Consider the following 245,249-nt stretch of genomic DNA (forward strand, 5'->3'; position numbering starts at 1 on the left):
TAAGGTACACCATGTTTCATTAAAAAACACTTGCCAAGCCTTCTAGCTGTAACAGAATGAATACAGTTCATAACTGGGAACTCTAACAGTCCTATTTGAAAAAAATACAAAGGACTGGAAACTAGTATTTGCTTTGGATACAAGAAAAGCACGTAGAATAACAGTGTTTCAGCAAGATCATCTCCATGTGACAGTATGAAATATGGAAGAAATGAGAAAGTATACTTTCAACCTTTTCTGAAGGAAAAGGAAAAACTCATCAAAAGGAGAAAAAAACACAAGCATACATTACTGTTTCCATATATGCTTCTTCACCTCAACTAACCTAATGTTACTGTTTACACTTAAACTGAAAGGTCCATCCATTCTACCCAAGTCTGAAGCTTAACCTCTTATGCAGACAAAACTTGTGCTGATTTCATTTGGCTCCCATAGACAATACGCAACCATCCAGAAGCCATCAGCAATTCTAAACAAAGCATTATTTGCTCTGGAGCAACAGAGGGTCCCTAATTCTATATAGGAGGAGCTTGTGGGCAGTAATCCAGTTACAATGGGGAATGAAGGGGTCTTCAAACATTTTAGCCTCAGTATACATTTAAAGACCATTTAAATATTGTGAAGCCCCTACAAAATGTTTAAATCTAAATATATAATTTTCTCCCACATAAGTGTATATAGTAAAAAAGAAGCAAATCCAACATATTGCATATTTTGACATTTTAACAGTAAAATGGTTATAACACTTTTTCAATGTGTCAGAAAGAATATAGTGATTTGACACCACATCATTCATTTTAAAAACATATAAACAAGTCTGTTAGGGGAGGGAGACATTCTTTAACAGTTCCTTTTGCTCCTTGAATTCTTATTTCCTTTTCACATCCTTCACAAAATTGTATGATGTAATATATTTTGTGTTTTCTACATCATTTCAATCATCTCTGTAATGTTTCTTTGCAGTAGAACTATGCATAGAAATTGAAATTAAATGCAGTTCTTTTCCTGTAACCACAGTGATCTAAGTGTTTCATTAAAAACCTTCTGGCCACCATTAGTATTAATGATCAATAATTGCCATCCCCATAAAGTATCACACATTTGCAGTATGCTGGGATTGGAGATGGGAGAGAGGTAGTAGGCCTTTTTTAATCAAGTGGGAGAAGAACAATTGTGAAAGAAAAGGCAGCAAAGAAGTACAATGACTCTTGAGTAGGAAGAAATTCTCAGGTAGATGAATTTTTAGAAAGAATAAACACAGAAGTTTAATATCTATAAATTGACTCTCATAAAGTCATATGTGTCCAAGACGCAAGGGGAAATCTTGTATTCCAGTCATTGCAGACTGGTTTGAAGATTTTTAAGCTAGATGAACTTACCTAAGACTACATTTAAATAGTAAGCACATTATTTTACATAGATGGTTTGTGCCGGTCAATAAACCATTAAAGTTTTGTAATGATGCTTTTTATTGAACATCGAAGAAGATCAAATTGGAAATGTATTATTATTTTTATTTGGACTCACTTGAGAAGCACTGAGTAGAGATTAATGAGGAACTAAAACCAGCTTCTTGCCACTCCTGCTCATATCCTGTTCATCTCATATCATATCAAACCCTTTATCATTGCTACCATTTGGTCTACAAAAGCAGTTGGTTTTTTCAATCCTTCCTAAATGCTCAGTGCTTAGTCAATTTAAGATTTCTGGCCCAGGTGGAGAGATCTTCTGTTAGGAAAGTTGTACTCCTTTCCATCTGTGCTTGCAATAGACTCAATCCAGTATGAATCTCTATCTTGTCTTTAAAACTTTGCTGAAAAAAATAAAGGAGCATCCAATATAGCCCAACATCCAGAATTATTCTTTATCTTTTCCTGTAGAGCTATGATCTTCATGAGCATTTGGTCCAAGTTATTACAGATGACAGTTCTCCAAATAGTTTCCCTCCATACAATAACAGTACCCACCTTCCAGACAGCAATAACTCTGCTCTTGGACTCACCACCTGACCACTTAGCCAATTCCCACTTTTAGGTACCTATTCCATATTTTCTTCAGACAAAGGTTCAGTTGTTATAATAAATCTCAGAATAACAGTGGTTTAAATGAATGTTTATTTTCATGTAACAATCCAAGTTTAAGCAGAACTGGGTTGATATGCCAGCTTCATGGTATTAGAAACCCAGGGCTCATGTTATCTTGTTGCTCTGCTCTCCTATATAGTTGCCTTCATCAAAGAAGTCTCAGCATCACATCCCCATCTCAGATAGCAGGAGGAGAAGAGAGAAGCAGGGACAGATATGCTTCTCCCTCTTAAGGGCATGACTCAGAAGTTGCACACGTTACTTATGCTCCTATCCATTCATCACGGGAGGCTGAGAAATGTAATCAGTCAGTGGGTGGCCACATGCCCCAACCAAAAAAATTCAACTACATGGAAAAAGAGAGGGGACTGGATATTGGGGGAAAACTAGCAGACTCTGCTACAATGTCTATTGGAAAAGCTGAGTACATTACCTATTCAATGTCAAAAGCATGCTTTGGACTACAGCTCTAAATTAAATACAATAGCTAAATAAATAAATAAACAAACAAACAAACAAACAAATAAATAAATAAATAAATAAAATAGCAATTACCGTTACTTGATCAGATCATGTGATATTATCTGTTCAATGATTTTCACACTTGACTGGGTGAACATTACCCCTCAAATAAGAATTCAAATTATGTGGTATGGCTTTATATCAAATCAAAAGAACTGCTGAGAGCAAATAGATCAATATTTTCTCAAAAGAACCATGACTTACTTAAAATGACTGAAAAAAATTCACATTTCCTTTACATAGGCTTTTCTTTTCATTAGAATGTTATATCCAGAAAGCAATTGGTTTTTTTTCCCTTCCTCATTTCTTTTCTCTTTCCCTCTATCTTCTCCCTCCTGAATTAATATTTAACAAGTGGGTATAAAGTACCTATTTAGGCCAGGAATTTTTACATGTATATTATCTGACATAAGCCATTCAACAATCATATGAGGCATGCACCATCTTTAATTTATAAATGAGAACATTGAGAATGAGAGAAATTTATTGACTAGCTTAAGGGAATATCACTAAGTTACACAACCAAACTATGATAGTGCTTGCTAGAGACTTCCAAGAAGCCATATATTTCTGTCCCAGCCTAAAACAGACGATATGCTTATGTAGTTTTCAGTGAGAGGGCCAAACATCACAATCCAATAGATCAGAGAAACTAATTAGTGTAACTGGTCTGAAGAGCAATTTTAAAACACATGCTTGTCATCACCCAAAATAGGTTCCTTCTTTCTTCCTTAGCAACAGAACCTACAATTTAGCCAGGCACAAAGCTAGCCTTTGCATCCAAGTATGACCAATGTAAACAAAATGTTTCTGTACACCATATAGAAAGTGTCCTTACAGGCAAGAGGCAAAGCCTCCTTCTTCCGTTATTATTTTTGCAGGATCAAATGTAAATATGATACTGGAGCCTGTGTGGGTCAAACTGTGTCTCTCTCCAAAAAAATAAGATATGCTAACATCCTAACTCTCAAAACCTGTGAAAGAGACCATATTTTGACTGTATTTTTTCTATGTTTATGTGTTTAGATATGCAAAGACTTACCATGTATATATATAAAAGGCTAACATGCAAAGTGTCTCCTCGGGAGTTCAACCCGGAGACCGGCAGTTAGATCGCTTGCTATGATGTGTGCTGACCACCAGGGGTCAGCGTGGAATGAAGGAAGGCCCTGATCAGCCCTGATTGCCGGCCAGGCATAGGGACCCTACCCATGCACGAATTTCGTGCACCGGGCCTGTAGTTGTGTTATAATTTCCTAATTTCCTACAGTATTCAGTAACATGCTGTTCATGTTTGTAGGCTAAGAGCCCTAGGTTATACCATACAACCTAGGTAGGTAGTAGGCTATACCATCTAGGTTTGTGTAAGTTCACTCTGTGATGTTTGCACAATAAAACCACCTAACAACTCATCTCTCAGAATGTATTCTGTTGTTATGGAATATGTGACTGTATTAAATACTTACTTCCACTTACATGAAGTATCCAAAATAATCAAATTCAAGGTTGTCAGGAGTTGAGAAGAGGGGGAAAAGAGGAGTTACCAATCAATAAAGTTTCAGACAAGCAATACAAATATGTTCTAGAGATATGCTGTGTAACACTGTACCTCTAGTCAGTGATAATATGGTTTACACTAAAAAATTGGTTAAAAGAATAGATCTTATATTAGTGATTATCTCACAATAGGATAAAATATAAAATACAACTGATCTTTCATTACAGGTAGTTCCAAGAACCACATTTCTGCACCAGGAATCAGCAAACGTTTTGTGTAAAAGTTGAAATAAGTATATGGGCTTTTCAGGCCATACAGTCTCTGTCACAAGTATGTAACTCCACTCTTTTAGCATGAAAGCAGCCATAGATAATCTAAATGAATGAATGTGGCTGTGTTTCAATCAATCCTTATATTCAAAAACAGATGGGCCCTCGCTGGTTTGACTCACTGAATAGAACATCAGCCTGGGGACTGAAAGGTCCCCAGTTCAATTCCAATCAAGGGCACATGCCCGGTTGTGGGCTCAATCCCCAGTATGGAGCATGCAGAAGGCAGCCAATCAATGATTCTATCTCATCATTGATGTTTCTCTCTCTCTCTCTCTCCCTCTCCCTTCCTCTCTGAAATCAATAAAAAAATATATATTTAAAAAAAAAAAAAAAAAAAACAGATGGTGGGCCATATTTGATCCAGGGGCTATGGTTTGCTAAATCCTGTTATAGACCATAAACTTCCAGAGAATGGATGTCTCATTTATTTTATTCCTAACTAGTGGCCTGGTGCATGAAATTCGTGCATTGGGGGGGGGGGGGAGGGGGCCTTCATCAGCCCAGCCTTCACCGTCTCCAATCGGTGACACTTTGGGGGATGTCCAACTGCTGGTTTAGGCCCAATCTGGGACCATTAGCTCCTAACCACTCACTTGCCTACCTGCCTGCCTGATCACCCCTAACTGCCTCTGCCTGCCTGATTGCCCCTAACCCCTCTGCCTGCCTGCCTGATCACCCCTAACCTCTCTGCCTGCCTGGTCACCCCTAACTGCCTCTGCCTGTCTGCCTGATCCCCCCTAACTGCCCTCCCCTGCCGAACTGATCTTGCCCTCAACTGCCTCTGTCTGCCTGATCACCCCTAACTGCCTCCCCTGCCAGCCTGGTTGCCCCCAACTGCCCTCCCCTGCCAGCCTGGTTGCCCCCAACTGCCCACCCCTGCCGGCCTGATCTCACCCCCAACTGCCCTCCTTTGCAGGCCTGATCTCACCCCCAACTGCCCTCCCCTGCTGGCCTGATCTCACCCCCAACTGCCCTCCCCTGACAGCCTGGTTGCCTCTAATTGTCTCTGCCTTGGCCCCCACCACCATGGCTTTGTCCAGAAAGAAGTTGGACATCTGGAAGATGGCCAGTCAACCCAGTCTAATTAGCATATTACCCTTTTATTAGTATAGATAGGTTATATAGAATAGGATTGCTTAAATTGGGGAATATGGAGCCTTTTTTCAGCAGGAGAAGATGCTCTTGGCAGACAAAAATACCTAATCCCTAAATGTGGACTGATAGCCAGCCATATGCACTGTACTGCCAAACCTGTCATTAAAAAATTGAACCACTTTCTTACACCAAAGAGCTGTTGCCCTTAAAACCCCTCCTCAGCCCCCACCTTAGGTTCTGCCTTTGCAGTTCACCCAGATTAGGTTCTGATTGGTTGGTTTCTATACCAGTCAGCATCTTCGGGCCCATCTCCGGGCCTGATCAGAGAGGCAGGGCTGATCAGCAGCCCCAGTGGAGGCCCAGAGAGAAAGAGAGGCATGGCTGCTGGAGAAGCCCAGAGAGAAAGAGAGAGGCAATGGCTGGTCAACAGCTGCCACGGAGGCTGCAGATCAGACTCTGCCTCTCTCTCTGGGCCTTTCTCTGGTCCTGATCCTCAGCCCCCTCAGCAGTCAGTGCTGGGTCGCTGCACCTGCAGTGGTGGCAGTCAGTGCTGGGTTGCTGGCAACCCAGCACTGACTGCAGGACTGATTTTCAGTGTCCAGTTGAGCCTTCGGTCATTACGGACCCTGGGTTTTTATATATTAGGATTGTCTCCCCAGTGCCTAAAATAATCTCTCCAATAACAGGTGCTCAATAAAAAAGTATTGAACAGATGAATAGTCTACTCTCTGTTACAGATGCAGAACTTGCTTGTTTTGAGGTGACAGTCGTATGTCCAGGGTCACGGATGCCATGGATGACCATGATAGGGTGTTAACTTGTCCTGGTTAACAAGATAAAAACCATAGATGTTTCAAGGATCAAATATAGTCTGGGAAGCAAAGGCAATCACCAGTTGCTAGAAAGAAGAAAAGAAGAAAGCTACTGGAACTTGGTAGGTTTTTAAGGAAGCTGAGAGGAATGGGGTGGGTTGGGAGTGGGGGGTAGGCGCAGGGGGGGAGCTAAAAGGGGCATGTCATGGATTGCTTTGAGGTTGGAGAGATGAGTGAGAGGTGGCAATGCCCTGGGGGTAGCAGTTTCCTCTAACAAGGTGGGTGGGGATAGTGGTCCAGGGAGATTAGACTACACAGAATTGCTTGATAATCCATTGCATTATCCTCTTTACAAACCGCAAGAGTGTGAGAGAGAGCACACAATTTCCATTTCAGGGCAGCACTAAGCCACTGAGTAGATACCATGAGCATAGCTCACCCTCAAGAATTGAAAAAATGTAAGAAGTTATCTTTGAAATTAAGTAGTAGCAAACATGTCCAAGGAAGGGGATTTGGTCCCTTTATGAATCCTGTAATAGATGAATGTGTAGAGATCACAACTAGGAGCCACAGAATAATATTGGAGTGGCGGTAATACAAGGAAGTGTGTCATCATGTTAGAAGCCTCTGAAAAAAGTATAAATAATGACTGTGTTCACCAGAGAAATAAATTGCTTCCACCTGTCCCCTCTCCAAAGGGCCTGTTTCATTGTGGTGTGAAAATCAAGTCACGTACAGTTGTCATATTAAATGCCTTTATTTTAAAAAACAACAGAAAACCATTCTGATGACGGCTAAGATTAGGTCCACAAGCCTCTGGCTGACATGTAAAGTTCTGCATCATTTGCTCCCAATCTACCTCTCGAGTCACTTCATGCCAAACCCCTTTCCCCACGTGTATTTTTCCTAGAGCCACACCAGGCCCTTCACTGTTTCCCTCAACATGACTGGCACTTTCACAAAAAAGGGTCTGTGCTCTAGCTGGTCTCTGACCTGCAATGCCTTTCTTCTCCTCTTCATTGAGCAAATTCTTATCCCCCTTGGAGATCTACACTGTGAAGCTTTCATAGTTCACTTACCCAGTTTGTCTCTCATTCCACTGCCTTGCCATTAGGTTACATCCCAATTATTTGTTTGCATATCTGCCCTTGGGCTGAGACAGGGAACTCCTTGAAAGCTAGTTTTTTATTTTTTAAATTTATTGTTGACATTAGTACAGATGTCCCCCATTTATCTCCCTATTTTACCCACTTCCACCCAGCCCCTACTCCTCACCTTTCACCCCTGACCCCCAACTCTGGCCTTCAGCACACTGTTGTCTGTTTCCATGAGCTAGGCACATATGTTCTTTGGCTAATCTCTTCACCTTCTTTCATCCAGTTCCCCCTCCCCATCCTTCTCCCTTCTGACGTCTATTAATGTGTTCCATGTATCTATGCCTCTGGTTCTATTTTGAAAGCTAGTTTGAATATTCTGGTGCTTAAGCATAATTGACCAAAATGCAAATAGCCCATGATGCTGCATTTAAAGCAAATACAGCAGTATTTTGTCCTGCTTTCTCTCTTGTTACACTAATTTCCCTTTCTGCACTTAACCATTCCCAGCTGAATCTTCTATTTTGCTACTCTCATACCCAGGCACAGAAGAAAACATCTCTATGCAAGGTTGATAAGCTTATCTTTAAGAAGGGCCTAATATCCGGGCAGGCATGGCTCAGTGGTTGAGCATCGACCTATGAATCAGGAGGTCATGGTTTGATTCTTGGTCAAGGCACATGCCAGGGTTTCAGGCTTGATCCCCAATGTGGGGCATGCAGGAGGCAGCCCATCAATGATTCTCTCTCATTATTAATGTTTCTATCTCTCTCTCCCTCTGCCTTCCTCTCTGAAATAAAAAAAAAAATTTTTTAAAAAGGGCCAAATAAGTGTTTCAATTGTGTTTTTTAATTAGCGAATGCCCAAACCCACAAAGACTCTTTAGAGAACTTTTCAATCCTATGCATGCATTTTTAAGGAAATGTAACTAGTATATTTTTATTCGTTATCTTACATTTAACTTATCAGCATACCATACTGCATCTAACACATTTCCTTGGGAAGCAGAACAATCTACTTTTCCTCTATTAACAGGGTGTTGTTTCTCCAACTGAAACTTGGCACATAATAATATTAATTAAACCAAATTTTTAGTTTCTTCAAAATAGTGTTTCCAAATAAACACAATAAAGTTCACGATCTCTGGGTTAGCATGTACCATCAGGGGACTACAATGGAACCTGGCATTTCCTTTCCTTTCCTTTTCTTCCTTCCTTCCTTCCTTCCCTCCTTCCTTCCTTCCTTCCTTCCTTCCTTCCTTCCTTCCTTTCTTTCTTCTTTCCCTCTTACTTAGTTGTGTTATTAAACATTTTCATATCATAATAATATCATAATGTTTTAGTTTTATAATAATAAATGTTTTAAAACTACCTGAGGTTACATGGAACACCCTCAAAGAGTTTTAATGTTGCAGTTAAATAAACATCCTTCTGAAGTTGACCTTTTGACATTTTATTTCATAATAAGTCCTAAAGAAGTAGACTCATTCTTCCCCAAATTTTCTCATTTAAAAGTTATCAAGATACAATTTTCTCAAATCCAAAACAAGTTACAGAAAAGAAACAATAAAAAAAGACAGTGTATTAAAAATGACACAAGTGACTAGGCTAAATCTACTATTTCAAAAAAGTGTCTTAAAAAAACAGAAAAGAAAATAAATTTATTTATTAAAAACTAGAGGCCCGGTGCATGAAATTAGTGTACAAGGGGTGGGGGTCCCCTCAGCCCAGCCTGCACCCTCTCCAATCTGAGACCCCACCCCCACCCCAGCCTGCATCCTCTCCAATCCAGGACCCGTCGGGGGATGTCCAACTGCCGGTTTAGGCCCGATCCCAGGGATCGGGCCTAAACCGGCAGTCAGACATCCCTCTCACAATCCTGGACTGCTGGCTCCTAATTGCTCACCTGCCTGCCTGCCTGGTTGCCCCTAACTGCCCCCCCCTTGCCAGCCTGATTGCCCCTCACTGCCTCTGTGTGCCTGCCTGGTTGCCCCTAATTGCCCCCCCTGCCAGCCTGGTCACTCCCAACTGCCCCCTTCCGCCAGCCTAGTTGCCCCTCCCTCCCCCCTGCCAACCTAATTGCCCCCAACTTCCCCCCCTGTCAGCCTGGTCGCCCCCAACTGTCCCCCTCTGCCAGCTTGGTTGCCCCTAACTGCCCCCTGCCAGTCTGGTTGCCCCCAACTGCCCCCCCTGCTGGCCTGGTTCCCCCCACTGGCTTTGTCGCCCCATGCAGCCTGCTGTTCAGTCATTTGGTTGTCCCTCACTAACCCCCCTGCAGGCCTGGTTGCCCCACACAGCCTGCTTGTTCATTTGTTTGGTCATCCCTCACTAACCCCCCTGCCAGCCTGGTTGTAGGCAGCTATCTTGTGAGGGTGTGAGGGTTAATTTGCATATTACCTCTTTATTATATAGGATTATATTGTGATCTCAAGCAGACAGAATTATGTGTATTTCTCAGAACCTGTTTTTACTGTACTTATTCACTGTTGTCCCACATCTTGTCCCTGCCTTTCCCAGTTGCCATATTTTTCATAGGAGATCTCAACTCCCTAAGAAACTGGTCTAGAACATTTTTTAAGAATTCTGTTACACTTTGAGATTTTTATGGTGAATTCTAGTGGTGAGATGCAGTTTATTTGGCCTTTCTTTTGTGTTTTTCTTTTTCCTCCCTTGTTTTAATTTTCCTGTCATGCCCTTATGAAGTAGTCCAATGGGGAATGCAATATTAGAAATAGATTTTTTAAGAGAGAACAAGGAAAATAATGCAAAATCCTATATTTTCATGTAATAACCTATTCTGTATTTCTGAGGGGTACCATTCAATGGAAAAGGAAAGAAGAAAAAAGAAGCCAACAATAGATTAATTTCGATATGAGCATCTATAAAATTCATGATCTTTTAAACAATTCTAGGAACAGAATTTGCAGTTCAAAAGCTAAAAATAAGATTAGAAATAAAATATTGTTGGTTTTAGTAAAAAAAAAAATACAAGTTTTTTTTTTTAACTGTGACAAGTGGTACTAATTTTTGCTTGGACATGCTTATTCAACCTCTATTTCCTAAGCAATATTCTATGTTGGAAATGGGGAAAGATACCAAAAAGTGAGTTTATATATCTTTAGAATCCGCGAGATGTGGTCCAGTTAACAGCAGAGACGTAAAGGAGGGGCTCGGCTCTGATAACAGGCCCATCCGTAAGAGTGTGGCAGACATTTGGAACCAACTCAGCCACTGATGCTGGGAGAAGGCACAGTGAGAGAACTATACTCTGTATCTGAAACATTACAACAAATAATTGGGGAGGGGGGAGTATCCTAATAAAGTCCCTCAGGTGACCTTTACCAAGAATTAGGAACACTCCTAAACATGATGTCTAATAACTATAGTCCTCCAGGAGCTTTCAGAAAAAAGATAAGAAAGCCAGTAAGTCAACTCATCAGTGAAGTCAGACAACTGATGCAGTCATAATCCAAGTCTCCAGGAACAAACAAGAGTAAGGTAAGATGTCAGATTTCCAGGGAAAAATTACATACAGTGACTAAGGTCCCAGATATCAAGGTGAGTGGTCCATTGTTAGAACTGAGGCACAAAAATCAGAAACCAACTTAGAGCAAAAATCATAATGCTGCATCACAGAATTCTTTACTTTACCGTTATCTCTCCTCAAAATTGGTCCTGAAGGTTAGAGCAAGGTTGAATATTCCTTAGGGTTCAAATACAATTAGCATTGAAGAGGAAAGTACTGCAGACACCAGCCAACAGCACTGAGAATTGGTCCCTAACCTCATGACTTACACTATAAGACCTAAGAAGAGAATGGGGAGATGGTTCCCCAGAAGAAACATGAGTTACTCTTTTACCAAAGGAAGAGTTCGTGGACATTGAGTTGGCAAAAACAAAAGCTGTCCCCCAACGGTGAATTTCAATGCAGTACTGTGGTCTAATAAAAAAAGAACAGAAAAATGATGGTGTGTATTCTGAACGATTTCAGCTCTAGATCCATCCAAGATCATTACCTACTGTAGAATTCATGTGATTTTAATGTATTGGATAGGACTGACGTCTTCATAGTTTCTTGAAAGTTCTAAGTGAACTTTGAAATGATGATTGAGTTTCATGTGTGAATGCAGTAATGAACTTTGCTCTCTTTTCATTTCCCTCTTTCTGGCTATTGAAAGCTATACGCATGTGCTTACAGATTATAGTATGCAGCGAGTGCTTCAAAAACTTGTGACTATTCTTCCAGCACTGCAAGGTCAATTCAACTAATTAATGACACCAAGCATAAAGAGATAAGAAGATAACAAGTACTATTTGAGATCAATCTCATGGCCATTGTCCATATAGCCCAGGAGTAGAGAATGGCTTGACTCTATGATAGCAACCACCAAACCTTAAAAATATAATCCCAAAATACTCTCAGCTTCCTTTTGCAGCAATCATGGCTTTTTACCATTAGCCAACTTTTTTGAAAATTATGCCTTCATTTCTACCTGTGAATTGAGACTCAAATGTGGGTTATAAAATCATTGCTATGGGTTGGGACTAGAGTTTTTAATAGACAGAAAAGAATAAAGTAGAACTAAAGAGTAGAAAAGATAAGCAAATAGAATAAAGAAAACTAGGTGTGTTTGTGTGTGTGTGTGTGTGTGTGTGTGTGTGTGTGTATGTATGTGTATGTGTGCTGGGTCCCAATATAAAATACATTTTTTGCCCTAGCTGGTTTGGCTCAGTGGATAGAGCATCAGCCTGCGGACTGAAGGTTCCCAGGTTGGATTCCAGTCAAGGGCACATGCCTGGGTTGCGGGCTCAATCCCCGATAGGGAGTGTGCAGGAGGCAGCCCATCAATGATTCTCTCTCATCATTGATGTTTCTATCTCTCTTCCTCCCTCTCCCATCCTCTCTGAAATCAATAAAAATATATTTTAAAAATAATTAAAATAAAATAAAACATATTTTTTCCTGCAGATTATAGTTTAAAAATATATATACAGACACAGACATAGATATGGATATAAATATAGAGCTATAGATATGGAGAAGAAATAGCAGGGGGACTCTCCCCAAAATACTATCACCAATCCCACAGATGCTCTCCACCATAGTCATCCACAAAAATACAATAAAAATGACGACCTTAGACAAGCCCAGGAATAACTAAAAGTTAAAACAGAGAGAACTTGAAGTTTGGAAAATACACTTTTAAGCTTAACTTTTTCAAACTTAGTTTTTTCAAAAAATGTTTAAACTTTCAAAATACTTGATTCTATTCTATTATTCTGTTTTATTCTATTCCCTTCTATTCTCTTCTGCCAACCCAAAATCTGAGTATTGTCATTTACTTTCATCCAATTCTAAAGTAAAATGTTTTTCAAACAGATCATTTATTTATGACATCATCTTTATTTAAGAAGCCTTTTTTTTCCTGCTATGGAATGAATTCCCATTCAACAAATAAAATGTAGAAGAAAGAAGATCACACTTAGATCTAACATTTAAAGCAAATAGTGAAGATTTTTCTAAGCAGTGTAAATTAGGCAAGTACTTTCAGAGAGATTTACTTTAAACTATAGGATAAGGACAAGTTTAGAGATCACATTACATAGGGTCTTTTGTTTGACTTCTGTCTTTGAGTTTTAAAGAGTTATACAAATGTACTTCCTGATAAAATGAAGAGCAAATCAGTATAACATTGCAGTCCAACCTTTGTGTTGGCAGAAATACACACTGTTATTTTGGAGTGGGGGTGAACACTGGAATTCCTTTTAAACAAAAGTATCAGCTGCCTAATTCTCCTCTGATCTCACACCTACTTGTGCCGATCTTCCTTTTTCTCTGCCCAGGCACAGAGTGGGAAGAGATCAGAAAAGAATTCTTCAAGGGCGGCAGTTTGACCCTCCACTCCCAATTGCTCAAACTCCAGTTTAAAGATAGAAATGAAATCCAAACAGGGTGTGGCTACACTGTGTGATCTGAGTTTGGCCAGCGCCTGAGCATTGTTATCTCATCTGTTTAACCTACTCCCTGAGCTCTCAAAGTCCTATCTCTGATTCATTCTTTCTCAACCCTCTGAACCTTGAACAGAAAGACCTAGCATTTGTAGAACTGAATCAAGAGTGACGGGTATCATTAAACCAGAGCCTTACTGTGGTCCATGAGGTGCTTCATCACCAAACCTCTGTCTATCCCTGTGACCTCCTCTCCTGAAACCCTCCCCTTCCTTGCACTGCCCTCCTTGAGGGCCTCAAACACATGTAGCGTGTCCCTGCTGCACAGGCTGCTGCCACTGCCTACAAAGCTTAGGTTTCTGCGTGGTCTCCTCTGATCCCTGCTCTACCTCTGCCCTTGCTCTTATCTTGTACAAATTACATACTCAGACCCCTTAGTCTCCATTTCCTTAGTGGTAAAAATGAATTCTTGTATAGTTCAAATGGGATTACATAAAAAATCTCTGAACTCAATGCCTTGTTACACTAGAATGCAAGTTTCATAAAGACAAATCTGTATTTCAACCCTCACAACAGTACCAAGGACTGGTTTAATAAATATATTTTGAAGGAAGGAAGGGAGGGAAGGTGAGAGAGAAACAGGAAGGGAAGGAAAGAAGAAGATAATTATGTGCATAGTCCTTATTAATTTATGATCACTATTATTCACTTTTTTTCCACCAAAGTGGCTCTGTAATGCTTCCATGAAGGAAGACATGTGTGATAAATAAATGTGCACCTAACTTTTCCCAACTCATCATAGTCCCACCTTCCTTCTTACTATGCGAATTTTTAAAGTTATCCAGTCCTTATATTTTTATGACAACTGAAACCAGCAAATAAAGTGAAACATGAGCAGTAACATGCTGAAGCTAAGAGAGCAGTGGTATAGGTCAGTCAGACAATAGTTGAGACCCAGAGTCTAGCAAAATCTAACAGAGTGAGATGGTCCATGTTGCTGATGGCCCATAACTATGACACTCTCCAGACAAGAGAATGAATTATTTGCAGGTTCAGTGATAGAGACTCTAGAAGACCTGGCGAACAAAGCCCAGAATCAGAGGTCTTTGTCAACAGAAGTCTTGTCAGAAATCCAGGCAGACAGGCAGGTCAACCTCAGAGAAATCTAGCAGTGTTCCTCCAGTCAACTGTGAGCTTCGTGAGGGCAGACTGTCTCTGGTTATCCTCTTCCATTTCCACAACACCCAGCCAATTCCTGATATGTTGTGCATTCCCAGTGGTTATTTACTGAGTGAATAAGATTTTTCTCAGTTGAAGGTAACAAGCCCCATCACAAATTCTTTTATTTTAAGTTGGTTTGAGAGAGAGAAACATTGATGTGAGAGAGAAACAAGAGAAACATCAAATGGGCGCCTCCCATACTCAAACAGACCAGGGATTGAATTCACCCCCTTTTGGTGCATGGGATGCTGCTCTAACCAACTGAGCCGCACTGGCCAGGGCCACCGATTCTTTCAAACAACAATAATAAAATAACATAACTGAGGAGTCCAGGGTTAGATCTGACTTCAGAAGAACTGAATGCAGGGACTAAATACTATCATCAGGATGTGGTCTTTCCATCCTTTCCTTTGGATGACTCCATTCTCAGACCACCAGCACTTCCCAGGACTACATTCTTCCCTAGTCTTGTCCAGGAGAAAAAGGGAGAAAGTCTTTCACACACATGCATTAGAGAGGAAAGCATATTGTGTTGCCTCTGCTTCGATCATACACCATTTTTGAGCCAATCACAGAGTTAGGAGGATGCCAGTTGCTGATTGCCTAAAGCCAATCAGGCATGAGGATGCCATGCTGAGTCAGGGACCCAAAAGTTAGGTTTAGGTAAGACTTCAGTACTTGGGAGCATTGATGAGAGTAAAGTAATACCAGAAGACTCGGAGCCCAGATTGGAGTAACCGCAGAGGTGAGACTCAGACACGAGACATGTAATTGGGAACCATTACTAAACTGAGGGGAAGGGCAAGACCATAGGTGAAGTTAAAGTGAAACCAGCCATAAGGCTGGCTGGATGTTAAGTTCTCTCTCAAATGCTACCTTTGAATGAGAACATGGTTGACTTTGGAAACTGAGTGATGAATTACAGGATGCAGAAGTATTTAAGATTTTAGAGGTAGAAAGATCAGGGTGATAATAAAGTTCGGAGTGTCGCCATGGGGACCATTGTCATCCTCTTACTTAGGTCTTACATATCTCCTCCAGTACTGGCACTTACCTTTAAGCATGTTTTAGACTCTTATATTATACTGCTTGTTGGATACAAAGATGTGACACAGATAACCAAATTCAACTTCCCACTTCATCTCCCACCTCTTCTTGCCCCAGCCAATACAATATTTCCCTCAAAATGTGGCTATTCTCCTCAATTGCCAGTCTCAATTAATAGCACTCATTAAGCCAGAATTCATAATATATTGCTTGATTCCATCTTCTTCCTTCCACTCCCAAAAACTGTTGCCCTGATTCAAGCCCTCATCATTTGGGGAAAGCACTGCAATTGTGCCCTAACTGGATTCCCCACTTTGAGATACATTCCTGAAAACCATGGTCCACATAGTTCTCTGTGTTCCCATAGCATTCTATGCCTGCTTCCTATTTGACATTTACAATATTATACTGTAATTATGGGTTTATGTGTCAGTCCTCCTGACTAGATACGTAATTACGCAAACATGAGAGTTCATCTTTGAATCCTCAGTACCTAACATAGTGTCTATGGAAGTGAACCAAGTCTCTGAGTATTCATACACTTAAAGGCAAAACTGGAGCAGTAGATCCTTTGAACATCAACAGTGGGTTGTCTTGGGACCGTGGAATAAAAAGCTTTTCCTTGGCACTGACAGTGCAGGGAACCAGACTGTTTCTGAATCTGAATTAATAGACAACATTCTACTTTATTGGAAACTTTTGCTTAGATGACATGATTTATTTTCATCAGCAATTTGTAGATGCAATGGCCTGTGATTCTGTAATATGCATATTATATCCCTGAAGATGAAAGAAAACATTCCAAACTTGGGGTGTCGCCCTCGTTTATAATTATAGAGAGCCTGCTTTGCACCATCATTCTGGAGAAGATCCAGAGTATCTTAGGGCAGTGGTCGGCAAACTGCAGCTCTCGAGCCACATGCGGCTCTTTGGCCCCTTGAGTGTGGCTCTTCCACAAAATACCACGGCCTGGGTGAGTCTATTTTGAAGAAGTGGTGTTAGAAGAAGTTTAAGTTTAAAAAATTTGGCTCTCAAAAGAAATTTCAATCATTGTACTATTGATATTTGGCTCTGTTGACTAATGAGTTTGCCAACCACTGTCTTAGGAAATTAATTTTAAAACTATACCATAATAGTCTAACCTCACCTAAATAATCAATCAAAACTCCATGTAGACACAAGAACAGAACATTCTTACCATGAGCAGACATTGAATTTTCTTCTGCATTTATGGATTAATAGACTTAGTTATATGTATTCATTTTGGCTCACCTACTTAAATGATGTTTTGATTATGTAAGATAATTAAATTTTTAATCATGTTTCTAGGTTACCACATGTGTTTATCTTTGTTTTGATGTGATATGTAACCTGCTTTAACTATTCAGACAAGCAACATTACATAATATGTTATAGGTAGGTGCTTTGTAGTAAAATTGCTTAGATAAATCTATGATAGCCTCTGACTTTAATAATGAGAATTTTTTTCAATGTGCCTTCTTATTCTTCTCTGCAAAAAAAAAAAAGTTCATTTAAAAATAAAGAAATGTTAACATTTTAAAAGGGTAAAAATACTTACTTATATTTATACATTTTTAGATACTGTGACTAATATCCCTTCTTTTAAAAAAATAAGCGTCATATTAGAGAATGTTTATGTTGTAACTTTACTGAATAACTTAGAAGCAATATTGATGAATTTGCTAAAAACGCATCCTTAGTGTTGTTTGATGAAAAGACTATAGGTGATGGATGCTTTGTAGAAATACATGATCTAAAGTTTAACCGAAGGGTCAAGGGGAAAAATAAAAGGCACAAGTTAGAGATGATAATATTTTCAGAGGTAACCAAATATGCAAAATGCATTGTCATTCCAAAAAATTTAAATTTTGAGCCTTTGAAAATAATACACAGCCTGTGTTTACTTTATAAAAAATCATTAAGTAATTTAATGACTTATGCACTTTTCTGGATGTATGTGTTATACTTTCATTTTAAGCATACTTGAAAAACTGCACACCCTCTAACACATTTAATAGGCACCAGAAATTATGGCAATTCTAAACTCTCACTAATCTTTATATTTTCCTCAACATGCATCTCTTTATTCATAAAACAAGTTCATTCATTTATGATAAGGACTGCCTGTTTCTATCAATGATCTATATTGTGAAGAAAAGAATTTTAAAGGCAAGATCTCTGTCACTTTCAAATGGCCTGCTCTATTAAGTTCTGGAAACTAATCATTCAATGTTTGCACATGTTTTACTAGACATCCAGCACTAGGCTGAAGATACTATGTTAGAACTTTATAGAGATATGAACCCTGACCTTTCAGACTTGCAATTGCAGTGACTTCTAATGATGCATTTACTGTTACAGTGTCTGTGTGTGCGTGTGTACGTGTGTGTGTGTGTGTGTGTGTGTGTGTGTGTGTGATGAGAAGGGAGGATTGAGAGAGAGAGAGTGAGGCCAGCTTTCTCCCCTCCACCCCCCAGTGAGTCAGTAGTGTTGGGTCAGTAAAATGAACATTCCTATCTCATTCATTCCATGGAAACAGGTTCACATGCCAATGGGTGTGTATGTTGATACTGGTGAAGCCTTTGCCCAAAATACACCAATTGTATTAGTTTTCTTAACAAATAGTCAACAAATATTAAATAGCAGTGAGTCTTTTCCTTATATTTTACAATAACATGTGATTACCTACATCTGGTATTCAGTGTTTTACGTGGCAGAGAAAGACAGATGAGAATACACAATTTAGGGTTGAAATGAAGAGTCACAAACTGGTAGATGAATTAATTGGTAGGACAAATCTAACCAGCAGGTACATTTTGTTTGACAAACACAATATTTTTAAAAAATTACTTAAATCCCAGCATAAAATGCTTTGCAGATTTTATTTTTAAAATCTACATTTGAAGTTTCTCTTCACAATCAAAGGATATGGAAATATTGCGCACTCATTCCTATATGGACTGAGTATTGCTACCTCCTTTAGACTGGGTGTGTTCAAGGACTGGGTCCATGCTATACACAGACTGCTTTGTCACTCATATTACTTGCCTGCCTCCTGTGGCATTTGAAGTTGCAATCCCTAGTTTCCAGAGTCTAATTTAATTGTCTGGTACATTGGTCAATCAAAAATTTATTTTCTCTGTTTCCTTCCTACCCTATAGTGGAGGATATTGATAAATATTCTGTCTATTAACTTTCAAAATGGTCTTTTGTAAGGAACTATGATCCTTAAACAAAAAGAACAAAATCCTTTTTGCTAGTTGTTTTAAAACCCAGGATGTCAAGTCTTTCTACTTAATGGATTACCAGATTTTTAAAAAATAATTTTCTAAGTTCAGATTCCATATAATTATTTACCTCTTTACTAGATAAACAGTCTTAATGAGAGTTGACAAACAACATTATCCTCATATACAAAGCATTGCATATTCCCGAGGAAGTAGCCAAAGACCAGGTAATCAGCCATCAGCTTTGGAAGTATCTGTGTGTAAGGACATCCTGCCTTTTATTTCTTTAAAAGTATTTTTTAATATATCTTTATTGATTTCAGAGAGGAAGGAAGAGGGAGAGAGAGATAGAAACATCAATGATAAGAGAGAATCATTGATTGGCTGCCTCTGCATGTCCCCTACTGGGGATCAAGCCTGAAACCCAGGCATGTACCCTTGACCAGAATCAAACCTAGGACCCTTCAGTCTGCAGGCTGGCGCTCTATCCACTGAGCCAAACCAGCTAGGGCAAACCTAATTTTTTTAAAAAGCAATCTTTGGGGGGTTTTCTTAACGTATGTAGAAGTGCATGGTATTAATTGATGATGAGAAAATATAAAGAAAATTTTCTTTTTGGACACTGACTTTCAATATTATTATGCTCACTATAAACTTTTCATATTTGTTCAAACATTAGGTACAGGGGGAAACCAGGCATATGAATATACCAACACACTATCTATTTTCATGGTGATTTTAAACTCAGAAACTTTATGAAAAAATCTGCTGAAAAAACACATGTATCATTCAAGTTTTACCTTCAGTCACTAAAATTTTTATTATCTTTAAGATCTATTTAGTGTGCATAGAAAAAGAGCTACATGTTAATGTGCTGACATAAATATTTAAATAAACTAATCTTATCAAATGAAACATTTTAGAAGTTATATAACATAAAAATCATAAAGGCACTAAGGTAAACATTAGTAACTTTCCTTGAGAAACTAGAATGCTCTTTCTTCACAAAGGTAAATTTGCCTTAAACACACACACACACAAAGTCTTTGTACCAATGAAAACTTTGGGAAAGAATTTGAGAAATTTACCATTTATTATTTACTACCTCCTACAAAGTTGGTGCTACCACCCACCTTCAGTAGCCTTCAGTTATTTGCCCAGGAGTAGGAATGAATGTATAATGATCTACAACCTTCCCAATGCCCACTCCACCTGTACCTGATGCCTTGGATTGTGAGATGTAGACTGTGGCCAAGAACAGGAATAATGTCTCTAGTCTCTGTGGGGAACTGTCCTCTGTAGAAAACTCTAACCAGCTGAGTGAACAGGCTAAGGACAGATAATGCTGTTCACACAGACAGTGCATAATTTAAATTTACTCTTCAAAGCAGATCATCACAGTTTTCCTACCACCTCTCCCACCATTTCTCAATACTCTTTATTCACTAGTTGTTGTTTTGTTTTTTGTTTTTCAGTATAAAATAGAACGGAGTCTTCTTTTTATACCCTGAGTCTGAAAAGTCACTCTTCGTCTTCAAACACATCAGGAGCTGTTCCTTTCTACAAATACATATGTCAGCTTAGTATCCTAGCCATTGGTTAGCATGGTTTAGCCACTCATACCTACAGAAACAAACCTGGGACTACCCAGAAGTTGGGGAAATTATATTAAGTGCCTGTTTAAGCTTTTTGTGTGAATCTGCTCTCTCCATGTACCATACCCTCCTCGCCAGGACAGAAGATATTATATTTTTTAATGGATCACAGTACACAGAAGTTGCTTAAAAATATTTACTGACTTAAAAGAAACATAGGGAATCTCATGGCTTACACAGATTGCCAAAGTTTAGCATGCATAAGAAATTAACTGAAAGGTTAGCTAAAAGACAGATTGCTGGGCTCTACCCCCAAAGTTTCTGATTCAGTAAGTCTGAGTTTGGGTCCAAAATCTTGCAATTTTAACCAGTTCCCAGGTGATGCTGATGCTGCAGTCTAGAAATTACACACTGAGAACTATTAGCTTAGACCATAAGAGTGCATTATTGTAAGACTACGAAGTGCTCTATCCATATATGCAGCTAACCTAGTTCTTGTACCCATGCATAAGATAGAAATCCTACCTAAGATTTAGCATGAAGGTATCAAGACTATAAAATAGATTTCCCCAAACTATACAAGAAAATCTATTGAATTATTGACAAGCAGTAGTGGCATGTGCAAACGGGTAGGGGAAGAAAATGGCATAGTTTGAAAAGAGGAGAAACTGGAGGGTGTTTCTGGGAGCGGCAAGGGTGGAGTTGCCAATGGCAAAAATAGGGCAGTTCTGCTCAGAAACTATGCTGCCTGGCAGCTCCCAACGGGTGAGCCTGAATGTTCCTCTCTCAAAAGCAGGATGGAGCTGCCCTGCCATCTCTCCCACCCTCCTCCCTCCAAACCGAGGAGAGCCCTTCATCCAAACTATCTCCTGTTATTTCACTAGAGTGTAAATACAATTTAAGGGAGGTGATTTTCAACTATGTTCACTAAGTCCAAATGTCATAGCAGTGCAACTGCATCAACCAGAAATGATCCAGTTAAAAGTCTGAAGATCATTTTGGAAATCAATGTTAGAGATTAATCTGTTTCATTGCAAAGAAGGCAAGTGCACATTCAGTGAGAACTTAATGTAGCAGCAGCAAAAGAGATCAGTGGGACCGAGCAGCCGAATGCCCGTATTTAGACAAGAACAGTTTCTTCTTTTTTTTTTTCAGAGAAAGGTCTCGGTGCTAGGTAGAGTTCAATGTTTCTCAAATTTGAATTGCTTCCTCATGTTGAAATTGGAGTTGTTTCTCTGTGTATCACATGAAAATATTCCTTTTTATTTGCCCTGACCAGTAGCAGCAGCAGCAGCATGCTACCCTTATAAAGGAGAAGGGGGTTTTGAATAAAAACTGAGGGAAACAACCCTGTTTATCTAAGTTTCAAATGCAAGGGTCCTTCATTCAGGCTTCTCTGCTCAAACTGTTTGCTAGCTACATACAAAAACTGCCTTCTGGCAGTGTGACCTGTCTTCAGGTGTCATTAAGCTTGTTTTGTTTTTAATTTTTTTCCTACAATTGAGAATTGGGTCTAAAACTTGATTAAACGTAGTTTAAATATTTTGGACACAAATACTTCATACTGATACTATAATCCTGTCACCACATACCCGGAGCCACATAATTCAGCTTGTCTGTTAGTGACACTTGGCTTGATAGCTATGTTAAGTGACCGGGTGCCTCCATTGTAAAGGTAAGGTTTTTTCCTTTTGCAGTCAACAAGTAATCCATGTATTCTTGGATAGTCTATGCAAATATCCTCCTCCCCATCAGCTTCTCATGGAATGATTTTGCTTCCTATAGATGATGTTTGCCTGAGTCAATAATTAATGGCATTAAGGGTTCCAAATGGTGATTTTTCTAATTCTACTATTTCTTTCATATTAAGGAGCTGGCATTCTTTTGTGTGTGTGTGGTTGTGTTTTGTTTTTAAGGGAGCTTTCACACATTAATGGTTTCAACAGACATTATAAATAACTTCTTACCTCTTTTCAGAGCAAAGTGTTAATATAATATATAATATCACTTGCAAAGGTGGAAATAAACCTCTCCTACCTCTCTCTCTCTCTCTTCTCTCTCTCTCTCTCTCTCTCTCTCTCTCTCTCTCTCTCTCTCTCTCTCTCTCCTCCTCCTCCTCCTCCTCCTCCCCACACCTCAAAACTTATGGAATTTTTATTTACTTAATATATTATAGTGATTTGATTTTTTTAGGGGGATGCTTAATTTGTTCCACATTTGATTAATGGAAGCCACAAACTCATGGATTTATTTTATTCAATGTTGTATAATCATGTAGTTATTATTTTGGGATATTTGGCTTGTTCCAAATTTGGTCAATGGAAGCTGCTTCAAGAGGGCTCCTATATTTAAGGACTTCTTTGCTTTCTGGCACAAGATCTTGCAAGCTCAACTTTTACCTAAATGCTTCAGCCATTTCTTTAGGCAAATCTGGTTCCTTTCAGAGAATTTAATAATCAAGATGGGGGCACCACAGAATCTTTCTTCCAGGCCTCCTCAGTTTACAGAGATAGGATATATCATATCAATATTTCCTATTCAAATATAACATTAAAGGAATGTTTTTTCCTTAACTTCTTTGATTTCATATTACTGTATCCTTTTCTTACACAAAATCTAATTTTCTAAAACACTTATTTTCCCCCAAATATGCAATAATGCTTAAAAATTATAATAACAATATTACTACTAACAAAAACATCACTAAGTAATGTTTAAGTTTTCTTTGTAGTTCTTCTGGTCTTTAGATTTTATCTCACTAAGGATCCACAGAGTAAGCATTACATTCAAATTTCACTGGAAGTAATTTTTTTCCTCTGGGTGATTTTGTTAGCAATTTGATATACAATTAAGGTTTATTTGCTTGTTTTCAATTTTAGAGATTTTTAAAAATATTAATCCTGTGTTTTTAATATGTAAAACATTTACATGAGTCAAACTCTAAATTAAATTTAAAGGCATACTTAGATTTCTAAGTATTACATCTTTCCTTTTCCCGTCCATCCCATTCCAAAATCACCCTACGGGTAACAATTACTTTAGTTCCCTTGTTTACACTGCCCATGTTTCTTTTTGCAAAAATAAACAAAACAAATGCACCTTGATTTTTTCACTTAGCCACATATCATGGAGATCTTTTTATAGCTACATAATAATTAAAATGGCAGCATCATAGTTTATTAAGTCAACTAGTCTCCAGAGTTGATTCTTCGAAGTAAGATTGCTAGGTCAGATGGCAAATACAAATGTAATTTTCCAGAAGAAATTCTGTTTTTGTGTTTTTTGTTTGTTTGTTTTTTAGTATTCCAGAAAACTTTGATAATCAGCCAGGTTTGGTAAGCATTAATTTACATATCAAAGCAACAAGTTTTAACTGAGTTACTACTTTGAGCTTGGCATTACGGAAGAGTACAGACATTAATTTAAAAAAAGCATATACTCTTTGAAATACTAGTGGTAAGGGGGCAAAGAGCAGAAAGTTGAGGTAGTTTGTGTGAAAAAAACTATTTTCTGATAGTTTGCTGGAAGGAAAGAGAGCAAGGAAAGGAAGATGAAACACAAGAAAAGGATTAAGTGTCATAAAGGATGGTGACTGTTGGAATAGTTAACAAAGAGAACAGAAGAAGCAGCTGGATTGGGGTGTAAAATCGGAACGTCAATAAAGCCCTATTGGGAAGCTGAAATTGGACACCGTATTGTAATGACAATGATCCCAATAGTTGCTTTTCCCCAAAACTGCTCTCCCTTTCACCCAGAAAGAATTATGCCTTCATGTTCTGCCTTCTTTAGTGTTGTGCTCTTATAGCATTTGCCAGTATTTTAGTATAGCTGTCTAGTCTATCTACCTTTGCACACTGTGAATTCCCCACCTTTGAAATGCCAGCACCTGGCATATGGCCTGCCACATAGTAGGCATACAATGGATGTGTGTTCAATGGACTTGAATATCTAAATAAAACTTTCCTGCAGATTATAATCTGAAAAGCAAGCCAATTAAATGTTTCTTCCATGAGAATATTAAAATGTGATTTTTTGGAAACCATTGAGGTTTGACAGGCAAAAATTTATCAGCCCAAATGTTATTCAACAGTGATAAATTTTCATAAGCAAACACCTTGTATTATGGAATGCTTAGGGTGTATGGAAAGATAAGATTAGAAGCAAAGCTTTGTACACCAAAGTTGCCACGTTATTGCTTTTTATTGTATGTAGCTATACTTCCTCATGAGATAACCATCAAATTATGTCAGACTGTCTGTTTCTTGTGTAATGCCAAGGTTAAGTGGCAAAAGAGTTTCAAAAATAAAAATGGGTTCACAGTAGAATTGGAGAGCTGTAATAATTCACAATGTTTGTGTCACTTTCATGATTCGTCTAAAAATATTTAAAGTTCTTTATGGATGGTCAGTTTTGTTGACATTTTAACTCTTCAGTTAACTGGGGAGAGCAAGCTAATTATTAGGTTTATATTTTTGTAAACATAAGAGGTGATAGGGTATAATAAAAGGATTAATCAAAATATGCTAACATTAAAAAGTTTTTTTGTTTATGTTTTTGATCCTCACCTGAGGATATGTCTTCTATTGATTTTTAGAGAGAGAGGAAGGGAGAGAGAGAGAGAGAGAGAGAGAGAGAGAGAGAAGCATCAGTGTGAGAGAGAAACATCCATCGATTGTCTCCTGTACAAATCCCGACTGGGGATTGAACTTGCAACCCAGGTATGTGCCCTGATGGGCAATAGAACCTGCAACTTTTTAGTGTACCAGAGGATGCTCCAACCAACTTAACTACCCAGACAGAGAAAAAAAAGAAAGGTTTTGTAAATAAAATTTAAGTGGAGTTTTCAAGATTGTCTAGCAGGAAGAAGGAAAAAGAACACTCTAGGGAGGAAATAATGCCATATGCAAGGGCAGCAAATCCAAGTAGAGAGGAGTGTTGATTAGGTTTAAAGTCACTGATTAGTCAGTATTTGATAATGGATGGGGTTTTCAAGTGTTAAATATCAGAGGTAGGGGCTTCCTCTGATTCTCTTCCTTCCAGGCCATCGTAGATTTTGGACTGGGTCTGGCGCAGAACATCAGAGGCCCAATCAGCTAGCTCATCTCAATTTCACACTTACTTTGGTTCCATGTGACCAAAATAACAACAACAAACAAAAAAATGTGGGTTTGAATGCTAGGTGGTACTCTGGCCTAAGGTCATTTAAATCCAACTTGATTAGAAAACTGGTTGGGCCTCTAAAATTATAGTTAAATGCATCACATTCCTTTGTGTTGAAAATAAAAACCAAAATGCTAACTTTATTTTTCCATTGATTCTTTTGCATATTCCTGACACAGAAACTTTTTGCAGGAGTGTTTGAATAAGATTTTATTTGTGCCTGGCCAAAAAACCCAAAATATAACAAAATTTTAACAAATACACTGTAACGATTTTTTTAAATTGGTATGCATTTTCTGAGGCATTAGTTTTGGCTGTATAATGTTACTGAAATTATCTCCTTACAGGTTTGTTTCCTCCATTAGACTATTCGTTTCTTAAGGATAAGGACTTTTGAGTCTACTTTATATTCCTGGGTATAACACAGAGCCAGGCACATAGTAAGCACTCAAATGTTTGTTGAGAGGAACTATTTGTCCAGTGCCAGTTGTATAATTAGGATTTCTTTCATTCTTGCAGAGTTAGGAACAAAGCTGCAGTGACCTGCTGCTATTTTGAGGTGCTGACTATCATGGAAATTTTCCCAACCTGCTTTGCTGGGATAGCCTGGTCACAAGAGCTCTAGTCAATGTAAAAAGTGTAGCAAGTGTCTTCTGTAAAACCTTTCAGAAGTGTGAGGCAGTATAAGGAATACCAAATTGGAAGTGTTCTAGTCTTGGTTCTATTACTGATCTGGTAATTACTTCGTGTCTCAGAGGTCTTAAGTTCTTCCTCTCTCTGTTAAGGGGTTTGTGTTAAATTATCTCTAAATTCCCTCCCAGAATTAACATCTACATTAAATTGATCTTTGTGTTCCTGACACAATACTGGACACATAATATGAGCTTAATATTTATTAGCTGAATGAGAGTGAAGTTGCCCCATGATAGCTAATGCATCGCTTTACAGTGTTTTAGTTCTAAACTTATATTGCTTTTAATGATAAGTTTAAAAATAAAATCTGGATGGTCTCAGAGAATGTTATTTTTACCACATTTTAAAAATCCAGCTTATGTAAGGGACACTCATGCAGTGAGAAAATCACCTGTGCTTTAAAAAAATGTGGATTGACAAATTTTGTCTTTGTGAGTAAAATATTCTCTAAGAAAATGAGGTTTTGGTAGGAAGAATGCTTCAAATTACTTGTTCAGGTTGTGCAGGTATCTCAAGAAGTTTCAATAGCACTTACTAGCAATGTGGAAGACAAAAAGCACTAGTTTTACTTCTATAATAAAATGTATTCCCTCAAATAACTTCTTGACAACCTCCTTTTAGTTTACTTCTAGTTATTAAATAAATTTAAAAATAATATATCTTTACTTTTTTAAAAATTCTGAAATTCATGCTTTTTCCTAATTCAGGTTTCTCACTATCAATAAAATTTGTGTGGTTTTACATATTTATATGATTATACAAAAATATACAAAACTCTGTATGAAAATTGAATTAATTTAATATTGATTAATGTAATGAGTGTTGCGATTGAACAGACATTTTTCAAATGTATTAGTGATAGGTATAGATCATCATTATGATTTTGAGGAAGAAAGAGTAATATTTTTTACTATTTATCATATGACAGGTACCTTGCATTATCTCCTTTGACCCTCTCTAAGGTTATATTATCATCTCCATTTTTTAAATTGAATTTATTGGGGTGACATTGGTTAATAAAATTATATACATTTCAGGTGTACAATTCTATAATACATCATCTGTATATTGTATTGTGTGTTCACCACCTCATTAAGTCTCCTTCCATCACTATTTATCCCAACCTTTGCCCTCTTCTACCTCCCCCCACTTCCCTTTACCTCCTGTAATCACCATACTGTTGTTTATGTCTATGAGGGTGGGTTTTTTTCCTTTGCTTAATCCCTTCACCTTTTTTACTCAATCCCAAAGCCCCTTCCCCTCTGACAGCTATCAATCTGTTCTCTGTAACTATGAGTCTGATTCCATTTTGTTTGTTAGTTTATTTTGTCCATTAGATTTCACATAGAAGTGCAATCATATGATACTTGTCTTTCTCTAACTGGCTTATTTCACTTAGCATAATATTCTCCAGGTCCATTCATGCTGTCTCAAAAGGTAAGATTTCCTTCTTTTTTTAAGGCTAAGAATTATTCCATTGTGTAAATGTACCACAGCTTTTTTTATCCACTCATCTACTGATAGACACTTGGCCTGCTTCTAAATCTTGGTTATTGTAAATAATGCTGCAATAAACATAAGGATGCATATATTCTTTTGATTAGTGTTTTGGGACTCTTGGAGGAATTACACTACCTGATATTAAATTATACTATAGGGCCATAGTAATAAAAACAGCACTGGCATTAAAACAGACACAGATCAATGAAACAGAACTGAAAGCTCAGAAATAAACCCTTTTATAGTCATTTAATATTTGACAAAGGAGGCAAAAACACACAATGGGATAAAATAGTCAATAATGGTGCTGGGAAATTTGGACAGATATATGCAAAAAAAAAAAGAAAAGAAACTAGACCACCAACTTACACTATACACTAGAATAAACTAAAAATGGATTAAAGATTAAATGTTAGAATCAAAACCATAAAAATCCTAGAAGAAAACATAGGCAGTAAAATCTTGGACATTTCTTGTAGCAGTATTTTTTCTGATCTATCACCTCAGGCAAGGGAAACAAAAGAAAAAACTAACAAATGGGACTACATCAAACTAAAAAGGTTTTTCAAAGTAAAGAAAACCATTGACAATATGAAAAGACAACCCACTGATTGGGAGAACATATTTGCCAATACATCTGATAAGGGCTTAATAGCATCTCCATTTTCAAAAATGAGAAAACTAATGCTGAAAGGAGTTATTACTTGCCCTAGAGAAAATGGTGGGATTCCATCCCAAGTTGTCAAATATCAAAGCCTATCCATGCTCCTTAAAATCATGTTATGTTAACTTTGTTATATTAACTGCCTCATATAAAAGGTCAATATCTGCCCAAGATCCTTGAGTTACTAAAAAAAGATTTAATTTGAATTTACCACTTGCACTGATATGTGACAACCAAATACCTATTGGTCATTCAATTATTGCTTGGGAACATTATTAATGCTTAACATCACAGATAATATCAATGCAAGAATAACTATGGTTTGGTATTTTCCCAGGCAGATGTTGATATCTAGACTTTGATGGTTAACAGTGTAATGAGTTTATTCAAAATGTACCACAAAGAATCTCAAAAATTTCCTTACTAAGCAACCATTTCAAAATGTTGGTGGAGATAATTAGAAGTACCTAAAAATATCCCAATATATAAAAAGCCAGGGGCCGTCACGACCGAAACAACCAGACAGACGACTGAACAGCAGGCTGCATGGGGCGACCAGGCCAGCAGGGGGGTTAGTGAGGGACAACCAAACGACTGAAGAGCAGGCTGCGTGGGATGACCAGGCCAGCAGAGGGGGGGGGGGCAGTTGGGGGCAACCAGGCCAGCAGGGGGGCAGTTGAGGGCGACCAGGCCAGCAGGGGGGGCAGTTGAGGGTGACCAGACCAGCAGGGGGGGCAGTTAGGGGCAACCAGGCCAGTGGGGGGGGGCAGTTGGGGGTGGCCAGGCTGGCAGGGGGGCAGCTGGGGGAACCAGGCCGGCAGGGGGAGCAGTGAGGCATGACAAGGCCAGCAGGGGGGGCCATTGGGGGTGACCAGGCCAGCAGAGGGGGGCAGTGAGGGGCAACCAGGCAGGCAGGGGAGGAAGTTGGGGGAGATCAGGCCAACAGAGGGGGCCAGTTGGGGGTGACCAGGCTGGCATGGAGGGGGCAGTTAGGGGTGATCAGGCAGGCAGGCAGGTGAGCAGTTAGGAGTCAGCAGTCCCAGATTGTGAGAGAGATGTCTGACTGCTGGTTTAGGACTGATCCTGGCAGTTGGACATCCCCCGAGGAGTCCCGAATTGGAGAGGGTGCAGGCTGAGGGGAACCCCCCCACCACGCCCATGCATGAATTTTGTGCACCAGGCCTCTAATACTTTTATAATATACTTCCATATGAATAAAAAAATTAACCATTCCAAATTAACTAAATAATATTGTATCCCTATAATCAGTATAGGGATATATACTGACTATATATAATGTATTTACTGATCTTGTGCTCAGAGCTCAAACTTCTGTTATACAATTCCATTTTAAGAGATTTTTTCTTAAAAAATATGAGTCAAAGATATTCAACTATGCATTTTTTATAATAAAAAAATATGTAGCCCTGGCTGGGTACTTCAGTTGGTTAGATCCTTGCCCCAAGATGCCAATGTTGCAAGTTCAATCCCTGGTTAGGACACATACAAGAATCAATCAATGAATGCACAAATAGGTAGAACAACAAATCTCTCTATCTATCTATCTATCTATCTATCTATCTATCTCTCCCCTGTCCCTCTCTAAAATCAATTTTTTAAAAAATTGTAAAATGACTGAAAAAACAACAAAAGAAGATTGATTAAATAAAATACAGTACATAGAATGACATATCATTGACATGGGAAGATGTCCATGATACATAGCTAAATGGAAAAGGTGGTTATTAAACTTTATGCATAAAGTGATCTCATTTTATTTTTTAAAAAACCTGTTGAAAATCACAATGAGATATCACCTGTTGGTTATTATAAAAACATACAAGAAATAACAAGTGTTAGCAAAGATGTGTAGAAAAGGGAACCCTCAAGCACTGTTGGTGGGAATGTAAATTGGTATGGTTACTATGGAAAACAGTATGTAGGTTCTTCAAAAAATTAAAAATAAAACTATAATATAATCCAGCAATTCCACTGTTGGGTACTTATCCAAAGAAAATGAAAATACTAACTTGAAGAGCTATGTATATGCACCTGCCTTATTTATTGCAGCATTATTCACAATAGTCAAGATATGGAATCAAATCAAATGTTCACTAGTGGATGAATGAAATAAAAAATGTGATGTATACTTAATTTATATATACATCATATGTATATGATGGAATATTATTCAGCCATAAAAAAGGAAGTCTTAACATTTGTGGACCTTGAATACATTATGCTAAGTGAAATAAGTCAGCCAGAGAAATACAGATACCTTATGATTTCATTTGTATGTGAAATCTACTTTAAAAAACAACACTAAATGAGCTCATAGATACAGACTGGTGGCTGCTAGAGGCAGGGATTAAGGGGTGGGAAAATGCGTGAAGATACAAACTTCCAGTTATAAAATAAGTAAGTCATGGGGATGTAATGTATAGCATGGTGACTATAGTAAATAATACTGTATTGTATATTTGAAAGTTGCTAAGAGAGTAAATCTTAATACTTTTCTCCATAAAAAAAAAAACGTTTGTAACATTATGAGGTAATGTATGTTAACTAGATTTACTGTGGTGATCATTTTGTAATATAAACAAATATTGAAACATTATGTTGTACACCTGAAACTAATATAATATTATATGTCAATTATACCTCAATAAATAAATAAATAAATAAATAAATAAATAAATATGAATATACTCATGAATGTATTTAAAGAAAAAATCTGGAAAATATGTTTAGTACAAAAATGTTAGCAAAGCTCTGAGTAATGGTGTTACAAGTGACATTATTTCCTTCTTTATATTTTTAAAATATTTACTGGTAATTTTAAATTAGCTTTGAGAATAAATTAGCTTTATAATCAGAAAAAAAAACTACTAAAAATAACACTGATGGGCATTTTGGGGGAGATTATTCTATTCTATAGTAGCAATGTCCATGTATGTAGCACACTTGAAAGGAATCTATTATGTTTTATACAGTCCCACTTGCAAGCTACATTATTCAATTAATCAGTTATAAGCATTTGTCAAACTTGTACAATGTGAGAAACATGATATTTCACATTGTAGGAGAATAGAAAAAATTGAGTATGCCTTAAAGGACCTTATAACCAAGTTAAGAATGAAAACATACCAAATTTTTACTACAAACTAGTAAGGAATGTAAAACTTGCTAACTTATTTCATGAACAGAAGAAAGTTGTAGCTACTTGTTGGACCAGTTTCATGTTTGTGCATAAGATGAGGTTGATGCAGAGCTCCAATACTTTATCATTTAAATTTTCTAATTTTAAAGGCATCAGTGTCTTAGGATCTGTTGGACTCTACTGTACCAAAAGTTAAATTTATAAATTTATTATTTTTTTCTCCTACAACAATGGAGAAAAGCTCACAGACTTTGTTAAATATAATTAACATTTTATTTATGTAACCTGAAAATGTGATTCTTTACATCTAAATTTTCCCAATGTCCAGAGCTTACATTTGGAGGGTCACACTTTTTAATATTTTACCAAGATATTCACAAAATATATTCCTTCCTTCTTAAAAATATAAATAAACTAGAGGTCCGGTGCACAAAATTTGTGCATGGGTAGGGTCCCTAGGCCTGGCTGGCAATCAGGACCCATCGGGGCCTTCCTTCCCCTGGCTGCTGGCTGCTGGCTGCTGGCTGTTGGCTGGGGCCTCCCTTCCTTTTGTGCTGCCCCCTGTTGGTCAGTGCACATCATAGTGAGCAGTCAAACTCCTGGTCGGTCAAACTCCCGAGGGAACAATTTGCATATTAGCCTTTTATTATATAGGATTTGATACTTTCTCCAGTTTATTATAACATATATCCACTATTAAAGATTTGTTTCAGACTACTAAAAAATATAGGTCTGTTTGCCCTTTCATTGATTGGGTCCATGCTATTACATTTTCTCAGTTCTTGTGTCTATTTTTTGTTGTTATAGTTTTTAGTCTATATAATCTTTTGTTTTTCAGGTACCACCTGTAACTTGCTGTTGAGAATGTGACTTTAGGGAAATCCCTCATCTAATGTCTTTTTTATAATTTGCTGCAGGCTAAAAATGAGAACCTGGGTAGGTAAAGGTTGGAACTCTCTACGTCAAGTGCATGGGCTCATGGACAATGAGACATTTACATTAGCTACTCACAGGCCTTTTTTCGTCTTCCAGGCATTCAGTGCTGCCATAGATTGCTGAGCATTTCATAATCTTCAGATTTCTGAGATGTTTTATATTTCAGAAAACTTTGATGGGACCTATTAAATTTATTTCAGAAATCTTCATAACATTTTAAGTTTGAAGGCAGGCATTCTTCAGAAGAAAAGGATAAAAGAGATACATTGAATAAGTGATAAAAGATTATAAAAACAAAAAATATACAAAAAGAAAGGGGGAAGAAAGTGAAGAGTAAAGGGAAAGAAGAGGAAAAGACAAAAAGAAGAAAGAGGATGTGAGGCTATTAGGAACAACGAGAGAGGGGAGAAGAGATGGAAATATTTAGAGAGGGGGAAAAAAGAATGTAGAGAAAGGCATGAAAAAAGGGGAGGAGAGAAAACTAAAGTAGCAGTGGGGAAAGGAGAAAATGAAATGTGAAGAGCGAGAAAAACAGACAGAAAGAAAAAAGTAATAAAGGGGATGAGAACCACTGGGGACCACTTAGGAGGCATGCTCTCTATCACACTTAGTTAACCAGTTTGATATTGGTAACTGAAGTTTAAATTTCTGAGAAACAAATGATTCGAATGTAAGATGGCTTTTGAGAACTTAACTGTTTTCTTTCAAAGTTTTAAAGAGGAGAATCAGCTATATTGAGAGTTATATTGGTAGTATTTACTATCTTAACAGGAAAATAAAGGGTAGAGAAGTAGATGCATAGAAACAGAGTAATAGAGAGATAAAAGGAGAGAAAAGAAGGAAGGAAGAGATATACCACCTAACAGCTTTCTAATTCCCAAGAATCAAGCTATTCCTCTTGAATATTTTATGAAGTTTATCCTTTCAGTATATCCTTGTTTTTACTTAAGTTACTTTAAGTTTCAGTTCCTTGCAAATAAAAAGTCTCTGACTAAAATATATTCCCCAATGATCACTTATTGACCATCTTCTAAGTATTAGAAATTAGACTCAATGCAAGTCTACATATTGCAGTATCCTCATTTTATCAATTAAGATAACTGAGCTTAAAATTCCAGTGGATGGTAATCCACATCAATGTAGTATGGCCTGGAATATTTAGGTTTGAATATGTTTCAGAAAAATAAAATACTAGTGTTTTAGTTGGCTCTATATAATAAATTATCCCAAAATTTAGCAGCTTAAAACAATAACATTTATTATCTCAGTGTCTATGAGTTAAGAATTTGGAAGCAGCATAGCTAGATGATTTTGGCTATAGATGTCTTATGAGTTTTCATTCAAAATATTAGTCAAAGAAAGCTTCACTTGGGCTAAAGGATCCCCTTCCAAGAAGTCTCCCTCACACAGATAATTTTTTTAGTGTTCTTACAACATGGCAGTTGGTTTCTCCCAGAGCAAGTCATTCCTGAGATAGCAAGACAGAAACTTTAATGCTTTTATGACCTAAGCTATAAAGTTACATTCTGTCATTTCCTCACTATCCTATTGGTTACACAAGCCAGCCCTTTCACTGTGGGAGTGAACTACACAGGGGTGTAAACACCAGGGGGTGAGAACCACTGGGGACCACTTTGGAGGCATGCTCTCTATCACACTTAGTTAACCAGTTTGGTATTGGTAACTGAAGTTTAAATTTAAATTTCTGAGAAACAAATGATTTAAATGTAAGATGGCTTTTGAGAACTTAACTGTTTTCTTTCAAAGTTTTAAAGAGGAGAATCATCTGTATTGAGGGTTATATTGGTAGTATTTACTATCTTAGCAGGAAAATCATCATCTAAATTTTGAATGTGATTTTATGAATATGGCATAGTTTCTCCTGGCTGTGACACTGACAGTCTTAGAACTTAGGTGGTCTCTCTCTCTCTCTCTCTCTCTCTCTCTCTCTCTCTCTCTCTCTTTCTTAATGAGGTATAATTTATAGTAAATTTAATTCTTTTGTATGTACACTTCTTTGATTTTTGACAAATATACCATTGTATAATCATCACCATAATCAAGCTATAGAACAACTTCAAAATATTAGTACTCCTTTCTTTTTTTGAAAATTTCTTTCTTTTCTTCTCTTACCAAGGTAAGAGGAAACATTTGTCTTTAGAATTAAGTCAACAACATACCGGAAATCTTTGCAATAGAGAAAACATTCATCTCTATAAATGAGGTAAACAGGGTTGAACTGTGATCTAGTGGTGGAGATAAAGGAAGTCAAAGAGAGTGCCGCAGTAAAACCACCAGAATGGCTAGAAAGTGCACGAGCAGTGCTCTAGAATTCAGTTTCTTTTCTTTATGGCACCCTTTTCCTGTACCCCAGAATCTAACCTCCATATTTTTTCCAGAATGCCCCTTCTGCTTCAATCTGATGATACTACTCCCCTGATAACAGTTCTTCAATGGCTCCCCATCATCTGAAGCAAAAGTAAATATTCCCAGTGGCCACAGGGACCATGTAGGTGGCCGAAGCAACAGTTGATTAAAGCAGATAGGAGGGGAACTACTGCAGAGTGGTGACAGCAGAGTCTGTCAAATTTGGGAAAATGTGGTCAGAACTCCCAGTTCTTCAGGAGAGCCTAGGAATCCGGGTTTGTATGTGAAATTTCTCAATTTTCAAATGCTGACAACTAATTCAATTAAAAAAAAAAACACATACAGTAAGAGCCAAATAAACCACTTCTGTAGCCTGTGGGTAGTCAGTCAACTCTGACCTGACCCACAGGATAAAACCCAAACTCCTCAGCATGGCATAAAAGGCTCTTCATGAAATGCTTCCTGCCTACCTTTCAACCCTACCTCTTGTCAGTTCTTCCTTCCAAAAAAAAAAAAAAAAAGGCATGTGCTTCATCACTTGTGTATTACCTTCAGTCCCAAGAAGTGTAGTTGAACTTGCTGTTGTGTTTCTGCCCATGTTCCTCTGATGGATTTTCCTTTTTACTAACACGGCATCACTCCCAAACATCTCATCCAATTCCTCTGGGATTGATTACCTCCCAAAGTGTCATCTCCTCCCAGAAGCCATCCCCGCCCTCCTTTATCATCTAAAATAGATGTCTTTATGGTGGGTTGACAAAGCATTAAGTAAATCCCAGTCATTATCTGAAATAAAGAGTCTAAGAGGAGAGGCAAATATATGTGGGGAGCTACGCTCCATTTCCAGTTTGTTAGACTTGGTTGGTTATTTCATGTCAGTAGGCAATTGTATAAATAGGATGGAACTTGGAAGCAATATCTGGCCTTGAGGTGGGAAATCTGAAAAAAACTTTGGAAGGGGGAAAGAAAAGAGGGCTGCAGAAGAAATCCTGTGAAGTAAGGTGTAGGCAGGGGAAAAGAAGTATATAAGAGGAGTTTTAAAAGTAGTTAGAAACTTCAGAGGAAAACAAACAGAAAGTGGTATCATGGAAGTCGAGGGAAAATTTTCAAGAAGGCGGAAGTAGTCACTGGACAAATACTGCAACATGTCCACTGCATTTAGCAATAACATCAGTGGCCATCCTGATAAGACCAGTTTTTAAGGAAAGGTGGTTGTGAAACCAAACTGGTGTGAATTAAGGAGTAAAACAATGAGGAAGTGGAAACGATGAATAAAGATTACTCTATTCGATTATTCTTGCGAATTGAAAAAAAAAAAAAAACCACACTAGAATTTTATATGGTGTTAAGATATTTTTGGAAGAGCTATTTACTAAGTATTTCTCAACAGGAGAAGTATTTGTATTTTGAGAATCATAATTCATTGTTGTGAGGAGAATTTCCTCATATTACAAGTTACTTAGCATTCCTGCCACCTCCCTCCCCAATAAATCACAGAAGTGCTTCCCACTCATTTTGAGAACCATAAATGCCCCCAGCCTCATTTCCAAATGCCACTGGGATTGAAAAAGCAAATAAACAAACCCTGAAAACCACAATAGGATTTCTTTTCTCTCAACATTTTATGAAAAATTTTAAACAAAAAATAGTATAATAAATACTTGAACACCCATTAGCAAGATTCAGAAATTGTTAACATCTTGCCAAGTTACTTTATCTACTTATGTATGTTTGTATTTATTTTTCATTTTGCTGACAATTTGCAACAAAGTTGTAAAAATCATGAGACTTTATAGATGCATCGCTCTAAATTAAGATAGAATCTATAATCACAACATTATTATGATATCTTAGAACACAAACAACAAAAAATTCCTTAATATCAATCTAAAATCAAATCCATATTCAATTTTCCCAATAATCAAGTATAACTAACATCTCATAGGAGGTACTTAAAGTAGTCAAATTCATACAAACAGAAAGTAGAATGTGGTTTCCAGGGACTGGGAGGTACAGGGATGGACTTACTTTTTAATGGGTACAGAGTTTCAATTTTTCTTTTTTTTTTTTTTAACTTATTACTTTTCTTCCTCCCTTCCTTCCTTTCTTCCTCCCTTCCTTCCTTCCTTCCTTCCTTCCTTCCTTCCTTCCTTCCTTCCTTCCTTCCTTCCTTTTTATTAGTGAGAGAGAGAGAGAGAGAGAGAGAGAGAGGAAGGACGATAGAGGAGCATCAATTTTGTTATCTCATTTACTTATGCATTCATTGGTTGATTCTTCTATGTGTCCTGATTGGGGATCTAACCCAAAACCTTGGCCTATCAGGGCGACACCAACAGGACCTCAGAGTTTGTCTTTCAAGATGAAAATAGTTCTGTGGATAGATGGTGATGGTTGCACAGCAGTGTGAATGTAGTGAATGCCACAAACTGTACACTTTAAATAAAGCATGTCAAACTCAAAGGCTAACATGGGCCAAATAAACGAGACATGCTGCCTGTGGGCCGCAAGTTTGACATGCTTGCTTTATCAGTGGTTCTCAACCTTTCTAATGCCGGGACCCTTTAATACAGTTCCTCATGTTGTGGTGACCCCCAACCATAAAATTATTTTCGTTGCTACTTCATAACTGTAATTTTGCTACTGTTAATGAATCGTAATGTAAATATCTGTGTTTTCCGATGGTCTTAGGCTCTACAGCAGCGGTTCTCAACCTGTGGGTCACCGCATTAGAAAGGTTGAGAACCACTGCATGGTTATAATGGTAAATTTTATGTTATGTATAGTTTAATATAGTTTAAAAGTATTTTTTAATTTAAAATGGCCTGGCTGGCATGGCTCAGTGGTTGAGCGTTAACCTATGAACCAGGAGGTCACAGTTAGATTCCCAGTCAGGGCACATGCCCAGGTTGCAGGCTTGATCCCCAGTATGGGGCGTGCAGGAGGCAGCCTATTGATGATTCTCTCTCATCATTGATGTTTCTCTCTCTCTCTCCCTCTCCCTTCCTCTCTTTGAAATAATAAAAATATACATTAAAAAAATAAAATAAAATGTAGCCTATTTTAAGGAGATTATCCTGAGAGGGTCTGAGTTAATAGGAAAAGAGGGACTGGGCCCTACCCGGAGGGAGATGCTCCTGCTGGCATGGACACTGTTGTCAGGAGGCCTCATGGCGAGGACCTGAGAGCAGCCTCCAGCTGGCAGCCAGCAAGAAAATGGGGACCTCAGTTCTACTACTGCAGAGAATTGAATGCTGCCAACAGTCAGTGATCTTGGAAAAGAACCCCAAGACTCAGTTGAGGATGAGGCTGGCAGCATCTTGATTTCAGCTTCAAACCCTAAGCAGAAGATAGAGCCAGACTCTTGACCCACAGAAACTCTGATTTTAAAATTTGCGGTGTTTAAGCTACCAAATTTGTTGAAATTTGTTGCACGCAATAGAAAACTATTACAAATAGGCAGTCTTAGTCTGTTATTTGCAATCTAACATCCTGACTGGCTCATGAATCTACACTTGGCTAGGGAACCTCGATAGATAATTCCAAGACTCTGTGCCGTGAAATAAATACCCCCCTCCCTTCCAGGAAAACCTATGCATTACTGTTAATAGAAGGGGGAAAGCATGCCACCAGGTGAAATTAAAAAACAGATGTATGTACAGTATGTATATAGGTGTATATTTTACTTAGAAGTTAACTTGTTATCTATATATTATTTTATATCTAATTTTCTTCCAGTTTTTAGTATTAATTTCTAACCACATATGTCCATTGTCTTATAGTGGTGTTCCAAGTCTTCATTTATTTGAATTTTTAAGTTATGAGGCTGGGGTAAAAACACATTTTCTCTGTAAGTTCCAAGGAACTGTGAGGTCTTGTAGTTGAGCCAGACCATTTGACTGAAGTACAAATGGGGACAACCCAGTAGGACACGCCTAACGCTCCTACATGCAATCAGAATGGGCAAATGAGCAGAGGAAGGAAGTAGCTGGACACACAGTCCTCATATCATCCCATTAGTTGCCTCTACAACTCCAACTGCCATTCAAACTAGTCTCCCAAATAGAAAGGAAAAGCATTTCCCGTCTGGTCTAAATATATGAGAGTTTTGGTGGCTTGTCATTGAACTGATGACTTTTCAGTCTTTGAGAATTTTCTTTAAAAATTAGATAGGTCATATTTTAAGCCTCATTAGATAGGATTTAAATTCTTAGTTTATGTCAATGATTAATTAAACCTGCTAATAGCAAGAATGAGTCACAGGATAAATGCTTGGGGAGGAGAGAAAAGTTTCAAAGATAAATTAAGCTTTCTTCACATTTTACCAACAGCTCTCTGAGTTACTCTGAACAATTCTGTGTGATCCTTTACAAATTCTTCAATCAGCCCATCATTTTTATGATAAATACTAGTGGCCTGGTTCACAAAATTTGTGCACGGGGAGGGGGTGTTCCTCAGCCCGGCCTGCACCCTCTTCAATCTGGGACCCCTCGAAGGATGTACTACTGCCGGTTTACAGGGATCGGGCCTAAACCGGCAGTTGGACATCCCTCTCACAATCCGGGACTGTTGGCTCCAGCTGCTGACCTGCCTGCCTGCCTGCCTGATTGCTTCTAACCACTCTGCCTGCCGGCCTGCTCACCCCCAACTATCCCCCGCCCCCCGCCGGCCTGCTTGCCTCCAAATGCCCCCCTGCCAGCCTGATCACCCCCACCTTCCCTCCCCACTGGCCTGCTCACCCCCAACTGCCCCCCTGCTGGCCTGCTCACTCCAAACTGCCCCCCCCGCCCCCGCTGTCCTGATCACCTCCAACTGACCCCCACCGACGGCCTGCTTACCCGCAACGGCTCCTGACATCCCATCCTGTCCTGATCATCCCCCCAGTGACCCAAGGTCCCAGCCCCTCCTTTTTATTTTCTTTTTTTTTTTCCAGCGCCTCCTTGAGCAGAGGCCAGGGCCGGCTGGAAGCAAGTATCTAGGATTTATTTATCTTCTTTAATTGAAACTTTGTAGCCTTGAGCGGAGGCCAGGGCAGCCAGGGCAGGTGGGAAGCTTGGCTTCCTCCATTGCTAGGGCAACCCAAGCCTCCTGCTTGCTCCAGCTCCATGGCCGGCCGCCATCTTAGTTGGGTTAATTTGCATACTCGCTCCTTTGGCTGGTGGGCATAGCTTGGCATAGCGGAGTGATGGTTAATTTGCATGTTTCTCTTTTATTAGTGTAGGTATTAGTGTAGATGTCCCTTTGTATACAAGATTTTCCATGATAAAGCTACTCTCTATTTCTCCAGCTTTGTACCACTATGATTTTCTTTATGTTTTGTGCTCTGATAGTATTTAACTGTCTCTCTTTCTGCCTTTATACATATAAAATTCCCACTCCCCTTCCTACACACACACATACACATCATTATTTGCACCTAGCCAATTCCTAATCTTCCTTGAGGATGAGTTCATGTATCATTACCTTCTAAAGATTTCCAAAACAGGCTACACCTGTCTGCCCTTCCCCTCAGCCCCTCCTCTAAAGTATACTCTTCTGTGCTACAACAGTATACACGGCTTTACCTGTATCCCTTCATAGATAAATATTTTGTATAAATATTAACTCTTATCATTGTATTAAAATTATGTATTTTCAGTATCACCTGCCTCGACTAAAGTATAAACTCATTAACCTAAAACACAATGCCTTATTCATTTTTATTTTACTTAGTTCTTAGATTATAGTAGGTTCTCACAGAATGTTCATTGAGATGTAGCATGGTAAGGAACTATTATTAATTGAGCCTGTGTCAGGCAGGATTTCTAAAACAGTCCCTCAGAGACATCCCTGCTTTAACCCCTGGAACCTATAAATATGATATAGTAACTATTATTAGGCTCTGTTATATGGTCAATTGACTTTAAATAGGGAGATTATCTAATCTCAGCAACTCCTAAAAACAGACACCCCTCTCAAATCAGTGATAGAAGGGAAAGTCGGAGAGGAAGCAAAGCATGAGAAGTGGCTTTGAAGGTAGAGGAGGCATGTGTACAAAAAAGAGGCCCGTAGGTATTGGGAGGGACTCACAGTTTACCACCAACAAGGAAATGGGGATCTCAGTCCTGCAATTGCAACTTGAATGAGCTCCAATGAGCTTCCAGATAAAAGCCCAGATCTGCTTTGTGATATCGAGCACAGAACCTAGCTAAGCCCACCTGGACTTCTGACCTACAGAACTGGATATTGTTATAAGGTATTATGTGTGTAGTAATATCTTATAGCACCAGTAGAAAATGGCATACATATCAACTACACATGCAAAGCTTTTTACATACATATTGGGAATGAGTTTCACTTAAAGACTCCTCTTCTTTCCGAATTTTCTCTGAAGAACTTAATTTCAACCTTCACACCTGGCTAGTAGAGAACTCTGTATCAGTCTTTCTTGGAGGTCTTTTACCATCACCAGGGATGAGACAAGTTTCTGAGATACACTGCATAGTGCTACTGTGGTCATCAGTCATGTTTGCACACTAGTTAATGCTGGAACATTTATCCTAGTCTGTATGACCTCTTCAGGTGTATTCCTGACATTCAAGTCCCAGCTAAGGACAGATTTACTGTGCAACTTCAGGGCCTCTCGTTTGAACGAATCCCTTCCAAGGCCTTATACTCATTTGCAATTTTATATCTTTTTTTTTCTTAAAGAGGAATTCCAAAACTATATGAAAGTCAGGTACCACAAAACCTGGATACCCCCTCAGCTCAGAACTTTACTGATTAACTAATTACAGTAATTCCTCTTCCCTACCTTCACATCCCTTTAACTGACAGTAACTTTAGACATTGTCTTTTACTTTCTCTCATGTCCTACTAATTTTTTTCACTACACTAACAATATCTGAATTTACTTATTCATTTCAAATGTGTTATTTCCTGTCCCTTCCTACTAGAATGTAAGCTTGTGGAAGTTAGGCACATCATTTGTTTTAGTCATTCCTATATCCCTAGAACCTAGAATAATGATTGACAAATAATAGGTGTTAATCAATATGTACTGACTTATCTCATGTTTACCAAACTGTTACATTCTGGCTGTTTTAGTCCATTCAGACTGCTATAACAAAAATACCATAAATTGGGCAGTTTATAAACAACAAACATTTATTTCTCACAGTTCTGGAGGCTGCTAACTCTTAAGATCAAGTCACTGGCAGACTCTGTATCTGGTGAGCGCGCACTTCCTGGTTCATAGATGGTGGTCTTTTCACTGTACCCTCACCTGGTGGAAGGAGTCAGGGAGCTCTCTGGGGCCTCTTTGTAAGGGCACTAATATGACCTAACCACCTCTCAAATGCCCTAATTAATAATAGGATTTCAACATATGAGTTTTTGGGGGGACATAAACATCAAGATCATGGCATCAGACAAGTTTGTGGCACAGCTATGTTTGGCTAGTACGAGTCCCTAGTGGGAGACCAGGCCAAGCCATTCAGTCTGAAATCCTGTCACATTCTAGAGCAGCCGTGGGCAAACTATGGCCCGCGGGCGGGATCCGGCCCGCGGAGCTGAAAGAGCGGAGGGTTCTCTTGCTCTCCCCTCCGCTCCTTTACTTTGAATTTATATTAGTTCACACAAACACTCCATCCATGCTTTTGTTCCGGCCCTCCGGTCCAGTTTAAGAACCCATTGTGGCCCTCGAGTGAAAAAGTTTGCCCACCCCTGTTCTAGAGACAACTCCAGTGATCAGGAGGTAAATCCCCACTGCTCTAGAGACCCACCAAGTTCTTTCTCATCCTTTTAGTCTAGTTGTCACTTTTTATTCTCAGTGAAATCCTTCTTTTCCATAGCAGTACATAAGGATGGCTTGGAAGAACCTATTTCTCTACCTTAAATAAAATTATATTGTGAATAAAATTTTTTAAAGTTGAATGAAAGCAAATTTAGAAAATGTTCATATATATATATATATATATATATATATATATATGTATATATATATATATATATATATATATGTATATATGTATATATGTATATATAAAAGGCTAATATGCAAAGTATCCCCTTGAGAGTTTGACTGGGAGAATGGGAGTTTGATTGCTTGCTACAATGTGCCCTGACCACCAGGGGAGGCGCGGGACATGGCGGGCGACCAGCAGTGGCAGTGGGTTGCTGAGGGAGCAAGGGAAGGAGGAGGCAGGGAGGTGGGGGGGACCGTGTGGTGGCAGCCCAAGGGTGGTGAGGGGAGGAGGAGGCTGGGAAGTGGGGAGGCGGGGAACCTGATTGGCCCTGATTGCTGACCAGGCCTAGGGACCCTACCTGTGCACGAATTTCATGCACCAGGCCTATAATTGATTTATAATTCTACACAAATGTAGTTTCATTTCAAATTCCTAGCCACCTGGTACACTACTTCGAACCAGTCTACTAGCCCTAAACTCATGAAGTAGAAATTTGGGGGTGGCCATTTCAAGCTAGGAGGAAATGTGTTTTGAAACAACTTCTGCTTTCTTCTCTACCACAAACATCCCCTGAGACAGGGAAGCAGGGTTGCTATCAGCTTAAACGAGGGAAGGAAAAGAGGCAAATACAAGAAAACAAACAAGATCTCAATTTTTTCTTCCTCATATACAGTATTCATATAATCTTAAAACCACATGAAGCTGATATTATTCCCATCTGCCAAAACTAAACATAACCATTACCCTTGATGCTGTGTCTGTTATCACTGCACATGTTTATCCTTGCTAATATCCCACTCTGTCCCATTTTGTCCTCTGGTCTCTGGAGAAATTTAGAAGCTTTTCCTAGGATTTGAGCTAAAGGACATTTGAATGAATCCCTCTACTGGGTGCTAGTATTTCAGATGTAGCTCATGCACCTATACTCTTCCTCCAGATGTTGGAGCAGCATTTAATGTCTCCATCATTTCAGTGCTATGGAGGGTTACTGAATTGTTCAGTTCCCTTTGTCTTTTCTCCAGAGCTCATAGATACTTTCATGTAAATTGACCTTCCAATAGTCCCCCTTGATATCTCCAGGTGGGTGTGCCTGTAACCTTCACTACATTAATTATAATAATTATTACACATGGTAATTAAAGCCAGCCAGTGTTTCTTACAGTGTGGGACATGGAGACTGGTGATACATGAGGTCATTTTATTTATTTTTATTTTTTAAAAGTGTTGATCTGTTTTATTATCTGACTGGGAAACTAGACACTCCACCAATTCAGGAGGGATGGGTGGCTTAATCCTCCTCCTCATTTTGGCTCCTGTTTCCCTGGCCTACATGAGATAATTTTAGATGGATGGGACATTAAAATACCAGTGAAGCCACTCAGCAAAACAAAACTATTCTTCTTTCAATATTCTTTAATCTTCCTGATTACATTAAGTAGAAAAATATTAGGTTGAGGCTAATGTCCAAATCTTACCAATCTTCCTTTTTTTTTTTTTTTTAAACAAATTGAGCCTAGCCTGTGGAGCTCAGCGGTTGAGGGTCTACCTATGAATCAGGAGATCGTGGTTCAATTCCTGGTCAGGGCACATGCCTAGGTAGTGGGCTCAATCCCCAGTAAGGGTGTGCAGGAAGCAGCCAATAAATGATTCTCTCTCATCCTTGATGTTTCTATCTCTTTCACCCTCTCCCTCCCTCTCTGAAATCAATAAAAAATTTTTTTTAAATTGAGAGCCAGCCTTGGGCTCAGATCTTTGATAGACTACCTAACTAGACTAACATTTTGTTTTCATTGCATTTCTGTTTAAGGTCTTCTTTTCTTCATGTCAATTAGAAATATTTTTTACTTACGAAGGATACTAGAGGCCCCGTGCATGGAAATTCATGCACTGGAGGGGAGGGGTCCCTCAGCCTGGCCTGCCCCCTCTCACAGTCCAGGAGCCCTCAGGGGTGGGAGGCGACCTGGCGATCAGGGGAAGGCAATGCTCCCATCACACCTCTGCTGCTGCCACTGCCGGTAGCGCAAGTCTCGGCCGGCCCTGGTTACTGAGCCATGGGTGGCCCTGGGCAGCTGTGGGGCTGAGAGGACTGGGGGACTCCGGAGGCAGGTGCATGGAGCAGCTGGACCCGCCTGGGGGACGGCCTGGCCATGCCGTGCACCTGCTGCCTCGGTGGGGCTGAGGGGACTGGGCGTTGCCATCTAGTGGCTGTGGGAGCCATCTTTGAGGGCGTGGCAGTCAATTAGCATATTCCCTCCTTATTGGCTGTGGGCACCACCATCTTTGTGAGGGCATGATGGTCAATTAACATATTCCCTCTTTATTTGATAGGATAGTATTTCCTTTTTTTAAATTAGTAGTTAATTTTTTAAAATATATTTTTATTGATTTCAGAGAGGAAGGGAGAGGGAGAGAGAGAGAAACATCAATGATGAGAGAGAATCATTGATTGCTGTCTCCTGCATGTCCCCCACTGGGGATCAAGCCCACAACCCAGGCATGTGCCCTTGACTGGAATTGAATCCTGGACCATACAGTCCACAGGCTGGCACTCTATCCACTTAGCTAAACCAGCTAGGGCCCTTTTAAAATAAGTCTATTTAAAAGAAATATATTTAGCCCTGACCGGTTTGGCTCATTGGATAGAGCGTCGGCCTGCGGACTGAAGGGTCCCAGGTTCTATTCCAGTCAAGGGCATGTACCTTGGTTGTGGGCACATCCCCAGTAGCGGGTGTGCAGGAGGCAGCTGATCGATGTTTCTCTCTCATCGATGTTTCTAACTCTCTATCCCTCTCCCTTCCTCTTTGTAATAAATTAAGATATAAAACAAAATAAAAGAAATATATTTAAATTTTTTAAAAGGTCAATTAATATTTGTTAATAATAGTATTTGATAAATAATAATCCTGGATTTAACAAAAATCAAGACAAAGTTTGGGAAACATTAAATTAAGCCATTCCTATGAATGGCGATGTGATGTTCTGACACTGACAATGATACAGGTTGCAGGAATGATACAGGTTGCAGGTCATGTGCATTAGAGGCAAGTTATCATCTCTTTAGCACTATGGCTGTACTTTGGATTGTTGCCAGACACTCAACTGATTCCTTATTTGTAGGGACCAGAGGAGCTTCACTAGAGTTAAGTTCTTGGGAAAAAGCCAAATGGGGGAAAGAATATATCCTGAATAGTTAAAAGCAAGTTGGGGAGTGAGGGTGACTTTGTAACCCAGATGTAAGGCAAGGTGTTAGGTGCTATGACCCAGAAATCAAGATTGGTCTAAAAGTGGAGTCTGAAGCAATTTTGGGCGGTTCAGTGTTGGTCCCAGTTAACAAAGTGGGTGGGACTAATTTAAAATTCTAGCAAATTATGGCCCTGACCTGGTAGCTCAGTTGGTTAGAGCATCGTCCCAATAAACCAAGGTTGCAAATTTGATCCCAGGTCAGGCCACACAAAAGCATCAACCAATGAATGCATAAATAAGTGGAACAACAAGTTGATGTTTCTCTTTCCCTTTCTCTCTCTCTAAAAATCAATAAAATATTAAATGCTAGCAAATTATAAACTTTTCTTCAGGTTTCTAAAAACAACATTGGAAAGAAATTATTATACAATAGAAGAGAGCCTAGGTATAGAGTACAGGAAATAAGAACAAACTGCCTTGTTAACTATTCTATTCTCAAATGTATAAATGTAAATTAGAGTCTCAGGTTTAGACTGGGGATGAGGAGAATTTAAATATATGACTTAGAAGTACTTATCAATATATTATGTACATTTTGTACCAAAATACATTTCCAATTGTATAATAAAAGATTCACTAAACAGAAAAGTTGGTTTATAGAAATTTTTCATATATTACATTGTATAAATTCATTATTATTTCATAAAGAATGTAATGATCAGTAAAGCAGTGAGCTATCAATTCAACAAGCAAAGGAACAACTTAGATCTGAAGGATTCACAGTATTTTCTTTATAACAGAAACTAACTGCTTTTTGCATATGAAAAAGTTTTTTACCAAATGGCAAATAACTAATCTTTTATGGAACTAATTCTAAAATTCTTATTTTTTTTTTCCCTTGGGTTGACTTTAAAATTTTCATTTTGTCTGTGTTCACATATTGTAACATAATCAAATAATACATTTTCAAGTTTAGGTTCAATAATAAATGAATAAATAAAATTCCACATTGGTTAAGTTAATACTAAACTAAGGCCATACATACACAGCTTTTGTATTACATTCTCTAGATGTTAATAAGAGTATCATATTATGCTGGATTCTTTGGGTGATGGTACATCAGAGAGAGAGAAAGCACAGAAAAAAATTCACACAAAGCTTGGATTTTTTTAACAGTAAATTGATGGTTATTAGAGGATATCTGTAATGTAATTAAGCTTTGAAAAAGATATTAATAACTGAATACCCCAAAATGAACAAATGATTTGCTGCAACAAAGAAAAACAACTAGCAAATTAATATAGTTTAATTTTCACTTCTATTTTAAGACTTAGGTTGTTTTAAAGATGTTAAAAAGTATCCTCACACCCCAATCTACTTAGAGGCCTAGGAAATGAAAATATTTGCATTTCTCAATTTCTTCTTATGCTGAATTTTTTTAAAAAAATGTGTTTATTGATTTCAGAGAGGAAGGGAGAGGGAGAGATAGAAACATTAATGATGAGAGAGAATCACTGATCAGCTGCCTCCTGCATGCCCCCTACTGGGGATGGAGCCCCCAACCTGGGCATGTGCCCTGACAGGGAATTGAACCCAGGACCCTTCAGACTGCAGGCCAACGCTTTAGCCACTGACCCACACCAGCCAGAGGGTGAGCCACACCAGCCCGGGCTGCTTAAATTTTTAAGTTCACTCAGCTATTAAGGTAACGTGACGACTGGCTTTTTTGTTCGATTTCATAGAGGAAGGGAGAGGAAGAGAGAGCTAGAAACATCAATGATGAGAGATGTTTCATCACTGGGGATTGAGCCCTAAACAAAACCCAGGCATGTGCCCTAACCAGGAATCAAACCTTGACCTCCTGGTTCATAGGTCGACAGGGAACCACTGAGCCACACCTGATGAAGAACTTTAGTGTTCTTTTTTAAATGTTTTGGCTGTTCTGGAAAAAAAACAATGTAGGCCTTCAGTACTGTTAGTTCCATAACAACATTTTAAAAATTCTCCCTAAAAAATCCAAGCAGATGGCAATTTAAGAGTACCTCCAAAGCGGGGAGAAAAAAGGGCACTTCTAATTAGATGAACCTAGAACTAGGAAGTAGACCTGGGGAAGAAAAGCTAAACTCGGTGAAATTTGCATACATTAATAGCCCAGGTGGTTTTTGACAGGTAGCCTTAGGGAACTGATACTTAACTATTTATGTTTTATTAATGAACTATTATTTTGTTTTGTTAATTTTATATCCTGGAATGATTGAATAGAGATAGCATAATTCCCACCAAACTCTTGCTCAAATGAAAACTTGAGATACCAATCTATAACCCAGAGCACTTTTAAGAGCTACCAAATAGAACATAACATTCTTGGAAAAGAGTAAGGCTAAGCTGTTTTTCTAGGTAGAAAAAGTAGCTGACAAGGCAATCCTCAAATTCCTATCTTTTGTTCTAAGAGATGTAGTCTGGAGTCTTTTAAGTGAATAGGGATTTTTGTATTTTAGTACTAACAGAATTCTTCATCACCTAACACCATCATATTCAGAGGTCTGATATTACCATTGATGCATTTTTATGCATGTTACGCGCATTTTCTATTTCTATAATATTTCAGGGGAAATGTTTTTATCCTAACGGGTTCTATTACTATCCTAGTAATTGCAGTTCAGAAAATTCAGTCTAACAGGCAGGTGGTTTCCTAGTCACATTTTACTCAATTATTTTGTTTCTCAACAAGATAGGCTTTGATGTAGTTTACTGGAGAATAAGAAAAGCTTAATTGTTCACTGCTGTGTCTGCCACATCTAGAATAATGCTTGACACAGTCCAGGTGTATAAAATTTGTTGAAGAAATCCTGATCCTGTTGCTGAGTAAAAAACTCTTTGGGGACTCAGAATAGAAAGCCCCTAAAGTTTCAGTCAATGGTAAAGTTGTAAAGTGTTTCTTGTTTTGCCTCTATGCTCTGAAAAATAGATGAAAATAGTGGAGTGTTCAGAATATCAATTGGTGGAGATTGTAAATAGCTCAAAAGACAGTAGTATTTGGGGGTGGAGGGGAGAGGAGGAAGGTTAAGGTGAAGGGATTAAGAAGTACAAATTGGTAGTTAGTCCTCCAGATAATCCTGCGAATATCAAGTACAGCATAGGTAGGTAATACAGTCAATAATCCTATATAATAAAAGGCTAATATGCAAATAGACTGAACTGTGGAACGGCCAGTCGCTATGATGTGCACTGACCACCAGAGGGCAGATGCTCAATGCAGGAGCTGCCCCCTGGTGATCAGTGTGCTCCCACAGGGGGAGTGCCGCTAGGCCAGAAGTCGGGCTCATGGCTGGCGAGTACAATGGCAGTGGCGCAGCGCTAAGGATGTTCAACTGATAGCTTAGGACTCAGGACTGCTCCCCTTGGCAGGAGTAGGGGGGTGGGGGGCAGGGAGCAGTCCTAAGCCGTAGGTAGGACATCCCCGGAGGGCTCCCAGACTGCTAGAGGGCCCAGGCTGGGCTGAGGGACCGCCCCCACCTTTGTGCTCGAGGCTTCTAGTATTGTAATAACTATGTATGGTGCTAGATGGGTACTAGACTTATAGTAGGGGATCACTTCATATACAAAGGTCTAACCACTGTGCTGTACACCTGAAACTAATATAATATTGAATGTCAACTGTAATAGAAAAAATTTAAAAATATTGAAGACATTAGTATTTGTTACAAATTGTGTGTAGTGTGTCATAAAGTCAGTTACAAAGTCTTTTGTGTGTCGATAAATTACATCTTTTTTTACCACGTGACCTCAAAAGGTGGTTTAAAATGTCACTATAGTGATTGTATCAATAGTGCCTAGAACAATGCTCATAATATGTATTTAATGAATACCGGTTGAATTAACTGTGTACTATTAACATTCCTTTTTAACTCTAGAAGCAGTTGAGTCTTTACCCATCCTTAGAAAGCGATGGAGCAGAAACAGAAATCCCTTAAAAGGTCAGGACTAGTAACAGCGCTGAGCTAAGCTCCTGGGTAACACCGGACGACAGGCTTAAAGCCTTGAAGGAAAGTGAAGAAAGAGGACCCAAAATACGTGTAAGAGAAAAACAAAACAAAACAAAATAAAGTAAAAAACAAAACAAAACATAAAAACAAGCGAAAGAGAAAAGACGTTTCTATAGCGGAGGCTGGCAGGAAGCCAGCACAATTACCGCAGGTCAACCCTTGTCTCCTCGCTGAGATCGGGCGACTGGAGCACAAACGCCCCTGGCTCTGCAGACCCCGCTTTTAGAAAGTTCTGATCAATACTGACATGTCCAAGTTCACCTGAGTTCCTTAGGGAAATCATAAGCACTAAATTCACAATCTATCCTCCACTCCATTCAAATAACGCAGCCAATAGGAATATCCGCCCAGAGCAAACGACTCGGCAGAGCTGACAGCCCTGGAAGCAAAACTGCCCCGTAAGAGCCGCCCGACAGCCCGACGGTTGGCCTCCGGAACCTCAGGAACCCTCAGCCCGGCAGGCCAACCTTCCTGCCCTGTCCCCGCCCTTTCAGGTCGGTCCCAGCCCCCGCAGCCCGGGCGGCCGGACCACACCCGCTTCCCTCCGGTGGCCGCCGCCCCCGCCAGTTCGCGGCAGCTCTCTTCCTGGGGCGGGCGCGGGCGAATGCGCATGCGTCCCGACCGCGGGCGCCTCCCTGCCCGGATCTCGCGAAGTTACGCTACTCTGGCCGCCGGTGACGGGTGGCCGGCCGGGGGCGGGAGGGCTTCGCGGCTAGAAAGGGAGGTCCGCTCGGCCGGGCGCGCCGCCCCAGTGCTCTGTGGGATACTGGAAGTCTCGAGCGTCGCCTCCCGGCTCCCAGCCCGCCTCTGGCCCGCACTCACAGAAGCAGTCACACACCCCCTGCCTTCCCTCTCTCCCCTCGCCGCCTCCCCCTTCCTCCTCCCGATAAGAAGACCCGGCGGCAGGAGAGGGGATGAAGATGGCGGACGCGAAGCAGAAGCGGAACGAGCAGCTGAAGCGCTGGATCGGCTCCGAGACGGACCTCGAGCCTCCCGTGGTGAAGCGCCAGAAGACCAAGGTGAAGTTCGACGATGGCGCCGTCTTCCTGGCTGCTTGTTCCAGTGGCGACACGGACGAGGTCCTCAAGCTGCTGCATCGCGGCGCCGACATCAATTACGCCAATGTGGACGGACTCACTGCCCTGCACCAGGTCTGTGCGCCCCGCCGCCCATTCTCCGACCCTGCGGGCCCTCGCTCTCCCGCCGGGGCCGGGCCTCCCCTCCGCTCCGGGCCTCCCGAGGCCAGGGCCGGCTGCCCGCTGTGGAAGGAGGGAGGAAGGGTGGGAGGGAGGGAGAAGACTGGCGGCGGGAGGGCGCCGGGCTGGAGGCCCCTTCAGACCGGTTGGTGGTGGAGTTGGAACCGGCCGATTTCCGGGGCAGAGGGGAAAGGGGACTGTGGTCGGCTGGGGGCCCCAGGGCCACATGTGGGCGTGTTTCTGGGATTTGGGATCGAGACCGAGAGGGGTGGGTGTAGTGTGGTTGTGCCTGGGGCCCGATGTCAGTGATATACTGGGAAAGATGGGAGATGGGAGATGCTGAAGGAAAGGACCAACAAGGGGCATTAGGGACACTGGGCAGTTGGACGTCTTTGGCATTTAGGGGCATTGAATTTGTTGTAGTTTGTAGGACTTGATTACAAATGATGATGACGATGGTGATGATGATGATGATGATAGTAATCAAGAGCCCTAAGCCTAGAGCCCTGAGCGGACGATTTCCTGTTTTCTGCTTTATTATTCTTGGTCACTGGGGAGGGGGAAACGGGGTGTAATTAGCTGATTTGCACCGGCTGAAAGGGAGGGGACGGGTATGGGAGCGTTTACTTGGGCATGCCTACCGCCGCCGGACCCGAAAGTATTGAATGAAGAGTTTGCCGCAGTGTCAGAGATCCTTGAGCCCCAGGTCCCGGGGTATGCGCTGGGTTTAGAAAGAGAAGAATAAGCACCGGGCACTCTTTTCACAGCCAGTTACCAGGCCCTGATTTTTTTTGTGTGTGTGGAGGTGGGAAGTTGGTCACAAACTTTTCTCAAAATGGATGCTTTGTGCATGTTAAAGTTTTATAGTAGTCTGATTGGGATCTCTCAATGTTAGCCAAATAAGGAGAAACTATTGGCAATCCAGAGATAATGTTCCTTTGCCTTTAACAGGCCAAAAGCAACACAACCTCGTAGAGTTCTGCGTAAAAAGAACAATTTTTAGACATGGTAATAGGTGACAAGACAGACTCTTTCCATTTTTTTTAGTGGGCAACTCCGGAGTTACTAGAAAACGACTTTACAGTAACGCTTCCCCTAACATTGAAAAGACTTGTACAGTGTCTCAAAGTTGCCTTGTTTATATGGATTGTAGCTTTATTTAGATTAATACTGTAACAAAAACTTGTTTGGGAGGTTGAAAGTTAAGACTTTATATTATATGTATATTACCTTGCTGCCTTTTTCAGAGAGGTGTGTGGTGGCATTTTTCCTTTTACTTCCTGTTCAATGAATGACCATTGCTTTAAGTTTAATTGAATTCTATTATCAAACTTGGCTTATAGCCTTTGTTTACAAAGTTGACTGGATGAACTGAAATGACTGACAAATTACAGGACAAATCTGGAATTCAGAATGTGACACCCCGTAAAAGTATACCAAGATTTTTAAATCTTTCTCTATTTCATTAATTCAGAGTCTGTAATATATATTTGGCTGAAGTTTATTTTAAGGCACAACATAATTCTAAATTCGAAAAACATGGTGTTGAGAGTGAAAATAAGTTTGCCATTAAGAATGATAATGTAATTATATGCAATGAGTCTTTTCACATTTCTTTCAAGTGTGATTTACACATTTTAATATTCTGAAAGACAGTTATTGTATGCCTGAGGTCAGGATACAGTTGGATAATGGTTTACATCAATATGTTTCATTAAAATTGTCAAATAGAAATGTAAAGTTATTACTGTTGTGGAGGAATACAATTTGTGAGGGAAATTTTCTAATATTATTGGCTTAGGTAGGCAGAGAAAAACATGTAACAGACTTCTTAAAGTTTTTATTTTATTTCCTCTCAATTTGGACATAGTGCAAGAATTATCAGACTTATCAGTGTCTTCCCTCATAACTGACTTCAGTGGTTAGTTTGACATTATGTTGGTTTAGTCTTTATTGGGTATTTTGTTTTAGCTGACAAGCATTAAGCAAGTTTCCAAGTTTATACATAATCATTTGCATAACATATTTTTGTTAATTTATCTGCACATTCCTTAAATCAGTGAAGCCACGGTCTTTAAAATATCAAGCATTAAAAATTTTATTACCTTTTCTTCACTCTCATTTCTCCTTTATTAACTCTTCTACCTTTTTCCCCCATTGTGATTGTGAGCGCAAGGAGTTTGCCTGTGGAATTCAGGATAACAGATTGCAGATAGTGAAAGTTGATAAATAAAACTCATTTAAATAAAAGAATTACAAGAAAATGTTAAGCTTTTAAGGGATCTCTTGATTGCCGCTTGTTTTAAATACTTAAATTATAAAACCTAAAGTTGACCCAGTGATTTGTTTAATAGTCCTTGAATAGTTTTGTTTTTTTTTATTTAGCTTCTAGAAAGATCATAGAATACTTAAAATGTTTTTACTAGATTAATTATTGGTTAATGTTTTGGAATATTCATTTTTCTGGTTCTGATCAAGTGTCCTAAATTTCACTATTAGGAGAAAAGTTTTAGAGATATCACAACCCGTAAATATACTTCTTAGTGTAATATTTTGCCTCCATTTTTTAATATAAGCAGATTATATTTAAAAGTTTCTTTATTAATTGGTTAAATGTGCTCTCATTAGAAGTTACAAAAGATAATCAGTTTTTGGCTCTTCTTTTTGTATAGAAATATGCCATGCAGCCCAGGCCAGTGTGGCTTAGTTGGTTGGAGCTTGCTCCCCTGCAGCATAAGGTCATGGGTTCAATCCCTGTTAGGCACATACCTGGGTTCCCAGGTCCATCCCTAGAAATACGGGAGGCAACTGATCCATGTATCTCTCTAACATAAATGTTTCTTTCTCTGTCTCTCTCTTTCTCTCCCTCTCTCCCCCTTCATCCTCCTCTAAAATCAATTTAAAAAAGAAAGAAATATGTCATGCCTGTAGGGAAAAAAAAGCGGTGTTTCTTGTCAAATTTACTATCTTGGTCTCTAGAATAGCCCACTCCCCATACCTAGAAAACTGTATGGAATTGATGATATAAACATATGATTTTCTAGAACTGAGGTCTAGAGTATATTTTCATTTCTACAGTGAGTGATAATCAGCTCTAATTTTATAGCTACCTGGTGGTTTTACACTTATGTGATTTGTACTTCAGTTTACTTTATAAAGATTTTAGGAGAGAAATATTAGAGTTTTCTATAGAATATTTTGTTGCCAATTCTTACTAATATTGGTGTGCCTAAAAGGCAGGACTGAGATTTCTTCCAATAGTTTTTAGTATAGCCTCTTGTTTTTTACCTTAAAATCTTATCTACTTGCTCTGTGCCAGCAGCTTCTAAGTTAGTTTCCATTTCTCATATTTCTTCAGTGCTCCAATCTCTCATTTCCATTTTTCTACTGATGATGAAGTATTGATTTATTATTCAATATACTGTGATTTTATATTTAAAAATATATCTTTAGGTTGTAATATAGTAAATAGAGGTCCATCCTTTTGCCATAGAATAGCGAGTACTGTACTTTATTTACATTTACCTTAGTGATTTCTTCAAAGGATCTTATTCAAATATGGATTTTTATCATTGTAATTTAATTTTATAATCCACTTTTATCACTTCAACGTGAAATTAAACTTTTCTTTCTTCACCAAGTTTGCTCTTCTCATTGATGCCATTTTCTGTTAATAATGTCATTAAATCACTACGTGATTAAAAGAATGTGCCGTTTAAATTATTTTCTTTACATAATATTCTTGTTAGGAAGCTTTAGACATCTAGATCAATTTTTAAACATTTTAATTATTGTTTCCTCATTTCCTTGTCTTCATATATCCAATCGGTCTTCACACTTGCCTTTGCATCAGTTCTTTTCCTTGCCATTCTCACCATCAACCTAGTTTATGCCTTTATTATTTTTATCCCTAGCGTCTTGTAATAGCTAATTGCTTTCCCCATATCTTCTCTCCCTGGTCCAATCTAGCATTCATATTGCTATCTGACTAATCTTTTAACGATACTACTTTGTGTCACTCCTTAAATTCAGATTAAGTTAAATTCTTTAACTTATACCTGATATATTTCCATTGCATTATAATTTTTACTCTACTTTTTCATATCCATGCCTGTGGTCATATTTTTCTGCCACTAGAATATCCTCCCTATCCTTCTTTGCCAGTCAAAATCCTATTCATTCGTGAAGGATCAACCCAATTGCCAGCCAGAAGGGATCTTACTGAATAGGGTTTGTATGTTTGTCTTTTCTGGATGACTGTAAGGACCCATCTCCACATTTTGTATTTCCAGAGGTTGGCACATAGTAGGTGCTCACTAAAAAGTTATTGAATTGTATTTTTTGCCTCGTATAGTAGATACGAAGTTTATTTGTATGTCATGAGGTAAATCCTTAAAACCTTCACATCCAGAGTAGAGTATTATTTTTGCACTTAGTAGAACTTGTATTTTTATAAAGAAATGAATAACTTTGTGTAGATCTTTTGTACAGATTTTTTTATTATCTTGTGATTTTTAACATTTCTTAGTATTAACCTTCGTCCTATTAAAAAATCCTAAACCTGTTTAAATCTTGTTTAAGTGATAGAAAAATTTCAGTTGAGTCATTAATTAATTTGCTACCTTCTTTATAAGGATCTGAATTAGGTCCTATAGAGGAATACAAAATAGAAATAGATCCATGTTCTATGTGATTATAATTTTAAAATTCTAAAGTTATACTTTTCAATACAGACTTGCAATGTTTAGTATTAAATACTTTTGCCCTTAAACAAATTTTATCAACTTTCAGAAGCCATTTGAAGCTTCTTTGTAAAAATATGTGATTCCTGGTTGTCAGTAAAAGGAATACTTTTGTTGCAGTCTTTTCTTAAGTGTTTAATCTTCTCAGCCAATCCGTTTTCACTGGACTGTAATCTGAAATGTAACTCTCTTTTTAAAAGTATTCTAATAGGACTACTTAAAGTGTTTTCCAACCAGAAGGAAAAGAGACTGGAAGCAGCTAATACTGAGTCTCTATATGAGAGATCTATTTAAAACTGAATATAGAGTTTATAATTGTTTCCCCCCCCCTTTTTTTTTCTTTTTGATGGGAGATAGTAAGATCTTAGAATAATCTGTTGGATCACTCATAGATAATGTTGAAATATGTGATTAAAAGAATGTGCAGTTTAAATTATTTTCTCTACATAATATTCTCGTTAGGAAGCTATAATACTTTAAGCTGATGACTCTTAAAATTTTTATTGAAATCATCCTAAATCCATTTTTTAAATACCCTATCTAAACAAACAAAACTCCTAACCTCATACAGGCCCCTCACTTCCTGCAAATAAATGGACAACCCTAGCCATATATGGGTTGTGTTGGTAGGGCATCAGTGCCCACACTGTTGCTGTTATAATGCCTTCTCTGCAGTTACTGCCTTTGTGCTTCCTGGCAGCAGTTTTGTGGTCTGATTTTGAAGTGTCACAACCAAGACCATCTTTCATGTGCTGTAGCTGCAGTGTGATTGCAAGCTGTGACTGAGCATTTTCTAGTGTAGCCAGGTAGAAGCACTAGAAGGAATAGAGAAACTTTGTCATTATCCATTTGTTACAAAACACTGTTCACATTAGAAATGTACCTGTACTTAAAAAAAAACAAAAAACTAGCTAGATGATTTTTAATATATAATTATTTTGGGAGGGGATATACAACATAGTTTTGTTACTGCTGTAACATGTTACTTATTGGCACTTCCCAAAGTTGCTGTTTTCATTGCATCTCTGCCTGCAAAAAAATTGCCATTTTACTCCACTTTTATTTTTTTAATATATTTCTTTTATTGATTTCAGAGAGGAAGGGAGAGGGAGAGAGAGATAGAAACATCAATGATGAGAGACAATCGTTGATTGGCTGCCTCCTGCATGACCCCCACTGGGAATCGAGCCCGCAACCCGGGCATGTGCCCTTGGTTGGAATCGAACCTGGGACCCTTCAGTCTGCAGGCCGACGCTCTATCCACTGAGCCAGACCGACTAGGGCTTTACCCCACTTTTCTTTTGAAAGTTCAACAATTACGTTGAAAAGATGGAGTATTGGGATTTTGGTAAACATCTTTGAAAGATCGAAAATCTCCAACAGTCATTTTGTGTTAATTCTAAGATGGGGTTAAATATGTAATAGCCATGATATATCAGTCTTTTATTGAGAAGTGGAATTGGCTGGTGAACATTTGCTGAAGATTTGTTATATGTGAAACACTATGGTAGGTACATTTGCAACCAATATTTCATTCAATTCTCAGAACATCCTTTTTTGCTTGATCCAAGTACTAAGATAATATATGGCAGAGCTGGATTCTAAAAGCCCAAACTTAACACTATGTTAGATGTCTTCTTTTAAGTCCGAAGAAGCAAGTACATATTGTTAAATCTTCCACTCATTATGGTTGATGATTAGTAGTTGGAGGTTTCCCCCATTAATCAGCAGAGAATGAAATGAAATACATAAGTATATATAATTTTTTCTTCATCTACTTTTGTTTTAGCTAGCCAACACTTACAAGAACTTTCTATGGTAATTGAAATGCAGTAGTAAGTACTATCAGAATCTGTCCTCAATTTTAAGGACTGCTAATATTGTGTTTGACTAGCCGTTATATGCAGAATATTTGATCAAGTGCTTTGGGAAGTTTCAGAGGAAGTTAAATAGCAACAAAGTTTAATCTTTAAACATCTTCATTTTCCTTTATGGTAATAATAATTTATATTATTGCTTTAGGCATTTTATACATTCATTTACAGTAAATGCTTTATTCATACATTCTTAAGTCTTAATGAAAAGAGATAAACTTTAGGTAAACCCATATACACTACCTGCTTTCGTTAGTATATTTTATCTCCTGACAAAATAGTTAATTCCTTCAAGTAGGGACTTTGATTCATTTTTTAAAAATTCCTTTGGTAATTGCATTTTTTAGCAGATGCAAAGTAAGTGTTGATTTAAAAAATTTGAACACAGAGTAGACTAATCTCGTGAAGAACTGAGTTCATAGAAAACAAAATGATGACAGTTTGTGTGGGTAAATATAAGAGCTAACAAACATTGAAAATGTTCTAATAAAAAATTGTATACTAAAAACTTAATTTTGTAATACTTATATAAATGTGGCAGGATTTTAGATTTATTTTTGAAATGGAATATATTCCTGATTACCAGTACAAGTAGAATTTTGCTCAGTTTATGTAACATTTGAAAAATTAATTTCTTTAAACAAATCATTGGGTGTTTGTTTAGAAAAGGATTCCCTAGTATACGGGCATTAGAAACTAATTTATGTTTTCTAACAATTTTAATCACACTTTTTTTTTCCTAAATAACATTTTCACTATGGATCCCTGTATGCCAGTATTTTCTTGACCTTATTAGTATTTTGGTTGTTTATCTTTTCAGTGTTGTGCTGGGTAACCATAAAAAGACAAATTTGAGCTCTGTGCTACTGTCCTAAGTGTGCTTGCTCGACTTGAATGTTCTTTCATGGGTGGAGACATTCCACACTGTCATGTGTCATATAGGCATTTCTGAAATGACATTCGGTAGAAACCATGGAAAGAAATTAAGGCATTCCTCAGCTGTCATCTTTTTAGTAATCTATTTAAATGCATTATGTGCATTGAGTGAGAGATTCTGCAGGGAGAGCTTCACTGAATAAAAAGCATTACTTTAACTTGATTATTAACTCATATTTGAGGTGAAGTTACTTTTTTGTTTGTTTAACATGTTCTTTAACAAAAAATCATACGGCTGTAGAAAGTTGTGTCATTTTCTGGAATGCCTGAAAAGGGCAAAGGAGAAATTTTATGAGATGTGAGCTGATATACCCTCTTAGAAATTAAGTATGTAGGAAAGTGTATTTTCCTGGATTAACTGTTAAAACATACACACACACACACACACACACACACACGCACCAATTATCTTTACTTTTGTATTAAACATACTGAAGTATATATATTTTATTTGCCTTCAAAATTATTTTAGATGGCTATAAACTTATTTCAATATTTATACTTTTGCTTGGAACATTTCTGGAAGTCTTCTATTAGAGCTTTAGCTCCAGAACATTCTTTTGAATGTTTTCAGTGTTGAGGGTTTGTGTGTGTGTGTGTGTGTGTGTGTGTATGTGAATGTGTGTGTGTGTTTCAATTTTGAAAATGATAAGTCATTTGGAGACAAGTATGGTGGATAGGTAGATCATGGGTAATCATGGTTTAATAAAGGCTATCAGTGATTAGGTGTTATTGTCTAAAAAGCTTATTCTTAATTGGAGCATGATCATAAAAAAGCCATCTTGAATTTTAGTCAACTCTTTTTATGTTGTTTGGGCTTGAGTTTGCTTCAGAGTTTTTTCATGTTAACCAAGTGTTTTCTAGATTTTACATGAAACAACTCAAGATTATAGCTTGTGATTTGAACATGATCTTTTTCTGTGGATGTTGTATTTCCCACAAAAGAATTTAATGCAGCTTTTGCCAGATCATAAGACTGTATTTTATTAAGAGCTATTGTTTTGCCTAATTTGTACAGTTTTTCTTAAAAAGATTAAAACATGACTTTTTCAGCAATTTCTATATCCTTTCCAAGTACATGGAATAATCTGTATAAACACTTTGCCTCATATTCAAGGTTTTTTTCTTTCAGAATAGCTATTGCTATTTAACTCTTCCAACCATAATTTTTTTACAGTAAAATGTCTTTAAATTTCGGATCTTCTCAGTGTTTTTATTTTTTATTTATCTTACTAGAGGTCCAGTGCACAAAATTCGTGCACTGGGGGCGGGGGGGGCGGGGAGGGTGTTCCCTAAGCCCGGCCTGTGCCCTCTCAGTCTGGGACCACCCAGCCTGGGCTCCACCACTGATCCCTGCTCACAGGGAGGCCCTGCCCACCCAGCCGGGGCTCTGGTATCAATCGCAGAGCATAGGGAGGCCCTTCCCACCCAGCCTGGGCTCCGCCATTGATCCCTGCCCACCCTGCTGGGGCTCTGGGTTCAATAGCAGAGCAGAGGGAGGCCCTGCCCACTCTGCGGAGGCTTTGTGATGGAGGCCCTGCCCACCTGGCCTGGCCTCTGCCATTGATTGCCGCCCACAGGGAGGCCCTGCCCACCCTGCCAGGGCTCTGTGATCAATGCTGCGCAGAGGGAGGCCCTGCCCACCCAACTGGGGCTCTGTGATGGGTCCTCCCAGCCGTGGCAGCTTGCCTCGGCCCTCGCAGCCGTGGCTTCGTCTGAGAGGACATCCGGAAGACATCCAGTCTATCCTGTCTAATTAGCATATTACCCTTTTATTAGTATAGATGTTGTACATGAAAGTGCCTTAAGTACTTCTTAAGCCTTTAATGCCTTCTACCTTTTTGTCTTTCCCATCTTCATTTTATTTTCAAACATGACTTATTTTCAAATTTGTTTATTGTTCTATATGTATTTTAGCTAAAAAAATTAAGTAAAATATTTAAAGCATCAAAGAGAAATATAAAAAAAGAAATTAAACGCTATCCAAATTTTCAGGCCTGGAGGTAGCCCCATTTAAGGCTTTAGTAAATTTCATTTTATCCATCTCTATCTAACATAATTTTCTATAATTATACTTAATTTTCTAGTTTATAACCTGCTTTTTATATTATGAAATTTGTGCATGGGGTGGGGGGGTCCCTCAGCCTGGCCTGCACCCTCTCCAATCTGGGACCTCTTGGGGGATTCTGACTGTGATGTCTGCAGGGATGGGGCCCAAACCGGCAATCTGACATCCCTTTCACAATCCGGGACCACTGGCTCCTAACCACTTGCTTGCCTACAGGCTTGATTGCCGCCTAACTGCTCCCTTGCCAGCCTGATGGCCACCAACTGCCCTCCCCTGCCGGCCTCATGGCCCCCAACTTCCCTCCTCTGCCGGCCTCATGGCCCCCAACTGCCCTCCCCTGCCGGCCTCATGGCCCCCAACTCCCCTCCCCCGTCGGCCTCATAGCCCCTAATTGCCCTCCCCTGCTGGCCTGATTGCTCCTAACTGCCTCCGCCTCGGCCCCCACCACTGTGGCTTTGTCCAGAAGGAAGTCGGACGGTAGGAAGATGTCCGGTCTCCCGGTCTAATTAGCATATTACCCTTTTATTAGTATAGATTTTTATAAATATCTCTCTGTTAATGAATATTGATTCCACTCTGTGTATATGTGTGTGAGTATACATATACATCCCAAAGTTGTCTGATGATGAATATTTAGTATATTTCCAATTTCTTTTTACTGGTGGATATTATACTATACGTACATCAGCGATTTTCAGCTGATGTGCCATGAGAATTTTAAAAACATGCATTACCTGACAGTTTAGTCAGGGGCAAATAAAAAAAAAATGACAACAGCCAACACAGCAGTAGCCATCCAGTGTGAATAAATCAAAATTACACCTATTTTTTTTGTCAGATCGGTAAAAAATACATTTTCTGGTGTGCCGTAGAATTTCAGTAGTTTGTGCCATAAGATGAAAAAAGTTGAAAATCACTGATGTACATCTTTGCTCACTCATGACACTGTATTGCTAGGATTACTTTTTAGAAATTTTACATGTTTTGCTCAAAATAACATGCTGCTTTAATGTTTGCTTATGCAAAATACGTTTTCAGTAAAGTTTCTAGTATATCTATCTAGTGTAGAAGACTAACCTTGAAAATAGTCCTGCTGACACATATCTGTTACATTCATAATGTGATATTATCTTCCTTCTCTAAGTCACCATAGATATTCATAATGTGATGATGTCATCTTTCTTCTCTAAGTCACCCGTAGGAAAATCTGTTTTACTTTGTTAGTGCATATATATTACTAAAATTTGTGTTGTATAAGTTTTGAATATATTAAACAGTATATTTGCATATTACAGATATATGATGCTGTTATTTATTTAAATTAGTTATTAACTCATTCATGCAACAAATAGATAAATCATTATTTACGGAATTCCTGGCACTATACTAATCTCTAAAAGCACCAGTCCCTGCCTGCATGTGGTTTACAATCTAGTGGAAATGGCAGTGTGAACAAATAATTACAACTTTAGTAAATGTTAGAATATGATGAGATGAAATTTTTTATTAGGAGGATTTAACCTAGAATGTGAGGGAAGTCATTCCTGAGAAAGTTTTGTTTAAGTTAAGTTATAGGTAATTTAACAAATTAAGCCTGCTCCCTCCTTGTTTGTCCTCTGAATGCCTCTTTTTTTAAAAAATCTTTTCTTCAAGAAGGCCCTAACCGGTTTGGCTCAGTGGATAGAGCGTCGGCCTGCAGACTGAAGGGTCCCAGGTTCGATTCCAGTCAAGGGCATGTACCTTGGTTGCGGGCACATCCCCAGGAGGGGGTGTGCAGAAGGCAGCTGATCGATGTTCCTCTCATCGATGTTTCTAACACTCTTTCCCTCTCCCTTCCTCTCTGTAAACAATCAATAAAATATATTTAAAAAAAAAAAAAAGAAGAATGTTTCAGGGTTGTTACATGTATATTTTTCCTTTTCCATATCATTCATTCTTATAGTTTCAACTGTTTCCTTTTTATGTCATCTGTTCTTTTTATATAATCTACCTCTTATTTTTTACATCATAATTCATTCTTCCTTTTACTGAACTAAAATTGCAGGGTCATCTTCTATTTTTTCCTTTACTTCTTACATACAGTCAGTAACTCCTATTACATGCACAGCTGCAAAAGAAATACTCCCAAATTCATACTAGTTTTTAGATATTCATTTTTTTAAATTGAATTTATTGGGGTGACATTGGTTAATAACATTATATAGGTTTCTGGTGTACAATTCTGTAATACATCATCTGCATATTGTATTGTGTGGTCACCACCCCAAGGTACTCATTTAACAGAATTAAAGGCCTACTCTGTGCCATACACTATTAAGTGCTGGGGGGGATATGTTTTAAAGCAAAACATAACAACACTACCTACATGGAGTTCACAGTAAAACAAAATTACTTAGCCATCAGGGAAGTGCAAATCAAAACCATAATGAGTTACCACTCTACAACCACTAGAATGGCTGTAATAAGAACAACAGATAATACCAATTGTTGACTAGGGTATGGGGAAATTAAATCTTCCTACAGTGCTAGTAGTAATTAATGTAAAATGGTGCATCCACTTTGTGAAGTCTGACAGTTCCTCAAAAGGTTAATAGCCTAGCAATTCTACTCCTAGGTGAGTAGAAAATACCTCTATGAGAATTGAAAACATGTCTACACGAAAACATGTACATTAATGTTTATAGAAGCATTGTTCATAATAGGCAGAAAGTACAAACAACACAGTTGTCTTATCAGCTGATGAATGGATAAATAAAATGTGGTGTGTATTGTTACTGGTGTGTATTGTCAGTGTAATATTATTGGGCAATAAAAAGAAACAAAGTACTGCCCTGGCAGGGTTGCTCAATTGGTTGGAGAGTCATCCTGTACACCAAAAGGTTGGGTGTTCAATTCCCAGTCAGGGCACATACCTAGGTTGTGGGTTAGATCCCTGGCTTGGTGTGTATGGGAAGCAACCGATAGATGGTTTTCTCTCTCTCTGTCTCTCCTTCTCCCCGCCTCTAAAATCAATAAACATATCCTCCCGTGAGGATTAAAAAGAAAGAAAGAAATAGAGTACTAACACTTGCTACACCATAGATGAATCTTGAAGACATGCTAACTGAAGGAGACCAGTCACAAAAGACCACATATTGTATGATTCCAATTTATATGAAATGTTCAGAATAGGCAGTTCTATAGAGACAGAAGATAGATTAATGGTTGCCAAAGGGTGAAGGTGTTGAGGGGAAGTGGGGCGTGACTGCTAATAAGTTTAACATTCCTTTTTAGGGTGATAAAAATGTTCTAAAATTTATTGCAGTGATTTTGTAGTGATTGTACATCTCTGACTCTACTAAAACTCTTTTAATTTTATACTTGAACTTAATTATTATATGATGTGTGAATTATATGTCAGTAAGCTGTTATATTTTTTTAAAGAATGAAATTACTTATGTTTTGATCAGTGTTCACCACTAAAAATTGAGGCACTGGCAGGGGCTGTAATTATATTCTGCTTGTCCCCCAACCCCAGCATAGGCTTGGTATTCTTCATTGTAGTATGATGGCAAAGAAGACATTATTCCTGCCCTAACACAGCTTGCAGTGCACTAGGGAATATAGATAGATACATTTATGTCAGTTATGTGTAATGTTATTTAATGGTAGTAGTGGAGTTTGAAAATAGTAGATGAACTCAAGACATATTTACGAAATAAAATTGGTAGGAATTGTAAATGGATTGGCCTGAGGGACTAAGAGTCAAAGGCGTGCTTACACTTGATTTCAGGTTTGGAGAACTAGGTGAATGTGGATAACTTTTCACAGCATGCATTCATTTAGTAAATACTTGGTGTGCTTACTCTATAGGTCAGGAGCAGAGTATATTCAAATGATATTGGGGATACAGACAGTAAACAAGAAATAAGTGTAAAATAAAATGCATGCTAAAGGATAGATAGAAGATGTTGAGTTAGCATGGAGAAGGGTGACCTAACTATAAACAATGTATTAAAATCTTGTTTGGAGGTGTGTTTTATTTGTTTGTTTTATCTTGTCTTGGACTTAGCCTGTTTTCTTAGTCTTTTTTTGTTATCTGGAAGTGTGAATACCAAATGCAAAACAATTTATGAGGCAACAGGAAAACCACAGGATAAAAGATGGTTAGATTGTTTTAGAGATTGGTGAAATAAAAATTCTTGCAAATTGTGTGTTTGTTTTTCTATATCTTTCAGTTTAGAAAAATTAAGAACTCCTAAGTACGGCCAAATTTACTTTTATGATATTGTGGGGGAAAGCAGAGTATATGTTTTTTAGAGGTATGGGAGGATTAGAGCATAGACCTGATGTAGGGGAATAAAGGAGTGGTAATAATAACAATCTAAGTAAGTTTTATTGCCTGAAATAATGCACTGTGAAAATAAGGTCATAGGTTAAAATAAGAGGTGAGAGTACATTTTTGCTAAGAATTGAACGGATAAAGAATTTATTCAACAATCTCTAACTTCTCTTGGTTTCTAAACTTACCAAATGATGTTTTCAGGGAAAATAAAATATTAGTTATAATTAAAAAACTTCTACCTTAATATATATTTTTACTTTTACCTAATATATTTTAGTATTATTTTGCTTAAAATATTACTAGAATTGCTTTGAGTTTTTATGACTTTTTTGAAAGTTTAAAACTATTTAAACTTGTACAATTAATGAGAAAAGTAGCAATTGTACAAAAAAGTTGTGTGGGTCATTTTGACTTTGAGCAAGTATAATTAGACTTGTTTCAGCTTATGAAACAATAAATGCTTATTATACATTAAACTTTAACTCAAAATTAGCATGGTATCTTTTTCTCTTTTCAACCTCCCCTGACATTTATAGTCCATCTTGGGGTGGAGGTGGGGGTAAGGTGTTTGCTTGTTTTATGTGTGAAATGAATTGATAGTATATAAATTGTTCTTCTTCAAAAACCACTTAACTGTCAAAAAGTTAGTTGCAAGACAAGATGTATGGTATGATTCCATTTGGAGGCAAAAATTGTTTATATAGGGGGAAAAAAATCTGGGGAAATTACCCCAACTATTAAGTGTTTATTTCCTGGAGGGAAATATAGCAAATTTTGAATTATGCCATCTTTGAATCTCTTACAACAGCAGAAAAAAAGATGTAATGAATCTGAAATGGAGAATAATGCCCAACTGGCTACTTCCATTAATGTATTAAATGTAGATACAGTAACATAATTAATGAATTTTAGTCTTTGGCCACTCAAGGAAGCTAGTATTGATCGTTAAGTATTTCTGTATTATGACTGCCTTTTCTCTCAACCTTTTATATCATAAGGAAAGACTTATTGGCAATGTGTGGAGAAACTAGAATTCTCATACACTGCTAGTATAAGAAGCATGTGAAATTTGAAATGTATTCAAATATATAAAATTTGTTACTGAGTTGGACATACATAATACTAAAGGAAACATTTACTCTGGATTAATGTACATTTTAAAGCTAAAATTTCACAGAATCTGCTGAGGCTCCTTGTTAAACTGATTGACTATATAAAAGTTAGAATTTATATTTATAGATGGTAGATATTCTTTTATACTGATTAGTTGGTAATTGAACTGTCACTGTTCATGAATTTAACAAATGATTGTTGGGTGCCTTGTGTGTGCCAGGCTACTTGCTAGGAGCTAGGGAATACAGAGATTAGCAAAAGAAGGTAAGACTGCTCTCATTATTTAAACGATTAATGTGAGTTGTGTTAAGTATTTTGAAGGAAAATTGTAAAATACTCCACAGCATGGGGCAAAAATAGGTTTACAGTTGTGAGTATGCAAAACACAGTTTATTCTTGTTCTACAGGCCCGGTACACGAAATTTGTGCACTGTGGGGGAGGTCCCTCAGCCCAGCCTGCACCCTCTTGCAGTCTGGGAGCCCTCGCTCCTTACTGCCTGCCTGCTCGCTGCTCCTTAGCGCTGCCACGGAGGCGGGAGAGGCTCCCGTCACCGCCACTATGCTTGCCAGCCGTGAGCCCAGCTTCTGGCTGAGCGGCGCTCCCCCTGTGGAATCACACTGACCACCAGGAGGCAGCACCTGCATTGAGCATCTGCCCCCTGGTGATCAGTGCGCATCATAGCAACCAGTCGTTCTGGTTGTTCCGCCATTACAGTTTCTTAGGCTTTTATTATATAGACTAGAGGCCCAGTGCATGAAATTTGTGTATTCGGGGGCAGTCTGACTGCCGAGGATCGGGCCTAAACCGGTAGTCGGACATCCCTCTAGCAATCTGGGATGCTGCATGCATCAGTGACCATACTTTTCATACAGGTGAAAGGCATCTTGCTATTGTATGGGCAGCTACATTTTCTTGCCCTGATTATAAAAAGTAGTGCATAACATGATTGTTCTGAGGCAGCAGTACCATTTTTCCCATCTTATGGGTGGAAAAACGAAGTAGAAAGAAGTTAAGTAATTGGCTTTGTCACACAGTTATAAGTGTCAGAACCAGGGCTGACCACAAAATGTGCAAGCCAGAGTCCATGCATGTCATCACTGCATCATCCTGTTTTTTTTTTTCCAGTATTAGAGTAGCCTTGCCAGGTTTTAATTTTTTAAATATAAGAGACTGTTCCCAATATATAGGGTAGGGTCCCTAGGCCTGGCTGGAAATCAGAGCCAATCTGTGGGGCTATAGGGGAGCCCCCGCTGGCACCTGCCTTGACTGGCGACCTGGCGCTGCCCGCTGGCCGGCCCTGCTCCCCAATCACCGCCGCTGGTCACCTCCCTCTTGGGGGCAGACACTCAACACAGGAGCTGCCCCTCCTGCATTGAGCGTCTGCTCCCTGGTAGTCAGTACGCATCATAGCGGCCAGTCATTCTGCAGTTCAGTCAATTTGCATATTAGGGTTTTATTATATAGGGTTACTTACTAATTATTGTATCATTTTCCATACAAACAACTGTAAACCTACTTTTCTCGTACCCTGTATATGTCAAATGTATTTCAATAAATAAATAATACAATATTATGAGGGAGCAAAAGGTTTTGAGACTTTGGATGGGTTATCTGCGGAAATGATGCTTGAACTGAGAAATGAAAGATGAATAAGTGTAACTTGGTAAAGGGTTGGTAGAGAGTGGAGAGGTAGATTCTTGGTGATAGAAAGTGGAGAAATAGTTTCTGGTCACAGGAAATAATATATAAAAGCCCTTCATAGGAAGGCGGGAGAGGGGACAAGGTGTCATGGAAAAACTAGAAGTGTGACTGGAGCGCAGTGGGTGAGGGGAAGAATGGTGTGTCAAGAGATTTGGAGAAGTTAGGTAGGTGGCAGATCTAGTAGGACCCAGGAAGCCCTTTAAATCCATTTCATACAAAAAGAGCTCTAGAATGGCATCTGAGACTTGTAATTGCCTTAATGTGATCAGATTGTTATTTTTAAGAGACAACTGCTGCCTATGGAAAAGATTAGGGTGGGGGTGATGACGATTAATACCCGTAGACCAGATCCTGAGGCTATTGCAGTAGTTTAGACTAGAGATCTGTTCTCTGATGGCTCTTTAGTTGAACACTGGTATTTTACAAAATGTTAAAAGGCATGCTAAAGGGGATGGGGGTAGGGGAGAATTCTTTGGTCAATATGTTTAAGAGATGTTTCATAACATAAGGTTAAGTCGATTCTGCTAGAATTATTCACACTCTTTAAAATGTGCTGAAAGGTGAATGAGAAATGAGATGAACTCAAGTGATAGAAAAGGAATGGCTTATTTTAGCCTGAAGGAGATTTGGTTTTAAGAAATGGAGGAATAGACTGTGAAGAAAGGTTGGGAAGGTAGATCCTGGCAAGTCTGGAAACATAGACTTGATTTATAAATTGGTAAAGAATTTGTAACAGTAGAATGAATGAACTAAGGTCTACTGTAAGAGGATTAATTTGATAGGTATGGAAAATAGATTAGGACACAGCAGCTGGGAAGCCATTTCAGTAGTTCATCTCAGATGAAAATATTCCTTTTAGTCTCCCTTTGATTTTATTTGATACTGTAAGTTTCCTGTTTACCAAAAATAATTGTTTTTTTGGATCAATATTTTATAATTGTACTAGAGGCCCTGTGCACAAAATTCGTGCATGGGGAGGGGGGTGTCCCTCAGCCCAGCCTATACCCTCTCCAATCTGGGACCCATCGAGGGATGTCCGACTGCCCGTTTAGGCCCAATCCAGGTAGGATAGGGCCTAAACGGGCAGTCGGACATCCCTCTCACAATCCAGGACTGCTGGCTCCCAACTGCTCCCCTGCCTGCCTTCCTTATTGCCCCTAACCACTTCTGCCTGCCAGCCTGATCACCCCCTAACCACTCCCCTGACAGCCTGATCGATGTATAACTGCTCCCCTGCCAGCCTGTTTGCCCCTAACTGCCCTCCCCTGCAGGCCTGATCACCCCCTAACTGCCCTCCCCTGCAGGCCTGGTCCCCCCAACTGCCTTTCCCTGCAGGCCTGGTCGCCCCCAACTTCCCTCTTCTGCCAGCTTAGTCACCCCTAACTGCCCTCCCCTGCAGGCTTGATCGCCCCAACTGCCCTCCCTTGCAGGCCTGGTCCCTCCCAACTGCCCTCCCCTGCTGGCCATCTTGTGGTGGCCACCTGGTGTCCACATGGGGCCAGGATCTTTGACCACATGGGGGCAGCCATCTTGTGTGTTGGAGTGATGGTTAATCTGCATATTACTCTTTTATTAGAAAGGATAGAGGCCTGGTGCACGGGTGGGGGCCAGCTGGTTTGCCCTGAAGTGTGTCCTGGATCAGGGTGGGGATTCCCTTGGGGCGTGAAGTGGCCTGGGTGAGGGGCCTGTGGTGGTTTGCAGGTCGGCCACGCCCCCTGGCGACCCAAGCGAGGCCCTGGTATCTGGGGTTTATTTATCTTCTACAATTGAAACTTTGTAGCCTGGAGTGGAGCCAAGCCTTCTGCTTGCTCCATGGCGGCAGCCATTTTTTTTTGGACTTATGTATCTTCTATAATTGAAACTTTGTAGCCTTAAGCGGAGGCCTGGGCCAGCCAGGGTGTGTGGAAAGCTTGGCTTCCTCCATCACCGGGGGCAACCCTAGCCTCCTGCTCTTTCCAGCTCTGTGGCTGCCGCCATTTCTGTTTGGGTTTATGTATCTTCTATCATTGAAACTTTGTAGCCTTGAGTGGAGGCCTAGGCCAGCAAAGGCAGGCAGAAAGCTTGGCTTCCTCCATTGCCAGGGAAACCCAAGCCTCCCTCCTGCTCTCTGTGGCCGTAGCCATCTTGGTTGGGTTTATTTGCATATTCGCTCCTGATTGGCTGGTGGGTGTGGCTGGTGGGTGTAGCGGAGTGATGGTTAATTTACATATTACTCTTTTATTATATAGGAATCCCTAGAATTTTGTACTTAATTTGCAAAGTGATTTGTATTAGAAGCTATAAGTTAGTAATTGATTGATAAGTTCTTTTCTGCTTTCCCTCAAGTCAGTAATATTAACTTTCTTAGCCATTAACTATGTTCTATGTTTTAATAGGATTGCATATACTTAACACTAAATTGACAAGTTTTAAAATAATTTGAACTCTTAATATTCATCTTTGTACTATGACTAATCCTTGAAATTAGAGGGTTTTAAAAAATATGTTCTAGTAGTATATTATAATTTTTTTCAGAGTGAAATTAATAGTAAAGTAAACCAAAATTTAAGGCATTTTAATTTTATGTAACTCTTATAATATCATAAAAAAAGTTTAAGAACAAAGTTAATTCATGGATATTATATCTTGACATTTCATTTTAATTAGATGTCATAGTTATCCCATCCTATTTTGTTTTAGTTGGGTCTTTTAGACTAACTTACATAGTCCCTTTTCTCACCCGATAAACTCCTTTCTTCTTTACTACCACTCTTTTGGTAAACATAATTTGTTCCTCCTGTTTTATTTGTGAAAAGGATATGGCCTTAAAGAGGGACTATGGTCAGGGCATAGAACTTGTACTTTTAACAGGTTCTTATAGTATGTTCAGAGGGACTTATTTTATTGGAATAATAAATGTAAACACTTTTATAATAGTGTTTATATAATATACACTGTTTTAGGCAGTTATTGTCTCACAACAATATGAAATAAATATTTGTTGTTGTTTTTTTAGTATGTGTTTATTGTTTTAGAGAGAGAGGAAGGGTTAGGGGGAGAGAGATAGAGAGAAACATCAATGAGAGAAACATTGGTTGCCTCCCACACACAACCTGTCCAAAGATCGAACCTGAAACCTGGGCATGTGCCCTGACTGGGAATTGAACCTTTTGGTGCACAGGATGATGTTCAACCAACTGAGCCACACCAGTCAGGGCTTTTTATTCTTATTACTTCATTATACAAATGAAGGAATTGAGGTACAGTTATAAACTGCAAGGTCACAACGAAGCTTCCAATTTGTGGAGTTGAGAGTTGAAACTGTTCTCTTAAACACTATGTTTATCCCGGACTACTTGAATCACCAGATTGTATCTCTATAGAATCCTCAGGAAACCCTGGGGCTAAATTATGGGACTATAAGATAGGATAGGCCAGAGCAGAGCTCATAGATCAGTTATCTTCTAAAGCTGTACCCATGGTGTTCCAAGAAACTTCCTAGATATAGCCAGGATACACCAAAGTTTAGCTTTTGCCATCTAACATGCTCTGCTCTCCTAGGGCTCACTGTTTATGATTGTAGGTCCTTTGGACAAGAAATTTAGGACCCTGTTAGGTATGGTTATATTTTCAGTCCTTGCTTCTAAATACCTTTACCTAAGAAATGTTAACTGAACATATAATGACTAAAATATAACAACTAGCAGGTCACAGGTCTTATGTATTTTATGTCTTCCATTAAGTTCTTTAAAATGTTCCTTTTGTCAGAAGACATTATGTAAAAAGCCTTATTAACTGCTTCTGTTTAATTTTTAAATTTATATATATGAGATCTCATACCTGCTTTTCTGTTAGCTTCTGCTCCTGTATTAAGTAATTTTTTCCATTACTAAAAGCTTGTTTGTTTTTGTTGGATAATCTGATTCCAAGTTTAGAACGTCTACGTTTTATAGGACTGTGGATGACAGGGAGATAAAAAACTAAAAGACTACAAGAAAAGCAGTTCCTAGTTTAAGCAGAAAATTCAAAGACATTTGTTGTTGTTTTTTTCCTTTCTTTCTTTTTTTCTTTTCTTTTCTTTTCTTTTTTCTTTTCTTTTCTTTTTTCTTTTCTTTTCTTTTCCTTTCTTTCTGTTATTAACAGCTCTCTTCCTACTTTGGAATAAAAGTAAAACTAGAGCCTAGTTTAGGTATGGTAGTTATAGATACAGTAGTACAAGCAGTATGATCTTTGAAGATCTGAAATAAATAAAATGGTTTGATTCATCACCCCGTTTTAAATAGAAATTCAAGAAAGATTCTACTCTTCAATTACTCTGCAAGACACTGTAAAATTTAACATTGTTTAAAGAAAGCCTTATATAGGAAAAATCAATTATGAGTTTGTATCCTAGCTAAACATTTTCATTCTCAGAGACCCATTTATATGAAGAAATCTTCTGTTCTTTCAGAAATTTACTATAGTAAGCAATCTGCTTGCTGCTTAGGTTAATAATGGAGATTACTCCATTTATTTATAATAATAAAAGCATAATATGCTAATTAGACCAGATGTCCTTCCGGACAACCTTCCTGACGACCTTCCAGACGAAGCCAGGGCTGCGAGGGCCAAGGCAGCCGCCATGGGTGCCTGCCGGCAGCTAGAGGGAAGCCTGGGTCCTGGGTGCCAGAGGGAAGCTGGTGCCGGCAGCCAGGGAAAAGAAGGCCTACTCTTGCACGAATTTCATGCAGCAGGCCTCTAGTAATATATAAACCCTTTCTGACTTATATGCCAAACAATATAGCTGTCTTCCGATTTATAATATATTTTTATTTATTTCAGAGAGGAAGGGAGAGGGAGAGAGAGATAGAAACATCAATGATGAGAAAGAAGCATTGATCAACTGCCTCCTGCACGCCCCCCACTTGGGACCAACCCGCAACCCAGGCATGTGCCCTTGACTGGAATTGAGCCCAGGACCCTTCAGTCTGCAGACCAATGCTCTATCCACTGAGCCAAACCAGCTAGGGCTGTCTTCCAATTTTTAAAGAAAATATTTATTTTTATTTAGAGCAGTGCTTTTCAACAATTTAAATCTCCTGGCATACATAAACTAATTACTAAAATTCTGCAGCACAAAGAAATATATTTTGTTCCAATTTGACCAAAAAATAGGTATAATTTTGATTTCATTCACACCAGACAGCTATTGTTGTGTTGGCTGTTGTCATTTTTTAATTTGACAATCTAAGGGAAAAGAGGTCAGTGCCTCTGACTAACTAGTCAGGTATTGCATGCTTTAAAAATTCTGTGACACACCAGTTTAAAGTTGATGATTTAGAGCAGGGGTCCTCAAACTTTTTAAACAGGGGGCCAGTTCACTGTCTCTCAGACCGTTGGAGGGCCGGACTATAGTTTAAAAAAAAAAAAAACTATGAACAAATTCCTACGCGCACTGCGGGCCCTGGACGAGTCGGCTGCTAAGCAGGACAGGCAGCGGCACCTGGCAGGCCGGATAAATGTTCTTGGCGGGCCGCATGTGGCCCGCGGGCCGTAGTTTGAGGACCCCTGATTTAGAGTAATAAAATTAGGTTAAGCCCACCATTATCGAAAGTAGACAGTAGTAAAATGAACTTTATCTTCCTTTGAAGGTTCTTGCTCTGTTTACCAATTTCTCCTTTTCATTCCCTGCCAAGGAAATAGTCTACACTAAAATATTTAACTTCTTTTTACTTGATGATCTTTTTGTTAGCATAGGCTAAATATCTTTGGACACTCAATATTTTCGCACTAATTTTGAAGGCAGTGTTTAGAGTTCAATTTTATGTTTTTAGGTGTCTTTGAAAGTCAGGATATGTTTATTATAAATTAAAATTCATGAGCTAATGAGTGCCAGTAGAGCTAGGATTAGGACTTAATAATTTCTTATGGCCCAGCCGGGTGTGGCTCAGCTATTGAGTGTTGACCCAGGAACCAAGAGGTCACTGGTTCGATTCCAGGTCAGAGCATATGCCTGGGTTGCCTGCAGGAGGCAGCCAATCAATGATTCTCTCTCTTTTTTTTTTTTTTAATATATATTTTTATTGACTTCACAGAGGAAGGGAGAGGAAGAGAGAGATAGAAACATCAATGATGAGAGAGAATCATTGATTGGCTGCCTCCTGCACGCCCCCCACTGGGAACTGAGCCCGAAACCCAGGCATATGCCCTTGACCGGAATCGAACCCGCAACCCTTCAGTCCTCAGGCTGACGCTCTATCCACTGAACCAAGCCGGCCAGGGCAATGATTCTCTTTCATCATTGATGTTTCTATCTCTCTCTCCCTCTCCCTTTCTCTCTGAAATCAATAAAAATATATTTAAAAAAATAAAATAAATAATTCTTATGATTATTTGGAAATTTATCAAAAGACATTTTAATTTTCTTTAGAATCTTTTTCACAAGGGCTTTCTTCTAGATGGCAGCTACACTCCTCCCACCTGCATCTCTGTCATAGAAATATACCTAAGAGACTGTTGAGTAAGAGAAGCCAAATAATTATTATAATCCATTCTTACATATTAATGAAGTACATTTCAAAATTTAATTATGCATGGATAAAGAGAATCCTAGGTAATTTATGAAGTATAATTAGTTTTATATAAAATAAGCAATGAAAGCACGATGGATTTTTCCTACTGATATTTGTTAAATGTTTAAGTTCATTAGATATTTTATCTTTTTAATTTTAATGCTTATATTCTTATCCTATAGAAAACTTGGAAAATGTTTTAAAGAAAAAGTTGCATTAATGTATTGCGTATTTTTTCTTACAGCACTCTACCATGCATGGGTATGTGTTTGTGTGTATTTTTTATATAGTTGTGATTGTACTATAGATACAGTTTTTATATAACTTTACATGTAGCTAATTTTTCTTAATTTTTACCATTGAATAGTATTTGTTTGGATGTTATTTGTTTTCTTAATCATTCCAATTCTATTTCTGGGTTTTCATTATTCATAGCTTACTCATTCATTAATTTACTAGAAGCCTGGTGCATGGATTTGTGCACTGGTGGGGGGCATGGCCTGTGGGGATGGGCCCGCTTTGGGAGCACTGCTCATCCCGATCAGCCAAGCTGCACTCCCAACTGTGGGAGCGCACTGACCACCAGGGGTCGGCTCCTGTGTTGAGCATTTGCCCCCTGGTGATCAGTGCATGTCATATTGACTGGTCGACCGGTCGTTTGGTCGTTCCGCCATTTGGTCACTGGGCTTTTATATATATAGACTAGAGGCCTGGTGCATCAAATTTGTCCCTCAGCCTGGCCTGCACCCTCTCCAATCTGGGACCCCTCGGGGGATGTCCGACTGCCTGCCGGATCGGGCCTAAACCGGCAGTCGGACATCCCTCTCACAATCTGGGACTGCTGGCTCCTAACCACTCGCCTGCCTGCCTGCCTGATTGCCCCTAACCGCTCCCCTGTCAGCTTGATTGACGCCTAACTGCTCCCCTGCTGGCCTGATCTCGTCCCCAACTGCTCTCCCCTGCAGGCCTGGTCGTCTCCTACTGCCCTCCCCTGCCGGCCTGGTCACCCCCAACTGCCCTCCCTTGCAGGACTGGTTGCCCCCAACTGCCCTCCCCTGCTGGCCTGATTGCCCACAACTACCCTCCCCTGCCAGCCATCCTGTGGCGGCCATCTTGTGACAACATCACACAAGGGCGTGACGCCACCTAGGCTTTTATTATACAGGATTCTTTCAGCCAGCAAATATTTATTATGTGCTTGCTCTTGCACTCATAATTTGATGTACATTTTAACATATAAGAATTTTTTCAGTGAAAGTAGGGTAATTTCTTTAGCATAGACTGTCAGAACTGAATTTTCTGGGTCAAAATGAAGGAATATTTTAAACCATTTATTATAAGCACTATCAAATAGCTCCCAAAGGGTTGCACCAATCTAATTGACCTTTTGAAATGGGAGTCTGTTTTATTCTGGCCTCACTTGCACTGTATACATCTCAACCACTTTCAGATGAATGTAGAGGTATGGTTAATTTTTAGCATTTAAATATATTACAGGTAGATTACATAATTTAAAAAATGTGTGTAAATGAAATCCGTTTCATAATTTCTGTGGTTTCTTCCACAAAAAAATGCTTGAATCAAGATTATAATTAAAAATATATACACAACAGTTAAGAATAAAGCAAAAACATAAACGTGCAATAAAAATGTGTTTAATTGGACAGAAAGTTATAATAATAAATAATGAGTCAAATTTAACAATGCATGTAGAAGGAAGGTCACTGGAAAGAATGCTGGTTCTGCCTCAGGCTTAAATATTTCCTGTTCCTTTTATTAGCTTTCTTCTCTGAGCTTGTTTCCCCTTTTGTAAAATGTGAATGATGAAAGCCTGGGAAATGATAGCCCGGAAAAGCAGGGAAGAAGATTTGGAAGGCATACTGTATGCCTCCCCTTTAGGAAAAAAGATTCTAGAATAGAATATTTGAACAACTTTTCTTTATATAGCTCCAGCTCTCAATTATTGTTACTCTTTTAGCTCTAATGGTGCTATCTTTAGATTAGTGAGATTTTCAATTTATTTTGCTAGAATGCTTACACAAAATTTTGCAGAATAGCTTGTAAAAAATTATTTGAAGGCTTTTAAGTATATCAAGTAATAAAATAATAGTTATAGTAAGACATGAATAAAATTAGTGGAGAAAGATTATTTTAGTAACATGGCAGCTGGAAGAAAGATTAGCCAAGCCATCTGTGAATTGAATTACAGTATAATGTGTTAAAGTGGATTTTTAAACATGAATTTTGCTATTTTAGGTTTTGGAAACGTTAACTTTTGCATGGTCTTGGTATTCAGTTTAAGCAAAGTGAAGATCCTTCATTGTGTCTTGAAGAATTACAATAATTATTTACTTACCTTGCTTTCTGCTTTACCCTCTATATCACTTAAAAAAAAAAAATACCCTCACTTGAGGATATGTTTTTTATTGATTTTAGGGAAAGAGGTGGGGGACTGGTGAGGGGGGAACACTGATGTTAGAGAGAAACATCTATTGGTTGCCTCCTGTACTGCTCCTACCTGGATCGAACCACAACCTTTTGGTGTATGGCACACTGCACCAACCTCGCCAGCCAGCCAGGGCCACACACACTTTTGTTTGGCCCTTATAAGCACCTACAGCTGTTGCCTTTAAAAAGTTGAATATGAAGCAAGTGAAATCTTGTATTTTCAAGTTTACTAAACAGTCACTTGCTTAATAAAATGTTATATTGCAGGGTAGTGTAGATGTTTAAAAAATAGAGAGCTAGTGAAGTGTGGAGGGAAGAACTTCTACCACTGCAATGAGCTACTTCATCTCTCTGAGTCCTTTCCCCTTCAGAGTCTATGAAGTAAGTATAATAATGTTCCACAGTTCGGTTCTCAGAGGATGAAATGAGAAAGGTATATGTGAAAATACATAGCAAAGCCTTTCCCACCAAAGGGAAAAGGAGTTAATATTTAAGTAACTACTCTATTTCCTAGACCTTTATTAGGTGTTGTGGCACAAGTAGAAAGTATCTACCTTTGAGTTAGTAGTCTATTTGGGGATACAAAATGAATGTATCTGAAATGACTTTGGAACCTTTTCTCTATGTTTAATTAAACACCATATGAGGTACCATTTGAAGCCATATAAATGGTATCATTTTATTCTAGTCTAGCAAAATTGGGAAGAAAAGGAAGAGCTTTTTCATAAAAGTAATTACTTTCCTGTTTGTAGACAATATACACAAACAGATTTCCAGGGGGTGGAAATCGAATGTGGTGTTGAGGGAGAGGCAGAGTTATTGAGTAGAGGGGCAAATGGGTTCGCTAGACATTAATTTGTAGTGTGGTTTTACATTTTTTTTTTCTGAAAAGCTGTGAATTCATGATCATATATATATTTATCTTCACTTCCCCAAAGAATTAATTATAATAAGGAAAATAGATAAAAGAAAGTGTATATGCATGAAACTAGAAGAAAAATCCAGGTTGTGATACTTAGAATACTAAAATAATTTTGTGTGACTCAGTAGTTGAGAATCCACCCATGAACAAAAAGAGGTTACTGATTCATTTCCCAGTCAGGGCATATGCCTGGGTTGCAGGCTCGATCCCCAGGGTGGGTCATGCAGGAGGCAGCAACTGATGGTGTTTCTCTCTCATTGATGTTTCCATCTATTCCTCTCCCTTCCTCTCTCTCTAAACATCAATAAAAACATATATTTTAAAAAAACTTAGGTTCTGCTTGATTGGTATTTTATGTAGAATTGGTTCAAAATAAATAACAAGAGGTAAACAGCATGAAGCAAGACTTTGCAAAAAAAAAGGTAAGTTACTTTCGAAGTCCAACATTTATTGTTTATCTCTTTTAAAACCATCTTTTGTATATCTGATAAATAAATGTTTGTTGAACTGCATTTTATAATTTTAAAATAAAAATATCTTGTCCGGGCGGCATGGCTCAGTGGTTGAGCGTCGACCTATGAATCTGGAGGTCCCGGGTTCAATTCCTGGTCAGGGCACATGCCCAGGTTGCAGGCCCGATCCCCATTGTGCACAAGATAGCCATCAGTGATTCTCTCTCATCATTGATGTTTCTATCTCTCCCTACCTCTCCCTTCCTGTCTGAAAAAAATTAAATCAATAATAAATAAATAAGAATCTCATGCTATTTTTTATTTTTTATTTATTTTTTTATATATTTTATTGATTTTTTACAGAGAGGAAGGGAGAGGGATAGAGAGTTAGAAACATCGATGAGAGAGAAACATCAATCAGCTGCCTCCTGCACACCCCCTACTGGGGACATGCCCGCAACCAAGGTACATGCCCTTGACTGGAATCGAACCTGGGACCTTTTAGTCCACAGGCCGACGCTCTATCCACTGAGCCAAACCGGTTTCGGCACATGCTATTTTTTAAAACTTGGGAATCAACTATTTCAGAAATCTAACATTTGCTAGAAAAAATTGGACCAATTGGATGAAATACTAAATTTATAAAAAGCAATGCTAATAAAAGAACTTAAGAAGAAATGTCAAGTTTTCACCTTAAACATTGGTACTGATATTACCTGTAACACTTGAAGCTTACAGGAAATGATGTTCTTTGTTGAACAAAGTTGTTAGGGAATAAGATCCCAAATCCTAAGACTTGTCAGGACCTTGCTGACTTTTGTGGTCTTTTCCCCTAGTTCATCTATGTTCTAAGCTATATTTCCTTCAGACGCTTAAATGTACTGAGCTCTTTCATACCCCCAGACACTGTATGTTTTCCCATTGTCTGGAACAACCTCTCCACCTCTTAGATAACTCCTGTTCATTAAGCTTTGTGACTTCCTGAAGGGAGCCTTCACTGACTCCTTGTCTTATTCTCTGCAAATCCGCCTTTCCCTGTTAGAACCCTGTTCTTTCATACCTCTTCTCTTAGGGTGTAGTCATACATTTATTTGTTTGTTTACTTGTCTACAAGTGAAAGTCAAGCATTTATCATAGTACCTTCAGCCGTGGGCAAACTACGGCCCGTGGGCCGGATCCGGCTGTTCTATCTGGTTCTCTTGCTCTCCCCTCCGCTCCTTTACTTTGAATTTATATTAGTTCACACAAACACTCCATCCATGCTATTGTTCCGGCCCTCCGGTCCAGTGTAAGAACCCATTGTGGCCCTCGAGTCAAAAAGTTTGCCCACCCCTGGCCTAGCTCATTGTGAACACTCACTAAATAATTGTTGGATGATTAAGTTTAAAAATTCAGTAGCTTCAGTGCTATTACAAAATGAGCAGAGAACCTGAACACTTTTCCCAAGAAGACATACAAATGGCCAACAGATATATGAAAAGTTGCTCAACTTCACTAGCTACCAGTATAAAGGAAATACAAATCAAAACCACAATGAGATATCACCTTATACCTGTTAGAATGGCTGTTATCATTAAGATAAGAAATAAGTGTTGGGAGAAGATGTGGAAAAAAAGGAACCCTCATACACTGCTGGTGGGAAGGTAAATTGGTATAGTCACTATGGAAAACAGTATGGAGGTTCCTCAAAAAATTCATAGTAGAACATATGCCCCAGCAATCCCTCTTCTGGGTATATACTTGAAAAAACTGAAAACATATATTTATAAAGATATATGTACCCCTGTGTTCATTGCAACATTATTAATTTTTTTAATCCTCACCCAAGGATATGTTTATTGATTTTAGAAAGAGAGAAAGGGAGAGAGAGAAACATGGATTGGTTGCCTCCCGTACCTAGGTATGTGCCCTGACCAAGAATCAAACCTGCAACCTTTTGGTTTACCAACAATGCTCCAACCAACTGAGCCACCTAGCTGGGGCATTGCAGAAATAATTCACAATAGTCAAGACATGGGAACAATCTAAGTTTTCTTCATTGGATGATTGCATAAAGAAGCTATGCATAAATACTTAGCTTCTTTATGCAATCATCTACTTAGCTTCTTTATGCAATCATAAATACTTAGCTTCTTTATACATTGATACTACTCAGCCATGAGAAAGGATGAAATACTGTCATTTGTGACCATATGGATGGATTTTAACAGTATCTATCATTTGAAGCCAAATAAGTCAGATGGAAAATGACAAGAACCATATGATTTCACTCATATGTGGGATATAAAACAGAAAGCAACAGTTGAACAAACAGAATAAACAAACTCATTGACACAGACAATAGTGTTAGGTTACCAGAGGAAAGAGAGGTGGGGAAAGGGTACAGAAGGTCAATTATAAGGTGAAGGAGGGAGAGTAGACCTGGGTGGTGAGCGTACAATACAATATTAAAGATGATGTATAATACAATTGTACACTTGAAACTTATATTCATGTTATTAGCTAATGTCACCCCCGAAAATTTAATTTTTAAAAATGAAAAAATCAGTAGCTTCTCTTTGGTTCTTAATCCAGTTTTCCTTTGCTTTTTTTCTTACTTTTTTTATTGGCAGATTCACTTAGTAAATAATTGCTATTATTACTGCATGGAAATATTCACCTTTAAGCAAGCTATGCAGTTGTCCTTGACAGGTTTTTGTTGTTGTTTTGTTTCGTAATGACTGCAAAAAGTGAGCAGTAAGTTAAAAAAAGCTTAGTTTTTTGCCTCTTCAAGAGAAATGAAATCATAGGCACACACACACACACACACACACAAAACTGTGCAAATTTTTATTAATAATCACCAAGAACTGAAAACAAATCAAATGCCCTTTTGTTGTCATGCCAAGAACCCAAATATCCTTCATTTACTCCCTGTAACAGTAGGAACCTTTCTGAAGAGAATCAGTTGCTCTAGAGAAAGTTGGCTCTTGAGCATGATTACTACTGATTTTTTCCTTCAGGAATGACCCTATTTTTCTGGCTTATGTGATTAGGTGTCTCATGTAGTCACTTTTGCTAAGAAACTTATCCTAACTTGTTTCTGATCTAGAGCCCTCTTGTATGTTATCCTTGAACTTGCTTATTGCTCTACCAGTTCTGTAATTGTCAATTTACTTGCCTGTCTTTTTCAATAAAGCTTAAGTTCCTTCATTTTGTCTTTGTAGCCTTAGCACTTAGCACATTACCTAGAACAGTGGTCGGCAAACTGCGGCTCGTGAGCCACATGCAGCTCGCGAGCCGCGGTTTGCCACTCTGTTGACTAATGAGTTTGCTGACCACTGCGTAAGGCATTAACCCTTACCCAGAAGTTTTGACTTCAGGTTAAAGACATTAGTACATCATTAAAATGTTTTTTAAGTGTTTTTCCCTAAGGCAGTGGTCGGCAAACTCGGTCAACAGAGCGGCAAACCGCAGCTCGCGAGCTGCATGTGGCTCGCGAGCTGCAGTTTGCCGATCGCTGACCTAGAATACTGATTGCTAGACGTCAGGAAATAGTTAATGATATTAAGAATTTTCTTCACAATCAGCCATTTCAAAGACTTCTATCTTAGGGCTTTGAATAGAAGTGGATATTTGGAAATTGTTCTCCGTAACTTATTTGATGCATAGATACACAAGTGAATAGTTAAATTAAGATTTTTAATAGGTGGATGATATTTTTATATTATGGTACAGGACATCTCATTAACTGCTGACTTGATTTGGTATATCTGTGGTAGCTATTCAGGAGCCTTCTCCTTTCTTTAAAATTCAGAGTATGCTTCCTGAAGTTGTATTCTGTACTTAAGTTAAAGAGAATTACCATTCTAGATTGTGTGAATATACATTTTGGAAAACATTTTAAATCCTAGAAAGAAACCTAAATCTATATCTGGAAGGAATAAATTGGAGGGTAGTTACCAACCCCTGATTGTCTGTAAACTCATTTCACAGATGTGCCTTTTGGATTTGTGTGTGTGTGTGTGTGTGTGTGTGTGTGTGTGTGTGTGTGTGGCTTAACCAGAATAGGAAGGACAAGTAAATTTTAATAAGCAATTTAATTAAACTCATATTTATTGTTCCAGCATGTAGTACTCTGCTATAAACATTATAGGAGGAAAAAGAGGGCAAACAATTTGTAACTTCAAGTATGTAGTCTAATAGAGATAAGTCAAGTGCACACAGAAGTGATACCATACAGAACAAAATAAAAGGTACAACCCAATGCCAGAAATATTCACAAAGGGGGATGTTACACAATCAGTGGCTAAATAAAAGAAAACTCAAATTATCAAATGCTGGCAAGGATGTGTTAGTAATTGAACTGTTATTATTGTTGGAGATGTAAATTTTCCCACAATCACTTTGGGAAAATGTTTATCATCCTATATAATAAAAGCCTAATATGCTAAGTGTCCAACTGTTAGTTTGACCATTCGACCAGTCACTATGACACGCACTGACCACCAGGAGGCAGATGCTGTGACCGGTAGGTTAGCTTGCTGCTGCGTCCAGCTGATCAGGACTGGGCGAGACGGGCCAGGCATACCCTGGAGCCCTCACACAGTTCCTTCCTAGCCTCGATTGTGCACTGGTGGGGTTCCACGGCCTGGCCTGCTCCCTCTCACAATCTGGGACCCCTCAGGGGATGTCCACAGGCCAGGCCGAGGAACCCCACTGGTGCCGTGCATCGGGCCTCTAGTTATCTTATAAAAGTAAATGTACACCTTTCCAGAAATCCCATTTCTAATGTTTACCCAAGAGAAAGGAAAACATATGTTCTAAAAAGACTTATACCAGAATATTCATAGCAGCTTTATTCTTAATAATTTAAAACTGGTAAAATCAGGTATTTATTAATAAGGAAATGATTATACTATTGGGCAAAAAAGACAAACTACTGATACCCACAGCTACATGAATGAATCTCTTAAATATTTTGCTTAAAGAAGTCTTTCCCAAAATAAGAATGCACAAAAATGAATTTTAGGATGGCTGCATTTTTTTTTTTTTTTTTAAGAATAGTTTATTGATTTTTAGAGAGAAAGGAAGGGAGAAGAGAGTGTAGCATTGATCTGCTGCCTCCTGCACGCCCCCTCGAAGCCTGAAACCCGGGTACGTGCCCTGACCGAAATCAAACCAGCAACCCTTTGGTGCCTGGGATGACACCCAACCAACTGACCCCCGGCTAGGGCACATCTTACTCTTATGGTGGAAAAAAGCAGAAGAGTGGTTGTTTCAGGGTATGAGTGGGAGGAAGGAGGGTTGGTTCATCATATAAAAAGAAAACTAAACATTAAGTTCCACTTAAAGATACACACACTGAAGTATTTAGGGAGATAATTTACTAATTATACTAATTTCTATAGTTTTATACCTTTGGTACATTTCAAAGTAGCTAGATTACTAGATGGATAAAGGAATGACAAGATAGGTAAGTATGTGCCAAAGCCAATAATAACATGTTAATAGTAGAATCTAGATGGTGGATACATAGATATTCACAGTAAAATTATTAGCTTTGCTGTATGTTTGAACATTTTTATAGTAACGTGGAGGAAAAGAGGGGAATATTACATGTGGAAGGTAGTATTGGAAGTATTTTTATGTTTTATGTGATTTTTAGGATTTAAAAGAATGTAAAGGATTTTTTTTTTTTTTTGGAGGAAAGTGGGGTTATATAGGCAGAGGTATAGGAAAGCATTATAGGAAGAAGGAGCAGCATTTAAAGAAATGCCAGGATAAGAATTAGACTAGTGAGTAGTTCTGTTTAAATATAGGGTAAAATATTAAAACATAAACATAGAAAGGTAGGAGACATTTGTGTGAGAAATCATTAGAAATTTGGGGGGGGGGCGCATTTCTTCCTCTAAACCAAAGGAAAGGAAGAAGAGGGGTGTGAATATAGAAGAACTTTAATGTGGAGTGAGATTCTTAAAAAAATTACCATTGATCATTTAAGTTTTTTTGCTAGTGTAAGAGTATATAGCTATTTGGTGTTTATCATAAGTGGCATTGTAGAGCAGTAGGATTTAATATCAATGGGATCTTAGGGCGACTGAAGGAGATTAGGGGTAGTATATACAATGTTATAGAAATTTGTTGGGCAAAATGCATTTAAGAATAACCTGTTAGTGGAATATTACAATGAGGTTAGGGTGAAATTATAGTGGACCAAAGCAACCTGGTTTCATGATTTTTCTAGCATTGTTTGATAGCATTTGCATAAGAGCACAGAGAGCAAATGGATGGTATTTCCTCTAGAGCAGTGGTCGGCAAACTGCCGCTCTGATGACTAATGAGTTTGCCGACCACTGCTCTAGAGCAAGCATGTCAAACTCCAAGGCTAACATGGACCAAATAAACAAGATTTAAGTTTATGTGGGCCGCAAAAAAACAAAAGCTTCAATTTTCATGGAAATGTAGGTTTATTTCCATAGAGACGAAGAAGTGGAAAATTGGGTCTCTGAATGGTTTGCCTCAAAACAAGAAAAGTTCTATTGGGACAGTATCCACAAATTACCTGAAAGATGGGGGAAATGTGTAGCTATCGATGGACATTACTTTGAATAAAGCACTTTTGATGTTTCTCTTGAAATTATTGTGTTTTCTTTGATTATAAAATCTGCCATTATTAGCCGGTACACCTAGTATTCACTGCTAGTATTAGTGGAGAGAAATGGTGCACCTGCAAGTAAGGCACATAAGGGAAATGAACGCAACACGATTATAGTAATCAGTCATGAGTGAACATTGTAGTTCGTTATTAATAATTATGTATAACAGGATATTGTAAATATTAAGTTATAAAATTTTTATTAAAACGTTTCTTACATACTGTTATGTTGGCTGGGCCACAAAAATATTCCTTGTGGGCTGCATGTAGCCTGCGGGCCGTGAGTTTGACATGCTTGCTCTAGAGAATATCAAGAGATGTAAGGAATTCTGGGGTGAATGGGTAGTTGACAGAGAGAGTATGCAATAAAGCCTGTAAGTGGTGGACTGGGAAGAATTGAAAGGGGTCAAACCGAATCAAGTATTCAAAATGAGGACATACAAAAAAAGGTTTAGTCAAAAGAGGGAGAAGGAGATGGAGAATGGGATACCATGTTCTCCTCTGGGAATTTCAGAGTTCTGAGATCTTAGGGGTGATACATTTGAAAGTGGTGGCATTGTCCTCCAAATAGTCACATAAGCCAGAAATGTAGGAGTCTTTGTCTTAAACCTCTTTGTCTCATAATTTCCATTTCAGCAAGAATGTTAAACTCTTTAGTTTTCATTGTGAGGATAATCTAAAATATATAAGCATGAGTAGCTATATATGGGTAGATGTACCAATGACTATTTTACAACTGATACCTCTTCTTAGTTTCAGTTGCTTACATTTGCATTTATGAATATAACAGACTTAATGGTCACAGACAAATGAGGAAAGACCAAGAGGAATTTGATGAAAATGTCATGGCTTCAATGGATGAGGGCCAATTCCCAGACAAATGAGAATCACAAACTCCTTTTACAAACTAAAGAAAAAAATATTAAGACATTTTATAAATTTGTTTTGATTGATATATGTACTAAAGCATGTGTAAAGGCTTAGATTTATGTTGGTAGCTATTTAATTAGCATGATAAATAAAATTTCAATCAATTTTAGGGAAATCTGGGGGAATTTTTTTGAGGCATTCCTTATGTTACTCATATTTGACAAGTACTGTTGTACAAAGTAGTTAGTCTCCTTAGCCTGCTTTATAAGGCCAGCCACAATCTCCCTCCTCATCTGTACTTAATTCTCCCTAATCACCTACCACTTTTTCTTGCACTTTTATGATCCTTCAGTAATACTGATGCTTTCTATTCGATATACTGTTACTCACCACCACCACCCCACACTTTAAGTAAACTTGTTTTAGTATTCACTGTTTTTTTAGCCTTAAAGACACAGATTAGGTTTCTCCCAAAAGCTCTGACTCCTTCCTAGGCTATTCCTATCCTCTGAACTCTTACAAAATATAACACTTGCCATATTAAATAAAGGTCATCTTATTTCCTATTTGGCTCCCAATTAAAATCATAGATTTCATAAGGATCTGTATCAGTCATGATTCATCTTTATATGCCCAGCATATTATACTTAATAAATGATGGTCAGTAATTGTTTAAAAGATCTGAACTGTATAACAGTGCTGGTGAGGGGCATTAAAGTCCAGAAACAGTTTTTAATCTTCTGAAGTTTATTATTGTCATAAAACAGAGCTTTGACGTTTATCTCCATGTCTTATTTATCTATTCTGTTCTCATGTTAACATGAAACAGGTGTAACAGAAGAGTCTTCCATTTGTATCAGAAATGACTATTCCATTGAGCTTTACACATTGCTAAATTCTATAAAATGAACTTCTGCTTTCCCTTTTATTGTTGTTATTTAATTTTTGAAAATTAAATTACAAAGTAAGTTAGTAACTTTTTTATTCTAAAGATATGAGCATGCAAAGTTGTAAATAAAATATAAATAATAGAAAAGTGAACTGTTATCTGTGTCTTTGCTCATTTTCCTAGGGTCATCACTATTTTTCCCAAGAGCTCTGAAATGATCAGCACTAGTTGTGTCACATGATTGCTCTTAATCATTCCCATGCAAAGAAAACATTACCAATCCTATCTAATAAAAGATTAATATGCAAATTGACCGTACCTCTGCTACACCCACAAGCCAAGCCCACCAGCCAATCATGTGCAAGTATGCAAATTAACCCAACCAAGATGGCTGCAGCCACGGAGAGAGCAGGAGGCTTGGGCTGCCACCGGCAATGGAGGAAGCCAAGCTTTCCGCCTGCCCTGGCGGGCCCAGGCCTCCACTCAAGGCTACAAAGTTTCAATTATAGAAGATAAATAAATCCCAGATACCAGGGCCTCTGCTTGGGTCACCGGGGGGGCGTGGCCAGCCTGCAAACCACCACAGGCCCCTCGTCCAGGCCACCCCATGCCCCAAGGGAACCCCCACCCTGATCCAGGACACCATTCAGGGTAAACCAGCCAGCCCCCACCTGTGCACCAGGCCTCTATCCTATCTAATAAAAGGATAATATGCAAATTGACCGTCACTCCAACACACAAGATGGCTGCCCCCATCTGGTCAGAGATGACTGCCCCCATGTGGACACAAGATGGCCACTACAAGATGGCCAGCAGGTGAGGGCAGTTGGGAGGGACCAGGCCTGAAAGGGAGGGCAGTTGTGGGCAATCAGGTCAGCAGGGGAGGGCAGTTAGCGGTGACCAAGCTGGCAGAGGAGGGAAGTTTGGAGCGACCGGGCCTGCAGGGAAGGGCAGTTGGGGGGGACCACGTCTGCAGGGGAGGGCAGTTAGGGGTGACCAGGCCTGCAAGAGAGGGCAGTTAGGGGTGACCAAGCCTGCAGGGGAGGGCAGTTAGGGGCAAACAGGCCTGCAGGGGAGGGCAGTTAGGGGCAAACAGGCTGGCAGGAGAGTGGTTAGGGGGTGATCAGGCTGGCAGGCAGAAGTGGTTAGGGGCAATCAGGAAAGCAGGCAGATGAGCAGTTGGGAGCCAGCAGTCCTGGATTGTGAGAGGGATGTCCGACTGCCCGTTTAGGCCCAATCCAAATAGGATCGGGCCTAAACGGGCAGTCGGACATCCCTTGAGGGGTCCCAGATTGGAGAGGGTGCAGGCTGGGCTGAGAGACACACACCCCCCTGTGCACAAATTTCGTGCACCGGGCCTCTAGTATATGTATGTATGTATGTATATATATGTATATATATATATATATATATATATACACACACACACACACACATATATATAATGGAGAAATATGCAGATTTGTCCAGAACGCCGTCACGTCACGACTGTTCACAGGGTGGGCGTGGCTGCAGGGCCTGGTGGCAGCACTCCGGATCTAAGCGCAATTTCGTCCCACCCAGGCATACTCCCCCGCGGCCCGCAGCCAAATCCCAACGCCGACCTGGGGTTTACTAAACTTTACTGGAGCTGCTCCCTACACCCCCAGCCCCTGCTCCAGGACCACGCTGCCCATAGCAGGGCACCCCAACAGCATCCTGACAGGCGGGCAGCCCAGGAGAGCCGAGTTGGGCGGGGCTACAAGGAGCCATGGAGGGGTGGGGCTGCCAGAGCCAAGCTCCCGGGGGTCTGAGGAGAGCACCTGAAGGAAGAGGAAGCTTCAGCAAGGGGCCAGCCAGGAGCCATGGCGGGGGGGGGGGGGTTGGGGGAAGGGGGGTCCGTAGGCGCGTGGCCAGGCCTCTGCCTGAGAGGCGTCTCCCAGGCGAGCGCCGTGGCTTCAGTGAAGTGGCCGGCCAGGAGGCAGGCGGCCCAAGGGGCACAGAGCAGCACCAAGGCAGGGTGCACCAGAGGGGGCTCGGGCTGGGGCAGGGGGCTGGCGGGCGAGGATCTGCTTTGCCCACAGAGAGCAAGGTTCTGCAGTGGCCCCAAGATGCGGTTTGGCCTGGCGGTAAACAAGAGGTGATGACTGCCAGCATGAAAGGACGCCCGGGCGGAGGGGCAGGGACCCACAGCCCTGAGGCGGGGGTTGAGGGACGGCTCCACCTCAGTGGAGGTGCACCGCATTGCCAGGTGCCCCACTGTGGTGGTTTGGCAAAGTTCCCAGCGCTAACTAGGCCTCACTGCGGCCTGTGCACTTGAGACCACGACTCCTGCTCCTGCCTTGGCCCAAAAGCAAGCCCGCGCCTGCGCCCACCCCGCCCCCAGTTCCCACCCCACCCCACGGCGGTGCACGTCTGCACGGTGATTGTGAAACCTACCATCTGCTCCCCAGAAGTGGGGGCAGTAAAGAATGGGGGCCGGGGAGAGGAAAGAATGTGGAGCATCCATGATGAAGAGGTGCTTGAGAATGAGGCTCGGAAGCCTCACGGGAGTTTTGTTCTGTTTGCCCCGCGGCTGTCCCTTAGGAAAGGCGGAGAGCGCAGTTGTGAGGGCTCCCTGCACGTTGAGTCCAGTTCCACAGCCAACTGGAATTGGCCTCAGTTTCCTGGTCTGTAAAATGGATTAAGCGTGTCCCAGTGCCTTCACTGAGCTTTGAGGACCAATTGAAATAATATATAAACAAAATGAGGGCAGAAGTGAGAAAGAAAAGGAAGGGCGAGCAACATGAAAGAAAGATTGGAAGGAACCTGTAAACCCATTGTCACTTAAATAGGGAATATAGTCAATGGTGTTGTAATGATGGTATGATGCCAGGTGGGTACTGGAAATATCGGGGAACACTTTGTAAAGTATATGATTGTCTAACCACTATTCTGTAACTAATATAAAACCTGAAACTAATGCAAAATAATATTGAATGTAAAGAAATGAAAATAGGAGTGAAATTTTTATAAATTTCAAAGTTTAAATAAAGGCTGTAAAGGAAGGAAGGGGGAGAATAAAAGTAGTGTTTTTCATTTTACCACTTTATTGTCTTTTCAGTACATGAAAAAGACAGTTGTCTTTATATGGTGCTTTTATACTTTTCTAAGTCATTATCTCTTTTGATGTTCAGGGCAACTTAAAGACAAGATAATTATTCCCTCCACTATTCAAAGAAAGGAAATCTTGGTGTCTGGCCCCAATGATTCAATCGTCAAGCCCTTATTGTAAAGCAGGGTTAGTGAAATTTTCTGTAAAGGGTCATATCTATATTAATAAAAGCCTTGGGGGTGATCAGGCCAGCAGGGGAGGGCAGTTGGGGGTGATCAGGCCAGCAGGGGAGCAGTTAGGTGTCGATCATGCCAGCAGGGGAGCGGTTAGGGGGCGATCAGGCTGGTAAGCAGAAGTGGTTAGGGGCAATCAGGCAGGTAGGCAAGCAGGCGAGCGGTTAGGAGCCAGCCGTCCTGGATTGTGAGAAGGATGTCCGATTGCCAGTTTAGGCCCAATCCCGTAGTGGGATTGGGCCTAAACTGGCAATCGGACATCCCCTAAGGGGTCCTGGATTGCGAGAGGGTACAGGTCAGGCTAAGGGACATGCCCCCATGCATGAATTTCGTGCACCAGGCCACTAGTCATAATAATAAAGAGCTAATATGCTAACGGGGCAGAAGCAGGAAGGTGCCCGGAGGAGGCGGGACCATCCCGTGCTAGGGAGGGCGGGGGTGAGAGCCCTTAGGGCCCCCCTCACCAGTCCTTTGCCACCCACCGCTCGCACTCAGAGCACCCCGCCACCCACTTGCCAGGGGAAGGAGCACAGCACAGCAGGCGGGAGGCTTCCACACTCTCCTCTGGTACCATGACGGGGCGGAGCCGCCGCACTGCTCCAGAGACGGGGCAGAAGTGGGGAGGCGCCTGGAGCAGGCGGGACCAGCCCGAGGTGATTCGAGGGACTGAGGGTGGGGCTTGAAGCGGCCAGAGAAGGCCAGAGGGGTTGGGGGCTGGGCCAGGTACGCTGGAGCTCTGCATGGAGAGGTTTGGTTTGGGTGTCAAGGCAGGGCAGTGGGTGGGTGGCCGGGACTGCACGATTTCACACACTGGGCTCCTAGTAATATGTTTCCTTTTTTTTCATCAGTTTTTAGTATTTTGTTTTTGTTTTTATTTATTGATTGATTTTTAGACAGAGATGGAGACAGACAGACTTAGGTCTATTGTTCTACTTACCTATGCTCTCACTGGCTGTCTCTTGTCTGTGTCCTGACCAGGTTTTGAACCCGAAACCTTGGTATATGGGGACAATGCTCCAACAGAGCCACCCAGCCAGGGCAGCAGTTGTCAGTTTTGATGTTACTGGGTTATAGGTCATCTCTCTACATTTTACAGGACATAATTTTTCTAATAATTTTTTCTCATATTGGATACTTTATGACCTAAAAGTAAAAAAACACTGGAAAGTAAACATTACTCATAGGACTGAAACCGACATTGCAGAATCCCCAAATACTTTTCATTTATTTGGGAGAAGCCCTCACATAGTTTTTATGTGCTTTTTTTATGCTCTTTTTTTAAATGTTTGGTAAATTAAGAGCTACAAATTAAAATGAAGATAATTACTTCTCATTAAAGAGGAAGCTGTCATAAGTGAAATAAGCCAGTCAGAGAAAGACAGGTATCACATGATCTCACTTATACTAGTATGTGGAATCTAATGAAAATGAAATGACAACCAAAATAGGTCCAGAGGCATGGAACCATGGCACAAACTGATAGATCTCAGAGGGAAGGGGGAGAGAGGACATGTAGAGACTAACCAAAGAATTTATATGCATACTAGAGGCCCGGTGCATGAAATTCATGCACGAGTGCAGTCCCTAGGCCTGGCAGGCAATCGGAGTGCAAGCATCTGGAGTGGAAGGGCAGGTCCCAGCTGACCTCTGGGCCCTGGGCCTCCAGGCCCCAGCACGACCCCCTGCGCTTGAGTCATGGGCACCCGAGTCCCCACGCGGAGATGTGGTTAGCGCGGCTAGACGCCGCAAGCATGGGCCTCTGGGCCGCCAGCGGTGCTGCCCAGAAGCCAGGCAGGCAGCGCACTCTGTCCCGGCCGGCCTCTCAGACTGGCTCCTGCGCGAACCCACAGGGAGGCCTACAGGCCCCTGCAGTCCCAGCGGCTGTGGCCCAGCTCACCCGGAAGCCTATTGGGGCCAGCAGCACCTCCACTGCTGCCCGCTGCCAGCGCCTCATTGCTGATGCCCGCCATGTTCTGCGCCCCCCCTGGTGGTCAGCACAAATCATAGCAATTGGTCGAACTCCTGGTTGAACTCTCCGTTAAGGGGACAGTTTGCATATTAGGCTTTTATTATATAGGATATGGACACAGACAATAGTGTAGTGAATGAAGGTCTAGGGTGGGGAAGGAACCAAGTGGAGGGGGGTAATGGGGAGGAAAAGGGAGATATCTGTAATACTCTCAACAATAAGAATTGAAGAATAGAGGAAGCTATCAGATAGTGTAAAGGGATGACAGATGAAAGCAAGACAGAAGGCAGAAAACCTATTAAAAGCAATCCCCAAAAGCATTTTAGGTATTATTTTAACTACATAAACTATTGGCAACAAGGACATTTGTTGTAAAACATCAGAGTTTAATAGTTGATACCATAATGAGTTGATAGAGAAAAGTTAAGTTACATTTTTTTGGTACTTGTTTGAAATGACAAAGGAATGTGTAACAGACTTGAGAAAGATTTCCATCATAAGTTGTTTGTTAAGAAAATTTCAGTAATTAATATTTACTCTTCTTTATGTATTTTAACTTTGTGGATTTGATCATAATATTTTGCGGGAACACTTTTGAAATTATCTGTGAGAATATATTTAAGTGAAGCTAGAATAAAAAAAATAAAAATTCTCTCACAGTTTAGTACCTGTGTTTCATGTATTTTAAGGTTATTAGATTTGACTGCTGTCTAGGTCTTTCCATCCATGGGAATCCCAAAGCCTTATATGGTCAAGACTTAGCTTTTAGACTTTCCGTGAAATGCAAGGCACCACTCCAAAAAAGAAAGAAAACCAGAGTAGTTGGCTTTCACTTTGTCTTCTGTGCTCTCTTCTTGGCTGACTTTATTACCACAGTAGCTAAATTACTGAGAACTTTATGTGCATTGGGAGTCTGTCTTACTAGTGGAAGGAATTCCTTTTGTGGCAGTAGTTCTATGCTAGATGCTAATGCTATTGCTTATGTAATTTGACTTTTTTTATAAAAGGAAACTTAGAGGCAGTTCTGGTTTATTTTATTTAGGATAGGAGGGGATCATATCTGCATGCGGTGCAGTGGGAATTGTAGGTTTCACTAATGTCAGGTATTAGAGAAAGTGAAAGTGAAATTATTTGTTTGGAGTTTTTCCTATCTTAGAAGGCCTGCTGCCTGGTTAGGGGACACAGGTTTGTAAAAGGTGAACATTCAAGAATAGCAATGATATCCAAAAAAGGAATATGAAATCAATAACTTATGTCTACACTGGTATGATCTTTTCAGCCCTACTCATTTTTTGCTCTGAATATTGTGATTTTTTTTTTGAGTGATCATGAGTATCACTCATTTTTACATTTAACTCCAAGATAGTTTAATATTTTGTAGATATTAAATTTCTTGGTATAAATTACACATTTTTCATGTGGGAAAAGAGAAAATATTATTTCCCCTAACATAATAAGATTGCAAAATGTTCTGTAACTTACTCATTCTCCTGTAGTAAGTCAGTTATGACATGGAAAAGTTAATTTCTCTAATACTGTCATCTACAGGTGACAAAGAAATAGCAACCTATTTCTGAGTCTTACCAGTAAAGCTAAAATCATACTTGCAGTTTCCTCCATTCAACAGTTGATTACTGTCATTTGTATTCTAGATACTATTATGGAGACATAATGAGGTCCTTGCATTTAAGAGTTCATAGAATAGTGGAGGCAAAAGGAAAAGGAAATGAATGCAGAGATAATACGTATTGGTAGAAAATTATAGGATACCATAATGTTTTAAGTGTGTTAGGATAGATATGTTTGCAATATTACAGAAAATGGAAGGAGAGGGTGATGTAACTCTGGTTACATTAACATAGGCTGGGAAGGCCTTAGAAATAAAGGCTTCAGATGGTTAAAAGAAGACTAAATTGAGGAGCAATCTGTAGGGTCCAGCAGTGCCTTATCCATTATTCAGGGGTACTTTTTGACTTCTTGCAGAGAAGTTATAAAGTCCCAAACTACCTTAGTTAATTCTTATGATCAAAAAGAATTTAAATTTTATAATCAGGTTACTTTTTTCTTGGCAACTGGACTCAACCTTCTCCTGCCAACCTGCTTTTTTTGTGATAGAGCTAAGAATGTGCTTTTGGTAGGTTTTTAAACTGGGTTTTGTTTTATCTGAAGTCCTTTTATTTATCATGTCTGCCTCAGCAGTTTTGTAGCCTCTGTCTTTCTGGCAGAACTATTTATGTGTGTCAAAGTATTTTAGATAGCTGGAGAACCATACCAAAAGAAGTTTATTGGATACTGTTATGAATACATAATAGTGTCCTTGCCTTTGAGAGCATAAAATCTACAAAGTTTTCCTCCCTAAAGGTGAAAAATAGTATAAAATTGTGAAATTATTAATTTGTTAACAATTATCTATATTTGAGAGAGACTTAAAATTCACAGTGCAGTGATACACACATGTATTATATTATAGACTAGTGGCCCGATGCACGAATGAAGATTCGTGCAAGAATGGCCCTTCGTTCTTCAGGCTGCCAGCACTGCCTTCGCTCTGTCCAGAGCAGCCTTTCCGCTACGGCCCGGAGCTGCCTTTCTGCCTTGCCACCCTGCCCAGAGGCCCAGAGCCCCGGAGCAGCTGGGGTGGTGAGGAACGCCTGCGTCATTGCCACAAGTGTCCCGCCCCGTGCTCGGATCCTGTGTATGCAAATTAACCTTCCATCTTTGTTGGGTTAATTTGCATACTCACTCCTGATTGGCTGGTGGGCGTCACGAAGGTATGGTCAATTAGCATGTTACTCTGTTATTAGGTAGATAGACTAGAGGCTTGGTGTACGAAATTGGTGCACTGGGGAGGGGGGTGTCCCTCCGCCCAGCCTGCGCCCTCTTGCAGTCCGGGACCCCTCGCTCCTTACTGCCCGCCTGCTTGCTGCTCCTTACCACTCAGCTCACTGCTCCTTAGCACTGCCACGGAGGCAAGAGAGGCCTCTGCCACCACTGCTGTGCTTGCCAGCTCTGAGCCCAGCTTCTGGCTGAGCGGTGCTCCCCCGTGGGGCGAGGGTCTTGGCCTGGCGAGACATAATGGGGTCCTTGCATTTAAGGCCAATTTGCATATTACCCTTTTATTATAATCCTATATAATCCTATATAATAAAAGGGTAATATGCAAATTGGCCTTAAATGCAAGGACCCCATTACCAGACTGTGTGCCTCAACTTGGACATAAAAATAGATGTTAGTGGGAAAAGGCATTTGTTGACAAGTTCTGCAATAAAGCTGTTTTATTACAGTATTTTCTAAATTTAATTGGTTTTAAGATCCTTCATGTCAAAAACCATATAACTTTTCTAGTTCAATAGTTTCATGGAAACAGTTGGAAATATTCCAGTAAATTTTTGTGATAAATTATCTGTAAATAAGGGTGTCCCAAAAAATGCATACACACTTTCACAGCTGACAGCTCAATTTTGAAAAAAAAAATGTATTTTAATAAACACTACCTTTATAATTACTCAAAGTGTGTGTATACATTTTTGGGGAACACCCTATATATAAGTGCTGGCACCTTTTTATAACAGTTTGGGGAAAGTGAATGAATTAATACTTGGTATTGCTAATATATAGGAAATTGAATGGTGATGGTGATTGCTTTTTTTTTTTTTTCCAAAACATGTTTTTGTTGATTTTTAGAGAGAAAGGAAAAGAGATAGAAACATCAATGATGAGAGAGAATCATTGATTGGCTGCTTCCTGCATGCCCGTAACTGAGGATCTACCCTGCAACCCAGGCATGTGTCCTAACTGGGAATCATAGGTTGACGCTCAACCACTGAACCACACCTGCTGGATGGAATAGTAATTATTATTATTTATTAGTTAAACAGTTATTCTTTTATACCTTCTTATTTACTCATCAAGCACAAGTGCTGGCACATTAGCAGATTATTATTGCTTATTTTTTTTGAAGTTATAATTTCAGATTGTTTTGGAATTTCAAGAAATAGAGATGGCTCAATGTTAGAGTTTTAATTTGTGATAGATTTAAATTTAGATAATTCTTTAGCTAAAAGGACTAACTGATGACATTTAAGAAATACAGGAGAAAAAGCAGATTAGAGATTAAGTAGAGAAGGGAACATGATGCTTGGATACATACAAGCTAAAGCAATCAAAACTGGTATATAAATAAATACCTTCTATTTTAAAAAAATCTAGCAATAGCCCTAGCCCAGTGGTCGGCAAACTCATTAGTCAGCAGAGCCAAATATCAGCAGTACAATGATTGAAATTTCTTTTGAGAGCCAAATTTTTTAAACTTAAACTTCTTCTAACGCTACTTCTTCAACACAGACTCGCCCCGGCCGTGGTATTTTGTGGAAGAGCCACACTCAAGGGGCCAAAGAGCCACATGTGGCTCGTGAGCCGTGGTTTGCTGACCACTGCCCTAGCCGGTTTGGCTCAGTGGATAGAACTTCAGCCCAGTGCACTAAAGGGTCCTAGGTTTGATTCTGGTCAAGGGCATGTACGATCCCTGCACCAATCAGGTGTGTGCAGGAGGCAACCAATCCATTTGTCTCTCTTACATTGATGTTTTTCTCTCTCTCTCACTCTGTCTCTCCCTCTCCCTTCCACTCTCTCTAAAAATCAATGGAAAAATATCCTCGGGTGAGGATTAACAAAATAAAAATCTAGCAATGTAACCATTATTTATTGCAGCATAACAAATTACCCCTAAACATAAAACACTAAACATTTATTATCTCACATTTTCTTTATTTTAAAAAAATATGTATTTTTTATTTCAGAGAGGAAGGGATGGGGCGAAAGAGAGATAGAAACATCAATGATGCCAGAGAATCATTGATCGGCTGCCTCCTGCACGCCCCACACTGAGGATTGAGCTGGCAACCTCGGTATGTGACCAGACTGGGAATCAAACCATGACTTCCTGGTTCATAGGTCGATGCTCAACCACTTAACCATACTGCCTGGGAAGTTTGGCTCTTTGCAAACTTGGAGCTAAGCACTGTGCTATATGCTCAAAGAGTAAAAATAATTTACTTAATGGATGTGGATTATCCATAACTAACCATCATTCATTTAGGGAACATCATTTCAGATGCAAATCCTTTGGCATACTTTTATTTAAAAGGACACATGTTACATATCTATTTTAATTAGAATGTGTTAAACTTAATTTGCCAAAAGGAAAAAAACGGAAGAATAATGGTTAAATTTTAGGGGGTTTTTTTTACAACTAGAGAGTATTTCCTAAAATATTTTTTTAATATTAAGAAAATAGGCTATGAATATGTTGCAATAGGATTTTTTAAACCATGTTCCAATTTTAGAAAGATTTTATGAATTCTAGAAATCAGCACAGATATTTTTGCTGTTTTCCCCCCTCGTCTCTTTTTGTTAGCCATATTAATATTTCTACCTTGCTAGAATTTATAATGTTTACATTCTTTTTGATTCACTTATTAGGAGTCTTTAGACCATTTTGTCTTGATTTCTGAATTTTTTTATGTCCCTAAGAATTTTAAACACTAAAGGAAATGCTCTTCCCTTATAAAAGTGTTGGCCTCTAAGGATCTAGGTTTAACTTAGTACTGTATTTACAGATATTTGTCCATAAAGAAAATAACAATGCTGTGTAATAAGATTAGATAAAGGTCGGCTTTAATCTTTGAATATGGTTTTCAGTTTTTTATGTCCTCATTCAAGTACTTAGTACTTATTGGGTGAAGTATGAATGTTTAAGTAGTACTTAGATTACTTTTACCCTAGAAACTTTCATTCTTTTTTATAATCTAAAAATGTTTTCTTTTGTTGTGTGTGTGTTTTTTCATATTTTCTTATCATCTGTTTGGATGTCTAGTTCATTCAATCCACAAATATATAGTGTCTTCTATATTTTCTCTAGGATGCTGCCTATACATAAGAGTCTGAACTTTTTAAATCCAAATTAATTGACTATGGTCTAGCCATTGTGTACAATCTATTTTGAATTTATTGTTCCATAATTCTATCATTTGAATATATGATTTATTGTGAGGTCAGGTATTTATTTTTACATCTAAATTTTCTACTTGTTTATAAGATAAGAGTAGAAAGACCAAAAAAAGTAATTAAACCTAAGTGCAGTGCTGTTTAGCTGTTTTTATAACTAAGTGTAACAGATGACCTCCTAAGATTATACATGCTCTTTTATTTGCCAGTCTTAATGCAAGACCAAAGTGTTTATTTTTTATTTTTAGTATGGGAGTACTGCTTGGAGTTTTTCATTGTTTTGTATAAACCATACCCACAGTTCCTTCTTTGATATATCCAATTCAGTTTTCTTTAAAATAGAACCAAAACTTGCTTGTATATCTTCACTTCAGTTCTTCTTTAAGCATATTCACTGACATCTGTAACTCAGAATGCTTAGGGCATGGGCAATTTTCTAGTATATCTACAAATTTCTGCTCCCACCAGTTGAACAAAACTGAGTTTTCTTTACTAAGGAGTCAAAGAGTTGTTTCAAGGAAGTATAAATTGATTTAGAGAACTTGGTATTCAAATTAATTTGTCTATTATTTATCAGTAATTATTACTAATGGTTAGGCACAAATTGTAAGCATTTCATCTAATTCACTAAAATCACATTTTCACCTAAGTTGTTATAATTGCATTTATACAACTAAATCTTTTATTCTGCATTGTATGTAACTTGTATGTATAAAAGTGTTTGAAGGGGGGTTAGAAGATTTTTCTAAGATTAAAAGTTAATCACCCTCTTAGAAATCATTGGTGGATGGGACTTTTACCAAAAGTAGTGGTACTAAAAGGAACATTTGACAACTCTCCATCATCTAATTTTGTTTTGTAATTTATAGAGGGATGAAAAAGTAAGTTTGGATAAGAATAGAAAAAATAATTTAAATGGATGATACAGCATGTGGCATATGTATTGATACAAACAGTAGCACTTACTGTTTGACAGGTACTACTCTTTCTGTGCTGTATGTATTCATATATTTCTCATAGTAAACTTTTGAGGTGAGTACTGTTATTATCCTTTTTTAGAGCAAACTGTGGTACACAGAATTTTAAGTAATTTATCCAATGACACTAGTAACTGGCAGAACTGGATTAATCCCAGACAGTCTAGCTCTAGAGTGTACTTTTAACAAAACCACTTTCATGAAAAGGAATATAACACTATCAGAATATATTTCAGATGCTGCTAAATTTCTAATCATGATTTTACGTAATTGAATTCCATAGTTGCTAAACACATTTGTTTTTATCTTTTCTAGGAATGAAATTTAATGATTTTTTAAAGATACACATGCCCTACCCAAAATCTGTCTTTAAGCCATGGACTCTGCCTACTTTGAACCAACGTTGTACAGCTTCATTATTCAGCTTTTTCCTTAAAATGTGTGGGGAACAGAGTTTGTCCTTCAGCTAATTTCCTGAGAAAAATGATAGGCCCCCTTTAAAATAAAAACAGATGACTTATATACTTAAACTAGTTTATTGAATTAGTTTATAGTTCAAGTTGACAAAGCTGCCTCTACCTGGATTTAAAAAGACAGAAGTGTCTTCACACAGCCATTTATTATTGGTAATTGCTCTGGATATGTATTCAGAAAAAATTCAAGATAAACCATGTCAGATATTATTTTGCACGTATATTTGAGTTGTTCTGTTTCTTTCCATATTTAGTCAAATATTTAAAGTCAGCAAATCATGTGTCTCTTAATGTGCTGCATGTGCTAGCTTTTGATTCTCTTAGCAACAATATTGTTATGAGAAAGCTTTGCCAGTTTCTTGACTGTGCTTTATAAATGCTCAAGAGAATACTTGGAACAATTTACACCACAAACTTGAGATTCATATATATTTATAAATGCTCAAGAGAATACTTGGAACAATTTACACCACAAACTTGAGATTCATATGTAATGTATATTTTGTGACAGTGTTTTTAGCATTTAATTTATATTTAAACATTTCAAAAACTTATAACAAAATAATCATATTTAACAATAACTGCATTAGGTATTTTTGCTGGTTTTTCTTACATTATACTGGGAAAACATAAAAGTTTTTCAACTAGCCTAGTCATTCACCTTCCTAAAATGGAGAAACTTTAAAAATTAATCATTCCTCCTGAAAATCTTTTATCTCAATCTCAAAGTATTACTCATACTATAAAGCAAATAAGACTATTCTAGATCCTGCCTACCTTTATTGTCACCATGTATCTTGACTTTGCCTCTTCATACACCAGGAAATGTTTCACTTATTCATATGTTAAGCTCAGGTGTAGAGCCTCCTCCAGGAAACATTTCCTGACTACCACCATTCTTCCTTAGTTCTTTTTTTTCTGAGCTTCCATAATAAGCAATGCACAGCTCTGTAATGGTATTTATCACATTCCTTTTGATATAATCATCTACTTGTGTATGTGTTTTCCTTACCAGATGGTGACGTTGAGAATTTTCTGTCTCTTTAACTAAATGAATAAAATACCACAAATGTCTTTGTCTTCCAAGTAGAATTACTGGTCATAATTTAATCTAACCCTTCTCTTAATGTTTTCATAGTCACTTCTCTGCATTCTCTCCCTGAGTGATTTCAGGTCCTATTGTTTTAATTACTACCTTAATGCAGATAATTCCCAAATTGTTATTTTCATCCCACATTTATTTTCAAAGATCTGCGTATCCAATTGGCCGCTAGATATAGATGATTGGATGGAGATACAGATACCTATAAATTCAGCATATCCCAAAGCTGAAAATCATCTTACTTTCCTCAAATTGATCCTCAAATCTGTGGTATTTATTTCCATGAATGGCTTCTCTCTGTCCTTCACTCTTCATACTTAATCTTTAATTAATCTTGCACATTTTCTCCTAAGTTTTTTTTTTTAAATATAGACCCAGTCTGGGTACTCTTCCTCTTCATATTGCTTTCAGTATTCTTTCTGAAATACTGATCTGATCATGTCACCCCCTCTGCTTAAAAACTCAGAATAGCTTTTCAAACATCATCTTGAAATTCTAAAATGTCTTCTACTACTTCACCACTATCAATTCAGTGGCTCAATATAGCAGGTTCCCTGATGTGTAGGAGTAGAAAGCAGATTTAATACAACCTTTGTATCCAATCCAGTCACCTTTGCATTATATTCAGATCTTTTACATACAGTATATTCAGACCTTTTATGATCTAGCCTTATCCTGTTTTGTAATTTATAGATATTTTATACCACTGGATGACTTGCTGTTTGTTTATTCCATGCTTTTTTTATTTTTATTTTTTTATTATTTTTTTTTTAAATATATTTTATTGATTTTTTACAGAGAGGAAGGGAGAGGGATAGAGAGCTAGAAACATCGATGAGAGAGAGAAACATCGATCAGCTGCCTCCTGCACACCCCCCACCGGGGATGTGCCCGCAACCAAGGCACATGCCCTTGACCGGAATCGAACCCGGGACCCTTCAGTCCGCAGGCCGACGCTCTATCCACTGAGCCAAACCGGTTTCGGCTATTCCATGCTTTTTTTTAAAAAATTGTAGTGCGTTTGCTCATTGAAGTTCCTTCCAGTTAACTTTCTAAGTGAACAATTCCTATGTAATCTTCAAAACTTTCCTCAAATATATACTTTTTAAAGAGACTGTATGGACCATCCTAGTTAAAAGACTATCTTTTTTAAAAAAATAGGGTTTTTTTAATTGATGTCAGAGAGAAGAAGGGAGAGGGAGAGAGAGAGAAACATCAATGATGAGAGAGAACCATCGATTGCCTGCCTCCTTAGGGGATTGAGCCCGCAACTGGGGCATGTACCCAACCAGGAATCAAACCACAACCTCCTGGTTCACAGATTGAAACACAACCACTGAGCCACACTGGCCTGGCAAAAGAATATCTTTTTATGTCCCCAGTGATATTTTAGAACTTTCTACCCTCTGCTATTATGCCCTTACATGATCGTTGTTATTAATGGACTAGTCTCCCATATTATAATATGACCTTTTCCATCCTCTGTGTTCCTAGGGCCTTGAGTTATACTATATAGTTTTTAATCATATATAATATGAAGAGTAGCTAAAGAAATAAGGCATATTTAGCCTAAAATATGTGATAATTGTTAAGGGGGAAAGTTTTTATAATATTTAAAGGTTATCCATTGAAAGAGTAATTCCATTTGATATGTGAAGCTTCAGGAGGCAGCGGATAGAAATTAAAGAAAGAGCCAAAACCGGTTTGGCTCAGTGGATAGAGCGTCGGCCTGCGGACTGAAGGGTCCTGGGTTCGATTCCGGTCAAGGGCATGTACCTTGGTTGCGGGCACATCCCCAGTGGGAGGTGTGCAGGAGGCAACTGATCGATGTTTCTCTCTCATCGATGTTTCTAGCTCTCTATCCCTCTCCTTTCCTCTCTGTAAAATATCAATACAATATATTTAAAAAAAAAAGAAATTAAAGAAAGACATTTTAGCATGTACAATTTAGAAAAAGATAAGTGTCTTATACTGGAAGTAATACATAGTAGGCTTTCAATAAATGGCAGCCTATTATTTTTTTCTTTTTAAATTGAGGTATAATTTACATACAATAATTTACATACAATAGTGTACAATTCCATAAATTTTTACATGTATTTATGTCTAATTAAAAAATCAGAAAGGTAGAGAACATTTTCAATCTTCCAGAAAGCTTCCTCATGTCCCTCCCATCAGTTTCCCATACATTTAACCATGATTCTGAGCTTAACCACCAGATATTAGCTTTGACTGGAAACCCGCAGTATGTTTTTTTGTGTGTTTTTCATCTTCACTCAAGGATATGCTTATTGATTTTAGAGAGAGGTAGGGAGAGAGAGAAAAAAAAGAAACATTGATTGGTTGCTTCCTATATGCACCCCAACTAAGGATTGAACCCGGCAACCTAGGTATGTGCCCTGACCAGAAATTGAGCCCGCCGCCTGCCAGGGCGAAACTTACACTATGTATCCTTTGTGTCTGCCTTTTTCTACTCATCTATATATCTGTGAGCATAATTCATGTTGTTGAAGGTAGCAGTAGTTTGTTTTTTTTTGTTTGTTTGTTTGATGATCTTTATTTTTTGGTACATAGAATTCTACTAGAGGCCCAGTGCACGAAATTCGTGCATGGGGGTGTGTCCCTCAGCCCAGCCTGCACCCTCTCCAATCTGGGACATCCCTCTCACAATCCAGGCCTGCTGGCTCCCAACCGCTCGCCTGCCTGCCTGCCTGATTGCCCCTAACTGCTTCTGCCTGCCAGCCTGATCACCCCCTAACCGCTCCCCTGCCAGCCTGATCGACACCTTACTGCTCCCCTGCTGGCCCGATTTCCCCTAACTGCCCTCCCCTGCCAACCTGGTCACCCCTAACTGCCCTCTCCTGCCGGCCTGGTTGCACCTAACTGTCCTCCTCTGCAGGCCTGGTCACCCCCAACTGCCCTCCCCTGCCAGCCTGGTTGCCCCCAACTGCCCTCCCCTGCAGGCATGGGCACCCCTAACTGTCCTCCCCTGCAGGCCTTGTCCCCCACAACTGCCCACCCTTGCAGACCTGGTACCCCCAACTGCTCTCCCCTGCAGACCTGGTCACCCCCAACTGCCCTCCCCTGCAGACCTGGTCACCCCAACTGCCCTCCCCTGCTGAGCTGGTCACCCCCAACTGCCCTCCCCTGCAGGCCTGGTCGCTCCCAACTGCCCTCCCCTGCAGGCCTGGTTCCCCCCCCAACTACCCTCCCTTGCAGGCCTGGTCCCCCCCAACTGCCCTCCCCTGCAGGCCTGGTCCCCCCCAACTGACCTCCCCTGCAGGCCTGGTCCCCCTCCCCCCCAACTGCCCTCCTCTGCCGGCCCAGTCATCCCTAACTGCCTGCCCCTGCAGGCCAGATCGCCCCCAACTGCCCTCCCCTGCTGGCCATCTTGTGGTGGCCATCTTGTGTCCACATGGGGGTGGCCATCTTTGACCACATGGGGGCAACCATCTTGTGTGTTGGAGTGATGGTCAATTTGCATATTACCTCTTTATTATATAGGATTACATGAATAGAATCTCTACCCCCCCACATACAGTCCATACCATTTATCATTTATATAAACTTTTTAGTAGATACTGTTGAATACTTTTTCTGAAAGAGTTAAATGAATTTTACACTTTGAGTAGCAATTTGGTTGTTTCTTTATATAGAAAATTTAAAGAAGAAAATAAAAATTATTCAGTCTCACAATCAATGATAATCACTATTAACCTTTAGCATATATTCTTCTAGTTATTTTGTTTATATAATTTTAGTAAAATTGGACTCATTAGGCAATTTGTTTTGCATACTCTTTTAAAAACTTAATATATTGTGTATGGGTCCTGTGGCTCAGCCGTTGAGTGTAGACCCAGGAACCAAGAGGTCACCAATTCAATTCCCAGTCAGGGCACATGCCCAGGTTGTGGGCTTGATCCCCAGGAGGGGTCATGCTGGAGGTAGCCAGTCAATGATGTTCCTCTCATCCATGTTTCTATCTCTCTATCTCTCTCCCTTCCTCTCTCTCTAAAAATCAATTAAAAAAAAAAAAAGCCCAGCCGGTGTTGCTCAGTGGTTGAGTGTTGATCTGTGAACCAGGAGGTCATGGTTAGGTTCTGGTCAGGGCGCATGCCTGGGTTGCTGGCTTGATCCCCAGTGGGAGGTGTGCAGGAGGCAGTCAATCAATGATTCTCTATCATCTTTGATGTTTCTATCTTCCCCTTCCCTCTCTGAAATCAATAAAAATATATTTAAAAAATTTTTTTAAATAAAAACTTAATATATTGTGAACATTTCCCCATATCCTTTTATAATGAGCTAGAGGCTAAGTGCACAAAAGTTGTGCACTGGTAGGGTCCCTAATGGATGCTGGCTGCCGGCCAGGGCCTCTCTCCCTTCCCCTGGCTGGCCTGCCCTCTGGCCGAACTCGCAGAACTTCGGTCAAGGGGACATTTTGCATACTACGCTTTTATTATGTAAGATCATATTTTCTTTGCTTGACATATTCCATTTTTAAAAACCAATAATCATATTTTTATTAGATACATTTATTAGAGTATATTTTTATATTGATGATAAAAATCAGAATACTGCTTTGGAGCCTCTTCTCAAAATAAGAGAATATAATTTAATATCTTTTCTCAAGAAAAATTAACAATTAGCTTATAAATAGGTCTGTTATTTCAAGCCGCTATAAGTCATTAGCTCTCTCAAATAGCATAAACTACTTTCTAATATAATAGCATTTTAAAAATGTTTTTATTTAGAGAGAGAGGAAGGGAGAGAGAGAAACATCAATGAGAGAAAAATTTAAAAGTTATTGAAAGAGGTTTTGTTTATGTGATTTGTATGTATTAATGTTTACAATACTAAAAGTTAAAACTGAGGATTTTAAGTATTAATTTCAAAATAGTAATACTTTACCTATGTTATATAATTAACATTTTAAAATTAAGATAACTAATTATTTGCTCTTTTTGAAAGCTTGAGTTATCATTGGCAGCAAATACTGTTAGTTGTTTTCCTTGAAATGACAGGCTTACTTTATTCATTTTCAAGAAAATTTTTGCCAAAAATCCAAGTTAGACTAACGGTAGTTTGTCATTTAAGTAAAAAAGATGTTACATTGGAAAAAGGGGCAGGTTCAGCTTTCATCTCAGCTTCATAAGTGCTTTCGTCAGGACAATCATTATAAGAAGTGCTTTATATGCATACTTCTGTCTTGTTCCACAGATTAAAAAGATGTGTATTTAAGGATGAAAATTTAATAAAATTTATGATTTGCTCTGCTTTGTAATGGACATTCATAAGTAAAAATAGCTTTTTAAAAATTGTGTGCATTGTGCAAAGACAGTGATAGTTAGAGATTTTTTGTTTGTTTTTGCCACTGCCTTAATATGTGCTAAGGTACTAGCAGTTTACCACTAGTGCTTTTGCACCTTTAAGTGCACATGTCCACACAGTGAAAAAGGGAAATTCCATCTTAGTATCATTTTGAAAATGGTTTTGACCATGTCAATTCTCTGAAAGGATTTCTCCCCCCTCAGCAGACCACATTTTGGGAACCATTGCTATTGGAGGATATTTTGGGTGCTTAATTATAATGTTTTGATTGTTTTCATTTTAATGAAATGTACTTGTTTTTCCCATGAGGTTGGCATTGTCTAGTTACATATACTACTGTTGTACATGTATCTAATCAAGGACTCTTACAATTTAAATTCTTAGTACATTGGCCTGTTTGATGGCAGTACAATCAAAATAGCAGACAAAGTTACAGAGAATATTTATATTATAAAGGCTGCAAAGTAGGAATTCTATTTCATTGTTACATTATTAGGAGTGTTGAATCAAATCTTTTTGTAATTTTTTGTGTTTTTAGGCTTGCATTGATGACAATGTTGATATGGTGAAATTTCTGGTAGAAAATGGAGCAAATATTAATCAACCTGATAATGAAGGCTGGATACCACTACATGCAGCTGCTTCCTGTGGATATCTCGATATTGCAGAGTAAGCCAGTTCTCTGTTTACTTTTATTCAAATACAATTATAGAGACCTTAGATTTTACAGAAATTATTCTTAAAGGTAAATGAGCAACATTTTATATTACTGTAATTCATGAAAATTATTCTTCCCAGAAAAAAGAATAAGTGGTTCTTGGGAATCCTAATACTGAGTCCATTGATACCAGTATGAGATCCTCACCTTGTCTCCCCACCTCTGGCTTTTGGTACTTTGTATTAATGTGAGTAATTGATTGTACACATGCTTCACCCTCATCTCCTTTTCTTTTGAGTACAAGTACAGGATTGTCAAATAATTTGTCTATCCCTATGTAATTATGAATTGTTAGGAGATATTAACGATAATTTTCAATTTGGTTACTTTGCTATAGGGAGTTCTCCATTTAGTCAATTTATGCTTGTTTAGTTTTTATTAGGATTACTTCCAAATTCAGTGAGAGTCATTGTATTAACTACCTTTAATGAGTGGGTACTTTCCAAGAAAATTCAATTATTTAAGCTTTTAACAGGAAGTCTGAATATCTTGACAAAATAATTTTTTCATTAAATTTTTTTTCTTCTTACTATGTGTCAACACTACAAACACTTTTATTGTCTGCTCACATCAAAGCTTTTCAACTTTGTGAATCTCTCTTAGTAAACTTTCATAGTTTTATTTCTTTGTATATTTCACACACACACACACACACAAACACAAACACAAACACATCATGTATATTGAAGGTCTGATACTTCAATTTAAAGGAGAGGCAGTGTTTGGTGAAATGAAAGTGCTCTGACCTTGGAATCAAAAGATCAGCATTTGGTTTTATTACTAACTCTTAACACTAACTGCACTACATCTTTTAGTAATTTGTTTCTTCTTTCTGGGCCTTGACTTCTTTATGTGATTTCTCTGGTTGGTGTGGCTTATTGGTTTAGCATTGACACAGGAACCAACTAGTCACCAGGTTGATTCCTAGTCATGGCACATGCCCAGATTGCACTCAATCTCCAGTAGAAGGCGTGCAGGAGGCAGCTGATCAGTGATTCTCTCTCATCATTGATGTTTCTATCTCTCCATCCCTCTCCCTTCCTCTCTCTCTACAAACAAATAAAACCATATTTAAAAAATCCTATCTAATAAAAGGGTAATATGCAAATTAGCTATCACTCTGTCATAATGATGGCGGCGCCCATAGCCACAAGATGGTGGCGCCCAGTCCTCTCAGGCCCACCGGAGTCCCCCAGTCCTGGGGGGGCGGCCACTGAGAGCAGGCAGCGTGAGCAGCCTGGCAAAATGCTTGCTTCATCATCGCGGCGATGAGGCAAGTGTTCCATCCCGGCTGCAGAGGGCCTCTGGGCAGCGGGCACGAGCAGCTGGGCAGGCGGCAGGGGGTGGGGGAGACACTTGCGTCATCGCCTGGCAACAAGGCAAGTGTTCCATGCCTGGCCACAGAGGGCTTCTGGCCACGGAGGGCAGTTGGGGGCCATGAACCCAGGCAGGGAGGGCAGTTTGGGACGATGAGGCCAGCAGGGGAGGGCAGTTGGGGGCGATCAGCCGGGAGGGGAGGGCATTTGGGGGTGATCAGGCCAGCGGGGGGGGGGGGGGCAGTTGGGGGTAAGCAGGCCGGCAGGCAGAGTGGTTTGGGGCGATTGGGCAGGCAGGCGAGCGGTTAGGAGCCAGAAGTCCCGGATTGCGAGAGGAATGTCTGACTGCAGGTTTAGGCCCGATCCCACAGGGACATCCCCTGGCAGTTGGACGTCCCCCGAGGGGTCCCAGATTGGAGAGGGTGCAGGCCGGGTTGAGGGACACCCCCCCCACCCCGGTGCACAAATTTTGTGCACTGGGCCTCTAGTTAATAAATAAAAGGAGGTCTTTTTGCCAATAGTGGTTGTTCATAATTATAATCATGGTTCTCAAGTTCCTTACTCCTTCTGTTCTTTTCATGCTTATCGGAGGATTTGGATCTCTTCATTATAGAAAAAATAGCTAATGTACATTTATCTTTAGCTGTTCTTAAATATTTGGTACTTAGACACTGGGGTCAACTGAGGTGGATTATGAAGGCTTCCTCAACCACTCAAGTGGTATGACCTTGCTTAACTTTTATAAGCTTCAGTTTTCTCCTCTATTTCTCTATAGAATAGGAATGATATTTCCGAGGTTTGCTGTGAGAGTTAACTGATATAACTCATGAAGCATATTTGGCACATAGAAAATAGTCAGTATGTGTTAACTTTTGACCATTATTTCATTTATCTCTTCTGGGAAAATGAAAACCCAATTTCTTTCTTTAGATGTTTAATCCTTGTGTTTTCTTTTTTGATTTATGCTTCTGAGTTTGAAAAGATGATAATTGTCCTGAATAATTTCCTATGGAATAATTTTTGTAGACTTGATTGATAACCCATTTTGTGGCACTTGGGATGATTTTAGCTGCAAGTAAGTATATCAAGTTTAAAATGCCCTAAAGAATCAGAGCTCTTGTTATAGAGGATAATATATACTTTAGAGGAAGGGCATTCAGGTTTATTAAACTGCTTGATTATCATCTAGGGCCTGGGGTCTTTCAGGCTTTTTCTTCTTCTGACTTTCCCAAATACGGACCTTATTCCTACCCTGGCCCCCTCTTAGTGGCAAGATGGTCACCACAGCTCCTGACTTGTGTTTTTCCATATGCCCATCTCAAGAGCAAAATAAAAATTGGTTGAGGAGTGGAAATTATCTTCTCCATATTCTGTGTATGTCAAGGGAGGGCAACCCTCTAACTGCAGCTTATTTCCCCTTAAGGTACTTCCATTGGCCTGGCTTAATATTTGCCTCTGTCTACTCTGGAAAAGCAAGAATCTGGCTTATCCAATTTTTTTACATGCCAGTAAACAAGTGTGAGGGGGATGAACAGTCTGCTCAGATGTTAATATTTTCAATAAAGTAACTATAACTTTTTATTTTTGGGGAGATAGGATATGGAATATGTGCTTCTTAAGTCCTGTGCAAACAAGAGAGACCTGTTTTGACCAAGCTTGACTAGAATTTTGCTGACTTAACTACCTTCCTATAGGAAGTTAGAATTTATGGCTGTGGTATAGCTGAAATATAATACATAGTGTCTCTGAACCAAATTAAAATTAGAAAATAATGACTTTTCTTTTTTTGCCATATGAATTTTTTAAAATTATGACAATGTTTATAGAAATTAACTAGTATATAATAGGTTATTTGTTAAAGTGATAGCCCCAAACTTCTCCAAATGCATGATTATTTTTATCAGCATTATCTCTTTCAGCAATTAATTCCACTGATGAGTGTGAGAAGTTAATGAAACCCTAGTTTTCTTGAGCCTAGAAAGATATAGCATGGTGGATGGCTTAAGAGTTAGGGTGAAGATATCTCCCAAATCAGAGCACTTGTTAGGGTAAAAGGCCCCATTAATACTAATGTAGCGACAACTGTTAGAAACCAGGAATAACCTTGGAAAATTGGGTCACTTTGCTAAATGAAATATTTGGGGTTAAATTTGTTGCAAATCCTGGTTCTGCATTCACTAGCCTTGTGCCCTTGGCCAACCTACTTAGCCTCTATGATTAATATTATTTAAGAAATAATATGATTATTTGAGAATGATCAGGCATCTTCCTAGCTCTTACTTCTCATATTGCTTTCCATGTTTTTCACTATGTCAGTACTGGGCTACTTTTAGTTTCCTGACAGTCCTTGCTGGTTCATATCATAGTGTCTTTGCACACAGTGGTTCATTTGCCTCATTTCTTTACTTGATGGGTTTCTACCATACTCAAACCTTTCTGATATTCCTGGCTGATTCATCATCATCTCTAACACATCAATTGTTTACCTGCTGCTTTACCAACTGCATTGTGCACAGGATAGTGCTAATTCATTCCTATTGAAATGAGCCGAAGCAAACAGTGAAGGAGATGTTTTACTCTGAGAATTTGAGTCTGATTAGGCTACAGTGAGTTCTACATTTTTTACTTTTGTTGGAGATAGTAGAACAAAGAATATGAGGTTACAGTTTAGTTTATAGACATTGCATGTCTGGTCTGTAACCTAGCAGAAACCAGTTGAATAGATGAATGATAGTTCTTCATATTCTGGCTCAATTATCTCACCTTTTCACCAAGATAATTACCCTCAACCTCTCCCTGCTTTGAATAAGGTAGAAATCTTAGGGAAAACTAACAATAGAGATTAATAATGCCCTTTCTTCAGAGTGGATTAGAGGAAGTATAAATGAAGTGAGTTTGGGAGTATCATTAATGTTCAGCATGTGCATTGTTCTTTAAATACTAAGGGGTCATATATTAAAATGTGTGTGTTAACATCATTCTGTAACTTTGGTGTATTGAATTAACAGTGTTATGGATTGAATTGTGTTCCTACAAATTTCACATGTTGAAACCTTAGTCCCCAGAACTTTGGAAGGTAACCGTAGAAATTGAGCTTTTAAAGAGCTGATTAAACTAAAATGAGATCTCTAGGGTGGGCCCTCATCCAATCTTACTAGTATCCTTATAAGAAAAATGTAGACACAAAAAGAGACACCAGGGATGTGCACACAGAGAGAAAAGACCACCAGAGGACAACGTGAAAAGGCAGCCATCTGCAAGTCAAGGAGAGAGGCCTCAGAAGAAACCAAACTTGCTAACACCTTATTGGACTTACAGCCTCTAGAATTATGAGAAAATAAATTTCTATTGTTTAAGTGTTTAATCTGTGGTACTTTGTTTTAGTAGCACTAGCAAATTAATATAGGCATTATTAAATTCTCACTGTTACATCAAGGTATTCTTCCCAAAAAAGTATAGTGTTAGTGTCATTGGGTTATAAATTAGAATTAAAATTTAATAGTATGACTTTTGAACATATTAGGCAAGGCAAGTGATTGTGGAGCCCAAGAAACCATGTATTCAATTTATTGTTCTAACCTATAACAGTCAGTTCTAGCTCTCTAACTGTAATCAGTAACTAAATAATATATGTAAACTAGAGGCCCAGTGCATGAAATTTGGGGATCGGGCCTAAGCCAGCAGGCGGACATCCCTCTGGCAATCTGTGATCCCTTGCTTTTTACCGCCCTCCTCCTCGCTCCTTACTGCTTGGCTCACTGCTCCTTAGTGCTGCTGTGGAGGTGGGAGAGGCTCCTGCCACCACCGCTGCGCTCACTAGCCATGAGCCCGGCTTCTGGCTGAATGGCTGCTCCCCCTGTGGGAGCTCACTGACCACCAAGGGGGGGCAGCTCCTGCATTGAGCATCTGCCCCTGGTGGTCAGTGCACATCATAGCGACCATTCATCCCAGTCATTCCACCATAATGGTCACTTCGGTTTTTATTATATAGAAGATTATTATGTGTAAAGCATTGAAAACCAAGTCCTCTGACTGAGAAATCCTATATAATAAAAACCTAATGTGCAAATTGTTCCCTCGACTGGGAGTTCGACCAGGGGGTGGGGCCGGCCAGCCAACCGCCTGCGGCCCCTCCCCTCAGCTGGCCCCACCCAGGGTGGTGGCAGCGGCAAGCAGCCGGGGGAAGGAAGGCCCCGGCCGGCAGCCGGCAGCTGCTTGGGACCCTACCCAAGCATGAATTTTGTGCACTGGGCCTCTAGTAATTGGATAAAACTATAAGAACTGTACAATGGCAGCTTTTAAATTTGTCATTGTTTTTCATTTATTAACTGGAATATTTTTGTAAAATAAAATTTCTCATGTTTACTGTTTGTTAGTTACCTTCTGATATTGGTTACCCTCTAGTACAGGTTTTACAGAAAAGATGGGATATACTATTTATTTTTTCCCTCTATATACTGATTTTTAAAATAATTTGAAGGAAACTAGTTGGTTCACTAGTTACTTTCAAAAAGGACTGATTGATCTTTTGAGGTCTAAGTAGTTTTAGGAGTGCCTACATTCAAACATATCTTACTAGAGGCCCAGTGCACGAAATTAGTAGGGTCCCTAGCAGCTGCTGGTAGGGTCCCTAGCAGCTGCTGGCTGCTGGCTGCCAGCTGGGTACTCCCTCCCTTCCCCCAGCTGCCTGCCAGCGCTGCCAGCCTGGGCCTCCTTCCCTTCCCCCGGCTGGCTCACCCCTGGTCGAACTTCCAGAAGAACTCCGGTCGAGGGGACAATTTGCATACTACACTTTTATTATATAGGATGTGTTTCAGTCCACCGCAGTTTTAGTATCCTTATTGATTAGCACCATTATACCATCTTTGGTCATTAAGAGTCTGTTCATATTGGCTTCTGAGTCCTTGGGACATTACCAGATAAAGTGAACTTGCACTTTAGTATTATAAGGTGTTCCAGACATGTTTTACATTTCCTGCCCTGGGTCTAGACTTGCCATTTCTCCAAGGAGCCCCTTCCTTGTAATGGGTGCTAGAAGTGCTTATTGTTACTACTGGTCATTGTTTCCAGTTCAAATTCAGCAGCAGGGTGTTTTTCTTTAATCTCTTCTATCTTATATATCAATATTTCCTTTCTCTTCCATTTCATTGCCGGGAACTATAAGATTAATATAACACATAATTACTATTTGTTTCATCATATGTTACAGATACATTACACTGTAATATAACAGCAATATCACCACCACCAACAGCAACAATATGATTACTAAAAGCATTTTGAAGTTTGGTTGATTGGTTGGTTGGGTTTTGGGGGGAGGAGGAAGGTGGCTCATTTCTTTTTGTCCTTAAGTATCGGACTTGAAATATATCATCAAATTACTCTGTGTAGAAGTCAGTTGAAATAATTCTATTTTGTGTGGTTATACCACCAACTAGGTGTGTTGTTAGGTTCACTTTAATTTTTTTTTATTTTTTAGAGTTTGTTTTTTAAATATTTAATTTTGTTTTATGATTTATATAAAATACCAGGTTCTAATGGCAATCCCTGTTCTACCACTCTATTTCCTCCCACATCCTATATTTTTTAATTTTCTATTTTATCCCAATGTGGTTTTTAATGTATTATTTAAAGTAAGTATTACTCCTCCTTTGTAGATAAATGATAGAACATCATATACATATTCCTTCACTGTGCTTTTTTCACTTAACAGTCTATTACGGAAAATGCTATATAGTAGAAAATAGAGATATTTTTCATTATTTTTTTAGGTTTAGTACTCCATTGTACAGTATGTCATTTTGGTTTATTCAGCCTATCCCTGTTGATTGACCAATGAACATTATTTATTTGAATGACTACAGTTTTAGCCTTGGACTTGTTTTGGGGTTGTTGTGTTTTTGTTTTCTGTTTTTGTATTCTTGTAAATCATAGAAATTTTCATGTTTGTGAAAAATATTTTGTATTTGAGTAATAAAACGTAAATGACTTATTAACATTTTGGTTATTAATGTGATTATTGTTCTGATATAATCATTTTATGTTTTAATTTCATCACCATATTTTTTTAGGTCTCCACTACAGGTGTTTAAGGAATGTTTTTTGTTTTTATATTGATTTCAGAGGGGAAAGGAGAGGGAGCGAGAGATAGAAACATCAAAGATGAGAAGAACCATTGATTGGCTGCCTCCTGCATGCCCCACACTGAGGATTGAGCCTGCATCCTGGGCATGTGACCTGACCAGGAGTTAAACCGTGACTTCCTGGTTCAGAGGTCAATGCTCAACCACTGAGCCACGTCAGCTAGGCAAGAGTGCTTTAATCTTTAGTTGCTTTAGTATTTGCCATAGAATTTTCCAATAGTAGAGAAAATTAGCTCTGTATTAGGCTAATGTTATTTAGCTTCATGGTATATAGAATGAAATATTGATTAATTAGTATATTTAATATATTTTTCTTCTTCTTTGAAGTCGTTTTAAAAACACTACTGTTGAGGATCTCATATCATTGTAAAATGCTAGTAGTATTACATCAGTGACATTTTCATGGTTTCATTTACAGCTTAGAAAAAGTTTCATTAGCTTTGTCACTTGATCATTAAAGAACCAGCTATTTAAGGATATGAAAACTTTTAAATATTTGTGGTGACATATTTATAACTTGGCTTTTCTTCATTTTAACCTTTATTCCATAAACATCCATCAGTACCCTCACAATTTTTCTTGGCTTGTCCTTCAAAATATATCCAGTATTAAACTATTTTTCATCGCCTCTTTCATTTCTCCTTGATCCTGGACACAACCGTAACCATCCTCTTCTCCCCATGTATTTCTCATATAGCAGCCAGAATGATCCTTTTAAAATATTGTAAGTGGGATAATATCACATTTCTTACTCAAAACTCTCCCATAGGTTCATAATGCATTCAGGGTAAAAGCCAGAGTTCTGGTGGCCTATGAGGCCATTGTTTGGCCACTTGTCACCTTTCAACTTCATTTTTTTCACTTTTCTCCAAGCTCTCTCATTTAGTCACACTGGTCTGGTCCCCTTGCTTAGCCTTTAAATGTATTTTTTGCAAAAATATTAATGTGTTTGGTTAGAGAATACTGCCTTAGACTCAGTGGAGTTGTTAAATAATCTATAATATTATATTTCTAAAATATGAATAATTTTATATTTTTGTGTGAGTGATGGTAGACCTATATTAAAATTCTTATTGTATAGATGAGGAAACTAAGTCATAGAAATCACACAGTAAATGGCAGAGTTAGGATTTGAACCAATATAGTCTAACTTTTCATGTCTGCACATTTAGCCACTACACTATTCTGCCTTTCTTTCTAGCCTTTGTAGTTGGGAAAATGGTGCCATTAAACTTATTAAGGGTTCTAAAGAGCAAGATAGTGTCAAGCAGAGGAGAGAGTAAAGTGGAATGTGGATTTAGATAGGCCTAATTTGAGGTGCCAATGGTAAAGGTGCAATAGGAACCCAGGAATATTTTGGATATGTTTATAATGCATATACTGGATTTTATAAATCTCAATAAACCTAGTAGTTTACCTTTTTCACTTCTGCACTTCATAAAGAATGTCATTTACTAAGTGGAATTTCCTATTTTGGACTTGCGTTATTTGAATAAATCATTAACTGTTTACATCTTGAGTCATCAAAAAAGTTGCCCATCTGAGAACCAGCCCAGTCTTCTCACTTTCATTTTGGGACTCCTATGAGAAATCTTTGTTTTTCTTCTAAGAAATATTAAAATAAATATAGTATATTTTTTCTAATTAGCAGTCACATGAGCTGCTTAAAATACCCCAGTTTGTTTGTTCTGAAGGACATGTAGCCATCTGTTTTCAGTATCTCCAGGGTCCCTCAAAGTGAATTTCTGTTATTCCAGATAACATGTATTTTCTTTCACATTATCTTAAACATTACTTTCTAAATGTCATAATTTTGCATGATGTGATAACAGAATTTTAATTTTTAGACATTACCTGAGCTAACTCATTTAAAGTTCACACAACCCTGTAAGTAACCTATAAATGGGACTTGAAATATTTTAAGTTAATGAATGTCACACACCTGTCCAGGCAGAGGTGGAAGTCTAATCCAAAGTCTACAGGACTTAAACTTAGACATTTATGCTTTTTTTTTTCATCCAACCAATATTTGAATGGCTTTTGAGATTATTCGTGGGAGATAAGAATTAATACAATGGGATTTTATGTATATTGATACATCTTTTATTTTTTACATTTGCAGACTAGTTCTGGAATGCAGGAGAGATTTGTGAACTATACCAAGTATATATATATAAATTTTTGGCTCAGGGATTGCTCCAGGCCCCACTTCCTTGCCAATAGTTTTGGAACTTTACTCTTGTTATTTTCTTTTAACATCCTTCCTGTTTATATAAATTTTGGATTGTCTGTATTTGGCTTTGACCTGGTATGTCCTTGAGACTCTGCGTCTCATATAGCTCCCTCTGCTGCAAGCATTGCAGCTACATTGAGGCATTCCTTTTATTCTCAGTGTTTATATCTGGTGAATGATTTCTAATACTGTATCTAAGCAAAATAGAAGTGGTTTTATGTGTAAATATTCCTAATTACTTGATCAAGGTTTTGCTTAGTAGAATAGTTTCATACTCTGTTGGAGCATAGCACATCTTTTTTTTTTCTCTCTCTCTCTTCAGATTCATCTATGTATTTGTAGCATATAAATGTTTTTTTAGTTTTATATTACATTTTTCAAAACTGTGAGAAAGAAAAAGTTACCTCAATTCAAGTATGACTTATTTGTAAAAAAAAAAACAAACCATGAAAATAATAAAAAATGAAACACTCCTTTGTACAGGGAGAAAGAAATGTTTAGAACACATTATTAAGTTTAAAAACAAGCTACAAACTTTAGACAATAAAAAAATAAAAAAACAAGCTACAAAATGATATGGCAGCCTATTTTGTGGTCTGATACACAAAATGCACTTGCTGCAGAAAACTTGGATTACAAAAAAATGTCTTCTTACTTTAAAAACACAACTAACACAAATCCCTTCTAATCCTACCTCTTATGGATGACCTATTAACTTTATAGTGTATATTCTTAATACTCTTTTTTTAACTCCTCATTGACTCTCTCCCTCTCCACCCCATAATCCAGCTCCCTCCCCCCTGCTGCCCAGGCCTTCACTGCACTATTGTCTGTGTATAGTGTATAGTGTATATTCTTACATTTTTCTTTGTCTTTCTGTGTCTGTATGTGTGTATGTGTTTGTGTGCGTGTCTGTAAAAGTTACATCTCCACATAGATACATCTAGCTAGATGGGTAAAGGTCTTCTTAAAGCAAAAGGTTGACAAACCTGACTTCAGAAAACCTTTAAAATTTAGTAAAATACAAAATACTGTAAGAAAAGTTTTTAATGCAGTGACAATATGGAAAAAAATATTTGCAACACATCTATTAGTCAGATGCAGGGAATAATTTAAGTTTTTGTATATTATTAATTAGTACCACCATCCCAATTATCACATCATATAAGTCAAGAACTTTAATGTAGCTTAAATGCCTTTTTTACTCTCACTTCTTATATCCAGCTGATCTTCCAGTATCTCCTAGTTTTATCTCTGGAATTCATCCATTTCCTCCATCAAATTCAAGCTTCCAACATAATTATTTATACTACAACTATAGCTATTTAACTGCTCTGCCTACTCTCATTCTTTCACCGTTCTAATTTATCTTTCATACTGCACAAAGTGATCTTTTTGAAATACATACCTGAAAATGTAAGCAAAAATAAACATTCACTGACTTTGGTGTGTGTGTGTGTGTGTGTGTGTGTGTGTGTGTGTGTGTTTATGCGTATGCACGCGCACGTGAGCGTGTGTATCAGAGACAGAAATATATAGAGAGTGATCATTTATTTCAGTTACTCAGTAAAAAGAACCTGCCATACCTGTCTACCATACACACTTCCTGTTGCAGGGTTTTGGTGCCTTTTATTTTCTGTTCCTGGAACACACTCTTTCAGTTATATTTGTTAGTACCTACATATTCTTCAGAGAATTCTTTTCGGACCTCACCAAATCAAATTATGTTATTCACTGCTAGATATGACAAAATTCTCTGTCATAAGACTTACCACAATTTTACATTTATTGGGGTGATTCATCTTTTACTAGACTATAGGCTCTTTGAGAGGAGGGTTCATGTTTGTTTATGCTTACAGTTGAATTGCTGGCATGTAACGTAGTGCTAGATACATTCTAGACACCTGTTTTAGTCATCTTTGACTGCTATAACAAAATACCTTAGATTAGGTAGCTTAAACAGCAGGCATTTGGTTCTCACAGTTTGGGAGACTATGATGCTGTTAATGGAGTCTAAGATGCTGGCCCTTGTGAGGGCCCTTTTCCTGCTTTGCAGATGGCTGTCATCTTGCTGTGTCCTCAGGCAGAGAGGTTGTGAACTCTAGTGTCTTCCTCTTCTATAAAGAAACTAATCCCATCATGGGTGCTCCACCTTCATGACCTCATCTAATCCTAATTACCTAATACCATCACATTGAATTTTGGCAGGGACACAAACATTGAGTCCATAACAACACCCCATAAGTATTTGTTGAATTAACACATGAGAAATACAAGCAAAAGATGTAAATAAGAAGTTCACAAAAGGAGAAAATACAAATGCCAGTAAACATTAAAATATTTTCAAACTCGTGTAATCAGAAAATATGTTAAAACAATGATAAAATGTTTCATGCCCATCATGTTGAGGATATTTTAAAAGATTGTTAATGTCAAGTGTTTGTTTTAAAACATGTCCATTAGCTGGACGCTACCAAATAAAAGTATCATCTAGCCATACTGTAGAATATTTTCAGCTATTAGAAGGGAAGCATTGCATTCCAGTGCATTTAAAATAATCTCATCAATTTTTGTTTTACAAAAAGAGCCTCAAAGTGACTATGCATATATGTTTATATACACACCTATAAATTCAGAGCAAAGGTACTGGAAAGATATTATTTGCCAGGCTGTTAGTAGTGTTTTTCTCTGGGAAGAGATCATGATAGTAGAAGAGGTTTAAGGAAGGTCTTTCCTTTTTCTTTTTAACTCTGTGGACTTTTTATGTAGTCAGTCGGAAAAAAACACAAGTTCGGTTGTTTAGGGACATAGGGAAAAACTACCCATTCTTTACATATAGAAAAGGAAATCAGGGATGCCAAAAGAGCATGGTTTAACCTGGAACTACAAGCAGTTCCATATTGTTGGAGCTTAAAGTGTGATACAGGAAAGAAGAGGAATGAGGCTGAAAAGAATATGAAACTGGATTATTGAGGGTCATGTGTGTTTCTCCTACTGATGGAACAACCATTCAAAAATGTTTTAGTTGGGAATTGACACTGGTTATCCTATCTAATAAAAGAGTAATGTGCAAATTAACCGTCACTCCGCTACAAAATGGCGGCGCCCATAGCCACAAGATGGCGGCTCCCAGTCCTCTTAGCCCCGCTGGAGTCCCCCAGTCTGCCCAGCGGCGGCAGTCCGGGTGTCCGGCTGGGAGGCGCCCACCCCCCATGCAGCGATCCCCGCCCAGCAGCAGCAGCCCGGGGTGTCCAGCTGGGAGGCACCAGAGCCCAGCATGATCCCCGGCCACAGCCTGGGCTGGGGTCCCAGGCTGGCAGGGCTGCGCACCCCCGCCTCGCGATCTTCTGCCACAGCCTGGGCTGGGGTCTCAGGCTGGCAGGGCCGCGCACCCAAGCCACACAATACCCTGGCCATGGCGGCAGCCTGGGCTGGGGTCTCAGCCTGGCCGGGGTGCACCCCCTGCGGCACGATCCCTGGCCAGCAGCGGCAGTCCAGGGTGTCCGGCTGGGAGGCGCCGCCCCCCACGCAGAGATCCCCGCCCAGCAGCAGCAGCCCGGGGTGTCCGGCTGGGAGCACCAGCGCCCGGCGCGATCCCTGGCCACAGCCTGGGCTGGGGTCTCAGGCCGGCAGGGCCTCGCACCCAAGCCGCGCGATCCCCCGGCCATGGTGGCAGCCTGGCTGGGGTCTCAGGCTGGCAGGGCCGCGCACCCCCGCCTCGCGATCTTCTGCCAAAGCCTGGGCTGGGGTCTCAGGCTGGCAGGGCCGTGCACCCCGCCATGCGATCTTCTGGCCAGAGGCAGCAGCCTGGGCTGGGGTCTCAGCCTGGCTGGGGTGCACCCCTTGCGGCGCGATCCCTGGCCAGCAGCGTCAGTCCAGGGTGTCCAGCTGGGAGGCGCCAGCATCCGGCACGATCCCCGGCCATAGCCTGGGCTGGGGTCTCAGCCTGGCCTGGGCGTGCACCCCCTGCAGTGCCATCCCTGGCCAGGCTGAGACAGCAGCCTGGGCTGGGGTCTCAGCCTGGCCGGGGAGCGCACCCCCCGTGGCGCCATCCCCGGCCAGGGGCGGCAGCCTGGGCTGGGGTCTCAGCCTGGCCGGGGCACGCACCCCTAATGGCGCCATCTCCGGACAGGTTCATATGGCAGCCTGGGCTGGGGTCTCAGCCTGGCTGGGCTGAGGCGGCAGCCTGGGCTGTCTCAGCCTGGTCGGGGCACGCACCCCCCATGGCTCCATCCCCAGCCGGGCTGGGGCGGAAGCTCAGGCTGGGGTCTCATCCTGGCCGGGGTGCGATGCCCTTCCAGCGGTGGCAGCCTGGGGTCTCCGCCACTGAGTCACACCAGCCAGGCAGATATGGAGGAATCTTAAATGTTTCTTTTTTTAAAATATAAATTTTATTGATTTTTTTACAGAGAGGAAGGGAAAGGGATAGAGAGCTAGAAACATCTATGAGAGAGAAACATCGATCAGCTGCCTCCTGCACACTCCCCACTGGGTATGTGCCCCCAACCAAGGTACATGCCCTTGACCGGAATCGAACCTAGGACCCTTGAGTCTGCAGGCTGATGCTCCATCCACTGAGCCAAACCAGTTAGGGCTGTCCAATATGCTAAAGAAAAAACCCTATCTAATAAAGAGGGAATATCCAAATGCAGGGGAGGGCATTTGGGGGTGACCGGGTTGTCAGGGGAGGGCAGTTGGGGATGATCAGGTTGGCAGGGGAGCAGTTATACATCGATCAGGCTGTCAGGGGAGTGGTTAGGGGGTGATCAGGCTGGCAGGCAGAAGTGGTTAGGGGCAATCAGGCAGGCAGGCGAGCAGTTGGGAGCCAGCAGTCCTAGATTGTGAAAGGGATGTCGGACTGCCTGGAGTGGGCCTAAACAGGCAGTCGGACATCCCCCGAGGGGTCCCAGATTGGAGAGGGTGCAGGTTGGGCTGAGGGACACCCCTCCCCCCAGTGCATGAATTTCATGCATCGGGCCTCTAGTCTTCTATAATAATAAAAGGGTAATATGCTAATTAGGCCAGACGTCTTCTGGACGTCATTCCGGATGTCCTTCCTGACGAAGCTGGGGCCAGAGGGAAGCCAGTCTGGGTCCCAGTTGCCTGCGGGCAGCCCGAGGGAAGCCAGCCCGGGGGAAGCCAGCCCGGGTCCCGGGTGCCTGTGGGCGGCCTGAGGGAAGCCAGCCTGGGTCTTGGGTGCCTGCCGGAGGGAAGCTGGTGCCAGCAGCCAGGGGAAGGAAGGCCTACTCTTGCATGAATTTCGTGCATCAGGCCTCTAGTGTTACGTAGATGATTCCAGGAGATGTGCAGTTAACACATGAAAGTGATTGAGAACCTTTGTATCTGGATCCCTTTGGCAGGTTTGATGAAGCCTGTGTATATTTTCTCAGGATTATGCTTTGGGTGCATAAAATACAAACTACAGTGAAAAGCAATTATATTGGATTTCATTTATAAAGTATTAAAAAACATATTTGTGATATAGTTATATATGTACTTCTTTAGTAACATATTAAATAAAAAGGCCTAATGGTTGGTCTAATAACTACTTTAATTTCAAAATAGTGGTGAGCATAAATAATATTTTAAGATATCTGTGTCAGTGAAATGGTCTTTTGAATTCTGTCCAGGGACCCCAAGTTAAGAACTATTGCTTATGGCACGAGACTGGGAGCATGGAGATCAGTTAGGAAACCAGTCAGTATGGAGATAATGAAAAACCTTAGTGGAGACAGTTTGAAATGATCCTATGTAAGACTTCTAATTATTATTAAAAATCAGCCTTTTTTGGCCTGGGCCAGTGGCTCAGTTGGTTGAAGCATCAGACCATATACCAAAAGGGTTGCCAGTCAATGGTCAGGGCACATGCCTAGGTTGCAGGTTTACTCTCCGGTCTGGGTGCATATGGGAGACAATCAATCAGTGTCTCTCCCTTTCTCTTTCCTTTCCTCTCTAAAACCAATAAAAATATCCTCGGGTAAGGATTTTTTTTTTTAAATCAGCGTTTTTTTATACAATGTGTGTACATTATAGAAAAATTACGAAATATAGAAAATATTCTTTACTGTAGTTTTTTAGAATTTAATACATATCCTGTTTTTTGGCTTTTTGGTGTGTTAAGATATGTTATTGATTTTTGGATGGGAGATAGATAGATAGATAGATAGATAAACATCTTTCAGTTGCCTCCAGCATGCCCCCTACCAGAGATTGAGCCTGCAACCCAGGCATGTGCCCTGATCAGGACTCCAACCAGCAACCTTTCCGTGCACAGAACGATGCCCAGCCAACAGAGCCACACTGGCTAGGGCCCTATTCTTGATTTTTATGGCTGCTCTTAAATAGTTTTCTTCATTGTTATGCATTTAGTCTTATTTCAATATCATCATTGCTTAACCATCTTACCTTTGATTTTACAGGTTTTTGATTGGTCATGGAGCACATGTAGGAGCTGTCAACAGTGAAGGCGACACACCGTTAGATATTGCTGAGGAGGAGGCAATGGAAGAGCTACTTCAAAATGAAGTTAATCGGCAAGGTAATGTAAAAGCAGTCTAAATGGAAAAAATGTTTATAACTGTTTTAGAAAGAACATGATACTTTTTTAGTAAAATAATGGTTGGCATTGAAGACAATTATAATTTGGGGGGGAGGGTGTCAGCTTACCTAACGTGCAGTATGATTCCATTTGAAAAATATACGTTTCTCAGCTCTGTATCTTAATATTTTTAAAGTTGAAAGAAGTACCATATGCGGTGGAATCCGGCATAAAATTATATGCTATTAAGAGCTTTGGAGAGAAATAAAACAGGCAAAAAGGGTAAGATGTGCATAGGATGAATGTGACACATTGTAAATTTAAATAAAGCAGTCAAGAAGTTCTCACTGATAAGGTGATATTTAAGCTAAAATCTGAATGAGGTGAGGACTGAATTATGTGGTTATTGGGAAAGAACATTCCAGACAGAGAGAACAACCAGTGCAAAGATAGGAGGGTACCTGGTGTATTCAGAGAAGCAGCAAGTAGACCTGTGTGACTGGAACAGGCAGAACAAGGAAGGGGCTGGAAGGAGATGAGGACACAGAAGTGAGCCACATTACATAAGGCCTTTTGGGCCATTGGAAGGACTTTGGCTTTTAATCTGAGTGAGGTAGGGAGCCAAGGGTTTGAAGTAGAGCAATGACATGATATGACTTGCTTCAGGAAGGATCTCTGTGGCTGTTGTGTTGAGAATAGATTGTAGATAGTATGAGCAGAAGCAAGAGAATGACAATGGCAGAAGTAGGGTGGTGGCAAATGAAGTGAGGAGAAGAGGTTGGATTTTAGATATATTTTGAAGGTTTGGCCAAGAGGATTGATTGATTAAATGTAGAGCATGTAAGAAAAAAAGAAAGCAGGGGAGATTCTAAGATTTTTGGTTTGAGCAACTAGATGGATAAAGTTTCAATTTGAGAGGTGAATATTCTGGGAAAAGTAGATTTTGTAGGGAAAGTTCAGGGGTTTATTTTCAAGACATGCTGACTTTTTTTACCTATTAGATATCCAAGTAGAGAGAGATACAGGCTAGAGATATAAATTTGGAAGGTATAGATGAGGGGTGATTGCTTATGGGTAGAGTTTCTTTTAGGAGTGATGGTTGTTCTAAAACTGTAATAATTGTAGCATAACTCTGCTGCAAATTTACTAAAAACCATTAAATTGTATGCTCTTCTGGGTATATACCCAAAGAATTAAAAGGAAGGTTTCAGAGATATTTGTACACGCATATTTATAACACTATTCACAATAACCAAAATATTAAAGGTAAACCTAGTGTCCATCAACAGATGAATGGATAAGTAAAATATGCTATATACATATAATAGGATACTATTCATTGTTAAAAAGGAAATTCTGACATGCTACAGCATGGATGAACCTGAAGAGCATTTTATTAAGTGAAATAAGCCACTCACATACTGTATGATTTCACTCATGTGAGGTGTACCTCAAGTAGTCAAATTCATAGATAATCTAAGTGGAATGATTACTTTCAGGAATTGGGAAGAGGTGGAAATGAGGACTTGTTTAATTGGTATAGCATTTCAGTTTTACAAGATGAAGTTTTGGAAATTGGTTTACACAACAATATAAATGTACTTAACACTATTTAACTATATACTTTAAAATGGTTATTGAAGACGGCAAATTTTATGTTCTGTGTATTTTACTACAATTAAAATTTTATATATATTAAATCATTATATATAGTGATTTCCACTATATTTTATTGTGGCAATGATTAAATGGTTATTATCAGAAGAGAAATGTGTTTTACTAAGAGTAAAGGATAAAGGAAAAGTATGAATATTGGTTTAGAGGGTTGACTGCTGCTGAAGTGTGATTCATCAGGTAATAGGGTTAAAGGAATAGAAGCTAAACCAGTTCCTTGAAAAGAGATTTTTATTCCTTGGGATTAGGAGAATTCCTAATGACTTCTCATTTGTTCCTAGAAAAGAGATTTTTTTATTCCTTGGGATTAAGGAAATGCATAATGACTACTCAGTTGTTTAAAAAGAAGTCTTAGGCACTAAAACTGAGAAAATATTTAAATGCCTAAATAGAATTGAGGCATTATAACAAGTGGTTGAAGATAATAGGAGAAACAGACACACACGTTAGAAAAGTTGTCTTAAACTGAAGCTTGAATAAATACACAGAAGAGCTTTTAACAAGTATGCTCTAGGCAGGCATTTTGGAGTAATGGGATTTTTAAGACTTGAGGAACTGGAAGAATACATATAACACATCACAAGCTAAAAAGAAGGGTACTTTATCTGCCATCTTGCCCTGATGAGTGCCCAGATAGCTAACAATTTCCTGTAAAACTGGTTAAATAAATCTTTTTATACTGTTTAATATGAACAATTATTATGAACTAAGAAAGGTATGGAGATATACTGAAAACTTCTTGCCTTTGGTTCCCTTTTATATAAAGGAAACTGTTAGCAATGCTGATTTTAATTGTAATGATTCATTCAGTATTGATTAACTAGAGGCCCTGTGCATGGTGTCCCTCAGCCCAACCTGCACCCTCTCCAATCTGGGACCCCTTGAGGGATGTCTGGCTGCCCGTTTAGGCCCGATCCCTCTCACAATCCAGGACTCCTGGCTCCCAACCGCTCGCCTGCCTGGCTGCCTGATTGCCCTTAATTGCTTCTGCCTGCCAGCCTGAATGCCCCCTAACCATTCCCCTGCCTGCCTGATTGACGCCTAACTGCTCCCCTGCTGGCCCAATTGCCCCTAACTGCCCTCCCCTGCTGGCCCAGTCGCCCCTAACTGCCCTCCCTTGACAGCCTGGTTCCCCAAACTGTCCTCTCTTGCCGGCCTGGTCACCCCCAACTGCCCTCCCTGCAGGCCTGGTCACCCCCAACTGCCCTCCCCTGCAGGCCTGGTCACCCCCAACTGCCCTCCTCTGCCAGCCCAGTCACCCTTAACTGTCCTCCCCTGCAGGCATGATCGCCCCCAACTGCCCTCCCATACTGGCCTGATCGCCCACAACTGCCCTGCCTTGCATGCCTGGTCCCTCTCAACTGCTCTCCTCTGCAGGCCTGATCACCCACACTGCCCTCCCCTGCCGGCCATCTTGTGATGGCCATCTTGTGTCCACATGGGGGTGGCCATCTTGTGTGTTGGAGTGATGGTCAGTTTGCATACTACCTCTTTATTATATAGGACTAGAGGCCCAGTGCATGAATTCGTGCACAGGTGGGGTCCGGCCTGCCCAGCCCCAATGGGTGGATTGGGGCCAGGCCTGTCAGGAGGCGGAGATGGCAGGAGGTTGGCCAGCCAGCCCACTTCGATCGGGGCCTGATCAGGGCCAGGCCAGCTGGGGGGAGGGACTGTGGGTAGTGAGCCAGCCGGCCCCACCCCCAAATGCGATCGGGGCCAGCCACCTGGCAGAGGGGCCATCGGTGGTTGCCCAGCCGGCCCTGCCCCTGATCGGAGTGGGGGGCTGATTGGGGGCGGAGCTGGCTGTAGGGAGGGGCCAGCCAGCCCTGCCCTGCCCCTGATCAGGATGGTGGGGACCCATCTGGGGTGGGGCCGTCCAGGGGGAGCTGATGTAGGAGGTTGCCTGGCCGCCCCGCCCCCTATTGGGGGGGCGATCAGGGCTGGGGACGGGCTGTGGGTAGATCGGGGTGGTGGGGCCCCATCAGGGTGGGGCTGACCCGGGGGGAAGGGCCGCAGGGCAGTTGGCCGGCTGCCCCGCCCTCGATTAGGGTAGGAGAGGCCAATCAGGAGCAGGGTGGCTTGGGGAAGGGGCCCCAGGAGTTTGGCCGGCCAGCCCCACCCCTGATTGGGCAGGTTTGCTGGCCGCAGTGGGCGTCATTGTGACTGTTTGTTCTGGTTGTTTCTGTGTTCTGGTCACTGGCTTTATATATATATATTATATATATATATATATATATATATATATATATATATATATATATATATATTAAATCATTTGCCTAGTCTTGACCTCTTTTCTGTTCTCCATACTCAGATATCCTCCTGACTACTTGATATCTCCAATTAAATGTCTATTGGGACATCTCAAACTTTAAATTGTTCATATTAAAATCTTAGTTTTTCACATTGCTCACACAAAAACCTTTGCTTCATCCTTGACTTCTTTTTTTCTCCTACATCCAAACTAACAGCAAATTCTATCAGTGTTATTAAAGAACCCAAAATCTAACCTCTTTACTAACTTCACTGCTACCACCCTGGTTTTAGTAACTATAATCTTTTCCCTGGATATTGCAGTAGTTTTCTAATTAATACTTCAGTTTCTGCTCTTAACTTTCTAGTTTAAGTGGTCCTCTTAAATTAAGTCATATTGTATCACCCTGCTCATTGTAGATACCCTGATTTTTCTAATCAAAAGATCATTCTTAGTAAGTTTCTGTCTCGAGCCTATTACTACTTCCCTCTGCTTGGAATGTTCTCCCGTATTGTAGCATAGCTGCCACTCACTTCTTTTCTTGCTCCAAATATCACCTTATCAAAGAGACTGTTCTTTACCAACTCATATGAGATAACACCTCTTTCTCATTACCCTCTGCCCTTCTATTCTGCTTTATTTTTGTTCACAAATGTATTATCTTCTGCCACATAAATTCATTTCTGTACTCATAGAAACATATAAAGTAGCCAACATATAGTAGACACTCAGTACATATTGAATGGATGGATGGATGAAAAATCCTGAATAGATAGTTGGATACATGCATATGATTTATAGGAGATATCTTAAGTGAGGAGATGTATGTGTGTATTGTGTGTGATTTTATACTCATTTATTTACTCTATTCATTCAATAAACATTTACTTATTGATCCCTTTTACTTTGTATCAGGTAGTCATCCACCTCATCCACACAGTAGGGATACAAGATAAAAAAGCACTATCTTTACCTGTAATATTCTTCTCTAGTAAGATTGTTAATGCATTTTTAAATAGCCTGCAGATGAAGCAATAAGACCTGAGATCATTCATGAATTTCAGGATTATCTTTTCTATTTTACTTTTTTTCTCAGGATACTGATCTCTTTAGAGGTAAGAACTAGAGCATCCTGTTCCTTTTGAGTTCTTTCCACTCTTATTATCTCAACCTAGCACAGTGCTTAGTAAATTCTTTAAATTAATGAATATCTACATATTAAAATTATAAAACTAATACTAAAGGTAGACAATGTAGGTATGTTGGAAAAGGAAAGAGTATTTGTTAGACAGATAATCTGTTTTAAGGTTTGGTAAACTTTAGATGAAGACAGCACCTCCAAGTTGAAGTGTTTAGTAAACATTTGTACCTAATAGGTTAGAGTTCAGAGAACTGATTAAAGCAGTAGATAGGAATATGAGGCTTAATTACATATGATTGATTTTTTAAAAAAAACACATTTTTTATCAAGAGATGATATACTTAGGTAAATATTCACATTTTAAAAACAAAAGGAATAATCAGAAAAGTTAAAAAGATAGCCAAAATAATATTGTGGGACAGAAACTAAATAATCAGCAGAGAAGGCTAATAAAATATCCACAATATTCCCACATTTTTTCATTTAACCAGTTTGTTATAAGCAGCCCATTTTTCAAATATATAATTTCACTTTTAATCTTTATTTAAACTTAAAGTGTTTTAGAAAATTTTATTTTCCAACATAGAAAAACATTTTCTGTAAAGAATAATAAAAACAATTTTTATTTTATCAGGTGTTGATATAGAAGCAGCTCGAAAGGAAGAAGAACGGATAATGCTAAGAGATGCAAGACAATGGCTAAATAGTGGTCATATAAATGATGTCCGGCATGCAAAATCTGGAGGTACAGCACTTCATGTTGCAGCAGCTAAAGGCTATACAGAAGTTTTAAAGTAAGTATTATTTTTCACAGTTGTTTTCTTACTTTGATTTGTTTTCTTTAATTCGGTGTTCCTTTTTTTAAGATACCGTGCAAACATTTCAAAACAGCTTATAAAAGCTATTTAACGTTCATTTACAGAAGAAAAACTACCTTGAATATTATTGCTTTGTTTCTAAAGCTCTTTCTTTCACTCTCAAATTTTTATTATTTTACAGTTCTTTCTTTAGTTGCAATTTTCAGTAAGTAAATAAGTATCAGACAACCATTATCTGTTACCTTATGGGCTAATAAATTATTACAGTCATTTTGGGGTTCCCAGAAACTTTGGTTTCTGAGACTAAGAACAATGTCATATGTTAACATATTTCTGTTTATATATTCTGAGAGCTTAATTCTCAAAATCCTAAGAGTTTGGTTTCTATCGAATATTTATTAACATGTAATTTATCTAAAATAGTTTCTTTTTACTTTATTTACTTATAGTAAATAAAATAGTATTTTTTAGTAATAAATAGTATAAAATACATAGTAAAAATATACTATTAGCATAATACTAATATACTATTGGCATAATATTAAATATCAAGCTGTAAGCAACTTAGACTATCTAGGAATATATTTTGATCAAATTTTTTTGGAGCAAAGTTCTTTATATCACAGATTTTTGTGGGTTTATTTGTTTTTTACTTATGCAATACAAAGGTGTTGGCAACTATGTGAAAAAAATAATTTAGTGCATAGCTTTTGTTATGTGTATGTGAAAGGAAATAAGACTGGCCCTAGCAAAATCTACTGTGTCCTTTATATTGCTCTTATTCCTCTTGGGTTTCTAATGTCATGTTCTTATTCCCTCTCCTCAGTAAAAAAAAGTGAAGCAGTGTGTGTCAACTATTCCCAGACTTCCTCCTTTTTTAGTCCCTGCACTTCAATAATTTAAGCCTTCTCTTGGAGTAGTACAGTTAACTTCTTATTAGTTTCCTTGTCCCCTGTCTGGCTCTCTCTAATCCAAAATTTTTCAAACTTTCAGACTCCATTAGCAGGTCATGAAATGAACTTAGTGAGTTGCCAATAGCGTTTTTTTTTTAAAGAAAGAATTGGAAATATCAAAGGGTTTTGCATATGGTAAAGGTAAATATGACTTGTTAAAACTCTTTTTTCTGTAAACATGTACTAGTGTGTGTATATGTGTGTGTGTGTGTGTGTGTGTGTGTGTGTGTGTGTGTGTGTGTGTGTACGGGATTACACTGTAAAATAGATTCTAGACTGCTTTCAAGTGGTCTTTGTAATTAGGTTATCCAGGCTCTTAAAATCCTTCATTTAGATTCTAGTAGAAATTAGAATATATGTTAAACTCCTGAACTTAGCAAATAAGACCATTTATTATCTGGCCACTGGCTCCTTTTTTAAATTAAGCTGCTATCATTGCTCTTTAGGCATGCATTATTCCATCTATGTAGTTGAAATTCTTTCATGATGTCTTAATACCCTACTCTTGTTTCTGTCTCAATAACCTTTATTCACCATTGCTTCAACTTGAAGGCACATTTCTTTCAATCTTTTAACTCAGTTCAAGCCTCTTAAGCCTATGAAAAATTAAAATTAAATGTTCAACCTCATTCATAATAAGTGCAGATAAACTATAATGAATTACCAATTTATCTATCATATAACAAAAATCAAAATGTTTGGCAGTATAAATGACAATTGAGCAAATTCTGTTAAAGTAACAGTTATTCTTTAGCTTACCAGTTCTACCTCTGGGAATTTTTTTTTAACAGATATTCTCACTCACATAGGAAGAAAGGTATGTGGAAACAGTGTTGTTTGTAATAGGGGTAGGAGAATGGTTGAATGAATATGATACATCCTTTCACTTGAATACTATGTAGCAATTAAAACAGTATACATAGCCCTGGCCCTGTGGCTTGGTGCTTTAGAGCATCAGCCTGCACACTGGAGGATCACAGGTTCAATTCCAGTCAGGGGCAGGTACCTGGATTGCAGGTTTGAACCCCACCCCTAGTTGGGGTTCATACATGAAGCAACTAATCAATGTGTCTTTCTCACATCCGTGTTTCTTCCCCCCCTTTCCCCTCCCTTCTACTCTCTAAAAATCAATGTAAAAAATATCCTCACTCCTTGGGTGAAGATTAAAAAACAAAAAAGCACTGCATATAAATATGGAAAGAGCGCTAGGGCATATTTTTAAATGTCAAAAACCAAGGAGAAAAGTGTGTATAATCTGTATTTATTTAACATTTTTTAGTTGTACTTGCTTAATATGCATAAAATGTCTCTAAGCATTCAATCAAAATATCTACACTAATAAAAGAGTAAGATGCAAATTGACCATACCTTTGCAACGCCCACCAGCCAATCAGGAGTGAGTATGCAAATTAACCCAACAAATATGGCGGGTTAATTTGCATACACAGGCGCCAAGGGGTTGGGGGTGGGGCAGGATGCTTGTGTCATCGCCATGACAACAACACAGGCATTCCACACTGCCCCAGCTGCTCTGGGCCTCTGGGCAGTGTGGGAAGGCAGAAAGGTGGCTCTGGCCAGAGCGAAGGCGGTGCCGGCAGCCAGGGGAAGGAAGGCCAATTCTTGCATGAATCTTCGTGCATCAGGCCTTTAGTATAGTACGGTTATCTATAGGGAGGTGAAACTGGTTAAAGGTCAGCAGCAAGAGACTGACTTTGCTATATAGCCACTTATTCCTTTCATTTTTGAAGCTTGTGAATATATTATTTATGAAAATACATAAATAAAAATACATGTGAAATAAAAAATAGAGTATCTTTTTCAAATGTATTCTTTTTTAAAAAATTTATCTTTATTGTTGAAAGTATTAAAGATGTCTCCTTTTTTCCCCCATTGATCCCGTCTAGCCCATACCTGTCCCCCTGCCCCTTCCAGGTTTTTACAACACTATTATCTATATCCATGGGTTATGCATATCCTATATAATAAAAGGGTAATATGCAAATTGACCAAACAGCAGAACGACCAGTCACTATGACATGCACTGACCACCAGGGGGCAGATACTCAATGCAGGAGCTGCCCTCTGGTGGTCAGTGCGCTCCCACAGGGGGAGTGCTGCTCAGCCACAAGCCAGACTGATGGCTGGCGGGAGAGTGCAGCAGCAGTGGCGGGAGCCTGTCCTGTCTCCGCAGCAGTGCTAAGGAGGTCTGATTTTGGCTTAGGCCCTGGGGAACGGGCCTAAGCCAGTCAGTTGGACATCCCCTGAGGGCTCCTGGACTGCTAAAGGGTGCAGGCCAGGCTGAGGGGACACCCCCCACCACCACCAAGTGCATGAATGCCATGCACCAGGCCTCTAGTATGCATATACGTTCTTTGGTTAATGTCTTCCCATCCATCCTGCCTTCCCTCTGAGGTTTGACAGTCTGTTTCATGCTTCTATGTCTCTGGATCTGTTTTGTTCACCAGTTAATTTTGTTCTTTAGATGCCACATATGAGTGAGATCGTGTGATACATGTCTTTCTCTGACTGGCTTATTCTTCCCACGTACCCCTTCCCCAAAAAACGCACACAATTCTTTCAGTTGATTTTTATGCTTTTCAGTTCTGTATTCCCATTACATCCCCATTACAGAACCTATCTGTGGGGTTGATTGTTGTTTTACTTACTAGATCAGTGGTCGGCAAACTCATTAGTCAACAGAGCCAAATATCAACAGTACAACGATTGAAATTTCTTTTGAGAGCCAAATTTTTTAAACTTAAACTTCTTCTAACGCCACTTCTTCAAAATAGACTTGCCCAGGCCGTGGTATTTTGTGGAAGAACCACACTCAAGGGGCCAAAGAGCCGCATGTGGCTCGCGAGCCGCAGTTTGCCAACCACTGTACTAGATTTTTGTCCTTCATTAGAAGCTCTTTGAATGTAAGTACTGTCTTATATTTTTTAGTATCCTTTTATGGCCTGGCATATACAGAGAACCATTTATTTGGGGGTGGAGAGGGGAGAAATGTATTTACCTTCCTGACTCTTTTCTCTCCAAATGGTCTCCCAGGTAGTTAAAATTTTATATTGTTCAGGATATTTAATATTATTATAATTCATATTTTCTAATGGGGGATATATTTTATTATCTTATATCCCAGTATTATTTCTGTCTCTATTATATAAATTTTCTGATAATTCATATATTAATGGACATATTTTTATTTAAACCTCTGGATATATATGTGTTAGCCTGTTCTTTAAAAGCTTGGTGGCTCTTAAAGGTTGGTCTGCAGGTAGGTGACAAGCATGGTATGAGAATCATATGGGGGACTTATTAAAAATATAGATTTACAGGGACTTAACCCTAATATGCTGCTTAATCTAAGAGGTCTGCAGTGGAGCTAAGGAATCTTTTTTGTTGTTTTTTAACAAACTCATCAAGTGGTTCTGTTCTGGAGCCAGAATTGGACACCGCTGCTTTAGATATTGTTAGGAAATAGGGAATTAGTACTTAAAACATAAATAAAGGAAGGGTTATGTATTAGCTATCACTACCACCTTCTGTAGGTAAAAAGAAGCCCTTCTCGAGTTCAACATCTTGGAAAGTAAGGTAAAGGTCACCAGATTTCATGAGTTGTAAAGTATTTAGTGTTTTGCCTGTGTGTGTGGAGCTGTGCTATGTGCAATTTATGGACCCATTCTTTGCTCTCTGTGAGCTTAATTTCTAAGTAAAATAAAGGTTGATGTCAGTGTACAGTTAGAAGGGTATACTAACATAATTTGTGTAACTCTTTGCATTTTATTAAAATGTATTCCTGTTTTCTAGCTTTGTTGATGATTGGATATCTGCTTTCTACTGCTGCAGAAAAGTAGACTGGGCCCTTGGAATATTTGTTTTGCTTTGTTTTGTTTGTTCCTAACAGTCATATTGTCATTTTCCTATGAAAATTTTCCACGGTAGATCATAAAGATTTGTGAAAACTTTCACAAACTAATTCCTATTCTGTAAGGCAACAAAAATACTATGAAGTAAGATTGCTTGATCCAGGTATATTTTTTAGAATATATTTAGCCTGAGATGATTTTTCATATGGGCACCTGAAGACTTCCCTGCAAGGAATGATCTCACATTGAAAAATTATAGGCTTTCCTCTGAAAATTTTAATTACAGGTCATATTAACAAGAATTAATCAGTGTCACACTGTAAGACTTATAATCACTAGGAATTAATTAAAGCTGAATGCATTATTATGGCAGTAACTCAAGATGCTATTTGCCAGTGTTTTCTGAGAATTTCTTTTGCCCTGTTTCATTAATGTAGGGGAGGGTTGAACTATGAAAAGAGAAGTATATTGCAAATTTTTGTTAACTCGCATGGTATAAAACTATTAGTTACATTTGTTCCTTTCTAGATTTTAATGATTATCTAACTTACTATAATTTCTTTAGACTTTTAATACAGGCAGGCTATGATGTTAATATTAAAGATTTTGATGGCTGGACACCTCTCCATGCTGCAGCTCACTGGGGTAAAGAAGAAGCATGTCGAATCTTAGTGGACAATCTGTGTGATATGGAGATGGTCAACAAAGTGGTAGGCCTTTTTACTGTATTTTAAGCATTTTAACTTTTAGAAATATAATTTTAGTCTTAGAATATTAAAAGAATATTATTAATTAAGTCTTTTTCGGCTACCGATGATGTGGTTTTGGCCTTATTCTGCAAAGAAAGAATTATTACTCTTTCCGTAATCATATTATCATACATATAACATAGATTTGGGTACTTCAGTTGAAATTATATTCTTTAGAATTCATAACTTTAGAACATTTTGCATCTCTATATGTTTTCTTCCGTCATTATATTTATGATTTATGAATTGGAACACATGCAGAAGTCAGTTTCTAATTCTTTGTACCTGATAGTCCTCTATTAGCTTGCTTATAATAGCTTTTTAACTGACATGGATAGTAGGATCTTACTAGTATATCAGAAAAGAATGGTAAAAACCATAAAGTTTTATGCCAAATAAGATCATTGAGATGCAACATCTAGTCTCCTAGTTTTGCAGATGGGAAAAGTTTAGTGAGGTAAATGATTTACTTTAATATCACCCAATTAGGTAGAGGGAGCAAATGTCATGAACATATTCAAGTTATCAGATTCCTTATTAGATTATATTTTTCTCCTCTGCTTCCTTTCAAGTGCCATCAGTAAGTTACCAGTGTCACCAATATTCTTACTAGTTCCCTCCCACTCCCTGTCAGTAGGTAATAAGGATCATTTACCAACAGTTGGTTTGGCAGAGCTCAAAACTTGTTTCTTTTAGTGAGCTTAATTATCCTTAACTTCCATTGAATATCCCTCATATATTGCATTTCATAGGCTAATTTAGTAATGTATACTAAATTACTTAGTATAGGTTCCTAAAATGATCTCATCTTTCTTTGTCCAGATGGGTACATCTAATTCTATTGTGTCCATTAAATATGGGTGCTTGTACTGTTACTCTAGTAACTGCATGTTCTAACTGGGGATCTGCAAAGGGAAGAGATATACATACCCAAGATTTTTCCACGAGTGTTTGTAGGTTGAGGTAGTAGTACAGATTCATGTCCTGGTTGCTGACATAAAAAGATAAAGAAGCCCTCTGAACTTCCTTGCTCTTTCTGGAGTATTTCATATATGTATTTAATAAATTATTTTAAGTAAGAAATGTGCAGGCAAGAAAATCATAGGAAGTGGTGAGAATCTGCAGGAAAGTCAGGATAAAAAATGTTTGAAAATGATACATCTGTAAGTATAGGTTTGCCCTTATAAGTAAGCATCTTCAATCTAAATTTTTATCAAAACTTGATAACTTGCTTTGTCTATTTTTAAAATAACAGTTTTCTGTTTTGTAATCGGCATTAGAAGATGAATACATGTTGATACTATTTAATTTTAAGTTAAAGGCCAGCTAATTTTAGTTTGACAATTCATATTCCTTTCCTGTGTAGAAATTCCCCTCAGCAGTTGGTATTTTTCTGGAGAAATTAGCAAGTGAATATCTGTTACCTTCTGATCTCTGTTCTGCATTACTGCCGCCCAAATTGTGCCCCCATAAGCCACTTGTCCACTGACAAGGCGAGTGCTGATACTGGTTTATTCAGTGATAATGCCTCCAATTAAGGACCAGAAGAGAAAAGCTTATTGCTTGAAATGGTTTTCAAAAAAAAGTTATAACACTTCCTACTTTAAACATGTTGCTTTGCTCTAAAACATGCACATTATATATTATGTATGAGAAAAAGTCATTTTATCTTGCATTTGTTCTATCATTGTCTAATTCCTATGCTGTTTAATTTATAATTATGCTCTAGGAAAAAAACTGCATATAAAATAATTTTGGCCTTGGCCAATGTGGCTTCAGTTGGTTGAGCATCATCCTGTGCACTGAAGGGTGGCAAGTTGGATTCTGGTCAGGGCACATACCCAGGTTTCGGGTTTGCTCCATAATCAAGGCGTGTATAGGAGGCAACTGATCTATGTTTCTCTTTTACATCAGTGTTTCTCTCTCTCCCTCTCATTCCTCTCTCTCAAATAATTTAAATAATCATTTTGCTTTATCTTGTTTCTATATTACTATGCTAGCAGCTCCTTGGGTCACCTTTTTTAATGTATTAAGGTATGTTTTAATACCTTATCTCCTCATTTTATCCCTTTAATAGATCTTTATCTGATCTTAAGAGAATTGTGCTCATAATTCCTTAGAATTTTTTGGTTTTCAGCTTATTTAAGACAATGCTAGCCTTTTAACAACTATATGAAGTTGTTATCTGAGTTTTGCAAATTCAGGACGAACATAATCAGAGAAATTGAGTAATTTTCATAATGCCCTAATAATTGTTTCCTTTTAGTCTGCTAAGTTTTTCTTCAACTTTTCTTAGTTTTTGAGTTCTCATATGTTTTATGAGAATACTGACTCATAAGTTGTAAAAATATGATTTTTACATTTTTATTGAGATATTTTTCTCTTAAAATATTAAGATTTAATAGGAAGGGGCTGCATAATATACATTGGATTTTGAAGGCTTTTGTGGCATAAATATAACCAAATACAAGCTTTTTATTTATTTACAATTTTGCCTATGTGACTTAGGCTCTCTTTTCATTGGTTACATTTTAAAATAACATGTCATACTTCATGTTCAATCAAAACAAATTAGTCTTAATTATGTAAGCCTGCCTATATGAATTTATCTTGTCATTTGATAGTTTCTTCAATACTTGTAGATTGAATTTTTTTACTAAATTTCTTTTTTAAATGATATCAAAAAATGTAAAGGTACTTTCTAAGAGTTTAGATAAATTCTTTAATAGAAAACATAATTTGGGGAAATGTATAATATGGAAAATGTAGAGAAAGATTAAAAAGTTTTTCTACGTGAAAATGGGGGAAATGTGCTCATTATATTTAGAAATTTAGTCTTGTTTCTTTATTTGCAAACTCTAAACACATTTGCTGTCATTTTAACTTACTGTTAAGTTCTGATACAGATTTTAAATAGATAAGTTTTTATTTTGCTTCCTTAACTAATTAAAAGAATTATTTTACTAGACTGTACCCAAATATTAACTATGGTGCCTTTATAGTTGGAATTTTCTCTGAATGCAGTATTACAATCATTAGTAGACAACTGTTTAGCTTAATAGCTGTCATTATAAAGATTCAAATGAATAACAAAACTGCTGCTATTATTAATAGACACAAGGATTGTTTTTCCTGATTCTATCTGAACTTATTCTTATTTTCTGAAAAGATAATATAGCAGTAGAGACAGATTCTGTTCCCACTTTCTCTTCATTAACTGCATGACCTTGGGCAAATACCATACCCTCAAAGCCTGAATTTCTTCATTTGTATAATGGGAATCATAATAATGCTTGTCCTGACTACTTCACTGTTGTAAAGATAAAGAAAGATCATACCTGCAAAGGCAATTCAGTTAGAGTAAATGAGGAAGGAAGAATGAAGAGACTGTACAGTTAAACAGTGGCTCTAGTAATTTACAGATGTAGTGAACTGATTTGTTTAAGCATGGTGCCCTCCTCAGTAGTTTCCTGGTTGCTTTGAGTGACTGCTTATATGCCCTACTTTTTAGTACCCTATTAATGAAGCATTGTAGCCTTATAGTAGTTACAGTTGGTTAGGCTTCAAACTGTTTTAGTTCTTGTTTAAAGATAATGGTTAAGTTATTGAGCTAAGTTAATGGGTGTGCTCTTTAAAATTAGAAACTTCTCAGTATTTATGGCCTACATTTTACTCTAGTTTTTATTCTCTATCAGCTGCTGTTTGTGAAGTAGACTCGATTATTAAGGGAGAAAGTAAAAAGAAAGGTTAGTAAGGTGATCCTGTTTCTTATTCTTATAAAAGAAAATTCCTTGGTTCTAAAATAACCGCATTGTACTTAATTACTGCTAAAATTTTATTACAATTTTTAAAAATGCTTAAGGTGCGGTATTTATGAAAAAGGTTGATAAATGCTTAAAATAATACTTAAAAAGAAACCAGTGAGATATTTCCACATAATAACATGATCTTGAACACAGTTTGCTTAGCAAGTACAGCATATGTAATATAGATCTAATCATACAGAGAGAGTATGGTATAGCAAAATGGGGATTAACATGTATGGCTAATCTAAAAGTCACTCTGTAATTTTGAGCCAGTTGTTTTGTCTCAAAGCCCTTTATTCTTTAGGAATTTAATTCCCAACTTTTAATACTCAAGGTGGAAATGGGGAAAAAAGATTTATTAAAGCTAAAATGTTTGAACGAGGTGGGAAAGATAGATTGCCTCTTAATTTCCTACTGGGAAGACTTTCTAATAAGAAAAGGCAGATATAAAAGTGTTCTTCAATCTTATTAATTTTAAATGTCATACATTCCCCTATTGTGATTAAGAAGCATTTTATGCATTTTTAAGATATATGTTGTAAACCCTATCTTTTATAAACAGACAATGGAAAAACTAGCTGAAATATTGAGTAGTTTATATTTCATTTCATAGTGTTGGGAAATGTAATTCCTCTCTAAGTAGATGTCAACACCCTGCTAATAGAATAGAATTGAGGATTGTAATTTTGTTTGCTTTAAATGGAAGAATTTGTGTCAATATTATCTATCTGTCTGGCTTTGATGTGGCTATGAGAAATTTGAGTTTCTTTTCAGAGTGATTTCTAGTTGAAAAAAGTTAAATGTTTTCTAAGAAAGAATCATACACTGACTAACGTATAGGATAGAATATATTATAAATAATGAACCTTTTGGCATCTTGGGTTATTATAAAGACTAATGCAGGCAGCAGGAAAAATCCTGTATTTGGTTAGCAACTCTTTTAAATTTTCTTTTCCATACTGAATAAAAATATATTGACAGATGTTCATTTGGATTGATTTTTTTAAACTAAGCCATACCTGTGGCAGGCTGAACTTCAAGCAGTTTTGAAATACATTTTTAAATTTTATTACTCTAAGAAATGTGTTAATTTTTGTAGAGGAATCAAAAAGTAATAAGGCCTCCAAAGGTTAAACATAGAGTTACCACATGACCCAGTCATTCCACTCATAAACTATACACCCAAGAAAATGAAAACAGATGTCCAAACAAAAACTTGGACATAAATATTCACAGCAGTCTTATTCATTATATATAGCAAAAAGCAGAAAACAAAAGTAAATGTTCATCAGCTCATGAATAGATTAGCAAATGTGGTGTGTCATACAATGGAATATTATTCAGCAATAAAAAGAAATGAAGTGAAACATGCTACAGCATGGATGAACCTTGAAAACATACAGAGTGAAAAAAGCCAGTCAAAGGATCACATATTGTATGATTCCATTTATATGAAATGCTCAGAATAAGCAAATCCATACTAACAGAAAGTAGATTAGTGGTTGCCTCAGGCTAGGAGTTGGGGATGGTTAAGTGGGGAGGTGACTGCTAATGGGTTTGTCTTTTCTTTTTTGGGTGATCAAAATGTTCTAAAGTTGATTGTGTTGTAAAACTGTGTGAATATACTAAAAATAACAGCCATTGAATTGTATATTTTAAATAGGTGATTTATATGGTATGTGAATATATAAAGTTGTTACAAAAAAGTAAGGAAAGGTGTATCAGCTACTTCTCTCTCACATGGATTTCTCATACATCTCCTTTGAGTTATGTATACTATGTTTTATAACTACCATAAAATAGTTATCTAACTTTTTTCTGTATAATCATACAGAATCACCAAATGCATTTTATAATTTATTGACTTTATGCCATTACCACCCCCCCTTGTTTCCTACCTAGGGCCAGACAGCCTTTGATGTAGCAGATGAAGACATTTTAGGATATTTAGAAGAATTGCAAAAGAAACAAAATCTGGTATGTTTGATGACTGTCTAAAAATTGTCTACATTAGTGAATTCTCTTAATAGCTTTGAATTTCAGATAGATAAAAAAAATTATTGTGATGTTTTATGCTTTCTGGCCATCAAACTAAAATGACAGTGAAAGAGAACGAAGTAGTGTTATGTTTGCCTGTGTTGCTTAGCCCTATATTTCTAAATTCCCCTTCACAAAATGAATCCTTCTATAATGTATATGTCCTAAATAATAACATGTTCTAATTTAATTAGAAAGTAGAGGCTATAAAATCTCAGATTTCTCAAATAGCAGGCCCTGGATAAGCAAGGGGTGATATTACTAGGAAACAGATTTTTAAGTAAAATATTATCAGACATCCTATGTGGTGATTGGGCCCTGACTTTTTAGTGAAATAAAGTTGAGAGGGATCTAAGAGAATGCAAATTCATGGAGTTTTTTAATTATTTTGTATTTTTTATTCTTTACCTAAGCCCTTTTTAGGTACAACTTAAATATTTTATTTGTTTTATTTTGGTTGTCTTTAGTGTTTGGAAAACTATCTTGTTATTATTTTAAATTTTGTATGTTACTAATTAATATTATTTTAATAGTATTCTTATTTTCCTTTGCATAACTTTCATAAAGCTCCATAGTGAAAAACGGGAGAAGAAATCTCCACTAATTGAATCAACAGCTAATATGGACAATAATCAGTCACAGAAGACCTTTAAAAAGTAAGTAAAATATTAAAAGTAGGTTTTGTTATTGTTATGAATGAGTTGGCATGCTGGCCACAGGCATGATTGTTAAATTTTGTAGGTCTGGGGGAAAATTATGTATTTTGACCTTTTGTGCTTAAAATTATTTGAAAGCTATTTTTCTTTCACAGCAAAGAGACATTGATTATTGAGCCAGAGAAAAATGCATCCCGTATTGAATCTCTGGAACAAGAAAAGGTTGATGATGAAGAAGAAGGAAAGAAAGATGAATCTAGCTGCTCTAGTGAAGAAGATGAGGAAGATGATTCAGAATCAGAAGCTGAAACAGGTAAAATTTGAAGGATAAAAGGATTTTCAATGATTTTTTAGTCAAGTGTTAAGTAAGTTGAGATCAAGTGTTAAGTAATTTTGAAACTTTTCAGACTTATTTGCTACTTGTTTGGATACTTACCAAGCCTGTAAATTACCTTTCAGGGAGTATAGTTGTGATCTTTTCTTTTTCTTTTTTCTAATTACCTGGAGGCTCCTGTTCACCTCTGTCTCTTTCTTACCTTTTTAGGTTTGACAGTAAAGAGACTTCTAACTCTCCCTTAGGATGTTGTAGATAAGGTCTAAATGGACTTACAGTAATTCAACAATGGTCTTATTATTTTCTGAGGCCCTAAAGTCCAGAAGCAGGTCCCAGCAGCATCCCAAATATTACCCAAGATATAGTAAAATTTTAGAAAGTTGGAGATGAATCAAGATTTCCTTACACTCCTACTTTCTTGTTGGAGTATAGGGAAATTTACTTTGAAAAATTTTAAAGATGGTAAAAGTATAATAAACATTCATATTTTAGCTACCAAGACTTAATTAACTGTTGACATTTAGCTATATTTGCTTTAAATTTTTCTTTTAATAAAATTAAAACATTATAGTTGTCTTCTTTATATACCCTAGTCTACATCCCTTTCCTTTCTTTCCAAAGGCAGTTACTATCTTGACTTCTTTCTGTAATCTTCTAGTCCATTTTTATACTCTTATCTTCCATGTACATTCAGAAATAATACAAAGTAATTATAAGGTTGTTCTTTGTTTTTATTTTTACCCTCTAGGAATTGTTATGCAACTTGCTTTGTTTTACTCAAAAGTTGTATTTTTTAGATTTGTTCATATCTATATCTTTACATAACTTACCCCCTTAGTTGCTATATAATATTCATTAAATACATCCATTTCCCTTCTGATAAATACATACCTTATTCTCATTTTTTTGTTGTTGCAAATAATTCTGCAGTAATCATTTGTGTAATTGCCTCCTTGTGTATAAGTGCAAGAGATTCTCTAGTAGATATACTTTAAAATTGAAATATTAGTCACATTTTCTTGTTTTATTTTGTTTATTTTTAAATTAAATTTATTGGGGTGACATGGTTAATAGGGTTATATAGGTTTCAAGTGTACATTTCTATGATACAAGATCTATATATTGCATTTTGTGCCCACCACCCAAAGTCAAATCATCCATCACCAGATATTAGTTAGTCATGTTTTCAATTTTCATAGATGCTACTAAATTGCTTTACCAATGCTGCCATAACAATTTACATTCTTTTCCTTTATATAGTCAAGGAAATTGTTTCTGTATTTTTTCTCTCACCCACATTTTTGTAGATTTTACCAAATTGCTTTTATTAATTAACATTTATTATCTTATTCTATATCAGTTAATCACTCAAAACTTCTGAACAGCATGAGATTCCATTTGACAGTCTTTGAATTGTATAACCTAGTGTTTTAATATAACTTTCTCAGAAAAAAATATACCATTTCCAGTAAGATTTTTAGTCACTGAAAAATCTGTCATCATTATCAAAACCAGTTTGGTCATTGGTAAACATAAAATGAAACCCTAGAATTTCTTGTACTACCTATATCTCTTCTAGAAACAATAACAGTTTTGAATCACTTTATTTTTACTCAATAAAATATTTCATTTAAGAAAATGGGCCCTAACCAGTTTGGCTCAGTGGCTAGAGCGTCGGCCTGTGAACTGAAGGGTCCCAGGTTCGATTCCAATCAGGGGCATGTACCTTGTTTGCGGGCACATCCCCAGTAGGGGGTGTGCAGAAGGCAGCTGATCAATGTTTCTCTCTCATCGATGTTTCTAACTCTATCCCTCTCCCTTCCTCTCTGTAAAAAAATCAATAAAATATATTTTTTAAAACAAGAAAAGAAAATGGGAGACGCTAAAGTTTAACACATGTTGAGGAACATGTTTCCCATTAAAAACGATGTTGCTAAACAGATACAGACTAGCTTTGTTGACAGGTGATATGCTTTGGATCCCCCCTCCTTTTTTTTTTTTTTCTTTAAGAAAGACTGTTAATCGTACAAGTAAATTATTTTTCAGTAATACACAGAGTTCATATATACGTGTGTGTATGTATGTATGTATGTGTGTATATACACACACACACACACATTCTTGTCACTTAGGGCTTTAATTTTTTATTTATTTGTTGCTGTCACATTGCTGGTTAGGTAAGTACACCTTTTGCCTTGATGAGACAGTAATGTGGGTAAAATTGGAAGCTAAAGCAACAGGTAGTCATTGAATATTATAATTTATTTCTATAACACGCTAATTAAAATGTTTCTAATTATAAAAGCAAATTATGAGAATCAGCATGCACAGTATTTAAGAACATGGACTGATTCATACATGTAATTGTAGGTGTGGTTGATTTATTTAATTTCAGATTTCTCTAAAATCATGGTTATAATACCTGCTTTATATGGGTACTATATAGCAGTCAATTGCTTTATGTGTTGGTTTTCATATAATGTATAAAATACTACACTATTGATTTAAATATGATCAATATACATACCAACCTAATATCACTTCATTTAAATTTGTGCTATTTCTCATGTTCGAGATGAAACAATATCATTTAAATTTAAATTGTCCCAGATCCTTTTGTAAGTACATAATGTTATTTTTTATGTAGTTAATCTTTTTGTGCAATATGCCTTGGCCCCCAATCTATAGTAAAACATATAATTAGGAATTAGATTATATGCACATGTGAACAAAAAAGCCAGGACTAGCACCCAGATCTCCTAATTTGTCAAATCTTTTACTACTCATGGTAGAATTTAAGAACTGAAAATCCAGGCATCTCAAAGAGATTTTTGATATATATATATTTTTAAATCGGTCCCTTCTATATACTTCACTGTTCAATGGTAGGCACTGAGGAGCTATTTAAAACAAACAAAAGACAGATTTAGGCTGTCTTGCCACTGAATAGCAATTTTCCTGACCTCTTTTGGTTGAAATTTCCTTACTTGTAAAATGAGAAGAATTTGACTTGATGATTTGGACAATTAAACTCTACTATTCTATAAATATAAATAGAACTAATTATCATCAAATTGTATTGTATCAGTTCCTTGTTTGGGGCTTAAGCATACCAATCACTCTCTGCTTAGTTTCTCACTGAGCTAAGTTTAAATGTTCCTCTGAAGTATTGTACTATGATAATTTTGTTCTTCCTGTTGCTAATAGTGAGTGGTGCCAGGAAAATTTGACTCTATCTCGAGAATTAATCCATGCAAATGCTGTGTGGCTCCTTCTCTCTCTTTTAATATCAACAAGACTTTATCATACTTTTATTTGGCAAGCTTAAGAAAGTAACCATTTCCCTGTAGAGCTACAGCTTGATTTGACAATTTCTAAACTGTTTCTTTTTTGTACTTTTTGTATGGTTATGTTCTTGGGAAATTCTTTGACGTAAAATAACTATTTTGCTGAATTTTCTTTCACAAATTATGTATTAAACCAGTTTTTAAATTGGTATTCTTTTCATAAATCAGATGAGAATAGGAACTTACCAAAAGTATAATTTCCTTTCAAATAATTTATAAATTTGAGAAGTAGTTGAGGGAATAAGAAAAGGGAGTTATATTTTTACTTTTAGGTTTTTTTCCTACTAGGACTTGGAAAATTTTCATTCTTCATTGAAATCAAATGGATAGAAAGATTGCAGCAATGTTAATAATTTTTACTTAAGCTAGATAATAGACACCTGGAGTTTGTTTCATTATTCTTAAACCATAAATGTTTACATACATGCATATACATTCTTTGATTTGTATATTTCACTGATAAGAAACAAATTTTTAAACCAAAAGCAAATAGGGAGAAAAGAAAAAAGAAAATCTGTTGAATTTTATCTTTTATTATTTATGTCTTCGACTGGACTGTAAACTCTGTGTAATTAAGATAGTTTGTCTTTTCATTGACTGATACATTCCCAGGACCTTGCAGTTTGGAGACAACAAATATTTGTTGAATTACTTGTTCCATTTAAATGGATTATTTTCTAGGAAGATGGGCTAATTAGATTATTCATGATTTGTATTTAACTGTGCTGATAAGCTTAGCTTCTGTTGAAGGAAAAGAGGTATTAGTTAACAATGAAAATAAATTTTACTGGACTGAGTCTAGCTGATTGAGTTTATTTGAAAACCTAAGGTTATAGTAGTTTTCAAATGTGACAGTTTGGCCATGTCCTTGAGTATTGTTTGAGATATGCTTTTCAACTTATTAACATCTTATGGATGTTTTTGTAGTTATAAATAGAAGTGAATGAATCATTGCAAATTCAGATTATTGGTGGGATGTCTCTACTTGCCCCAAAGTCTACATATAAAGTATAACAGCATACAATAATGATAAGATGGAAGATTTTTTTGGAAAGCTGATGATCTAAAGGAGGGAATAAGGTAGTACAGGCAGTCCTTAGGTTACATCCGACTCAACGTATGTTGTTTCGTGGTTACGTCACCATCTCCCATTTATTTATAAAAAAAAATAGTTCTGTCATTTCGACGTATGTACATATGTTCTTTATGTTTTTTATTATTTATTTACCACAAGTAAAGGTCAGGAATTGTTATCTTTCTTTTAAATTTTTTATACTGTTTCACTTCATTACTGCTGTGTATGTGCTCCATGTGAGTGACGTAGGTGCTTATGTAGGTGGGTTCTGACTTACGGTGAAAATCGCATTACGTTGCGCCGTAGCAACGGATCTCCAGATCTCTGACATAACCCAAGGACCTACTGTATCATGAAAATGAGTATTTCATAAGGCTTTAAAGCACTATACTTCTTTCTCAAAGTCCTACCCCATTTTGAAACCAAAGGAATACTTTAAAACTAGATAAAATTACCTTTGACCATTTGGAAAGTGACTTTTCTAGTTCATTTATAAATTACAGTTAATTTAAAGATTTAAATTATATGTGACTATTTTGGTAAAAGCCAGTCTGATTTATATGTTCAAATACAATCTGGATTTTTTCTATCATCAGATTGATTTTTCTAATATTTTCAAAAATCTTTCTCTAAGTGATTCATTACTAGTTAGAAATTGTCTTGATACATTGTGAAAAGAGATTTTACCTGATATTATGCGCATTTAACGATAGACTTTTTAGGGATGAAAAGGCATAATTTTTATGACATTGAAGCATACTTTTTGTCAGGAATCTAAGCTGATTATTGACAAAAAGCACTTCTAGATTTCTGGAATAAAGAATATCAGCTTTAGATATATAAGTTTTTTAAACATTAAAAAATTGCACAGCTCTTGTAATTTTTTTAGTTACATTGAACTTATGCCTTCAAGTTTTAAATATTAATTTAAAAGATGTTTTAAATTTTCATATATTAAAAGTACAAAAGTCAGATTCTATTTATGCTTTTTTATTTTTTGAAGCTTTGTTGTATTTTTTCATATTATTTTATTTACTTTAACATATATACTGAGACATTTCTAGAAACTCAGTTAAAAATTTACTTGTTAAAAGGGATAATAATAGTGGGACAAGACTTTGAATTAACAAAGCCTTAAACAAAAATGGAATATAAAATTGTATTTTCCCAGCCATTGAAACCAAGTTCATATAGGATCTGGACTCTTAATGTTCTTCCTTTTTTTTTTATTAAAATAGATAAGACAAAACCCATGGCTTCTGTAACTAATGCCAATACTTCTAGTACACAAGCAGCTCCTGTAGCTGTTACAACACCTACTGTGCCATCTGGTCAGGCAACACCTACATCACCTATAAAAAAGGTAAGCCAAAATTATGTTTGCTAAAAATGCATATCTTCTGTTTAAATACCATTTAGGTTAACACATTAAGACAGTTCTAAATTTTTATAATTTATCCTAAAAATATTTAAGGTTTTGGAGTAAGAATATATTTTTCTTTCTTTAATTTGACTAGATTTCCTCTGAATCATTATATTTTAATGCTTTTTGCAGTTGATATTATAGTTAATAGTTATCAGAAATAAATGGTGGAAAGATTAAGCTTTTCATATGAAAATTAATAATCATGGTAGTTTTTATTTCAGTTGAAACTGAGAAACAGATTTTTTTTATCATTTATCTCTGTTCGGCAAAGGTGCATTTTTATAGTTTCACATGAACATTAAATTAAGCACAAAAAGTACTACCACAAGCCAATGAGAAAACTAGAATCTAGATTTTCTAACTCAATACAAAGCACTAAGCATGCAAGTACGGCATACCAGAAAAAGCATGATCTTTGATGACAAATCAGAGATTAGCTCCTGACCTCACCTGTTTTAAGTTTATGCCTTGAGTGAGTTACTATCTTCCGTACCTGTCAAAAAAAACAGATATCTATAATAATAAAAGCATAATATGCTAATTAGACCGGACGTCCTTTCGGATGAAGCCAGGGCTGCAAGGGAATCCAGGGTCCCAGGTGCTTGCCAGCGGGCAGCCAAAGGGAAGCCTGGGTTCCAAGTGCCAGAGGGAAGCCCAGTTGCCAGAGGGAAGCCGGTGCCAGCAGCCGGGGGAAGGAAGGCCTACTCTTGCACGAATTTCATGCATTGGGCCTCTAGTGTATATATAAACAATAATTAAAGTAAGTAAGTTAACATTGTAATCTTTGGTTGAGAGTCTGGCTAGTAACTAAAGCTCCCAAAATGTTAATCATTTCTTCCTCTTCTCCCTTATTCTGTTCTCCATTTGTTCTTTGTCCTTCTTGTTTTCTTTTCTCACCAAACAGTGCTTTTTAATTAGTGTGTTAATCTTTTTAAAGACTTTATTTTTCCTCTACTCCAGAACCTGTACCTCTTTAAACCCAAATTTAAGATTAAGAGTTCTGTGTTGTTGTTTTTTTTTACCTACTTATCTGTTTTCAAAGACTTCTTTTCCACCAGCCCTTACTTTAAGGAGTATACTCATGTACCTCTTTGTATATAAACACAAACACGCATGCACACATGCACAAACTCATACACATACCTTTTTTGTGGAACTATTTAAGAATTGGTTACAGTCAATATCACACTTGGCTGTAAATACTTGAGTATCTCATAGGCACAAAGTCATTATCTTTCACTCCCACACTAAAATTATCATACTTAGGAAATTTAACTTTGATATAATACTATTATCTACATTCACTAATGTGCAGACCATACTCAAGATTTCCCCAGTTTCCCTCCTGGTTACAGTTATGTTTTCCTAACTGTTTGTTTTTTTCAAATCAAGGGTGCACTAAGGGATTGTAGCTGTCATTCTCTGCCTTTGGATTTTTTATTTTGTTGCTTGTCTGACATTATTTGGTTTGCATGGGTTTGAGGACTGATGTTAAAATCCCTATAGTGTTTCTATCATAGTGTCAGTCTTGCTAATCTTTGGACTTGGCTCCAAGTGGTCAAAATGTGAATCTTTTAAAATCATGAAGTAGAGAATTTTTTAAAGATTTATACTGTTAGTAATAATCCTTTTCTACAACTTTCCTTAAGGAAATCAATAATGTGAATTGTTAGTGGTAGAAATGTATGGATTTCACTTGTACAGTTTGAGTATCAGGAAACTATATGAATGAGTAGTTGTCTTAACCTTCTACAGTCTAGAACTAAGGGTTTCTTGAATTCAGCTAGATCCCATGTTCATATGACTAAAATTATATATGCTTTCAAATGGAATTCTCCAGCTGCTTCTGGAGAATTTGGTTATCATGCCATATATAACTGGTGTCACCACAAGCTGCTTTAACTAAAGTTTTATTTAATTCTATAACCTCTATATACTTCTTCAATGAATACTAACCTTTAGCTCTTTTGATTTATTATTTGTTAGAATGTGGATTATCAAAAGTTCCCCAAAAGCTCCATCCCCTTGGAATAATTGGCCATTAAACTGTCTGTCATTTGTTTGAGCACTTGGCTAAGCCATGTCTTTCTTACCAGAGTCAAATAATTACAATAGACTTCTTGTGGTTAATTGTATTTTTCTCAAGCATAGCCCCAGATTTATGGCAATTTACTTCTTGTTTTACACCAACTACCCTAATTAAAAGCAAACAATAACTCTGTTAGATTAGTGAGCTAATAACCTATTTGCTTATAAAATTCTTATTCAGAATTCTGATTTTGTAATTAAATTAATCTGATAAATATTTGCTTCTATACTTGATATTTAGAAATTTGAATTCTCAATTTCAAGCATCATAACCTAATTTAAAGATTATATTGTTTCAGTCTTTTTTTTTTAAGTTTAATAGACAAATTTTATTCAAAGCAGTAAATTCATAGTGTACAAAAAATTTGAAGTGTTATTTTTTAATGATTGGTGCAATCTTTTTTTCATTAGTGTATGATTTTTAAAGCCTCTTATTATGTTCAGTACTACTTCATGTACTTCAATTTAGTATTTTAGTTTTTCTTAAGTTTGTTTCAACCTTAAGTTTGATACCACATCTTCATTTTGTTTAGTCCTCAGTAAGATTATCTACAGTATTAGCAACCATTCAAAGAACAAACCATTGATTAAAATCATATTGATTTAAGGCTTATTAAAGTAATATAGAGCCCCAAACTAAATGGTAAGATATATGAACTATAACAAGTTGTGTTGTGTGTTTTTTCTAAAGGTAAATAGAAATTCAGGGATGATCAAGAATGGGAATTTAAAAGTCAGACTGAGCTAGAGAGTAACGAATTGAAGAATAAGCTGAATGCAATTAATATTTAGCTTGAAGAAGTAGACAGCACCCTCCCTATACCCAACCACCAGGAGAAGAAACTGAAAAGAGAACATGAGAGATCTGATAATAAACTCTTGAAGTACTTATGTTGCAGGGCTATGACAAGGAAACTTGATAATTATAAGAATGACAAAAAGATCAAAAGGGGGGACCAATCCGAAGAGTAGGAAAGTCAAAATAGTGCCCTATCATTAAAGCTAAAATAAGAGTTTCAGGGAGTGGGTATAGGTGAGTATTTTAGAGGGTTTCCTTTATATTTCAATTAAAATTGAAAGGTGCTTTTGAATATATACACCAGAACTTAAAAGCAAATTCATATTGGGCAGAATGGAAGTATGTCAGTCATTATAGTGCAACAAATACTTATTTCAGAATTTATAATACTGCCTCACTTTTCTCAACTCTACAATAGTAATAGTATTTCATTTGGTGGTTGTGAGAATTAAATGAGATAACCCAGTGGTCGGCAAACTCATTAGTCAACAGAGCCAAATATCAACAGTACAATGATTGAAATTTCCTTTGAGAGCCAAATTTTTTAAACTTAAACTTCTAACGCGACTTCTTCAAAATAGACTCGCCCAGGCCGTGGTCTTTTATGGAAGAGCCACACTCAAGGGGCCAAAGAGCTGCATGTGGCTCGCGAGCCGCAGTTTGCCGACCACTGAGATAACCCATGTGAAGCACTTAGCTTAGGGCCTGACACCAATAAACATTTGTTAAATGTTTGTTTTTGTTACAACATTCAATAAATGTTATCTGCCATCTGACCATTTTATCATGGAGAAGTAACATTTGTTTCCAGTTTTGGGGAGGTTCATGGACAGGGATTGGTATCCACGGTCTGTGAACCAAAGCTGGACCACACTACCTGCTTTTGTATAGCCTACAAGTAATAATGGCTTCCACATTTTTTTAATGGTTGTGGGGGAGGAAATAAAAAGAAGAATATTTTGTGACATAAATTCCTATTTCAATGTTTCTACATAACGTTTTATTAGAACACAACCACATTTTTCACTTATGTATTTCCTTATGGCTGCTTTTGTGCTACAACAACATAGTTGAGTAGCTATAACAGACTCTGTGGTCTCAAAGCCTAAAATTTACAATTTGTCCCTTTACAGAAAAGAGTTTGCCAAAGCCTATTCTAGAGGACTATGACTTTAATCTCAGAAATCTATAACCAGTCACCTCAGTGCCTGCCATGTGGTTCCTGAGCTTTTTCAATCCATGGAGCCCCTAGTGTCTTATTAATTTATTTTTTCACAGTGTCACTTGGCGGAAAGAAATACTTATTTGTTTCACTTATTAAGTAGTTAAGTGCAAATAAGTTAATGACAGTTTGTACAGTGTCCAACAGGTGTTACTGTGCTTCTTTCAAAATTTTAAAATATCCCATAGTGCTCCTGTGATTTTGTTCTACCCCCTGGAATGCCTCAGTACACACTTTGGGGAATGTTGTGTAGCATATGTCTGTTTTCATCCCTATTGATAGGAATTAACTACTGGAAGTATCAGAGGTATCTTATAACAGTTTTGTCTGGTGAAGTGGCCCTCTGACATCATGGGTGCTTCAGCAAGCTCTATTAAATTGCTAATTATAGCAAACTTTGGCAGTAAATATGAAAGAAAGGATTTTTTTTTAAATAGCCATATCCTATGCTTGTAGCAACTATTTAGTTGCATATTCACCATCTATATTTCACTGTGATTGAATATTTAAATTCTGTAAGTGAAGTTGATGATGTGAACTAGTTAAAGATAACAGATGTTTCATTTTTATGATTGTTGGAAGGAAAGCCCTGGAAATAAAATTAATACTTGTACCAAAAAAAGTTTTTAGTTAAAATCTTTAATGTTTAGTGGAAAAATCAAAGAGTAAATATAAAGTTATGATATTAAAATATTACTGAAAAATTGTAACTAGAAGATGTCACTTATTACTTTTTTATTGATTATGCTACATTTAAAATTTTAACCCAAATATATAAATGAATTAAAAAATTTTTGAACTGCAGTAGTTTGTTCATTTACATTCTATAATATTATCTGCTCTATATGCCTTTGATTGCATTAGAAGTTTATTATATTCTTTACATTTTTTTCATGCTGAAAGTGGAACTTGTTTTCAGTAACTTTTAAAGATTGGATTATTACCCAGTTACTGGGTTTTAACTTATTGTAAAATTATTTTATAAAAAAAAAACTGTTGTTGTTTTTTTCATAACTTCCTTTTCTGTTTTCATACTTTCAATCTCTTTACCTGTCTTATTTTAATTGGCTTTAGTATGAGTTCATTGCTCCTATCATGCCTGTGGTGGAATCAGTAGATCCTGCATCATGGAGGCAGGGCTTGCGCAAAACTGGCATTGTTCTTGTGCCCAGTAAGGGTGAAAAATCTATGGTGAGGCATTTCAATGTGCAAGGGTTTATGTTCAGTTACAACATAACAAGTTTAATATGAATATTGGTTCCAAAGATGCATGGTTTTAAGTCCTTATTGGTGTGCTTATTTCTTTTCTCTGTATTTGCAGCATAATTTTTCTGTGTGATATTAAGTGTGGAGTGTGTTTTCTAAATCTAACTTCTGGAAAGGTAGTTCATTCCTTTTTCAGTTTTAGATCTTTACACTTCTGACTAAGACATTAACCTGCTTAGTAAAAGGGTTACTCGAAACTGTTAACTAATTTTAAACTTTTTGTTTCTGTAAGCTTATTATTTCTAGCTTAAGGAATGATGTCTTGATAATTCTTTTTTGTTTCTCCTTAATAATAAAAACAGTTTCCAACCTCAGCTACAAAAATTTCTTCCAAAGAAGAAGAGAGAAAAGATGAGTCTCCTGCATCATGGAGGTTAGGACTTAGAAAGACTGGTAGTTATGGTGCACTTGCAGAGATCACGGCATCTAAAGAGGCTCAGAAAGAAAAAGACACTGCAGGTGTTATGCGTTCAGCATCAAGTCCCAGGCTTTCCTCCTCTTTGGATAATAAAGAAAAGGTAATGTATTTCACAATCTGGTTTCTATGAAAACTCTAATGATTCGTTTTCTAGGAACATCAGATCTCTTGGATTTTCTTCTATGTATCATTAGATCTATGTATCAACTTAATTCACCTGACTTAATGATTTTTTTCTGGATTTTTTTAAAATTTTTTTACATAGTGTAAGAGAGAGGAATAGAGAGTTAGAAACATCAATGAGAGAGAAACATTGATCAGCTGCCTCCTGCACACCCCCCACTGGGGATGTGCCCACAACCAAGGTACATGCCCTTGACCAGAATCGAACCTGGGACCCTTCAGTCCGCAGGCCGATGCTCTATCCACTGAGCCAAACCGATTAGGGCCTGACTTAATGATTTAATGTCAATACAAATGTACCTACCTTAAACAAATATCTGTATGGAATCATTACATATGATTAGACTACACTCAATAAAGGAACCCTTTATCTTACTTGAGAATTTACAATAAAAGGTATCAAGCAGCAAGTTTATTTTATTTATTAGGTCAGTTTTCCGAAGTTTAGGAACACATTTATTCTAGAATGTGATTATACTCCTAAGTTGCATTTATCTAGTATCTGCAATTTTTTTACTTGCTTTTCCATCTGATACATCACAGGCAATTTTGTCTTAATCAGTAGTTTTAACTATATTTTGAAAGGCAGTATTATATTGCATCACATAGAGTGCACCACAGTTCCTTCAGTGTTATTTTATATAATTATTTATTTTCTACTGCATTTTTAGTGCTTGGACTTTTTTTCCATAGGAGTGTTTTATTGTATCAGAAATTCAGAAATGGGATTTTGCATCAAGTAATTTTAATATTTTTATTTTTTATGAATTTATTGCCCTATTGTTTACAACATATATATGGATGTCATTGTTTAAATACTCTCAACCAAAGTTGGATATATATAATTTAAATAATTTTGTTTTGAATATTGTATTGTTACATTTTAAAGGGTAGAATATCAAGATAGTACCTTATATAACGTAAGTGTTAAGTCATTGAGACTTAATTAATGAATCATAAGGATAGTTTACCTTCTGATACTACATTACTTTAAGTAATCTGTTACAGTAGTTTTAGAAAGAGTCATTAAAATGTGGAAGAATTTTTCTTATGTTAGAATGCTATCTAATTTTAGATCAAAGGAGAAAGAAAAGAAAATTAGTTTGAACAGGCTGTCCTTAAAGTGCTTATAGTACTTGACTATTAATAGGTATCAATTTTAGATTTTAGCTATGGAAATACTATAAAATAAACTGTGATGGCTGTTAAATAAATACTCGTGGCAGCATCTATAATGATCACACATTTATTTTCACTCGTGGCTTTTTTTTTCTGTTTTATAGGAGAAAGATAGTAAAGGAACTAGGCTTGCATATGTTGCACCTACAATACCAAGACGACTAGCCAGTACATCTGACATCGAAGAGAAAGAAAACAGGTAGATTCATTATGATTTGCTTTGTCTTTCCTATAAAGTATTTATTATCTAGCACGAGAGTTAAAGCATGAGCATTGTTGTAATTATGTGGGATATGGGTTGTGGGAAGAGAGGGAGGGTATTCCTAATAGAATACCAAGGACTCTGGCTTGGTATGTTCATTAATAGTGAAAAAAGGTATGTGGTGGAGCACAGCGAGGGGACAATGGTGGCAAATGAGGTCACAAGGTAGTATATACTCTCTAAATATGTAGAATATACAGAAAAGGAGAAAGAAGAAGGGTGGGAAAATGCCCTATTTAATTTAGTTTGTTTTTTCCTATTTTTCAGCACCGTAGAGTGTGAACTTTTTAATATAGTTGTAATCATGTTAAAATCTCCAATTTTGTATCTTGACTTTTTTTTATCTAACATCTCATATGCAATCTTAGATGTTAATATATACTTTCAATAAGCATTGCTTTTCATCAGTACATAATATTCCATAGCGTAGATCTGTTGAATTAAAACAACCACTTCCCCCTCCTAAAACTATAGACATTTAAATTTTTAATATTTTGTGATCATAATTTAAACTTCTGTAAACATCTTAATTTTCCTCCTATAAATAGCATTATACCTTAGGGATAGAATTTTAGAACTGAAATTACTTCCACTTCTTAATAAATATTCCAAAGTATTTTCCCAAGGGATTTTTTTTTTTTTAGTTTCTATTTCTGCTAATGTTTATTAATGTACAGCTTCCTTAACCCTACTTATAAATTATCTATCAGAACCTGAAGTATATTGTTTTCACAGAGACTCTTCAAGTTTGCGAACAAGTAGTTCCTATACAAGAAGAAAATGGGAAGATGATCTCAAAAGGAATAGCTCAATTAATGAAGGATCAACTTATCATAAAAGGTAGTACTATATTCTTAAGTAACTTTTATGTACTTTATAAAAATATGAGGCAATTGGTTTGGATTCCTCAATTTAATATTATATAAAAATGTGCTTTTAAAATATATATATATCATTTGATGTTTAAATAAAACGTTTAAAAACACAGAATATATATTTTAAAATGAGTGAAACTTTGTACCTACTGATGCCTTCCTATTATATTACATTTAGTCCTCACTTAAGGTCAGTAGGTTCTGCTACTTTAAGCAAGATGTCATATGATGAAACCAATTTTACTTTAGGCTGATTAATATAAATAAGAGTTACGTTCCTATGGCTTCTCATCAACAATATAATGAAATGACATTGAGCGAAACTATGTTATTTGAGGACCTGCTCTGTGTGTGTGTGTGTGTGTGTGTGTGTGTGTGTGTGTGTGTGTGTGTGTATAATTAATTTGATATATTATGAAGTATCTTTTGGATTGCAGCATATGAAAAAGGAGCTCCTTATATAATTGACTGGAGCAGTTGAAATAGATCAGTGTCTTAATTAACCTGGTCATTATTTGGTGACCTAGAAATTTTTCACTTGTCTTACGACTCAGAGTTATGTCTTGAATCAGAATGTTAGTAATATTATATTGGGGGGGGAGGGGAAGTAAATAATTATTTCATGGCTAAAAGCAACCAAAAAATAGAGTAAAAGACAAACAAATATAATAAGGCATGGATCACTCCTAAGGATGTGACCCATTGCTGAAACAATTTTCTTTAAAATGTCAAAGTCTTAACTTTCCTTGAGTAAATCCAAACCACAGTGTTTTTCTCAGACCCAACCAGACATGACCTTATGGTCTGGAACAGTTCCAGATAATGTAAAGTATCAGATCATCTTTGCATTTTGTTGAAAGATGGGAGGAGGCAGAAAAATGATACACTACCAAATTAGTGAAATCATCTAAACTCTAGCAAGTTGTAGGTGCAACTCTTGGTGCTGGAGCTGGTGGTGTATTTAGGAACACAGTTTTTTAGATTTCCCCTAGCCTTGTGAATCTTATAATGTATAGACATTAACTATAGAATACACATACAAACACATCCTATAGAGATATGACTCTTTCCTTTAGTTGCTCCTTTGGTAGAAGACAAGATGATTTGATTAGTTCTAGTGTTCCAAGCACCACATCAACACCAACAGTTACCTCTGCAGCTGGGCTTCAGAAAAGCCTGCTTTCCAGCACAAGCACTACTACAAAGATTACAACGGGTTCTTCCTCAGCAGGCACACAAAGCAGGTGAGTCACAGATACACTTTGTGTTCAGGCTTACTGTGTGCTTACGTATGTGCATGCGTTTTTGTTTAGAAGATTGTGGGGCTCTGGATTTTTTCATTTACCTTGTTAAAATCATTTACAAACAAAAATTGGTTCCAAAAAGTTGCTATGATGCATGTCTGGGGAAAAAAAATTAGATTCCTGAATTACAAACTTTCCTTGAATTAGGCTGCTTAAAATATAAATTTCTCTCTTTGGACAGCTCTGGTTGAGCTTTTTGGTTCATAGTTAAAAAATGTCTTTCCTTGTATTTTAAAAAAATCCATCCCTGTAGTCACATGTTTTTCAGCTGCTAGAAAGTGCTTTCATTGTTTAGCTGTTTTCCTTTTCTCTTTTTGTGTTGCTGCTTGTGATGCTATAGTACCTCAAATCGTTTGTGGGCTGAGGATAGTACTGAAAAAGAAAAGGACAGTGTTCCTACGGCAGTGACCATTCCTGTTGCTCCAACTGTTGTAAATGCTGCAGCCTCTACCACAACCCTGACTACAACTACTGCTGGCACTGTCTCCTCCACATCAGAGGTCAGGGAGAGACGCAGGTGTGTAAAGGTCCTAATAGAACTGCTGCTATATCTTGCCCACTGATGAAAGTTGTTTGTTTTGTTTTTGTAATCTTGTGAAGCTGACCACCATCTCTCCATTAGGATAATAAAGGAATTAATCTATATCAGCTCAGAACTATGAAAATTGATATAATTAGCATTCAGGCTTGCTTACCCACCTAGAACAGAATTGATGGTTTTGTTTAAAGGCTTTGAGCCAAACAATTGTCTTTTTACTTAGCCATCTTACTATTTTTAATGGTTGGTTTCATTCAAAATATTTTTGTAATGAAGATCTAAACACACAAAATCACACTCATGGAAAACCAGATGCGCCCTAGCTGGTTTGGCTCAGTGGCTAGAATGTTGGCCTTCAGACTAAAGGGTCCCAGGTTCGATATCAGTCAGGGGCACATACCCAGGTTGCCGGCTTGATCCCCAGTAGGGATCATGCAAGAAGCAGCCAATCAGTGATTCTCTGTCATCATTGATGTTTCTATCTCTTTCTCACTTCTCCCTTCCTCTCTGAAATGAATAAAAATATATATTTTTTAAAAACCAGATGCAACATGACAAAAACAGGTGTTTTTTTTATTCTTCTCATTATTAAGAAATCTGATGGATGTTAAACGGTTTTTGCTGTTACCTTTGAGAATTTCATTTTAAGATTCTCTTGGTAAAAAATGGTTTCTTGTGAATATGTATAAACCAAATACTTTTAACTGTTTAATTCATTCACTTAGTTTTAATTCTGGTATATAGAAGGCACTCATTAAGTATTTTTAGAAGCTATGAATTTATTTTGTATTCTGCTGTCAGTGTTATGGAATAATAGATGTAGAAAGGATATTTTCTCAATTTACAGAAGGAAATTGAGATCCAGAAATAAGTGACTTTTCCACTTTTATTTAGTTAGTGTGAGAGCTAAAGCTACACCCAAGATTACAGAAGAATCAGTACAGTCTTCTTTCTGCTATATCATTCATAGTCCCTAGCTTTGAATTTTTTAAAATATTTATATATTTTTTTTATTGATTTCAGAGAGGGAGGGAGAGATAGAAACATCAATGATGAGAGAGAATCATTGATCGGCTGCCTCCTGCATGCTTCCCACTGGGGATCGAGCCAGCAACTCAGACATAGGTCCTCCTTATTCATAGGTCTATGCTCAACCACTGAACTACACTGGACAGGTCCAGCTTTGAATTTTGTTTTTACTCTTAAGAAAGAAGAAAAGTGGGAAGCTAAGTGTAACCTTTTTTATATTTCACTCTTGCAAAATTTAATTAGCTACATAACTGATATTTTCTTCTAAAATACCAACCAGGTTAACTTTGTTTTATTTCTGATACATAGTGTTCATAAATGGACAGTTTTATACAGCCTTTTTCTTTGGTGCCTCGAAGTGCATCCTCACAGTAGGATTCTTACAGTAATATTTGTGGTGAACATATAAAAAGTAACAAAATGTTATTTTTAATGTTTTCATATTTTTTTGTGGTGAAATTTAATAATACTTCTATAATGCCATTACAAGTGGTTCAAACTTTGTGATTGGAGTACCTATATAGGTCATATCATATTTGAATTATTCCTTCTTTATTTTTCTATAAATTTAAGTCAGTTCGGGTTATTTGAAGTGTTCTTAATAAGACTATCAGCTAACAGAAATTAGAGAGGCAGAGGCATCCATCATTCTCTTTTAGTAAAAATAAATTTGAGTGTTTTGCTTTTATGGGGTGGGATCACCAAGGAGAGAAAGGGTCAAGAGTCTTTGGTTTTTTTAATTCCTTGCTCTGCCTTAATCCTAAAGTTAGAATTTTCTATAGGTCAGAATTTCTTCTGTAAATTGAGGTATTTGATTTACATAATTTTTAACTTCCAGAATCCTTTTTAACTCTAGCATTCCATGCTTTTTAAAATTCTTCAGTGACAACATCTAATGAATATATACCCAGAATCATATGTTGTTTCAGAACAAATTATAATTCTTAATCTCAGATTTTTTTATGTTGTTATAGAAAGTTGAGTTTCAACTTTTTAGAATTAATCCTAGAAGACATTAAAGATTGAGAATTAAATATTTGGAGATATAATAAGGACAGAGCAGATTCTAATAGCATTTAGAAACAAAATGTGCCTATTGACATTTTTCCTGGTCTCTTACAGAAAATTTGTCTTACCTTGTTTCAATAATGTTTGCAGTAATATTGATGTTTGTGTTTTGTTTCATGTCAAGTATTTGTTTGCAATTTTGAATACATTGTGGGCCTCTTCTGTTCGTCTTTTAATTAAATTCCATTAATTTTTTTTGAAATGTATATGGTTGAAAATTTGTCCCCAAAATGTATATATGATGATTTAACAATATATGGTGGCTGAAAACAAATAAATCAACACATTTATGCTACTTTGGGTACTATTACATGTGTACTTTTGGATATTAAGGAAAGTTACTATTTACACTATTAAATTCCACCGCATTTTAGAATTTCCCTGTTTTTATTGATCTGATTGGGTGAGGAGTCCTGTTTTTTTTCAGTTAAGATTTCCAAAGGGTTAATTTTGGGAAGGTGGAGTAGAGAAGAGAAGCTAGCTTTAGATAGATGGAGCGTGTTAGCAAATTCTTTTACTGTTTAAGTATTTCTAATTTTCCATAGTCTTTTCACACTGTAAAATAGTACCTTACTGCCCTGACCAGTGTGGCTCAGTGGGTTGTCCTGTACACCAAACGGTTGCAGGTTTGATTCCTAGTCTGGGCACATACCCAGGTTGCAGGTTTGATCCCCAAGGTGCATACAGGAGGCAACTGATTGATGGTTCTCACTCTCTCTGTTTCTCTCTCTCTCTGTCTGCCTCTCCCTTCCTCTCTCTCTAAAAATCCATAGAAACATACCTCAGGTGAGGATATTTTTTTAAAAAAGCAGTATCTTACTAATAACTTTGTATTTGCAGCACGGATTCACATGGAACTGTTGCTTCAATATAACTGCTCTCTTCCACCATTTTCCTTTTGCTCAGTCAGCTCCCTTTGCCCATTTATCTTCCCTCTGGAAGGAAAAAAGCTAAGTGTAAAGCAAGGGTTGGTATTCAGATTTTTAAAGATGTAATTTGTTTGACTAACCAAAATGTAAACATTATAAATAAATATAAATATTTCAGCCAGTAAATGCCAGTGAATTAAAAAATAAATATGGAATAATTGCATTTATTGGGGAAAAAGTCTTTCTTTAAAAATAGCAACCTTTCCGTTGCTCAGAAAATCGTAAGTAGTGTAAGACTACTCAGTAATAAACTTATATATCCCATGTTATATAAAAGAGCCAGTCTGCCTTGGCCAGGTGGTTCAGTTGATTGGAGCATTGTCCCATGAACCAAAAGGCTATGGGTTCAGTTCCTGGTCAGGGCATATACCTAGACTGTGAGTTCAATCTCCATTTGGAGCTCGTAGTAGAAGCAACTGATTGATGTTTCTCTCTAACATCAATGTTTTTTTCTCTCTCCTTCCATTCCTCTCTCTAAAATCAATTTAAAAAACACATCCTCTGGTAGGATTGAAAAAAAAAGAGAGATACAGTCTGACAGTATGGTATCACTAGAGGCCCGGTGCACAACATTAATGCACTGGGGGTGGGGGGGTCCCTCATCCCTCATCCTGGCCTGTGCCCTCTCGCAGTCCAGGACCCCTTGGGCGATGTCTGACTGCCGGGTTAGGCCTGCTCCCGCCACTGCCACTGTGCTCACCAGCAGTGAGCCCGAGCCCAGCTCTTCTGGCTGAGTGGGGCTCCCCCTGTGGGAGCACACTGACCACCAGGGGGCAGCTCCTGCATTGAGAGCATCTCCCCCTGGTGTTCAGTGCGTGTCATAGTGACCAGTCATTCCACCATTCGGTCGATTTGCATGCTAGCCTTTTATTATATAGGCTAATAATTAAGGCGTCGATGGAGTTTGCTGTATTCTGCTGTCTTTTTGATGATCAGCTCTTTGGAATAAAAAAAAACAAAATATATAAAATATATAAACTATTTTTCTTTTCTACATCTTATTCTTAGAGTAGAGGAACTCCAAGAATGGAGAAAGGAACTGAATATCATATGGAGACTATCAAATATAGAAAATATATGTATTAGAAATTGATAGGCTAGATTTTTATCCTAATTTGGGGAAATGTTGTATGGGAAATTTAAATGAACAGATTTTACAAGTCTATTAACTTTCATCCCTCTAACCTGAATATAATAAACCGGATATGATAAATAGATTTATTAACTTTCATGGTCACTTGAAATTGTTTAAAAAGAATCTTGGCTCCTTGGAAGAGAGTGTGATGGTTGGTTAGTGATTTGCCATGGGGTTAAAAGGGCAGAGTGGCAATGCATATTAACCTGTTCAAAATTAAATAGGAAAACTTTGACCATGTAAATAGTAGTAGTTAGAATTCAGTGCTTTGCGTTCATGTTTACTTTTATAGGAGCTCATGAAATGCTAAAGTGGTATGCAGCCATATGGGCTGCTGTAAATTTTTGCTTAACCAGATTTCCCATCACATTTAAGTTTCACCTCCTTTTGGTTTTTTTTCTCCTCAGTTGGTAGAAGTACAAAAAGCAATAAGTTACATAGGGTTAGTTGGTGCATAAAGAAGTGTTAAATGAATGGAGGAAGAGATAGTCATTGGACTATATTTCCAAGCTGTTGTCTTATGGAGCACTTTTTCACATTCAATAGTTGTACCTCCAAAAAGGCGGGGGGTGGGGGGTGGGGGGGCAGTATTCCCTACTTAAATGCTGAGTTAAACACAATTAAACCAGTTTCTTCTCTCAGTACTTCTAAGACCATTTAATATGGTGTGATCTTCCTGGAGACACATTAGAATGTATAGCATTTTCCAAATTAAAACACTATCAACAAACAAGCTCCTCATCATCTATATATATATATAAAAGGCTAATATGCAAAGTGTCCCCTTGGGAGTTCGACCGGGAGTTCGATCACTTGCTATGACGCACGCTGACCACCTGGGGGGTGGTGGGGAACGAAGGAAGGCCCCGGCCGGCAGTCGGAAGGCCCCGATCAGCCCTGATCACCAGCCAGGCCTAGGGACCCTACCCATGCACTAATTTTGTGTACCGGGCCTCTGGCATTGTTATAAAAATAGGAAGTATCGTTTATATCTAAAAACCTTAAAACCCTGGACCTGGCCTGTGTGGCTCAGTTGGTTGGAGTGTTGTCCCATATACTGAAGGGTTGCAGGTTCAGTGTTCTCTCTCAATCAATGTTTCCCTCTCTTTTTTCTCTCTCTTTGTCTCCCTCCCTCTCCCTCCCTCCCTCTTCCTCTCACTCTCCACCCATTTCTCTTTCCCTTCCCCTCTCTCTAGGATCCATAAGAATATCCTTGGGTGAAGATTAATTAATTAATTAGTTTTTAAAAACTTAGAACTCTAGGGAGTTGATGTATAAACAGAATGAAAATTATGAGACAGAGCCCTGCAATACAAAAAGAAAACTAAACTAATACTGATCATTGGAGGGAAGTTTTTTTATATTTGTTGAGCAGGGCTCTGTCTTATATTTGTTTGTTTAACTCTTTAATTATTTAATGACATAGATTGCATGCTTTTGAAATTATGCATGTCCTAAGACAGAATGGAACATAGGCTTAGATTTATAAGATGAGATTTAGTGAAAATAAATGCTAAGTTCTCTATATCAGAAAATCAATTACCCAAGAGAAATGCTGATTTTAAAGCAGTTCATGTATAAAACCACTTGAATTTTTAGAGTACTTATATTGTGAACAAGAGTATGGGTCTGCCAAAAACATTATTAATAAATGTGCAAGGACATGAATGCAGGGAATGCTGCTTACTAACTAGTCATCCTGTATCCTGAGTGTTGCATTCAGTCCTATGTCTTTATGGTACATAAAGAGGTTAGCCAGATAACTTGAGATATGATGTTAGGAAGTGTTGTAGGGAATCAAAAAGGGGCTAAGGAGGAATGACATTAGATAGTTGTTTTTTAAAAATCTGTAGTTAGGAAAAATTTGAAAAATGTGATAGGTTAATATGATTAATTCTATGTAATCTAAAAGATTATCAGATTGCATTGTTGAATTTCAGAGTGGATATAACCATTTTCTGAAGACTAATTTTCTTAAAATCTATTAAAATGCTAAACTTGAATGTTTCACTCATACATTCATATGTAAAAGCATTCACAGTTATTGTATCTCCAACTAACAATTATTATATATTACTGTAGATCATACCTCACTCCTGTTAGAGATGAAGAATCTGAATCCCAAAGGAAAGCAAGATCTAGACAAGCAAGACAGTCTAGAAGATCAACACAGGTATATTTATTGTTTGTAATATATGAAACTTTAAAATAAGTTGCCTTTTCCTTTTTTACTGTGCTATAAATATATTGATGTCATTATATAATGTGAGTAAATCTTTAAGATAAAAGTTGCTTTAGCCCTAGTGTGGCCAGTTGGTCGGGCATTGTCCCTTGCACCAAAAGGTTGCTGGTTTGTTTCCCTGTCAGGGCACACGCCTAGGTCTTAGGCTCTATCCCTAGAGGTGTGCAGGAGGCAGCCAATTGATGGTTCCCTCTCACATTGATGTTTCTATCTCTTCCTCTCTTTCTAAAAATCAGTAAAAATAATTTTTAAAAGTTGTTTTAGTATTTTTTATATGATTACACTGTTTGTATTGTATTTTATCTAATTAGCATATGCCTTGTACCTCTATGAGTATTTTTTATTCCTGTTGTGATATCTGGCACAGATATCTGTGTTAAAATGAATTAATCATATGTGATTTCTAATAATTATTAAAGAGTTCCAAGAATATTTGGAGTTTGGGGAAATAGGCCTATTAGGTATATTAAATAATTACTGTGCAGGTATGAGAAAAATGGCACTCAGACTGGTAATCATCTCATTACCTCCTCCTTGCCATTGTAATTATATTCCATATATCCCTTTGTGTCTTTCCTTTCCCCCAGTTGAGCACCAAAGTCCTGGTTCAGCTATTTCAGCATTACCATTACTCATATATCAAGCTAAACTATTTGCTAGAATATTAACATATTTTTTCTGTCTTTATACTTTTGCTTCTTAAAATCTGACCTGTTCCTCAAGGCTTAACCTTCAAAATTATTTCTTTACTGAACTCTCTGTGGGTATATAAGACCATAAATACATATAAATTTGATATATAAACTGATTTTTTGGCTTTTTCTTCATTTGCTGAACATTTTGGGAATATTTATATTCATAATGGTATTTTTGTCATCTCCTATGCTATTTTGTTAATTACTTGAATATAGAGACAATTTCTTACACATATTTTATTTTTTACCTCTTTTATTATGCTTGTTCCTAATGATTGTTCATAGAATGGATGTGAATTGCTAAGTAGAAATTGTTTCATTTTGCAAACCAATTTCAAACATGCATATTTGACTTTTAATACATTCACATTTCCTTTACTTATAGTATTCCTTCAAAGTGAGCTTTAATGCCTCATAATTAAATTTATCATTTTTATGTGTAGGGGGTGACATTGACTGATCTTCAGGAAGCTGAAAAAACGATAGGAAGAAGTCGTTCTATTCGAACCAGAGAACAAGAAAATGAAGAAAAAGAAAAAGAGGAAAAAGAAAAACAGGATAAAGAGAAGCAAGAAGAGAAAAAGGAGTCAGAAACCTCTCGAGAAGATGAATATAAGCAAAAGTACTCCAGAACATATGATGAGGTAAATAGTATACCAATGACACAGCTAGGTAAAATGGTAGGAAAAATTCCTGTGATTTTCAAAATCCAAGGGAGATTTGTATACAAACCATATACAAAATACTCAAAAGGGTTTTAATAGAAATCCGAATTATTTTGACATGAGTAGAACATTACTTTAATAGAAATCCGAATTATTTTGACATGAGTAGAACATTACTTTTTCATTGAAATAAATTTAAGTGTTCTATGTTTTTAAGTGTGTTTAATATTTTAAATGGATTTTACATCTAATATTTCACAGACTTATCAGCGTTACAGATCAGTATCAACTTCAAGTTCAACCACTCCATCCTCTTCACTTTCTACCATGAGCAGTTCACTCTATGCTTCAAGTCAACTGAACAGGCCAAATAGCCTTGTAGGTATAACTTCTGCTTACTCACGAGGATTAACAAAAGAAAATGAAAGAGGTAAGAATACCAAATTTTGAAAAAACTTTGTTTCCTTCAAATGATCATTTGAATTGGTTTTTCTAATTAATATTTCAACAGAAAAGAAACAACATTCTAAAGTGGGAGCCATTCTACCTAAATGATAAGATGGTTGAGAGTGAGAAGAGTATAAAATCAAAAGGAAATTATGTGAACGGGCATTGATACACATCTTTATAACCTAAGATGCCACAAAAATCTTTATGTCTTCCAGTGTAGAAAAGTCAGTATAAAAGAACTGGTGGAACAGTTTATTAGTGCTTTTATTTATTTATTGCTTGTTATGTGTATCATATCTCTTACATGATTTTTGTGAAATTGATTTAAACTAAAATCACTTCACACATATAATGTCCTTGCTAGAACTAAATTGCTTTTATGCTTATTTCTCAAGAAATAGATTTTTTTCAGCTATATTGGCATCCTGATGCTCAATATTAACATTTCCTATTATTGCTTATAAACTTTCTATTTAAATTCTAATTAATTATATTTTAAATCAGAGATGGTTACTAAATAAAATTATTCCTAATTATAGGCATTTTATGTTTTAAAAGCAAAATTTCATAATTTTAGTCATGAGATTATAGCAGTAATTATGTAAGATATGGACTTCAGAAAATTGTTTCCAGCTGCTTTTCTTTTGTTGGTCATTGAGATATTTTAGTTTTTTGATCCACTAAGTTGAGAGGTGCACATAATGTTTATAAAAATTTTGAGCCAACATTTAAAATTATATATATTTGCATAATAGTTCAGCTTTCCATTGTCTATTGAATATTTGAAAGATTTGGTATCACTGGGTCTGAATTTTCACATGTCATCAATTGGCTAAAGCCAAATAATAGCAGCCCTCCACCCTCCTGGAAAAGTACTCTCCTGGAAAAGTGCCCTCCTGGCCCACTTTATACATTTTCATTACCCAGATTGCCACTACAGGCATTGGAATTTAAGATCTTTGCTCTAAACTGATTCCAAAAATAATTTTTAAATCTCCTCTTAATACTATAATTTGGGGTTGTCTTTTGCTGTGACTCTTTGCTAATGATACAAGGAGCCTTTTAAAAATCATTTTTTTCCATATATTTGTACTTCTTAAAGCATATTCAAAGGCCCTAGTATTCTCTTCGTATGTATGTCTGAAGCCATTTTAGCTGTCCCAGGAAGGAAACAAATTTTAAGACTAATATTTTTTACATTGATTTTATTTTTTTTATTTATTTATTTTTTTTAATATATTTTATTGATTTTTTACAGAGAGGAAGGAAGAGGGATAGATAGTCAGAAACATCAATGAGAGAGAAACATCGATCAGCTGCCTCCTGCACACCTCCTACTGGGGATGTGCCCGCAACCAAGTTACATGCCCTTGACCGGAATCGAACCTGGGACCTTTCAGTCCGCAGGCCGACGCTCCATCCATTGAGCCAAACCGGTTTTGGCTACATTGATTTTATTTTTAAAGAAAGATAAATATTTTTTCCAGAAAAATGAATTTTCTCTTAGATGCTGTCTAATAGAAATGAAATGAATACTCCATTTATTCTGCTGAATGAGGACTGGGAATAGTAGAAGCAGAAACTGATAGTTTTATGATGCCTACTAGCTAGCTATTCCATCATTAAGAACTGTTTGTTTGTGTGTTTGTTTGTTTTCTTGAAGTGTTAACTTTGGGTATAATAACTATTTTCCTACCAGAAGAGCCCCAATTGAATCTTATTAGGATTTAATTATTTTTTGATCAGCAAATATTACTAAGTATATCTTTTGAGCAAAACTTGTTTAGGCACTAGGAAAATTAAGTAATTAAAATTAGTTCTTGTCTTGATCCTGAAGAATGTATCTGATGAGAAATACAGGTATATGTTTAAACCAAGTGTTATAGGAAGGGGCAAAATTTGATAATGATTAGAGAACTTTAGAAGGCTTCACAAAGGAGGTTGACTTGGAATTGTTTTTACATTTGTCTTGCAAAATACTGTCAAGATACATTGCTACCATGTGGTGCATTGTAATCCTTAACAGAGGGAGAAAAGAGAGAAGAGGAGAAAGAAGGAGAAGATAAATCACAGCCTAAATCAATCAGGGAGCGACGGCGACCAAGAGAGAAAAGAAGATCTACTGGAGTTTCATTTTGGACACAAGATGTGAGAACCTATTAAAATATAATTTCCTGATAATATGCTTCTATTTCTCCTCCTCCTCCTTCCCCCCTATCCCCCCCCCTCCTCCTCCTCCTCCTTCTTAAAAAATCCTATTTAAATTATTTTAGACAGGAGGAAGGGAGAGAGAGAAACTTTGATTTGTTGTTCCACTTATTTATGTTTTCACTGGTTCATTCTTGTATGTGTCCTGATCAGAGATGAACCCACAACCTTGGCATATCAAGACAACACTCTAACCAATTGAGCTACCTGGCCAGGACTAGTATGCTTCTTTTCCAAAGTGCATACTAATAATATCTTAATGCCTCAGTTTATATACTCTTTAGATCATCACTATGTGTTGTTGAGCCAAGTGATGAAATAGGAAAAGTTAATAACTGTTCATAAAAGTTTGGCCATTCAACCAATCAAAGCGTAATGTGCTAATGATATGCAAAGGTCGCTCAACTGCTCGCTGTGACCTGCACTGACGGGGTGGGGGGAGGGGAGACAGTCGACCATTCACTATACTCTTTACATCATCACTGTGTATTGATAAGCCAAGTTATGAAATAGGAAAATTTATTTTATAAAGGATAGTTAATAACTACTAAGATTTTTTTGTGTTAAAAGCAGGAGCTCTTTTGGAATAAAAATAATAATAGCTGCAGTTCAGCATACATATATTGATTATTGTATAATGACTAAACTGCTCTCATCTTAGAGGTTCTTGAAAGATGCTTTACATTTAATCCAATTTTCTTGAACATGATTATAATATATATACATAACTGTTATTTCCATCCAATGTTGCTGGATGGAAACAGTGCTTTACTTACCAAATGATAACAATCCTATAGAATTTCATTTTTTTCCTGGTTCCTAATTGCATGCCTGGCATTGCTGTTCATTTGCAGGAGAAAAAAGAACTATGGGTTAGCTCAGTTAATGAGAAATTTATGCCATTTCAATACAATGTACAACTGTTGTAGGACAAATATAATTTGTCTTATTTTTTGTTTGTTTGATTTTTTACCTTGATTTTTTCCCTTTTTTCTTTCAATTTTTTAAAAATACATGTTTTTATTGATTTTAGAGAGAGTAAGGGGGAGAGTGAGAGAAAGGGATAGAAACATCAATGATGAGAGAGAATCATTGATCAGCTGCCTCCTGCATACCCCTTGCTGGGGATGGAGCCCGAAACCTGGCCATGTGCCCTAACAGGGAATCAAACCTATGATCTCCTGGTTCATGGTTCAACACTCAACCACTGAGCCACACTGGCCGGACTCATTTAATTTTTAATATAGAAAAATTCAACCATACAAAAGTAATGGAAAAGTATAATGATCCCACCCCAACTATCCATTATTTAAGCTAATTCCTCACCACTTCTCCAACTCCCATATAATTTTGAGAAAATCTTAGACATATCATTTTATCTGTAAAAATGTTAGTATATATTTTTAAGGGATAAAAATTATTAAAAATAGTAACCACAGCCAAAACCGGTTTGCTCAGTGGATAGAGCGTCGGCCTGCGGACTGAAGAGTCCCGGGTTCGATTCCGGTCAAGGGCATGTACCTTGGTTGCGGGCACATCTCCAGTGGGAGGTGTGCAGGAGGCAGCTGATCGATGTTTCTCTCTCATCGATGTTTCTAACTCTCTATCCCTCTCCCTTCCTCTCTGTAAAATATCAATAAAATATATTTAAAAAAAAAAAATAGTAACCACAATATTATGACATAATGAGCACAATACCAGATCAGACTTATTATTAAATAAACACTAAATCCTTAATATTGAATATTCAGTCAGTTTTAATGTACATTTAACTCATATATGCCACAAATGGTTTGTTGTTGTAGTTTTATACTTTGCTGGTTTGATTAGGACTCAAATAGGACCATACATGATGATTAATTATCTCTTTAATGTTTCTTTTAATCAGTAAGTTTCTCCCTCCATCCCCCCCCCCCTTACAATTGCTTTCTAATGAACTGGATTCTCATATTCTTGAAGTGTAGTTTTTCCTATTTCCCATCAACTAGTAGAGAATTGATCAGATTCTGATTCAATATTCCCTTGGCAAGGTTTTTTTGTTTGCTTGTTTATCCTCACCTGAGGATATTTTTTTTCATTGGTTTTTTAGAGAGAGTGGAAGGGAGGGAGAGAGAAACATTGACATCCATTAGTTGCCTTCTGCACACACCCCAATGGGGTGTGGTGATCGAACCTACAACCCAGGTACATGCCCTTGACCAGGAATTGAACCTGAAACCCCTTTGGTGCACAGGCCGATGCTCTAAATATCTAGACACACCAGCCAGGGCTGGCAAGGTATTTTTAGCCTCCATCAGGAAGTATATAATGTATGGTTGATTTTAATTGACTGCCTGGTAACATTTTATTTTATTTTATTTTATATATTTTATTGATTTTTTACAGAGAGGAAGGGAGAGGAAGAGAGAGTTAGAAACATTGATGAGAGAGAAACATCTATCAGCTGCCTCCTGCACACCCCCTACTGGGGATGTGCCCACAACCAAGGTACATGCCCTTAACCGGAATCGAACCTGGGACCCTTGAGTCTGCAGGCCGGCACTCTATCCACTGAGCCAAACTGGTTAGGGCTGCTTGGTAACATTTTAATAACAGTAAAATAAAACCCCACAGTCTTAGCACCCTGACATAGTAACTTATTACTTAAAATTCTTTTATCTTCTGAATAACTAATACATGTTAGTAGTTTCATAGGCAAAACTATTTATTACAGTATAGTATTTATTTTTCCCCACTGTTATTCAGACCAGCCCTCCCTTCAACTCCAGTTTCTTGCATTATAAGGATCCTTCCTGAAATCCATATTGGCAACACTTGTCTTTTTAATTTGAGCCTGCATTGAATTGTGTTCTAATCAACCAGCAAAGCAGAGCCCTCCTTTCCCCTTCATATCCACACCTCTACCATACAACATATAAAAAGAAAGGGTACTGTGCACTTGGGCAGCTTTTTGCTCTATTGTACTAGAAGGTTCCTTTTTTTAGTTACTACTTTCCAGGACGTCTGAGCTTTCCCCCTTTTTAAATTTTCAGTCCCTATGTTTTCCCATGAAACTGCAATATATAGAGACAATTAGTCCATGATATGGAATTAAGATATTTATATTAATAAGTAATAATAGCAGCAGCATTGATTTCGGACATCCCTCTCACAGTCCGGGACTGCTGGCTCCTAACTGCTCGCCTGCCTGCCTGATTGCCCCTAACCGCTTCTGCCTGCCAGCCTGATCGCCCCTAACCGCTCCCCTGCCGGCCTGATTGACGCCTAACTGCTCCCCTGATGGCTTGATCACCCCCAACTGCCCTCCCCTGCTGGCCTGGTCGCCCCCAGCTGCCCTCCTGTGCTGGCCATCTTGTGGCGGCCATCTTGTTCAGTGTGAGGGCGGCCATCTTGTGATGACGTCGCACGTGAGGGCCACCTAGGCTTTTATTATATAGGATGGCTAAATAGTACTTATATTGATGATTAAAGTACATGAAGTACTATCCTATCTAATAAAGAGGGAATATGCAAATTGACCGTCACAAAGGATGGTGGCACCCATAGCCACAAGGTGGCGGCGCCCAGTCCCCTCAGCCCCGCCTGAGTCCCCCAGTCCTTTCAGTCCCGCCGGGGGGGTGGCAGGCACGCAGTATGGCCGGACCTGCCCTCAGCTCCCCAGCCTCCCAGGACTGGCCCGAGGCTCAGGCAAGCTTCAGATGGCGGCTGCCCAGCCTCCCAGGGCTGCCCGAGGCTCAGGTAACCAGGGCCGGCCGAGGCTTGCACTGCCGGCAGTGGTAGCAGCAGAGGTGTGATGGGGGCATCACCTTCCCCTGATCGCCAGGTTGCCTCACACCCCTGAGGGCTTCCGGACTTTGAGAGGGGGCAGGCCGGGCTGAGGGACCCCCCCTTCCAGTGCATGAATTTTCATGCACCGGGCCTCTAGTCCTATCTAATAAAGAGGGAATATGTTAACTGACCCTCACGCCATAGCAAAGATGGCGACACCCAGAGCCAATAAGGAGGAATATGCTAATTGACTGCCCCACCCTCAAAGATGGCGGCACCCACAGCCAATAAGGAGGAATATGCTAATTGACTGCCCACCCTCAAAGATGGCAGCACCGACAGCCACAAGATGGCAGCACCCAGTCCCCTCAGCTGCACGCCTGCCTCCGGAGTCCCCCTGTCCCCTCAACCCCCCAGCTGCCCAGGGCCAGCCCAAGGCACAGGCAAGCCTTGGATATCGGCTGCCCAGCCGCCCCGAGCAGGCCCGAGGCGCAGGCAAGCCTCAGATGGCGGCTGCCCAACCGCCCAGGGCCGGCCCAAGGTGCAAGCAAACCTCAGATGGTGGCTGCCCAGCCGCCCAGAGCCAGCCCGAGGCACAGGCAAGCCTCGGATGGTGGCTGCCCAGCCACCCAGGGCCGCCCAAGGCTCAGGTAACCAGGGCCGCGCGAGGCTTGCGCTGCCGGTAGTGGCAGCAGCAGAGGTGTGATGGGGCGTCACCTTCCCCTGATTGCTGGGTTGCCTCCCGCCCCTGAGCGCTCCTGGACTGTGAGAGGGGACAGGCCAGGCTGAGGGACCCCCCTTCCAGTGCATGAATTTTCATGTATCAGGCCTCTAGTCTATATATATAAAAGCCTAAAGGACCATTACAACAGGTTGATGGCTCGACTGGTTGCTGTGATGCTCACTGACCACCAGAAGGCAGACACTCAACACAGGAGCTACCCCCTGGTGGTCAGTGTGCTCCCACAGTGGGAGCGCCGCTTAGCCGGAAGCCAGGCTTACAGCTGATTCACACAGCTGAGGCATGGTGCCAGGCCCCAGCTCGGGCTCCTCCTCGGCCGCCTGCCGCTTTGGCATTGCTACATCTCTCGGGGAATGTCCGACTGCTGGATCAGGCCCAAACCGGCAGTCTGAAATCCCCCAAGGGGTCCTGGATTGCAAGAGGGTGCAGGCCAGGCTGCGGAACCCCACCAGTGCACGAATCCGTGCACCGGGCCTCTAGTTACAATATAAAATGGAGTATCTTCTTTCTCATGGTAGGCTTCTGGCTTCCTCATTCCCAATATGAGGTTGTTAGGTAGATTGCCTTTCTTCACCATGTATGCTAAACTACTTGGATTGTGCCATGCAGACAAATAGGCCTGAAAAATAGGGTAGAAAAAAATGTCCACTTAAAAATCTGTGTTCTTTTTGATTCAGTTCCCTCTTAGATTTTTCTCAAGGGCCATTTTAAATCAGAAAAGCCCTAAAGTATGTAAATATCAGCTGTTTGAAATTGACTATCTATTTTAGAGCGATGAAAATGAACAAGAACAACAATCAGATACAGAAGAGGGATCCAATAAGAAAGAAACTCAGGTAAAGACCTTTATTTTTTGTACTTTGAAGTATGTATTATTTTCTAAGTATTACTTTTTTACTTATGTTTATGTTTATCCATGAAAGACAGTTACTGCACACTGTACCTTCATGCTAGGGATAGACTTATCAGTGGTTTACTGGTATCTGGGGTGGAAGGACTGAAAAGGTGCACAAAGAATATTTTAGAGGCAGTGAAAATGTTCTGAATCTTGATTGTAGTGGATTTATGGATATACACAACTGTCAAAACTCATCAGACTGTATACTCTAGGGTGGATGTAGTTTCTTGCATGTAAATAAGCCTTCAGTGTTGAAAAGAAAAACAAAAATAGAATAGCACCCTTCAGCAAAGAAAAGTATCTAATGAATATTCATAAATTACCAGACCCAGATTTTAGTTTTTAAAAATGCAGTTATGTTCTAGAAAAGGCCATAGGCCTTTTTAATTTTCTTCACATTTGTTTAGAAATTTAGTATCTCTAAAGGACTGATCTTTTCAACAATCTTGAAAATTCTGAACTGCATGTGAAGCTCAGGCTGTCTGCCTTCAGGATATATCTTTAAAGAAAATTAATAAATTTTATCACAGAGAATTTGAGTTACTTTATCATAACACTGTTATTGCTTCAAAAATGGGACTTTTGTCACGTGGGTTATTATGATTTTTCTCTCATTAAGATGTATGGTAATACTTTTACCATATAAATGACACTAGTAATTAAGAATTTAACTGTGACACTAAGCAAGAAACCATAAAGAAAAGATTAAGAGATTTGATTTTTTTTTCAGATTTGATTATTTAAACATGTAAAACTATAATATGTCAGAAAAGAAGCCCTTATTAAGACATGTTTAAAACATTGAGACATGTTTTTTGCTCAGGTAGAAGTAAAGAATCTTAGCCATTTTTTCTAACATTTGAAAGATTAGTATTTGTACTGTATAAAAGACAGTGAAAGAATAAATGGGGGCGTAATATATAAAATTTACCAATTTACAAAAGAAGGAATACAAGTGGCCAGCAGCTTGAAAATGTACTTAATTTCATTAATAATCAAAGACATAATATAAAATAAAATTGCAGAGGTTAATAATGACCAGATTTGGCATAGTTTTGAAATAGGCATTTTCATAGAAAATTTTAATAAATTTATCCTTTTTTGGGGATCATTTTGGCAATACAGAAGCCTTGCAGAGAAGTTTATGCCTTTAAATTTAGCATTTCAGTTCTAGAAATCTAGAAGTGACTGGATTATCCTATATAATAAAAGCCTAATATGCAAAGTATTCGGTCATCTGGTCGACCATTCAACCAATCAAAGCGTAATATACTAATGATATGCTAAGGCCACTCAACCACTCGCTATGACATGCACTGACCACCATGGGGGAAACAGTCGACCAGTTGCTATGACGTGCACTGACCACCAGGGGGCAGATGCTCCGACCGGTAGGTTAGCTTACTGATGGGGTCCGGCCGATCAGGACTGAGCGAGACAGGCCGGACATGCCCTGGAGCCTTCCCGTGGTCCTTCCCCTGCTGGCCAACCTCCCGTGTCCCTCCCCGGCCCCGATCGTGCACCAATGGGGTCCCTTGGCCTGGCCTGCACCCTCTTGCAATCCAGGACCCCTCAGGGGATGTCGGAGAGCCGGTTTCGGCCCAATCCCGCAGGCCAGGCCGAGAGACCCCTTCGTGCACCAGGCCTCTAGTGTAAAGATAAATCTACAATGGTGTTCATAGCAACGTGGCTCTTAAAGCAAAATATTGAAAACACTCCTAAATGTGTGTTGGTAGGGGATAGGTTAAATAAAATGTATTTTCATAGATAGGTATTTTATGTGTTCAGATGGATAGGTATATAAAAAAAGGTTAACTAAGGGATTTGAGGGATGGGGAATTAATAGAGAAACTTTTTTTTTTTTTTTGGAATTTAAAGTGAAAGTGTTTATTTGTAAAGAAGTGAGACAGAGAGTAAGCTATTCCACAGACAGAACAGCTAGAGAAACTTTATACTGTGGTGATTTTGTATGAGCTTATGGCACTGTAATCAGAAAAATTAAAAGGGTATTCTTACTTGGGAAAGAATTTTGGAGCAAAAAGAGCAAGAACATCTTACTAAGTGAAATAAGCTAGTCACAAAAAAAGACATACTGTTTGATTCCCCTTATATGAGGTATCTAAAGTAGTCAAACTCATAGAAACATAAAGTGGAATTATGGTGGCCAGGGGTTAAGGATAGGAAGATACATTGAGTTATTCAGTGGTTATAGAGCTTCAGTTTTGCTAGATAAAAAGTTCTAGAGATCTGTTGCACAACATTGTGAATATAGTTACCACTGAACTATACTCTTAAAACTAATTTAGATGGTAAAAGTTATGTTTTTTACCACAATTTAAATATATATATTTTAAAACAATGATAACACCATGATTTTTTAAAGAAAAGAAATAGAATCTGAGTGATTTCAATAACTGCATAGAGTTTTTATTCTTAAAGTTTAAATCAGTGAATCAGAGTGCAAACTGTGAGGTGAGATGTGATGTTTTTGTTTGATATGTACACATTTTATTTTATTTGTAAATATTCTCCTGAATTTGAATATCTCTTTTTTTTATTTCTGCACCTTTTTTTAATTGAGATTATAATTGATACATAACATATTAGTTGCAGGTGTACAGAATAATAAATCAGTGTTTGTATATATTGAGAAATCACCTCAATAAGTCTAGTTAACATCCATCACCACACAAAGGTACAAAAATAATTTTTTGTGATGGGAACTTTCATGCTATACTTATACTCTTAGTAGCTTATAAATTTGAATATTTTGAAAATTAAATTTTTAACTTCAAAATTATTAATTGTTATATAAATAAAGAATAAATTAATAAAATAAAGCTTTACATCAGAAAATGGGAAACAAGTGCTCTAGCTGGTTTGGCTCAGTGGATAGAGCGTCAGCCTGCAGACTGAAGGGTCCCAGGTTCGATTCCAGCCAAGGACACATGCCCAAGTTGCAGGCTCAATCCCCAGTACGGGGTGTGCAGGAGGCAACCTATCAATGATTCTTTCATCATTGATGTTTCTATTTCTCTCTCCCTCTCCCTTCCTCTCTGAAATCAATAAAAAAATATTTTAAAAAAAGAAAATAGGAAACAAATGAAAAATTGATTTTGCAAAAAAATTTAAATATAACTTAGTAAGACATTTTTAGTCTGTGAATTAGACTTCATACAGTCCCAAAGGAACCAATAATGTTACGGTGCATTCGAAAATAAATGTAACAGGAAAATACAAATATTTTTGTTGATTTTCAAGAGGAAGGGAAGATAGAAACATCAATGATGAGAGAGAATCATTGATTGGCTGCCTCCTGCATAGCCCCTACTGGGGATCCAGCCCACAACCCAGGCAAGTACCCTGACAGGGAATTGAACCATGACCTCCTGGTTCTTAGGTCAACACTCAACTACTAAGCCACACTGGCCAAACTCAGTAAGATTATTTTTGTCCTATTAATTATTACACAACTTAGATAAGAAGAGTTATTGGAACTTCAATATAGCATACCACTTGTTTGGAAATTTTTTAAATAATTATAATTTTCTAACCCTAATTTCTAAACTTTAAAGGACATATAGCTGGGTTTTCAAGAAAGTAAATTTTAAATGAAATATGTGTATACTTAATGCCAGATGTTGGGTGCCATTTAGTGCCAGGGGTCTTGATCCAGCATCTAGAAGGGTTCTGGAATCTGGAGAAAGGGGCTGTACATAAATAAGAGTCCAGAGACAAAACATAATTTTGAAAGACATTTGGGGGGCAGAGGAGCTTTAGCTAAAGGAGCTAAGTTCTCCTCGTCTAAGGACCCCTTGCTTTTTATTAACACAATTTGTCCTAAGGCGAGGTAGAGATATACACATCAAAGGGTAGGGTTTCATACAGAAGCATGGTCAGATTGGGGAATTACCTCCAGCTGTTCAGGTGTTTGGCCAACAGGAGGCAATAATATGTAGATTAAGATGCCCTGAGCTGTCTGGCAGCAAGCAGTCATCCTTTTCAGGTTTGGGGAAATGCCTTTAGCCATTCCCAGCAGGTGATAACATATGTAACTCAGCCCTTGTTGAGTCCCCAAGTTCCATCAACCTTTCAATGAAACTCTTGCAATTATGACATGCTAGAACTGGCTTCAGGCATATACTGTTATATATAAAATACTTAGGTATTCATTTGTTTGTTTCTTATGTCATTGTCTCAAATATAGAAAAATGAGAAAAGTAGTTGCTTTGTATTGCACATAGTAAACGACATTTTTTAATGAAAGTATGTTATTTTTTCCTGCTGAGTGGGCATAGTAATGGATATGTGTCTTGGTCTATATTTTTCTTCTATTTAAAAATAATAATGTATGGTGGAATTTGTAGGAATTCACAAAAATTGCCCATAAATTGCCCAATGTAATTGTATAATACTGTGTATGTAAAAATATACGGTGACTGTGTTGTCGAACTTCTTTCTAAGGACAACCATGTTAAAGTTAAAACAGATATAGTAATTAGATGTTAGTTTTATAGTGTGAAAACGGTATTCATGTTAAATTTACTTGATTAATCAATAAGTTACTTTAATGAAGCATAAAAATTTAGTATCTGTTTTTCTCTTTTTTTTTCTAGACTGATTCCATTTCTAGGTATGTTTTACCTCTTGTTTTACTACCTTCTCTTTTTCATTCTTTCTAAAAATATGTGGCTAGATATTTATGGATTTTGTAAGTTGATAAAATATTTTGAGTAGTGAAAATCTATCCATAATTTAGATGACCTAGAAACTATTCTTTGTCAAAGTCTTTACTTTTAATTCTATAGTCCCAGTAAGTCACGATTTTTCTTGATCTTTACAACATTGATAACTTTTAAGTTTTCCTAAGCTTCCTAACTTACTTCAACAATGACTTTGTCATTATTAACAACAGAGGCTGATGAAACCCACCAGAAATTTATTTCATTAGGCATTCAGAATCGTCTCTCTTATTTGCTTTTAAGTAAAAGAAAGCCATGCAAACACTAAAAAGTGTCATCTAGCTCAAAATTATTGATCTTTTTAGAATACTTCTTTGAATCTAATCTCTATTCCATTTTTCTTACCATAATTGTTATCCAAAGCCTTGTAAAACCAGGAATACGTTTTTATGTACTGATGATTGTATTGAGTTGAAATGTAGAGGCATTATTAGAAAGTGTATCCTGAATTCAGAACCAGATAAGAAGAGAATTCTTATTTACAAATCTATTATCCATCACTTTGGATAGACTGTTATTAATTCATCAAATAAAAAGTGTTATAATTTTAAAGCATAATATAAACCACTTCAAAAATAAGAAAAGTTGCCAAAACCGGTTTGGCTCAGTGGATAGAGCGTCAGCCTGCGGACTGAAAGGTCCCGGGTTCGATTCCGGTCAAGGGCATGTAACTTGGTTGCGGGCACATCCCCAGTAGGAGGTGTGCAAGAGGCAGCTGATCGATGTTTCTCTCCATCGATGTTTCTGACTATCTATCCTTCTTCCTTCCTCTCTGTAAAAAATCAATAAAATATATTAAAAAAAAAAAAGAAAAGTGCTACCAATTAAATTGTAATACATCATCAGTTGTAAGCCATGTTCTGATTTCAAAGATGATAAAGTGTGAAAAAAAATGTACAATTTAAAAATTTTGAAGTAATTTATCATGATGTGAAACTAGTTTTGACTTTTAGATATAGAAATATTGAATCTCTTCCCCCAAAAATGGAAATTAGTAGTATTAAAAATAACTTCCCATTTATTATCTAAGCGACCATTACGACCGGTCGCTATGACACACACTGACCACCAGGGGGCTGATGCTCAACACAGGAGCTGCCCCCTGGCGGTCAATGCACTCCCACGGCCAACCTCCCACAGTCCATCCCCCAGCCGGCCACAGACTCCACCCATGCACGAATTCGTGCACCGGGCCTCTGGTATATTATAAAAGTTGATTAGATAACAGATGAGGGAGAATGTTATCTACTATTTGGACTATCAAGTTAATATATACTAGGATGTATGTTGATGTAAGTTTTGAAAGCCTATAATAAAGATTTTTACTTAAACTCATCTTTTGAAGATATGAAACCAGTTCCACGTCAGCTAGTGATCGGTATGATTCCTTGCTGGGTCGCTCTGGATCATACAGTTACTTAGAAGAAAGAAAACCTTACAGTAGCAGGCTAGAAAAGGATGACTCAACTGACTTTAAAAAGGTACTTGGGTTATTTAGTTAAATTTAATTTAAAATAATTCATTTGCTAATATATATGTTGAGATATTCCTAGAAACTCATAATGAAATCAATATCTTACTCTAATTTTTAGTTTGGAGCAATTAATGGTAAGTAGAATATAAATAGCTGTTCATTTGTTTGTTTGTTTTTTAAAAGGAAGGGGGAAGCCAAAACCGGTTTGGCTCAGTGCATAGAGCGTCGGCCTGCGAACTGAAAAGTCCCAGGTTCGATTCCGGTCAAGGGCATGTACCTTGATTGTGGGCACATCCCCAGTAGGAGGTGTGCAGGAGGCAACTGATCGATGTTTCTCTCTCATTGATGTTTCTAACTCTCTATCCCTCTCCCTTCCTCTCTGTAAAAAATCAATAAAAATATATCTTAAAAAAAAAAAAGGGTCACTATAAAAAGAAGGGGGAAAGTGCCCAAGACTTTATTTTACATTTAAGTGTCTCAGACCAGTAACTGTGATACTGTGACTTAGCTGAAAAGAGACATTGGGGCAGGGTGTGTGTGTGTGTGTGTGTGTGTAAAAGCATGTACACACACTTCTTTGTTACTAGGAAGCAGCCAAAGAATGCAATTTTTGCTAGGAAAATACAGTTTTTCCTAGGTAAGTGAAAAACTATGGTAGCTCAACTGCTGTTAATGATTAAGGGGGAAGTAATTAAGAAATAAATGGAAAGTCAACAATCAAGGATTCTGACTATCACAATTCTTCATATTATGAGCTTGGAATAAACCTGATGAAGTATGTTGGAAAAAAAGAAGGCTTGTGGAATTTGTATATCTTCCCAGGTATTTGGCAGCTATTTGAATTACCCACTTTCTTAAAAGTCAAACCAGCAAGGGAAGAAAGGTTAGTTTTCATTATGAATAAGATTCAGTCACTTTTTTTTTTTTCAGTAAAGAAGTGAACACTGAACTGTGTTACAGGAGTGAACTTCCACTCATGGGCAATGTAGATGGAGATATTGTCCCTGCTTGTATGGGTATCTTCCATGTATTGGGAGAGACAGACATTACAATCATACTAATGTATGTATACCTTAAAACAAGTATTCTGAAACAGTTTTATAAAGTGTGTAACAAAGTTATATAAAGTTTTATACAGTAAGGAAACAGTTTTATAAATGAATGTGTAAAGGAAAGTGTCAGCACCTGAGGATGGATTTCCTAAGGAAGTGAAGCTGGAGCCAAAGGACAGAAAGATGATTAGTAGTTAACTGGCAAAAATGGGAGAGAAAAAAGTGTTCCAGAGAGAGTGAACTGCAGGCACATAGACCTGATGGTGGAAGGGTATCTGATGCATTGAAGTAGTTAAATTTTCATTAGGGCTAGTTAACAGAAGGGATGGTGGTATGAGATTGCAACTAGATGTGTAGGCTGGGACCAAAACCATATGGTGCCTTAAGGCTATTTTAAGAATATCCTTATACTGAGAACATTGGGATGCCATTAGGGGTTTTTTAATGTATGAAATGGAGGTGTTAATGGAATGGTTGCTTTTTGAAAATTGAGATTGTCGTTTTGAAAAGTTAACTTGCTGCTACATACAAAACATTATATGGAGGTCAGGAGAGTAAGTCTAGCATTAGAATAGTTTAGCTAAGAGAATATTTATCGCCATTTATCGTGGTAGTAATAGAGATGAGAGAAAAAGAAGTAGTAAATTCAGGCATTATGAGAGTGTTCAAGAAATATTTCACTTGCCTTTTAACTTTGGTAAAAATAATACAAATATAATGATAAATGCAACTGATAGTTCTCACTGTCAGGAATTGAAGAGAGCATGATAGGCAGAAAAGCTCATAGACCACAAATAAAAATCACACTGTCTCCAGAGCTCCAGCTATTGTTACTGTGCAGTTACTGTCCCTCTTTATCAGAAAACTGAATTTTTTTTTAATGGAAACTCAAAAGTCAGATTTTTTAGTGATGTCTTTTATTTTAAATACTGGAGCTAGTTTCTAAGAGTTTATGTAAGACAAATATACCTGTGTAATCAAAACTCTGCATTGCAACCACAAAGCATTAAAATATATTTTAATGTATCCATTAATACCTTATGTTACCTTAATCTTTCTATACAAGTTTTAATATTGTGAAGTAATCAATAGGAAATCTCACTAAACTGTTAGGGCACAAAAGTAATTTGTTCTTCTTCCCTTATTTTTATAGCTTTATGAACAAATTCTAGCTGAAAATGAAAAGCTGAAAGCACAGCTACATGATACAAACATGGAACTGACAGATCTTAAATTGCAGTTGGAAAAGGCTACCCAGGTTTGAACCTTTTTCCTTTTGTTACTCTAAAGGCAATGGTTATGATTTATTCTATCTAAAAGATTGCATTGCAATGTTCTCTAGTGCTCTAAACATAAGTTTGGTTACTGATAATAGCTTATTTATTAGTCAGAAAGAATCAATATAATACAGCTTAATGATCATTTCATCTACCTTTTTCTAAAGTGAATTAAAAATATAGACGTATAGCCTCATAATGGAAAGTCTAAATATTTTTAAGCCTTCTAATACTCACGTTGTGGTACATGAAGGATTTAAGTGCTTATTTCCAGAATACCAAATGTGGCAAGTCATTGAAAGCATCTATACAGAATCTCCTTAAAGTTATAACATTTCTTTATAATAATTTTTATTTGTTATAAATATTCCAAAATGGTGATTTGATATAGTAATACTGGAAGAAGATAATTGTACTTATAACTCATTTTGCCTTCCTTCTATGCAGTAGGCTAGAGGAGAATATTTTAGACAAGAAAATTGGGATAGCCAAGCAGAATTTAAAACCTTGTTCATTTGTTCTAAGATGTGTAGGGTCTAGGGAACTGTTTCCCAAGCTCTTTCTTAGAACACTAGTCCTGGGAGACAGTATTAGGCACATTCCCTTCTCCTTCTCCTCCTGCCCCCACTTCAAAAAAAAAAAAAAAGCTTTGTGATCCAAGAAACTTGGGAAATACTATATATTCTACATCTCAGAGCTTTTACAGGGTCTATTTATATGTCAAAGGCTCTAAGGGATCCTGTCATTGTTAAGAAAACAAACTTGTTTAAATTTCACATGGGATTTTTTAGCATAAGCACATTTTTGCAATACAACTCTTAGAATCCAATTTGAAAGCACTAATTAAAATATCTCCAGTTCGATAAATGATACTGCGTACTTTCTTTGGCCACTTTTTTACACTCTTTTTCATAATTTTTATAATTAATTTTCTGTTTTGAACTTATACTTGTTACCACTTTTTATTGTAGTTATTAGCCATTATTATGTTGTAAAGCAATTGTCCATGCAAAATGCAAGCTGTGCTAAAATTCTAGGGCCCAAGCTAACCTTATGAGGTTATGAAGGCTCTTCAGGTTTCATTAATTAATGAGATTTTACTATAAAGATACACAGAGCAAACAAAGCAAACAAACAGACTTTAGACACAGATCAGTATGGTGCTTACCAGAAGTAAATGGGGTCAAAAAATGGTGATGGGAAGAGACAAGATTTTGGGTGGTGAGCACACAGTGCAATATACAGATGATGTATTATAGAATTGTAGGCTTGAAATTCATATAATGTTATTAACCAATATCAGCCCAATAAATTTAATTTTAAAAATGGGAGGGAGCCCAGCCGGTGTGGCTCAGTGGTTGAACGTTGACCTATGAACCAGAAGGTCATAGTTCAATACCCTGTCAGGGCACAAGCCCGAGCTTAATCCCCAGTGTGGGGCATGCAGGTGGCAGCTGATCATTAATTCTCTTTCATCATTGATGTTTCTATCTCTCAAATCAATAAAAATATATATTTTTAAAATTAAAAAGTAGGGGGGGAAAGACACACAGAGAAGTAAACAAACACATTTCATAGTGACGTGTCAAAAATTTAGAATGTTATACAAGTTAAAACTTGCTGGCTTATCCTTAGGCTTCATAGTAAACTGGAATGTCATCATTCTTCAGGTTGCATTAATAGCTTAGTGAGCCTCTGTATGTGAAAATATCATAACTAGCTTTCTGAAAATAGCTTTAGGTCTAGAGATTTGGTAACTATTATTCTACTAAGAATCTTGAAATTTAGGTGTATTTGATAGTATTTAGCCAATGGACTCTAGAGTCCTTGAATCCTGCCTCACCTTCCTCCATATACAGTCTCTAAGGGAGGGAAATAGGCTAACTTACCAAAAACTGGTTTGATAAATTTTGTCAAATGTCAATTTACCACATTTACTAATTCTGATTTTAATATAACATCTAGAATATTTATCAGAAATATTAACAAAAGTTGATTTTTTAACCTAAGAAATTGGTAAATGAATCATAAAATTGCTAAAATGTTATATGGAAAAAAATCCCCAATAAAATACTAATTTTCTATCTAAAACTTATTTAATATCTACTTGATGGCATTGTTCCATCTAGTTCTGATTTATTCCAGGTGCTTTGAATGTAATTTAATTCTTCAATCTTTTGAGCATTTTCAGGATTCATTTCATGTTCTGAACTGTTATATTAGCCTTTGTTTTAAATTTCTAGCAATTAAAATATAAATTTAAATTTCAGAAAGAAATAAGGATTAGCTGAAACAGTTTCATCATGATAGAAATTCTGAATTTGATTTATAACAATAAACAACTGAAATGACACACACACCCTCTTTATTTTTCATTACATTTATATCCCTTATATATTTCTTACTTTTCTTGCAGAGACAAGAAAGATATACTGATAGGTCACTATTGGAAATGGAAAAAAGGGTAAGTGTCCATTTTATTGAATACTAGAGGCCCGGTGCATGAAATTCGTGCAAGAGTAGGCCTTCCTTCCCCCAGCTGCCGGCACCGGCTTCCCTCTGGCACCAGGGACCCAGGCTTCCCTCACAGCCCTGACTTCATCCAGAATGTTGTCTGGAAGGACGTCCAGTCTAATTAGCATATTATGCTTTTATTATTATAGATCATTTTCCCACTTTATTGTTTTGTGTAAGCAATGGTTTTTTTTCTTTAGTTTCTGTGGATGGTAGTTTTAATGAGTTTAAATTAATATTCATTAATTTAATTAGAATATTTTCTAGCTTACCTTCTTTGGGTGTCTGTGGGTTATCTGTAGGTGTGAAATTGTCTTATTAAATAAGACTTAATTTGTCATATCATTATTTTAATTGATTAAAAATATCTTGCCTTAATTCTGAAATGAACACACACATTATGATAGTGAATCTGATATTTTTGAGATGCCATTTATCTCTTTGATTTTTTTATAGTAATATACTGAAAATATTATAATCATGTATACATTTAGTTTAATTCTTTGCAAAATTAAAATACTTTCATTCTTGAAATAAATTTTTTAAAGCTTCAGTGAGCATCAGATTTTCAAATTCTTTTAAAAGTTAATTTAATAATAATTTCATTTTGAGTTTAAATATTAACTTAAGTAAAATATTTTAAACAAAAAAATGATTATAAGGAAATTCTTTTGCCATTTTATGTCTTTCTATGATTTTTTATCTGGCTGTGATATTTTCATTTCTCTCTCTATTATTTTTATTGTTCAGGGTCATAGGAATAACTCTTTAAGTTTAGTCTGAACAGTTGAGAATCTATAAACGATCAAAAGTTAAGGAACAAGTGCTCTAAGAGTATCTATAATGCAAGTGAGTTGTGACTTGTAAGGTTTCAAGCAGAGAAGAAATTACATCCTTGGTATCTATGATCTCTAGATCAAAGAATAAATAATTAGAAGCAGTTGATATAAAAACATTTTCTCTCATTCCATTTTAAAAATAGCCAATTTACCATTCTGACTAAAAAAAAGAGAAAAATGATACTAAAATACAGAATACATAAACAAAGTCTGTTAATGTCTGTGCCATTTACTAAATTGTATCTTGAAATAACTACTTGTTTTATTATGCTTGCGGCAGTTTTAAAAATTATGTTCTAGGCCATTTTGTTGTTGGTAATCCTCACCCAAGGATATTTTTCCATTTTTAGGGAGAATGGAAGGGAGGGAGAGAGACAGAGAGAAAGAAACATCAATGTGAGAGAGACACACTGATTGGTTGCCTCCGGCACACACCCCGACCAGGACAGGAGATGACCAGAGTAGGGGATTGAGCCTGCAACCGAGGTGTATGCCCTTGACCGGAATAGAAACCAGGACCCTTCAGTCTGCAGGCTGATGCTCTAGCCACTGAGCCAAACCAACTAGGGTTGTTCTAGAATCTAGACCATTTAAAAAATTTTGGTGCCCTGGCCAAATGACTTATTTGGTTAGAGCACCGTCCCGTTGCACTAAGGTTGCAGGTTTGATCCCTGGTCAGGTCACATACAAGAGTCAACCAGTGATTTCACAAATATGTGGAACAACAAATCAATGTTTCTCTCTCTCTCTCAAATCAGTCAATAAAAGTGTGTGTGTGTGTGTGTGTGTGTGTGTGTGTGTGTGTGTGTGTGTGTGTAAACTATTGTATAACTAATTACTAAAATTTGAATCAGTTATTTTATTAAATTTAATATTAATTATTATATTCTTTCACAATAGAACTATTATTGAATTTTATATCTAACATGTAGAAATAAAAACCACTCACTTCTCTGTTATTCATATTATGGTTGAGATGAAAAGGGAGATAACTTAATCAAAAATATATATTTATTACAAAAAATTTAGCAAAAGAAAAAATAAAATCATCCATCAACCTGTCATGAGAGATAACTGATATTTTGATGTTTACCCTTTGTTTTCCTAAGCTTAGGCACACGATACATATTTTTGTTTTCTGACATTCTCACCTGACCTCTTCTGTCTGTCAAATGCAGATAAGTTACAAAGTAGCTAATTCACTCTCATGTTAACAGACATTGACAGTCATAATATTAATAATAACTACTAATATTCCTTCAGCACTTTCTTAAGTGCAGATTCTGGGGTAAGCACTTTACATGCATTTTCTCATAACCATATTTTTTAATATTACTAAGTTTATTTGTCAGACATCAGGAATTTCCTATAACTTTATGGTTGTCAGTTGGGCAACCAGGCAATTTAGTATGGTGTTCTTGTCTTTATCACTAAGTAGTTAAAATCTTGAAGTCACTTAATAAAATTGAGGTGGTGGGGAAATTACTTACCAGTAGGAGAAAATATGCTTTTATGCTATTTCTGATATTTCAAAAATTTATGAGAATTTATGACATGTGCTAGTATTTTGAGAAGTGCATTGTTTTTTATAAATTTGTCGTGACTGTATTATTAAGTAGGAGATAGGTCTGTTTATAGAAAATAACATGCTGATAATAGAATAACATGGTACTTATTAAACTAGTAGGATTCCATCTATTTTTAAAAATTACAACCCTTAAAAACATTAACATTTACAGTAAATGTACTGCTTCACTAAATATGAACATTAATTATTAATCTGGGAAAGAGTGTCTTGGAAGTAGTTTCAGTATAATTAAACTAAATTTAAATGGTTTGTATCTGAAAGGTGACCGGCAAGAGTCAGTATCTTCTGGGCGGTATGACCTAACCAAAGTTTTACAGCACATTAATTATTGCTGCTTGCTTTTTTGCATAACACCCTAGAATGCTTATTATTTGAGGGAGAATAAAACAGTACACTGCAAAAATGTATGTTGCCTTTGCCTGTCACTCTTTGAAATAAGGTAATTTAACATAAAATAAATGCTGCAGTTGCTTCTTCATTAGATTCACTGCATTAATGCTACACAGTATCAACTGAATAAGCTATGAAGTCAGTTGGGTAAATAATGGCTAGTAAATAATTTGGTAGAAGAGATGAACTTCTTATAGATCCTATTGAAATTTTAAAGTACAGATATTTTAGGCACGTTTGCTTCTGGCTTTTCTGCTTCTATCACTGTAGAATAATTGCATCTTTGTGTGAGTTTTTTGTTTTTGTTTTTTTTCCTATACAATCCTAAGTCTTCAGTATTGGTTTACTCTATCCTTGCGTTTTACGTGAGCTAAAATGTTATGTAGCATCTTACCAGAAAGTCAAAGCTTTAAAGAAAGAGCTTATAGAAAGTAATGCAAATAATGACTTTCATATTTCTTTCTCTCAAATTTTAGAAAGCTCTTTACACATCACTGGCATCACATCTTTTTCTACACTGCTCCTGATTTGATTTTTGATTCTCAAGTGGCACTATTTCACAATTTAGAAGAGAATGTAAGAATATAATTACTATGTACTTAATATTGTTACTTTAAATTGATCTAGGAACGAAGAGCTCTAGAAAGAAGAATATCTGAAATGGAAGAAGAGCTCAAAGTAAGTATAAACCATGCTACTTATGAGACATAGTACTGTTTAGGAACTCAAATTTTACAGTACTGTTATAGGTATTATGTTCACAGCAATTGTTCTCAAGGCTGTTTATGCGATTTGTGATTTATCTATATCCAAGCTTCTCTTTCTTCCTAAATCCAATTCTTGGGTGGGCTAGAAAAGTACTTAGCACACATATCGTTTTGTTAATCAATTTTTGTGGAACTTTCGATGTTCAGGTACAGAACATATTAGACAATAATGACTATAAGATATGGGATTCATTATTTATTCTTCACATTCACATGCTCTGTTTATTAGAGAATAAATGGTGGAAATGTTTCAATATAAAAATATTCTCCTTTGAAAATAAAGGATATTAGAATAGTAGACAAGCAGAGCTGTATTTTATCAAATTCTGCATTTCCTGTGGAAATAACTATTTGTTTTGAATGTCAGAAGGAACACTCTTCGCAGAAAAAGAAAATACAGCATAGTTAATTAACTCTTATCACATTGTCTTGCATAAAGTATCTCTTTCACACTATGAATTAGAAACTAATGAATAGGAAGTTGGGCCCATAGAACTAGAATTTCAAGATTTAAGTGTTTTAGTATTAAATTATTTGGTTACTTCTTAGAACATTGTTATTGAGTGCCTTTGTAGACAAATTTTTTGGATTTTATTTGCTTATGTATTTTGTTTGATATGGAATTTTAGGACTACACTGTGTATCTTTGTAGATCTCATGGAATATTTTTTAAGTATTAATTTTTTCTTATATTCATTGTCTGTGATTCTTTGTTTTTATTGTACTCTTTTTCCATTTTCTTATTTTTTATTTTTATTTCTTTATGTTCTGATTCCTGCAGAACCTGCATCAAATAAAGCAAATTCAAACTCTGAGAGAGTTAAATGAACGACTGCTGACTGAGAATAGGGCCTTGACAAGAGTGGTAGCCAAGCGCTCAGGGTTGTGTAGGAAACTGCAGTCTGTGAACCTATAATTTATAGTTTCATCATTTCTTCTTGGTAGAGCCAGGCAGGTGTTTTTGTATTAGTAAGCGTGTCTTGAGTTCACTTTTACAAATTAATGCCATTTTGTCTGGAGCTTATCATATAACCTTAATTATGCATGGCTTCTCAGAATGTTAGAAAGTGTCACTAATTCTATATTTAAACTACAGTAAACTTAGGGAATGATTTTGGAATTTAAGTAAAAGTCTTGTCTGCACTTTCACAAAGCTTGTACACATTTTGGCTCTACAAATATTTTAGGACTTAAAAATATGGCTGTTATATTTCAAATTCTTAACTAGAAAGAAAATGGAACATAATGTAATGTGTTGTACACATAATATATGTTGAAGCTGAAGATTAAGCTTGCATTATCTGTTTTTCAAAATGTCACTTTCAGTCAGGGCCATCTTTATATTCACTTAGTTCTCTTAATACATAAACTTCATACATAAACTTCAGATTACTGTATTTTATATCCATACATTTCGAACACAGGTAAGAATTGGTTGGGTCCACATAAAACTAAACTTTTCATATAGATTTTGCTTATATTTTGCTAAATATCTTGAAAAGTATGCTCTAATATCCAAAATATAAGCTGTTCCATTTCCTAGCAAATCTAGCAGAGCACATGTAATTTAAATCATTCTACTTGGTGGAAAATCCATGTCACTTATAATATTTTCACCCCCTCGTTCAGTTTGTCTATAAAACAGAAAATGGATTTGCTTTATTTTTAGAATGTGGGGGTGTGTTTCTCTGTTTGCTCCAAATAACTGGTTATTTTTTCTATTCTTGAACATTTTTATAAATACAGGCTTACTACTTTTGCTGATAAGTTATTTTATTCTATCTCATAATAGTAATAATTGCTTTGTTGTCATTTAATGAGCACCTAGTTTCTGACATTGTACTAGTCACTTAAACTTAGTACCATAGGTGAATCCTTTAAAGAATTTTAATAATTTAGAACAAGTCTAACTCCCTCAAAACTTTCCCAGATATGATGATTTTCTTGTGAAATATGTGTTATGGTTTGAGGTCTGAAGTAAATTGAGCAAAAAGCCTTGGTTTAGTACTGACAGGAACTCTTAAAGGAGCTCCCTTTCAGCTCCATTTTAGCCTAACAAAAACAGGCTTCCTTTTCTTGGCTGTTCTAATACGTGTGCTTGTGGGTTATAATATCAAGTGATTTAGTACATTTCAACTGATAACTTTGGGAGAATAAACTGTTCATTCCATCATTTATTAAACTAATGAGCATCACAAGTTGGGGTTGGTTTTTTTTCTTCCTGCTATATGTTTTAGCCACTAGAAAAATATATAACTGACAAAGCTTGTTCATGTGTCTTGTGGTGAAAATATAACATTTATTAAAAATAATATTTTATATTTTTACTGAGGCAAAACTTTTCTTCATTTTCCCCCTTGTAGATGTTACCAGACCTAAAAGCAGACAACCAGAGGCTAAAGGACGAAAATGGGGCCTTGATCAGAGTTATAAGCAAACTTTCCAAATAAAATAAAAAGCAGCAAATAATGGAATTGCACATATTAGTAACCCAGTGGACCGTAATTGACAGTCACTGGAAACCTGGAAAGAGTCCTTGCAGACTGTCATTTCCGGATATCCTGCCAAATGCCCTCTTATCTTGGAGTTTTGTTTTGTTTAAATTTTCTGGTTTTTTTTTTTTTTTTTTTTTTTTTTTTTCTCTTGTATCAAGACCATTGTTTCATGTTAATGCAGCTGCTGAGAAGATTTTTTTTTAAAGACTGAGAAAACTTGTTTACAGCTCCAGCATATAAGGAAAGTGTTCAAGGCCAGATATGCCTCGGATATTTAACCAGTAAGCCTTAGTTGTACATAAATACTTTTGTGTCAACAAAAACTTGCAGCTCTCACAGAAGACAGTTATTCAACATTTTTGATGTGCCACCGTTTCCAGTTTTTCGATATTTAAATTTTTTTTGCTTTACATCTAAGTTTGGGTTTGTATGTTTTTCCTTGTAACACTTCATGTGGCAGACTTTTTTATGTTTTCACGGCTTTTTCATTTACAGAAAAGAACACTTGCTCTTCTGAGGTCATTGTCATGTATTAGGCTCATGTATTAGGCGGATGCTGTGTTGTGTCCCACCTGGAACTGAATTGCTTGGTGGAACATTTGCTTTCACTATTTGTGCAATATTGCATTTATTTCTTATATGAATGCTTTAAAGTCAGTTGAGGTTAGGTTCTTTTAAGTCCTGTTTTCTGCTTTCATTGGTCACTTTTTTGTTTTTGTTTGTTTTTTATTATTGTAGTATAAGATGTTAGATTCTATAATCTTCACATTCATTTTAGCAGGTACTGAGTGATGCTGTATATATAAATAAGTGTATTGTTTTGATTTTTAGAACACCATATGGCATGCTTGACTATTTTCTTATTTCAAATGTCTGTTGATGAAAAGTAGGCTACTCCATCATAGTGTTAAAAACTGAATTTGCTAACAATGTGATATAAAGACTTTAAAAGTAACACATTATGTGGAGCCCTATCTTTATAAAAGTTTTCTACTGTAAAGTGCTTTTACTCTTATTTTCAGTTTTTATTTGATAGTATTCAACCATAATTAAAGTTGCATAAGATAATTGCTTCACATTTCACATACTGATATTTATCTGAGTGCTGTCTAAAACTGTTGTGCTAGCCAAAGTAATGCTATGAAATCATTTGCAGACTTAACTATGAGTTAATGTTAAATGCACTGTTATTGCCATGTGAAGAGGCATTGACTTCTATACCACCATGATGTTCAGACCATTTTATACATTTCAGTGGCCTTTAAAAAAAAAAAAAAAAAAAAAAGTAAAACCAAGTACATAATGGAGATGGCTTTTATTTGGACAAAAATAGCTTTTATATTTTCATTAAACCATGCAAAAATATTACATCTTTCGGGCACATAACTGTCTCCTTAACCACTGAACAGTTCAGCCATTTGAATAAATTGTACATTGTAAAGCTTATAGTAGCTAATTGTAATATTGATTGTATTGTATACTATATCAAATGTGAATTTGTACCCCTTCATTTTAAAAGGTCATTGTGTTCTACTGCCTATTTTAGATTACTTTGGGGTTGGGAAAAGGTGTTTTGGTAAGCAGGATTTCAAGTCCTCTCTCTCGATTGGTTTTATGAAGATAGAAGGTTATGCTCTTACTACCAAGCTCAGGATTCTTGATTTTTAAAGGTACAAGGATAGTTGTGGGAATTTTATTTTTGGTTATATTTGAACTGTATGAATGATGGGTCTGAATATAGAGAATTTCCATGGTCTTATATGGACGTAAAATATCCAGATAATTGATCAGTTTGAGTGACTGCAACATGTTCTGGTTGCACAACAGTTAGGCATGCTAAGGACTATATTTGTGAAGTTTGGATGCCTGTGAAGAATGATTAAATACATGTTTCTAATATTTTAGTGTTTTGTATTTAGGTTATTTATTCTTTGTATCTAAAACTGAACAGCTACTGTGCTCTATTGATTTTATTGGTAGTATTGAGCAGACCTTGTTTCTGCATGAAACTAGTTGCAAAACCCACTATTTTGGAAATAAAAATGTATTTTGACATATACAAATAAAATGAATAAAACTATTTTAAATGTGTGAACTTTTACTGAGACATTTTAAATTTTGTTCTGAGACATTTAAATTCTGCATGGGTATTTTTTCACTAATTATTTTACTTTGATTCCAATTTGAATAATTTTTGAAATTGTAATATTGTGACAATTTGCATAACATTGTACATGCACATCTGTAAATGCAGTCTTAATTGCCATATTTATGCAATCTGTGTACCAATTTGGACAAATGTTTATATATTTTACATAAAGCTGTCTGTATGCAGAATCTGAGAACTAGTTTTTTATGATAAGTGGGTAAAAAATAATGCTAACTATGTTTCAAGGTAGTAGCTTTGTAACATAAGATTTCATTTGCATAAACATTTGGTGGCTTCTAAATTAAACCTGTGCTTTTTCTTAGCTGCAAACATCAGCTTGAGATATAGATAAAGATAATATTCCATTAAGATGTAAAATATTAGATCATTTTCCAACCTAGATTTGGTCAACCCCAATCTACTAACACATATAACTAGGTAAGAGGCACTTTCAGTTGGGTGGAGGATTTGTAGTAAGCCTGTGTTTAAATCAGTATGAGAATTGGACTCTTCTTTTTACTTCCCAGTATTTACCCTGTGCAATGCTCACAGAATGATAGATTTTTACAGTTGTTGTTTGTCCTCCATAAAAAAAATAATTCCACATGCCATTACTTCAAAGCCAAATGAAGAGTAGCTATAGAACTTTCTAGGAGACTATTCATATAAAAAAGCAAAGTAGATATTCATTAATCCATTAGGCTGTATTATCTTTCTTAAAGATTTAATCCTGGCTGATTTGAAATAGTCATGATTCCCAGTGTCAACACTCACTGAGTCTTATAGGAAGAAAATATCCAGTGCCAAATTCTCTTCAAGCTAGGACCATGTATTTCCCATAGGATATAATAGCCTTGTGGGTTGTCCTTCACTTTTTCATATAAGCAGAATACAGAGCAAATCTAATTAACAATCATTAACTATCCATTAGTCATATCTTGCTCATGAAAATCTTTGGTTGCAAAGATGAAAGCTGGCTGATAAGCAGTCTTTTCTGTGATGTTCCAAGTTGTATGTGTGTGGTCTCTGTGTATCTTGAGTGTGCATGTTCAACAGAGATCATGTGCATACGAGAGCTGCTATCCAAAAGGATTGGGTATAGAATGAAATATTTATTTTCCTATTTTATTCTATGTATAACTAAATTTCTTGACTTTAATTTTGGAAAGGTTTTTTGAGTGCTGTTTAAACAGAGTGGTCTTTTTCTTAGGTAAGTGGTATGGAGAGTGTCATATTGCTGTCCCATGCCTACAAAGTGACCAGATTACAAAGTAATAAATTCAAAATAAAAACATAGGCGTCAGAAGTTTAAGATTCCATAATCAGGTCACATAAATAATTCTATCTTATTATAATTTTATTACAAGTTTTCTAAAGTTTATTAGGTGTAAGTTTTTTTGAGCTAAGTTATCCAAGCTTTTTACTGCTTACATTTCAGTAAACATCTAGGTCACAAAAATTTACTACATTTTCATTTTTAAAGGCTGAAGAGAAAGAAGGGGGAATATTTTGAAGAAATGAACAATTTAAGTAGATTCTGCCCTGAGTAATACCCAGCTAGTAGGGTCTGTACTTTGTCCTTGTAGGTCTGAGAGAATGGGAATAGAAAAGAAAGATTTATTTCCCTTCCTCACACTCAATTTTTCTTGAAGGTTTGTTTGGATACAAGTCCATTTCAACCGTCTACTTATTTGATCCTTACAACAGATTGGATAAAGTCTATCTTCGTTTTATACATGAGAAAGCTAAGATTTGTAGATTATTAACTGTTCAATATTCCAAGCCTCATACAGAATAGAGCTCTTAACCCAATTTAGTGTTGATTATTGTTTATTGCCAATTCTTAATCGAGGACTTTTCCTACGGTATCAGTGTGATGGTTATTTGCATGAAATTGCATAAGTCACCAATGAGTCTGTATTTTAGGCTTAAAATACTTGGTTATCCTTGGGAAATGTGTTCCTTGATTTTTTTTTTTTTCTCTCTAATGTCACATCCTCACCACCACATCTAGTTAGGACTTACTGTTACTAAACCACTTGCCCTTTAATGGGACTTAAATATTAATGCCTTATTGCCCAAACAGCCAGTTGACTCCCTGGTATAAATTCTAACTATACCCGATAGACTATTATAAATTTGTAAAAGATTTTCACATACCAATATGCAAAAGAACTTCTTTTGCATTCTTCAAAAACGTATTTTTTAAAATTGATCAGGGCTTAATTCCCAAGAATCTTTTATTCCCAAGTAACATTAATAGTGCTGTGATATTAGCAAATTTTTCTCCAGTGAAAAAATGTGGGATACCAATGTATAAAAATGATAAACGTGTATTTTACATTACTAATAGAGTTGACCCCACCCCAAAGAAAGTACTCAAAATAGGCCTCTATAAGACAGTATGACTCCTTCATTTGTTATTGTATGGGTTTTAGAGTACTGCTGAGCAGATGCACCTTATCTGCACTTGCTTTTATAATGTGCTAAGCCAGTGTTTTGGTACTATACTATTTTATGTGAGTGAATATGTTCTGCCCTAAAGAATATCAAACACACGTACAGGGCAGGAAAAGCTCCACACAAAAATGAGGTCACTTGGCAGTATAAGTAGACCACTAGTGCTCTCCAGTGTTTTTGCAGTTGTGCATGTGTCTAAGTGTATTGTTTTTATAACGTTTATGCATTTTAGCACACAATTTGAATCAAACTTTTGTGGGGTCCACAGAGCTAAGATTTAGGGTACTGTTTTTTAAACATTTGACATGGTGGAAAGAGCTTTGGATTCAGTCAGGTGTAGATGTAAATCTCAGCTTTACTAGCTGATAACTAGTAATTCCAAACAATCTTGTGGTATTAAAAAATGTAGTAGTATTGCCCTGGCTGGTGTGGCCCAGTGGTTGCAGTGTTGTCTGTGCATGGGTGGGTCGCAGGTTTGATTCCTGGTAAGGGCACGTACCCAGGTTCTGGATTTGGTCCCCAGGGCACGTGTGGGAGGCAACTTATTGATGTTTCTCACATCAGCATTTCTCTTCCTACCTCCCTCTCGCTCTAGAATCAATGAAAAACATATCCTTGGGTAAGGAATTAAAAGAAAATTTTCGTAGTATTGTTTCATCTTAGAACAAGCATGTCAAACTCAAAGGCTAACACAGGCCAAATAAACAAGGTTTAAGTTTATGTGGGCTGCAAAAAAACAAAAGCTTCAATTTTCATAGAAACAGGTTTATTTCGATAGAGACATGCTGAATACAAAGGGCTGAAATAAATGAGTAATCGTTAACATAATAGAACATTTTAATAAAAGTTAATATTTTTTCTTGAACATTAGCTTACCAGACACTCAATACCTGCACAAATTAATAAGTGTAACACAAACCTATTTTTCTTGTTCTCTGAAAGCGAAATATTTCCTGTTGTACATACCAAACAAGTCAGTACAAGATTAATGATGTGGCAATTGGCTGCTAAAGTATTCACTGCTGGTATTAGTGGAGAGAAATGGTGCACCTACGCAAAAGGCGCATAAGGGAAATGAATGCAGCACGATTATAGTAATCAGTCATTAGCGAATGTTGTAGTTCGTTATTAATAATTATGTATAACAGTTTATTGTAAAAATTAAGTTATGAAATTTTTGTTAAAACGTTTCTTACACGTTTTATTGGCTGGGCCGCAAAAATACTCGTTGTGGGCCACATGCAGCCCAAGGGCTGCGAGTTTGATATGCTTGTCTTAGAATATGTTAAAGCAAAATTTTGGAATAATTTACATAGTTCCATAAATACCTAATTTTTAAACTCTAGGACCAGTAAGGGAAAAAGATTGAGGTAGATTTTGGAGAACTTCCTTCAATCATTGGAAAGTAGGAAAAAGTACACCTCTGTAACCATGTCACATCTAATGGGTACCAGGGACACTGACTACTTATGTGAATCTAATCTATTTATAGCTCCAATTGTTGTTAGCAGAGGGAGAAATAGGGGAAAGTGGCAGGGAGTTTATAGGTGTGACATACAAATGCATTTGCCATAGAAAATTTTTATTGTTAATTACTGCTCAATATTCCTTGTTTCCATTAAAATTTATAGTTGTTGGAATGTCAGGATTATCACTAATTTGGATGCTTTTAAAATTTACATAATACTCATAAAATATCATGAGGTCATCTGGACCATGTATCAGCCTCCACATTACACTAATCTTGTTACATAATGATCTGCAAGAGTTTTATAGTCTCATCTATTCCTTTGTTTAAAATTAGAGTCCTGCCATCTCATTCTTACTCCATGCTAGACTGCAACTCTGGTGTCAGTACTTGCCTTACTGTGACCAGTAGTAAGGAAAACCAGGGAGGAAGGGAGTTGAATTTTAGTATTGTCTGTGTATCAGACCCTATGCATAGCTTTGTTTCCTGGTTTTAATATTTTTAAGCTATTTCTTTTATTTCACTCTACAATAAGCTCCTCCCCATAGCCGATCGGGGGCAGGACCAGCCAGCCAACCACCCGTGGCCCTTCTCCCCCAAAGGCCGGGCCCGATCGGCCCCCATCGGGGCAGGCGGCTGGATCCCACCCATGCACGAATTTGTGCACTGAGCCTCTAGTTAAATATAAACATTCTGATACCTGCAAACTTACTTGTCTCTGTGATTCAATAAGTTCTTGTTAACATGTACATGTCTGACACTTGCCTATGTGGTGAGGATAAACCCTGAAGCAAAACAGGTAAAAGTAAAGTCCCCGCTTTGTGAAGCTTACATTCAACGAGGGGAGAGATTGAAAATAAGCAAGTACCCTAATTTAGAAGATAATATGGAAAGAATAGAGTAGGATAAGCGATTTCAGGACTGAGGAGAGAGCTAGTCAGAGAAGGCCTCACTGAGAAAGTAACATTTGAGCCAAAACTGAAAGAAGGGGAGGACAAAAACTGCAGACACCTGGGAGAAGAGAATTTCCAACCCGAGGGAGCAACAAAAGCAAAAGCCCTGAGGTGCACATGTTCTCAAGTGTTTGACAGACAGTAAGGCTGATGTGGTTATAGGCAAGTGAGCAAGAAGAGTAGTGGGAGAGAGCAACAGGGAGCTAGATGAGGGACTTGATTTAGACATTTATTGACCACAGCTCTGCATTACACTTTCTTGGTAGTGATAGACTTGATCCTTCAAGAACTTTACTACTTTTACCTATAAATTGTAAAATTATTTTTATAGAATTTTTTTAGTTGGTTTTTAAAAGGAGAAGAAGGGAGAGGGAGAAACATCCATGTGAGAGCAAAATACCGATCTGCTGCCTCCTGCACACCCCCAACCAGGGATTGAGCTCGCAACCTGGGTATGTGCCCTGGCAAGGAATGAAACGGGCAACGTCTTCTTGCTCAGGACGGCACCAAACCAACTGAGCCACAACTGGCCAGGGCTAAATTATAAAAGTATTTTTATAAGAAATAAGAATCAGATTATAAATTGAGAATAACTGTACTAGGAAGCCTAAGCAGAGTTTCATAAGGGGAAGCATTTAATCAAATGTAAAACTTTTGCAAAGACTCCTGACAACCAAATTAGAAATGGAAAAATGGACTATTAGAGACATCATTATGATATCAAAGAAACACATCAGTTCATGGGACAAAAACATTTTAGATCAATTCTCTGGAAATAATTTTTCTCATTGATTTTACCAATGATCTATACATTGTTTTCATTTGTCTCTACTTTTTTTGTAGTATTTCTGTTCAGACGCTGGTTTCTTATTTCTGCTTTCAAAAGCAAAATCTGGGATAAAAGATGTGCTTCCATAAGTGTCATGATGTTGTTCCAAGAGAGATCAGAGTACTATAATCCAAGTGTGTAGTAGTCACCATTTTTCTTGTCCTAGCAATGTCCCAGGAATGGATAGTTTTATCATTCCTCTAAAATAGTGGTTCTCAAACTTGAATCCCCTAGAGAGCTTGTTCAGGCATAGTTTGGGCCTCAATCCTATTTCTAATTCATATTTAGGATCTGGGGTGGGACCAGTGAATTTGCATTTCTATCACATCCCCAGGTGATTCTGATACTACTGGTCCAGGGGCCATGTTTTGAGACACTGCATTCTAGCATCCGTTGTTCATCTTCTGAAGAGAAATAGAGAATTCAAAAATGAAATCCCTTGTGATAACATCAAATGTAGGTACAGTATCCCACATTAATAGATAATGATCATATAGAGAACAACCTTGAGTAACACCAGTGATCGTTTAAAAATAAAAGCTCATGTGTCCCATCATCGCACATATACCCTGGATGGGGGAAAGGGCACATGCAGACAAATCGAGTCCATTTTACTAGGAAATCAAATAAAACAGAATGTTTTTTTTTAAATATATTTTTATTGATTTCAGAGAGGGGGAGAGAGAGAGAAACATAAATGATGAGAGAGAATCATTAAATCATTAATCGGCTGCCTCCTGCACGCCCCACAGGAGGGATGGAGCCTGCAACCAGGGCATGTGCCCTGACCAGGAATCAAGCCGTGTCCTCCTGGTTCATAGGTCTACACTCAAGCCACACTGGCCCGGCCAGAAGGATTTTTTTATATGAGACAAGCAATTTCACAACAGTCCCATACACTTCGGGGTGGTGTGGGGTGGGGGTAGCCAATCCCCTTAACATCACTTTTTCTCTGCTAGCTAGAGAGACAAAAAGCCTAAAACTGCAGGTATGGGAAGGCAAGTGTCTTAAAAATCAAGGTGTCTTGCAAGCTTAAAATTTTAAAAATCAACATAACTGTCTTCTCACCTTTGAGGCCTATGGCTATTTTTTTCCTGTAAGTCTTTAAAAAAATTTTAACAGCTTTAAAGTTCTTGCCTACTAATTCTAACATATGGGTCATGTCAGGGTCTGTTACTATTAACTACTGTTTCTCTTGATCTTGAGTCACATTATCCGTTTCTCTACATGTTTAATATATTTTATCCTGGACACTGTAGATAATCATTGTCCATAAACATGAATTCATTTTCCTCTGAAGAGTTCTGATTTCCATTCTAGCAGGCAGCTAAGTTACTGGCTGATGACTCTGAACTTCTGTAAGCTTACTTTACATACTTTTATGATGGATCTACTTCCAATTTATTCTTAACCTTTGAGCAAAACTTTAGTCCTGGAAAATAGTTTTTACTCTAAAGGTATGGCCCCTCTCTATTTTTGATTGAAAACCTGAAGTGTTGCCCAGCCAGTGTGGCTCAGTGGGACCACCTATAAACCAGAGATTCCGGTCTGAGCACATGCCTGGGTTGCGGGCTTGATCCCCAGTAGATAGGGGTCCTGCAGAAGGCAGCTGATCAATGTTCCTCTCTCATCATTGTTTCTATATCTCTCTCCCTCTCCCTTCCTCTCTCTGAAATCAATAAAAACATTTAAGAGAAAAAAAAGAAAACTTTTTTTTGAAGTGTTTACCAAGCCCCTCTGACTTAGTAGGTACTGTGGTCTGAATGTTTGTGTCTCCCTAAAATTCACATGATTTATTTCTAACACGCAATGTTATAGTATTAGGAACGGGCCTTAGGAGGTGATTAGATAATGGGGGGGAGCTTTCACAAATGGGATTAGTGCTTTTATAAAAGAGATCCTACAGAGCTCCCCAGATCCTCCCACCATGTGAGGACACAATGAGAAGCCTGTGACCTGGAAGAAGGCCCTCCCTGACTCTGCTTGGACTTCCAGCCTCCAGAACTGTGAGAAATAAATGATTAATATTTATAAGCTGGCCTGTGATATCTATATATATATATATAAAAGGCTAAGTGACCTTCTGACCAGCCGGTAGATATGATGCACTCTGACCACCAGGGGACAGATGCTCAACACAGGAGCTGCCAAGCTGCGGTGACTTGGCAGTGGCAGTTCTTGGGTGATGCACCCCAGAACTAGAGAGGAGGGAGCCCGATTCCTCGTGGAGCCAAGCGATTCCACCAGGCCAAGGTACCCCCACCTGCTGGAGGGACCCCGCTCACTCCGCGCTGCCCCAGGTGCAGCCAGGTGTGGAAGTACCTCAGAAAGTTGTCTCCAGGGTGTGTCCAGCCCATCTCGCTCAGTCCAGCCCCACTGTCCACCTTCTAATTAATTTCCTTTTAATGTGCACGAATCCGTGCACCAGGTCACTAGTTTGTTATAACAGCCAAGTGGACTAAGAATATAGGTAGGTTTCAAAACCCATATTCTCTTTCCTGGTAGGCAACAACCAAAATTTCTCCTCAGCATTTTCTAGTTGCTGCTTTCCTGGGCTTTCGGAGACCATGCATGTGCAATTAAGAGGCCATCCAAGAATTTGAAGGAAGTTTATACACAGATTTTGGGACTCTCATATCTATGGCTCTTATCTCCAAAATCTTCCCTCAGTTTTCAGCTGTTCTAGCAGCCCCAAACCCTGTCCTCTGACACCTCATGCTGCAAGATCCAGCTTAAGTTCTAGCTGCTCTCCACTGCACTCACAGGGGAACACCCTCAGGAGTAAATCTGTTTAAACATGGATCTCACCAAGTGTAGCTCCCTTTTTCCCAGGGCAGAGTTCTCTCCAATTTATGCCTGCTTTTGGTCAGTCTCTAATTATTTCTTATATTTTGTCCAGAGATAGTAATTGTTTGTTTGTTTGATAAGAGGAAGTTTATTTAGAAAGCCACAGAGGTAGAAGAAGTGATTGGTGGAAGAAATGGGCTCAGGAAACAAGTTACAGAGGCAAAAGAAGGACCCCCCAGAGCTTAGGAGGATGAGAGAGGCAAGGAAAACTGGCCTGGTTCGGGGAAGGAGACAGGGAAGGGGAGAGAGGCAGAAGGCAGGGCTGTGCTCCCAGTGGGGAGAGAGCCCAGAATCCATAATTGTTATTTGTGGGAGACTTAGTCCCAGCTGTTCTGCCATTACTGGAAAGAAAAGCTCTGTATTACTTCCACAATTTTAAAAACTAGCTTTAAAAAAGACAAGGCCAAATGGACCAAAATATATCATTTTGTACAAGGGAGTAGTTTTACAGGTAATATTTCTTCTTATATTTTCCAAGTTTTCTATAAAGCGATATTTTTTAAATTAAACTGTTTTTAATGGATAGAATTTGCATGGAGTGAGAGGCATCCCAGTGGGGAAGTGTATAAGATTTCCTGCAATTTGGCATTTATTTTTTAAATTAAACATTTTTTATGGAAAGATTTGAATGGAGTAAGGCATTTCAGATGTAGGAAGTGTATAAATTAAAGGTGTGTTTGTGTGAAGAACATGACTCACCTTTGGGTCAGCTGTTTGGTGGGAGCAGGATGGTTTGCAAGAGTGGAGAAGAGTAGAGAAACAAGGGAACTCCACCATTATACTAAGGTAATAATTGTCAACTCATTGCCAAAAGCCTGGCTTTTAAACCTGTTGAATTACCTTATGTAGTAGAAGAATAACTAAATTTGCCAGAAAGAACCATGAATATTTTATTTAAAATTTTCAAATTAATATTACACAAACTAAGGAATAAAAATACATATACAACTAAAATATATGCTTTTGGATGCAAATCAGAAACGGATATCAAAAAAAGGGAAAAAAACTTATTTGTAGAGCAATGAAATTTGGGGAGATTTTTAAAACAGATTTCAATTTCCAGATGCTATCAGGAGATGGTTTATATAGGGGGCCATCATTAATCATGGTGACCAAGGGAGCTAAGGTCTCCGTCTCTACTGATTGGTTGGGGCCAGGACAGGTGTTGGTGATCACTGCATCTGGTCCTGATGTCACCTAGGTGTTGTTCTGTCTAGCTTCGCAAGGATGTGGACAGTGCGGTCATTCTGCTTTTCTGGGCCTGGAGCGGAAACACAACGAAGGCCTCGATGTTATCTTTAGTTTGACTAAAACTCTGTTTCTGTGGCCCACAAGCCACAGGCTTTGTTCCTAAGACTTGTTTGATGCTGACCAGAACCAAGCACCTCATTGTTCTGAGGGCTTAATGATTAAGGCCCCAGCTAAGCTCCATGCACAGTAATATATTTGCACTCTCAGAAGAAGCCCAACTTTCCATGTTTTTGCCCATGAGCTACCTTCTTTCCTACACAGCTGTCAAGACTTGGCTAAAATAGGCCCCCCTTTGTGAAGCCTGGTTTCTCCCCCTCTTCCCCTGCCACCCCTCCCAGGAGTTATAATAGGCCATGAGTTTCGTCAGTCCTCCTACCAGACCATGTCAGCAGCACGTCTTATTTTTGTCGAAGTCCCTGAAATGAGTCATTTCTTCCCTTTACACTTCACACAAATTGAATCCATTTTAGAGGCTATTTTAAGCATGCAAAATATGTGTGATATGCTAGGAGGTAAAACTAGTGCAGTAACAGAAAAAAGATATGCATTGAATCTAACAAAAATATTATACAGTGATATCTATGCTTAAAGAAGCATGTTGTCCTTTATCAAGATTAATAAATAAAACGATTTAGTGAACATCATAGAATTGCAGAGTTGGAATTGATCCTGTAGCCTCTCCTTGTCAGACCTGAGAATTCTCAGGCAAGAAGCTAGGATGTCACAGAGGCGTAAGTGAAGAAAGCAGAGCAAGAGTGGAGGAGAAAGAGTTCTGGTAACTTGCAATCACAGATGTGAAAAGGCCCTCTCCATCCTCACACCTCAGAGCGTCCTTGCTCATGCCAGTGGTTGTAACTGTGGAGTTCACCCCTCACCTGTCCTCTTTCCTTTACATCTGAATGGGGGGGGGGGGGGCGTGGGGAGGGGGAACAATATTTGGTAACTCACTTCCACCCTTCTCCCCCTGAGATTGTAACCCTAAAGGCAAGTTACAATGGCTGCTGAGAACAGTTCAAGAAATGCACTTCCAAGTGTTTCTCCTGCTGCCTTGGCTAGGATTATGCATAAGGCACACAGGCAACTCCAAACCCCTAGTGTGAGACACACCTAAACTGAGTGAATGAATAAATGATTCAATAATTCAGTAAAATAATATTAGATGTCAATAAAGAGAATAATATAAATTCAAAAAAGCAAAGAACAATATTGAGGGGTTTTAATTTTTAAAATGATCTAGTTGGAAAAAATATACAGAATACGTTTAGAGTCTTAATAAGGGAAATGTTAAACAAGATTTCAAATGGAAAATTATATAAATAGGCATACTTAAGGACTCCTTCTTACATATAATTATTAGTCAACGTTTTAAAAGTTTAGTTAAAATTTCCATTATAATTTTACTTTAAATATTGCCAGATTTTTTTAAAAGGGGCTGAATTTGCCCTTTATCAATATGCCAACTTTTTTTTTCCTTTTGCTCAGTTCATCAGTAAACCACTGAGTTAAGAGTGGGTATGTCTGTGTTAATGGCTGCTGAGTGGGATGCAGATAACCACTGCCCAAACGGGACAGTCTGCCTCCCTGTCTCTCCCCCTTTGCTCACCAGCAACACTGTGGTGCCACCCAGCCCCATAACCAGCAGACCCACTGGCGGAGGGAGTAGGGTGTGAGCCTTTTCTGCAACAAGTACACCCAGCAGACCAAGCCCCTCACCTTGGGGCCCACCATCACCCTCTACCCTCTTACCAGTTATACTTTTGGTACAAAAGAACCTCTCATCCTGGCTGGTCTGGCTCAGTTGGTTTGGTGTCGTTCTTTGCACAGAAGAGTTGCTGGTTCAAGTCTCCATCAGGGCCCATACCTGGGTTGCAGGCTGGATCACCCCAGTAGGGCATGTGCAGTAGGCAGCCAATCTGATGTTTTGCTTTCCAATGAATGTTCTTCTCTCCCTCTCCCTTCACCTATCTCTAAAAATAAATAAATATATTTAAAAATAAAATGGAAGGAAGGAAGGAAGGAAGGAAGGAAGGAAGGAAGGAAGGAAGGAAGGAAGGAAGGAAGGAAGGAAAGAAGGGCTTCTATGTGGCAGACAGATTTCAACACATGAGTGAGGAATTTGATAAAATTGGATGAGCAGGACTGTAGAAAGGGTTCTGATTGTCCATGGGCACCAGCTACCCCATGTGTTACTGCTCCAGCTGGGAACAACTTTCTTCAAACTATCTGGTGGTGAACTGAACCCAGGAGAAGATGAAGTTGAAGGACTAAGACGTTAATGACAGAAATAGTCATCAGGATGGAGTCCTGCAAGACTGGGTCATTGGTGACTGTATTGGTCACTGGTGGAGACCAAATTTTGAACCTCCTCAGTATCCATATAGTCCTGCACATATTTCAAAACCGAGGGAACATAAGAAGTTGTTTTTGGTTCAACTTCAAGAGAAAGCCTTGTTTTCAGTCCCTAAAAGTGACAAGCTGGTAGCCCCACCGTTGTTTGAAAGGTATGATAATGCATCAGCGTACAACCCATCATTTCTGGTCTCCCTCAGCTTTTGAACAGGTTCCATGTTATAAACAACTGAACTCCCGCACAGAGGAGAAGCCAGAGACACCGTCTCTGTGAGCACAGCTCTACACAGTATAGAATCCACATGGTAGAAAAGTTGTCTTCGTTTTCTCTTTCCCGACCCTCAATTGCCACCTGCTTCCTAGTGTTTGAATGGTAAAGTTGGTATGAAAAACTAGGTCGTGGTGTAAATAAATGTGGTAATGTTTAATGTGCTTTTGTTTCTACTCATGTGTTTTTATAAATTAAAGAAAGCGAACTTCTATTTGTATTTTTTTTTAATTTCACATTAAACTTACAAAATTCTTTTTAAAAATACTGGATACATCTGTAAGCACAACTTATTAATATGAGCGTAGATGAGTGTTAAACAGTTGTTGAGGGTCCCTAATATAAACATCACATCTCGATAGTGGCTTTTAATCATTTGTAGCATATTTATGCTCTGGGGTTTTAGACAGTAATAACATTGGAAGGGGGAATGATTCAAATAAAATCCTTAAAAATCATCATCTGTATTCATTTATACATCTTTGTAAATGTTAATAGAAGCAAGGGTATTTTCTCAAATCTTGGTACAAAAATCTCATTAGACACACCAACATTTCCCATTTGGTGGATACTGGTTCTAAAAATAGAAGTGTTCTTTTTGTCGCCTACATACTTATTATTCCCTTATTCTTTAAAAAATTCCATGTTGGCTCTAAACTAAGAAATTAGCAACCGCAAGTTAATATAGAACAAGCGAGTTTCTGTAATTATTAGATTTTAAAATATAGATCCCTAGACCCAAAATCTACTTGTTATAATTATGTGTAATAATAGATTCTTAGGGCATAAGAATTTTATGTGAAACTTATTAAAAACAGTTCACGATTTCTTTGCCGGTACAGATCTGTGCTGCCAGGGAAGCCAAAAGACCCTGGGAAAGAACGCTGAATGCTTTGCTGATTGCTTTACTAATATTGTCTGGTATGTTTAGTCTCCAAGAAAAAAGAAATGAACATTTCTTGATCACCTACCGAGTGCCACAATATATTTATATGATTGAATCCTCACAATGACCATAAGAGGCAGAATAATTCCCAGTTTACAGAGGGAGAAACTGAAGTCACAAGCTCAGGGCATACATAAGCAATGAAGCCAGGATCTAAACAATCTGATTCCACACCCATTCCACTTCATGTAACTTCAAGTAGTCAACCATGAAAGGCTTCGTGTACTTTTCCTTCAAAACCTACTTTGTTCCCACCTGTCTTCAACATCAACATTCAGTCTAAACCGTTTAGCTGGAAAAACCTGAGGGTATTCCAAGAATATTCAGATTTTTTTAATTTTTTTTAATTTTATTTTTTTAAATATATTTCTTTATTGATTTCAGAGAGTAAGGGAGAAGGAGATAGAGATAGAAACATCAATGATGAGAGAGAATCATTGATTGGCTGCCTGCTGCACGCCCCCTTACTGGGGATCAAGCCCGCAACCCAGGCATGTGCCCTTGGCCGGAATCGAACCTGGGACCCTTCAGTCCGTAGGCTGATGCTCTATCCACTGAGCCAAGCCGGTCAGGGCTGTTCAGATTTTTTTTAAAGCAGGAGATAACTTCAATTAGTCAGTTGGTAACTTACATAAAGAACTTAATACTGCCTGACATACTAATGAGTGCTACTCATAAACTTCATCTCTGATCCTAGCATTCGGAAATGGGCTACAGTTGCTTCACATTTTCTTAACAATTTTTTTAATTGCTAGTGTGAAAATATACCTTGTCAATGCTTTAAAAATATTCAGTTATTGTCCTAGCTGGTTTGGCTTAGTGGATAAAGCGTCTGCCTGAAGACCAAAGGGTCCCAGGTTCGAATCCAGTCAAGGGCACACACCTCGGTTGCAGACTCCTTCCCAGCCCTTGTCATGGCTTGTGCAGGAGGCAACCAATCAAGGTGTTTCTCCCACATCAGTATTTCTCTCTGTCTTTCCCTCCCTTCCCTCTCTCTAAAGATCAATGGAAAAATATCTTCAGGTGAGGAGTAAAATAAATAAATAAATAAATAAATAAATAAATAAATAAATAAGTATTCAATTATTAAAATAAATTGTGTACAATGGAAAGTATAATTTGTACAGGTTGAAACTTTTAAATGGGCACTTAAATTTCTTTTCCAAATTTCTCCCTGTTAGTTAAACTTTTTCAGCCCTCTCAAGCATTGTCTCAGACCTTTTTTTTGCCAGATGGTACCTCACCTTTGTTCCTAATATCTTTTTCTCTTCCTGTCCCTGGTTCCATTCCTCTCAATGGCTGCTTTTGTAACCTATGTTCTTGGATTTATTCATGTTCCCTCCATAGACTTGTTAACAACTTCCCTTATCCTTGTCTACCATATATTTTTTGTGTACTTAAGTATTTAGTCACCATTGTCATAATTGTTCTGAAAATAGCCTTGATAAGTGGGCCATCCCAGAAGACCAGCAATTTCTAAAGTTAATAACACCTTGAGCAAATAAATGATTTTATGATTCACTCCTTTCATGACCCCTCATAAAAGAAAGAAAATGGTTATATGATAAGAATATAGAAGTAATTAAGTGTTGTAAGGATTCAATAGTTGTTGAAATGGGTTTGGTCTGCTCAAATAATTGCTTTGATGTTAGAAGGATTGTATCAATTAAGTATAGGTTTTCATTGAAAGAAATGTGTGTTCATTAGAAAACTTCAAAGAGTTAAAACCCTTTTAGTGGTTAAGTTGTACACTTAATTCTAATTACAGCTCTGTGACATGAGTTTTTAACATGATCATGAGATTTTTTTTCACTCAGAGTAATACTTGATTTAATAAAAAGTCTGGATTGCAGATTTTATTTTTTAAGAATGAGTTAGGACTTTTAAGTCCCTAGAGTAACCTGCCTATTAGTTTTTTACACAAATCCTAAGGATCTGGATTAAGTAAGGATTCACTATTTTGATTTAAAATTAATTACAACTATTAAATAATTTGGGCTTGAAAATAACTCATATAAGTAATTTCCTCTATCAGAGAAGAAAGTTTTTTTTAGTATAGTAATTGAAATAGCCTTAACAAAAGGGGGAATCTAAAATGTCTTCTGAATTAGTGCTTTATCTACCATTTGAACCACTAGGTGGCACTAACAAGCTTTTACCAAATATGTACTCTGAATGATGTATAAGACACTCCTTGGATGCTTTCCACCTATAAACAATATCCAATACCACCATTATCAGCAGGTCTACAAATTCGACCCATCTGTTTAAGAAAACTGGTATAAAGTTATGGCTCTAGACAACAATAAATGTTATTACTTTAACAAATTACTAGCTGTTTAAGAAGCTATTTGCATTGTTAACAAAAATACTGAGAATTCAATCAAAGTACAAGGCACCATGATTTAGTGAAAAAACACTGACTTAGAGTCAATAGTGCCGGTTCTGTTTATAGCTCCACCTTCGAGTTCTGAGTAAGTCACTAAACCTGTCTGGTTGCCAGTCTCCTAGTCAGTGAAACAGGGAAGAAAAAAAACCCAACAACTTTTTTTTTTTTTTTTCCTACAAAATCCCTGAGAATTCTAGTATGGAAAACAAATGAAAGCAAGGCTGACTAGACGGGGGTGGAATGTTAGAAGGAGAAGGATGTATGGACGTACTTTCTGCTCTACTTCCCATCACTGTCTGAAACATCCAACCCATGGTCTCCATGCCCCAGAAAATAATAATCTGGAGAGCAATGAAATAGAAAATTAGTATGGTCCCTTCTGTTCCAGAAGTCTGGTGCCAAGTATGTAGCTATGTGCTAATTCTTAAACATTTTCTCTTTATTTGCCCAATTCCAGGATATATAGTACTCACACTTTATTTACTCTTTTACAAATGAGTAAACGGAGGCTGAGTAATTACTGTCTTTTTAAAATTCATCTGGATATAGGATCAGAATCCAGAACTTCTGGTATATATATAAAAATATATATAGATATAGATATATATATAGATATAGATATAGTAATTAAACTTTCTTTTGAGAAAAGTATAGATTCACATGCAGTCGTAAAAAATAACACAGAGAAATCCCATGTACCATTTACCCAGTTTCCCCCAATGGTAACATTTGCAGAATTATGGCACCATATCACAAACAGGCATTGGCATTAAGACAATCCAGAGCAATTCCACCACCCCAGGAATCCCAGTGTTGTGCTTTCAAAGCTATACCCACCTCCCTCCTGCCCCCACTCCCTCCTGCCCCCACTCCCTCCTTAGTATCCCCACCCCAGGAACCACTAATTTGTTCTCCAGTTCTTTAACTTTGTCATTTCAAGAATCCTATCTAATAAAGAGGGAATATGCTAATTGACCATCACTCTGTCACAAAGATGGCTGCACCCACAGCTGAGGCCAAGTTCCCATAAGGAGCCTTAACGAGCAATCAGCAGGGACCTGAGGCTACGCCCTCCCCCGCCCCGGTGGGGCTTGGCAGGAGAACTCAAGCCGTGTCCCCCACCCGGCAGGGCTTGACAGGGGACCTCAGGCCGTGCACCCCCACCCCAGCACTGAGCCAGGGGACCTGAGGCTGCACCCCCCTGCCTGGCTGGGCTTGATGGGGGACCTCAGGCCATGCCCCCCACCCAGCGGGGCTTGACAGGGGATCTCAAGGCGTGTCCCCCACCCCGGTCTGATCTGGGGGAGCTCAGGCCATGCCCCCCATCCTGGCGCCAGGCCAGGGGACCTGAGGCTATGCCCCCTGCCCGGCAGGGCTTGACAAGGGTGGGACTGGCCGGGTTTGGATCTAGCCCAATGTAGTGGGGGCTGGCTGGGTCTGGGTTTCACATGATTTTGAGGCGCATGTGGGTGGGCGGGGACTTGACTCTGGGTCCCATGGTGAGCCCCAGACTCTGACAGGAGGAAGGTTTTCATATACATTTTACTAATTTTCTTTCATCTCTGACACTTCTATTATAGAGAAAGGGCAAATAGCAATATTAAATTATTTCCTCTAATTAATCCCCTTTTAATGTGCTCGAATTTCATGCACCAGGTCACTAGTATGATATAAACGGATTCATATAGTATGTAGCCTTTTTAGGATTTACATTCTCACTCGTCATTATTTTCTGTAGATTTATCCAGATTATTTTCTGTAGATGTATCAAACATTCATTCCGCTTTATTGCTGAAGAGCACTCTATGATATGATGTACCGCAGATATTTAATCATTCATCCAGGAAGATTATCTGGGTTGTTTTTAGGTTTTGGCTCTTACGAGTAACGCTGCTATAGCATTTGTGTACAGGTTTTCATGTAAACATAAGTTTTCATTTCTCCAGGATAAGTGCTCAGGAGTGATATTGCTGAGTCATTATTGTAATTGCATGTTTAGTTAATTAGTTTTTTAAATATATTTTTATTGATGTCAGAGAGAAAGGGAGAGGGAGAAAGAGATAGATACATCAATGATGAGACAGAATCATTGATCGGCTGCCTCCTGCACGCCCCTTACTGGGGATTGAGCCCGCAACCCAGACATATGCCCTTGGCCAGTATGGAACCTGGGACCCTTCAGTCCGCAGGCCCGACGCATTGAGCCAAACCGGCTTAATTTTTTAAGGAATTGCTAAATGTTTTCCAGAACAGGTATACCATTTTACATTTGCACCAGCAATGTAGTGTTTTCATTACTTTTTTAAATTTTAGCCATTTTGATAGGTGTGTAATGATAGGTCATTGTGGTTTTAATTTGTATTTTCCTAATGCTAATGATGTTAAACATCTTTTCATGTGCTTATTTGCTATCTGTATGTTCTTTTTGGTGAAATGTCTTTTGTTCATTTTTGAATTGGCTTTTTTGTTTTGTACTGTTGAGTTTTGAGAGTTCTTTATGTATTTAAACACTAGTCTGTCTTTTCATCCTCTTAACAGGATCTTTCACAAAGCATAAGTTTTTCATTTTAATCAATTTTTTTATGGATCATGTTTTTGGGTCAAGTCTAAGAACTCTTTGTCTATCTCTAGATTTTAAAGATTTTTTTACTGTGTGTTTTTCTGAAATGTTTATAGTTTTTTAATTTACATTTATGTAGTTGAACTATTTTGAGATAATTTTTGGATAAGATCTGAGGTTTAGGTTGAAATTCTGTTGGATTTTTTAAAATTTATTTTATTGAATTCAGAGAAGAACAGAGAGGGAAAGAGAGAGATAGAAACATCAATGATGGGAGAGAATCATTGATCGGCTGCCTCTTGCATGCCTCACCCTGGGCACTGACATGTGCCCTAACTGGATTGAACCATGACCTCCTGGTTCATAGATCAACACTCAACCACTGAGCCATGCCTACTAGGTGAAATTCTGTTGTTTTTTTTAATGAATTTGTTCCAATTGCTCCAGTACCATTTTCTTTTTCTTTTTAGCAGCACCATTTTTTTTAAAGGCGATTTTTCTTTCACTGAATTGCATTTGTAACTTTGTCAAATATCAGATAGGCATATTTATGTGGATCTATTTTCTGGCTCTCTATTATATTCCGCTGTTTAATGTGTCTATCTCTTCACTGATAACACACTGTTTTGATTAATGAATCATATAAAAATCATAAAATTGGGTAGATTGATTCCTCCCACTTCATTCTTCTTTTTCAAAATTGTTTAAACTCTTCTCCTTTCTTTACTTTTTCATATAAATTTTAGAATGATCTTATTTATAGCTACAAAAATCATGCTGGGATTTTGATAGAAATTGCATTAAATTTATATATCAAATCAGGGAAAATGGACATCTTTACTATGTTGAATCTTCCAATCAATGAACATGGTATGTCTCTTCATTTATTTAGACCTCCTTTTATTTCTTTTACTAGTGTTTTGTAATTTTCAGTACAGGCATCCTGTTTTTTTGATATTTATACCTAAGTATTTTAATGTTTTGAGTGATTGTAAATGGTATTGTGTTTTTAATGTTGGTGTCGACATATTAATTGTTAGTATATAGAAACATAATTGGTTTTAATATGCTCATTTTGTATACTGTGGCCTTAATAAACTCACTTATTAGTTGTAGGAGGTTTTTTGTAGGTCTCTTGAGATTTTCTATGCAGACTGTAAATAAGGACAGTTTTTATTTTTTCCTTCTTGATTTATATGCCTTTCTATGCCCTTTATTGCACTGGCTAGAACTTTAGCACTATGGTGAATAAGAGTGGTAAGAGGAGACATTCTTATTTGTCCTTGATCTTAAATGAAAAGCATAAGCATCCACCATTAAGTATAATGTTAGCTGTAGGCTTTTTATGGAAGCTCTTGATCAAATTGGGGAAGTTCCCTATTCCTATTTTTGTAAACATTTTTAAAATGTTTTTTTATTGATTTTAGAGAGAGAGGAAGGAAGAGGGATACAGAGATAGAAACATGGATGAGAGAGAAACATCAATTGGTTACCTCCTGCATGTCTCATACTAGGGATTGAGCCACAAACCGGGAATGTGCCCTGACCGGGAATGGAACCTGTGACATTTTGGTTCATGGGTTGATGCTCAACCACTGAGCCACACTGGCCAGGCTGAACATTTTTATCATGTGTTGAATTTTGTCAAATGTTTTTTGTGCATTACTTGATTTTTATTTTTAGTATATTAATGGGGAATTATATTGATTGATTTTCAAATATTACACCAAGTGTGTATAATTTTTTATGTATGTGTGTTATATATAGAAATATGGATGTCTGAATTTTATTTGGTAATATTTTGTTAAGGATCTTTGCATCTACATTTATGAAGGATATTGGTTTGTGGGGTTTTTTATTTGTTTTTTTTTTTAACTGTCTTTGTCTGGTTTGGGCATCAGAGTAATAACAGCTTCATAGAATGAATGAGGAAGCATTCCTTCTATTTTCAGGAGGAGATAAAAACTTATGTGTAATTGGTGCTAGTTTTTCTAGTAGTTTGTACCTATTTTGTTTTCATTCAGTTTGAGATTTTCCTGGTTCTTGGTATGGTGACTGAATTTTAGTTGAACTGGGAACATTATGGGTATTATGTTATGACACTCTGAATCTTATTTAAACCCTCTATTTAGCTTGCCTCCTCTGACGCCACTCCAGTAGGGGAAGAGATGAATGGGAATGCTGCCTTATTATTTCTGGATAAATTAGAGGTCCAAGACTCAGCTTTTATTGGCAGCTGGGGTGGGGGCTCCTTATTACTGCTAGGTGTGGGTGTGGGTTCTAGCTTCCTGCTAGACCTCCACTGATATCTCCTTGGCTGGGAGAGGGAGGAGTGCCTCAGTACAGCTCTCCTATGTCTTCTGTTCACAGCAAGGTGGGGTGGGAAGAATGGCCTTGTAACCGTTATCACTGGGCAGTGGTGAAAGTCCTATCTTCCCACAAGGCCTCCCCTGGCACCACACAATGGGAAGCAGGAAGGAATGTGCATGAGTGCCAGGAAGGGGTGTCCCCAGATGGTTTACACTGTCATTGTGGAGTATGCAGTGAGAGCTCATCACTGCCTAACGGGGGTAAAAGTCCCAGTTTCCCACCTTAGTCTTAGTGTTTGGCTGGAGTAGAGTGGTTATTGTCTCAAAGTTTTCTATCTTGCTAGGCTGCCCTTTCTTGGCCCTGTGGTTAGATAAATCAGGGGTTGTTTATTTGTTTGCTTGCTTGTTTTTGAATGTGCCTGTTAATATTTCTAGGTCAAAGTCTTCTCCAACACCCATTCCAGGATATATAAGGCAAAAAGAAAACCCAGGGAATTCACCATCATAATGTCCCCAGGTGGTCTGTTTTTTTCTCTCCATATTTCAGAGTCTATTTATGTTTGTTTTATGGATAATGGGCACATTTTACATTATATTTAATGGGAGAAGTAGGCAAAAATATAATTAGTCCCTCTTCCCAGAAGTCTCATTTATGATCATTTCATCTCACGCTTTGAGGCAATAATCTCTAACGTACCATAGAAAATGATAATAAAAATATCTCAAAGTGTACAATTAGTGTCAAATGCAGAAGAGATTGTTATAGCTTAAGGACACTTCATGAAGCAAGAAGGACTTGACTTGAATTCCCATCATAATAAGTAAATGCTATCATATAAGTCCTATAATTCTTCAAACATTATCTAATAAAAAGCTAAAAAATAATTATAGTACCTTAGCTTTTACCCTGTGCCAGACACTGTGTTGGTTGGTTTATATGTGATTAAGGCTCTTAACAACCAAATGCAGTGAGCATTATTACAACTCTTTATTCTACAATTGAGGAAAGTGAGACTTAGAGACTTGAAATAAATAAGACAGGTCTTGTGTTTGAACTGCATCTTTGTGAAACCGAATACTAAACTTGAACTACTCTGCCATACTGACTCATTCCTTTCAAAGTCAAAGCAAATGCGTGTAAAAAGGACCTCCAGGCACCATCTGCCTCATTCAGACCAAAACTAAACGGTTTCCGGCTGATAAATATTGAAAAATATATGAGCACATAGTAATATTGGAAGCAGACACTTTAAAGTGAGGTACGGGGATTCCGACCAAGAAATGAACATAACTATTTACTGTAGAGGTGAAGATTTTACTTCTGACAATGCTACTTGCCTTTGTGTCCCTCATTTCTCTGTGGGAAGATGATGTAGAGAAACAAGCACTGTTCTTTAATTGAATATGATGTAAGATGTGCCAGCATTATGAATCACAAGACAATGAAATATTTTATGTGGCTTTAAAGCTCTTGCGCCTCAGGGGAGAATACATTCCTGGTCAGTGATGTATTTTGAGGTTGTGTATTTATTGTACCTTTTTAAGTTATATTAAAGCACTTTTTCTATAACCATTAATGTTGTCCTTTTCATCAATCACATGCATCACAATGATATTACCTTTGAATTCATTCTTTTTCTCTTTGAATATATGAATCCCTAGGAGTGTCTTTTTTAACAAACACCTCTCATAATTATTTGAAGACTCAATCTGAGCTGATCTTTTATTGTTCATACTAGAGGCCCGGTGCACGAAATTCATGCATTGGGGGGGGGGTCCCTCAGCCTGGCCTGCACCCTCTTGCAATCTGGGACAACTTGGGGGATGTCTAACTGCCAGTTTAGGCCCAATCTCGCAATCCAGGACTACTGGCTCCTAACCACTCATCTGCCTGCCTGCCTGATCACCCCTAACAACTATGCCTGCCTGCCTCATCACCCCTAACCACTCATCTGCCTGCCTCATTGTCCCTAACCACTTGCCTGCCTGCCTCATCGTCCCTAACCACTCACCTGCCTGCCTGATTGCCTCTAACTGCTCGCCTGCCTGCCTGATCACCCCTAACTGCCTCTGCCTCAGCCCCTGCCACCGCAGCTTCATCTAGAAGGATGTCTGGAAGGTCGTTCAGCTGTCCAGTCTAATTAGCATACTACGCTTTTATTATTATAGATTCTATCTGCTTGTCTCCCAAATTTCCACGGACTATTTCAGTAGATTTTCTTGATCTTCCTTGCCTTTTAAATTATATCACTTATAAGAACATTCTAGGTGAAAAAATATCTCCTTGGAGTTGAAGCCCATGAAAAACAACAGTGCTGTCAGAGCTATGTAGAGAGTTAAGAAAGGGGAATGGAGCATGAGCTGTCTCTTCAAGTACATGGCATCCTCTTTACTAGGCTTCTGTCAACCCTTTGCTGCCTTTTCTTCACTATAGAGATCAACAAAATATGGCTTGGTTTACCAAAACACCAAACAGCATTTTTGTTTTTGTTTTTTTTATATTTTTGATACATAGAACTTTATAACTATGATTTTATGCTACATGAAGTAATATTTTAATGTTTTTATATAATACTAGAGGCCCAGTGCATGAAATTTGTGCACGGGTGGGGGTGTCCCTCAACCTGGCCTACACCCTCTCCAATCCTCAGGGAGATCGGGCCTAAACCGGCAGTCAGACATCCCTCTCACAATCCGGGACTGCGGGCTTCTAACCGCTCCCCTGCTGGCCTGATTGACACCTAACTGCTCCCCTGCTGGCCTGATGGCCCCCAAATTGCCCTCCCCTGATGGATCCTGATCGCCCCCAACTGCCCTCCCCTGCCAGCCTGATCACACACAACTGCCCTCCTCTGCCAGCCTGGTGCCCACAACTGCCCTCCCCTGCTGGCCTGATGGTCCCCAACTGCCCTACCCTACCAGCCTGATCACCCCCAACTGCCCTCCCCTGCTGGCCTGATTACCCCCAACTGCCCTCCCCTGCTGGTCTGATCGCCCACAACTGCCCTCCTCTGCCAGGGCCTGATCGCCCACAACTGCCCTCCCCTACTGGCCTGATCACCCACAACTGCCCTCCCCTGCTGGTCTGATCGCCCCCAACTGCCCTCCCCTGCCAGCCTGATCACACACAACTGCCCTCCTCTGCCAGCCTGGTGCCCACAACTGCCCTCCCCTGCTGGCCTGATGGTCCCCAACTGCCCTACCCTACCAGCCTGATCACCCCCAACTGCCCTCCCCTGCTGGCCTGATTACCCCCAACTGCCCTCCCCTGCTGGTCTGATCGCCCACAACTGCCCTCCTCTGCCAGGGCCTGATCGCCCACAACTGCCTCCCCTGTCAGGGCCTGATCGCCCACAACTGCCCTCCCCTGCCATGACCTGCCTCTTCCACCAGGACCCCCCTCCTCTGCACTGCACAGAGCTGCAGGACCCCGCAGGCCTCATCGCGCCATCTTGGATGGCCATCTTGTGATGACATTGCGTGAGGGCATGACACCACCTAGGCTTTTATTATTATACTAGTGGCCCCGTGCACGAAATTCGTGCACATTCAAAGGGAATTAATTAGAGAAAATATTTTAATATTGCTATTTGCCCTTTCTCTATAATACAAGTATCAGAGATGAAAGAAAATTAGTAAAATGTATATGAAAATCTCCCTCCTGTCAGAGTCTGGGGCACACCACAGGACCTAGAGTCAAGTCCCCGCTTACCACCGGCACACACTTCAAAACCGCAGGAGACCCATACCTGGCTGGCCCCACCCCTATCAAGCCCCTCTGGGCAGGGGGGCCCAGCCTCAGGTCCCTTGTCAAGCCCCGCCAGGTGGGGGGTGTGGCCTAAGGTCCCCCAGCCTGGGGCTGGGGGCATGGTTTGAGGTCCCCTAGCCCAGCACTGGGGCAGGGGCATGGCCTGAGGTCCCTCGCCCCAGCCAGGCACCATGCAACCTCAGGTCCCTGCTGTTCGGTCATGATGTTATGGCATCCTGGCTAATTTGCATATTCCTCTATTATATAGATAGATAAGATTCATTTGGAAATGAATACTTAAAGTATACATTTAAATTATACAAACTGAGTTCCTGTGTGGGTTTAAAACTAATTTTAATTCACTTCTTAAAAAATTAACTAGGTGATGGCTATTACAAAATATTCAAGGACAAGTTTGTAAAGTAAACATTTGAAACTCTTTTTTGAATTGGTTAATTTTAGGAAACTGTAAGAAGATATATTTTTAATATTCCAGTCAATGTAGTTAATGTTTATTAATAGTAATAGCTACAACTTTTTAAGCCCTTAATGACTTCTCTGTTGAGGATTTTACATAAATAATTTTATTTTTCACAATACCCATATGAATTAGGTATAATCTTTTGTCCATTTTACTGATAAAAAAAATGCTTAGAAAAGGTAAATCAATTCGCTCAAAGATAACCTAGATCTGCTTGATTCCAAAGACCAATCTCCTTATTTTCCCCTTTTACAGGTGAAGAAACTGAGGCAGAAAAAGTTAAGTGACTTGACCAAGATTACACAGTAAGTTGTATAAGCAGGATTCAATTAAAGGAAGTCTGACTTTGAAATTCACATCTTAACAAATATGCTACAGCCTCTGGCTGATTCTGATACTGAAGGTGCCTTCATTTTTGTTCAGTCCTTCAAAGCATTAACAAGTAATGAACATATCTTTTAGTTTTAGAAATAGTTTTCCTCCAATTTCCCTTCCTTTTGCTATTAATTTGAACCATATGAAATTAATGATATTCAACCATTTACAAAATGGCAATTACATATAAACATGGATTTTTTAAAAATATACTTATTGTTCTCAATATAACTATTTTCCCTTCCTTGACTTCTTGAATACCATTATTTTCTTTCTTATTGTTCAATCCTTTCACAACTCTGTAGATCATACAACTAGAATACCATATAAGAAAAAGAAAATAGGGCCTCACCCTCCTTGTAATACAGGCCTATAGCCTTCTGACCAGCCACCTTTTGAACACTGCTTTGTACATTTATTGTGATATTCATATTGTAATAACATGGGGCAACAGGGATACCAGTTATGATATTAGTGGTTTAGAGACTAATGAGTATGTTTTCCCCTGTTATTTATCCAGGTTTGAAAGAAACAAGCCAAGGCAAAAATAAAATTGAAAAATTTTTTCGGAGTAAGTTTCTCCTTTCAACATTTTTCAATCAACATGTATTAAGTACCCACAAGGTACTGGCACTCTATGAGGTAATAGGGTATAGAAATATGTAAAATGGGGGAAATTTTTTTCTGGACCCTAGTAGAATTTAAAGGACAGGTTATATCCTTAACTATTAAGATTCATTCATTTGTTTATTTATTTATGGAAATTTTCTGGTTTTTGAGATTTGTCTTTAAAAGGAAGTTATGGTGAAAAATCTGCCAGTAGCTATTACTTTCTCACCTTATTGTTGACTAACTTTGCAAATGACCAATTATAATTTTTTAAAATGGTGACTGATAGTTCACAAAATAAAGTTCTAATGATGACCTGTATGGATCAACTGTTAATAAATCTAGATTCCTTTTCTTGAATACAGAGGTGGTTGGCAAAAAGGCACTCTAAGTTCTGTGGTCACCTGGGTTGCCAGGTTTCACAAACACGGGTCCAGGGAACACTGGAGGCACACAGGGTCCCAAGATCAAGGTTCCATGATGTTCTGGGACTCCAGTCCACACCAGTGGACTTCACCCTGGGAGCTGCGGAGAGGAAGACAGGCCAAGCTTTACCGTTGGCCATGACTCCCTCTTCAAAGTTGGAGTGATGGATATTTCATAACATTTAGATCTCATATTATTTATTAAGGGTTGTTCTTTTTCAGCTTCACATTATTTACTTACTCATTTGGCAAACATTTGCTAAGGGCCTTTTTGTGTGCCAGGACCAATGCTACATGGTGAGGACAGGAAAATGGATAGAATATGGCTGTTGATATTGAAATGCTCACAATCCAGAAATGTAAACAACTATAAAATATGATGAAGGATAAAGTAGGGACCTGGGAGTCACCCTCTACAGAGAAGTGCCTAGCTCCTTTGCAAGTGGACATAGACAGCATCGAAGGGAGTTTACGGAGGAGGTGACATTTGAGCTGATTCATAAAAAATAAGTAGGTGTTTTCAAGGCAGAAAAAGGAGCAGGAAAGGCCACTACAGGCGGAGAGAATCAAGTTTTTATATGTTGGTTGGTTTCTATGTACTTGAAAAGGATTATAGATAAGACTCCAAAGTACGTTTAAGTTATGCTAAGGAGATTAGACTTTACCCTGAAGTAAACTAGAGGGAAAAAACAAAACAAAACAACACAGATGCTTTTAATCTAATCAAATAGTACAATCATCAGGTTGTATTTTGGAATATCATTCTGCTTTTATTTTGAAGAATCACTTAGTGCAGGGGTCCTCAAACTACGGCCCGTGGGCCACATGCAGCCCGCCGAGGACATTTATCCGGCCCGCCGGGTGCCGCTGCCTGTTCTACTTAGCAGCCGACTCGTCCCGGGCCCGCAGTGCGCATAGGAATTTGTTCATAGTTTTTTTCTTAAACTATAGTCCGGCCCTCCAACGGTCTGAGGGACAGTGAACTGGCCCCTGTTTAAAAAGTTTGAGGACCCCTGATGGCTAAAGGAAGTTATCCTGGCTAGAACAGCTCAGAGCTTTCTGAAATGGGAGACAGAGCAGGAATTTAAGAGGTTTTGGAAGTAGAAACTCTGGGCCTGGTTCTTGCAGGAGTTGATAGAGGGTAACTAACCTATGTGACCGCCAGGCTTCCGACTAAGTGGATGGTGATAACAATGCACGTTTCATTAATTCTAAGCACATTCTTTTCACATTTAAGCATTGCTGAAGGTGAGACCCATCTTATATTTGATGGTGTTTCTACTGAGTATTTTAAGTAGTGTTTTGTTTTGTTTTTTATATCTCAGGGATACAATAAATAATGGTGCATCACCACAGATGATGTCTTAGATTTCTTACAATACAGGAAATAAGATCAGGAATACAAGAGGAAGATCAAATTTGGGCAGGAGGGCTACCAGAGAAAAAGGCATCACCATTGAGAGAGGAGGGGAATGTGCTTTAAACTATCATGTTACTTTCTAATTTAAAACAATATCCACATTCCGGTCTCCCTGTCCTGCTGCATGGGGATGCTTGGTTATTCCAGGCAGATGAAATGTTTAACTGTGGAATCTGGGCATTGGGGGATGGAGGTCAGGAGGATGGTGGACCGCTCACCTGGAAAGCCAGGTTTATGGACAGATGGGGCAATCTATTACATGCTGTCACTGACTTATCTTTGGTTAAATTGGGCATCTTGCCTTATTAGGTGTCAATCATCAACAAAAGTTCTTCATGTAAATGAATATCTCCATATTTTCAATCTTATAGTACTTCAGCAGTTCAAAATATTTTCATTTATCCCCTGTCCTAAAAAATAAACAGGCACAATCCTATCAATGGACACAACAGTCAATAGGGTTGACTGCTGTCATGCCCTGACCAACCTCCACATTTCTACTCCTGTCCTTCTCTGGTATATTCACCACATAACCACTAGTGTGGTGGTTTAAAACTGAAATCTCATGCCATTTCCCTGCTCAAACTCTCCAGTGTTTCCCATCACCCTGAGATAATATCTAAACTCACCTCAGCCTGCAAATTCCTCTATGATCAGATCTGACCTGATCTTTTACTCTCTCCATTACACCCCTCTCGTCAGACCGTCTTCCTGCTGAATTCTTCAACTCCACCGATTTTTTTTCCCATCTCAGGACCTGTGTCCTTGCTCTCTCTGCTGAACTGTCCCTCCTCCAGATCGTCCCTTAGTTTTCTCCCTTCCTTTGTGTCTTGTCAAATCTCATTGACCCAGGTATGTGTGGCCTGCACACCTAACCTAAATCATGCAATGCCTACACCGCCAGTATTTTTTCTTTAGCTTGCTTCATTTCTCTGCATTGCGCTACCACCACCTCAAAGTATAGATTGAATTGTTTACCCCAATAATATGCAAAATACAAAAAAAAGGACTTTATCTTATCCTGAATTGGGCCTGCACACAGTAAATGTAAAAGAAATAAATATTCATAAGCTGGATGCTGTAGTCTTCAAGATCTGGACTAAGTGGATTTGTCCTAGAGAAGAAGCTGTGCTGCTCTCAATGTTTTATATTAAGATTCTAATATATATACCTCAGCTGAGTAAACCAGAGGTTGGGCCACATGAACCAAAGACAAATATCTTTAAGCTGACTTCTCCAATGTGTGGTCCACAGACCAGCAGCCCTGGTCAGAAATGCAGGGTCTCAGACCTGCTGAATCAGACTCTGCATTTACCAGGATCCCTAGGGGATCTGCAAGAGCATTAAAATTTGAGAGGCACTGATCTATAGTAGACTTACAAAATCAATTTAGCAAGCCACAACCAGCAATTTTTTAATGAATAGAGCAGAACACGATAGGTCAGGATAGAGTAAGAACAAAATATCTAAGTGTAAAACATGTAGATCGCTCAAGTTTTATTTTAAGAAACTATGCACATATGCATGTATGCATAAGATCACAAATGTAAAAATAAATGTATTACTGTGGGTTGTGGTCAAAATGCTTGAAGCTGCTCAACCACTGGATAGCCAGGAACTTGAAGTGAGAATTAACCCATGGAGGAAAGTGATATTATCTTGTGCAATTGAATCAATCAGATCTTCTAAATAGAGTTTGGAGAATTAAACCAAAGGGGTGTTTTGATAAACCCTTTCTAGGCTACTAAAATATTCCTAGTTTTGTCTTTATCACATGTAGAGTAGTACATAAATTATTCAACTTTATACTTCCACATTCCAACTTGAAAAAAAAAATCAGAGACTAATACCTTTAAAAGTCAACTATTTGGGACTTTGGAAATGTCCTTATCTCAGCATACAAGCTGTTAATGAGTAACAGATTTTGAGGATTACAAGTGCCTTTGGACATTTTAAAAGTAAAATAGCAGAAGATAGAGTAAATTTTAACAATAATGACTGATAAGATCTCAGTTCAAATCCAATTATTAGTAACCCAGAGTAATTTTATAGCAATATGACATTTTGAAACTATCTACATCCATCATCCTTTTAAAAGCAGGTGCATATGTCAGAGTAACAAGAGCCTTTCCTCTGTTCAGCAGACACTGCCACCCTTCCCTGAGATAAAACCACACAGGGCGCACTGATCACCTAACTCATTCAACAATTTTTTTTCAAACCTGTTATAGTTAAGGCATTGTGGAGGATAAAGGTGTAAGCCTTTGTACAATCTCAGAGCAATTTTTCTAAACATGAAAAGTTGAGTATTGATAGATTTAGACAAGCAGTGGCCAAATTTTTGTATGTTTGAGAAAAAAAAAAGAGAGAAAGAAATAATGTTTAAATTAAGGCCAAGTTTTGTCTAATTAAAGACATATTATTATGTTATTTGGATCTCATACTCCCTTCTTGTACAAAGAATGAGCAACTTCAGAGCAAAACACTGCAATCAAGTTTCCTTTTGGGGTATTTTATCTCTGTATCATAACTCTTGAAGAAATTAATTTTAGACAACCTAGGGCAAAAGTAGATTTACAGTTGTGAGTACATGAAGCAGAATTCATTCTTGTATTATTATTTATTAATTATTGAATTATTTTACATACACACAATTGTAAACCTACTCTTGCCCCACCCAGTATATTAAAACCTTTGCACAGTGGTAGGATAGGAAAAAGAAATGAGACAAAGAGTAATTAGCAACCACACTGCCATTCTTGTCTCCCTCACTTTTTCAAATAGCCTTATGATAAATCCCCATCACTACAAAGAACCTATGCATAAACCTCTTCACTTTCAAAAAGTTTGATCTCTGGTGAGCACCCCAAATTTTTATAATGGAAAGTTTCCGAATGGAGACTTCTGCTTCTAACTATGACAGAGAAGCTTGTATTAAAGTGGCATTTCCACTAATATCAGGAATAAGGGTCTTCTTTATCATCACTATTATTTAGCCAAAATAATTAAATAACAGAAACAAATAAAAATTGAAAAAAGTAAAGCAACATTATCATTATTTGCTGAGGGTATAATTTTTAGCCAGAAAATAAAAGAGAATAAAATGAAAAACTATTAGAAACAATAAGAAAATTCAAAATTCAAATATGGAAACTATAGGCTTTTCTATAGCCAGTACAATATAGAATGTGTGAAAGATTTATATGAATTAAACTAAAACACTGCTGAGAGATAAAATAAAAAGACATACCAAAGACACCATACTCTTGTACAGAAAATTTCAGCATGACAAAGATATTGATTCTCCCTACAGTAATCTATGAAGTTAGTGTAATCCCAATAAAAACACCAACATGATTTATTTTGGAACTAGACAAACAGACTCTAAAGTTCAAATAGAAAAGGAGCAAACCAAAAGAGTCAGAGAAAGTCTTAAAAAATAACAAAAAATGAAATGCATTTTTCTTTCAGATAGTAAAATATTTTATAAGCTAAAACATTAAAAATGTGATACTGATGCAGATGTAGGACAGTGCTTGGCACATAAAATGCAATCTTGTAGAACAAATCAATGGATTTGATAGAAAAATCTAAATTTCTCACACATGTCTATTTCATTTGGCATGTGAAAAAGTGGTATTTCAAAGAGGAATTATTTGCCCTGGCCAGTTTGGCTCAGTGGATAGAGCATCGGCCTGTGGACTGAAAAGTCCTGGGTTTTGATTCTGGTCCAGGGCACATGCCCCGATTGCAGGCTCGATCTCCAGGTGGGGGCGTGCAGGAGGCAGCTGAACAATGATTCTCTATCATCACTGATGTTTCTCTCTCTCTCTCCCTCTCCCTCTCCCTTCCTCTCTGAAATCAATAAAAAATATATTTTAAAAAAATAATAAATAAATAAAGTAAAAGAGGAATCTATATATATAAAAGGCTAATATGCTAAGTATCTGAATGTCCAACCGGTCTCTGTAACATGCACTGACCATCAGGGGGCAGACACTCAACTCAGGAGCTGCTGAGCTGCAGTGACTTGGCAGCGGCGGTTCTTGGGTGACGCACCCCGAAACCAGAGAGGAGGGAGCCTGATTCCTCGTGGGGCCACACAATTCCACCTTTGGCTGTGGGTTATGTTGTTGCTGGGGCACTTTTGGCCCCGAATCTGTTTACTGCACACTTGCATTTGTGTTCCACACCCTGTACAACAGCAACTTTGCTGATGCCTTCTGGCACTCCGGGACCCCTCGGGGGATGTTGGAGAGCCAGTTTTGGCCCGATCCCCGCAGGCCAGGCTGAAGGACCCCTCCTGCCAGAGAGACCCTGCTCATTCTGCAGACGCCCTTTCTTCGAGCCACGGCACCACCCCAGGTGCAGTCGACCAGGGAGGGACCATGGGAGGCTGGCTTCAGTGTGTGTCCAGCCTGACTCACCAGTCCAGCCCCAGCGGCCACCTTCTAATTAATTTCCTTTCAATGTGCACAAATCCGTGCACCGGGTCACTAGTTATTCAATAAATGGTGTTGGGATAAATAGGTAACCAGTTGGGAAAAAATAGAGGGATGCCTCACATATTACACAGATAGAATTCCAAATAAGTAAAATATTTAAATTAAAACATTTTTTAAAATGTTTTAAAAATATGTATGAGAAGAAAACACAGGGAATTTTAAAAATTAATTTCTGAAACCATAAAAAAGATGGTTTAATTGGACTATATAAAATATTCTGTATCACAAAAGCCATTCTTTATAAACACAGTCAAAAGAGAACTGACAAACTGGGTAAAATATTTGCTACCAACATCCCAAAGAGGATGTAAATTCTTTGCTAAGTAAATCCTTTATTAAGAAGGATTTCTACAAATCAGAAATAAAACAAAACAACTCCCCCCCCACACACACACACACACATACACACACATATAAGAGAGAATTTGGCAAAGAAAATAGAAAACATAGTCTTTAAACATGTGAGGAGACACTCAACTTCAAGCATACAAAGTGATATGCAAATTAGATTTGTAATAAGGTTTATTCATCAGATAGGCAAACATCACAAATTTTGACAACATGCTGCACTGATGATATGGCTCTCTCATTTATTGCTGAAAGACTGTAAATAGCTACTCTTCAGAGAGTAATTTGGCAATTTCTGTTAAAATTAAAACCACACAGATCCTTTGAAATGGCAATTTGACTTCTAGCAATTTAACCTACAAATATACTCTTAGGTGTGTCAAATGACATGTGCAAGAATTGCATCGCTGAAACAGCGACATATTAGAAGCAACATAAATGTCTATCCATAGGGGACTGATTAAACAATTATGGTAAATTCATCTGATAGAATGCTACTGGACTAGTAAGGAAAGAAGTCTCTCTCTCTCTCTCTCTCTCTCTCTCTCTCTCTCTCTCTCTCTCTCTCTCTCCCTCCCTTCCCCTCTCCCCCACTCCCCTCTCTCTCTCTCCCTCCCTCTCTCTCCTTTAGATCCCTGCAGCCACTCTCCAACTTATACCCTACCAGCATTCCACTTTATTTTTCTCCATAGCACTTGTGACCATCTGGCAAAATATATATTCCATTGCTTATTTCACTTTTGTCTGTCTTTCTTGTCCCCTTCGACTAGAATGTAAGTTTTATGAAGGCAGAGATTTTGCCTACTTTGTCCACTGCTATACCTTCACCACCTAAGCGTGCCTGGTACATGGTAGACACTAAATAAGTACTTGTCAAATGAATGAGTAGATATGAGAAGATATCCAAATTTTTTTTAAGTGAGGAAAGCAAAATGCAATAATATTTTATTCTTTGTGTAAAAAACTATATACTTACATATATATCCATAGACATAGACACATGTATTCACACAAACACACCACACACACATGCATGAACATTAGCATGTACACTTGCCTATACGGAGACTTTCTGGAAGGATATGCAGTAAGCTGGTATGAGTGGCTGTCCCTGAGAACATGAGAGCAGGATTGTGCAACTGGACACCACAGATGGGAGGGAAACCTGATTTTTCACACTTTGCCCTTACAGGTTTTAAACGTGGTTCTATAAACATGCATCATGTACTCAAAAACTATTTTTCTTAAATCGCTGATTTAAAGAATGGCCCAAGAAAAGCCGAAGCTCCTAAAAGAGACAGAGAAATAATAGCCAGAGGCTCCAGAGGCAAACATGGGAGTCAGATGTTCCACCGGTAAGAGGGAAGGGGCTTCAGGGAGTGGGAAAGGTCTCCTGTGCCCTGAAGAGCTCCATAGCCTCATCCCTATGCCTGTGTCCCCACCCATACACCTTCGTCTCCACTCCCAGCACGAGGGGCTCCACCTTCCTCATTCCTTTTACATTTCTGTGCCTTTGCATAAGTTGTTCCATCTACTGGAATGCACTTTTCTCTCTCATCCACTTAAAATTTTTCTTGCTCATTCTTGGTGAATATTACTTCCACAGAAATTTTTTCTTAAGTCTATTCAGAACTAAATATCATTCTGTTTACAAGTCTTTTTATACAGATATCCTTTTTTGGTACCTATTTTTGCTTACAGATGTGTTGTGTTTATACACCTGCAAGCTCCTTCAGGGTGGAGATGTCACTTATCTTTGTCCTCCATTGCTTACACAGCAACTTGCATGGACGAAGCCTGGCACACGGTAGCTGCATGCCCAAACGTTCACTGAGTGAATACTGCAATCCTTTTCTTCACGTAGTTTATATGTTGCCTTTAAAATTAGGGGCAATTTCTATTGGAAGATCAAGGGAGTAGATCTCTATTAAGTGGCCTTAGAAAATGCTGGTCATTAAAACACTGAAGTTATAGTAGAATGCCACCAATAAAATGGCCCTCGAGAATTAGACTTTTAAAAAGTTCAATAAATGAATTTTGCAGAGATATGCAAATTCACCAGAAAGAGGTCTTCCCAATACAACGTGCCCAGATTAAATCATTGGCATATACAAAGAAAGAGAGTGCCCATCAGAGCAGAGTTTAGCAGCCTCGTCAGCAAACAAGAGTCGGAATGCCAAGGTCCCGTGGAGAGCCATTTGTGGAGACGACTGTCTCCGTCTCTCATAGCAGAGGCCAGTAAACACTGGATTCCTCGAATTCACCCCTCTTGTTCACTTTCCATATCTACCAAGTGAATTTCCAGTTGGGCCTCCTCTCCCACGTGGGTCTGCCTTCTTGGAGAATACGCGTTGTTCGTGACTTCAACATTCCTGAGTTTCTGACCTTCATAGTTTTCATTATAAATCAAAGAGCTTTTTGGCTCTTAGACATCAGGCAAGAGGGCTACGTTAATGTAACTGTGTCCCTCAGCCATTAATATGCTCTTCAATTGCTGATAAAATCAGAGCTCTGGATCAAAGCTGAGGATCAAAGGCTGCCCGTGGTATAAACACTAAGGAACACTTCCCCGTCCTGCACTGCCCCACCTCCCAAGGAAAGCCCTGGGAGACAGTTTACCTCCTGGGCAATGTTAGGACACCCACCCTACCTGAGTGCCATCTGATGAATATTTGCACATGGAGCACCTGCTGTATGCCAGACACTATGATGCAAAGACAGAGTAACAGTGTTCCTCAGGAAGCCCAACTTCTGTGGCTTGTCTTGTTCAGTTGTTCTTAGCCCTAAGAATCATTGCTATGAAGCCCTCAAATTTTGATGAAATCAGAACAAATCTTTCACAGAAATGCACGGAAACTGAGCTGTTTACATTCCATTTATTTTATTATATTGAACATTCCTTTGACATAACTGCTGGCTTTATCATGTACTATTTGTGCAACATTGGACAAGTTATTTAATCTCTCTCTGCCTCAAATTCCTGATCTCTGAAAGGGCAGTAATATTAGTGCTCTCCTTGTCAGACTGTGTAAAGGCTTAAGTTAGACATTGTATATGAAGTGATAGCACAGTAGTACCTCACTTGTAGTAAGCAATAAATTACTGCTATAAATATTGTTATGCAAAATATTGTCTTCATTAATTTGAATTAAATTGAAATGTCAATAACATGAAAGGCAACCTCAGTGAAAGGCTATTTTTGATTTGAATAAGAAACTGGGTTATGCCATTCATTTGGTTTCAATTTTTTTATGGTAAGAAGTGCTGAAAACATTGGTTCATATAGGTCAAAGAACATACTCCAAGACTGAGTTGAATTCATTCCTCATTATCTTTGTAAATCCCTTGGAACCATCTTTAGTAAGGTATACACCATTGAAGTTTTCTGTGGGCCAAAAAAGGATGATGAATTCATGTTTTAATTTTAAAGTCATCTGAGCAGAAGTAACATTCAAAAGAATTCTGTGCTGTTTGTGGGTATTTAGGATTTCTGCTTGCCGAGAAACTAACAAGACTTTCTCAATGGGCTTCAGATCACAGAAAGTTCTTCCTCCTCATTGGAAAGTTTACAGTGTTGCTTGCATTCCACCTTCACTTCCTGAAATGGCGGCAGAACTATAAGAGTTGGTGGTGTTTCTTTTAGCAGCATCCATAATGCTCTACATAGAACCTGAATAAAAAGATTTACCTTAGTGCCGTGGTTGGCAAACTGCGGCTCACGAGCCACATGCGGCTCTTTGGCCCTTTGAGTGTGGCTCTTCCACAAAATACCACGGCCTGGGTGAGTCTATTTTGAAGAAGTGGCATTAGAAGAAGTTTAAGTTTAAAAAATTTGGCTCTCAAAAGAAATTTCAATCATTGTACTGTTGATATTTGGCTCTGTTGACTAATGAGTTTGCCGACCACTGCCTTAGTGTCATGGTAAAAAAATATCTATGAGGTAACAAAACCAAAAATGCCGGTTAAGTTCTGAGAAAGCTTCTTTTTCTCTCTCCCTCACTCCCTGTCTCTCTTTGTCTTTCCCTGTTGAGCACACATACAACTTATGCTGAAGTTCAATCACATACTTTAAGATTTTATTTGTTCTTTGGTTCCCAGACAAGACAAAGCTGAAGGAGTTCGTCACCACCAAACCAATATTGCAAGAAATGTTAAAGGGACTTCTTTAAGAAGAAGAGCCCTGGCTGGGTAGCTCAGTTGGTCAGAGCATCATCCTGATATGCCAAGGTTGCAGGTTGGATCTCTGGTCAGGGCACATACAAGAAGCAACCACAGATAGGTAGAAACAACAAATCTCTCTCTCTCACTCTTCCCCCCCACCTCTCTCTCTAAATCAATAAAAAAGAAGAAATAAAAAATACGAATAAGAAAATATTGCAAAGAAAAAAATTCTCACTCCAAAAGGCAAACATATAATAGTGGATCAACTAACACTGAAGCTAAAAAAAACAAAGGCTAAAAGGCAAAAATAGAAAGATCATCTATAATTATAAAAGTAAATCAAGGGATACACAAACACACACATACATGAAAGTAGTAAAAAATAATGACAAAAACATAAACATGAAGGGTTGAGTAAAAATGGTAGTAATTTTAGGATCTGTTCGAACTTAAGCAAGTATCAACTTGAAATAGACAGCTGTAAACATGCAAACATGGCATATATGAAGCACATGGAAACCACAAACCAAAAATCTACAAGAGATGGAAGAAATAAAGAGAAAGGAACTAAACACAACACTACAGAAAGTCATCAACATACAAGAGAGCAAGAGAAGAAGAAAAGAGCAGAGAAAAACTACAAAAACATTCAGGAAACAATAAAATGGCAATAACTACATACCTATCAATAATTATTTTAAATGCAAGTGGATTGTTATGATCAAAAGGCAAATGGATAAAGAAGTGGATATATACACACACAATGGAATATTACTCAGCTATAAGAAGAATGAAATATTTCCATTTGTAACAAGGATGGACCTAGAAAGTATTATGCTAAGTGAAATAAGTCAGACAGAGAAAGCATCGACCCATGAACCAGGGGGTCATGGTTTGATTCCCAGTCAGGGCACATGTCCGGATTTCTGGCTTGATCCCCTGGGTGGGATGTACAGGAGGTAGCCAATCAATGATTCTCCCTCATCATTGATATTTCTATTTCTCTCTCCCTCTCCCTTCCTCTCTGAAATCAATTCAAATATTTTAAAAAATAAATACATAATAAAAGTACAGATTGGTAGTTACAAAATAGTCAGGGAGAATGTAAAATATAGCTTAGAGAATCCTATCTAATAAAGAGGGAATATGCTAATTGACCCTCACACTGTCACAAAAATGGCAGCGCCCACAGCCAATAAGGAGGGAATATGCTAACTGACTGCCACACCCTCAAAGATGGCGGCACCCAGTTCCCTCAGCCCCACAGCTGCCCAGGGATGGCCCGAGTTGCAGGCAAGCCTCAGATGGCCAGCTGCACAGCTGCCAAGGGCCGGCCTAAGGTGCAGGCAAGCCTTGGATGGTGGCTGCCCGAGGCTCAGGTAACCAGGGCCAGCTGAGGCTTGTGCTGCCGGCAGTGGCAGCAGCAGAGGTATGATGGGGCATCGCCTTCCTCTGATCACCAGGTCACCTCCCACCCATGAGGGCTCCCGGACTGTGAGAGGGGGAAGACCGGGCTAAGGGATCTCCCTCTCCAGTGCATGAATTTTCATGCACTGGGCCTCTAGTATAGTCAATAATATTGTAACAACTAGAGCCCCAGTGCACAAGGTTCATGCATGGGAGGGGTGTCCCTCAATCTGGCCTACACCTTCTCCATTCTGGGACCCCCCGGGGGATGTCCAACTGCCAGTTTAGGCCCAATCACAGGGATTGAGCCTAAACCGACAGTCGGATATCCCTCTCACAATCCAGGACTGCTGGCTCCTAACCACTCGCCTGCCTGCCTGCCTGCCTGATTGCCAGCTTCTGTCTGCCAGCCTGATAGCCCCTAACCGCTCCCCTGCCAGCCTGATTGATGCTTAACTGCTCCCCTGCCAGCCTGGTCGCCCCCAACTGTCCTGATGGCCTTCAACTGCCCTCCCCTGCTACAACCCACCTCCGCCACTGGGACCCATCTCCTCCATGCTGTGCAGAGCCACGGGACTCCCAGGTCTCACCACACAGAGCGGACACTGGGCCCAGCTTCCGCTGTGTGCATGGCCATCTTGTGGTGGCCATCTTGTGGCAGCCATCTTGTGGCAGCCATCTTGTGATGACATCATACAAAGGCATCACACGAGGGCATCGTGCGAGGGCGTGATGCCACCTAGGCTTTTATTATATAGGCTAATACATGGTGCCAGGTGGGTGCAAGACTTATTGGGGGAACACTTTGCAAACTATGTAATTGTCTAACCACTATGCTGTACACCTGAAATTAGTATCATATTGAATGTCAACTATACTTGAAAAATAAAAATAAAAATTTTAAAGACTTGTTCTTTGGAATGTCAGTGGACTGTGTGTAATAGACAAGGGTTTTTAATGTCTTGAAAAGGTTGAGTCAGGACTAGGCTCTGATAAAGTCAATGACTTCCACTGCAGTAGACAATACTCCTTTCAGTATTTCTGGCACAGACCAATTCCTGTTGATGTTGAGAGCAACAAGTCATGACAATGAGAGGAACATCTTCAGCAAAGCAACCCAAGTTCTGAGCTTCTGCAGTGCTCCATCTGTGCCTGGAGAACCAAAATGTTCTGTCCACATAAAGTTTTTCTTGACAAAGATTTTTAATATATGATACACACACACACACACACACACACACACATATATGTGTGTGTATATATATATATATTCTTATTGATTTCAGAGAGGAAGGGAGAGGGAACGAGAGATAGAAACATCAATAATGAGGGAGAATCATTGATTGATTATCTCCTGGATTGAGCTGGCAACCCGGGCATGTGCCCTTGACTGGACTCAAACCCAGAACCCTTCAGTCCACAGGTCAACACTAGCCACTGAGCCAAACCGGCTATAGCGACAAAGATATTTTTTCACCATTTGGAAGTGGCTTGTCAAGTTTCCAAAAGGGGATTCAGAAAAATAGGAATACTGATTCAATGGCACTCGGGTGCAAATAAAGAATGGTAATGAAGAGCTGGTTATAATGAGAGGCATCACCTGTTTCATCCAGTTCTTTGCCTGTTGAAGGAAAGTGGTTTAGCAGCCAGTTTAGGGACCTGTTTCCAGATTAGAAGACAGATCAGTGATACTAAAGGGGATGGTGTCTTTTGAAATGGATACGTCTTCAGTTTTCTTCCTTTGCTCCAAGCCATAAATCATTTCAAATATTTACAAGGTACACGGATTCATTAAGTTTCCTATAATATGTGTCCTTTTTTGCTTGACAAAACACACACACACACACACACACACACACACACACAAAACACACACACACAAAAAAAAACACACCACATTTTAAGGTTTCTCCAATACATGTTGGACAAGTCCAATTATGTTAAAGTTGCAGCCTTTTAAAATCAAACCTTTTCTTATGAAATGATTTATAGAAGTCCAGTCATTTTCCTTTAAAATGACTTTAAATTCTAGTATATTTTGCACATACAAAAGTACAGAAAATAATATAACAAATAGCATAGGTATCCCCCCATCCCTGAGATTTAACAAATTTAAAATATTTTGCAACATTTAACTTAGATCTCTTTCCTTTTAAAGAAATGAAACAAATAACAGCAAAATTACAGCTCCAATTTGTTCTCCCTCCATCTGTGCTCAGACATAACTAATAAGATGAATTTGGTATATTTGTGTTTATATTAGAAAAGTATGTACCTGTGGAAAAATATATTATTTTACATTTTTGGAAATTTATATGAAGCCTCATATTTTACATATCTATTTGAAACTGTATTTTATTTTTCTGAGATGCTATAAATATTCCTTTGTTCTAATAAACTATATATATATGTATATGTATATATCCACTTTGCTGCTAACTACAGGTAGCTTTTCCATTATTTCACTATTAATATCAGTGCTGCATGGATGGACCTAGAGGGTATTGTGCTGAGTGGAATACAAATACTATATAATTTCACTTATATATAAAACCTAAAAAACAAAATAAGTGAACAAGCAGAACAGAAGGAGACTCAGCTACAGAGAACATTTTAATGGTTGCCAGATGGGAGGGCAGTTGGGGAGATGGAAGAAAAGGGTAAATGGATTAAAAAGTACAAATTGGTTGTTACAGAATAGTCATAGGAATGTAAAGTACAGCACAGGGGATATAGTCAGTAATATTGTAATAACTATGTAAGGTGTCAGAGCGGTACTGGATTATCAGGGTGATCACTTTTGTAAGTTACATAAATGTCTAACCACTTGGTTGTATGCTTGAAAGTAATATAATATTGTACGTCAACTGGAATTGAAAAATTATAAATTATTAAAAATAAAGTAGTGCTGCAATAAACATTTACTTCCATGTGTGCCTGTGTACACGTCAGAGTTCCAGTAGGGAGCTACTAAGAGTGCAGTTGCTGGCTTATCAGGAAATCACATCTTCAACTTAACCAGGGAAAAAGGGAAACACTGTACTTCCTCTCCTCCCTGCACTTGTGACACTAAATGTTGAGGAGTAGGGGGTCCCACACCAACCAATTTTTCTACTCTCCGGACACCACCTGGATGTCCTACAATTCAGTTACAATACTAACTACCGGGATAAACCCCAGAGATTCAAGGTTTAGTCTCACAAGGTTGTAACAGTGACTAAAGATAACTTTTCCAAGAATTTTGAGTGTGAACATGAAAAGAGAAATAAGACGTTGACCAGATTGTATTCCAGAGTCAAGGGAAGGCTTTTTTGTGTGTGTTTTTTTCTAAGAGGGTGTGATAGTCAGAATAATGGTCTCCAAAGAGTTCCAGGCCCTAATCCCTGGAAACTGTGAATTATTAAATTACATGGCAAAGGACAATTAAGGTTGAAGATGGAATTAAGGTTGCTAATCAGTTGACTTTTAAAATAGGTGGTCCCAACGTAATGTTAAGAGTGATGCCAGAATGGCATCACTTGTACTAAAAACTCATGCTTGATACTAAACTTGGATTTAACACTTACCCTAATTTTAGTTTTGACCTTTTCCAGAAATGTATTCTTGGCCAGTCTGGAATTTTCTGGTCTGCTCCGATGACGTTATCTGTCACGAGGGCCATCTGCATTCCCCCACAGAACAGGCAAAGTGCATGATAAAATCCTTCCTGCTCTCTTGGACCAAAGATATCCTGTACTAAAAATAATCCTTTCTTTCCTTTTGCTAATAGCTTCCTTGCCCCACCCTTCTTTTCTATAAAAACCTTAAACTTTGTACACTCCCTCCGAGTACCCTTCTAGATGGGATGCTGCCGGGTTTATGAATCACTTAATTAAGCCAATTAGATCTTCAAATGCACTCATTTGATTTTTTTTTAAACAGTAATCACCCAGATCCTTAAAAATGGAAAAGGGAGGCAGAAGAGAAAATCACAGGGATTTGTGACTATAAAAGAAAGGTGCAGAGAGGACAGAGAGCTGTGACATTGCTTGCTTTGAAAACGGAGGCAGGGGAACATGAGCTGAGAAATGTGGGTGGCTTCCCGAGGCTGGAAAAGGCAAGGAAATAGATTCTTTCTGCGAGTTTCCAGGAAGGAATGCAGCCCTGCTAGCCCCTTGGTTTTAGCCTGGTGTGACCTGTAGTACTTCTATCTACAGAACTGTGACATAATAAAGTGGCATTGTTTAAGATGCTAAGTCTATGGAAATTTGTTACAGTAATCCTATATAATAAAAGGCTAATGTGCAAATTGTCCCCACAGGCTGGAGTTCGACAGACCGGGAGTTAGATGTGCGCTGACCACCAGGGGGTGGTGGCGGCAGGCAGCCAGGGGAAGTGAGGCCCTGGTTGGCAGGTGGCAGCTGCTAGGGACCCTACTCATGCACAAATTTTGTTCACTGGGCCTCTAGTAAATAGATAACTAATACAGAGGGTATTACCAGAGTTCATTTGTATGTTGAAGGGAATGATTTCATGGAGAAGAAATTGATTATGAATGAGAGGAGAACATAATTGTAGGAGCAAACCCCTTTAAAAAGGAAATTCACAAATGGCAGATTGCCATTGACAGGGGTGGATAATTTTATCTAAGAGTAAGAAGGTAGAGAGTAGGTTGGGAAACAGGAAAGTGGGGAGAGCTGTCTTAGGAAGATGAGGAGCTCCACTCTGATGGGTCCTAGTTAGTCAGTGAAGTATGAAGGCAAGTTCATCAACTGACAGTGAGGTCAGGATGAGGAGGTATTGGAGATTTAAAGGACTGCTGTGAGCTAGTTATAAAGCACAGGAAAGCAAGCTTATTAGGATTGCACGATTGCCAAACAGTATGAACTGCCTAGTTGAAACTGTGATCATGCATTTAAGGTCGGGTTAGGAAGCGTGCTATACTGTTTGTTTGTTTTTACGATGGCAAGGCTTAAAGTATTTTTTAATTTTATTTTTCAATTACAGTTTACATTCAATATTATTTGTATCAGTTTCAGGTGTACAGCATATTGGTTAGACAATTATAGACAATTACAAAGTGTTCCCCAATATTTTCAGTACCCACCTGGCACCGTACATAGTTATTACAATACAGGGTGGAGCAAAAGCAGGTTTACAATTGTGACTTTGTGAAACAGAGTTTATTCTTGTATTATTATTTATCAATTATTGTATTATTTTCCATACAGACAACTGTAAACCTGCTTTTGCCCCACCTGGTATTATTAACTATATTCCCTATGCTGTACTTTATATCCCAGGCTGTTTTATAACTACCAATTTGTACTTCTTAATCCCTTCACCTTTTTTATCCAGTACCTAATCCCTCCCTTCTGGCAACCATCAGTCTGTTCTCTGTGTCTATGAGTCTGTTTCAGTTTTGTTTGCTCATTTATTTTGTTCTTTAGATTTCACAAATAAGTGCAATAATATGATATTTTTCTTTTTCCGGCTGACTTATTTCACTTAGCATAATACCCTCTAGGTCCACCCATGTTGTATCAAATGGCAAAATTTCACTCTTTTGATAGCCAAGTAATATTCCATTGTATATTGTACCACAGCTTTTTTTATCCACTCCCCTATTGGTGAACACTTGGATTGCTTCCATACCTTGGCTATTGTAATATTGCTGCAATGAACATAGGGGTGCATATATTCTTTTTGTTAATGGTTTTATTTATTTTTTAGAGAGAGAGTGAGAGGGATAGAGAGATAGAAACATTGATGAGAGAGGAACATCATCAATTGGCTGCCTCCTGCACTGGGGATTGAGCCTGCAACCAAGGTACATGCCCTTGACTGGAATTGAACCTGGGACCCTTCAGTCCGCAGGCCAAACTGGCTAGGGCAGGTTCATATGGTCTTTGGAACTAGTGTTTTGGATATCTTCAGATATATACCCAGAGTGGAATTGCTAAGTCACAAGACAGCTCCAGTTATTTTTTGAGGCCCCTCCATACTGTTTTCCATAGTGGCTGCACCAATCTGCAACCCCACCAGCAGTGCACCAGGTTCTCTTTTCTCTATCAGGCGTCCTCAAACTACGGGCCCGTGGGCCACATGCGGCCCGCCAAGGACATTTATCCTGCCCGCCGGGTGCCGCTGCCTGTCCTGCTTAGCAGCCGACTCGTCCCGGGCCCGCAGTGCTCCTAGGAATTTGCTCATAGTTTTTTTTTTAAACTATAGTCCGGCCCTCCAATGGTCTGAGGGACAGTGAACTGGCCCACTGTTTAAAAAGTTTGAGGACCCCTGCCATCCTTGTCAGCACTTGTTGCTTGTTGATTTATTGATCATAGCCATTCTGACAGGTGTGAGATAATATCTCATTGTGGTTTTAATTTGCATTTCACTGATTAGTGACTTTGAGAATCTCTTCATATGTCTGTTGGCCATCTCATGCCATTCTGTTTTTAACTAACCTTGTTTAGATGAGCAGGTGCAGGCACAGAGGAGGTTAAACTTGAGAACTGAAACTGACTAAGAAAGTTTGGACATAAAAAAGAGTGATAGAGCCCTAGCTGGTTTGGCTCAATGGATAGAACGTCAGCCTTCGGACCGAAGGGTCCCAGGCTCAATTCTGGTCAAGGGCACATGCTCAATCCCCAGTAGGGAGCGTGGAAGAAGCAGCAAATCAATGATTCTCTCTCATCATTGATGTTTCTCTCTCTCTCTCTCTCTCTCTCTCTCTCTCTCTCTCTCTCTCTCTCTCTCCCTTCTTTTATGAAATCAATAAAATATTTTTAAAAAGAGTGATAGATAATAAAAAGTTGGCGTGATCAATAGATCAAAAATTGATTGGAGTAGGGATACCAGAGTCAGTGTGCTGGAGGGGTAAGAGGTGGTGGTTGGAAAATGGGATGTTTAAACTGAGATTTTGGAGGTTCACTGACTAGTGATGACAAAGTCAGGAGACTAACCACGAGAATGCCTTACTGAAGAGAGTAAAGAGGAAATGGTTATTGGAAGCGAGAAGGTCAAGTGTCTGAGATGGGAGGAGATTGGATAGATTATCTTTGTATGTTATCTGTAAGAAAGGATATAAATAGAAGGCAATGGGCCAAAGCTAAGGTCCTCAGTAAGTCAAAGTGATTGGGAAGTTGGTTGATGACAGCAACAAGGAGGTTGCTCCTTGTGGGGGGTGGCAAGTCTGAGGGCATTAAAGCTAGTCTCTAGGAAATCCTTTCAGCAATCAGACGTGTAAAATAAGCAGAGGATTCTGTTTTTATTGACACCTAGTCAAGACAGAAGTTCTTTCCTATTGAGAATATATTTAATCATACAAGGTATAAAATTAGAAATGACCAGTACATTATTTTCTTTTTTGATGGAAATAGTGCCAAATAGAATTTATCAGAGTTCCTGTGCTTGTGGTGAACAAATCTATACATTTGTACTACAAATAGAGGATAAAACTGAATGGGAAGTCACATATTTTGTGAATAACAAATAATAATAAACTCAATAATAATAATGTAGGTAAAAGAGTATTATAGAAATATGTCAGAGAGTAAATTATGAATAATTTCGTTGTTTTTCCAAATTTTTATAATACTTATAACATTTTTCACTTGTTAAAATCTCTAATTTTTAATTTTTTTAAATTTTTTCCATTTGTTTATTATATTGTGTTTTTTAAATAAATTTTATTGTTCAGATTATTACAATTGTTCTTTTTTCCCCCCTAGCTCCCCTCCACCCAGTTCCCACCCCACCCTCTGTCCTTATCCCCCCCACTGTCCTCATCCATAGGTGTACGATTTTTGTCCAGTCTCTTCCTGCACTCCCACACCCCTTTCCCCCACCCCGAGAATTGTCAGTCCACTCCCTTTCTATGCTCCTGATTCTATTATATTCACCAGTTTATTCTGTTCATCAGATTTTTTTATTCACTTTTTAGATTCACTTGTTGATAGATATGTATTTGTTGTTCATAATTTTTATCTTTACCTTTTTCTTCTTCTTCCTCTTCTTAAAGAATACCTTTCAGTATTTCATATAATACTGGTTTGGTGGTGATGAACTCCTTTAGCTTTTTCTTGTCTGTGAAGCTCTTTATCTGCCCTTCAATTCTGAATGATAGCTTTGCTGTGTAGAGTAATCTTGGTTGTAGGTTCTTGCTATTCATCACTTTGAATATTTCTTGCCACTCCTGTCTGGCCTGCATAGTTTCTGTTGAGAAATCCGCTGACAGTTGTATGGGTGCTCCCTTGTAGGTAATTAACTGTTTTTCTCTTGCTGCTTTTAATATTCTCTCTTTGTCTTTTGCTCTTGGCATTTTAATTATGATGTGTCTTGGTGTGGTCCTCTTTGGATTCCTTTTGTTTGGAGTTCTTTGTGCTTCCTGGACTTGTAAGTCTATTTCTTTCACCAGGTGGGGGAAGTTTTCTGTCATTATTTCTTCAAAAAGGTTTTCAATATCTTGCTCTCTCTCTTCTTCTGGCACCCCCATAATTCGGATGTTGGTACACTTGAAGTTGTCCCAGAGGCTCCTTACACTATCTTCAACTTTTTGGATTCTTTTTTCTTTTTGCTTTTCCGGTTGGGTGTTTTTTGCTTCTTTGTATTTCAAATCTGACTTGATTCTTGGGATCCTCTACTCTGCTGTTGGTTCTCTGTATATTATTTTTTATTCAGTCAGTGTATGGTTAATTTCTAGTTGGTCCTTTTTCATATCCTCAAGGGTCTCACTAAATTCATCGGTCTTTTCTAGAAAATTCTTGAAAAACCTTATAACCATGGTTCTGAACTCTACATCCAGTCATTTGCTTTCCTGCATTTCTTTCATTTGTAATCTGTTTCTTTGTTTCCGCTGCTTCCCTGAGTTGATAGAGTGGCTTTGTGTGCTAGGTGTCCTATAGGGCCCAGTGGCTCAGCCTCCCCAGTTACCTGAGGTGGACACTCTTGGTGCACCCCTTTGTGGGCTGTCTTGTTGTAGATAAGTCTTGATTGTTGTTGGTATCACTGGGAGGAATTGACCTCCAGGCCAATTGGCTGTGAGGATCAGCTGTGTGTATGCTGGAAGAACTTCTGTGCTGGAGATACCCTTATGGGAGAAGACTTGCAAAAGCCTCTGTGCTTAGCTTGAATGGGGCGGAGTCTCAGGGCGGAGCAGACAGCATTGGTTTCCCGTCAGCCCTGCCCTAAGAGGCCGCTGTGTCTCAGTGTCCCGTGGTAATCACTGCAAGCACCTCTGAGAGAAAGCCGCCCTCGAGTTCCGCCTGCTGCCAGACAGTCCAGTTTCTCCCTGAATGAGTCTGGGTCCCAGAGTCTCGCCCGGAACTGGAGTTCAGTGCAGTTGGGAGCTATTGTCTCTCTTCCACTTGAGAAAGCCTGCCCTCTCCACACATGTGCCTCGGCACCTCTGCCTTCCGCAGTTCCTCTGAGTCTCAGTGTGCTTTTCTCTTTCCTGACAGTCCAGTTTCACCCCATATGAGTCTGGGTCCCCAGAGTCTTGCCTGGAACTGGAGTTCAGCACAGTCGGGAGCTTTTGTCTCCCTCCCGCTTGAGAAAGCCAGCTGCGCACTCAGTTGCCTGTCCTCTCTGCGCACGCATGTCTCAGTACCTCTGCCTCCTGCAGCTCCTCTGAGTCTCAGTGTGCTTTTCTCTTTCCTTCTAGTTGTAGAATTTCCACTCAGCCAACCTTCCTGTGGTTCTGGATGATGTCCGTTTTGTCTTTTAGTTGTAGTTTGAAATTGTTATGCGATGCAGCAGTTTAGGTGTTTACCTATGCCACCATCTTGGTTTCTCCTCCTAAATTTTTTAAAATATTTATTTTCTTACCATTTTTTTTCTTAAAGAAGATTGTATAAGTGTTAAGCACCACAAAACCTAGATCTTTCATTGATAGGCCATAAATCTGGCCAAAGATTACCAGCAGTCAAATGAAAAAGAAAAAACTCACTCATAGTTTTACTGTGGTTAAAAGAAAAAGTAGCAGAAGAGAAATACAACTATTTTTACTAGGTTTTTAATAATAGGAGTATTCTGTAATATAATGGGCCTCATTTTCAAAATAGCCTACAGAAAATACAACACATTTCATAGAGCTCTTCCTAATAGTGTCAATCCATAGGAACTTATGATTTCACTCAATGACGAGGGAAATAAGAAACAGTGGTCTCTACTGATCTGACTTCATTATGGATTAAATTTAGAAGTATCTAAAAACGTGCATAATCAATGGATTGGATTTCCTGTTAAACATTAACAGATTGAACACACATTTTATCTCTACTCCCTCAAGTAACTTCACTAAAACAAAAGTAAAGTGATAAACCAGTAATAACAAAGAGGATGGGAGACGAGAAGAAAATTCTGGAAGATGAAAGATAGAAGAAAGATAGAAAAAAGATAAACTGTAGCAGAGCAAAGTGAATTCTAACCACCTGCAGCAGACAAAGTGAATAAGAAGTAATACTTTTTACCCTGAAGAACCCAAAAAATAAAGCCAGGAAATTGGAGGCAGCAGCAGACACCTCTGAAAGAGAGCAAAGGTAGGGGGTGAAAGCAGAAGGATTCCGAAAATCAACATAAGGAAAAGTTAGGTTCAAGAAAGAATAGCAGATAAGGACATTTAAAAAATAAATATGAATATTTTTATTAGCAGAAACAGTTAAAAGAGTTCAAAGTTCTGGGAAGGGTTTTGGGAGTGGAAAGGGTAGGTTGCTGTCTTTTGCTATAATCCTTATAGAACTAAAATATTTAATCTTTAAAACTGTGTGCTTGTACTATTTTTATTTTAGAGGGTGAATTGCATAGACTCCAGGAACATTTGCATTGAAGGCAACATGGCTATTTCACAATACCCTATTAATTATTTCAACACATACAAAGAGGCTATTTCACATCATAGCTAATCCACAGCTTGGAAAACATTACGAAAGATTTAACATTTAGAATACATTTCACTGTGACATATTAAGATGAATCTATTCCTGGCTGGTTTGGCTAAGTTGGTTGAGTATCTTCCCATACACCAAAAGGTCGCTGGTTTGATTCCAGACAGGGCACATACCCAGGTTACATGTTTGATCCCCAATCGAGTATATAAGGGGGGCAACAGATCAATGTTTTTTCTTCTCTCTCTCTCTCTTCCTTTCCCTCTTTCTCTAAAACAAAACAAACAAACAACAAAACATTAAAAGTAGATTGAATCTGTTTGTTTTGTTATCATCATCATATTTTCCTTTATTACTGAGGGCAAGTAAGTCATCAAAATTAGCTATTTTAGGCTAGCTCAGAGCTTCTCAACTGGGGAAGATTTTGCCTACCTCTCCTTCTCCTGAAAAAATGGCAAAGTCAAAACTGGGGGTGGGGGGCCGATACTGGCATCTGATAGGTAGAAGCCAAGGATGCTGCTAAGCATCCTACAGTGGACAGGACAACTCCCCAAACAAAGAATTATCTAGTCCCAAATGTCAATAGTGATGAGGTTGAGAAACCAAGCTCAGAGTCTCTAAGATGATTTAATCTGAATGCTATACATAAAGATTGATGATATGCAAACATTTTGCAATTTAGGACTACTGACTCAGCTAAATATTTTGGTGCAATGTTGGAAGCAGTTTGGCTGTGAAATATATGTTTGGGAATATTGAGAATGGTAAAGACAAAGGTATAATAAGTAACAATAATAATATATAGTGCTTTGTACTTCAATAATCTCTTTCATCCTTCGTTCTTAGGGCACTTTATAGACTAGTAATAACTACTTTGGTACTCACATATTACCTTTTATCTAAGGATCTCAGGCACTTTCACAACACTCTCACAATGTAGGAAGTATTATTATCCCCATTTTATAGGTAAGTAAACAGAGGCACAAAAGTTAAGCAACTTACTCAAAGCCACACAAGTCAGTAATAGCCAACCTTCCTGACGCAGAGCCTATTAATAGAAGAGAACTTGTCTAAGAGATGCAGTGACTAATTTATGTGGCATAAGTATTATCCTAGTTTATTCAGCCTGTTGTTTTTAGGTTCAGATTTTGTATTCAGTACCTTATTTTTTTTTCCTAACTCCCCTCAATCCCCAACATCTTAGAGACCCAGGACCCTACTTGATATATTATTTAATAAAAGAGTAATATGCAAATTGACCATACCTCCACTATACCTACAAGCCACACCCCACCAGCCAATCAGGAGCGAGTATGCAAATTAACCCAACCAAGATGGATGTGGCCACGGAGAGAGCAGGAGGCTTGGGTTTCCCTGGTAATGGAGGAAGCCAAGCTTTCCGCACACCCTGGTCGGCCTAGGCCTCCACTCAAGGCTACAAAGTTTCAATTATAGAAGATAAATAAATCCCAACAAAAATGGTGGCAGCCACAGAGCTGGAAAGAGCAGGAGGCTTGAGTTGCCCCCGGCGATGGAGGAAGCCAAGCTTTCGGCACACCTTGGCAGACCTAGGCTTCCACTAAAGGCTACAAAGTTTCAATTATAGAAGATAAATAAATCCCAACAAAAATGGCTGTGGCCATGGAGCAAGCAGGAGGCGTGGCTCCGCTCAAGGCTACAAAGTTTCAATTATAGAAGATAAATAAATCCCAGATCCCAGGGCCTCCACTTGGGTCACTGCGGGGCGTGGCTGGCCTGCAAACCACCAAAGGCCCCTTGCCCAGGTCACCCCATGCCCCAAAGGAACCCCCACCTGATCCGGGACACCCTTCAGGGCAAACCAGCTGGCCCCCACCCGTGCATGAATTTCATGCACCTGGCCTCTAGTCCTATTAATAAAAGGGACTATATTTACTGAGTGCCTTCCTTGAACCAAGCACACTTAAAACACTGTCAATTCTTACAACAGTTAAAAAATATGGACTGTTATTGATCATTTTTATTGTAAAGAAAGATGAGTTTTAGATGATTTAAATAACATGCCTGAGATCTCTCAGCTATTTATGTGTGTATCCAGGCTGACTCTATCCTCTCTCCACTGCATCCTGCAGCCCCTCTAAGCATATTGAGTGTGAATCTGTTTAATTTCCAACCCTTCCTGTCCCCTCCTAAAACGCAGAAAACAAACTAATAAGCCCGTAGCGAGGAATTTCAGGGCGTGCACCCAGGTTGGTACCAGCTAGGCCAGCCGTGGGCAAACTATGGCCCGCGGGCTGGATCCGGCCCGTTTGGCTGTTCTATCCGGCCCACGGAGCCGAAAGAGCGGAGGGTTCTCTTGCTCTCCCCTCCGCTCCTTCACCAGCAGCAGTGTTAACATGGCAACGTTGGGAAACACGGCCGCAGCTCCTACTTCTGAGTGGGCGGATTTATATCCACCCATTCAGTAGAAGGAACAACCTCTCAATCTTCCAGAGGCTCCTTGTAATGCCCGCGGATGCGTCTCCCGACATCACCCTGGGAATGCGTAGACACGTTATCGTGGTGATGTAGGGAGACACGCCCCTGGAGAGCACAGTATCAAAGCCTTTCTGAGGTAAGATTAAGAGCTCTACTCAAACACAATTTTTTCCTGTTCCCACATTCTGTACATCACAATGACTTGTTAATAAAACAACGAAGACTTTCAGCTTTTAGTCACTTCAACTGGTGGCCTGTCCTTGGTCACAAAACCCTGAAACAGCGCCAGAAGAGGTGCAACTGGAACTCATCGATCTTCAGTCTGACTTTGTCCTAAAGGAGAAATTCAACTCTCTTGAACTAGGAGACTTTTATGCTTCACTTAATGAAGCCACTTTTCCAAACATCCGGAGGATGGCACAGAAGATACTGGTGCTGTTTGGGTCAACCTATGTTTGTGAGCAGACATTTAGCGTCATGAACATCAACAAGGCCCCTCACAGATCCAGCTTAACTGATGAACACCTCAGATCTATCCTGAGAATAGCCACAACAAAACTAACTCCAAACTTTGATGCATTAGCTTAAAAAGGAGACCAACAACACTGTTCCCACTGAAGTTGATGTTTTAAAGACCAAAAACCTTTCAACCCAGTCTACATTGCCATCTACATCTACGTCCTGGGCATAATTTGGAAGTTGCACTAAAGAAAATGTTTAATTTACTGTTTACACATTTTGTTCTTTTCTATTTGTTTTAGTTTTAAATTATTTTATTATATTTAAGTTTAATTTGAAAGGCTTTTGTACCTTTCCTTTGTTAGGCAATTTTATTTTGCCTTTGCCATCTTCAATATAAGGTATGTTATTGTGTTATGATTCCTCCATTTTTTGAAGTTTCAAATTATAATAATTAGTGTTTACATTCTTCTTGTTAAAATGTTTGAAATGAATAAAACTATTGAAATAAAAAAAAAAAAAGACCGTACCCTTTTATGTAATGATGTTTACTTTGAATTTATATTAGTTCACACAAAGACTCCATCCATGCTTTTGTTCCGGCCCTCCGGTCCAGTTTAAGAACCCATTGTGGCCCTTGAGTCAAAAAGTTTGCCCACCCCTGAGCTAGGCTCAGCCTTTTTAACCCATTCCCAAGGAAGGCCTTTAATTTTCTAAGAATTTTTTTCCAGAGCTTCCTCTTGGTTACCCATATGTTCACCCCAACAGCCAAACCAGAGACCAGAACTGTGTGAGCTTCTCTCTGAGGAATAAACAGCAAGTGAATCACTTTCTTCTGTTCTCATTCCTGTCACAGGCGCGCACTAACTGCCCACCCACCATGTGTCACCTGGGAAAATAGGAATACTAAGTAGGAAGAAAGATTGATGTTAGGTAAGAGAGTGACTCAAGGCTCACCTACTTTTCACAAAATGGTGGCCTGGCACTTGTACCCTATGCCTGGTGATGTGCCCT

General features: G+C 38.1%; 1 protein-coding gene and 1 pseudogene across 6 annotated transcripts; both read left to right on the top strand.

Moving 5' to 3' along the window:
* Window positions 1-50,735: 50,735 nt before the first annotated feature.
* On the top strand, window positions 50,736-192,291 carry PPP1R12A (protein phosphatase 1 regulatory subunit 12A). 5 transcript variants are annotated; one of them, XM_080659096.1, is made up of 26 exons: window positions 50,790-51,299; window positions 106,551-106,681; window positions 122,842-122,960; window positions 128,664-128,823; window positions 134,235-134,379; window positions 140,127-140,201; window positions 140,829-140,917; window positions 141,073-141,230; window positions 146,912-147,036; window positions 152,283-152,399; window positions 152,777-152,992; window positions 154,359-154,453; window positions 155,252-155,356; window positions 156,468-156,635; window positions 157,036-157,212; window positions 163,477-163,567; window positions 164,775-164,975; window positions 165,258-165,426; window positions 167,473-167,594; window positions 172,935-173,000; window positions 177,679-177,695; window positions 179,150-179,285; window positions 181,484-181,588; window positions 184,024-184,071; window positions 187,566-187,616; window positions 190,069-192,291. In XM_080659096.1, the coding sequence occupies exons 1-26, from the start codon at window positions 51,063-51,065 to the stop codon at window positions 190,153-190,155; spliced, it is 3,210 nt and encodes a 1,069-aa protein (XP_080515222.1). In that variant the 5' UTR covers window positions 50,790-51,062; the 3' UTR covers window positions 190,156-192,291. The 5 variants fall into 5 exon arrangements, with proteins under 5 accessions (XP_080515223.1, XP_080515224.1, XP_080515222.1 ...); XM_080659097.1 differs by lacking the exon at window positions 152,283-152,399 and having other exon boundaries at window positions 50,736-51,299; XM_080659098.1 differs by lacking the exons at window positions 152,283-152,399; window positions 156,468-156,635 and having other exon boundaries at window positions 50,736-51,299.
* Window positions 192,292-201,596: 9,305 nt separating this feature from the next.
* Window positions 201,597-204,739, top strand: LOC308244200 (cleavage and polyadenylation specificity factor subunit 5-like; annotated as a pseudogene). Its single transcript has 3 exons — window positions 201,597-201,692; window positions 203,845-203,963; window positions 204,251-204,739. The product of its transcript is annotated as a cleavage and polyadenylation specificity factor subunit 5-like (transcript).
* Window positions 204,740-245,249: the final 40,510 nt, after the last annotated feature.

The sequence above is a fragment of the Plecotus auritus genome, assembly GCF_963455305.1.
Source record: "Plecotus auritus genome assembly, chromosome: 3".
Classification (NCBI taxonomy): Eukaryota; Metazoa; Chordata; class Mammalia; order Chiroptera; family Vespertilionidae; genus Plecotus; species Plecotus auritus.

What these genes read in the sequence shown, in the direction of transcription:
- PPP1R12A (XM_080659096.1), top strand. Translation starts at nt 51,063, where the DNA reads ATGAAGATGGCGGACGCGAAGCAGAAGCGGAACGAGCAGCTGAAGCGC. An exon ending in TCACAGAAGACCTTTAAAAA is followed by an intron (nt 140,918 to 141,072) that starts GTAAGTAAAATA and finishes TTTCTTTCACAG; the next exon opens with CAAAGAGACATTGATTATTG. An exon ending in ACTCAACTGACTTTAAAAAG is followed by an intron (nt 179,286 to 181,483) that starts GTACTTGGGTTA and finishes TTATTTTTATAG; the next exon opens with CTTTATGAACAAATTCTAGC.